This window comes from Geotrypetes seraphini, chromosome 7 (assembly GCF_902459505.1).
Source record: "Geotrypetes seraphini chromosome 7, aGeoSer1.1, whole genome shotgun sequence".
NCBI lineage: Eukaryota > Metazoa > Chordata > Amphibia > Gymnophiona > Dermophiidae > Geotrypetes > Geotrypetes seraphini.
This window is the reverse complement of record NC_047090.1, coordinates 12,955,622-13,172,380: the sequence shown is the minus strand read 5'-3', so window position 1 is coordinate 13,172,380 and position 216,759 is coordinate 12,955,622. Positions and strand designations below refer to the sequence as shown.

At 43.3% G+C, this 216,759-nt stretch overlaps 3 protein-coding genes across 7 annotated transcripts; all 3 read left to right on the top strand.

Moving 5' to 3' along the window:
• The first annotated feature begins 49,441 nt into the window (after positions 1-49,441).
• MDM1 (Mdm1 nuclear protein) lies at positions 49,442-107,357 on the top strand. 5 transcript variants are annotated; one of them, XM_033953330.1, is made up of 15 exons: positions 49,442-49,576; positions 50,620-50,737; positions 54,453-54,820; positions 57,900-58,034; positions 62,364-62,537; positions 64,229-64,371; positions 74,876-74,972; positions 81,346-81,384; positions 83,756-83,931; positions 89,414-89,704; positions 92,784-92,914; positions 92,992-93,125; positions 95,394-95,640; positions 100,335-100,394; positions 106,438-107,357. In XM_033953330.1, exons 1-15 carry the CDS (start codon positions 49,571-49,573, stop codon positions 106,548-106,550), a joined length of 2,232 nt encoding a protein of 743 aa, XP_033809221.1. In that variant the 5' UTR covers positions 49,442-49,570; the 3' UTR covers positions 106,551-107,357. The 5 variants fall into 5 exon arrangements, with proteins under 5 accessions (XP_033809221.1, XP_033809220.1, XP_033809224.1 ...); XM_033953329.1 differs by having other exon boundaries at positions 49,445-49,588; XM_033953333.1 differs by lacking the exon at positions 62,364-62,537 and having other exon boundaries at positions 49,445-49,588.
• A 22,440-nt stretch (positions 107,358-129,797) lies between these two features.
• IL22 (interleukin 22) lies at positions 129,798-155,208 on the top strand. The gene is made up of 8 exons (XM_033951081.1): positions 129,798-129,922; positions 130,035-130,245; positions 131,069-131,134; positions 134,100-134,267; positions 134,498-134,563; positions 137,188-137,546; positions 149,910-150,041; positions 155,118-155,208. The coding sequence occupies exons 2-6, from the start codon at positions 130,069-130,071 to the stop codon at positions 137,383-137,385; spliced, it is 675 nt and encodes a 224-aa protein (XP_033806972.1). The 5' UTR covers positions 129,798-129,922; positions 130,035-130,068; the 3' UTR covers positions 137,386-137,546; positions 149,910-150,041; positions 155,118-155,208.
• On the top strand, positions 144,679-200,998 carry IL26 (interleukin 26). The gene is made up of 7 exons (XM_033951765.1): positions 144,679-144,738; positions 144,807-144,863; positions 149,910-150,041; positions 155,118-155,186; positions 190,526-190,603; positions 193,322-193,516; positions 200,687-200,998. The coding sequence occupies exons 1-7, from the start codon at positions 144,679-144,681 to the stop codon at positions 200,834-200,836; spliced, it is 741 nt and encodes a 246-aa protein (XP_033807656.1). The 3' UTR covers positions 200,837-200,998.
• Positions 200,999-216,759: the final 15,761 nt, after the last annotated feature.

The following is a 216,759-nucleotide window of genomic DNA, read 5'->3' as shown; positions in this document are numbered from 1 at the left end:
GTAAAGGAATTTGGAAACAGAACGAATTTGCCATAATCTAAAGAATGTGGATCTAACAATACTACTAATATGTTCATGGAAGGTAAGCTTGCTATCAAAAATAACCCCAAGGATCTTAATGGTACTGGTTGATTGCAAGGTAGAACCTTTAATAGTAATAGGAAACGAAAGCTTGTGATCATCTTTCCAAGGGAAAAACATAACATTAGATTTGTTAACATTCAAGGCTAATCGATTAGTCTCGAGCCATTGGTGAATCAGTTCTAGTTTCATGTTATTAGCTGTTATTTCAGAAGAATTATTGGAGTCTAGTTGGTGTATAAGTTGAATATCATCAGCATATGCAAAAACATTGAAGCCAATGGATTGGCAAAGGGTCAAAAGTGGAGCTAAAAAAATGTATCCCTTAGGTCAGACCAGGCACATCTGTAGGCACTGAAGTAAAGTCTTTTAAAACAACCTGTAGGACGTGTTCAGGGCCTTATCCACTTCCTCAAGGTTTTGTTTCCTTTGGAAATAATTCAGTACATTTTAGGACACGATTGTAAATATGCAGAGCAAACTTCATAAAGTTCTCTTATCTTGAGGTTGTGTGTGCTACATTTTTAGGGAATTACTCACTTCCTCATAATACATCATTGGTTGCCGCAGGCTTTAGGGAGAGCATGCTGCTAAATGTCAGGATTATAATTGAAGTTTAATTTTTTTGGGGGGAATAACATTAAATCACTCTGCTGACTCATCAAATTGCGAAAGGTATGATCGCAGTGCCTTGAGAAACTGGAACAGGGAGCAATGACCTTCACCTCTGCTGTGTGAGTTCCCTGTTTCCGCCTCTTTCCTTCTGTCCATCCCCATTCCTACCTGCTGGTTCAATCTGTTTACTTATAAAGACACTTCCCTAAATGTCATTGCTGCAGGGACTTTGAACTCAGCTGACCACCTTTGGGTAGAGAGAAGATTTGATGACTTAATTTTTCTGTCTTGGTCCAATCAATTATATTATCTCGGCTAGATTACGGTAATGCTATTTATCTTGGCATCACAAAGATCTGTCTCCAAAGGTTACAGTTGATTCAGAATACTGTTGTGAAGTTAATTTACGGGAAGTGCAAATTTGACCATGTGACTCCTTTGCTTTGAGCCTTTATTGGCTCCCAGTTTATCTTACAATTCAATTTAAATGTGTATGTCTTACTTTCAAAATTTTATATGGTATTTTTATTCCTCTTGTTCCTCTGCTATGGAACGTTTACAGATTTTCCTATGCAAGAGGCACTCAACAATTTAAACTTTCCCTTCCTTCTAGGAAAGGAATTAAAGGAGTCAAGAATTTTAGCCTTTCTTTGGCTTTTAAATTTTCTCAATTATGGAATTAACTTCCTTTAACTTTGAGGTGTTCTAGTCCTTTCCGATTCTTCCGCAAATCTTTAAAAACTTTTCTATTTGCTAAACTTTTCTATTTTCAATTTTAGCATATTTATATTAATTATTGTTAACCGAGTCGAGCTTCCTCTGGTTGATGACCTGGTATATAAAGCTAAGTTTTAGTTTAGTTTAGTTTATATCAAGGGAGAACAGAATAGAGCAGTAGTCCTCAATCTCCTTCTGGAGGCATGAAAGTCTAGTTAGGTTTTCAAGATAACCATAATGAATACATATAAATTACTTTTGCATAAAGTGGTTCTCCATTATATGCAAGCTCTTTTTCATATACATTCAATTGAGATAATTCTAAAAGTCTGACTAGAGGGATGGACCTCTAGAAGAGGGGAAACACTGGAGATGGAGAACATCAATGATCATAGAAGGATGTGGGAGGGAAGACCAAACCATTGAAAGGGGACTGGAATGGAGGGAGGGAGGGAGAAGCAAGAGGGACTTGACAACTGCGGAAGAGAGAGAAGATCGCAAATAAGTGTTAAGATGCTGGAAATGGAAAGAGGATCCAGGATAGGGGATGGGGGTGAGTGATTTGGAGGAAGTAAATGGAGAAATAGCTGAGAAGAGAAAGAAGAAGGGACCCAGCTATAAGGAGGAGAGATATGGGAATAGAAGGAGAGCAAGGGACAGGGGAAGAGAACACTGGGTGTGGAAAAGGATTAGAGGAACAGGTATTGGGTGGGGAGAATGAACCAGTGCTGGGGCAAAGAGTTAAAAATGGACTGGAGAAGACGGTGGCTAGAGATAGGGCTGTGGAGTTGGAGACAATTTTGAGTACCTGGAGTCGGAGTCAATAAAAATATACCGACTCCTGATAAATTTAAATGATGATTAAAAAAAATACAGTTCAAATGTCCCATTTCACAAACAATAGTCATAATTAAGTACTTCTCGGATGTAAGAATAAAGCCCAGTGCATAGTTGTATTTCTACTAGTGTGAAATTCAGCTGAGCTATTATACAACCTGACATTCACATTATTGTAATCTGGATTATGTGCATTACAAAAAGTGTTTTCATTTTATTTCAGATGTAATGTGTTTAGCAAGTTCATTTGAGTGTAAACAAATGTAATGATGTTCAGGGATCTCAAAGTCCCTCCTTGAGGGCCGCAATCCAGTCGGGTTTTCAGGATTTCCCCAATGAATATGCATTGAAAGCAGTGCATGCACATAGATCTTATGCATATTTATTGGGGAAATCCTGAAAACCTGACTGGATTGCGGTCCTTAAGGAGGGACTTTGAGACCCCTGATGTAGGTGTAGGTTAGTGATGTGTGTTCAGATGTCCTGTCTGCACTCTCCATATATGCTCCCATCCAGGGCTGAATTTTAACATCATTTTGCACACCACCTAATACTAGGAAGTTAGTTAAGTGGCCCCCCTGGCCCTGGAGCCTCCCACTGCCCTGTCTTCAGCAGAAGATCAGCAAACAAAGATAAAGGCAGCAGCATCTGCTCAACTTTCTCTGTCTGCTAGCATGTTAAATACGTCGGAGTCGACGCCACAGCCCTGGAATTTCCATGTTGAGAATTGTTGGATTTTGTTGATTAATTTGACTTTTTTTCTGCTGACAAAGCCACAATAGCGATTCTTCTGCGGCAAATGCGCGGAAGCCCGTCGGAATTCCATTTGCTGCGGAGGGATCGCTACCGCAGCTTTGTAAAAAGGAGCCCTAATGTCTTTTATTCAGGATATACCTGCCAGTACTGGGGTTTCTGAATTCGGCCCACAAGTATTATGTGGTAAAAAAGAAAGAAAAACTTAGGGCTCCTTTTACGAAGGCACGTTAGGGCCTTAACGCGCGGAATAGTGCACGCTAAAATGCCCCGCACGCTAGCCGCTACCGCCTCCTCTTGAGCAGGCGGTAGTTATTCGGCTAGCGCGCGCTAAAAACGCTAGTGAATCTTCGTAAAAGGAGCCCTTAAAGAATTATTTTATGTTTATTTTGAGAGTAGATTATGGCAGATTTCCAGCTTCCATGAGAATGAACCGCTTTTTTAAATTATTATCAGTGCCACAGAGAACAAGTGTCCCTGATTTGCCCACTAGAAATCTGGCAGCCTCACCCTCCCCTCTCTCCCTCCCACTGGCAGGACCAGAGCAGCCCTTCTGTTCTGACCTCAGTGTGCGGCCTCTGCCAGCTTCAATATAATGCCTGACGATGTGGGGCTGAAACCTTGCAGGACCTGCGCTTCCGCATGTTCGGATGTCAGTGAAGATAGCGGAATGAAAAGTTGCTCTGCTGCTGGCGAGAGGGAAGGAATCACGCAACGTTTGGCGCAGCCTGCCAAGAGGATCGAGCAAAGCTGGAAGTGTACCACAAATTTTAAAAAAAACAAACGCTTGAGAAGCACAGTTTTAAGGGGTCAGTCACCGTATGAAAAATCTTACTTCAGTTCTGCAGGGCACAGATGGATCTGTATTGCTTGGGAGTTATTTGTCACGGTCCTGCAAAGATTTACTGCTGCACTTCAATGTTGCACTTCTGGTTCTTAGGCCCTGGGGCTTTGCAGGAGCTGCTCAAAGCAAGAAGTCTGCATTCAGGTTTTGAGTTTTGAACCTTGGTGGTAGGGGCACTGTCTGAGAATGTTTTGGGTGGGTCAGGTGAGCTTTAAAACAGCGGTGAAAGCACAGTATAAAACTATAAAAGTTTATTAAAAGTAAATTATTTAGGGCTCCCTTTTACAAAGGCGCGCTAGCGGTTTTAGCAAGCGCTAAAATGCCACGCGCGCTAGTTGCTACCACCTCCTTTTAAGCAGGCGGTAGTTTTTCGGCTTAGCGCGTGCTAATCTCGTGCGTGCGCTAAAAACGCTAGCGCACCTTAGAAAAAGGAGCCCTTAGTTACTTTGACACAATGGCACTTATGGGGTTTTTTTTGTCTCTTCTGATGGTTTCTCATTTCCATTTGGCGCAATTTACTTGCTCACAATATCATCTCTTTATCTTTACTGCCCCATCGGTTCCTGAGTTTTTTTTTCTCGTAAGAACTGATGGCAGCCATTCAGGAAGCGGTGTGGAGCCAGGCTGGGGCACGAAAAGCTCGCGGACCACCAGGCATCACTAAGAAAGAAATAAAATGCCTCCAAATTATTCAAAATACTGCCATTCAAATCATTTCAAAAGCTCGAAAATTCGATCATGTCGCACCACTTTTGATTAACTCCCATTGGCTTTCCATAGATCATCGAATTACTTATAAAATAATGTTACTGATACATAAAACCATAGCTTCCGGTCTACCTGATTTCATCAACAGATTATTAATCCCCCACAACCCCCATCGCACATTACGTTCTTCTTATCAAAACCTGTTATCCATTCCCTCTTTAAGACACATTAGCACCATGCGTACTAATATCTTTTCTGTGACGGCCCCTACCATCTGGAACTCAGCACCAAATTATATAAGAGAAAGTTCATCACTTGATAAATTTAAAAGTAGCTTGAAGGCCTTTCTTTTTAAAGATGCATTTGGAGTATAATAGTCCTTTTAAGGACTGTAATGGAACTTCGCTCCTTGCTTTTCTTATTCATTTTAATCTTTTCCACAAAGTGCTAGATTATTTATTTTTTGTTCCCTCCCTTTTGTTTTGATCCTTCTCCCTCTCTTTTTCATTACACAAATGTATTTCTACCCTTTTTCATTTTGTTTCGGTAAGTTAATGTTCGTCTATGTGTTTGACTGTCTGTTTTAATAACTTTAATTTGTTTTTAATGTATGCTTTTCTGCTCTTTGTTTTTATATATTATGTAAAACCGCTTTGAATTTTGATAAGGCGGTATATCAAATTTTTAAATAAACCTGAAACCTGGTACCGGGGGTAGGTGAGTGGGTGGGTTAAATTCGCTCCATAAGATTCACAGACATTTCCACCCACTTTTTGGGGAGGAAAAAAGTGCATCTTATGGAGCAAAAAATACGGTATATACCGAGTCATCCCTGAGAAACAAGGCTCGACTCGGTTAACAATAGTTGCAGTTAAAAGAAAGAATTGACCTGAAAACGTATCAGCTAGAAAACGCTGAAACAGAATAGTTTTCAGAATTTTTCAAAAAAGCTTGACGGGATAGACAGGATCTTATTTGAGAAGGTAGGTTGTTCCAAATTGCTGTCAGTAAATAGGGGAAGGAATGAACAATTCTACTGATAGATCTGGCACCTTTTACAGTGGGGAAAGAGAGTTTAAATACACGGATAGTTCTGCAACTTGAAGATCTCTGGCGTCCTCTCACAGACACGTCTTCCTCATCTGCCATGATGAAACGTACAAAGTTCTTCCTCTCGCTGTGACCCAAACACAAAGACTATGGCAGTCCAACTGCAGGTTCAGCAACGTCGATGTATGAGCTTCACAAGAACTAGCCCAGCATTGCCATGTCCTAAAATAATAATAATAATGATACTGGGATTTCTACTTGTTCTCCTTTTACCACACTTTGATAAGTTCCCCTCAAGTCCTCAGAAAATAATCAATCTATCAATCATAGGTTCAGATTGTTTCCTTTGCTTTAAAAAATTAAAACATAAAAATGAATAATAAACACACAATTGTACATAACAATCACAATAAATAAAACCGTTTGGTGTGAATATATTTTCCCTAGGGCTTTAATTTAGCAATGCTGATAGTTTGGGGGTTTGATTTTTTGGAGACACATCTGTAACTCTTTTCTTGCCTTTTGCCGTCCCATAAGGATCTTCAAACACAGCTGATCTTAGCCTTGGTCCACCATCCTGAGCATTTCAAAATCCTCAAGAGGTGGCGAACATGACAGAAAGACAGATGTCTCCCTCTGACTGTGTCAATATATATGATAATGCTGCTTGCTAGTCTGCTCCACCTATGGCTCTGGAGCCCTTATATTTTGTGGAAGGTTCAAACAATAAAGCTTGGTTATGGTCAGCTGCTGAATTTGCCTCCATCAACAGAGAACCAGGGAATGCTGCAATGGAGCCACCAGAAGGGAAGAGAGGGAAGATGGGGGAGTGAGAGAGAAGGAGAGAGGAACAGATATTGGGGTAAACAAAGAGGAATGAGCTTCCTGTAGATATCAGATCTAATTCTTCTCTTTATACCTTTAGAAAATATCTAAAAAACAATACTTTTAAAAAATTACTGTACAAATAGGATTGCAATTCATTTCCCATAACTGATTTTTACTGTGGTTTTCCCCCTCTCATTTTGTCTCTGTTCTTTATCATTTATGTAAACCGAGTCGAGCTTCTTTTAAGAGGATGACCTGGTATAAATATTTTATTTTAAAAATTTCTATTCCGCTTTAAATCAAAGCGGATTATAATGAAACACACAAATTCAAATGTAACACACAAAAATACACATCAGAAAAAGCACCTGAGGATCAGTTAAACAGACTTGACATTATCAGTTTCCTTTTCCACAGGGCTTCACCAAATTTCTAAAATGTAATCTCATTAATAAAAGGCCTGAACAAAAAGGTGTGTCTTTAACATCTTCAAATTCATCTTATCGCCACTCTCGTCTACATTTTCAAGAACTACCACAGATTGCTATGTGCTCATTGCTTTCACACTGCGCTGTAGGGGTGGAGAAAGAGTAGGACCGGAGGGCCAAAGATTGTTTCTCATCGAGTCATTAGCAGGCTTGCAATAATTTGGAAACACTGGCATATTTTAATGACTCATTCTCAGGTGTTGCTGACACAAGGATTCGGTTTGCATTAAGCCAGGGGTGTCAAAGTCCCTCCTCGAGGGCCGCGATCCAGTCGGGTTCTCAGGATTTCCCCAAGGAATATGCACGAGAACTATTTCCATGCACTGCTTTCATTGTATGCTAATAGATCTCATACATATTCATTGGGGAAATCCTGAAAACCCGACTGGATTGCGGCCCTCGAGGGCTGACTTTGATACTCCTGCATTAAGCCAAGAAGGAGCTTTTATGTCTCTCTGAGTTGCCAGTCTTCAGTCAAGGCACCCGTCAAGAAGGACGGAACATAAAGGGACAAAACCCTTTTGGGAGCTGTTCAATTTGTCTTATTGCTTTGACAATTTCACTGTTTGTTAATCCTCTGCAGTGGCGTAATAAGGGTGAGTGGCGCCCGGGGGCGGTGGAACTCCTCCCCCCACGCTCTTCCCCACCCACCCCCCCTTCCCTTTCCCGGTACCTTTTTACCTTCTCCGGCATGAGCAGCGTGCTGCCCACGCCGGTGTCGGCTCGCTCTTTGACGTCACTTCCTAGGCTTGGGTCCAGGAAGTGACATCAGAGAGCGCCGATGCCAACGCGAGCAGCAACCTCACGCCGGGGAAGTAAAAAAGGTACTGGGAAGGCAAGTGTCGTGCGCACGCAGCAAGGAGAGGTAAGGGGGGGGTGCTGCGCCCTTAGCAAGATGGCGCCTGTGGCAGACTGCCCCCCCCCCACCTCCTCTTACACCACTGACCCTGTGGATAATATGTATTGAAGTCCTGTCCATCCTGTTATACAGATTATGTGGTCTGCTATATACTGTAATATGTTCTGTTCTGTGCAATCTTATAGTCTTAATCCCAAAAAACAGTAATGAATTCTCAACAAACTATAAATAATACACCTAGGCCCTCTTTTACTAAGGTGTGCTAACCAATTAGCGCACGTGAAACACTAATGCGTGCATGTTAGTCTACGGAAGCGTTAGCATTTAGCACGCGCTAATCGGTTAGCGCAACCTCAGTAAAAGAGGACGACAAAGGAGAATCTGAATAGATCACTGAGGGCTCCTTTTACAAAGGCGCGTTAGGGCCTTAACGCGTGGAATTGCGCGCACTAAAATGCCGCAGGCGCTAGCCGCCTCCTCTTGAGCAGGCGGTAGTTTTTCGGCTAGCGCACCTTCGCAAAAGGAGCCCCAAGTCCCTCTTTTATTAAGGTGTGCTAAGCATTTTAGGGCGAGTTTTTATCGCTTGCTGAATGCTAACGTGTCCATAGGATAACATGTACGCGTTGGCGTTTAGCCTGCGCTAAAAAGCATAGCGCACCTTAGTAAAAGAGGGAGTTTATCATTATAATTGTGCTCAGTGACCAAACCCCATGTGATACCACTAGCAAGCCAGGGTTATTGGTGTTATCTATTACATCATAGCAAAACTCCCTCCCTCCCGCCTCAATCTGATATCTCGAAACAGATGCTCATAAGAGAATTCAACAAAAAATCACTTACCTTTAGTTGTTCAATATCGGTTTGATGAAAGGGTTGCAGCGTGCCACGGCAGAGTCCAGCAGCTAGTGGTCCAAATCAAATCAAATATGTCCCCCATCCCGTAAGTAGAAAACCAAAAAATGTCAAAAACCAAAAGAAAAGACAAAAAGTACAAAAAGCAATCCATAAAATCAGACATAGATGCAAAGTCTTCCATTACATGTACTTCCTCGACGCAGATCGTGTTTCTTTATTTTCTTCAAGAGGAAGAAATCAAACGCTGATGAAAAACGAGTCACATTTGTATTTATTATATCCCTCCAAATCCTCGTTAGTTAACTAGGCGGGTTACAGGCAGGGAAGGATTAATTCGTCGAGGGCCCCTAGGCACACAAGTACACTGGGCCCCCTGCCCCGCCCCACCCCACCATGCGCCCAGGCGGAAACAGGAAGCTGCGTCAGAGGGAAGCTTTGGGCAAGCAGCACCGCTTGCACAATTACAGTTCCTGTTGCCTTTCTTACCCACGTTGCTTGCTTGTCTTACTTTCTGTCGATGGGGGGGGGGGGGGGGCCCGCATTGCCTATCGGGGTGGAGCCCGCATTGCCAATTGGGGGGGGGGGGGCCCACGTTACTGATCGATGCTAGAGGGGGCCATCGCCGTTTGGAAAAAACAATGTTGATGCCCTCCTTCATCGGGCCCCCCTGACAATTTCGGGCCTATTGGTTAATCCTGCCCTGGTTACAGGCAACAAATTGTTACATAGATTTTTCAATAGAGTTACAAAGAATTATCCATGCTACATAAAGTTATCAAACTGTTATCAAATTATACATACAGTCTGAGGTAATATACGAGAGTCTGACAATTGCCACTGTAGCACATTGGCAGTACTATACAAACAGCTCGGTAAGGTTTCATAACCTTGGTATATCAGTCACAGCTGTGTTTGTGTCGATGTGTGGCAGTGTCTTGCTGGGTGGCATTCATTATTGTTGTTGGATGTTTTTGTGTGTCGTCGGGTGGGGGGGGGGGATTATTGGAGCTTGAATTAGAGCAACGAACATACATTAAATTTCTTGTTAAACTTGGCAAGAGTGGGAGTGAAATCAAGGACATGTTAGTCAAGGTTATTGGAATAGTGCCATGAAGAAAACGACAGTGTACAAATGGGTCATTAGAGTGGGCAGACGAGATGGGCCGTGACCCTTTTCTGCCGTCATTTTCTATGTTTCTATGGATTAAACGTTTTTCTGAGGGGAGAGAAAGCGTCACTGGTGAAGAGAGGTCAGGGGGGCCAGGTAACGAGCAGAACTGACAAAAACATTGTAAAAATTCGTTGAATTGAGCGTCAAAATCATTGGTTGACTGTGAGACGTATAGCAGGCCAAGTAAACATGTAGCAACAACTGAGAATGAGTCAATGTAGTGGCCGTGGCTCGAGGCATCCGGAAGTGCGTGGATATCGCTGTGATGATGTCACACTCATGCGTGAAGGCCGTCCAGGCGGGCCCTGAGACACCAGTGGGGGGGAGCCAGCAGGGAAGAGGGCCGGAGAGAAGGAGAGGCGCTGATACCGGCTGATTGTCTACGGGACGTGCCTCTCGGAAGTGGCTTTCGCCTTTCCTCCTCCCCAGCGTGCCGCGGCACACCTGAAACTCAGGAACCACACAGTTTGCGATGCACTGCTATAATGTGTACAGTTATTTGACTATTTTACTACAGTAATTTTTTATCCCTTATGTCTGTGCTGTAAATCGCCTTGAGTGAATTACTTCAAAGAGGAGGTAGATAAATCCCAATAAATGTGCCGACCTATAACTTACTTTTGGAATTATGGGAACACATTGGGGCCGGCATAGTTCAATAAATGTCTGTTGCGCCGCCGGCACGTGCAAGCTGACGACCACTGTGGCCTCAGGTGCTGTTGTTGAGGTCAGATGAGGGCCCAAAAATAGAAGGCAAGGGGGCCCCTTGAAGCCGTGGGGCCCGGGGCAGCTGCCCTCTTTGCTCTCCCCCTAACGCCGACCCTGCACTTCATGAAGATTACACAAAATGAAAGGATGAAAAGATGTTTTTTTTTTAATCACAGAAGGAAATTACTTTGTGTGCGCTCCTTACCGAAATGCTGCCGAAATACCAGATTCCTGACAAACCATTGCTGAGGATAATTTACCTATGCAATTATATCATCTTAGCTCTCAGATAAGTTTCCTGAAATCTAAACTAAACTAAACCTTAAGTTTATATACCGCATCATCTCCACGGATGTTGTGGTGCTCAGCACGGTTTACAAGAACTTAAAATATAGGAAGAGAAGGAAAAAAAAGGTTAACATGAACTTATATATAGAAGAGAAGAGTAAGGGGGGGATAGAATTACATTTTAGTGAAAAGCCGGGTTTTCAGTTGCTTGCGGAATAATTGGAGGGAGCCCAGGTTCTGCAGCGGGGTGGTAAGGTCGTTCCAAAGACCTGTGATTCTGAAGAGAAGGGATTTTCCCATAGCGAATACCGTGTAGAGAGGGGAAGGATAGTTTATACCTTTGGGCGGGTCTGGTAGAGTCAGGACTCGAGGAGTTATATCATCTCCTTTTCAGCAGTTGCACTTTTAATTATATATTTTAGAAAACAATCAAGACAAAAATACATCTCGTTATGCTTCTCTTAGTTAAAATCTAATTATCTTGAAACACCTGCCTGCTCGTCACCCCACTGCAGGCACGAGGATGAGTTTTACATATTACGGGCTCAATATGCATACTTTACATTCTTTTCCAGACAAAACAGCTACTGCGGAGAGCATCAATTTTCATCTTTAACAATATTAGAGAACAACATATAACAATACTTTGAGTACATACATTTAACCCACTAAAAACAGCAGGAAACTACGTTTTTTTAGCACCCGCTGCAACGGTAACAGCTCTGACGCTCATTGGCTTTCTATGAGCATCGGTGCTGTTACCGCCGCGGCCAGCGCTAAAAACTGCACTAGGGTTTTGTAAAAGGGCAGGGGGTGGGGGGGGGGGGGGTAATTTTTCTTACCTATTCAATACCGTTCTTTCAGGCCATTTGTAAACCACTTTGACTCGTTTACGAAAGAAGAGGCACATCGGATCGATAAACGAGATGGGTAGCTATCGTGGCAATATAGTGTCCTCAACCCACCGAGATATCAGATCCCAGTGGGAGAAAATCCAAGGTAAGCAAGGGAGGGATTTTTGATTGAATATGTACAATTATAGATTCAAAGCCTTTTTCTCATTGAATCGGGCTGCTATACAGATAAGGATGCTGATGAGTGGCTCAACCTGCAGAAAACACTTATTAACGGTGACAAAGAGTCAGATGTAGTGCCTGTGCAACAGAGGCAATTCCTTAACCTCGGATGCTCCTTAATGCATTATTTAGCAAGCTGGGAGATGGTGGACGGTCTGCTCGCTGCGCGGAATTGCAAGCATTACACAGACGCTTAAACAATTCAGACGTACACATGCTGGAACAGCATATGAAGAGCAGAGGAACAGGTCAATCGCACTGAAATGGAGCAACTGCCAAGGGATTTCGGGAGAAAATCCACATGCGACCAGCCTGCTTCTGTTCGTTTTAGATACACATTTTCACAGGTCCCCACGGTGATGTCGAACAAGCCGTACGATCCATCTTGCGCCTTGCGGATAAGGCCGGTTATAAATATGACTCCAAATAAATGAATAAGCGTGTTCGACTGAGTCTGCCAACTTGTCAGTAGTCAGTACCAATTTATTTCCACTTAACTGATTTGATTTGTGAAAAGAAAAGAAAAAATCACGTTGAATATTTTAATTACTGTATCTGCCAATGGGAAATGGTTTCTGCTAATTCTATTTTTTTTTTTTTTTTTTGTTATTAACACACCACTTACTGTATATCCTAAGTGGTTTATATTGATCAGATACTCTGAGAGTTTTTCCCTATCTGTCCCAGAGAGCTCACAATCTAGCTATGGTACCTGGAGCAAAGGAGGGTTGCGTGACTTGACCAGGGTGCCCAGGGACCAATTCTGGTCGCCGTATCTTAAAAAGGATATAGCAGAATTAGAAAAGGTACAGAGAAGAGTGACAAAATTGATAAAAGGGATGGGATGACTTCCCTATGAGGAAAGGCTGCTAGGTCTTCAGCTTGGAGAAGAGACGGCTCAAGGGGGGGACATGATAGAGGTCTATAAAATACTGAGGGGAGTGGAAAGGGTAGACGTGAATCGCTTGTTCACTCTTTCCAAAAATACTAGGACTAGGGGGTCATGCGATGAAGCTACTAACTAGTAGATTTAAAACAAACTGGAGAAAATATTTCCTCACACAATATATAATTAAACTCTGGAATTTGTTGCCGGAGAATGTGGTGAAATCAGTTAGCTTAGCAGGGTTTAAAAAAGGCTTGGATAATTTCCAAAAAGAGAAGTCCATAGGCCATTAATGAGATGGCTTGGGGAAATCCACTGCTTATTCCTAGGATAAGCAGTGTAAAATCTGTTTTACTACTTGGGATTTAGCTAGGTTCTTGGAACCTGGGTTGGCCACTGTTGGAAGCAGGATACTAGCCTCTGTCCCAGTACGCCAATTCTTATGTGAGCCAAATATAGGCCAATCAAGCTATTGTGACATCACTAATGAGGTTGGCTCTTAGGCATTGGTGGAATGAGGCATTATGACATCACAATCTCAGCTCTGGAATGTTGCTACTCTTTGGGTTTCTAACAGGCACTTGGGACCTGGGTTGGCTACTGTTGGAAACAGGATACTGGGCTTGATGAACCCGCCCAGTTCCGCCTGTGTCACGCCCAGTTCCGCCCCCCAGCCCCGCCCCAGACAGAATCTGCGCATGTGCGGACGTGATGCAATAACTTCGCCGCATTGTGTCCGCGCATGTGCAGATACCTCTTCCCGACGCGATTTGAATGGAAGCTTTTCAAAACCCGGACAAAGTGCTGGGTTTTGAAAAGCCCTCTGGATCCCGGACATGTCCTCGAAAAGGAGGACATGTCCAGGGAAATCCGAATGTCTGGGAACCCTACCCTGAGTGGGGCGATCTTCAAGGGTTTTTTTTTTTTTTTTTTTTGCCACCTGAAGTCTACGGATATAAAAAAAAACTATCTCCCACTCATAACTTCCTTAGACTTTCTTGAAGCATAAATTTAGCTCCAAATTGCTAACCAAGGCCCTGATACTAAAATATAGGCACCGAGGAATGTGGTGCATAGCGCATCAATCACGAGTTAGGCGCCATGCGTAGAATTGCTCCTAGAGGTGTCTACATTGAACTCAGGCACTGGTAGGCGTCAAAACCTTGGTGCCCTCTATTTTCTTGGCCTAAGTCCAATTTAGGCGTCTAGATGCAAAGCAGGTCCATGATCTGCCCCTAAGTGCGCCCACTTGGACTAGACGTCTACCTGAAAGTTGTAGGCGTCTACTGAGTCAGACACCTACAACCCAGTTGATTTTCATTTTTGCCAATTATGAGTTCATTATTGTTCATAATTAAGTTAGGTGCCTAGATCGGTACTGGGCAGACTTGCACGGTCTGGGTCCCGTATATGGCCATTCAATTCAAGGATCTCCCATATGAGCAACGTCTAGGTAAGTCGCAGCTATACTCTCTAGACTGAGGAACGCAGAGAGAGGGGAGATATGAAAGAGACTTTCAAATATGTAACTGGCCGTATTGAGGTAGAAGAAGATATCTTTTTCCTTACAGGACCTACGGCAACAAGAGGGCATCCGTTGAAACTCAGGGGTGGGAGATTTCATAGCAACACTAGGAAGTATTTCTTCACCGAAAGGGTGGTTGATCATTGGAATGATCTTCCACTCTAGGTAATTGAGGCCAGCAACGTGCTAGATTTTAAGAAAAAATGGGACAAGCATGTGGGTTCACTTCGAGGAAGTGCTTAGGGGGGAGGGTCCTTAGAGTGGGCAGACTTGTTGGGCCGGTGGCCCTTTTCTGTTTCTATTCAATTGACGACGGGCTGGGGAGGACTTCGACGGCTGGGATGGTTTAGTTTAGATGGGCTGACGTGAGTAGATGGAACCTAAGCACAGAACCAGGCAGAGCTCTGGGTTTCTGGCCCAGAAATATCTTAGAAAAAGAACATTTTAAATTAAATCATTAATTTATAGAGAGGGTATGGTTGAGCAGACCAGACAGACCATTTGGGTCCTTATCTGCCATCATGTACTAGGGTTACCACATGTCCAGATTTCCCTGGATGTGTTCTACTTTTGAGGACATGTCCAGGGGTTCGGATGGCTTTTCAAAACCCGGCACTTTGGTCCAGGTTTTGAAAAGCTTTTCTTCACATTGCGTCGAGCAGGAGGGCATCCGCACACGTGTGTATGCCACGCGATGACATCACGCGCACACACGCATGCGCGTGAAATCATCGTGTCGCATCCATGCATGCGCGGTTGTCCTGTCTGATGAGAGCAGGTCTGGGGCGGAGTTGGGTGGAACTGGGGAGGTGGGGGGGGGAGTCTAGGGGTCCAGATTTCCAAACAGAAAATCTGGTAACCCTACCTAACTTCACACTGTTTATTGAATCTGGCTTAAATATCTTCAAGTTAAAAAAAAAAAAGAAGTCATTAATGGGTGCAGTTCAAGGCTGCTTTTTTCTCATCCTTTGTGAGACTCTAGCTAGTTTCCTTGTTCAATAACAGTTTCTCTCCCTTGCTATGCCATTCCACCACCTGCTTCTTTTCTATTAATTCATATCATTACTGGGCAATTAACCATTGATAGTCGCTGATCTCATACCAGCAAAATGCAAATTACATGAGCTATATTAAACTGCTAGAGCTGAAACTATTGTGCTCTATAAAATAATTTCCTTGTGGTGTTTGCGGTGTTACAAAACCCGGCACTTTGTCCGGGTTTCAAAAAGCTTCCATCTCCTGACGTGGTCCCTAGGACGAGAATAGGTTGAGGGGGTGGAGCTGGGGTGTGGGGCAGGGCATGACTTGGGTGTAACATGGGGGGTGGCTGGGTGGCCTGGAGGCGGGGCTATGAGTCTGGATTTTACAGGAGAAAATATGGTAACACTACCCCCACCAAGACGGTGCCCAGGGCAGTCTGCCCCCCCCCCCCCATACATACAGATGGTTCTTTGAGTTTATGAGGCTGTTAGACCCTATTATTTTTTACTCTAATACTTCTTCTTATTCACTACTAATAAATTATTAATATTTGTGTATTGTGCTCAGTGACCACCACCAGGTCATATTATAAAATTCAATTCATAATGACCACGATTTAATGGGAACCATCTCTGCACATACAGGTTCCCTACTCCACCATTAGACCAGTAAAGGGCTGTCTGTTGTGTGTTCAGTATTCTATTAAATCCTACCAACGTGATTGAATTGAACGTGACCATATTAAGACCATAAGAATTGCCACTGCTGGGTCAGACCACTGGTCCATCTTGCCCAGAAGTCCGCTCATGCGGTGGCCCTTACGTCAAAGACCAGTGCCCTATTTGAGTCTAGCCTTACTTGCGTATGTTCTGTTCCAGTAGGAACTTATCCAACCTTGTCTTGAATCCCTGAAGGGTGCTTTCCCCTATAACAGCCTCCGGAAGAGCGTTCCAGATTTCTACCACTCTCTGGGTGAAGAAGAACTTCCTTATATTTGTATGGAATCTTTTCCCTTCTAACTTTAGCGCGTGCCCTATCGTTCTCTTCACCTTGGAGAGGGTGAACAGTCTCTCTTTCTCTACTTAGTCAATTCCCTTCAATATCTTGAATGTTTCGATCATGTCCCCTCTCAGTCTTCTCTTCTCAAGGGAGAAGAGGCCCAGTTTCTCTAGCCTCTCGTTGTTCGGCAACTCCCCCAGTCCCTTAACCATTTTTGTCGCTCTTCTCTGGACCCTTACGAGTAGTACTATGTCCTTTTTCATGTACGGCGACTAGTGTTGGACGCAGTATTCCAGGTGGGGGCGTATCATGGCCCGGTATAACGGCATGATAACCTTTTCAGATCTGTTTGTGATCCCCTTCTTAATCTTTCCTAGCATTCTGTTTGCCCTTTTTGCCACCGCCACGGACAGTTTCATTGACTTGACTACAAGTACTCCCAAGTCTATTTCCTGGGGCTCTCTCCAAGTATAGCACCAGACATCCTGTATTCGTGCATTCGTGTATTTTAACATAATGCTAGTTTAACATAATATTGTATACACACCTGTAATACCTTATATTGTAAGTTGCCCATTTAGGCCTAGTGTGACTTAGAAATAAATCTTGGGATTGCTGCTCATGCTGGGAACATTAAGAAGGTACAGGGCGCACGAGCGGTAGTGGGGAGGGGAGGGGTGGGGGAAGGCATGGGGGAGTGGAGAGGAGGGCGGACTGCCCCCCCCCCCCTTTTACATCACTGACTGTAGCTGCTTGGTTCTGCCTGGGAAATCTATTCTGTCCATGGTTACACTGGCCTTGTTTCTCTCCTCCTAACACTACCCCAAATATTAACTGCAAGAATGATTTACCAGTCAGTGGTATGAGAAATAATTTATCTGCAGGAAGAATAATGCTTCAACTATTGCCCTTAGCTGGGAGTCTGATTATTCAGATGTTTTGCTGACAGAGTTCCAGCCTCAAATGCTCTAATTTCAGAATTATTGTTTCACCTTTTTTTTTTTCCTTTGGCTCGCTGGTGGAAACAGCGACCTTTGAGAATGAAGCGGGTGCACGGGTGCTTTCTTACAAGCCCTTAGGTGAAAAGCTGCGCACACGCAATCAATCTCTAATTCAGACTGGGCTGAAAGTCCCTTGCTGGGCCTGGGCATATTTAAATGTCAAACTGAGCCATCCCACCTGATTTATTGATATGTTTCATACACTCTAGTGTCACCAGGAACAGCAGGGAAAGGCTTAATGAAAACAGAACCTCAATAAAACCCCACAAACTCTGATCTCTAATAAATAGGATCTTCAGCCTATCAGAATAATGCAGAGGTCCTGGAAGGCTGAAGAAAACCAATAATGAACAGCAGGAATAGCCACGGGAGATCTGTGCCTTTGGAAGGACATCGACATAACTGTCAGGATGTGCTGCACCATCAGGGCCAGGGTCGGATTTTCCTATAGGCTAACTAGGCTTCAGCCTAGGGCCTCAAGATCCGTGTCACATTTTTTATAAAGGTTAGTATCAATAACAACAGTAAATGATGTATTTTATTATCTCTCATGTAATTTACAAACTTAAAAATGGGAGGTGAAAGGGCCTCATAAGTGGAATAGCCTAGGGCCTCTTTTCATCTAAATCCGGCCTTTCACAGCCCACGACTACAGGCTCTGGATTGGTTGACTCTAACGCAATTACAACCCTGCTAGGTGCTGTTGGGACGACACTTTTCTGACACTTACAAGAATTCTAGGAGTGACGGAGCAGCATTGAAGCATTTTGTGCTCCAGGCCAAGGTAGAAACGGTGAACCGTCAAATGAGCGCAATTGCGTGTATGGACAATTGCGGTGGTGAATACTATTTTGTCTTTATGAGGGGGGTTGGGGGGAACCCCCCCCACTACACTTTAAATATTCACTTGCTATCTAGTGTTAGGGTAAGGTTTATATCATGATTATGGGACCCCCTAATCATGATATAAACCTTACCCTAACACGAAGGCCCTGATTTGCCGACACTCCTCAGGCCCCTCCCAAGGGACGGGGCCTGAGGAGTCTGACCAAATCAGGGCCTTCCAGTTATGGGCCCCAACTGTCCTGTGTGCACTTGTCTGTGCGCGCAATTGTCAGGGCGTGTTTGTCTGAGCGCAATTGTCCTGAACGGATTTGTCGGTGTACTTGGTCAAAGGGGGGGAGGTTAACTAGTAACACAGTAGATGAAGGCAGATAAAATACCCGTGTGGTCCATCCAGTCTCCCCAACAGTCATTTTCATTTTTAAGGCAAAATTAAACTAGCAATCCAGTAAATATTCATTTCCCCCACCCCCCATGGTGGAGGTTTCTAAAGCGGCCCGCCGCTCACAGGATTCCTAAGTGTCGGAGCAACGTCAGAACATTTAGCGCCCGTCGGGCCGCAGTAGAAACCTCTACCGCTGTATAGTAAAAGAGGGCCTTTATTTGCTCAGTTCCATTTCACGTGCGCAGGTCCGCCATTAGATGTTATCACACCCTTCCCTTGTTTGTTGAACTTGATATACCACCTTAGTTGCAGCATGATTCAGGGCGCTTTACAATAAAATAAATCAAACCAGAAAAAGGAACGCCATTGAAATAGGATAGTCCGCCACGTTCATACAGAAAACCATTCACGGTCTATCACTGCACAGATGTGGTCTCTACTAGTTAAAAACCCCCTCTTTTCCTAAGCTGCGCTAGCCGATTTAGCGCGCACTAAACGCTAACGTGTCCATTGTAAAAGAGGGGGAAAGTTAACAGAAAGCACGTTCCAAGAGATAAGTTTTCAAAAGAATTCGAAAGCTGGAGCTATTGCAAAGAATGCTGAATTTCTAGTTCCTTCCCATTTTGTCTGCGAGGTCTTACGTGATGGTAGGTGTTGAAACCTTAGGCACACGCCTGATTAGGCCAGGATTTTCTTGGCCTAAGTTAGGCACCTACCGGCATATAAGTGAAACAAGGCCGAGAATCTGCCCCCTAACCACGCCTACTTTCTGGTAGGAGCCTGAGACATCGACCTCAAAGTAGTAGGTGACTATCAGATAATTAATTTTTTTAAATTGTTTTTGAATGACACTTTCAATTAAAGGCGGTGTGCTGAGCTTGGCGCTTAGCTTCAGGTTCTGTGTACAGAATCTGGACCAGGACGTGTGCTTAAGTTATAGAACTGTTACACTGATGCACCGTATTCTCTCCGCCTGATAACACTGTGCAAAAGAGGTTCTGGGGCATGAATTGTAAGGGTGTTCAATACATTAGAGAATTAAAAGATCTAACCCTATTTTAAAAAACTCTAAAAACATTTCTTTTTAAAGATGCTTATGATTCCTAGTATATTAATTACCGATTTTTATTTAAGTAACTAAATTTACCCTCCTTTTTGTTCTTCCCTTTTATGTTTTTCTTTCTCTCCTATCCAAACATTGTAACTTTTCCCCTACTTATCCTCACAACTCTGGTACGTTTTAACCTATAACAAAAAACTATTTTAGATGTAAGTATTTTGTATGTTAAGTTTTAACCCATAGCAAAAGTTAGTTTATATGTTAACACCAATTTCTTATTTGTATATTTTATGATGTTGTACATCACCTAGCAATTTAAATAGGCGATTCATTAAGAACAAATAAACTTAAACTTGAACTTGAACTTGATTTGGGGGTCACTGAATCCAAAACTGACCTTAATTTCTCGGTATAACCCTCTGATTTTTGGTAAAAGAGCATTATAATACAAACATTAACACTTTCACTATATTTTCTAATGCTTGGAGTAAATGTTATAACAATCTCTGAAATATTAAAACAGTTTGCCTCAAATTAGATTTTTTTCCCCCAATAATCTTGGTACTGTTAGTGATGACAGACGCCAGAGGGTGGTGGTTAATGGAAGTCGCTCGGAGGAAGGAAAGGTGACTAGTGGAGTCCCTCAGGGTTCGGTGCTGGGGCCAATCCTGTTCAATATGTATGTAAGTGACATTGCTGAAGGGTTAGAAGGAAAAGTGTGCCTTTTTGCAGATGATACCAAGATTTGTAACAGAGTAGACACCGAAGAGGGAGTGGAAAATATGAAAAAGGATCTGCAAAAGTTAGAGGAATGGTCTAATGCCTGGCAACTAAAATTCAATGCAAAGAAATGCAGAGTAATGCATTTGGGGATTAATAATAGGAAGGAACCGTATATGCTGGGAGGAGAGAAGCTGATATGCACGGACAGGGAGAGGGACCTTGGGGTGATAGTGTCCGAAGATCTAAAGGCGAAAAAACAGTGTGACAAGGCAGTGGCTGCTGCCAGAAGGATTCTGGGCTGTATAAAGAGAGGCGTAGTCAGTAGAAGAAAGAAGGTGTTGATGCCCCTGTACAGGTCATTGGTGAGGCCCCACTTGGAGTATTGTGTTCAGTTTTGGAGACCGTATCTGGCGAAAGATGTAAGAAGACTTGAGGCGGTCCAGAGGAGGGCGGCGAAAATGATAGGAGGCTTGCGCCAGAAGACGTATGAGGAGAGACTGGAAGCCCTGAATATGTATACCCTAGAGGAAAGGAGAGACAGGGGAGATATGATTCAGACGTTCAAATACTTAAAGGGTATTAACGTAGAACAAAATCTTTTCCAGAGAAAGGAAAATGGTAAAACCAGAGGACATAATTTGAGGTTGAGGGGTGGTAGATTCAGGGGCAATGTTAGGAAATTCTACTTTACGGAGAGGGTGGTGGATGCCTGGAATGCGCTCCCGAGAGAGGTGGTGGAGAGTAAAACTGTGACTGAGTTCAAAGAAGCGTGGGATGAACACAGAAGATTTAGAATCAGAAAATAATATTAAAGATTGAACTAGGCCAGTTACTGGGCAGACTTGTACGGTCTGTGTCTGTGTATGGCCGTTTGGAGGAGGATGGGCAGGGGAGGGCTTCAATGGCTGGGAGGGTGTAGATGGGCTGGAGTAAGTCTTAACAGAGATTTCGGCAGTTGGAACCCAAGCACAGTACCGGGTAAAGCTTTGGATTCTCGCCCAGAAATAGCTAAGAAGAAAAAAAAAAAAAAAAATTTTTAAATTGAATCAGGTTGGGTAGACTGGATGGACCATTCGGGTCTTTATCTGCCGTCATCTACTATGTTACTATGTTACTATGAGCACGAGGAAAGGTTTCACCAGGGCATCGCTACAACGGAGAAACGATATCAGGGCAGATGGAATTCATCAATGCTGGCTGACTATTGTTGGACATTAATTAAAGATGCTCCTAATCTCGTTTATAAATGCACTACGATGGCAAAACAATTCTAGAAAATAATATTTATAGGAACTCTGAAAGCGGCGCAATGCGTTACACGATGACTTCTCATGCTATAAATATTTGCAATTTCCCCCCAAACTATATGCGATAGGAGAAAACTGAGGCTATTTTCATTCACAGGAGGTCAAATTCTATTAAGTAAACCTCATTTTCTTCTTGCCTCCCCCCCCCAAAAAAAGTTAAAATTTGTTGTGCATTATAATCAGTGGTTTTATGCCTTGTAAAGTAAATTGCCCTCTCTAGTTAGTGGAGGGCTTCCTCCCTGACAGGGTTCTGAGGCTTTTCCTCCATATATATTCAGCTTGTTTCTAGTGTAATTTCTATGGCCATGTTTGATGTTTGAATGTTTATTAGCTATGGGGGTTTGGGTGTGATTTTTGGAACCCCACTATTCACCCTTCTCTATTCTCAACGGAGAAGCATAGAGGAGTTGCTTTGTCAAATTTACAAATGCTGCCAAGCAAACATAGGGCAGCCTTTTGCATTGTTCATAAATGTTTAAAGTTAGATTGATTGATTTATTCAATTTTCTAAGCTGTTCTCCCATGGGAGCTCAGAACGGTTTACATGAATTTATTCTAACAAGATGGCGGCCATTTAAGTCACCTACTATGCCATCTCCATTGCTTGTTTTTATTTGAATTTAATTTTTTTAAGTTCTCCTTACATCTTTACTTTATTTTTCATCATCCTCTAATTTGTTCTTTTGTTTTTGATCTGATTTTGAATTTTTTTCCCCCCCCTTCAGTTTATTTTATTTAACTAATTCTCCTCATATCTGGTTCTACGGGCTAACGGCCTCGACAGCAGTAAACATTCTTCTCACCTTCACAGTGGAGTGGAGATGCCGAAGTGATGGGGAGATTGGAGTTTGCCTGCAGAGCTGAGAGCGATGCTCCGGATCAGATGGGTTTGGCCTGTGAGAGCGTCCTGTGTGCTGCGGGGGGCGCAGCCTTACTGTGTTTTAACTCCCTTCAGATACGTCTGCTCTCACCGAGGCTGGACGACCAGCTCAGCCGAGTTCAGGGCTCCAAGGTGGTCGGCGGGCAACCATCGTGGGATTTGGCTCCAAACAAGGCTTCCTGTGGGAGAGTCTGAGGTGGGCCTAATCCAGGAGAATGAAAATAGACAAACAAAAAGTTCTTCCTCTGACGGCGACAACTCCGTCTCCTTCTGTACCACTCACTCTGAACTCTGCTTGCACGTGGATGGCAGAAACCAAGATTCAAATTGCTCACTTCCCTCTCTCCAAGATGGCTAAATGGCCTGCTGCCTCTCTAAGGGATCTTCTTCATTCTTAAGATTAAAGAGGACGCCTTTCCTCCATCGTCGGGAGTCAGAGACGGTTCACTGAGGCCTTTGTGGCTTGACATCGAGGGACCTCCTGTGGCCTGTCTGGTCCTCCAGTTCTCCTCGGCATGATGCCTTCGGCCGTTGGTATCCTCCTGCCTCTTCTGCTTCGCCTTTGTCACAGCCATTGTGTCCTGCTGTTGCCTTGCCCTGGACTGAGCCCATTTGGACTTTACTTTCACTTTACTTAATTTTCTATATTTAATTTTCTAATTGTCGTAAATTTTTTTTATTTTTAAAGTAATTTATGTTTTCACCCATAAGGGATACTTGTTAGGATGTGTATATATCTTGTATCTATCGCTATCTTTCCTATCGGAATATGTTCAATGGAGTTCCTTTCTTTATTTAATTGTTTCATTGTAAACTGCTTAGGTCAGTAAAATGCGGGAGCGGTATATCAAATTCTTAATAAATATACTCAAGTAATGTTCCCTGTCTGCCCTAGTGGGCTCACAATCTATCTAATGTACTTGGGACAATGGGGGGTAGTGCTGTCTGATTCAGGAAAAATATTTTGATTCGATTCAGCCTATTGAATCGATTTTTCAATTCGATTTTCCTGCCCAAATGGATGTTTTTTTTTTCCAAACATCCTGGTGGGTTTTTTTTATAGACTTTTCACCCCTTTTATAGCCTCTTCACCCCCTTTGCCTTCTCCTAACCACACTGGTGCTGTGGTGTAAACAAAATAAACAAACGAAAGAGACTTTTCCTCTCTCTGTTAAATCCTAGCTCACGTTTGAGGTCTAACACCAGCTCTGGCAGGATACACGTTTCAAATCTGACATATTTAATCACAAAACAGAAAATATAATTAGTTTTTCTACCTTTTGTTGTCTGGTCATTATTAAAATCTTGTTTGTTGGTCCCAGGCTCTGGTTGTCTTCTCATAACTTGCTTGCCAGGGTCTCCTTCTTTCTCTGTGCTAACCATCCATCTGCCATCTCTGTCCCCTTCCGTTTCCCTTCCCTCCCCCGGAGGTCTGGCATCTTTCCCTTTTTTTGTCTCCTATCACAGACCCACCTTTTCTCAACTACCCTTTCATCCAGCATCTCTCCCTTCTTCCCCACTCTCCCAGGGTCCACCAGCTCTCCCTTTCTCTTCCCAACTACCCTCCTATCCAGTATCTCTCCCCCCATCCTTTGTGTACAACTTCTCTCCCTTTCTGTTCCTTCCCTCCCTAAATCCCATTGTCCACCATGCCCAGGATCACAAGGAGCAGCGTGGGTTTGAACCCATAACCTCAGAGTGCTGAGGCTGTAGGTTTTTAACCACTGTGCCACACGCTCCCCACTGCTGATGATAGACCCACATATACTATGTTGCCATAGTCCAATTTAGACATTACAAAAGCATGTATCAAGGCCTCATCAAACTATGGCCTAATATGTTTGTTTTGGTCTGGAATGTTATCTTGTCTTATGAGTTATAATGTTTATATCTTGCCTATTGGATGAACACGGGCTACAAACACTTTTAAATAGATAAATATTGACCCAATGTTGTCTCCCATCTATTGTAGGCAGGTGAACAGGAAAGTAGCATGTTTTCTCCCCCCTCCCCCACTAAACTGAAAGCAGCCTATTCTTGGTTTATTCTTTTTCCCATTCACCCATCAATCAAAATCTTTTCTGAGTCTTCATTCTATTAGCTCTGTCACTCCAGCGCTCGTTGCTTGCATGTTCTGTCACACACTCCCCTACTTAGCAATATCCAAGTGAAGCAAGTCATTAAGGTAAAAGCCAGCAAATTTTCAGTCCCAGTTGTCTCATTAATAACAGTAACTACGTATATTTATTTCTGACAGGTCAGCTCTTAGGCGCCTGACAATTGATTTGAGAGTTCCATGTCGCAAACTCTTCTTACATTCTAGTGTATTGAAAAGGTGCATTTCTATTTTTTTTTTAAGCAAAACAATTTCAACTGCCTAGATTCACTAAACTCACCTTTGCGATCCGATCCGTAAGCGAATCTTGCTGGGCGACTGATTCACTAAAGAGTCCCCGTGCAAATGATCTGATCGGACACACGCCCACAAGCGATCCCATGGAATGCTGTGCAGAGCAATCGAGCCGCATGTGCAGGAAGCATTTCAACTTCACGAGCCCCGCCTCCCACTCTGCGTTTAGGCAGGGATCCGTGGAAGCCCCGCCCACTCTCTATAATGTCCACTCAATCAGCGCCTAAGGGGGAAGGTTGCCAAGTGGAATGCACTTCATTCTATGCTAGCAGTTATTTGATTGACATCTTCAGGGCTCTGCTAGTTAAAAATTGCATGCCCGACAACTCAAATTATTGTTGCTTTAGGACTTTCGCTTTGCAGCGGGACTATGGAACAGAACACGCTTTAAACCCATGGGTTAAACCCACGGGCTGGCAGAGCGTCAGAGAGCAGGGTGCTTTTTGCACAAGGGAGATGTTTTATTTTGATGGTTTCAGGGCTGAGATTTCAGGGCGGCAGAAAGCAGTTGCTTCTTTTTGGATTGGCCAGCCCAATCTTCTTCTGTTTAGTGAATCGCTGCCTTTCTACTTTTCATGCCATTTCACCTCATTTGCATGGGTGGATCGGATAGGGTGGGAGGTTATTGAATCGGGTCAGGGTCGGAGTCGGAGAAGGCTGGGTAAGCTTAGTGAATCTAGCCCTAAATGTTTCTGTTTGATGAAGAATGTTGGCCCCACAGAAGTACCAGTTTTGTCCTTCAGCTCTGGGCCCCTGGTGACAGCATTGATTTCCCTGAGTGACAAATTGTTCATCATGGAAGGTTTGGTGCAGCGTCAGATCAGGTTATCGGATCTAATATAATAAAGCCCTAAGCACGCATGCGCACTCCCACCTGCGTGCTCCCGTTTTCCATGCTCTGTAGGGCACCGCAGGTAGGAGTGCGCATGCGCGATAATCCCCTGAGGTGGATGTCAGCCGCCGCAGCTGTCGGCGGCTGCAGGCTGCGGCGGCAGATGGCTGAAGCCTGGCTTTAGGAGGACGAGGAGGAGCTGCGAGAGCTCCGCAGAGGCAGGAGGTGAGGAGAGAGAGACAGAGACAGATGGATGAGAAGGACAGAGGGGCTACTAGGGGGACCAGGAGAGATGGTAGGGGATAGGGAGAGATAGACTTCAGGGAGTGTGGAGGGGGCAGGAGAGAGAGATGGTCTTGGGGAAGGACAGAGGGGGACAGGAAAGGGAAAGATGGCAAAAGAGGTGAAACAGGGTCAGAGAGAGATGGTAGAGGGTGTGAAAGGGGGAAAGGGAGAGATGGAAATGGTAGGACCACTGCTGCTTTGGGGCACTGAGGGAGGAAAGGTTGGTACATCAGGACTGCTGATGTCGCCTCGGGTAAGTAAAGACCCTGTCAGGTGATAAATGCAATGGAGGATCTATGAGGGCCAAAAGGGTACAAAGGAAATGGTGAAAGGTGAGGTGGTGAGACTGGGATCAGTGGGAGGCAGGGTCCGGGCATGATAGAGGCGGGGCATGGGTGGGGTCAGAGTCAGGGTCAGGGTATAGGTGGGGCTATTCTAGCACCCGTTACTGTAACGAATGTAACGGGCTAAAACACTAGTTAGTTAAAAAAATGGTTCATTCTTTTTCGTTTTTATTAATTGCTTTGTGGCATGATCTACCTTCTCAAATAAGATCTTGTATTTTGCTTCAGGTCTTCCCAAAAAATCTTATAAACCATGTTGTTTCAATGTTTTTTAAACAATAATTTTTAAGGACTGTAATGTTATTATCCCTTTTAGATAAATTGTTGTAAACCGGGATGACTTGGTATATACATCTAAGATTCGATTAGATTATGATCTAGCCTACTACTACCATTATTTCCATAGCATTACCAGATCTACGCAGCGCTGTACAGAGTCACAAGGAAGAAGAAAACAGTCCCTGCTCCAAAGAGCTTACTTACAATCTAAACAGACAAGACAGACAAACAGGATGTCATGAATACAGTTAAGGGGAACGGTTAATCTGCTGGCTGGATTGGAGAACATAAGAACATAAGCAATGCCTCTGCTGGGTCAGACCTGAGGTCCATCATGCCCAGCAGTCCGCTCACGCGGCGGCCCAACAGGTCCAGGACCTGTGCAGTAATCCTCTATTTGTACCCCTCTATCCCCTTTTCCAGCAGGAAATTGTCCAATCCTTTCTTGAACCCCAGTACCGTACTCTGCCCTATAACGTCCTCTGGAAGCGCATTCCAGGTGTCCACCACTCGTTGGGTAAAGAAGAACTTCCTAGCATTCGTTTTAAATCTGTCCCCTTTCAACTTTTCCAAGTGTCCTCTTGTTCTTTTATTTTTCGAAAGTTTGAAGAATCTGTCCCTCTCTACTCTCTCTATGCCCTTCATGATCTTATAAGTCTCTATCATATCCCCTCTAAGTCTCCTCTTCTCCAGGGAAAAGAGACCCAGTTTCTCCAATCTCTCAGCGTATGAGAGGTTTTCCATCCCTTTTATCAAGCGTGTCGTTCTCCTCTGAACCTTCTCGAGTAATGCCATATCCTTCCTAAGGTACGGAGACCAATATTGGATGCAGTATTCCAGATGCGGGCGCACCATCGCCCGATACAATGGCAGGATAACTTCTTTTGTCCTTGTTGTAATACCCTTCTTGATTATGCCTAGCATTCTATTTGCTTTCTTAGCGGCCGCTGCGCACTGTGCCGTCGGCTTCATTGTCATGTCCACCATTACCCCCAAGTCCCTTTCTTGGTTACTCTCATTCAATAATATCCCTCCCATCGTATAGTTGTACCTCGGGTTTCTGTTTCCAACATGCAATACTTTACATTTCTCAACGTTGAACTTCATCTGCCATCTCGCCACCCATTCCCCCAATTTGTTCAAGTCCCTTTGCAATTCTTCGCATTCCTCTTTAGTCCCAGCTCCACTAAATAGATCAATATTGTATCGTCCGCAAATTTTATTATCTCACACTTCGTGCCTGTTTCTAGATCATTTATGAATATATTAAATAGCAGCGGCCCGAGCACTGAGCCCTGCAGAACACCACTCGTGACCCTCATCCAGTCCGAGTAGTGGCCCTTCACCCCTACCCTCTGTTTCCTACCCGCCAACCAGTTTCTGATCCATATATGACATCTCCATCCACTCCATGGTTCTTCAGTTTCCGGAGTAGACATTCGTGAGGCACCTTGTCAAAGGCTTTTTGGAAATCAAGGTATATGATGTCTATGGGGTCTTCTCTGTCCATCCGTTTGTTAATTCCTTCGAAGAAGTGCAATAAGTTCGTTAGGCACGATCTCCCCCTGCAGAAACCATGTTGAGTTGTTATCAAAAGTTTGTTTCTTTCCACATGTTCATCGATGTGTTCTTTAATCAGTGCTTCCGCCAGTTTCCCCGGAACCGAGGTCAAACTCACTGGTCTGTAGTTTCCCGGGTCACCTCTTGACCCCTTTTTAAAGATGGGCGTGACATTGGCTATCTTCCAATCCTCCGGGATCATGCCTGTTTTCAAGGATAGGTTGCAAATTTGCTGCAGTAGTTCCGCTATCTCCTCCTTTAATTCCTTCAGAACCCTGGGATGGATTCCGTCCGGACCTGGGGATTTGTCAGTTTTAAGTTTTTCTATCTGCCTGTGTACATCATCAAGGCTCACTTCCATGGATGTTAATTTTTCTGCTTGATTTCCATTGAAGATTTGTTCAGGTTCCGATATGTTGGTTGTGTCTTCGTTTGTAAATACAGATGAGAAGAACATGTTGAGTCTTTCTGCGACTTCTTTCTCCTCCTTCACCGCTCCCTTCCTGTCTCCTTCGTCCAGCGGTCCCACCTCCTCCCTAGCTGGCTGTTTCCCTTTAACATATCTGAAGAACGGTTTGAAATTTCGTGCCTCCCTGGCTAGCCTCTCTTCATACTCTCTTTTGGCTTTTCGAACCACACGGTGACATTCTTTTTGATACTTCCTGTGCTCCTTCTGGTTCCCTTCAGTTTTGTCCTTTTTCCATTTCCTGAATGAATTTTTCTTATTGCCTATCGCTTCCTTCACTATTTTAGTCATCCATACTGGGTCTTTTGTTCGACCCTTTTTGCACCCCTTTCTGAATCTGGGGATGTGCAGATTTTGTGCCTCGCTCACCGTGTCTTTGAAAAAAGACCAGGCATGTTCTACTGTTTGCCATTTTTTGGAAGTATTCCTAAGTTTCTTCCTTACCATTTCCCTCATTACTTCATAGTTTCCTTTCCTGAAGTTGAAAGATGTCGCTATGGTTCTCTTTCCGTTCGGTATGTCTACTTCAACCTTGAACTTGATCATATTATGATCGCTGTTTCCCAGCGGTCCCACCGCTTCCACTTCCTTTGCAGGTCCCCTTAGTCCATTTAGGATTAAATCCAGAGTGGCATTTCCTCTCGTCGGTTCTCTAACAAGCTGCTCCATGAAGCAATCATGTATAGCCTCCAGGAATTCTGTCTCCCTAGGGCAGAGGGGAGTACAGGACAATCAAGCCATTGTGACATCACTGATGAGGTTGGCTCTTATTGGTGGAATGAGGTATTATGACATCACAAGCTCGGCTCTGCTTCCCAAAAACTGAAACTCTTCACACTGCTATTATTGCTATGAATTATTTCTGTAGCGCTACCAAACCTTCAGAGCGCTGTATAGAGTCACAAAGAAGACAGTCCCTGCTCCAAAGAGCTTACAATCTAAACAGACAAACAGGATGTCACGGATATAGTTAAGGGGAGCGGTTAATCTGTAGGCTAGGTTGGTGGGTAGTGGGGAAGTAGATTTATGGATTGAAGTCTATATTAAAAAGGTGGGTTTTCAGTCTGCTTTTAAACAAGGGAAGGGGCTTGGCGGACGCATGGGAATCTGTGTTCCCATGCAGACAATATTCCCATGTTTTATTCTGCCTAAAGAACAGCACAACTTTCAGAGAAGAATATTAACTGCAGCTGAGATTAGAGAATGACATGGAGACAAAATTTTTTTTCCCGTCTCTGTGAATTTTGCCGCTGTCCTTGTCCCATTCCTGTAAGCTCCGCCTTAACTGCACAAACCTTAAGCTGTATAATAGTGCTGCCCTATGCAAGAGTGGACGATGGATAGAAATTCTCGGGCTTGTTACTGTATTATTGATATGTTAATGTCATATTCCACGTGACTACATTTTGGCATTACTATACTGCAAGCAGCTCTGGGTTTGCTTTTAAGGCGATCTGGAACGTATAACGAGTGTAACCTTTAGTACAAAGCAATAGGACACACAGTGAAGCCGATGACAATCCAAGTCAATTCTAACGAGCTTCATTCAGTGTCCCAAGGCAATCTATAGAGAACTACCCCATTGTGTCTTATGGAAACACCCGTGGACTGCAGAACGAGTAAGATTCATCTGATTCCTTCTTTTTAAAAGAGATTTTATATCGGGTAATTCTGCTGCCAGCACGCCACTTCTTCTGCACTCTTCCGTACCCTTCAAAGCTTTGGCAAAGAACCATCCATTTGACAATGTGCATTCAGAGCAGCTCTCCAAATTGCTCCCATCTCTCTTCTGCTGACCGTAAGGATGAACTTGGCGCTCACGGTAATGGGCTGGATGAAAGTAATTAGCAGACGGGACACCTGCAGTGCATCTGCTGCGGGACTTTAATTTCCATTCACCAGGTCTTTTTTATAATTTGCATTTTTCAATATTACATCAAACAAAACATTTGAATAGTAAAAGGGTTACATGAGGATCACCAGGTCCCTTTGTACTCTGATTGGACAATGGGTGCTAAAAATAGCAGTGCAACACTGTTGTCTTCCGTATGTCACAGCCGTGAATAGTCCAGTAATTGCTTCTTTTGGGAAGAGAAAATATAATGAAAACACTTCAGCAAAGAGCTGGAGCAAGAAGTCTTCCACTTGGCCAGGTCAGACAAACATACACTGGCTTTTACAAAGCTGTGGTAGAATTTTTTTACCATGGGCTCGGTGGCACCCTTCCCCCGCCCTCTTCTCCGACCCCCCTACATGCTCCTTCCCCGCACCCCCACTGCCACGCGCCAGTTTCCTTCCCCCGTACCTCTGTAATGTTCCTGGCGCAAGCATCAACCCCCATACCTATGAATTTAGCCAGCTCTTGTGCAGAGGGGGGCAAAGGTTTGTTATCGCTGCCTCTTTTGGTGAGGCGAAGTTGGAAGCCACAAGCTGAGAAACATTTAGGTATTTTGTGCCAATCTTTGGAACTCATCAAGAAATTAAAAATGAAATATGCTTTTATGTTTTAGGATGATGGCTGAAGCGTGGAGGGGCATAATCAAGAAAAATGTCTAAGTCCCCTTTTGGCCTAAGGCCTTAAACGTTGAAAGTAGAAGCAGGGAAAATGTCCATTATCCAAAAAAACGTCCAAAAGGAGGTTTTTTTGATAATGGCCTGCCTCTACGTTCAGTTGTTTAAACGCCCAGACCACCACTATGTCTAAACTTATACCCTATAATCAACCTAAAAAAAGCCTAAGCCCCAAACGTCCAAAACAAGGGCTTTTAGGCGAAGGAGGAGCCAGTCCTTCGCCTAAAAGCTGGATTCTGTAACCGGTGTCTGTCAGCTCAGCAGCCCCTTTTTCGGCACTTATACCTGTTTTAAGTCAAAACATATAAGTGCCGACTAGGCAACCTGTCAAAACATTTGGTTATACCTGTTGTAGGCCTAGGTATAGGTCGGCCCACCTCCCGCCCTTTCCCCACCTCTAAAAATGCCTCTTTTCGCTCTATGCGTTAGAGGCAGGGGAAAGGCCTAAGCTGGTTTTAGATATGTCTAAAACCAGCTTTGATTATGGGTACTTGGACGATCAGGCTTTTTGATCATCCAAGTAGCAATTTAGGCCACTTTATAGACTTTTTTTATTTTTTATTATGAGCCTCATAGTTTTTTGAAAAGTGTTTTGGATAGATATTGGAGGTAATCAGAAGGCCAGGCAGTGGGGTATTTAGGTTTGGTCTAGTTTGAGAGCAGGAGAAATTTATTTTATGATCACCTGTATGTTTGAAAAGAGGAGACTGAGAGGGGACATGATCGAAACATTCAAGATATTGAGGGGAATTGACTTAGTAGAGAAAGAGAGATTGTTCACCCTCTCCAAGGTGGAGAGAAAGGGAGGGCACTCTCTAAAGTTAAAAGGGGATAGATTCCGTACAAACGTAAGGAAGTTCTTCTTCACTCAGAGAGTGGTGGAGAGCTGGAACGCTCTTCCAGAGTCTGTTGTAGGGGAAAACACCCTCCAGGGATTCAGTAAAAGGTTAGATAAGTCCCTGCTGAACCAGAACGTACGCAGGTAGGGCTAGACTCAGTTAGGGCACCGGTCTTTGACTTAAGGGTTACCGCATGAGCGGACTGCTGGGCATGATGGACCCAGCAGCGGCAGTTCTTATGTTTAGTGTTTTGGAATGACTAATAGCTTGGATGTTTAACTACAGAAGGCAGGACATCAAGTATTCATAAGAACATAAGAACATAAGTGTTGCCTCTGCCGGGTCAGACCAGGGGTCCATCGTGCCCGGCAGTCCGCTCCTGCGGCGGCCCCCCAGGTCCATGACCTGAAAGTGTTCCCTACCTAACCTAAAATATCCATACCCTATTCGCTCAATGTACGGTAAACCTCTATCTGTACCCTGTTATCCCCTTTGCTTCCAGGAAGTCATCCAGTCCCTTTTTGAACCCCAGAATTGTACTCTGTCTTATTACCTCTCCGGGAAGCGCGTTCCAGGTGTCCACCACCCTCTGAGTGAAGAAGAACCGCCTTGCATTCGTTATGAATCTGTCTCCTCTCAGTTTTTCTGAATGACCTCTTGTTTTAGTTGTCCCTGCTAGTCTAAAGAATCTGTCCCTCTCCACCTTCTCTATGCCTTTCATGATTTTATAAGTTTCTATCATGTCCCCTCTCAGTCTCCGCTTCTCCAGGGTAAAGAGCCCCAGCCTGTCTAACCGTTCGGCATATGAAAGGTTCTCCATACCCTTTATCATCCTCGTTGCCCTCCTCTGGACCCTTTCCTAAATAAATACAACTTGCAGAATTTCAGCAGTTACTGACAGCAGATAAAGACCTGAATGGTCCATCCAGCCTGCCCAGTAGTCACACTCATTATAAATTCATGGTTAAATTGTCTTTTCTTTAATATTTCTGGGCAATAGACCACAGAAGTCCGCCCGGTACTGTCTTTAGGTTCTCACCGTGGGATTTGCCATTGAAGCCCATTCCAGCCTATCCTAACCATCCTGTCACTGGAGCTTCTTGCAAAGCCCTCCCCAGCTCATCCTAAACCAAATCGCCATACATGGAACACAGACCGTGCAAGATTGTTCACTACCGGCCTTACCCCCCCCCCCTCCCACTTTTATGAAGCTGCATTAGGCGTTTTTATCACCAGCCACAGCGGTATTAGCTCCGACGCTCATATGAGCATCGGAGCTAATACCGCTATGGCTGACTGTGGCAGAGTCCAGTCCAGACTCACCTGGAGCCATGCCCACATGCACTCAAAACAGCACAAACCACTGTACAAAAGTACAACAACCAGAAAGCTTTTATTTTTTTTCCACGGACTTAGGAAAGGCACAAACAATTGCTTAGTATTCATAGCCTTACGTCACTTCCACAATTATTCTCCTTATGGGCTTGGCTTACCCTCTTTCAGTAGAGAATAGTTACCACTGGAGGTTCTTGCACACGTCCCAAATCTTTCCAGCTAGGAAAGAGAGAGGTTCTCACTCCTGGGACTCCTTCCTTCCTCAGAGATTTTTCTCTTTTGTAGGGACATCCCTGAATGATTCTCCTCTGTGGCAGACAAACACTTCTCTGCTGAACCATGTCCCCTGACAGCAGGGTTACGTTGTTAAGGTGGCTTAGCACTGAACTGTAAAGCCCATTGCAGTCTGGGACATGTAGTCTGCTCAGTGTATGGAGGTGGAATGGTAGCATTAGTGGAAGATAACCCCTTACTCTTCAAGTTTCAAGTTTAATAGTTTTTTTGATTAATCGCTTAATCATACTTCTAAGCGATGAACAGTTTAAAAGTTACATTTGATGGGTAACAATACAATGGAAGACAAAATTTAAAAAACAACACGTGATTGAAATTAAATTTTAACATACTCATAACATTGGGTAAGGGGGAGTGAAATACAAATCAATAAAGTAATGAAGAAACATTAAGGGAAAAATATAGAAGGTAAACAAAATAACAATAAAATATAATAAGATAAAATTTATTAGGGTTATAGGATATTAAAATTAGTTTTCAAAGGCATCCTTGAAAAGAAATGTTTTTAAATTACTTTTAAATTTTCCGAGTTCCTGTTCTTCCCTTAAAAACATTGGAAGGGCATTCCAAGTCTGTGGTGCGGTAACCGAAAAAATAAATTGCCGTCTTGTATTAATAACTTTCAATGAAGGAATAGTCAATAAGTTCTGTTCATTAGATCTCAAAACTCTATTTGAAGAGTATGGAATTAATAATTTAAATATAAATGCTGGAGTCTTATTACAAAGAGTTTTGAAAGTCAGTATACAAAGCTTATATGTAATTCGATGAATAACTGGAAGCCAGTGTGCATTTTTAAGAAGTGGTGTTACGTGGTCAAACTTTCTGGATTTGGTTATAAGCTTAATTGAGGCATTTTGAATGATTTGAAGACGCTTTATTTCGTTCAACGCAATTCCTTTGAAGAGAGAATTGCAATAGTCGATTTTAGAGATCACCAAAGAGTGAATAAGAATATTAAGTGATTTTGAACATAGAAATTTGGAAATAGATCGAATTTTACGTAATCTGTAAAAGGTAGTTTTAATAATATTACTGATATGATCATGAAAATTCAGTTTAGTATCAAAAATCACCCCTAAAATTTTTAGATTATTAACTAATTGCAGGGGGACGTTTTTTATAGAAATTGGAGTAACAAGAGGAAAACTATCTTTCCATGGAAAAAGCAAAATATTCGTTTTTTTTAATGTTAAGCCCCCATCTGTTTGTATCCAGCCAGCGATAAATTTGGTCCAGTTTTCCATTAATCGCTAAGATTTCAGAGGTATCATTAGTGTTTAATGGATGTAATAGCTGGATATCATCAGCATAGGCAAAAACTTGGAAGCCTACAGATTGGCATAAAGTCATTAGGGGAGCAAGAAAGATATTGAATAGTAAGGGGGAAAGGATTGATCCTGGGGGGGACCCCATGTGTGGTCTGTGAGGATTTAGAAGTTGATTCGTTGAAAAGAACAATAGAAGTACGATCGGTAAGATATGATGCAAACCAAGAGAGAACTTGATCTGTAATACCGATAGATTGAAGTCTGCCAAGAAGAAGTTGATGATCAATCGTATCGAATGCTGCTGAAAGGTCAATAGAAATTAACAGCATCGATTGATGATGATCTAAGAAATATTGGCTAGAAGTGGTCATGCCAATCAATGAGTGTTCAGTGCTGTGGTGCTGTCTAAAACCAGTTTGGTTAGGGTGTAACACGTTGGTTTTTTCTACGAACTCTGAAATTTGATTGAAAACTACTTTTTCTGTCAATTTTGCCAGAAATGGAATGTTTGCTATAGGTCTATAGTTAGATAGATCTTCAGAGCCAATGTTTTTATCTTTGATAATAGGGCGAATGAATGATTTTTTCCAGACCATGGGTACAGTATGTTGACTTAAGCTTTCCGTAACTAGTGTATGAATAAAAGGTCCAAAAATGTCAAAATAATGCTTAAGAATGAACGGTGGAATTAAATCAGCTTTTGAGCCTTTGATATTAAGAGTTTTAAGAGTGGATTCAATTTCTTTTTGACTTGGTATTTTAAACATTGGCGATAACACAGCCTAATTTGGCTTCATAAAAGGGGGCTTCATTTGTTTTATACCATTCATTTTCTAATTAGAGATCCTCTGTGTTCAAGACCTGACCTGAAATCTGAGAGTAAGCCACCACATCCAAACATTATTATTTACACACCCACACATACAAAGAGAGATTTCATAAGTCTTCTTCTCTCCAAAAAGCAGGGTAAAATAACAACTGCAAACAAACTACGCAATTGTTTAATGAACCCAACCCTAGAAAGATAACAGCAGCTAAAGCTACAGACTTTAATCCACCGTTTGATTATCTTCTTGTATTCTCGGTCAGAAAGCAGGCCTTGATTTTAATACTCTCTGCTTGGGTGACTTTACAGGGGCATATCTTCTTCACGATTTCCTTTTGATAAATTAAGCTGTCAGAAACCATTTTACAAGTTGTTGTGAAGTCGGGCACTGTGTGATGATATTTTTTAAAAATAAGATGCAAATTTTATAAAGCAGGTATTTTACCAGAAGAACTCTGACCACTGTCACTCACAAGTCTACCATCTCTAATGCTATCGGATGTTGACCTGTGACACTTCCAGCTGTAAATTGGAACGCAAATTTGTAATGTAAGTTTAAAAAGTCAAAGATTCCAGCAAAAAAGCAGGAGGTAATGCTAATGTGTTATATAAAGTCTGATGCAGGAAAATATATTTGGCTTAGGATATGGGTGAGTAATAAGGAGGAATGATTTACTAAGCAATTATTAATACAGAGGAAGAAAATTTGAACTTTTGAAGGATTTGGAAGATGTCCAGGTAACCTGATGATAAGAAAAGATTGGATTGAATTTATTAATTTGATATACTGCTCTTGACAAAAAGTATCAAGTGGTGTACAATATACAAAGAATTTAAACAATTATAAACTGAGGCCTGGATTCTCTGGCACCCAAGCTCAATGAAAAATGCCGTTTTTTTACGGACTTCAAGGCCTAAATAATTGATGCTGGAATCGCTCCTCCGTAGGCGCTTTACGACACCTGACATCACTGCAGGCGTGACTAATGCCAGAAGTGGTGTTAGACGCTGTAAAGCACCTACGGAGATGCGATTCACATCAAAGGCGGGCGCCAGAAATGTAGGCCTGGAAAACCCTACATTTCCAGTGCCTAGCTTTTGCTGGAAGCACGATTCTCTAGCCATCGCTGTCAAATAAGCTGGTTGACCCAAATTCCGAACTTTAAATAGACCAATTTGAATTTCATACGTTTAACAACAGGTAACCAATGCGGATTGTTCAGAACTGGACTAATATGTTTAATTCTGTTGACAATACAAGAAGAAAAAGAAGTGGGGAAAGAACTGTACACATCAACCAGGGATAAAAACAATTTAGAATTCATTCTCACAAATGGAACAAAATGTAATCTTGTTTGGGGACCAAAAGTCTCAAAACCAGTCTATGTAGCAGACCAGACACGGTCCGTGTTTTGGCTTTCAGAAGCCTGCCTCAGGGGTTACAAAGGACATCCAGTAGACGGCGCACTAGTAACATCGAAGACGTATGAATCAAGACGATATTTTGAAAATTTCCCCAGCTGAATTAACAGATTTGTTTGCTAGAACTTCCACATGGGAACGACATATATGTTAATTCTGCTGGGGAAATTTTCAAAATAACATCTCGATTCATACATCTTCGATGATGTTCATCAAGTCACTAGGCCTCAAACAAGTTTAAGTTTCAAGTTTCAAGTTTTATTTATATTTGATTAATCGCTTAATTAAAATTATATCTAAGCGAAGTACAGTGTATGAATAAACATAATACTAAAGTGGTAGGTAACATGAAATATTATAAAATTAACAAATTTATACTAAAATTTTCTAACATAGTAAATAACATAAAATATTATAAAAATTAACAATTTATACATTAAGTAATAGTATATATTAAAAAAAAAAAAAAGGGATAAAAGTTATAAAGTAAAAGTTCAATTGAAAATTTTTCTTAATTATTATATAATAGGCTAAAAGTTTATAAATGATGTAAAAAAATAGTTACATGTAAGAGGAGCTCATAATTAATTCTAAAGCTAAACGTTAAAAGCATCCTTGAATAAAAAGCATTTTAAATTCTTTTTAAAATCGTTTAAGTTATTTATTTCTCTTAAATATAAAGGTAAAGAGTTCCAAAGTTGAGGCGCTGATACTGAGAACATATCCTGACGGCGGGTTCCAATCATTTTTAAAGAGGGAATAGTTAAAAGTTTATGGTTATTTAAACGTAAAGGACATAAGGTATTGTATGGAATAAGTAGTTTATTTATGAATTGAGGTTCATTAGTGTCGAGAGTTTTAAATGTTAATAATAGGATTTTATAAGTAATCCGATGATTAATGGGGAGCCAGTGTGATTTAATCAAAAAGGGAGTAACATGATCTTATTTTTTTCCTTTATGAATAAGCTTAACGGCAGTGTTTTGTATAATTTGTAAACGTTTCTTTTCTTTTAGTGTAATATTTAACAGTAGAGAATTACAATAATCAAGTTTAGAGATGACCAAAGAATGTAGTAAGATATTTAGCGATTTTGGTTCTAAAAATTTTGAGATTGACCGGATTAGGCGTAGTCTATAAAAGCATGATTTAATAGTATTATTTAGATGATCATGGTAGGAGAGGTTATTGTCGATAGTGATACCAAGTATTTTTAAAGATGATACAATCTCAATAGACATATTGTTAAGAGTAAAGGGTGCATGCAGATTGATTCCTTGTTTCCAAGTGAACAATATAGCCTTGGTTTTTTGCACATTAAGGGCTAACATGTGTGTTGTAAGCCATTGTTGGATTTTTTCTAGTTTTGAATTAATTTGTTGTATTTCTTCTTTGTTTTCAGGATCTATAGGATGAATAATTTGTATGTCGTCAGCATAACTAAAAGTAGTAAAGCCTATAGATTGGCATAATGTTAGTAAGGGAGATAAGAAAATATTGAACAGTAATGGCAATAAAATGGATCCTTGTGGGATCCCATAATTAAGAGAGTATGGTTTGGAATTGGAGTTATTAAAGGTCACTGACGAAGAACGGTTGGATAAGAATGATTTGAACCAGTCAAATATTTGATCACAGATTCCGATGGATTTCAATCTATTGAGAAGTAATTCGTGATCAATAGTATCAAATGCAGCGGACAAATCTAAAGAGAACACAAGTCAATGGCACCTAACAATGGGCTAATTAGTTTTCACACGGCTCTTCAATCCACGCCCAGTTTCGAGCGTACAAATGTGGTCAACCTGTACAGAATCTGGGGTAGGTAGTAGCTCATTATAGAATTATCCCCTCAGGGGCTGATTTTATAAACGACGCTTAAATTGGCCGGCGCCTAGAAAAATGGCACTGGTCGCGTGCCAATCATGCTTAGGCAAACAAAGACAATACACTTCCCCCTCCCCATTCGCGGTTTCTACACTCGCGGTTTCACATAATCGTGATTTTTTTCTGGGGAAGGGGAAAATAAAAAAAAAACAACATATTTTTGACCTCCCTGCTGCCTTCCCGGCCTTACCTGGTGGTCTAGCGGGCTTTCGGGGCAGGAGCGATCTTCCTACGCTCCTGCCCCATGCAGATCCATGAGGAAATGGCTGCTGTGAGTTCCCGTAGTCTTCCTACAGCGTAGGAAGATCGCTCCTGCCCCGAAAGCCCGCTAGACCACCAGGTAAGGCCGGGAAGGCGGCAGGGAGGTGGGGGTAGGTCAGAGCTGGATATTCGCGGTTTTTCACCATTCGCGGTCCGGCTCTGCCCGTATTCCCCACGAATAACAAGGGAGCAGTGTACTGCAGGGTACAGGAATTTATTAAAATCACAAAAACAAAAATCTAAAAACAAAGTGCATATACTATATCAAAAATATATCCAAAACAACTGGTCCCAATATTTCTATGGGCCGGACCCAACGTGGTCCATTTTTCGAAGAAACACTCCTTTCTCAGGGGTCTTACAGAAAATAATATCATAAGCAGATATGAGACATGAAAAATAAAAAACATTTATGTGTGACCCAAATGGTGGTGAAAGTGAAGGAGTCTGGGACTGGTTTTCCTGAGTCTTGAACTAAGTTTTCTCCTTAATAAAATGCTGAATTATGTTTAATTGCAGACCTGACTTAACTCATGTTCTAGCCTGCCTGCACTGGGTGTTTTAGCTTGGGCATTTTAGCTTCTTATGGTTATCTCAGCATACACGATATTGTATTCCGCCCTCCTGGACATGTAACAGAAAGACTGCAGGGCTTAGATAAGTGACCAATGATTGCTAAGAAAAGTAACACGTGAGAAGTTTTTTCTAGCATTCAGTTGTATAGCCAGAAAAATATATAAATATCACTGTAACTTCCTGGTCTCGGGACTTCTGAAGCTGCCAGCTTGGGGGCTCAGGAGTCCGCATATGCTGAATAAAACATCTGTGCTTTCTTCAAGTCTCTAAGGGCTCCTTTTACGAAGCCACGTTAGCGGCTTTATCACACGAACATTTTTAGTGTGCGCTAGCCAAAAAACTACCACCTGCTCAAGAGGAGGCGGTAGTGGCTAGTACGACCGGCAAATTAGTGCGCGCTATTACGGGCATTAAACCGTTAACGCGGCTTCGTAAAAGGAGCCCTAAGTTTTGTGGCTGACCAAAGTGACCTTTCAAAAGGAAAATGTGCAACCAATAGTGAAAAGAAATGAAGATCTGATATGAAGAAACCATGTAACAGATTTTACTAAGTCGTTTTGGATATATTTTTGATGTAGTATATGCACTTTGTTTTTAGATTTTTGTTTTTGTGATTTTAATAAATTCCTGTACCCTGCAGTATTGTTTTTGTTTGCTTTTGCCGTTCTTTTACGGCAAGTCCCGTTGTTTTTTTGCTTGTTTTAATCATACATAGGTGCCATTTAATAATAATAATAATAACTTTTATTTTTTCTATACCGCCACAATCTTACGACTTCTAGGCGGTTTACACTGAAGAGAGCTGGACAATCAGCGAATTACAGAATACAATTTGTAAAAATAAACATATATTTCTCAAAGTTATCAGCATGGTGTCAATAGTTTTAAAATGGTATCTGATTAGGAGATAAATCTATCGAACAGTGCTGTCTTAATTTCTTTCCGAAATGCGCCGTAGGTCAACCTGGCTCCGTTGATGTAATTGCCTAGCCAGGTCTGCTGTTTACTAGCTTGAAACTTACAAGTTCTGTCCAGAAAGGACCAGTATTTGCAATCAGTAATCCTTGGATAGGCAAAAAGATTGCAATTTCTGGTTGTCCTAGTGGGGATGTGTAGCTAGAAATATGGTAAGAGATAGGTAGGGGCCATTCCCCACACCAGTTTAAAGCAAAAGCAAGAGAACTTGAACATCATTCGTGCCTCCATTAGAAACATAGAAGATGACGGCAGAAAGGGGCCATAGCCCATCAAGTCTGCCCACTCTATTAACCCTCCCCAAACTACCCCCCAAGGGGTCACTCACAGGTGGCATCACCTCTACACTGCCCTCGTAGAGATCCGACGTGGGCATCCCATTTTTTCTTAAAATCTTGTATGCTGCTGGCCATGATCACTTTCTCCGGGAGTTCGTCCCAATGGTCTACCACTCTTTCAATGAATAAGTACTTCCTGGTATCCCCATGAAATTTCCCGCCCCTGATTCTTAGCGGATGTCCTCTTGTGGTCGAGGGACCCTTGAGAAAGAAAATGTTGTCTTCCACCTCTATGTGGCCAGTGATGTACTTAAATGTCTCAATCATGTCTCCCCTCTCCCTACGCTCTTCGAGAGAGTATAGCCGCAATTTGTGCAGCCTGTCCTCGTATGAGAAATCCTTAAGCCCCAAGATCATCCTAGTGGCCATGCGCTGAACCGACTCAACTCTCAGTACGTCCTTACGGTAGTGTGGCCTCCAGAATTGCACACAGTACTCCAGATGAGGTCTCACCATGGTTCTGTACAATGGCATTATGACCTCCGGCTTCCGGCTAACAAAGCTTCTACGGATACAACCCAGTATTTGTCTAGCCTTGGATGTAGCCTTTTCCACTTGGATGGCTGTTTTCATGTCTCTACTAATGATCACCCTTAAATCCCGCTCTGCTGCCGTCTTAGCCAAGGTCTCGCTGTTCAGTGTGTATGTTCTGCACGGATTATTGTTGCCAAGGTGCATGATCTTGCATTTTTTCGCGTTGAAGCCCAGCTGCCAGGTTGTGGACCAATGTTCCAGTAAAAGCAGGTCTTGCTTCATGCTGTCGGACAAATCATTTTTACTTACAGTGTTACATAGTTTGGCGTCGTCGTCGAACAATGCTATCTTACCTTGAAGCCTCTGCGTAGCAGTTTGTAGTAGGGACTAACATGCTCGCTTTTCTTTAGTCCGAATATTAAAGCGGACGGCCGTGTTCTGCACTATTCTTAATTTTACACAATCACGGCTAGCGACACCTATGTAAAAGCAGGCGCCCGAGAATGTAGGCCAGGGCAGGCCTACATTTTAGGTGCCTAAGTTTTTGGAGAATCGCACAGAGTGGCACCCAAGTCACGCTCTGCCCACTGAAATGCCCACTTAGGCCTCGCTAAGCACCATGTGCTAGGCCTCTTTTATAGAACCAGATAGGCGCCTATTACCCAATTATATTTTTTCCCCAATTATTGGGGCTATTAAGGATATTTTGCCAATTAACCCCCCCCCCCCCGTCTTTACAAAACCAAGCATGAGATTTTTAGCACTGGCTGGCACTCTGAATGCTCCGTGCTGCTCCGACGGTCATAAAGTTCCTATGACTGTCGGAGCAGCGCAGAGCATTCAGTGTGCCGGCTGTGCTAAAAACCTCTTGTGCGGTTTTGTAAAGGGGGGGGGGACGGGGTAAGCGTCTAACTTTAGGCCCTTTATAGAATCAGCCCCTCAATGTCTATTATAATAGAGCATAATTTCACAGGATTACATTACATTACATTACTGATTTCTATTCCGCCTCAGCCTTGCAGTTCTGGGCGGATTACAAAAGAGACATCTGGACATTTCCAGGATGATTACAAAGAGACTTCTACGAGAAGAGGAACATTTCCAGAGGAGTTAAAAGAAGAATGGTGTAGTATAATTTAGGGAATGGGATACGGCAAGGAGGATTGGGCTTTTCCAGTGGATATACAATTCAGGATGCTGTACAGATAGGAGATAGTGCAGTTTCAATATATATGCAGTTAGGGAAGCAGTTGACAAGCTTGGGCTTTGAGGGGAAGGGTAACTGGTGAAGAAGGGAGGATGGGGGAGTCACACTGAGGGGAATCCAGGTTGGAGTATAAATTTTTTGAATAGATGGGTTTTGATTTCTTTGCGAAAAGATTTGAAATCGCTTGTTGTCATCAGCAGGTTGGAGATGGCGTGGTCCAATTTCGCTGCTTGCGTCGCTAGCAAACTGTCAAACATCTTCTTACGCTGGGTGCCTTTGAGTGGGGGGTAGGTTAAATGGAGTCTTAGATCTTCTTTGTCTAGCGGTGAGATTTTGGTTCAGGCGGTTGTTTAGGCAATTGGGGGCTGAGCCATTTATTGCTTTGAATAATTTGAATTGAATTCGCGCTTGTATTGGTAACCAGTGTGAGTCTAGATAGGCAGTGGTGACGTGGATGTTTGAATATGGTCAAAAGGCGGTACCTGGACTGATTCTTATTATAGAGAGCCTTTCAAATACGTTTAAATCTCTTTTCTTGGAATTCAGCCTCAGAAAGTAATGTTAAAGCAGCCCATACTTTTGCAATTTGTCATTTTTAAATAAATTATTCATACTGATAGCTGATTTACAAATTACCCTATTCAATTGGCACCATAGTTGGCTGACTATGGGAAAGCTCTTAGAATGAAAAGTGTAAGACGGATTAATTTCATTTTAGAGTGCAGGCTTTTAGGCAATACATTTTAAATTGGTGGCTTATTTTTCATAACTTCATGCACTGACATTAGCGAGTGGCTGAAAGGACCTTGTTCATGAGAAAATTCTACCAAAGCAAAATAAAATAAAAGAACAAACAGAACAGAAACCCTCAAAATAAAATACAAATAATAAGGACTCCTGTTTATCAGCTATTAAAGAGACCAAAACAGTCAAGTTTGGAATTGTTGTTGTCTCACTATAGCAGGGGTGTCAATTTCCCTCTTCAAGGGCCACAATCCAGTCGGGGTTTCAGGATTTTCCCAATGAATATGCATGAGATCTATTTGCATGCACTGCTTTCACTGAATGCTAATACATCTCATGCATATTCATTGGGGAAATCCTGAAAACCCGACTGGATTGCGGCCCTCGAGGAGGGACTTTGACACCCTTGCACTATAGGAAAGAAACTCAAGGGTCTTTGGTATAGAGACCTGGAACTTTATTCAGTAAAGATATTTTCTGTGAGCACAAAGTACCATAAAAGTTCTTTCAAATAAGCCAGTTGTTTTCATCACCATTTTCTTCCCCTTTCACTCATGAAGGTTCATGAGTATTTTAAGATATTTAAATTCAAAACCTCATTTTCAATAGCAATGTATCTCCCGACAATCTGAATTTTCTGCCTCATGTTATCAACTTGTCAAAAATTTCTTTCTGGACACTCCAGTTAATTAAAAGCCTGAAATCCAATTCTAAAACTTCAGATCAAGTTTTCAAGTTTATTCAAGTTTTCAAGTTTCAAGTTTTTCAAGTTTAATTTTATTTGATGTATCGCTTATTACAAACTAAGCGATTAACAAAATATAACAAACATTGTTAAATTATATATTATTGAACATAAAGGGGTAAAATAACAGTATCTTAGTACTACTTTAACTAAGAGGAATTAGACACACAAAACAATATTAACATACTATGACACATATGGAGTGAACATGAGGGCTTAAAGTTACAAAAATATTTTCCCGAGAGGGAGAAAGAGTGGTCTGAGAGGGGAGGGAGGGAACATTAGGAAGGGATTAAAAGTTCTAAGATAGAAATTAGCAATGAAGTGAATTTAGAGGTCAAAAGAGATTTTAAAAAGAAATGATTTTAAATTAGTTTTAAATTGATTTAAATTTTTATTTTTTCTGATATATAAAGGAAGAGAGTTCCAAGTAAGAGGAGCCACTACAGAGAAAATATCGTGGCGTTTTGTCCCTACTATTTTTAAGGAGGGAACCATTAATAATTCTTGGGTTTCAGAACGTAAAGAACGATTTGAAGAATGGGGAATTAATAAACGATCTATAAATTGTGGTTCATTAGTATTTAGTGTTTTGAAAATCAGTAGAGCTATTTTATAAGTTATTCTGTTATTTATGGGCAGCCAATGTGATTTGATTAGCAGAGGTGTTACGTGGTCATATTTTTTACCATTATGGATTATTTTAATTGCTATGTTCTGTATAATTTGTAAACGTTTTTTTTCTTTTTGGGTAATATTTTGTAGAAGAGAGTTGCAGTAATCTAGTTTTGTTATAACAAGAGAGTGCATTAGAATATTTAAGGATTGTGGTTCTAAATATTTTGTCATTGAACGGATTAGACGAAGACGATAAAAACAGCATTTAACAATGTTATTAACATGTTCTTGATATGTAAACTTATCATCTATGATTACACCTAAAATTTTAAGTGAAGTCACTGTTTCAATTATTATATCATCTATCAAGAAAGGAGAAGATAATTGTAATCCCTGTTTTGAAGGAAAAAGGAGGACCTTTGTTTTTGGAATATTAAGAGCGAGTTTATTATAGGTGAGCCATTCTTTAATTTTGACTAATTTTTGGTTGACTTGAGCTATTTCAACTGGGTTTTCTAGATTACATGGATGTAATAATTGTATGTCGTCCGCATAAGCATATGCGGAGAAGCCTATAGATTGGCTAAGACTAAGTAAAGGTGAGAGAAAGATGTTGAAGAGTAAGGGGGAAAGAATTGAACCCTGAGGAATTCCGAAGCTAGATGAGTATGGTGTAGATTTAGTGTCTTTGAATTGGACACTGGAGGACCGTTCCGATAAGAAAGAATTGAACCATTGTAAGGCTGTGTCATTGATACCAATTGATTGAAGTCTGTCTAGTAAAAGAGAATGATCAATGGTGTCAAATGCAGCGGAGAGATCAAGAGAAAATAAGATAACGGATTTGTGGTGATCGAGATTACCGTATTTGCCGGCGTATAAGACGACTTTTTAGTACCTTAAAATCCTCCCCAAAGTCGGGGGTCGTCTTATACGCCGGGTACAGTTTACATGCCCTTACTTGCGGGGCTGGATGTACTCAGTCGCGCGGCTCTTCTTCTCCCTACCTTCTCTGCTTGCAGCACAGAGCCGAACGGAAGTCTTCCCGACGTCAGCGCTGACGTCGGAGGGGAGGGAGGGCTTAAACAAAGCCCTCCCTCCCTCCGACGTCAGCGCTGACGTCGGGAAGACTTCCGTTCGGCTCTGTGCTGCAGGCATGGCAGGTAAGGAGAAGGAGAGTAGCCTCGCGGTTCGAGTGGCTACCAAGAGAGAGGGGCGGCCGCCCCGCCCCGGTTGCAGCACAGCCGGCCAGGTTCCCTTACTTTTGTGGCACTTCCCCGACCGACCGATAACAGCCCGGGCCCGACAATCCTCCCTGCCCTGTAGCCGCGAATCTAAATACCTTCTTACAGCAGCTGTAAGAAGGTAATTTAGATTCGCGGTTAAGGGCAGGGAGGTTTGTCGGACCGGGGCTGTTGTCGGTCGGTCGGGGAAGTGCCACAAAAGTAAGGGAACCTGGCCGGCTGTGCTGCACCCGGGGCGGTAGAGAAGGTGTGCGGAAGAAGGGGTCGTCTTATACGGCGAGTATAACACAAAACTCTATTTTTTAACTAAAAGTTGGGGGGTCGTCTTATACGCCCAGTCGTCCTATACGCCGGCAAATACGGTATGTATAATGTTAGTAGTGAGACCTATTAATGAATATTCTGTGCTATGATTTTTTCTAAAGCCAGTTTGGTTGGGGTGTAGAACATTAGTAGATTCGACGAATTCTGATATTTGATTAAAAATTACTTTTTCTGTGATTTTTGCTAGGAAAGGAATATTTGCGATAGGGCGGTAGTTCAGAGGATCTTCAATACTTATTTTGTGGTCTTTAATTATGGGAATTATTGTAGATGTTTTCCAAGATTTGGGAACAGTACCGGAGTTGAGGCTTTTTTTTACAAAAGAGTGTATATATGGTCCAAAACAGGAGAAATATTTCTTTAAGACGACAGGAGGAATGATCTCAGAGGGGGAATTTTTTAAGTTTGTATTTTGTAACATTAACTTAATTTGTGATAGGGAAGGAATGTTAAAATTAGATCTGATTATTCTGTAATGCTTTACCTGGACAGCTGCAACACCTTAATTGTGAGGTTGGTCATTGAGATTTTGAGGCAGTTGCAATAGGTCCAGCTCGTTCCCTGTTTGGTTGTAGCTGTAAGGAATATACTTCTCCCAGTCTGAGTGTCTACTTTGGTTGCCAATAACTAATCATGCTCAATGTAAGCTTTATGTTTTATTTCCAATACTTTAAATGGCATTTAGAGACTAGCTTTCCTACTGTATTCTAGCTTAGTGCTGGCGATCACATGAGAAGGCAAATGGAAGTTCATGGTGCTGTAGCCCAGAAGAGACCATGTCTAATTGATCTGGAAGCTTTATAGAACAGTATAAAACTTTTTTTTTTTTTGCCAAAAACAACAATATGTTAGCTTGAAGATTTAGGTGCCCTAATGCCAATTCTTTAAGGGCATCTTGGCACCATGATTCCTTGATAGAATCCTAGTGCAGTGGTTCCCAACCCTGTCCTGGAGGACCACCAGGCCAATCGGGTTTTCAGGCTAGCCCTAATGAATATGCATGGAGCAGATTTGCATGTCTGTCATGTCCATTATATGCAAATCTCTCTCGTGCATATTTATTAGGGCTAGCCTGAAAACCCGATTGGCCTGGTGGTCCTCCAGGACAGGGTTAGGAACCACTGTCCTAGTGTAAGTCAGCACCGGTACTCCTAAAGATAGGCACCAAGATCAAGTTCATGTCAGTTGTAACTGTTGACACCCAGGTGTTCCCTGAAGTCCACATAATGTATAGTACTCAGTAGCATAGTAAAGGGGGCGGTCCACCCTGGGTGCCATGTTTGTGGGGACACCAGCACCCCTACTCCTATCTGCTTCCCCGTCTCTTCCCATTTCTCCCCTCCATGCTCGCCCCCCCTTCCCTTATCCCATACCTCTAGTTCAGGCCTGCACAACTCTGGTCCTCGAGGGCCGAATCCAGTCGGGTTTTCGGGATTTCCCCAATGAATATGCATTGAAAGCAGTGCATGCAAATAGATCTCATGCATATTCATTGGGGAAATCCTGAAAACTTGGCCTGGTGAGTGCCGAAGTTGTGCAGGCCTACTCTAGTTGAAGTTGTTGTTTGTGGAGGTCAACGTGCTGTTCGTGACACTGTCGGTTCTCCTGCTGACGTCACTTCCGTGTGCTGCACATAGGAAGTGATGTCAGAGGGCGAGCCGACGGGGTTGCGAGGAACACGTTGTTGACCGCCGCGAGCAACAACTTCAACTAGAGGTATGGGGGAAGGGGAGGTGTGCATAGTAGCAGGATCGGGGAAGGATCAGGGGATGGAGGGGAAGGGCACCACTGCCTCAGGCACCTCTCAACACCACTGATAGTACTGTATAAGTCAGTGGTTCCCAAACCCTGTCCTGGGGGACCCCCAGCCAGTTGGGTTTTCAAGATATACCTAATGAATATGCATGAGAGAGATTTGCATATAATGGAAGCAACAGGTATGCAAATCTCTCTCATGCATATTCATTAGGGATATCTTGAAAACCCAACTGGCTGGGGGTCCCCCAGGACAGGGTTTGGGAACCACTGGTATAAGTTATCCCCCCCCCTCCGGATTTTATATATGATGCTAAAAATTGCATGCCACTAAGTAGGGACTAAGAATCAATCATTGGCATTAATTGACAACAATATGAATTTCGCACCCGTCTTGCTATGCTCTATGACAGGGGTAGGTAATTCCGGTCCTCGAGACCCAGAGCCAGGTCAGGTTTTCAGGATCTCCAGCATGAATATGTATGAGATGGATTTGCATGCACTGCCTCCTTGAGATGCAAATCTATCTCATGCATATTTATTGTGGAGATCCTGAAAACCTGACCTGGCTCCGGCTCTCGAGGACCGGAATTGCCTATTCCTGCACAAATTTTATAGCGCATAATTGAAAAGATGTGCGCAGTATTATAGATTCATCACGTAACTCGATTGTTGTATCGTTTCGCTACTTGTCCAGCATATCAGCGATATCAGACCTGGACAAACCCCGCCCCGTCTCACTTGCTTCCTGGAACCCGCCTCCAGCTCAAGCCTCGCCCCCCAGGCTCTTCCCCGCGACTTTATTGGTCTATTTCTTTCGTTTTAACCTTCCTAGGATGAAGGGGACGAGGAGGTGCAGCTGGCAGCTGATTGGCCCAAGCGCCACGCGGGCGGCAGGGCGGCAGGAAAAGGGGCTCCGCGATTGGCTGCGCTCGGATTGACTGCCGAGACGGTTTTGCGCTGAGAGGAGAAGGACTTTGCGCAGGCGTAGAAGCGGGTGGTCGTGGCCGGGCGGCAGGAGAGAGAGTAAGAGTGAGAGAGAGAGAGAGCGTGTGTGTGTGTGTGGGGGGGATGTGTACGCAGGCGCAGAAGCCGGGAGGGGGCGTGGCGTGGGCTTTTGCTAGGGCAACGGAGCGTTGTTTACGGCAGTCTGGTCGCCGCTGGTTCTTCCGTCTCCCCCGACCTTAGAGCGTTCTCCTCGGAGCTCAGCCGCTACCGTGATGCCGGTGCGCTGCAAGGTGGGCGGGGGGTCGGTTCCCTCTGGGGGGGAGGGCGAGAGCCTTCCCCCGCCCTTAGAGGCCTGGGCTTCCCCAACGTTGAGCAGCCGTAAAACTACTTATGTCTTTCCTATATGCGATGAAGGAGAAGGGGAAGGGAAGGGGGTGGTGGGGTGGGGAAGGGAAGGGGGAAAGGATTGGTGGGGAAGGGAGGGGGAAGAGGGTGGTGGGGAAGGGAAGGGGGAAAGGGTTGGTGGGGAAGGGAGGGGGGAAGAGGGTGGTGGGGAAGGGAGTAGTGGGGAAGGAAGGGGTGATGGGGAAGGGGGTAGTGGGGAGAGGAAGGAAAGGGGTGGTGGGGAAGGAAAGGGGCTGGGGAAGGAGGGGGGAGGCACCACTCCTCCTCTGCCTCCTCTTTGCCTCCATTCCTCCCTCCCACTTGCATGCGCACTTCACTCCACTCCCCCCCCCCCCACCGTATCTCTATCCGCTGGAGTGAGCTGCAACTTCAACCCGCTGCTCACGACAGCATCTGCTCTCCCTCCGATGTCACTTCCAGGTCCCGCATCTAGGAAGTGACGTTGGAGGGAGAGCCGATCCGATGCGGGTTGCAAGTTAGTGATGCTGCTCACGTCAGAAGTTAAAAGAGGTGCAGGGGAGGGGTGCCGCTCCACCCCCCCCGGGTGCCACACACCCTTGCTATGCCCCTGCCTAGATATCCTGTCTGTCCAAACTAGACTGTAAGCTCTTCAGAGTAGGGACTGTCTATTACATCAGCGCTTGTGTACGCCTTTCAGCACTATAGAAATGATAAATAGTAGTAGTAGCAGCACTCAGTCTGGCCCAGTTGACATCTCTCAACTCCCCTCCACCGCCAGAACCCAAAAGTAATTGGGCACTTAGGGGTCTTTCTGTTCTATCTCCTGTCGGACTGCTGGTCTCCCAAGGCTCGACTGTATAGTGTTGCCGTATCTTGCAGGGCACAATGTTGGTGAATGCGTGCTGTGTTTTCTTGCTTTTTTACCTGTAAGTGTTTGCTTTTTTGTCTCTTGCAGCGATTGAGTGAATATGGGAAAAACTACAAGTGGAAGGCCTCAAAGAGGTCAGAACGCTGCAGACCGTCCTCTCCCTTGCAAAAGAACCCGTCAGCTGGACTTCGATCAGATCAGTTGGGTGAGCTCTGATACTTAAGGTCTTTTCTAAGCGCTGACTTTATTTAGCATGTCTTTCAGTGCAAGAAATGCTTCACCTCATCTGCAAGAAGTAAAGAAAGTGGCTTAATGAATATTTTTCTTTAAACTACATCTGCTCAGCTACCTTTTTGTAGATCTGAAAATTAACTTTCTGTGAATATGGACTGATTTATCTATAGTCAACACTTCATAATGATTGGGGATGCCAAACAATACAAATTGCTTCTCCTTGTCATAGTGAAGGAGCTTGCTCAGTAATGGGGTGCTTGGCACCTCCACATCTAGTTGCTATGTCTGTCAAGCAAATTGTTTGCCAGTTGTTTACTCAAGTTAGAAAACATGTTTGCAAACATTGAGAAGTTGCCATAAAGAATTAGTGCAATTACATATTTAAGATAATTCTGTCTTTGATGAAAGGTGAAACAGTTTTCATTATGAGCAGATAACTCGAGCAGTGCAAGATGGCATAGAGGTGTATCCGTTGAGAATTAATCAGCCTTTAAGTTTAAATCCAGTAGGTCAGCCCCCCTCCCCCCCAAGCAGTCATTTTTAAATCCTCATTCCTGAAGATTGATTATAAATATAGCTACATGATGTTGGTTTCTATGTTATGAGTTACCTTTCTTATTTCTAATCTTAATGTATATTTTCTGTAAACCGCTTAGAACCTAACGGATGTAGCGGTATATAAGAAATAAATTACATTATATTACATTACATTTATGTGACAGCGGCTAAGAAAGCAAATAGAATGTCAGGAATTATCATGAAAGGAATGGAAAACAAAAATTAAAATGTTGTAATGTCCTGGTATCACTCTATGGTACAGTGGTGCAGTTCTTGTCGACATATCTCAGGAAAGATATAGCGGAATTAGGAAAGGTACAGAGAAGGGCCACAAAAATGATAAAAGGTTTGGAAGGACTTCCCTATGAGGAAAGGCTTAAAGTGGCTAGAGCTCTTCAGCTTGGAGAAGAGATGGCTCAGAGGTGATCATGACAAAGGTCTATAAAATAATGAGTGAAGTGGAAAGGGTAGATGTGAATTGCTTGTTCACTCTTTCCAAAAATACTAGGACTATGGAGCATGTGATGAAGCTACTAAGTGGTAGATTTTAAACAAACAAGAGAAAATATTTCTACACAGCGTGTAATAAAACTCTGGAATTCGTTGCCGGAGAATGTGGTGAAATCAGTTAGCTTGGCAGGGTTTAAAAAAAGCTTGGAGAATTTCCTAAAAGAGAAGTCCATAGGTCATTATTGACATGGCTTGAGGAAATCCACTGCTTATTCTTAGGATAAGTAACATAAGATCTGTTTTACTTCTTGGGATCTAACTAGGTGTGCAATTCTGGAGGCCACATTACAGTAAAGATGTGTGCAGAATTGAATCGGTTCAACGGACGGCCACCAGGATGATCTCGGGGCTCAAGGGTCTCTCGTACGAAGAGAGACTGAACAAATTGCAGCTCTACACTCTCGAGGAACGTAGGGAGAGGGGAGACATGATCGAAACATTTAAATACCTCACGGGACGTGTCGAAGTGGAAGATGATATTTTCTTTCTCAAGGGACCCTCGGCCACAAGAGGGCACTCGCTCAAACTCAGGGGTGGAAAATTTCATGGCGACACCAGAAAGTATTTCTTCACAGAGAGAGTGGTTGATCACTGGAACAAGCTTCCAGTGCAGGTGATCGAGGCAGACAGCGTGCCAGACTTTAAGAATAAATGGGATACCCATGTGGGATCCCTACGAGGGTCAAGATAAGGAAATTGGGTCATTAGGGCATAGACAGGGGGTGGGTAAGCAGAGTGGGCAGACTTGATGGGCTGGAGCCCTTTTCTGCCGTCATCTTCTATGTTTCTATGTTTCTATAGGTACTTGGGACCTGGGTTGGCCACTGTTGGAAACAAGATACTGGGTCTGTCTGAGTATGGCAATTCTTATGTTTTTATTATGAAAATAAAAAAGGTTAAATAACTGCATTTCATATTTCAGTTATTAGCAACACAGTTAATAATATAGTTTTGCTTCGGATATTTTGAAGCCTTTTTCTCTTTTTTTTTAGTTCTGTGCTTATCAAAATGATTGTACCTGCTTGCTGATATGGAAGTGCAATCTAGGATTGCCTAAATTCAGAGTAGAGGTCTGCACGGGAACGGGTATCGCGGGAATCCCGCGGGGGTCCCGCGGGAATCCCCCCTAACCCACGGGGACCCCCCCCTCTGGCCCATGGGACTCCCACGGGGATGGAAAGCTTTGGAAGCAGAGTCCGTCCATATAATATAATGGACACGTCAGCCTTAGTAAAAGAGGAGGTTTATAAGTGAATTACCTGAACAGAAAACAGAAAAAGGGTTCCACCAAAGATTCCACAAGGAAAACAGCAAAAGAAACTGTGGAATTGATGATCCTGTCAGAAGGAATTGCTGCTTTTTATGGGGACGGGCGGGGATGGAGGTAATTCCTTGCGGGGATGGGTGGGGACGGAGAGGATCTTGACGGGGACGGAGAGGATCCTGGTGGGGATGGGTGGGATTTCTTTCCCCGCGCAACTCTCTAATTCAGAGTGTGTCCTGCAGCCCTGATTCTCATAGGGATGCCGAAAGGTAGAGGTAGTGGTAGGCTTCTACCACTGCCTAACTTGATTGGCGATAAATGACAAGTGAAAACTAAAATGTGGATGCCTGTAGGTGCCTAAGGTATAGGCTGCCGATGTCCTGTCCACAGAGGTGCAGCTTGCTCCAGAAGCGACCCTAGGTGCTCGTTGGATCCCCTGTGGGCGTGATTTTTTTTTGTAAAGCCCTGGCCTACATTTCCAGCATCTACTTGACAAGTGGCTGCGATTCTGCAGCTGGCGCTGGTACATGATTTGACCCATGACTAGCACTGGCTTTGGAGGTGCTGACCCATAACGGTGCCGGTTACAGAATCTGGTCCTGCATGTTTGAAATTACTGGAGAAAAAAAGCTGACATCTGTTATTGACTTAGCCATGTAAGCCGGGATTTGGAAAAGCCAGATGAAATCTATCATTAAAATCCATGAGGTAGTAACTTGGCGTGTACTAGGTCAGGCATACAGGAGAACTGGTGAACAGACTGTGCTAGTAATAAAGTGCTATTTTATAGGGCAAACATTGCTTTCAAAGAAGTCATGAGTAGGCAGTGGTCCGTAGTAAGACGGGTGCGGGTTTTGCGGTCTGCCCTGGGCTCGGTGGCACACTTCCTCCTCTCTGCTGCCCCCCACTCGCACACCTGCCCGCCTTCTCGCTTGCTCCCTGCTCCTCTCCTTGCTTTTCCCCATACCTTTTTGGTGCTCTCTCTGACATCACTTCGGGACCCGCACCTAGGAAGTGACATCAAAGGGAGCGGACACCGACACGAGCAGCATGCTTCTCACGCTGGAGAAGTTTACGGGCCACCCTCCCTTACGACACCACTGCTAATAGGTCTCTGGTGGTGGCATGGAGAGATGTAGGGCAGTTCATTCTAGTACAGACTTCATATTTAGGTGTGTGTGATGGGAAGAGACTTAAAAATTAATTAAATGAATTGAAGAGATTGAAGAAATGAAATCTGTCTGCAGCAATCCAAGCAATATGTTTTTTGTAAGTGTATTTGCATATGATAAAGAGTAACTTTCTTATAAAAAGTCCTGCACATCTCATTTAAGATATATATTTTTTTTCACAGGAATTGCAAAAGAACCAAACTTCATTTCAAAGAGAAGAGTTCCGTATTACAAAGCCCAGATTTCAAAGTCCTTTGAATGGAAAGGAGAGAGTGGCTCGGAAAAGAACTTAAATATACAACCAGTGTCTGAGATTCCTAAATCCATAACATTGCCAGTGGCACGGCACAGAGGTCAAGAGAATCAAGAAAACATCCCAACGCCAAATGCACCCAGACTACCGAAAAAGGTTCGCGCCCGTTCTGAAGACTCGGGAGTAAAATACGTTCAGGAAACTACAGTCCCCAATGGGGAAAAATTTCGTTCTTGTTCAGCGGTGGAGCAGAAAGAAGCAGATGCTTCAAAAACAGAGTTGGAAAAAGAAAATGGAGTAAGGATCTTTAGATGCTAATTGGGGTTTTTTTTTAATCGCTATCTCAAATATTTCATTAACTTGTTCCTTTAAAACTTACCTGCTATTTATTTACGAAATTCTAGGTGACTTAAGAGTTCAGTTGTAAATTAGAGACACTGGGGCGGACAAATTTTAGATGAACCCAGTTCCACCAGAGCCCACAAGAGCATTTTAATTTGTGGGGTTTGCATCATTTTTCAAAGAGACAGTTGTTGTGGGTCTGAAGTGTCCCTGGGAATCTGCTTTTTTAATGTGGGTATGTTACTTACCGTAACAGTTGTTATCCAGGGACAGCAGGCAGCTATTCTCACAACCACCCACCTCCCCTGGTTGGCTTCTCTGCTAGCTATCTGAACTGAGGAGACGCACCCTTTGCTGGGCGGGAAGGCACTCGTACATGCGCGGTGCGGCAGACTCAAAACTTCTGAAGTTTTCTACGAGCAAGTCTGCTTGCGAAGCTGTCCACATCGGGGCTCTGTGGATGACGTCACCCACATGAGAGAATAGCTGCCTGCCGTCCCTAGATAACACCTGCTTTCCAGTCCTTCCATCCATTCCCAACTTGTCCGATAGAGCAATTTAAGCGGGCCAGAGAAGCTCTAGCTCACTTAAATCACTGATCAGCGGCTCTCCTACATTTTCCCCAATGTTTTCATGCTACCAGTATGTAATGTTTATTATTTAAAATGTTTGTTCCCCAGCTATTTTTAAATTATTATGTACAACGCTTGGATAAGTGTTTAATCAAAATTTAAATAAACTATGAAAGACTGGGCAGTGAATATTAGCTGTGACCAGCCCAGAAGAAAGTGGGCCGGCCAGGGAAAGATGCTGGGGAGGAACTGATCTGACCATGACCTTCCCATGCCCTTGTCCCCCTAGAAGTTATGCATCATAGAATTTGCGCACACAGCTTCTGGAATTTATATTTATATCCCGTCTTCCACAAAGAACTCAGAACGGGTTACAGTGTACATTCACAGGGTTACAATATAGAGTTTACATACAGTGTATTGCAATATATCTTCCTATGGGATTACTTACTGATGCTGGTGAAGGGTTGAGGGAGTGACTAAAGTTAAGAAGTCCTTTAAGGGCTCTGATATGAGGAGGTTAAGGCTGTTCCCGAGGTTTGGTAAGAAATGGGAATAAGATTGTTTCCAGGCTGTCTGGAGTTGGAGGGAGTGTCCTGATGGGGTATGTCGGCATATTTTCATGTATTATAATCCTACATGCATTTTTCTGCCTGACTTGAATGTCTCCTGATAACGTGGATTAAAAGATGTGCATTTTGGAGGAAGGTGATTTCCAGACAGTCAGTTTACATAATAATTGTACCTTTTCTCTGATTGTACCCATTCGCTGATTGTCCAGCTCTTCTTCACTGTAAATCGCCTCGAACTTCTATGGCTTTGGCGGTATATAAGAAATAAATTATTATTATTAAAAAAAAAATAAAATAATAATAACCACTTTATTTTTATATACCGCCATATCACAAACAGTTCTAAGCGGTTTACAAGGGAAGAGACTGTATACAGACAGCGACATTACAGAGAACTTTTCGATCACTATTTGTCCTATTTCTTCTGAGTATTTGCGTTGCAGTTTCCTCCACACAGTCATATGGAAAGACATGCACAAATGCTCACTTGCTTTAGCAATGCTCTTCGGCCTCTCTTCATCGCAACATATCCTCCCAGAAAATTTATTGCAAGGAGTTTCTGATATCGACAAGCTCTGAATATCTAGAAAGTGATTTTGTTTCCTCCTCCTTCATTTTATTGATTCAATTTTCTCTACCGTTCTCCCAGGGGAGCTCAGAACGGTTTACATGAATTTATTCAGGTACTCGAGCATTTTTCCCTGTCTATCTCGATGGGCTCACAATCTTTCTGTGCAAAGCTAAGTCGCTGGCTTTGTCTCCCTAAACATTCTTTAGAGCAGTGTATCATAAACCGTGTGCTGCGGCACACTAGTTTGCCACCCAAGATTTGGTGGAGAGGGTACTGGCACCGGCTGACTGTCTGCAGGACATGCCTCTCGCAGCGAGAGGCCCATCCTGTGGGCAGTCAGTCAGTGCCTCTCTCTGGGCCTCTTCTCCCTCGAACAGAGGAGATTGAGAGGGGACATGATCGAAACATTCAAGGTACTGAAGGGGATAGACTTAGTAGATAAAGACAGGTTGTTCACCCTCTCCAAGGTGGAGAGCACGAGAGGGCACTCTCTAAAGTTGAAAGTGGATAGATTCCGTATGAACATAAGGAAGTTTCCCACCCAGAGAGTTGTAGAAAACTGGAACGCTCTTCCGGAGTCTGTCATAGTGGAAAACACCCTCCAGGGATTCAAGACAAAATTAGACAAGTTCCTGCTGAACCAGAATGTACACAGGTAAGGCTAGTCTCAGTTAGGGCACTGATCTTTGACCAGAGGGCCGCCGCATGAGCGGACTGCTGGGCACGATGGACCACCGGTCTGACCCAGCAGCGGCAATTCTTATGTTCCAGCGGCAATTCTTATGTTCTCTGCACGTTTCCCCTTCCATCACCCCCTACTGGCAGTTCAGGGCTTGTCTTGGGAGCCTTTGCGCATGCTTGTATATCAATGTGATGATGTCACGAATGCGCATAATGTGATCACGTCGATGTCCGCGTACTTCTGGATACCTCGAGCTGAGACCACTATGTTTGATGTGCTGCGGCTTGACAAAGTTTGTGAGACTGCTTTAGAGTAAGTGGAGGCTGACTTGTGCGGATGCTGTTTTCCATTCATGTCTCCCTCCCCCCCCCTCCTTGCTTAAATCTCTAGTATTGCTTTAATAGGGAAATAATGCATGTGAGTTGAAGACATGACTGTAAATTAGTGAGTTCCTTTGTTGCTTTCAGTAAAAAAGGTGGGGATTTATCTTGCTTTTCTCAGGGATCTAAACTAGGTAATTCTTGTTAAAAATTTAGTATTAGATCAAACATGCCAACCTGCAGACACTTTTTTTTGGTTTGTTTTTAAATGTAAAGCCACAATACTGATTAGAAATATTCTGGTTTTGGGTTGCCAGCTTCACAGAATTCTGAAGAAGAAGGCAGGCTTGCAAGTTGCACCTTTAAGCAGCTTGGCCAGGAACTCCGAATACAACAGACAGTTTGTATGGAAAAACCCTGTACAAAACTCTCCAATGCTGGCAGCTGAACAGGTAATTTCAGAGCACCTGAAAGTCTATCTTGTAGACATCACGAGGACGCTCAGATGGGGATCCTAGTTTCCAACAAATGTACAATCGCCATAAAAATAATCTTGCTCCTGGTTACCGGATATTGATCTAGGTGGATGGTTTTACAGGTTTAATTCCAACACCTACTAATGCGACTGAAATCTTATCTGACACGGGGAGGTGTGTAGCTCTAATTTCGAATTGGATGCTTATGCATCATTTAAAATTAAATTTATTTATTGACCTCAAATCTAAAAATTCTAAGCGGTTTACAAATGACAAAACTGATTTTTTAGATCCAATTGAAAGAAATGTAATCACCAATGGAACTTCTTTTGTCTTGAATAACGTATCTTTCAAATTAGAACCTTCCCTGAAAATTTTGGGAATCACCTTGGATTGGAATTTAATGTTATAAATTCAGCTGAATGGCCTAATTAACCCCCCCCCCCCCTTTTTTTTTTTGCGAAGCCACGTTAGGCTTTTTTATCGCCGGCCACAGTGGTATTAGCTCTGACGCTCATAGAATTCCTATGAGCATTGGCGCTAATACCACTGCGGCCAGTGATAAAAAAGCCTAACGCGGCTTCACAGAAGGGGGGGAGGTAAGTTAGGCACCCTTTCTAGAACAGAACTTGTGCACATTCCGTTCAGCTAGGCTGGTCTGCTTGGATGAAAAGGAAGGTGGACGTTGGATTTACTTTTTCATTTCCTCGGGTCTTGCCAGACCAGTCCAAGTTTCAAGTTTATTAGGTTTTTATATACCGCCTATCAAGGTTATCTAAGCGGTTTTACAATCAGGTACTCAAGCATTTTCCCTATCTGTCCCGGTGGGCTCACAATCTATCTAACGTACCTGGGACTATGGAGGATTAAGTGACTTGCCCAGGATCACAAGGAGCAGCACTGGATTTGAACCCACAACCCCAGGGTGCTGAGGCTGTAGCTCCAACCACTGCGCCACACACTCCTCCAACACCCATCCATGGAAGTCAAGGGTTCTCTCCAATAACTCAGAGTATGTTGTAGCTCCCTCTGAAGGTAGTTGTAGCCTTGATGTGTGAAATTATTTCATTAATGGGCTAGTGGCCATGAAATGATTTGGACCGCATTGAGTGTGGCTTTGGTGAACTGGAAATCCAAACCCCCCAAATTGTCTTCCATAGCCTTAGCATTTGATAATAAGATCCAGAGGCAGTACCAGCTCCTTATATGAAATCAGTTGTGAGCTTTCTTTTTAAATCTGCTGGCAGGGGGCATAATCCACTTATCTGAACTGGACTGGTCTGGCAGGACTCAAGGAAAGGAAATAATAGGTAAATCCAAATTTCTCCGTAGTGCAAATTATTTAATACAATTCCCAAGTATTGCCAACGGGCTTATTTACTAAATAAGGTCTCCATTTACAAAGCTGTGGTAGAGGTTTCTTCTGCGGGCCAGTGAGGTAATTGCATTGGAGCATTTATTTCGCTAGCCTGCGGTAGAAACCTCTACCGCAGCTTTGTAAAAACCAGCATAAGTGTATAACTCACATTAATGCATGTTAGTAAATCTAGACCTTAGGTTACAACCTTCTTGAGCAGTGATCTACCTGGTGTAACTGTCCTTCAAATACAAATTATGCGGCCAGTAGACCATCTGAGCAAGAAGTGAAAAAACAACCTTATACAGTAGAGTCTCAGTTAATTGTAACTCTCACACAACCGGCAAAAAAAAAATTCTTCTAAAGCACCAGCAGCAGTGTCCTGAGCTGCAAATCCTCCCTCCCTCAAGTCCTGAAGCAGCTACGAACCCCCCCTCCTGCCCTGAAGCAGTGGTTCTGAGCCGCAAAACCCTCTTCCCGCCCTCCCTCAAGCCCCAAAGTGGCAGAAGCAGGCTGCGGTCCTGAGCTGCAAACTCCCCCTCTCTCTCTTCCTTACCCGAAGGGCAGTGGTTAGGAGGCATAGGCTGCTGGTGACTAGCCCTGGCAGGGCTTTTCCTCTGCTGTGCATCAGAGGAAAGGCCTGCAAACAGCCTGTTTTGAGGCTGCCTCCTGCTGACTGCTGCACTTCAGGCAAGGAAGTGAGAGAGGGAGGGAGTTGGTGTGTGGTTCGGGACCGCCGCCTGCTTCTGCCACTTTGGGGCTTGAGGGAGGAGGTCTTTGCGACTTAGGACTGCTGCTGCGCTGGTGCTTCGGGGTGCAAGGGAGGGGGAGGGGAATTGAGATAGTGTTAGACAAGGTTTCTAATACACTCCCAATTAACCAGAAAAACGGTTATCCGGTATCCACCAATCCCCATGGGTGCCTGTTAACTGAGATTATACTGTAGATTAGTGGTTCCCAAACATGTCTTGGGGAATTTCTAGCTATTTTCCTCCATTGCACATGTATATTTATATTAGATATCCTTAAAACCCGGGGTTGGGAAGCATTGCCCTAGATTAGGGCACAGTCCAGTTAGATGCCCAGTGCCTGGCTTCTGTCCATCAAATGTTACTCGTTGAATCCTAAAATCTTCAGCAGACAGTTTGCACAAAAGAGAAGTATTTACACTTATAAGCAAAGCAAAATGTAATGTGTCAGAAAAGCACAGACTGGCACATTGGAATAGAGTACATTTTGGCACCTGCCTTCAGGAGAAAGTAGGACAACAGTTCTGTCTCGGATGGATAAAAATCTCCGAATCTCTGTAATTATACTGTTAGTGAGTCTTTAGCCATTTTCTGATGCTTATAATTGAAACCTGTAGTCTGAATCTGTGGCTCGGTCTGAACATTGTGAGCTGGAACCTTGGGTTAGTTTAATCTGTTGAGGCTAATCCTGTTTTAAGGTGCCACGGACAGTCGCCTAGAATCTTGGGCTGCTGAGTTTGAGTTACCTGAGTGTGCTGTCTTTGGGGCTCATAAAGAAATAGAAAAAAACCGCCCCTAAAACCCCCGAGTTAGAGGAAGATTTGTAATGCTCTTGATATTTTTAATCAGCTTTTCTGAAGGAGAAAAGTGGGCTTCTGAGATTGGGTTAGATCTTCAGAGGCTCCAAAGGTTTTCATGCGGCATGTTTTTTTGTATTTGTTTTTTTAAATTTGGGGGGTTGGGGGTCACACATGAATAGACAGCTAAATAGGGCATTACCAGCACCAGAAACGGTGCCCACCTTACTAAGGGATATAGGCACCGCCCATTCCCCCTTCTCATCATCCTACAGGACTCTAGTCAATGGTATCTCATTAGGAGTGTCATTGGGTCCCTGCGGTAGTGGTTTCTAGGAGTTCAATGTAGAGATTTAGGGGGATTTCACGAAAGGACACCAAGCCCTTTAGTGTACACAATTCCTCCCTTCGTTTCTTCTATAACAAGGATCTCAAAGTCCTTCCTTGAGGGCCGCAATCCAGTCGGGTTTTCAGGATTTCCCCAATGAATATGCATTGAAAGCAGTGCATGCCCATAGATCTCATGCATATTCATTGGGGAAATCCTGAAAACCCGACTGGATTCCGGCCCTCGAGGACCGGAGTTGCCCATCCCTGACATAGACACTCTAATCTAGGGGTCTCAAAGTCCCTCCTTGAGGGCCGCAATCCAGTTGGGTTTTTAGGATTTCCCCAATGAATATGCATTGAAAGCAGTGCATGCACATAGATCTCATGCATATTCATTGGGGAAATCCTGAAAACCCAACTGGATTCCAGCCCTCGAGGACCGGAGTTGCCCATCCCTGACATAGACACTCTAATCTAGGGGTCTCAAAGTCCCTCCTTGAGGGCCGCAATCCAGTTGGGTTTTCAGGATTTCCCCAATGAATATGCATTGAAAGCAGTGCATGCACATAGATCTCATGCATATTCATTGGGGAAATCCTGAAACCCGACTGGATTCCGGCCCTCGAGGACCGGAGTTGCCCATCCCTGACATAGACACTCTAATCTAGGGGTCTCAAAGTCCCTCCTTGAGGGCCGCAATCCAGTTGGGTTTTCAGGATTTCCCCAATGAATATGCATTGAAAGCAGTGCATGCACATAGATCTCATGCATATTCATTGGGGAAATCCTGAAAACCCAACTGGATTCCAGCCCTCGAGGACCGGAGTTGCCCATCCCTGACATAGACACTCTAATCTAGGGGTCTCAAAGTCCCTCCTTGAGGACCGCATGAATATGCATGAGATCTATGGGCATGCACTGCTTTCAGTGCATATTCATTGGGGAAATCCTGAAAACCCGACTGGATTGCGGCCCTCAAGGAGGGACTTTGAGACCCCTGTTCTATAATGACTTAAATCTGAAAGGTAAATAGTACCAAGAATATCTTATTTTCTTGTACATTTATTTAAAGGTTATTTGCAGCAAGCCTAACTCCATTCCTCCGTTTAAAACGGACGTAGTAAATAGTGAAACAGAATATAGGAGTCAGTTTAAAGGTTCACCTCCAGCGAAGGGACCAAAACTGAGAAGAAACTATGACGACAACTCTGCGTATGAACCAGAACATGTCTCTCCTGAAGAGAAGGTAATCATTTTATATTTTCAGTGTTTTCATTGATAAAATAACTTAGTACAAGGGAATATATATCACCTTAGGGCTCCTTTTACAAAGGTGCGTTAGGGCCTTAACGCACGCTAGACCTTAACGCCAGCATTGAGCTGGCATTAGTTCTAGAAGCGTAGCGCGGGTTTTGCACGCGCTAAAAACGCTAGCGTACCTTAGTAAACGGTATGCTTCAGTTGGTTTCAAGTTTTTTCAAGCTTCAAGTTTTATTAATACATTTGATAAATCGCCTATTAAAATTGCTAAGCGATGTACAAAATCCAATAAAGAATAATAAAAAGAAACTAACATTTAACAATGTGGTTACATATACTACAGACATAAGTCGGGAGGGAGAAAATTAAAAGTTACAATCTTAAATTTTTGGTAGAAAAACAAAGGAAAAACAAAAGGTAAGGGGTAATTAATCCATAACACTGTTAGGAGCATCTACAAAAAGTTTCAGATATTAAAAGCATCGTTAAATAAATAAGTCTTTAAGAATTTTTTAAATGTTATGATGTCTTTTTCAGTTCTAATGTATTGTGGTAAGGCATTCCACCATTGAGGTCCCATCACTGTGAACATATCTGATCTTCGTGTTCCTATGATTTTTAGAGAGGGTACTGAAAGCAGATTTTGTCCAGATGAACGAAGTGGACGTTGAGTACTATGTGGGATTAGATATCTAGATATAAATAGAGGTTCATTAGATGCTAGTGTTTTGAAAATGAGCAACATTATTTTAAAAATAATCCTATGACCGATTGGCAGCCAGTGGGCGTCTATAACTAAAGGTGTGACATGGTCATATTTTCTCGCGTTATATATTAATTTGATGGCTGTATTTTGTATTAATTGAAGTCTCCGTTTTTCTTTCTGGGTAATATTGAGAAGAAGTGCATTACAGTAGTCAAGTTTTGATATTACTAAAGAATGAATGAGTATTTTAATCGAAGTTAGACTGAGAAATTTAGCGATTGAGCGGATCAGTCGTAATTTATAGAAGCAGTTTTTAACAGTAAGAGAAATGTGTTCATGATAGATCAATTTATCGTCTATTATTACTCCGAGGATTTTAACAGTTGAGTGGAATTTTATGGTGCACATATATTAAAGTTTGAAATATAGATACGCAATTCTTCCTGCATTAAACACCAGTAGATACATAAGAACATAAGAGTTGTCATACTGGGACAGACTGAAGGTCCGTTAAGCCCAGTATCCTTGTCCAACAATGGCCAATTAAGGTCACAAGTACTTGGCAAGATCCCAAAAGAATAAAACAAATTTTATGCTGCATATCCTAGAAATAAGTAGTGGATTTTCCCAAGTCCATCTCTTTTTTTTAAACCCTGCTAAACTAATTGCACTCACCACATTCTTTGGCAAGGAATTTCAGAGTTTAATTGCATGTTATGTGAAGAAATATTTTCTCCAGTTTATTTGAAAACTGCTATTTAGTAACTTCATTGCAAAGTATACAGGTGCTTTTGTATGCAGGTGTCAACAGATTTCAAAGGGAACTGACCCGTTTGCTTACCTTTTTGAAAGTTTGTTACAGGTTATGCAGATAATATGAAAAGAATTCATGAATTTTCAGACTTACTTTTTAATTTGAAAGCCAAACAAAAACTGCTACTTTCATTTTATTTAATTTATCTGTGAATTAGAATAAAGAGAGAGAATCCTTAAAGTCTGGGGAAGGTTCACCAAGGCAAGAACAATCGGAAATGGAACAGAAACAAGCTAATCAGAAAAAGACAATGAGGCAAAGATATCTTCAGAGGCGTCTCTTTCCTCATCAGGGCCAAGGGTACGTACACTCTTTGATGGCGTGATCTTATTGTAACGGGTTGTACTGCCCAGAGATACATTCCAACTTGAGAGATGGATTAAATGTAGAACTTATATGCTTAATTACTCAGAATGGTAGAGAACCAAAGAAGATGGCAAGAACTGACTTAGATAAGAAGCAATAACTTGTGCTCAACCTGAGATACATAGCTAGGGATGCTGGCTTGGCCAATTGGTCTTTTATTTGCCATCCTCTACTATGTTACTGTTGAACCTGAGGACACAACCATCTAATGAAAAGGCAAGTCTGGTGCGGATACTGGAAAGTAACTTGTTTAAGTTTTAAATAATGTTATACTTGATTTCCTGATATATTTCTGCTGTTTCCTTTCCTTATATTTACATCCTTTTGCTTGTTCCTATTTCTTTTACTCTCTGGAAAAAGATGACTAAAGTCTCTAGAATGAATTCTGTTAGCGTAAACAGTTTTATATAACAATTCAAACCCCATCCTTTTATGTGAAAAAAAAATAGCTACCGACAGAAGTTCAGACGTGTAACTTGTTCAAATTGCTTATGGACCCATGACACAAAATCAGCCATTCTCAACATTCTGCATCTGTTGCTTTAGGCACTTTTTGCTGACGATGTCACACTTGTTCGGCGTCTTCTTTGCGTACACAGCTGCCGATTGTGTGTCAATTGCACGATGGCTCCATGTATAGAATTGCTGCTTCGAGAAAGGTCATTGTTCACCTATGTCGCCATAAAAAAACTGGACCGGCCTCCCCACGGACACAAGATCAGAAACTACCTGGGTTTTACAATAAAATTGAAAACATTTCTTTACAAAAATCACTTCAACAGGATGATCTTTGACGTCCCAGGGTTATCCAAGCTCTGGCTGATTGATTGATTTATATACAAACAAAACCAAAAGAAACTGCAGATGAGCGTACAAGATGCAGGCTATGTTTATTATATCAATTGTTAATTGCGGTTAGTTACCACCTTTTTACAAACCAAGGAACCCGACACGGTCCGTGTTTCGGTTAACATGCCTTCATCAGGAGTCCCTAGTTGACAAGGTATCAAATTTTTGTTTGCACGTCTTTTCCTTACTGCAGATTGTGTTGGATTTTATTTTTTTCTTTATTTATATACCACTTATAGCCTTACCCCCTCTTCTACAAAGCCGCGCGGTAACGGCCCCGAAGCCCATAGAGATTTAAGATTAGTTTGCCACATTTAAATATATCTGTTTTCCTCTGCTTTTGATGGCTCGATATTCAGCTGGACTGTGAGCATTTTTGAAAGGGTTTTGGAGCTACAAGCCGCCTTCATGCAGAAATCCACATTTTTGCATATAAATCCAGGACATTTCTCTGCTTTCTTTTTTTTTAGTGGGAAGAGTGATGCCCTGAATATATGCAGGGTGCTCTTCTCTTATCTGGAAGCTATGAATCAGTTATTTGTTTGTCCTTTCCATTGATTAGAAGAAAGGGGAAACTGTTTTTTGGGTGATGATAGCAAAGTGGCTTAAGGACACAATAAAATCAGTATACATCCTTCTTGTACTCCAAGGGTTAAATACACATTCAGCCAGAGATTAGGTGATTTACAAATCCCCCAGACTACAAATCCTTCAGAAAGAAATAAATACCCTGTTATTAAGAAATCCTTAAAGACAAACTAACACAGCAAGAATCATCTCAATCCCCAATAGCAACCCGCTCCACTCCATAACTCCTTATGTATTCCTAAATGTCCAAATAACACCTTTTGTAATCCACCTTGAACCGCAAGGTAATGGCGGAATAGAAATCACTAATGTAATGTAATGTAATCTTGTGGGTAGAGACTCGTTCCATTTTTTGGCATTATAGACTGAATGTGGTCTTTGAGGCTGGTGTCCTTGGAACATGAGAAAGGAAAATGGTCAAACCAGAGGACATAATTTGAGGTTGAGGGGTGGTAGACTCAAGAGCAATGTAAGGAAATTCTTCTTTACGGAGAGGGTGGTAGATGCCTGGAATGAACTCCCGAGAGAGGTGGTGGAGAAGAAAACAGTGACGGAGTTCAAAGAAACGTGGGATGAACACAGAGGATCTAGAATCAGAAAAGAATAGTAAATATTGAAGAACTAAGGCCTGTACTGGGCAGACTTGCACGGTCTGTGTCTGTATATGGCTGTTTGGTTGAGGATGGGTTGGGGAAGGCTTCAATGGCTGGGAGGGTGTAGATGGACTGGAGTGAGCTTTGACGGAGCCTTCAGCAGTTGGAGCCCAAGCACAGTACCGGGTAGAGCTTTGGATTCCTGCCCAGAAATAGCTAAGAAGAAAAATAAATACATTTTTTTTTTAGATTGAATCAGGTTAACCCTTTCAGGACCATAAGGATCGTAGGCCAATTTTTGTGGTTTTGACGACATTTTTATGGTAAAAAGGGCTTGCAGATGCCAAAAAATTGATTTTTTTTGTGAAATATCATTATTTTTATTTAAAAAATCACACTTCTGGCTTATGGACAGTGTGGCAAGTGAATCTTCTCGTCAATCTGGCAACAACGCTAATGAATGAATGTCGGAACCAGTTTGTTTACATAAAGGCAGTATCATATGAAATCCGTACATATCAAATTTAGAACTGTAGACTATCCCAATCAAAATTTATAGGATTTTAAAGTTATGGGACAAATATGTCCCTTGGTCCTGAAAGGGCTACGCAGACTGGATGGACCATTCGGGTCTTTATCTGCCATCATCTACTATGTTACTATGTTTTCCTCTCTCCTAAAGACTAAGTAGTGTTTTTTTGATTCCTACTATTCTTCTGGACTGATCTAGTAAACAAAGCAGGTACGACTTAAATTTTACCATATTTCCTTTCCTCGAGTCTCATGGTTGCCTAGCTTGGTTCAGTATTTAGGAGGTTCTCTGCATTGGCCCCCTTCCCCCTGGTGGGAGGATCATGAGGGAGGTGTACTTATATTTTTGCTTTTCTACAGATGAAAAACTGAGTAGTGTGTGGCTGTTTGGTGTATAGGTGTGGTTTTTCTGTCTTTGAAAGCTGGACGAAAGGAAAGAAAAGTTAACAAGTAAGATCAAATTTTACCCTCATGTATTCTTTTTTCTGTACATCATCCTCTAAGGTTTTTCTTTTAAGGGCAGCCTCCTTCCAGGCACTGTTTTGCCAATGGTATGACATTAATTACAAGATCTATGTAACAGAAAAATCCAAGTTATCCCAGGACAAGCAGGCAGCATATTCTTGACTGATGGGTGACGGCACCGACGGAGCCCCGGTACGGACAATTTTAGAGTGATTGCACTCTAAGAACTTTAGAAAGTTCTAGCTCGGCCGCACCGCGCACGCGCGAGTGCCTTCCCGCCCGACAGAGGCGCGCGGTCCCTCAGTTTCTTAGTTTCCGCGGAGCTAAGAAGACGCGTCTCTCTCAACGGCCGTTGTGAGAGAATCTTTCGTGAATTCCCGCTCGCGAAAACTGGTTAAGGAGATAATATTTCCTTTCCTTTTTTTATTATTTTCTAAAAAAAAAAAAAAAAAAAAATTGTTTCTTTATTGTTTTTCCATTATTTTCGGTTTTGCCCCAGCGGGGCCTATAGCCACCATCGAGGCCTCGGCCTTCGATTTGGCTGAAGCCGTTTTTACATTCATGCCCCCCCAACCCGGCTTCAAAAAGTGCCAGCGGTGTGCACGGCCAATTTCACTGACTGATCCTCATAATTGGTGCCTTCAGTGTCTTGGTCCCGACCATCGAGCGTCCACCTGCACCCGCTGTGCAACTTTGAAAAAGAGAACTCTTAAGAATCGTGAGATTCAACAAAAATTATTGTTTGGTGCCGAAATGTCTGATTCTACACCGGTACAGACATCGGCACCGGTGCAGTCGGCACCCACATCTTCGACACCACGCGATACCGCGGCGGTGTCGGCTCCAGGTAAGCCGGCTAAGAAGCCTTCCCCGTTAGAACGTCCTCCGGTCTCAGTGGCAGCGAGCCCAATCCTGCCGACCTCGAGGCGCTCACGGAAGCGCTCCGCTCCAATAGAGGTGAGCCCCTCGACATCGGGGTCCTCATCCTCGGAGCGTAGAGCGGCACCGCAGGTACCTTTAAAGAAAAAGACGGTACCGGTGCCTTCCCTTGAGGAGCGTATAGCTACTGTTCTGAGGGCGCAACTTAAAGAACAGCTACAGCACCTCTTACCTTCAGTCCTGGCATCGACCATACCGGTACCAGTCCAGTCTGAGCCACCGGTACCGATAGTGGACCGTCCTATTTTATCGACGCCCACTCTATCGGTACCGGTACAGTCGGTTTCCTCTGTCTCCATGCCGATTCTAGCGCCGGAGCCGAGAGCTCACCATCAAGCTGTACAGACTTCGGCTCCGGTGCGTACCGTAGCATCTCCCGGTACCGAATCAGGCAGGTCGGGGAAGTCTCTTCACAAGTCCCGGCATTTAGAGCCTTCTACTCCAGAGTCTCGAGACCGGAGTTATCAGGTTCGAGACCCTGACTTATGGGGTGACTCAGAGGATCCTCTTCTTTCGGAGGGAGAATGCTCTTCTGGTGATGAGGACCCGTCTGTTTTAGGAGCCTCCTCTAAACCAGAAGTGTCTTCCTTTTCTTCCTTTTTGAAGGAAATGTGTGACTCTCTCTCCATTCCTTTGGAGGCTGAGTCAAAGAAATCCAAGGCTTTTTTGGATGCCTTGGACTTTGACCAGCCCCCAAAGGAATATCTTAAATTACCTCTCCATGATATTCTGAGAGAGACGTTTTATAAAAATCTGGAAACTCCTCTGACTATTCCTGGAGCTCCCAGAAAATTAGACTCATTGTATAAAGTCATTCCTATCCCTGGGTTTGACAAGCCCCAACTACCTCATGAGTCCCTTTTGGTTGAGTCCACCTTAAAAAAGTCCAAAGGGGCTAGTGTTTATGCCTCAGTCCCTCCTGGCAGAGAAGGCAAATCTATGGACAAGTTTGGTAAAAGGCTATACCAAAACGCTATGTTAGCTAATCGATCAGGAAATTATGCTTTCCATTTCTCTTTTTACCTTAAGCAGTTAATCCAAAATCTCACTGCTTTTGAGAAATATCTTCCTGATCGGAAAAAGCCTACTTTTCACCAGACTTGTTCATCTCTGTTGCAGCTCCGAAAATTCATGGTAAGATCCATATATGATACTTTCGAGCTGACCTCCAGGGCCACAGCCATGTCAGTGGCCATGCGACGGCTAGCCTGGCTTCGTGTTTCAGAACTGGACGTTAACCACCAAGATAGGCTAGCCAATACACCTTGCTTAGGGGATGAGCTGTTTGGAGATTCCATGGACTCCACAACTCAAAAATTGTCCGCTCATGAGACCAGATGGGACACACTTCTGAAGCCTAAAAAGCCTCCTCCATCCAGGCCTTTTCGTCCACAGTCATCCTACCAGCGTAGATTTGTGGCTCGCCCTCTGCCTCAAACTGCACAACAGCCGAGACGTCAGAGGCAACAACGTCCAGCTGGTAGACAACCTCAGCAGCAGCAGCAGGTAAAACCTACACCTGCTCAAAAGTCCACTCAGCCCTTTTGACTTGGTTCTCCAAAACATAGCCAGTCTTGCTCCTTCTACCCAAATTCCACAGCCTATTGGAGGACGCCTTTCTTATTTCATAAGCCGTTGGGAACTTATCACGTCAGATCAGTGGGTCCTGAATATCATTCAACACGGCTACTCTCTCAACTTCCAATCTCTACCTCCTCCAAGTCAACCAAAAGAGTCTGCTTTGCACACACCTCAGTCTCTTCTTCTTCTCCAGGAGGTTCAATCCCTTCTCATTCTAAATGCCATAGAGGAGGTCCCTCTAGATCAAAAAGGACAGGGATTCTACTCCCGTTACTTTTTGGTCCCCAAAAAAACAGGAGATCTCAGACCCATTCTAGATCTCCGCGATCTCAACAAATATCTGGTCAAAGAAAAGTTCAAAATGCTCTCTCTAGCCACTCTTTATCCTCTACTGAATCAAGGCGACTGGCTATGTTCCCTCGATCTCAAAGAAGCATACACTCACATACCAGTCAATCTGGCTTCCAGACAATACCTCCGCTTCATGGTCAATCGTTGTCATTACCAATACAAGGTGCTACCCTTCGGCCTTGCCTCCTCTCCAAGAGTGTTTACCAAATGTCTGATTGTGGTAGCTGCTTTTCTACGCTCCCACCACCTTCAGGTGTTTCCTTACCTAGACGATTGGTTGATAAAGACCAATTCTTCTCAGACAGTGCTCCAAGCCACCAACCAGACCATCAGGTTTCTTCAAATTCTAGGGTTCGAGATCAATTTACCCAAATCTCATCTCATCCCCACTCAGAGGCTTCAATTCATAGGAGCTATCTTGGACACAACCCTCATGAGAGCGTTCCTACCGTCCAACCGTCTTCAAACTCTTCTTTCTCTCTGTCAGCAGGTGCTTCAACAGATTTCCATCTCAGCAAAGCGAATGATGATTCTCTTGGGTCACATGGCTTCCACAGTTCATGTCACACCCCTCGCACGTCTTCACCTGCGCACTCCTCAATGGACCCTTGCTACTCAGTGGTCCCAAGCGACGGATCCTTGCTCACGACACATATCTGTGACATCATCTCTTCGTCAGTCTCTTCAATGGTGGTTGGTATCCTCAAATCTATCCAGAGGTCTTCTGTTCCATCAGCCCCCTCATCAACTGGTCATCACCACCGACGCCTCTCTTTATGCATGGGGAGCTCACTTGAACGAGTTCCAGACTCAAGGTCTTTGGACAGCCCAGGAAAAGAAGCATCAAATCAATTTCCTGGAACTCAGAGCGATGTTTTATGCCCTCAAGGCCTTCCAACATCTTCTCTTTCCTCAGGTCCTCCTGTTGTGCACAGACAATCAAGTTGCGATGTACTACATCAACAAACAGGGTGGGACAGGCTCTCGCCTTTTATGCCAAGAAGCCCAAAAGATCTGGAATTGGGCCATAGATCACCATCTCTTCCTGAAAGCTATCTACATTCAGGGAGCACAGAATTCTTTAGCGGACAAACTCAGCAGAATTCTACAGCCTCACGAGTGGACACTCGATCCTGTAACTCTGCAGTCTATCTTCACTCAATGGGGCACTCCTCAGATAGACCTCTTTGCAGCTCCTCACAATCACCAGCTGCCCCTATTCTGCTCCAGACTTTACTCTCCTCACCGTCTGGCAGCGGATGCTTTTCTCCTCGACTGGTCGAATCTGTTCCTGTACGCCTTCCCTCCTCTGCCTCTAATGTTGAGAACCTTATTCAAGCTCAAGAGGGAACGAGCCACCATGATTCTGATTGCTCCGAGGTGGCCCAGGCAACATTGGTTCTCCCTTCTACTTCAACTCAGTTCCAGGGAACCTTTTCTTCTTCCTCTGTTTCCTTCTCTGCTTACACAACAGCAGGAAACCCTTCTACATCCCAACCTCCAGTCTCTGCACCTGACAGCTTGGTATCTCTCGGGCTGACATCTCATGATACTCTTTTATCTCAGCCTGTTCGTTCCATTCTGGATGCCTCCAGGAAACCAACCACTCTGCAATGTTACCATCAGAAGTGGACGAGATTTTCCTCCTGGTGTTTTCTTCATCATCTTGATCCCACTTCCCTGGCAGTGGAGACGTTGTTGGACTATTTGCTCTCTTTGTCTGACTCTGGCCTTAAGTCTTCTTCCATCAGAGTCCACCTCAGTGCCATTTCAGCTTTTCATGAGCCAGTCCATGGAAAACTTCTCTCAGCTCATCCCCTGGTGTCCAGGTTCATGCGTGGGCTTTTCAATGTGAAACCATCTCTTAAAGCCCCTCCTGTTATCTGGGATCTCAATGTGGTTCTTTCTGCCTTAATGAAGCCTCCATTTGAACCTTTGGCTACCTCTCCTTTCAAGTTTCTCACTTGGAAAGTGCTTTTCCTTATTGCCCTTACCTCTGCCAGGAGGGTCAGTGAGCTTCATGCACTGGTCGCAGATCCACCCTTTACGGTTTTTCACCATGACAAGGTGGTTCTGCGTACACATCCAAAGTTTCTCCCTAAGGTTGTCTCTGAATTCCATCTCAACCAATCCATTGTTCTACCTGTTTTCTTTCCAAAACCTCATTCTCATTCTGGAGAACAAGCTCTACATACTTTGGATTGTAAAAGGGCTCTGGCTTACTATCTAGAGCGTACGAAACCCCACAGATCAGTTCCTCAACTTTTTCTGTCCTTTGATCCAAATAAATTGGGACGTCCCGTTTCTAAACGTACGTTGTCTAATTGGCTGGCAGCGTGCATTTCATTCTGTTATGCTCAGACCGGACTGACACTGGAAGGTTCTGTCACGGCCCATAGAGTCAGAGCAATGGCAGCATCTGTAGCTTTCCTCCGTTCCACTCCTATTGAGGAAATCTGCAAGGCTGCTACTTGGTCCTCAGTTCACACTTTTACATCTCATTATTGTCTGGATGCTTTCTCCAGACGGGATGGACACTTCGGCCAATCTGTTTTGCAAAATTTGTTTTCTTAATGGCCAACCTTCCCTCCATCCCTCTTTTTGTTAGCTTGGAGGTCACCCATCAGTCAAGAATATGCTGCCTGCTTGTCCTGGGATAAAGCACAGTTACTTACCGTAACAGGTGTTATCCAGGGACAGCAGGCAGATATTCTTGCGTCCCACCCACCTCCCCGGGTTGGCTTCTTAGCTGGCTTATACTAACTGAGGGACCGCGCGCCTCTGTCGGGCGGGAAGGCACTCGCGCGTGCGCGGTGCGGCCGAGCTAGAACTTTCTAAAGTTCTTAGAGTGCAATCACTCTAAAATTGTCCGTACCGGGGCTCCGTCGGTGCCGTCACCCATCAGTCAAGAATATCTGCCTGCTGTCCCTGGATAACACCTGTTACGGTAAGTAACTGTGCTTTACACCATGCTTTCTGGACCCCTGTTCGTTTACAAAAGTTAGATAGCTCTAAGTCAAATAGATGTTGGCATTGTCATCTCGAAGCAAGGACTTTAGATCATTTATTGTTCTATTGTCCTTTCATTTTGGCTTTTTGGAAATCGATTTGGGCCAAATAAATTGTTTGTTGGAAAATCCTGTTGCTTTATCCTATGATACTATATTATTTGGAATGTCAGTGAAGAAGAAAAGTCAAATTTCTGCAAAGAATAATAAGCTCTTACTTATTATGACAGGAGTCGCCATTCAACAGATTACATTTAATTGGAAGAACTGGAATAGATTAAATTACAGTTTTTGGTGGAATTCACTGTGTCATATATATACACTTCCCCCTCCCCATTCGCGGTTTCCGCACTTGCGATTTCACATAATCGTGATTTTTTTGGGGGGAGGGGGGAACACCCCCCCTATTTTTGCCTTCCCCCCGGCATCCCGGCCTTATCTGGTGGTCTAGCAGGCTTTCGGGGCAGGAGCGATCTTCCTACGCTCCTGCGCCGTGTAGATCGCCAATCGGAAATGGCTGCCGTGAGCTCCCGCCGTAGTCTCGAGAAGATCGCTCCTGCCCCGAAAGCCCGCTAGACCACCAGGTAAGGCCGGGATGCCGGGGGAAGGCGGGAGGGAGGTGGGGGTGGGTCAGAGCCAGATATTCGCGGTATTTCCCTATTAGCGGTCCGGCTCTGCCCCTATCCCCCGCGAATAACGAGGGAGATGTGTAAGATGGAAAGAATGATAGCCTTTCAGAAAGGAAATTTTAATAACTTTCAGGAGGTTTGGAGACCATTAATAGAATATTGTAATGAGTAAAATATCATTTTTCCCCAAATAGGTATATTTGTGTGGGGTGGGGGGAGGGACTTTAATTGTTTATTACATATATTTAATGTGGGGATGGGGAGGTATGTTATGTGATTTAATGGGTTTATTCCTGATGAATGGGATGGGTGGAGGAGGGGTCTTTTTTATATGCATTTGACAATAATTGTTAGAATGTCAAGTGATTTGTACGAATTATTTGATTGAATTTTGTACACTTGTTGCAAGAGTTAAAACTGAATAAAGAATTAAAAAAAAATTGTTTATTAAAGTGATGGATTAATAGAAAAGATTATATATAATATATTATTTGATGTATATAATAACAGGTTTGGAAAGGGGGGTTCTAATTTCTCTAATGTAATTGATAATGATAGATATTCAAGTGATATTGTATAAGTTCAAATGTGTTACACTTGTTGTAGGATGAAAAAAATGGCTTGTTTTTCAGACGTGACTGGTCTTTTGGTTTTAGAATGCTTTCTGTATTTTCTTGTTAACACAGATGTTGACTAAGGGTTCCTTTTACGAAGGTGCATTAGGGCCTTAACGCGTGCTAGCTGCTACCGCCTCGTCTTGAGCAGGCGGTAGTTTTTCGGCTAGCGCGCGCTAAAAACGCTAGCGCACCTTCATAAAAGGAGCCCTTAATGCTAGGTTTAAAACCAAAAAAGTGAAAAGAGTGACAGAATTGGATTTGAAAATCATTTCCTGCTTATTTTGTAGGAAGGTGAAAACAGAATACACAGCAAATTTTTTGTCTCCTGTTCTTTATAAGTATAGAGATGGCGCTTGGATCCATTCCAAACACGTACATAACGAGGTGCGTATTCATGACTTAGTCACGTTCTGTACATGTTCTTTTAACATCTATAGATTTTGGGTTTAACCAGGCACTAAGAGCTCCTTTTACGAAGGCGCGTTAGGGCCTGAACGCGCAGAATAGTGCGGGCTAAAATGCCACGCGCGCTAGTCGCTACCGCCTCCTCTTGAGCAGGCAGTAGTTTTTCGGCTAGCGCGCGCTGACCCGCACCTTCATAAAAGGAGCCCCAAATAATGTACCGCACACACAAGCTACATTTGTTGAAATATAAGTCTCTCTGGGAAAAGGTGACAAAATCTCCAGAAAAAAAAAAGATTTTAATGAATTCTGTTAGAGAACAATTTTGTGATACAACAGTCCAACCCTCTTCCTTTTTATGTGAAAAAATAAGTTTCAGAAGTTCAAAGTTTTGTGGCCTGCTTATGGACTATGGCGGTATACAAAAATAAAGTTATTATTATTATTATTATGAAAAATCAGCCATTGTCAGCATTTTGGATCTAAGACTTAGGGCTCTTTTTACAAAGGCACGTTAGGGCCTTAACTGCGGAATAGCACGCCCTAGCTGCTACCGCCTCCTCTTGAGCAGCCGGTAGTTTTTCTGCTAGCCCACGCTATAGCGTGCGCTAAAAACGCTAGCGTACCTTCGTAAAAGGAGCCCTTAGTCACCTTTTCCAAGAGACAGTCGCACATATTTCTTTATGCATATATCGGATAAAACATGTGGCCTGAATTCTAACATTTTGTTTAAAGGGTTTCCTCAAATAAATCATGCTTTACACACAGAAAATGGCTCTTATACAATGTTGTATGGGTATACATATGTAATTGTGGGCGCTCGGCAATCTGATGTCCAGGTATATCACAGAAAAAGCATCGCAAACTGTATGCCACCTGAGATTGCAGGTGTTCTGCGAGACGCTGGCTGACTGCTGACGTGACTTCATAAAAAAGCCAGATAGTTGATAATCCTTCCTGGATCCATCTCGCAGGATCCCCTTAACATGGGCACAAAGCCATTGGCAAACTTTGCACACATTTATTTGCCCTGTCTACGGAATGCAGGGCTGGTTTTAGGGGCATGTAGCAGTTGCAGGGGGGTAGATTTTTTTTTTGTTTAGCAGTTGATAGGAAGTAATTTTGGGGCCTGGGGCAGTTTGCAGGTGTGTTTATTTTTAGGACTGTGAAGACAGATGTGGGGGTTAGTTTTGAGGACGGAGGGGCACTTTGTAGGGTTGGAAGAATAGGGAAGTCCACTTTCCAAATGGCCTTTTCCTGTTTTTCTAAGTGCTGCAAGGGCTGGAGCTCTTTTTCCTGTAGAACTGCATTGAACCAGGGAGCTGGTTTCTCTGGAGCCTTTTGTCAGTACGACCCATTTTTAAACTCGGTGTGGGGTTTTTTTTAAAAATTGTTTTGGAGGTTTTCCCCCCCCCCACCCTGTCACATTTTTCCCATTCTGTTCCATTTTGCCTCTGGATGAACGGATATTGACACTCTCTTTTGAATAATTCTTTACAAATTTCAGTGGGTTGAAAAGAAGAACATTTATTCTGCTTAACCACACAGTATTTTGTTTCTGTAGAAACTACTATAATATTTAATATGAAAGGTCTTAACGATAAAATGAAGTAAAATCAGACAGGTTTATTTTATCTAAAGTGTTATAGTTCAGACCAATTACTACTATTGCAGGTGTAAGACTTAGTGTAAGACTAGTATCTGGATTTGACTTTTTTGATTGACTTCCATGGTTCTTATCTTACCGTTTATAACCAGTAGACCAGTGATCTCAAACTCAAACCCTTTGCAGGGCCACATTTTGAATTTGTAGGTCCTTGGAGGGCTGCAGAAAAAAATAGTTAATGTCTTATTAAAGAAATGACAATTTTGCATGAGGTAAAACTCTTTATGGTTTATAAATCTTTCCTTTTGGTTAAGTCTTAACAATAATATTGTAGTTTATCGCTAAAGAGACATATGATCAAGAAACTGTTTTATTTTACTTTTGTGATTATGATAAACATACTGAGGGCCTCAAAATAGTATCTGGCGTGGCCCCCGGGCCGCAAGTTGGAGACCACTGCAGTAGACTAATCCACCACTCCATAGATAAAATTGCAAAGGGTTGGGATGTATTTCTTACACTGTGAGTGCCCGTTTTTATTATTATTATCAGCAATTAGATAAATATCAATAAAAAAAACCCCAAAACCAAGCACAGAAAAATGAATGTAACACCAGAGATCGAAACTAGTGAAACAAGAAAGGATAGACCAGGGTCACGAGAGATTCCAGAATTTTACTTTATTTTTAAAAATTCCCTTCCTTAAGTATACACTAGAATAGATGACATGTACATCACGTAGACTGGCCTGACTCCTTAGATGTAATTCTATGGGCTTTGTTTCTGTGGTAGACTGTTAGCCGTGGCTCCTGGGGATTAGTTTGACAGAGTGGCTTTGCCTTCAGGTTTTCCTCAGTTGCCGCTAAGAGAAGTTGCTCTTTCTTCTTTGTGACTCCCCTTTTTCTCACATGCTCTCTAACAAAAAGAAAGGAAAATAGCTTCTTTGGCCCTCTAACAAAAAAAAAAACACCCCAACCAAAGAATTTGTCAGAGCAGTGCTGGGGGGAATGGGGCAGTTATAAGATTAGTGTCTCCTAGGTCAACAATGGTTTTGGCCAGGTACTAGTGACCTGGATCGGTCATCATGAGAACAGGCTACTGGGCTGGATGGACCTTTGGTCTGACCCAGTAAGGCTATTCTTATGTTCTTATGGTGGGTTGCCTGAGGCCTGTGGGAGGTGCCGCAGGAGTACTTCAGTTGGCTACCTTCTACTTTTGGTGTGATGGAGACGGTATAGTGAGGCCTTGCAGTTCTGAGGGGCCAAAAGTGTTGCCTTTGAGTCAACCTTTGAGCTTCTGTCAGGATCCTTGTGGAGTGTTGTTTTCAGTGGGAATGGCAGCCATCTTGATGCCAGACTGCATGGCTCCCATGGTTTCCCAGTTTCCTGTACCAGTGGATCCTTTAGTGTGTATGTATGTATGTGTGTGGGTTGTGCTCCTTGATGGATTTTGGGGCCTGTTAAATTCAGGCCCTTTCTGGGAGCATCAGAATTGCCCTATGGAGATTCAGGGTTGACCAGGTGGCTGAAGCTCTCCACATCTTGGGGGCAGCTCAAACACAGGTCCCAGACAGTGACCCAATTCTTGAGAACATCTACCAAAGTGCATTTTTGGTCTACAATGGGGTGAATGCTTTAATGTGAAGCTTCCTGTGTCTATTAGCTGCGCTTTATCCTGATATTATAGTAACTTTCAAATAGCCTCCTTAAATGCTAGCCTATGGAACCGTAATAGAGAGATTATATGCTAAGAGAAACTATCCTTTAAGCTCCTTTGCCAAATGAGCAGAGTACTTAAATAGGTAAGCTCAAAGACATCTTCATTCTAGGTCTTCCTCTCCCCAAGTTTAAAAGCAATTTCCCAGTGACGATCTCTCCCACAGCACCTTTTCTGGGGAAAGCAGGGGCGCACGTGTAAATAATTATGTGAGCGTGTGTGTCAGTAACAATAGGCACTTATGCTTGTATTTTATCAAATAAACCCAAATCCTCTGGCTTAAAAAAACAAACGCAACTCTGAGAGGAGAGAAAAAAATAACGTACTCAATTACTCAAAAATGTCACCCCCAAATAATGAGGGAAAGTTGAGGCTCCTTTTACAAAGGTGCGTTAGGGCCTTAACGTGTGTTAAATTCCCGAGCGGTAGATTTTCGGCTACCGCGTGCTATAATTTACGGTAATTTTGTGTGTGCGCTAAAAACCCTAGCGCACCTTAAGAGCCCTTGGTGTTTTCCATTTACTAAAAAACAAGGAAAAGAACCTCAAAACACCCAACCCTCACCCTCCAATGAGAGACACTTATAGTGGTGAAGAGAATGAAGCATGTAGGATGCTGCTCCATATGGCGATGCTAAATTACCGAAGACTGCAAATCGCAGCTGGAAATCTGCATATTCTATGATTTTTACAATCTGTCCCTGATGAAGCAGTGAATGTGTGAAACGGTTGAGCCGCCGTCGGACTTACATAAGGATCTCTCTGGGCCTTTGGCCCTGCACCGCTATGTTAAGTGCATTTTTGGATTTCCATGAATATAATAATAATCATTTATTTTTATATACCGCCATACCCGAAAGTTCTAGGCGGTTCAGAGCAATTAAGCATGGTACATACAATACAAATCATTTGAGATTCAGCAAGTTAAATGCATACGATATGGGAAGAAATACTTGCAATGTAAGAAAAATACAGACAATTTTAAAAAAGAATAAAAAATGTTAAGTTAAATAATAAGACCCATTAAGAACCCAGCCTATTGAATAATTGAGTTTTTTAAAATCTGTTTTCTAAAATCAAGATAAGAGGAGGCTTGTAACACAGTTTTGGCAGGCCAGAAATTCAGTTCTCTCAAGGAACCTTTTTCTTTTTTTTTTTTTTTTTCCATTATTTTTTATTTTCAAATTTTTCATAAAGTGTACAAAATATTAAAATACAATTGATGAATACACAATATCACTTTTATATCTAATACATCATATTCTAAATATATTTTTCCCCCTCTCCCTCCCCCCACCCTTCTATTACTTTTCAATCATACATTACATATTATATATCATATTATAGCATACTATGTAAATATTATTTTCACTACCTCCCCTCTATGTGTGTCACAAAGAAGATATTGAAAAGAAGAAAAGAAGAAGAAAAATCCTACTATTTATTCATTGCAATATTTTGTCAATGGCCCCCATATTTTTATAAATTTAGTATATGTCCCTCTTTGTATTTCTATTGCTCTTTCCATTTTGAATATATGACATATTGTATTCCACCAAAATGTATAATTTAGGTTATTATAATTCTTCCAATTGTTGGTTATATGCTGAATGGCAACCCCTGTCATAATTAATAAAAGCTTATTATTTTCTGGTGAAATTTGACTTTTTTTTCTCATCATCATTCCAAATAACACTGTATCATATAATATTGCTATATGATTTTCCATCAATTTATTAATTTGTGGCCAAATTGCATTCCAAAAACTTTTAATGTAGGGACAATGATACAGTAAGTGATCTAACGTCCCTGGTTTCAGATTACAGTGCCTTTTTCAATGACAGGGATATGCAAACAAGTGCGCTCTTCGAGATCTCTTGTTAGTATAACTCAGAGTAAAATGAGGGATAAGCTAGCCTGCTTCAAGATTCACTTGATTTTTGCAATTAATAAATTAAAATAAAGAAAATAATTAAAAATTAACAAGATTTTTTTGGACCAATGTTCAAAATCATACCCCAGTAAGATTCTCATTGGAGGGTGAGGGTTGGGTGTTTGAGGTCTCTTTTCCGTGTTTTTTTGGTAAATGTAAAACACCAATAGCATATCAATTTTCTCTTTTTTATGGGTTAAAAAACAAACAACTTAACTCCCCCCTTTTCTACTGCGGCCTGTAGTGCTAAATGCTCTGACCCTGCTCCAAAGCTCATAGAATTCCTATGAGCATTGGAGCATTTAGCACTCCGGGCTGCGGTTGACACCTCTACTGCGGCTTAGTAAAAATGTGTGTGTGTGGGGGGGGGGGTTTAGTGATGAGGTTTTTGTTAGTTAGAAGGATATAGATAAGGTAGGATAAAAAAAAAGGGATAGAGGGATACAGATAGAGGACTACTACACAGGTCCTAGACCTGATGGGCCACCGTGCAAGCGGACTGCTGGGCGCAATGGACCTCTGGTCTGACCCAGCAGAGGCACTTCTTATGTTCTTATCAAATACCAATTTTGCTCTCACCATAGGAGTATCTGTGCATGTCTAGCATAAAAGCTGTTTTATTTTGCTGCGTACCTGCGTCTTATCCATGCAATACCTCTGGGTAGTTCGAAAAGAGCTTCCTTGTGCGTGTAAAACACTGTGCTGCCCATTCAGGTCCCTTATAAAATTATCCCCAGGTTGTTTATAGCTATAGGCTCTTATGTAGAAATGCTCTTTGTGATTTAGCTGTGTAAATACCAGCATTTGTGTGTCTAAGAAAACTGGTCTGTAAATTTGAATTAAGGATCAGTGACCTGATTTCTGCTTGGTCTGAAATGGGCCTTCGCATGGGCATATATGACCAGCCTAGCCCTTCATTAAGAAGAACCGCTCCATCTGACTCAATACATTTTACCTGATTTTTTTTTTTTTTTCCTAATTCCTAGGGGTTCTCAGTTATGATTGAAAAAGTGCTTCTTTTGCTACAGAGCATTTTTCAGTGTAAATAACTGACCGTATCAATTGTCAAACCATATTAAATCTCTCTGTTCCTCCCCATAGGGTTCTCAAAACACCCTAAACTCCATGTGGTATGTTGAGGTTGGTTACATCCAAATATATTTTTTAGCACACAGCACTAGACTTGCTGGGTTTGATTCATCCAAATTGGTGAAGTGATTTTGTGTGACCTCTCCAAATTAAAATATTAAAATCATTGGTTAAATTGGATTGCATATTTATTTTGGGTGTGGTGCATACCTTTTCCAAAAGTAGCTCAAGGTGAGTTAGGTTTGGCTATAGTAAGTATTCCTCTGTTCCCAGAGGGTTTATAAAGTCACAGGGAGGACTTGAACCCGGGCCTTTCTGATTTTGAGCCCTCTGTACTAACCCCTGGGTGGCTTCTTCTCCCTTTCATGAAATGAAACAAAATCTCAGGGGCTCAAAATATGGATTTTTTCAGTAGGCCAAATATCTTCAGTGACTGCTCTGGGCACTGCTGTAATGCTGCTCTGAGTTAGGGTTTTAGGCGCCTAGGGCCCCTCCCACTGCATCCCAGGATGCCCCAGGAAAGGGAAGGCCGGCCATTTTGAAGAGGCTGGCCAGCAGGAGGGAGTGGGCATCCCTCCTGCTGATCTTCTGAATAAGGTACAGGAGGTGGGGGGGGGTTAGAGGGCTTGAAGGTGTATGGTGGCATGGTGGAGGAGGCCAGATGGCTAGTGAGGCAGGAGGGAGTGGGCATCTCTTCTGCTGATATTCAAGGAGAGGGGTTGAGGGTGTGGGAGGGTCAGGGCACCGTGGGGGGGGGGGGGGGGGGAGGGCGGCATGACTTTTTTTTAATGGGGACAGATATTGTATGTAACACACACAACATCTGTGCCCATTAAAAAAAAAAAAAAAATCTTCCTGCCCCGAACAGCTGAGCAGCAGGAGAATGCTTTAGGGCTTCCCCTGCCAGCTCTGTGCATGTGTCAGTTGCTTTTCCAGCAACTGATCGGATGGGATTATGGCAGATCTCCATGAAACTCATTTGCATGTGAAATTGTTTCAACATCGATCGCCGTTTTGAAATCGTACAATTTACCGTCATTACAGCAACCCAACGGATTTTACTGGCGATATTAGAGAATCTGGCCCTAGGCAAACAGAGCAGGGAGCCTGGCTGATTTAGACAGATAAAGTCCTGTGACAAAACACACCTTTTCCTTCTGTGAGGTGAAATGGAGGGTTCCCAAAGCTAAAACAATCCAGTAACCTTCTGCAGAATCTGGTACTTGTCCTGTTTTCTCTGTGACATTGCTCCTCTAGCAGCTGCCTAGATGGGACTAACTTGTGAGCATGTCACTGGGAACCAGCTACAGACATTGGCAAAGAGGGTCTCTCTCAGGACATGGATCATAGATGAGACAAAAGCTAAGACAAGGTTTTGGCAGCAAAATCAGAGTTTACATCTTTGGGGGGGTGCACTACTGCCACTAGCAACTCCCCTTCAGAAGGTCCAATCCCTTCCAGAAAGTTCCAGAAGCTGAACTCAAGGCCTCTGAGTACCTCCTGCACTAGGGGCAGGATGCACAAAGCTTCAGCAGCCCAGTAAAAAGTACTGGGTTGGGAGCGATTTTGATTTTCTGGGGCTTACTCAGAACAAATAGTATGCAAATCATATGCATGCTATTTGTGCCAAGTAGCCCGATGGCCCGGTAAAAGGGTGTGCCTGACCGAGGATTCTGGCCAGGTACTAGTGACCTGGATTGGCCACCTTGAGAACGGGCTATAGGCTTGATGGACCAGTAAGGCTATTCTTATGTTCTTATGATATTCAGAACCAGCCATTTTTGTCTTGCCTCAAGCCATGAGATGATCAAGATTGATTTGTTTCAGTTATCTTACTAAAACATTCCAAATTTTTTTTTTTTTTTTAAAGTGTTGGCATCACTACCATCAAAATCCTGGGCTCTGGCTGGCTATGCCATCCTGGAGCAGCTGTAAGCTCACTTTTGAGCTCTATTGAAGCTCAGTGACAAGTTTGCAAAGTATATATGGTGTTTGAGCAGTAACTATTGATGATGTATCCACAATAGCTTCCTCTCTTGCACACCCCAAATAGCTTTATTCGGGTCACAAATATTTTTCTCTTACTGCGACCCAAATATTTCTTTTTAATGACAGTTGTCATCATCTAGAAACCAAAAAAGAATTTGGATGAATCGAGCCCTCTGTAAAGAAAAAGAACTAGAAATTAGCACTACGTCCTGATTGTCTATCCTCCTTCCTTGTGTGTTGGTGTATCAGTTGTGGCTTTGCATGCCTGCTTGTTCTGACACCTATGCAGTAAGGCCTCATCATGATATGCTGTATAGCACTGGCTTCTGTAATGCTACTGTGCTCGGTACTGGCTTACGTCAAGTTTCACATCTGTGCTGTGTAGATAGTCTGCAAAGAGTGATCAGAAATTTTGAAAACTTCTTTTGCGCAGGTGAAGGACCTTCGAGGCAAAGCTGAAGCGTACAGGCAACGGGCGCGGGGAACACACTTTTCCCGGGACCACCTGAACCAGTTGCTTTCCAATAATAACAGACTTTGGGATGTGTCTTCTAACTCCAGCGCAGATGATGATATGAGCAACAATATCAAAGCTCTCGATCTGGCTGGGTAAGGTTGTTTCATCGTAGGCGTGGAAGCAATGTGCCATAGAGGAATGGAAACCATGTACACGTATTTTATGTCAGTTTTCAGTCTCTTAAAAAGATATGCTCTCACCACAGACATGTTGATTTCCATAGAATATTTTTACTGTATATATAAGTTGTGGTTGTGCCTTGACAGAGCAGTGGCAGCCAAAGGGGATATCCTCCTGACATCTTGGCATCTCCTCCTGACTTGCTTTGTGTGATCTAACAATTTTGAACATCGGACACCATATCCCCAGTTTCTACATATGGCATCCATATTTGTGTGTCCAAATTTGAGTGCAGACACTGAAGATGTGCATTAGAGAATGCAGGAACTCATTTTCTCATCCTGTCCCTACAAATTATTTTCCTGTCCTATTCCTGCAAGCCCCATCCTCATCTGCACAAGCCTTAAATACTTTAAAATCATGGGTTTGAGGCTTGTGCAGTTAAGGCAGAGCTGACAGGAATGGGACAGAGACAGTGGCAAAACTCACAGGGACGGGTAAAATTGAGTTCCTGCGGGGATGAGGAAAAATTTGTCCCCGTGTCATTCTCTGTGTTTGCAAATTGAGTAATGAGCCTTCAGTTATCAATAATTGCATGCTAATAACCAATTATTGAAGATAATTAGCACTCATAAAATTGACATGCATGCAGCCTAAAGGGGGTGTGGCCGTGGGTATATCAGAGGCTTTCCAAAAAGTTGCTTGCAGTTCCTTACACATCCTCATGCGCTCTACGTTCCGTTGATGCCAACCATCTAGTTCCCCCGGGGCCAAAACATGCATATTATGAATCGACAAGGAAGTCTGCATTTTTCTTTGCTGCCCCCAAGCTTTGGAATGATCTAACACACATCCACTCAGAATTTAAGACCTTGCTGAAAACATATTTTTTCAGACTTGCATTTGACCTCACACGTACTTAACGTTAATGATCAGTCCGTCCCCTTTATGTCTTTGACCTAAGAGCCGCCGGGCACGATGGACCATTGGTTTGACCCAGCAGCGGCAATTCTTATGTTCTTATAAATGGAAAAAGCAGTTATGTGGCTTCTCGCTCTTGTATGAATGTATGATCTTTTCTGTTAAATTTTAACGCAGCACCTTTTTTTAATGTATTTTTTAATGCACATTGCTTTGATCCATTTGCTTGTGAAGGCGGCTAATCAAGAAATAATAAACCATATCCTATAACTTAGGCATTGGCATTTACACCAGGTTTCCACAGGGTACACACCTAAAGCTGTGTACATGCCCTTTATAGAATAGCACTTAACCTTCTTTTTGTGAGCACTATTTGTAGAATTCCACCTTTTTATACCTTTAATGAGCTACAAGTTGACTAGAATTAATTTAGGCAGATAGAAAGCAGGGAGGATTGTTTAGCACCAGATTGAAATTGGGTGCCCCATTTAAACTTCGTATAAGATTAGAAACATAGAAACCTAGAACGTGACGGCAGAAAAGGGCCACGGCCCATCTAGTCTGCCCACACTAATGGCCCACCCCCTAACTACCTCCATGAAGAGATCCCACATGCCAAATAGAAACATAGAACATGACGGCAGAAAAGGGCCACGGCCCATCTAGTCTGCCCACCCTAATGGCCCACCCCCTAACTACCTCCATGAAGAGATCCCACATGCCAAATAGAAACATAGAACATGACGGCAGAAAAGGGCCACGGCCCATCTAGTCTGCCCACCCTAATGGCCCACCCCCTAACTACCTCCATGAAGAGATCCCACATGCCAAATAGAAACATAGAACATGACGGCAGAAAAGGGCCACGGCCCATCTAGTCTGCCCACCCTAATGGCCCACCCCCTAACTACCTCCATGAAGAGATCCCACATGCCAAATAGAAACATAGAACATGACGGCAGAAAAGGGCCACGGCCCATCTAGTCTGCCCACACTAATGGCCCACCCCCTAACTACCTCCATGAAGAGATCCCACATGCCAAATAGAAACATAGAACATGACGGCAGAAAAGGGCCACGGCCCATCTAGTCTGCCCACCCTAATGGCCCACCCCCTAACTACCTCCATGAAGAGATCCCACATGCCAAATAGAAACATAGAACATGACGGCAGAAAAGGGCCACGGCCCATCTAGTCTGCCCACACTAATGGCCCACCCCCTAACTACCTCCATGAGATCCCACATGCCAAATAGAAACATAGAACATGACGGCAGAAAAGGGCCACGGCCCATCTAGTCTGCCCACCCTAATGGCCCACCCCCTAACTACCTCCATGAAGAGATCCCACATGCCAAATAGAAACATAGAACATGACGGCAGAAAAGGGCCACGGCCCATCTAGTCTGCCCACACTAATGGCCCACCCCCTAACTACCTCCATGAAGAGATCCCACATGCCAAATAGAAACATAGAACATGACGGCAGAAAAGGGCCACGGCCCATCTAGTCTGCCCACACTAATGGCCCACCCCCTAACTACCTCCATGAAGAGATCCCACATGCCAAATAGAAACATAGAACATGACGGCAGAAAAGGGCCACGGCCCATCTAGTCTGCCCACCCTAATGGCCCACCCCCTAACTACCTCCATGAAGAGATCCCACATGCCAAATAGAAACATAGAACATGACGGCAGAAAAGGGCCACGGCCCATCTAGTCTGCCCACACTAATGGCCCACCCCCTAACTACCTCCATGAAGAGATCCCACATGCCAATCCCATCTTTTCTTAAAATCTGGCACGCTGCTGGCCTCAATTAACCTGTTGTGGAAGATTATTCCAGCGATCAACCACCCTTTCGGTGAAGAAATATTTTCTGGTGTCGCCATGGAATTTCCCACCCCTGATTTTCAACGGATGCCCTCTTGTTGCCGTGGGTCCTTTAAGGAAAAAGAGATCCTCTTCCACCTCGATACGGCCCGTGACATATTTGAACGTCTCGATCATGCCTCCCCTTTCTCTGCGTTCCTCGAGTGAGTACAGCTGCAACTTACCCAGTCGTTCCTCATACGGGAGATCCTTGAGACCTGAGACCATCCTGGTGGCCATTCGCTGAACCGACTCAACTCTCCGCACATCTTTTTGATAATGCGGCCTCCATAGAAACATAGATTGTGTTTAAATATTGCAGGAAGAGCTGTTGCCTTCTAGTTGTGGGTGGAGCTAATCGCAGGGAGAGCAAGACAGCATCAGCTGTGAAGGAGAATAAGCAGGGTGGATTTGATTGAAATCACTAGTCAGAAGGCCCGTGACATTATGAATGGATTAATGGAAGTCATTTACCCAAAAAATGTAAACATTGCATGAATATAATAATAATAATAATTTATTTTCTTATATACCGCCCCACCAGCAGTTCCCGGGCGGTTCACAACAGTAAGACTGAACATTTCAGTTGGTAATACAATTCCAAAAAAACTACTACTACATCGTTAAATACATTATCAGATAAAAATTCTGTTAAAATATAAAACATAATAAAAAGTACATTTGAAATGCGGAACCTAAAAATAACACATCTTAAAGTCTCAACAATAATTTCCTAAATATAGGATAAGAATTGGCTTGAACAGTCAACGGAATCATTCAGGAATTCATCTTCCCCGCCTGATATTCCAATGCCCTGTCCGAAAAAGTCTCGTAACGGCAGGCCCTTGGGGTAGGGAAGAGGAACAGACCTGAATTTCTGGTACATTTTAATGATGTGAACAATTTCAAATAAGAAGGTAATAAACCAAAAAGAGCCTTATAACAGATACACCCAAATTTAAAAAGCACTCTGGCCTCAAAAGGCAACCAATGTAATCGAGCATAAAAAGGACTAACATGATCATACTTCTTGAGACCAAAAATCAAACGAACTGATGTATTCTGAACTAATCGTAGTCTTAATCAAATCTTTGGGAAGCCCCAAATAAACAATGTTACAGTAATCCAAAGTGGACAATACTGTAGACTGAACCAGAAACCGAAAGGACTCTAGATCGAAATACTTCTTGATGGTCCTCAATTTCCACAAAATAGCATTATAGACTCATGCTACATAATTAAAAACTAATCCTTATTTCATGATGAATAAGTTTTGGACTATAATGTATCTTAAATAGAAAACTATCTTTAGATAGATTTTATCTTAAAAAGGCATTTTATTTAAAAAAAAACAACCCAACAAAACCCCAACCCATCCAATTTAAATAAAAAATGTGATTTAAATAACAAAAAAATCTGATTAAAATTTTTTTAAAAAAATCATTGGTTGTTATCCGAACTGAAATATACCAATAATAAGCAATATTACATTCAAAGTAAAACATACGTCTCCCCCTCCCCCCCCCGTTACCGCTGCGGCCAGCACTAAAAATCACGCTATGGAGGGGACAGTCATGAATCATGCTAAGGACATGGTTTAAATAAAGCAGGAACAGTGGTCAACTTCTGGTTATGGAGAAGGTGCCTTCTTTCACTATCTACTTCATTAATCGTCCCCTGTCTGTCTGTCTCTTTGCTCTGTGACAAGTGCTGGAAGATGAAGTGGAGCAGTGTTCAGTGTTTTGAACAGCTTCTAAGAGTTTTCCATAGAAAGCAAATGGATTTTTTTGGGAGGTGTAATTCTGTAAAAATATTAACATAATGTTTCTAACTTTCATACTTCAGAAAACATGTTCACATATTATTGTTAGATCCCAAATTTAGTAAATTTCCATCTTTTAAGAGTTGCATTTGTTCCTGTTTTGGTAATTATTTCCAATATTCTGTGTGTGAGAAAGCATAAAAATGAGATGAGATGTTCTCTTTTTCCCATGATTTTTCTGTGTTCTTGCCTGTTTGATCTTATGTTGAAAATCATTTCAAGTTCTGACACTGAGTGAAATAATGTGGTGGCCATGTTAGTCCACTTTCCAAGGTAATATAAAGAAATAAAACAAAGGATTTTTTATTGGATTAACTAAATGCGTTTTGTGATGAGCTTTCAAAGGTAACTCTTCTTCTTCAGATCAGAAATAAGCAAATGTTGACAACTCTTTGGAAAACTGCCCATTGCACCAGTGATTTTATGGTGAGAATACTAAAAGGGAACTTTAAGACAATCCAAGAACGTAAAACCTTTGAAATCAAAATGATAAAATATTTTGACACCTACCAGACAGGTCTTAACAGAGATCTGGGCTTTCTTTCCCACTAAAAAGACATTTAAAACTGCTCTGCCCACCCAGCCACCCCTCCCTCTTCCTAACCCCGAAATTTTTTCCTTATATATACTAGTATTTGTTACCTTCGAAAGCTCATCACAAAATGCATTGAGTTAGTTCACCTTATTTCCTTTGGGGGTTTTGTGGTTTTTGTTTTTTTTTAATTTCTTTATATTACCTTAGTTCTGATACTGGAAGAGTGTTTTCAGACCAGTAGAAATTCACACATTCCTATCTTTGACCTTTTACCAGTTTGTTTTGGTTCTTGCACTTGCAGAGTTCACGAGTCACGCCCCTCTCCCAGCACTCAGAAACAGGCTCAGCATGATGTACCATCATTAGGACAAAGTAAAGAATCTTCAGAAAAAGGTACTCGGCTGGACAATACGGACAACCTGGGCCTTTCTGATGCTCCCACCCTTCCTGTAAAGAGAAGACTGGCTTGGGGAGAAGAGGATAATCCAGAAATCGAGGCGACACCAGTAGCAGCAGCAAGCGATGAAAAAGATGATAACCGTATAGAGGAGGAGATAGAGAGATTAGAGCTAAATGATGATGAAAAAGAAGGGTAAGCTTCGCTTTTCATCAAAAGAAGTGGAGTGAGCCACGAAATAGGAAAATGGAAGCAAATGTATTGAGGACCAGACACGGACCGTGTTTCGGCATATTGTCTGAGTCAGAGGTCAGCAGGCAGCAAAATCTGTCACCCACTGCTTCCTGCAGAACATAAATCTCACAGCCAATTATTCTGTCCCAGTTCCAGAGTAACAGAACTTGCTGTTTTTGTTCTTCTTACCAAACAAAATCACAGTCCAAATTAATTTATATAAATGATAGTGTTGTGCTTAGACCCACAACCTATTAGTGTTCATGTGAAGTGATCAAAACACAGCTGCCCAAACAGACCATCACAGCACTTATCATGTCGAACAGCCACTAATAATATCTCGTAGATGAAAAACATACAAACCTATCTGTATATACGTGGCTGGTTTTTCGCATGGCTCCCAACAGCTGGGCAGACCATATGTATATACTGTGCGTGAAGCTGCGAAACACAAGTCATCCCCCTGACTAGAGTTTCACAGTAGCAGGCTTCCTAAGGAGGGGAAACCACCAATTGAATGTTGAAATATCAAAAATCAAACCAAAATCCATTCAAATATATGCTTGTGAGAGGGACTCTAGTACAAATACCAGTAGTGGAGAAAAAGTCCTCAGTGTCACACCGGATAAGCCAAACAGCCAATCCTGGGGACAAGCTAACTTCAAATACAAATTTGAAGAAAACGGGACAGCCCTGGTCATAAAAAACTCCACTCCAGATATCTTAAGAAGTGTGTTGCAAAACAGGGGCCATGTTGGCAGATCGCTAAATAGATACTGAGAAGCGGATCATTCTACCAATATTTCAGTCGGTTGAGAGTACCTAACATAACATAACATTATACTTATAGTTCTACGCAGTTTACAAAAGATTATAAACATTAAACATAATCGTCTATTTTTTTTTCCAATTCTTTATTCATTTTTTCATCTTACATCAAGTGTACAATCTTACACAACACTTGAAATTCTTTTCTATTATCATCATAATTACACAAATTAAGTCCCACTCCCACTCTCCCTTTCCACAAATATTGTAAATCAAGTATATCATACATGAGTTATATACAAAAATATTGATTAAACCAATATTATAACTAAATAACCCTCCCTTTCCCATTATTATAATTATACTTTTAGTGTAAAAAGGTGTCTAATCATTACAATAAGTTATCAATGGCCCCCAAATCTTTTTAAAATTATTATAGTTCCCTTTTTGTATGGCAATTGCTCTTTCCATTTTATATATATGGCACAACGAATTCCACCAGAAAGTGTAATTAAGTCTGGTGTAATTTTTCCAATTTCTGGTGATATGTTGAATGGCAACTCCTGTCATTATTAGTAAAAGTTTATTATTACTTGATGAAATTTGACTTTTTATTCTCATAGATGTCCCAAATAGAATTGTATCGTATGATAGAGCTACATGGTTTTCTAATAAACAATTAATTTGAGACCAAATTGATTTCCAAAAGGGACAAAAATATATTAAATGATCTAAAGTCCCTGCTTCCAGATTACAATGTCAGCATCTATTAGACTCAGAGCTATCCAACTTACATAATCGTCTATTTGAAGGAGTCAGCTAGTCAGGTATTTGGAGAAGAGAGGGGTTTTTAGCTGTTTTCTAAAATGTCTGTAAGAAACAGCTGTGAGCAACAATGATCGAAATTCTTTTTCATGAGAAGCTGTCTGAGATGCTAAAGGGTGATTTAGGAATTTCTTGCTTTTACAGCAGGGAAATTGAACAGACCATGAGTTTTTCTACTGCATTTGTGCGCAGCTCTGGAAAAACTATTAGCCAGATAAGTGGGGGCTGCACCATATAAAACCTTGTAACAAAAACCGCCCAACTTGAACAATACTCGAGCTTCCACAGGCAAGCAATGCAATTCCTGTGTCTTCCATACGAAGCTATGTGTTGAGGAGACTTCTACCAAAGATTTTGCTCAAGATAAGTGCTATTGATTCATCTCTTTTTGAAAGACTTAGTAAAAGATATTTTGATCTATTATAAGATATTTTGTGAAATAGCATATCGAGGTTTTTTTTATGACCAGGAATGTGTCGTCATCTTCAAATTTGTATTTGAAAGTTAGCTTGTCCCCAGGATTGGCTGTTTGGCTTATCCGGTGTGACACTGAGGACTTTTTCTCCACTACTGGTTTTTGTACTAGAGTCCCTCTCACAAGCACATATTTGAATGGATTTTGGTTTGATTTTTAAACATAAATAACCCACATTTACAAAAACGTATCTCGTACCACTTTGCTATTTCTCTACAGCCCAGCTAAACACTCTTAAACCAATAATTAATACCTTAGTACCTTTGTTCTTCTTATACCACACTGTTCAATCATTACACAATTTTTCACCTGTGTCGCATCTTCAAATTTTCTTCCATTTTCCTACGTCATGGCGCGCTTTTCTTCGCAGCTTTGTTCATGCCATGTTGTTGATTCTCTCTGATTTGGTGTATTGTATATTTTTAGATTAGTTTTCAAATGAATTTAGCTAGGTGACTGTCGAATTAGAACTAGAAATTGTACCACTCAAATCAGCTAAAGAGATATGCATACATCTTAAGGAAAGCAGTGGGGAAATTAGAACTATGAATCTCTGTTGGGCAAATTTGGATCCAGTTGGCACCCTTAGTGCCACTGTAAGTGAAGATGCTATGGGAATTATCTGTCTAAAGCAGTGGTCTCAAACTCTTTGCAGGGCCACATTTTGGGTTTGTAGGTACTTGGAGGGCCTCAGAAAAAATAGTTGATGTCTTAGTAAAGAAATGTCAATTTTGCATGAGGTAAAACTCTTTATAGTTTTTAAATCTTTCCTTTTGGCTAAGTCTTAATAATAATATTGTCATTTTTAGCTAAAGAGACATAAAATCAAGAAACGGTTTTGTTTTACTTTACTTTTGTGATTAGGATAAACATACCGAGGGCCTCGAAATAGTACCTGGCGGGCCGCGAGTTTGAGACCACTGGTCTAAAGTGTGTTTTTCACACTGGCAAATATTTGGTCATATCTTGCAGAAGTGAAGCTGCGAAAGTATCAGATTCTGCTCCTCTGTTTCCATGGGAAGGTGGAAGACTTCCAACTCCGAGATTAAAAACATTCAGTGGAACCCAAAGAACACATCATGATCTCACCACACCAACAGTTGGTAAAAAAAATCAAGTGGACCTATACAAACAGATTGTGTCAGCTACATCTGAATTGATTTCTTGCCTATCATTTTAGGGGGTGCTGTTTTAGTATATCCAGACAAACTTGAAGAGCGCTCGTTGGAAGGGAGGAAGAGGGCTCCCTTAGAAAGCCATCATTCTCCACCCAGACAGACTTCCAGAGAATCTTCTAAAAGGAAATTCAGCAAGGTAAAGAGAGGACAAAAGGCAGGTGAAAGGCTAGCAAAAGCTAAATAGCCTCTGAATTCCACAGAATTTCTGCATAGTTGTTTACTGTAAAAATATCCTCCATCTCCTCCTTTCCCCACCCTTGCAAAAAAATATTCAGCCAGCTAACACCTGTTGGGTTGGTTTTGTTTTTTTTTAAATGCTCGGATATTCAATGCTGGTATTTAGATACCATCTGGTGCTGCTCTATCTGGGTATAACTAACCAGATAAAATGAAGGGAATCTTTTTTGCTGTCCTAACTTTATCCAAGTAATTTCCTGGTTAATGGACTGAATATCGCTGCCAATTGTTTAAGTAGAAACTCTGTCCAGGTCCTGTCCACAGATTGCCCTGCCACTAGAGAATGTCATGGGGACACATTTTTCCCTGTCCCTATGGGAACTCATTTTCCCGATCCTGTAAGTTATTTTCTTGCTCCATTCATGCAAGCTCCATTCTCATCTGCACAAGCCTCAAACACTTTAAAATCCTAAGTAGCACCATTCTAGAGCTCAGATTGTGATGTCATAATGCCTCATTCCACCAATGCCTAAGCTCCGTCTTCATCTGCACAAGCCTCAAACACTTTAAAATCCTAAGAAGCAACATCCTAGAGCTCAGATTGTGATGTCATAATGCCTCATTCCACCAATGCCTAAGCTCCGTCCTCATCTGCACAAGCCTCAAACCCTTTAAAATCCTAAGAAGCAACATTCTAGAGCTCAGATTGTGATGTCATAATGCCTCATTCCACCAATGCCTAAGCTCCGTCCTCATCTGCACAAGCCTCAAACACTTTAAAATCCTAAGTGGCAACATTCTAGAGCTCAGATTGTGATGTCATAATGCCTCATTCCACCAATGCCTAAGCTCCGTCCTCATCTGCACAAGCCTCAAACCCTTTAAAATCCTAAGAGGCAACATTCTAGAGCTCAGATTGTGATGTCATAATGCCTCATTCCACCAATGCCTAAGCTCCGTCCTCATCTGCACAAGCCTCAAACACTTTAAAATCCTAAGTAGCACCATTCTAGAGCTCAGATTGTGATGTCATAATGCCTCATTCCACCAATGCCTAAGCTCCGTCTTCATCTGCACAAGCCTCAAACACTTTAAAATCCTAAGAAGCAACATCCTAGAGCTCAGATTGTGATGTCATAATGCCTCATTCCACCAATGCCTAAGCTCCGTCCTCATCTGCACAAGCCTCAAACACTTTAAAATCCTAAGAAGCAACATTCTAGAGCTCAGATTGTGATGTCATAATGCCTCATTCCACCAATGCCTAAGCTCCGTCCTCATCTGCACAAGCCTCAAACACTTTAAAATCCTAAGAAGCAACATTCTAGAGCTCAGATTGTGATGTCATAATGCCTCATTCCACCAATGCCTAAGCTCCGTCCTCATCTGCACAAGCCTCAAACCCTTTAAAATCCTAAGAGGCAACATTCTAGAGCTCAGATTGTGATGTCATAATGCCTCATTCCACCAATGCCTAAGCTCCGTCCTCATCTGCACAAGCCTCAAACACTTTAAAATCCTAAGTGGCAACATTCTAGAGTTCAGATTGTGATGTCATAATGCCTCATTCCACCAATGCCTAAGCTCCGTCCTCATCTGCACAAGCCTCAAACACTTTAAAATCATAAGTGTTTGAGGCTTGTGTTGTTAAGGCAGAGCTTACAGGAATGGGACAGGGACAGCGACAAAACTCACAGGGACAGGATGGCGAAATTGTGTTCCTGTGGGGGCGGGGATAAATGTGTTCCTGTGTCATTCTCTACCTGCTACTGCCTGCATAGTGCTGAGGTGAACTGTCTGGATTTTGAGAGAGTGCTGCTGAAAATTCAGGTTTGGCTCCAGTGAGTAAGATTTATCCAGGTAGGAGATAGTCCCAATCGGATCAGTCCTGTTGAGCATCAACCTGTCTTTTCTATATATGACAGAACTCAAACTGTTTGTATGTATGGTGTAGCAAGCTTGCACATTTATTCATAAACAAGATCTAATTCATTTCCTTCTTAACCCAGGGCCAGAATTGCCATACTGAAGGTCCATTAAGCCCAGTATCCTACCAGTGGCCACCCCAAGTCCCTAGCTAGATCCCAAGTAGTAAAACAGATTTTATGCTGCTTATTCTAGGAATAAGCAGTGGATTTCCCCAAGCCATCTCAATAAGAAATTAGCTAAACCTTTTTAAAACCCTGCTAAGCTAACTGATTTCACCATATTCTCCTTTATATTTCAGAATGAAGATGATCAATTGATGCAATCTTCTCCAAGTGCTGGTCTGAAAACTATGGATTCTTTGCCTTTGAGGGATGATCCACGGCCTGGTACCCATGCTTCAGGAAGTGGAACCTCTCATGTTCTAACACACCCAGAGCAGGTAGCAACTCCTGTGCAACATTCACCCTCTGTCCCCACATCACCCTACAGGACCCCATCTTGTCGCATCCAGGGGGCGCTGAGGGATCCAGAATTTCAGCATAACGGTGGGTATACCATCACATTATATTTATAGAAGTCCTAGAAAATCAGAACTACGCTAAATTGTCATTGCACTAGTTACTAAAGACCAAAATTTAGAAGAAGTTATAAAGTCTTTAGCAGCTGATGACTGTTTTATCTTTCTGTCCTTGAATTTTCAGCTTCTATATGGATGGTATTGGGCTGAAAATGTCTCCAAAAGGCCCCTTGATATTCCTATGGTATAGGGGCAGAGGGAGAATAGGCTTCCAAATTATCTAGCTAGCAATGATGATTAGTCTCTCCAGATAAGCGTTACATGTTCAGACCTGCTAAATTTCTACACTATAATAATAATAATTTTATTCTTATATACCACCTAAGCCATAATAGTTCGAGGTGGTTTACAACAAGAAATACTGGACAAGCAGTAGAAAGATACATATCATATGAAATACAATATTAAAATAAGAATAAAAATGAGTTTAAAGTTAAAGCAATAAACCTTCAAATTATAAATCGATCAAACAGCTGGGTTTTTACTAATTTTCTAAAAGTAAGATAAGAAGACTCATGTATAAAGATATTACCCAACCAGTCATTCATTCTGCCAGCTTGAAAAGCAAGGGTTCGATCAAAAAAATCTTTTATACCTACAAGCTTTTACTGTTGGAAAAGTGAACAGATGAATTCGATGTGTGGATCTGTTAGAACAGTCCAAAGAAAAATGCGAAACCAGGTAGGCAGGTGCCATACCAAACAGTGATTTAAAACAGATACAAATAAATTTAAATAAAACTCTTGCCTCGATTGGCAACCAATGCAATTTTTTAAAATAAGGACTAATATGTTCCCATTTTTTTTCAAATCAAAAATCAGTCGAACCGCTGACATGTTCAACCGTAGAAGCATCCTTTCAATGACTTAAAATAGTTTTAATAGCTTAATACAGAAGGATACACAATAGTTTGGCCGTTCCATAATAGAAATGTTGAGAAATTTGGTTGAAGTATTGATTCTCCCTCGTCCTATTGTTTGAAAAGCAGCTGTTGATGTTGAGGGAATGAGATATTCAATAGTAATCGATTACTGAAATTCCCTACTAATAGGCATCGCACAAAAGGTAAAAAAAGCACCTTCAGTTAATTGAGAACACTGCCGTCAAACTGATCCATAATGGAAAAACATAGGACCTTTCCAGTTAAATCTCACTGGCTTCCAATCAACTCTCAAAGTTTGACTTTTACCATTTAAAACTCTCTCTACAAATGAACCACAATTCATTGATAAATTACTCATCCCTTACAGTACTTCGCGTTCACGTCGGTCTATAAACCAAAAGCTCTTCACAGTCCCCTCTTTGAAAGTTATCGGGACACGACGACACGATACATTCTCGGTGATGGTGCCACAGCTTTGGAACGCTATGCCACAACATTTAAGAGAGGAAAACAATTTGGCCCGTTTTAAAAGTAATTTAAAAAGCTTTTTTTATGTATAACAATTTATATTGAAAGAATCAAATAATCAGTACAATAGGATAATACAAAAATACATTCAATACATAAGAATTACAATAATATTTCATACAAATTTAAGTCATTCTTTCAAATTTAATTTCCATATGAATTAATTCAATCTTATTTACACCCCTCTTAATTCCATCCCCTACCCACTATCTTCCCCTAAATGAAATCCCTCACCCTGGATGAAAGTTGACAAAAATAAAGAATTAAAATAAATAACTGGAATGTAATTATTAAACCTAATTTTCATAATAAATCATTGATAACCAAACTTCGTATTTTTGGTGAAAGATTCTGAATATAAGGATCCCAAACGTCCATAAAAAGACGAGTCTTTTTTTTAAAGACGCTTTTAACCTTTAAAGTGCATTCTATATAAAATTCCTTTTCTAATTGCCTTTTTTTTCCTCTCTCTCTCTTTTCCTTTCCTTTTTTTTTTTAGATTCCCCGTCCTATTGTTTTTACCATATATGTCTCTCCTCTGAACTTTAAAAATATTTAATTGTAGTTCTAGCCCTTCTCCCCTTTTGTATTAGTTGGTCTATATGTCTAATTGTCTACCCCATTATTTAAATTGTGTGTAAAAATATATGTTTATATTTTATTACTTTTGTATATTGCTTAGTAAAACTAAATAAGTGATTCATCAAAGTCAAATAAAACTTGAAACTGCTATTTATATCGCAATACCTTGCTATTCAGAGCGGTTTACATCCAGAGAATCTGAAGAACGCAGCCAAAATACACATATGAACATATTCCTAATTCATAGAATACATCGCAGGAATGACGCAAACAAATGAGTCTTCAAAGATTTTCAAAATGTTTGGCTTGAAACAGAGTTCAAGAGTAAATCACTCTTAACCCCGACCCCTCGTTTTGGTTTTCCCCCTATTGGGTCAATTAATACTTCCCTCCTCCCTCATTTATCCTTTGCTTTGGCTTCTGTAGTCTCCTATAATTGTAAACCACCTAGGGCAGTGGTCTCAAACTCAAACCCTTTGCGGGGCCACATTTTGGATTTGTAGGTACTTGGAGGGCCGCAGAAAAAAATAGCTAATGTCTTATTAAAGAAATGACAATTTTGCATGAGGTTAAACTCTTTATAGTTTATAAAACTTTCCTTTAACAGTTTTACCTTATGCAAAATTGTCATTTCTTTAATAAGACATTAACTATTTTTTCTGCGGCCCTCCAAGTACTCTATTTTTTTTCTGCAGCACTCACATTTAAAATTTAATATCTTTTCTTTCTCAAAACTGGCACATTTCAATTACTAAATTAAAAATAAAATAATTTTCCTACCTTTGTTTGGTAATTTCATCAGTCTCTGGTTGCACTTTATTCTTCTGACTGTGCATCCAATATTTCTTCCCTTCTTTGCTTCCTCTCCTCCAGACCTCATTCCCTCCCCCAACTTTTTCTTTCTTTCTCTATGTCTGTCTTTCTCTGATTCCGTGTCCCATTTTTTGCTTTGTTTCTGGCTCCCTGTCCCCCCTTCTTTCTTTCTTCCTTCCTGCCCTCCCCCTTGCCACCGCCGCCGGGGAATAGGCTGCTGCTGCCGCCATCAAGAACAGGCCGAGATCTCCACTCTTCTCTTCTCCACGGGGCCGACCAACTCTCACCGCCCGACATCAATTCTAATGTCGGAAAGGACAGCCAGGCAGCGATTGGCTAGCCAGAACGTCCTCTCGACGTCAGAATTGAGGTCGGGCGGCGAGAGAAGCAGGGAGATCAAAGAGCATGGTGCCGGCCTGTTCCGATGGCAGCGGTGAGAAGGGAAGGGAAGCAGGTTGGGCACCACTGCTCTAGACGAGCCGCATTCTAGGGAGAACAGTGGAGGGTGGCCAGCTGTGCGGACCGCTCCCCCCTTGGTATGCCACTGGAGCAGCAGTGTGTCTGGCCGGCTCGTTCCATTCAAAGCCGCTGTTGTGATGTCAGAGAGGCTTCCGATGCAGGAGTGGATAGCGCAAGGAGCCGCCAACCTGCGGCTTTGAATAGAACGAACCGGCCAGACACGCTGCTGCTCCAAAAGGAAGAGAATGATCCAGTCCAGACCGCGGACCGCAAATAAAACTTGGAGAGCCACATGCGGCCTGTGGGCTGCGTGTTTGAGACTGCTGACATAGGGGGTCCTTTTGCTAAGGCGCACTAAATGCTAAGGCGCCCATAGAATATAGTGGGTATCTTAGCGGATAGCGCACCTTAGTAAAAAGACTCCCTAGGTAGTTAGACTGATGGCAGTATATGAAACGCTAATGAACTTGAAGCCCCTGACTCTCTGGTGACAGTGACTACCTGGTGACTAGCCCCAGGCTATCTGGTGACGGTGCTTTTTTTCTATTAAATTTTAAATACAGTATAATCTCGTTATAACAGACTCGCTTATAACAGAACCTCATCTATAGCGGACGAGGTCCGCTGATCCCGGCCCTGTGCCTTTATAAACATGTAGAAAAACATCGCATATAACGGACAACCAATTTGGTCCCCAGAGCTGCTTTTAGCTGTAGTTTGTTTGGCTATAATGTACATGCAGGTTCCGCCTACAAGGGGTGTGGCATGCCAATGATATAGTATCAAAATGCAACCCAGAAGAAAATGACAGAGTATTTTTCTTTCCAGGACAGTGCGACATAATACTTTAGAACAGGGATCTCAAAGTCCCTCCTTGAGGGCCGCAATCCAGTCGGGTTTTCAGGATTTCCCCAATGAATATGCATGAAATCTGTGTGCATGCACTGCTTTCAATGCATAATCATTGGGGAAATCCTGAAAACCCGAATGGATTGCAGCTCTCAAGGAGGGACTTTGAGATCCCTGCTTTAGAACATCTTTTAGGGTTCTGATTTTGCAATCATTTCATGCCATGCCAATGTTTTGCTGAGTTTTGTTTTTGACGTTGCTGATATGCTTGTGCAGTGACTGTTGTTCATTGATTGTACGTTGTTTCAGTTGACCTGGATATAATGGACTGTTTTGCCAGGTTCCTTAAAGTCCATTATAACGGTATTATACTGTATTGTGTTTGCTCTGAATGTCCCAAGTTGCAAAGCCGCTTCTATCTAAGCTTGAACGGATGCTGCCACTCCTGGATGTCGGTTTTTGCGTGGCAGTTTGTGAGACCGATAGCACAGCCTTGGCATGTTCTGAAGCTGTTCTTTCTGCCTTACAATTTGTACCTTATGTTATAGGGAACTGTGGAAGCCCCAGCCCTCTCAAATTGCCACTGCACAGAATGGCCACTGATGATGGTAATACTTTTATCATTTTAAAAATTACATGCTGGTTTGTTTGTTGTTGATATTCAGATTGTGTGTTTTCAGACTGTGATAACCAAGAAAACCCACAGACAGACTTAAGGTCTTATGTATATTTAGATGGGAGATTTTATGATGGAGGGTCCCTAGGCTGATGGACTCCATAAGTCTATATCTTCCCAGTATAAAATGGTCACGGGAAGCTCCCACACAAAAGCGTGCATGTTTTATGAAATATCCACTCCCTACTCTACACATTCTCCATCCCCAGCAATGCTTGGCATTTCTGACCACCTTCTCTTATGCACTTGCACCCCTGGACAATTCATTGAGCATAAAATTTTATGAATGCATAAATTTCTCTGTAGTGATGAATTTTCCAAACAAAAATATTGCATATTTTGACTTTGAAAATGACCCCAGGGAAACTCCCTCCAAGAACCCCTCTGCACAGGCTGGATATACTAAAGTTGTCATATGCACTAGTTATTCTCATTTAGGAAAAGCAGTTTTTCTCTTGGAAACACCTTTTAAAATTGCTCCGTAAGTAGCTCAGAAAGCTGTACCTTCTGTGTGCTCTGCACCCACCAGGCATTTCAGTTTGCATTTTTTTAAAGTGAGTCCTCTAAAATTCTTCTCAAGGTGGAACATAAGAACATAAGAAACGTCATCTCCGGAACAGACCCTAGGTCCATCAAGTCCAGCGATCCGCACACGCGGAGGCCCCGCCAGGTGTACCCTGGCATAGTTTTGGTCCCCATATCGCTCCAAGCTTCTCGTAAAGAGAAGTGCATCTAGCCTACCCCTACCCATGTCACTTCATGCCACTCATAAGGAGATGTACATCTAACTTACCCTTAAATCCTAGAATGGTGGATTCCGCAATTACCTCTTCTGGGAGAGCATTCCAGGTGTCCACCACTCGTTGCGTAAAGCAGAACTTCCTGATATTTGTCTTGAACTTGTCCCCATCTCGCAGAGTCTGACTGACCAATTTTCATTTTAATGGGCAGCTAAGACCTCCCACGTTCAACCAGTTGGAGCACAGTCCTTGTAAAGCATTGTGTAAACTTGTGTGAATTATTGGACAAAGAGCTGTATGTCTATTCTGTGAAATTCACACATTTTGGTGGGTGCTGTAGATATTTTCTATAGGAGAACATCACAAGAAAAGAGGGGGAAGAGTGGTAATTAGTCTGAAGAAGTTGATTTGGAGTGGGGGAGAGGTGGGAGGGAGAAGTGCTGCACCAGAACTCGAGCAAATCACTTAATCCTCTTTTGTCAAGCATAGATTATAAACCATCTGTTTCCAGAGAAATATCTGCTGCACCTGAACGTAATATGCCATGAGCTAAATCTAACAAAACACAAAGAAATGACTCTAAGGTGTTCTTAAGCTCTAACTTAGGAGCTTAGAAAAGTAGGCATACACAGGTCACAGAACCTGCTTTATATGTCCAGGGGTGCATACTTGAAATGGGGGCAGGAATCGCATGGGTCTGCTTTTTTGCATGCTACATATGTATGCCAATGTGTAGGTTAGTTAGGGTACAAAAACAGCCTCTTAGTGTCAGCAGCAGATGAATCCAGAGACTAGTGAATTGTGCCCATCTACCAGCAGGTGGAGATAGAGTTCAATCTTTGCATTCTGGCATATTGGATACCAAGCCTCCTGATCAATTGATATACTCTATCTCTAGCAGGCAGATGAATGTGCTGTTTTGAGGTCCTGGGCTGACCTAGTCCACTTGAGCTGAGGGGTGCTCTAGCTGAGCGGTGCTAGCTTTAGGGGTTACACCTAGTCCCTTCCCCACTCTCTACCCCACTCTTCCCCACTCTCTATCCCACCCTCCCAGTATATTGAGGTATAGATTCTCCTTTAAAAATAAAAATTGCACAGAAGGAACATTACACTGTGTCAGATACAAACCTCACCAGCTGACAACAGAATAGTTGTGGCTGCAGCTCAGGCTCTCCCAATGAATTCCCTCAAATTGGGTAAGTAACCCTACTCGCCTTCCCCAGACCAAGAATATGTACTTCTTATGCTTGTTTTCTGTGTGTATTTTTTTACGCTGATTTGGTGTTTGTATCTTTGGTGTATATTTTTGCTGTATAATTTCTGCGTACTTTGGGGGGCACCGGACCGTTGGGTCTTATCATACCGTGTGGGTCTGTACCCATGGTGCAGGGTGGTGGTTCATGGCATCATTAACCGATGGCAGCTGAAGTAGTTAATGGCTGTTCCCGCTGCGGAAAGCAGCAAACAGTGTCGGGGCTTTGCTCCAATGGCTATGTGAACTCTATGGGCACGAACCCATTGATGATGGACGTCAGGAATTTTTCCCAAGCGGAGGAGGGCTGCTCCGTAGCCATTTTGACAGCTCAGAGAAAAGATGTTCTGTGGTTTTGCTGTTGGGACCCAGCTTGCCATCTACTGCTTCTGCTGGGGGAACAAGGCAGTCTAAAAACACTGGCATGGGGAAGCCTTTACTCCCAGAGCCTTTTACACCAGAATGATTTTGCTGCTGCACAGATTTTATTTGCTCCATGGAGCAGGGAGTGATGGTGCAGGGGCATTATCTAACTTATCCATGGGTTTGAAGCCCACCCTATTGGCCCAGCCAAAGGTTAGAGTCTGACTGCCAAGTGCAAGCAGGTATTCTCGGGTTTGAAAGGGGGCTCTATATCCCCTGTTTCCCCTCCTCTTTCTAGGATTGATCCAGGAGAATTAGGAGAGGATGCTCATGGGCTAGATCTAGAGGATGAGGAGGTAGTGGTTCAAGAAGCTGATGACCCCAAGACGGTGAGGGTTTTTCATAGAGGAGCTTTCTTGGTTTATTTCCAAGATGCTTAAAGCTTTGAACATTTCCATGCCTGAGCAAGGTTCCGAGTTGCAAGCTATGTCTAGTAGAGAGCCTTTTTTTACATTTTTCAGAAACAGGAGTTACGGTACTCGCAGTTCCTTCTTTCTTCCTGTAGGTCGTGTCGGATTTTCACATCAATGAGTTCATGTCTTTGCCCTCCTTCAAGGAGGAGGATTATGGACAACAATTCTGGGATTTGAGGCTCTTGGACATTCGCCGGGTGGTCCTTCAGTACTTGCAGGATGCTAATGACTTCTGGAAGTCCAACCACTTTTTTGTTCTATTCTCCGGCCCTAAGGAAGGGATTGCGGCCTCTAAGACAACAGTGGCAAGACGGATTAGAAAGGCGATTGCTTTGGCATATGTTTTGACACATCAGGTAATAGAACTTATTGAGGATTGGATGTCGGATTTTAGACTGAAATTTAAATTCTGAGAAGACCAAATTTTTCTTTGCCTCACCTCGTGAGAATGTATTAGAGGACTCTCTTATTAAGAATGCACAATATCCAGTTTGTTCCTCGGTTAGAATTTTGGGAATTACTCTTGACCAGAATTTGTCCCTGAAGAGCCAAGTGGATTTGGTAGTCTGTAAGGGCTTCCATATTCTATGGAAATTATGTTCTATTAGAGCTTATTTTGATATAACGGCATTCAAGCTACTAGTGTTAGACCATTTAGATTATTGTAACATCGTTTACTTGGCCGGAACAAAAAAGACTATCTCTAGGCTTTGAGTTATACAGAATACCGCGGTCAGGCTTATTTTTGGTTTGAAGAAATATGACCATGTAACTCCCTTTTATCAGCTTATTTGATTAATTCATTTTCCTTTGCTACTGAAAAACATTCACATAAAGCTCATGCTTTTTTTGTTTTTCCATCGGTGAAGGGTTGGTTGTAAGTTCAAAAGATTTCATGAACGTATGCTTTCATATCAGGCTGCCAGTTGGGACAAAGAATTCAAACAACTATCTCTTATGTCTTTCTCATATCTGGAATTTAGAAAATGTTTGAAAACTTACTTATTTTCTAGATTTTGGGGTAATTAAATTCCATGATGATTGCTCGGTTGTAAGTAGATGTAATCTTTTGTAAACCATATAGATCTGCAAGGTAATGCGGTCTAGAAGTCGATTTTTATGTTATGTTTATGTTATGTTTAAAAATGCATTCTACAAGATCAGTGGCAACCTTTTGGGTGGAGTTGCAGTGTTTTTGTTTTAAGGAGATTTGTTGGACAGCGACTTGGTCTTCTCGACACATGTTCTCTAAACATTATCGGTTGGGCTTGGTGGCACAAGTGGATGCCGTTTTCAGAGAGTCAGTCCTGTCAGGGGTTCTTTACGAGTCCCTCCCAACATAAGGAATGCTTTACTACATCCCACTAGTCTCTGGATTCATCTGCTGCTGACGCTAAGAAAGGAAAAATTATGTCTTACCTGATGATAATTTTCTTTCTTTTATGCGTAGCCGATGAATTCAGGGTTCCACTCTACTGTTCGAGTATCAGTTTGTTTTTCAGGGTTCGTATGTGGGGTGTTTATTTTTTATTTTTTTGGTGCTTTGTTCATTGTGGGAAAGGAGTTATAGCAGCAGCAGTTTCGCATGCTTTGTTACGAGTAATAGTAATTGACCAGGGGGCTTGACATCCAATATGCCAGAGTGTAAAGGTTGAACTCGTATCTGTACCTGCTGGTAGATTATCTGTTGCGCCTAAAGGAAAGAAAATTATCAGACAAGACCTAATTTTTCCATACTTTGCTATCATGTAGCTTTGTGAAAATTGTTGCCAGAAGCTGAGCACTATGGAGGAAATATTACAATAAACAAGGTTTCAGCTTTCATCTAAAGGCAGAAGTACTATACTTTTAATGTAATCTTTCTTTTTCTTGTGTGATTACGTTCCTTTTCTCTGATTTATATGAATTTCTTTTCTTTCTTACTTATATATACTGCTTTTGCTTTACATATGTAAAGAAAGGCAGTATATCAAGCTAACTTAAACAGCAAGTACAACAAATCTCCTACAGGCCGGCTGAAGCTGAAATAGGCCAGGCCCTTGCTCCCATGACCAATCAGTTACCCCCTCCCATCACCGCCACCGCCACAGGTGGTCTAGTGCAGTGGTTCCCAATCCTGTCATGGAGGACCACCAGGCCAATCGGGTTTTCAGGCTAGCCCTAATGAATATGCATGGAGATTTGCATGCCTATCACTTCCATTATATGCAAATCTCTCTCATGCATATTCATTAGGGCTAGCCTGAAAACCCACTTGGCCTGGTGGTCCTCCAGGACAGGGTTGGGAACCACTGCTCTAGTGGACAAACCAGGGCAGGAGCCATCACCATCATCAAAATGGCTGCTGCGATCTTAAGTGGCAGCCATTTTGAGATTGGAGCCAGCACAAGCAGGAACGACTCTGAATCACTCTTGCCTATGTAGGCTCCAGTCTCAAAATGGCTGCTGCAATCTTAATAGCAGTCTAGCGAGCCTGCTATTGAAGATCTCTGCAGCCATTTTGACCGTGGAGACAGCAGGGCAGGAATAACTGGGGATTGCTCCTGCCTTGGTTGGGTAATCAGACCAACAGAGTTCCCTAAGATGGGCCTGGGGAGGGCCTAGAGTTGATGTGAGGACAGTGGTAGCTTTGGTCATGGGGTGGGGGTGGGGGCGAGGGTGCAGTTTCAGCCCAAACATTTTTGAATAGGAATTTTCAGGCTGGTTTCAGCGCTGAGCCAAAACTTGTCAACTTCCATAGTACAGTACTCCCCTGAAATTCGTGGGGGTTCCGTTTCAGGAACCCTCGCGAATTAAAAAAAACAACGCAAATGCAGGGGAGGCAGGAGAGGGCAGCTGGTGTGCTGGCGGGTGAAGAAAATCACTTGTGGTCTGCTCTATACCAATTGAGCTGTACCCTGACACTAGGGTCGAAGCACACCTGAAATGGTACCAGTCATGTACTTTTCCCTCTACACCGGGTTTTTAAAAAACCCAGTGCTTCAAGTATACTCACCGAAAAGACTTTGGAGAGTACCCTTTTTCTATGGTATGCTAAACTGTGCAATATGAGAGGGGAAAATTGTATTTTTGTGTTATTGAAGAAAATAAAAAGCCTTATTACCTATCATTGAAGGGTCTGATTTTCTTTCTTCTGTTGTGCTTCAGATGACGACAGATTATCCCAAATTTCTGCGCGCTCCGCAGCATCTAGTTCGTTAGCTTCGCAAATTCTGGAACATGCCCAGAGACGAAAAGAAAACTTCTGGGGCAAGAAGTAATATGTCACAATATGGCCTTTTCCTGATCAAAGTGACTGTACGGCAGCTGGAGCCGAGACGGATAAAGAGCCTCTCTGGAGCAGGTTCTCAGATGTGGTGGTAATATTTGGGATCTGTTTGCTTTTGAAGAGTTCACATATGCTTTTTTTTTTTTTTTTTTGGCCTGGATCAAAAACAGATTGTATATTGTGGAGCAGAACGGAACATGTATTAGTTTAAAGAATTTGTAAAGTCTTTTCTACTGTCATTTGCAGGCACTGGAAACTGCAGTAGCCCAGAAATAATGCACCCCATCGCCTAGCCTGGTGAGCGTGTGGTGGGCAACTCCGCCCAAAAGGTTGTGTTAGGAAAAGGGGGGGAAAAAAAAGCTCTTTCCATCTAAAAGAAATCTTTATACATTCACAGTCCGGCCAGATTTCAAAGCGATTTAGACGGTCGCTGACCAGTTAAATTGCTTGATTGGGGCAAGCTGCTAATTTTCAGCGGCACATAACTGGCTAAGCGAAGGGCTGCTGAAATTTGTGGAGAGCGCCTAACTCAAAGGTGGCTGGGGGGGGGGAGTGGAGTCAGCACTTTAACCTCAGCGCAAAAATAGGACTGCATGAAGATCTGTCCTAGTTTCAGTGCTGAATCTGACTTAAATGTCTACGTGTTGGCTCGCTGCAAAATATCTGATCCAGCGTGTCAAGATACAGATCCACTGCTGAGAGCCTCCTGCCTAGTGTTGAAAAGGCAGCTAAGCATGTATGTTTTTTTAGTATTTACATACCGCTCTTCCTTACAACATCAGTACGGTTTACAACACAATTAAGAAAAGGAAAAGAACACTAATACAGTGGTACCTCGGTTTACGAGTGCACCGGTTTGCGAGTGTTTTGCAAGACGAGCAAAACATTTGCAAACTTGGTGCCTCGTAAACCGAGCTTGCCTCGCTGTACGAGCGCCCCCCCCCCCCCGCGATCCGGCATCCCCCCTTGCTCGCGTTGCCCCCCCCTCCATCGCGATCCTACTTTCTCCCCCCGAGCACGTCAATGACACTAATTTTACCCTGTCTTGGCATCAGTGCCAGTGCCTGAAGATCCTCCCTCTTCTGGTGCGGCCTGGGCTGGGCGGTGCGTCGGAGATCCTCCCTCTTCTGGTCTGGGCTGGGCTGGACTGGCTTTGAGCATTTGCGCGTGCTCAAAGCCTTCTGGTCTCGCTCTCAATCTCGGAGAGAGCGAGACCAGAAGGCTTTGAGCATGCGCAAATGCTCAAAGCCAGTCCAGCCCAGCCCAGACCAGAAGAGGGAGGATCTCCAACGCACCGCCCAGCCCAGGCCGCGCCAGAAGAGGGAGAATCTTCGGGTACCGGCATTGGTGCCAAGTCGGGTAAAGGAAGTGTCATTGATGTACTCGGGGGGGGGGGAGTAGGATCGCGGTGGAGGGGTGGCAACGTGAGTGGGGGAAGGATGCCGGTTCGCAGTGGGGGGGAAAGCCCGATCGCGGGGAGGGGTTTGGAACAGCGTCGGATTCCTCAAGGGGGGGGAGGAGAATGGAGCAGCGCCGGTAGCCTCGGGGGGGAGGAGGTGGAACCAATCAAAGCAGTTTCCCTTACTTCCTATGGGGAAACTTGCTTTGATATACGAGCAATTTGGTTTACGAGCATGCTTCTGGAACTAATTATGCTCGCCTACCAAGGTTCCACTGTATTTTAAAGAACAGTTTTCCCGTGGCTGTAAAACGCCTACATTATTTTGGCTGGCTTGGGTTTAGATGGTTTTCTTCACTCTTGCTAAAACTGTGCATCCTTTGGAAGCCCTCAAGTACTTCTAGGCAGATTTGAGCGAGGGCGGTTCCGAGACGGCTTGAAAACTGTCCTCTGTAAAATGTTCCCTCTTGACTATTGAATAGTATATGCTAGAAGCCCATTGCTCACAGCCAGAGGGGATTTTGCTTTAGGGCAGGGGTGCCCACACTTTTCTGGTTTGCAAGCTACTTTTAAAATGACCAAGTCAAAATGATCTACTAACAATAAAATTTTTAAAAAACCACAAAGCACACTGGACGCAGAGAAAATTTTAATCATAATTTATATTTGGGTTGTTTTTTTTTTTCAAAGAGATCAAGGCAGTTGACTTTAAAATATGCAATGTCACCTCAGTAGCAACTATACAAAAATAGACAAATGTACCCCCTCCCTTTTTACTAAACCGCGATAGCTGCACTGAATGCCCTGCGCTGCTCCCGACGCTCATAGGCTCCCTGCGCTAAAAACCACTATTTTGGTTTAGTAAAAGGGGGCCATAGTGCAAAATATAGACATCAGATATAAATTCTCAAAACAGACACATTTTGATCACTAAATTGAAAATAAAATCATTTTTCCTGCCTTTGTTGTCTGATTTGATTTCATGAGTCTCTGGTGGCACTTCCTTCTGACTGTGCATCCAATCTTTCTTTCTTTCTCCTGAATGCTTCCTCTCCTCCAGACCTCATCCCAACCAACATCTCTCTGTTCCTCCATGAGTCTTTTTCTTCCTCTCTCCCTGCCTGCCCCCTGCCACCCGACACACTCCATTCCCTCACCCAACTTTTTCTTCCTCTCTCCCTGCCCCCCTTTTCTTTATTTCTGTCTGTCTGTCTTTCTCTTCCCCCCCTTTCTTTCTCTTTTGTCTCTCTCCAGAGAACGCAGCACTGTTAGTTGGTCAATGGAGGAACAGCAGCCCTTTTAATTCCAAGATGCATGAAACTCTGTGTCTTTCTTTCTCTCTCCCTGCTTCCCCCCCAAGCCACCGTCTTTCTTTCTTTCTCCCTCCCTGCCCTATCCCCAAGCCACCACCGCCGATTTCTCCCTGCTTCCCTGACGCACAAAAGCCAGGCTCTTGCATCCATTACACAAGCATTCCCCCCCCTCCCCCCGACGTCAATTGTGTCATTGGAGAGGAAGTTCTGGGCCAGCCAGGCAACGATTGGCTGGCCCAGAACTTCCTCTCTGACGTCAGAATTGATGTCGAGGGGGAGGGGGGGAGGAAACGCTTGTGTAGTGGCTGCATGGGCCCGACTTTTGCATGTCGGGGAAGCAGGGAGAATGCAAAGGCAACGCAAGTCTATTGCGGAGCCCAGGATGGGCTTTGCGATCGACTTGCGTTGCCCTTGCGATCGACCTTTTGGGGCACCCCTGCTTTAGGGCCTATTTGTGCTGCTTGATGAACTTGCATCATTCCAAAACCTTTTTGCCCATACTGAAAGGAAACCTGTTGGAGAAGCTTCACACTAGATACAGCCTGGTGAGGAGATAAGAGACTGCCAGGCAAATATAAATTAAAGAACGATAGATTTTTTTTCTTTTTTGTTTTGAATCATGTGTGTGTTTTCATTGTAGAAAAGAAAATATTCAGCTATCAGATTTATGGTTTTATTTGTTTTAAATGTTAATAATATTAAGAGATTTCTTTAGATTCAATCACATGCCTTTGGGTTTGATGACTTTTTTTTCTGTTTTGAGTAATGAGATTTGTGAAATGTGATTTAGGCTGCTAGACTCTGAAATTCACCATTCTCATGTCTGTGGAAAGTAAATCTACCTTTACCTATTGTAGGTTAATAACTTTGTTAACAAGATGTTTACAAATTTTGGAATAATTTTTACTCTAAGGAATCTGAAGTGTTGCATACATTTTTTGAATAAAAGATTTTGCTGCATATCGACTAAAGAATCTACTCTTTAAGAAATGAGAGCATAGGATATTTTTCTGTCCGACACATCATTGAGCATTTTCTCCTAAGAATTACATGTGTGGTTTTTGTCACAGACATGCATAACAGTGAGTGAGGTGATATAAGTTCCTACAGCCAGTTCACCAGCCTCGGTGCCACATTTGAAGGACATTCTTCTCAGCGTTTGGGCCTAATATCTGAGTACCAAAACTGAAGAGCTTGAGAGGGAACTGCTTGGTTTTGTGGCCTGTTTTCCACCCTAACTGCATTGACCTACCTCTAACCTTTCCAGACTGTAAGCCCTGAGCGTTCAGTTTGCTTCTAACCTTCTAAAACTGTGATTTAAATTTGACTTCCCAGTTTAGCAGAATGCAGGTTGTCCTTAATCTGGCCTCCATTTATGGAAAACACTGAATGAATTTTCTGTTCTCTAGACAGAGGAACTCTGTCCTTATAGAAACCAACTGACCACTGGCCTACACCTGTATTAGCTCTCTCCAGATGCTCTCACTTGTTTTCATCACTCCTTTCTAAAATCAGTATTTCATTAAGCTTTGAAACCAAATGCCAGAGGATGTGGTGAAAGCAGTTAATGCACCTATGTTTAAAAAAATGTTGAAGAGAAGTCATTTTTTTTTTTTTTAAATTTATGCAAATTTTAACAATTTTAATATCAATTGAAATCAAAGAAAAAGAAATATTACACAAAGTTTAACCTACATTATACATATAACACAAAATTACTTTTCAAGCCCACTAAACTGGGGAGCCATACGACTATATTACCTAACTGAAATACAGTGGTGCCTCACACAACGAACTTAATCCGTTCCAGGAGCAAGTTTGTTATGTGAAACGTTCGTTGTGTGAAACGCGTTTTCCCATAAGAATACATTTAAAACACAATAATTCGTTCTGCAGCCCTACATTTCCCTCCCTCCACCTCACCTTGTATGCGGAGTCTGCCGGCCCTCTCCCTCACCCAGCCGCACGCTTCCAGAAAGCTGTGCACGCGCAGCTGCTGGAGTTGGTCAATGTTCTACTCTCCTGCAACTTCCGGTTTCCGGTTGCGTCAGAGGAGAAGATTGAGCAACAGAGCATGCGCGCGTGCGCTGCTCCCTGAAAGCGTGCGGCTGGCCGAGAAAGAGGGCCGGAGAACTCGGCATCCAGGGTAAGGTGGAGGGAGATGATGGAACAGTATTTCATGGTACAGTATTACTATTTGTTAAAAAGGAAATAATCTTTTGATGTTTTCTGGATTTTTTTTCGTTAGCTTAAACATGGCTTAACTTGCTGTAAATGGGTCAGGTCTCGTAAGATAGGACCAGAGAATTGGGTCTGGGTAAAACCAGGATTTGCAGGATCTCCAGGATCCTCATGGACTTGTATTGAGATCCTGGTAATACTGCAGGATTTCACGAATTTTCCAGGACCCTGGTCCACCTTAACAGCAGACCTCCTCTTTTTTTGATTGCCACAGCTGCTGCTCTGCATTTACTGGAGTCCCCTACACGCCGTCTTCTCCTTCTCTGCATGGGTGCTGCTGTTCCCGGCTTCGGCGAGAGTAGTTCCGCCCCCCCCCCCGGGCCCCTCGGGCGACTTCGTTGTGTGAAACGAAGTTCGTTGTGGGGAGCACGACAAAAAGTTCGTTGTGCGCAGCGTTCGCTGTGCGAGGCGTCCGTTATGCGAGGCACCACTGTACAAAGAAAATTAAGAATCGGTTCGGATTCATACAAATCTTAACCATTCACTATTTATGGGACTTTAACATCCTCCAACTTTCTCAGTAGTGAAACAGTAAACCAACAAACTTCATTTCTGTTCTCTAACCATTAAAAATTGTTGTAGTTGAATGGGGTCCCAAAAAACATATTCAATTTCTTGTAATTAGACAAGACATTTACATGGAAATTTTAGATAGAATGATGCCTCAAGAGCTAAAACTCTAGTTCTTAAATTCTTTCCTTCTTAATTGCGTAGCTCTTGAAACATCAGGAAAAATCCTAACCAAATCTCCACAAAATTTTGTCAATCTATTTTTAAAGTAAAGTTTCATTATTAACATTTTATCTATCTCACTCATGCATGTTATTACCATAGTGGACCTACTCTGAATCACATCTTGACTATCTTCAAAAATTCTGTCAAATTTATTTCATTTGTGACCAGATGGTCCACCTCCTGGTCGGATTGTATTTTCTTTTGTGGAATATAATAATAATTGTTAATTGGAAAGGTTTCCTCATTTGTTAATCCCAGTATTTCTTTGAAATATTTCCTTAACAAAATTTCAGAGGATAATAAATGACTCACTGGGAAATTAACCAAACGGAGATTCCTCACTCTATTCAAATTTTCTAACATTTCCATTTTAAAATGTAGCACCGTAGAATCCTTAACAGCAGATACTGAGACAGATTGCAATGTATTACTTTGAATTTCTACCACACTTAATCTTTTATCCAAACAACTTAAATTGGAATCCACATTCACAAATTTTTGAGAAACAGACTGAGAATAGTCCAATGTTTGTTTCATAGATTCTCTGAGAAACCCTTCAACTCTAGAAATACCCAACCACAAATCTTTAAGGGTAATATCTTGTTTTTCCACTGCTAGTGGTTGATCCTCTACAACACCTGAAAATTCAGGTGGTTTAGGTATATCCATAAAAACTAATTTACTTGTATGTGTAGAGGAAACCACATATTCAGTAGAAATAGCGAGGGTAATCTTCCCGCTATCACCAGATACTGGGTGAAGGGGGGGGGAGTCCTTTTGAGGGGACTCATCGATGCACCCGACACGGGAGAGTTCATGTCAAGTAAAGGTTGTGGTGGATTGTCTGTGGAAAAAGTCAAATGCCTGTCCATTGGACCAGAAACAGCAGGTGTAGAACTCGTGGGCTTGATTTTCCTTTTCCCCATAATATAAATAATTTAAAGTTATACAACCTGAGTTCACGCTCCCCAGCTCCTCGTTGCTCCAAGGGGCGTGCCCTAAGGGGCGGCTGCAACCCCAGCAGTGGTCTTGGTTTTAAGGAGAAGCTAATCAAAGCTAATTCAGAAGAGACGGACCCGGTGACGGACCGAGCACTAAGCCGCTACTGCAGGAGACCAGGGCACCAAAATGATCCTCCTCAGACGTCCCAGCAGGCAAGAACAGTTCCCCGAAGAGAAGTCATAAACTATTATGGTAGACCTTGGGGATAAGTATCACGGGATCTTGCTACTTTTTGGGATCCTGCCAGGTACTCGTGACCTAGATTGACATTCTTTGTGGGCAAATGCAAAGTGATGCAGATTGGGGAGAATAACCCCAAATCATAGTTACCAGATGCTAGGGTCCACCTTAGGAGTCAGCGCCCAAGGAAAAGATCCTGGTGTCATTGTAGATAATTTGATTAAACCACCCAATGTGCAGCAGCAGCAGCCAAAACAAGCAAACAGGATGCTAGGAATTATTTAAAAAAGGATGGTTAACAAGACTAAGAAAGTTATAATGCCCCTGTATCGCTCTATGGTGTGACTTCACCTTGAGTATTGCGTTCAGTTCTGGTCACCTTATCTCAAGAAAGATATAGCGGTGCTAGAAAAGGTTCAAAGAAAAGCGACCAAGATGATAAAGGGGATGGAACTCCTCTCGTATGAGGAAAGACTAAAATAGTTAGGGCTCTTCAGCTTGGAAAAGAGACGGCTGGAGATAGGATTGAAGTCTACAAAATCCTGAGCGGAGTAGAACGGGTTCAAGTGGATCAATTTTTCACTTCGTCAAAAGTGACAAACACTAGGGGACATTCGGTGAAGTTACAGGGAGATACTTTTAAAAACCAATAGGAAGAAATATTTTTTCACTCAGAGAATAGTTAAGCCCTGGAGCGCATTGCTAGAGGCTGTGGTTAATTACATTACATTACCGTTTTCTATCCTGCCAAAACCTTTCAGCTCTAGGCGGTTTACAAAAAAAGAATTGGTCTGGGCATTCCCAGGGAACTTACAAAGTTGAGAGAGAGAATGAGCTTACAAGAATTGATGGATAGCATGGTTAATAGAGCTGGTTTTAACAAAGTTTCAAGTTTATTTATGGCTTGATATACCGACCATCACGTGTATCTGGACGGTTGAAAATATTAAAAATTAGAAAAATCTAATAAAATTTAAGATTTAAGTGAAATAAGAGGAGGGTAAAACTATGACAAATTAAGACTTATTAGAGATGAAAGCTACTAGGAGATAGGGAAGTTTTAATTACAATAAGTAAATAAAAATAAAAAGAAGGGGTAGAGAGATAGGGAGTAACGAGAGGGAGACGGGGATGTCGTTTCTTAAAAGCTTTTTTTTTTCACTTATTGATAGGCATCTTTAAAAAGAAATGTTCCGAGATTTGTTTTAAATTTATTTAGGGAATTTTCGTTGCGTTTGGACTAGTTCCTGAGGAAAAGTCCATCGTCTGCTATTGAGAAAGACACTGAGGAAGCCACTGCTTGTCCTGGATCGGTAGCTACTATTTGGATTTTGGCCAAGTACTTGTGACCTGGATTGGCCCCAGGTACGTTCGATAGATTGCGAGCCCGCCGGGACAGATAGGGAAAATGCTTAAGTACCTGATTGTAAAACTGTTTAGATAACCTTGATAGGCGGTATATCAAATCCTAATAAAGCAAAGTAAAGGCTACTGGGCTTGATGGACCATTGGTCTGACCCAGTAAGACTATTCTTATCTAATATAATAAAATGGTAGGCCGCGCATGCGCACTAAAAAAAACGTGTTCCCTGAGCTGTCGCGAAAATACGACTGCGCATGCGCGGCCCCGGCGGCGGCTTTCAAATTTAAAAAAAAAAAAAAATTACACAGCTGCGAGACAGGAGCTGCGGCGGCGGCGACTTTCAACGACGAAGAAGCTGCAGCTCGGGAAGTCGGGGCCTCCCCCGCCACGTACAACCCGCTCCCTCTCCTGCAGCTCAGGCACCACAGAAGCTGTGAAAACGCGCAACCCGGTCCCCGCGTCTGCCTACCCTTCCCCCAACACAGCGCATTTGCCCCCCCCCCCTCTCAGAGAGTCCTTTGCCGCTCACCACTCTTCCCTTGCCGCTGACCCGACTACCTACCCAGCGATTTAAGCAGCAGTCTTCACATGCTGCTTCAGGCACTTCTACTGCCCTGATTTGCTCTGCCGCGTCTCTGATGATGTCATCAGGGACGTGCCAGAGTAAATCAGGGCAGTAGAAGAACCCGAAGCAGCGTGTGAAGACTGCTTGCTTGAATGGGAGCAGGAAGAGGTGATGATGGACAGGGGGGGAAAAAGGAAGGGAGGCCTATTGTTGGACAGGGGGAGCAGGAAGAGGTGCTGATGGACGGTGGGGGGGGGGGGAAATGAAGGGAGGCCTACTGCTGGACAGAGGGAGCAGGAAGAGGTGCTGATGGACAGGGAGGGAGGTAAAACAAAGGGAGGACTCCTGCTGGATAAGGGGAGCTTGAATGGGTGGTGGTGGACAGGGGGGGAAAATAAAGGGAGGCCTAATGCTGGACAGGGGGAGCAGGAAGAGGTGCTGATGGACAGGGGGAAAAAATGAAGGGAGGCCTACTGCTGGACAGGGGGAGCAGGAAGAGATGCTGATGGACAGGGGGAAAAAATGAAGGGAGGCCTACTGCTGGACAGGGGGAGCAGGAAGAGATGCTGATGGACGGGGGGGGGGGTGGAAATGAAGGGAGACCTACTGCTGGACAGAAGGAGCAGGAAGAGGTGATGATGGACAGGGGGGAGGTAAAACAAAGGGAGAAGGGCTGCTGCTGGATAAGGGGAGCAGTGAAGGGGTGGTGGTGGACACAGGGGAGGTAAAAAAAAGGGAGAATGGACAGGAAAAAGTGGCTAAGGAGACAGAGAGAGAAAGAAATAAAGACAGACACACACATATATTCTAGCACCCAAGGGAGAAAAATGCTGCACAGGGAAGTAGGGAGGGGGAAATGCTGATGCACAAGGAAATGGAGGAGGAGGGAATGCTGAAATGGCTACTGTACAGGAAAGTAGACAAGGGGAGATAAATGCTGCATAGGGGCAGAAAAAGAGACAAATAGAAAGAAAGACAAATAATAGGAGGGAGGGAGACAGAAAGAAAAGAAGAAAGACACAAGGGCAGGGAGTGAGACAGAAAGAAAGAAAGACAGACATACATATATTCTAGCACCCGTTAATGTAACGGGCTTAAAGACTAGTGTTATTATAAATAATTTCCTAAAAATTCCAGGTAAGTAAATAACATTTGACACACTATTTTAAAGCTAGTGGTTGTTTTTCCACTTTAAATTGTACCATTTTGTCACTAGTGCTTTTTTAAATGATGACATCTCCAAAACTGACACGCCCCATTTTTATGGAACCCGTTGTCTATTTCCCTCCAATCTGAGTCCTCTTTCTAAATAACAGATCCTGGCTTTTCTGAGTGTCTGTTCTTGTGGGGACATGTTTGCAGTCAGCTGTTGCAGAATATAATTGATCGTGTGGTGGAAATCTTGCCTGGCATTGCTTTTAGGATAAGGGTGGTTTTAGTAAATGTTAATAAATAGTCAATGATCTACCAGTATATACAACTTCTGAAAATGAAACAGCTGCGTACACAGCTGTGTGGTGCAGTGGTTAAAGCTACAGCTTCAGCACCCTGAGGTTGTGGGTTCAAACCCACACTATTCCTTGTGACCCTGGGCAAGTCACATAATGTCCTCATTGCCCCAAGTACATTAATAGATAGATTGTGAGCCCACCGGGACACACAGGGAAAAATGCTTGAGTACCTGAATAAATTCATGTGTAAACCACTCTGAGCTCCCCTGGGAGAACAGTATAAAAAAATTGAATGAATAGTGTGAAAAGTTTCAGCCTCTGATAAGCAGAGCAGGTATTGTGACATCATAATGCCTCATTCCACCAATAAGAGCCAACCTCATCAGTGATGTCACAATGGTTTGATTGTCCTTTACTTGGCCCACTTTTAATAGATTTTGACTTTTACAGTGGCTCAGTGGTTAAAGCTACAGCCTCAGCACCCTGAGGTGATGGCTTCAAACCTACAGGGCTCCTTGTGACCCTGGGCAAGTCACTTAATCCCCCCATTGCCCCAGGTACATTAGATAGATTGGGAACCCACCATAACAGACAGGGAAAAGTGTTTGAGTACCTGAATAAATTCATGTAAACTGTTCTGAGGTATAGAAAATTGAATGAATAAAATAAACACATCTAAAACAGAAATGCAAATGTGCCTGAAAGCTCTGGAACTGGTGCATTTCAGTGGATCCAGAACCATGACCAATCTGTCAACGGACTCCCACTTGACTACCCTACATTTCACCAACATTAACAGATAACCAATATTTGCAGCTGTCCCTCTCGTTCTCCTCCCTCCCCTAATTCCGGAAAGGCATGAATATACTACTATCTCCTTAAATTTCACCAACGGCATGCTTGCTGGATTCTGGTACCACAACATCCATCTAAAGCAGGGATCTCAAAGTCCCTGCATGCACTGCTTTCATTGCATAGTCATTGGGGAAAACCTGACCGGATTGCAGCCCTCAAGGAGGGACTTTGAGACCCCTGCTCTAAAGCAATGGTTCCCAACCCTCTTCCGGGAGACCTCCAGCCAGTCGGGTTTTCAGGATATCCTTAATGAATTTCAGGAGAGAAATTGGCGTACATATAACTTCCATTATATGCAAATCTCTCATGCATATTCATTAGGGTGATCCTGAAAACCCGACTGGCTGGTGGTCCCTCAGGACATGGTTGGGAACCACTGATCTAAAGGATAATTCCCAAACTAGTGCATGCAGTGGTCCACATATTCAAATGTCCAAACTATCAGCTCCTTCCCACCCTTGTAAATCCCTTGGCCTTTTTCATCTTCCCGTGTCCTAGCTTTCCCCCTCTTAGCTGCCAGTTTCAGGAGATGAGCAAATCCCTTAGGAGGCCAAATAGCTGGGTCCCACCTAGAGAATGACAACGGGGAGAAATTTTCCCCATCCCCGAAGGATCTCTCCCTGTTCCATTCCTGCAAGCTCTGTCCTCATCTGTACAAACATCAAACACTTTAAAATCATAAGTGTTTGAGGCTTGTGCAGTTAAGGCAGAGCTTACAGAAATGGGACAGGGACAGAACTTGCAGGGAAGGGACAGGAATATTGAGATCCCGTGGGGTTGGAGACAAATTTGTCCCCATGTCATGAATCTTAACATAAGAATTACCATACTGGGACAGATCGAAGGTTCATCAAGCCAGCATCCTGTTTCCAACAGTGGCCAACCCAGGTCCCAAGTACCTGTTAGAAACCCAAAGAGCAGCAACATTCCAGAGCTGAGATTGTGATGTCATAATGCCTTACTCCACCAATGCCTAAGAGCCAACCTCATCAGTGATGTCACAATGGCTTGTTTCCAACAGTGGCCAACCCAGATCCCAAGTACCTGTTAGAAACCCAAAGAGCAGCAACATTCCAGAGCTGAGATTGTGATGTCATAATGCCTCATTCCACCAATGCCTAAAAGCCATGTGATGTTACAATGGCTTGATTGTCCTAGACTTGGCTGACATAAGAGTTGACTTACAGGGACAGACCGAAGGTCCATCAAGCCCAGTATCCTGTTTCCAACAGTAGCCAACCCAGGCCCCAAGTAGTAAAACAGATTTTATGCTGCTTATCCTAGGAATAAGCAGTGGATTTTCCCAAGTCATCTCAATAATGGCCTATGGACTTCGCTTTTAGGAAAGTATTCAAACCTTTTTTAAACCCCGCTAAGCTAACTGATTTCTCCTTAGCAGGCATACTTTTTTGTCTTGAGTCCAGTCTTCCCCATTCCAGTGCTGCATTTGTTTCCCCAAACCAGCCTCCAATACCTTATATAAAGGCAATAGCACCGTAAATAGTAACATAGTAAATGACGGCCGAGAAAGACCCGAATGGTCCATCCAGTCTGTCCAACCGTACATGCCCATTTCGCACTGATGGGCTTCTTCAAGGGTAATGATAGGGCTTATTGATGTGCCAGTATGATTTCAGTGTTGCTCATCGCTCACTCATAGAACTGCTGCTCATTCAGTGTGAAACGGGCTGGGCCTCCGTCGGGTTATTGAGATAAGTGCTTAATAGTATTTCACAGTTAAGCCAGACAAACATCATGTGAATATTGAATATATAAGTTGTTAGTCAATCTATACTCATTTACAAGAAGAAAATCACAAAAATTAAATTCAAGTATTAAAAATTAAAAATCAAACATTCAAGGGTTTTTTGACCAGTGATGATACCCACCCCGAAAAAGTTGTGACTTATTGATCACATTCTTGGGGTATTTTGAGGTCTTTTTCTCCCTTGATTTAAATCATATTATATACATTACAAGTGCTCCATTTTTACTTGTTATTCTTGAAATTTGTTATTTGGTCACTTTATTTGGTTTTCCATCGTTTTATTCAGTTTACACTAAAAAAAAAAAATGACATGACGTTATAACTAGCATCCTGTTTGGTCTTCTTTCTTAGAATATAGAGGTAGGGATTTGGGGTGCAATAATTACATCAAGTAACACTTTCCCCTTCCTCTCTTAGCTTTGGTCAGTGTCATATCCTGAACACTGTGTGGTTTGCTGAGCCACTGTTGTGTAACAGGAAGAAAAATTGGTACATCCTGAAATTGGTACATCCTGACTTCTGTTTCTTCAGTCCCATGCAAGAGGAAATATTTTATGCCAATACTGCCCAAAGTTCTTTGTTCGTTCTAATTTCTTAATTAAACCAGACAGACCAGTACAGTAGATTGTTTTCACGAGTGTGTGTTTTAAACATTGAATATGCATGAAAGAAATTTACCTGCCCTGCTTCCATTCTATGCAAATCTTTCATGCATATTTATTGTGTGAAAACCTGATTGCGCTGAGAACCTGTGCACTTAAGTGATGGCATCTACGTCTCTTCCCATCGGAGTGTGCATTTATCTATTAGTCTTTTTTTATGTTGAAAGGAAATAAGTGAATTTCAATTTTTTTGTGTGCTGGCCGTGGCATTGTCAGCCATTTTGTCTTCCAAGCAATGATTTATGAGTTTGTTACAGTGTGTGTAACTTGTGAATTGTATGTTACATGTGGGCTCTTAAGGTCGGATTCCCAAAAATCCACATTAAAAACCGATGTAGCAATTTCAAAACTGTGAGTCATTCTCAAAAAATCCCGCATGCAAATGAGGGCGGACAGTAGCGAAGATTTGCTAATTTTACATGCATTGAGTCACTGGTAATAGTGATTGGACACGCGCAGAATACACAAGGAAAACGACGTGAATATGCTCATGTGCCGGGAAAAGCAGTGGAACGTAATAAGCACCTGCCTTCTTTGCACACAATATATATGCTTACGTCGTATGTGCGTGACACGCGTGGCTGTAGCAGTTGGTCGCAAAAGCTGTTCGTGTCGCAAAAACAGAAGCCGGGCGCAAGCAGTTTGCGTCGCAAAAACAGATAGAAGCCCAGCGTTTCTGTGTGGAAGATATGAACCACGACGCGCAAAGATATGAACCGCCATCCGTATTGTAACACAAAACACGAGAAGCTCACAAACGGCTTATAACAAGGGCGCATAAAACATGCCTTACTCTCCCCAAAACTACTATAATTCAGGTAAATCTTGTAATTTGTTTTTAATGTAGAATTTTATCATGAACCACAGGAAACACATAAGACACGGGTATCGTACACGCACTCAAGAAGCATGCTTTTACCACGCCCCTAAATATATATATGTATATATATATATATGTATATATATATATATATACATACACTAGTCTTTAAGCCTGTTACATTAACGGGTGCTAGAATATATGTCTGTCTTTTTTTTTTCTTTCTGTCTCTCTCCCCCTCCATTTCCCTGTGTAGCGCTGTCTCTGCTTTCTTCCTCACTTTGCACTCTCCAGCTGTAACATTACTGCCTCGCTTTTTCCCCTGCAAGCATGTCTGCTCTTTCTCATCCCCAGTCTCTTTGCTCTTTTTCTCTTCTTGCAGGTGTCTCTGCTCTACTTTCTCTATGTGTTCCTTATTCCTGCAAACCTCTATGCTGCATTTTTTTCTCTGTATGCTCCTGATCTTGTGTTTCCCTGTAGGTATTTATTCCTATTTGTTTTTCCTTCTTCAGTCTCAGCTCTTCTTTCTCTGAACATTTCCTTCCTCAGTCTGTCCAATTGCAGTTCTCTTGCCCTTTGGGGAAGGGGGGGGGGGGGGTTAAAGAGTGATCCATAGTTGTTCCTACTTCATAGACTGCCACCTTCAAAGTAGCATTTCTTGACCCCTAGCAGTAGCCTTTTGGTACTGCTACTTGGGATCAAGCTGAGCTGGTGGGAAATGGGGCAAAGGGAAATCTGATTTAGGGTATGGGGTCTCTTGCTCTCCTTTCCCGACAAACCTGCGACTCCTGCCCTGATTTACTCTGGCACGTCCCTGATGACATCATCAGAGACACGGCAGAGCAAATCAGGGCAGTAGAAGGCCTCGAAGCAGCGTGTGTAGAGTGCTGCACACGCTGCTTGAATCGGCGTTTGGAATCGGGACCGCGAAGACAGTAGCGGCTGGAGTCTTTTTTTTGGCGCTTCCCTTCCCGCCCCGTGAGGTGTCGCCGCGGCTCCTCTTGATCCCTGCCAGCGTCGGAAGCCTCCGACGCTAGTGCGGCTCGTGAGAGGAGCCGACAGGAGAGCAGGATGTCCAGCGCTGGGGTCCAGTCCTTCCGTAGTTAGGTGCTGGGGATTCGCGCATGCGCACTCCTGCGGCCACAGACCTACTGATCATGGAAGCACGCCGATAGGAGTACACATGCGCGGCTAGCGTTTTATTATATAGGATATATATATATATAATTCATGTGAATCATGTAATAGTTATTTTTTTTCCATTAGCCACTGTCAAACACATGCCACAAGATACACTTTTAACAGTAATAATAAATTTTTTAATATACTGCAATACCTCACGGTTCAGTGCAGTTTACAATAAGAGGTAAGAACTGTAAAAACGCAGCAAATTTACACCACAAAACACAGTATATTATATATAAAATATAACATTAAGAAATTAACAACTTATCTAGATTATACATATTTATCAAACAGATAAGTTGTTCATGATCTTCTCCCGCTGCATCACAATACCCCCCTGCCTCCGACAAGTTTCAAGTTTATTGATTTTTAATATACCGACCATCAACGGGTATCTAGATAAAATAAAAGTAAAATTATGCTTGTAGATTGTAAAACTAAATAAAAGAGCAAAAGGGAAAGTGAACAATTAAAGACATTGACAATGACAGACATGAAAGTGGGGTTGACGAGGGAGGGAGGGAGGGAGGGGGAAAGTTACATCAATTAGCGGTGAAAAGAGGGTAAAAGAAAAGAGAGAGAGAAAAAAAAAGTTTTGAATATGAGAGGGAGGGGGAAGGAAGGAACAGAAGGGAGTGAGGTCGCTTCATTAAAGCGGTTGGGTGAATTGGAAACGGGAGATTCGTGAGCAATAAAATGCATCTTGAAATAAGAAGGTTTTCAGATTAGTCTTGAATTTATCAATAAGTTTTTCCTGACAAAGTTGGGATGGCAGGGCGTTCCATAGAGTAGGAGCGACCCCTCTTCCCCGTACCTTTAATTAGATGGCTGACCAGAGGAATGCCTCTTCCAAAATGGACCTGCCCCTCCCCCGGTGCTATTACCAGCGATGGGCACATGCAAATTCAGCAAGTCATTGCTACTCTGCCAACCTCATTTGCATGAGCGTTTTTTGGAGACCGACTCACTTTTTTTAAAATTCGCTACCAGAACGGCTGCGATCGCAACCTGTCATTTTGTAATGCGGTTTTTTTTTTAAAGAATCTGGGCCCTAATCTCCTTTTACAAAGGTGCGCTAGCGTTTTTAGCACACGCACCAGATTACCTGAAAAACTACCACCTGCTCAAGAGGAGGCGGTGGCGGTTAGTGCGTGCGGCATTTTAGCGCACGCTATTCCGCGCGTTAAGGCCCTAACGCACCTTTGTAAAAGGAGCCCTAAGCCATGTTAAAATGTTAATAGACAAAACTAGTGCACAGTATCTGTTAACTGTTGAGCACGGTGAGATGTGGGGTGGGGGTGGGGAGGGGAGTGTTTGTGTCCAGTATGTTCCCATACAGTTAATAGAAAATACCCATCAGAGGTTCAGTCTTACCATTTACCCTTTTGATGTCTATTACTCTAAATTGCGAGAGAACAAGTCTCCCCTGACCCAAGAAACGAGGGTGAGGGGAAGAGACAGCCCAACAAAAGCAACCTACCAAAATTTATTTAAGTCAATGGGAAGCCCTCAGTTCCACAGCCTGCAGTGGGAACAAGCCCCAAATGCACCAGCTGATACAGTCATATTACATTACAATATAATAAAACCCTAGAGCGCGCATGCGCAGCTGAAAAATCGTGAGTCCTGGTGGCGTGAGGTGTGCTTCTGTGCCAGTCCTCACGGCGCCTGCGCTAGCTGGAGGCGCGTGTGCCAGCGACTCCTCCCTCCCGCTGCCGCTCCTCTTCAAAGCGGCCTGCTGAGGTTCGCCAGCCGCTGTAGCGAACCTTGCAGCCGCTCTCCACCTTCCCAACGGCGAGCAGTACCGGGGCAGCACGCCGGGCCTGCTGCATGACGATCTGCACCGAGAGGACCAGCTCCAGTTGGAGGCATGGAGGGAGGGTAAGAATGGGAGGGGGGGGTGGAAACGGAAGGGGGCCACGGAGTAGGCAGGCATTGCACAACAGGGAACCAGGGGGAGAGGGAAAGGGGGCCATGGACCACACAGGCATGGTAGAACAGGTGATCAGGGGAGAGGGAAAGGGGGCTGCTTTGGGGGAAGGGGGCCACAGAGCACACAGGCATGGTAGTACAGGGGACCAGGGAAGAGGGAAAGGGGGCTGCTTTGGGGGGAGGATGTGCTGGGGGCAGATAGCAATCATCGGGGAGGGGGGGAACAGAAGGGGGCCACAGAGCACACAGGCATGGCACAAGGGGAGAGGGAAAGGGGGCTGCTGGGGGGCACAAAACAATCATGCTTTGCTCTGGGAAGGGGGGGGACACAGAAGGGGGCCACGGAGATACAGGCAGGCATGGCGCAACAGAGAAATACAGGTAGGCAGGGGGCCAGAGAGAGACACAGACAGAATGAATGACAGACAGACAGCGTCCAAGAAGAGAGAGACAAAGAAAAAAACCCAGACAGACAGACATCTCTAGCACCCGTTAATGTAACGGGCTTAAAGACTAGTTACAATATAAAAGGAGTGAAAAGAAAAAAGATACAGGGGTGAAGCTTTCATTCTGATTTACTCCCCATTATATTATCAACAGTGCTCTAAACCAGTGTTCTTCAACCTTTTTACACCTATGGACCGGCAGAAATAAAATAATTATTTTGTGGACCGGCATCGGTCCATGGACCGGTGGAAGAACACTGGGCTAAGTCATGGGCCAGACCCCACCCATCTCTACCCAATCTCCACCCCAGACCCCGCCCCCATAATAGTACTAATTGCACCTTGCACGTCCCGTGCCTCATCTGGAAGCCTTCCCTCTGATGTTGCAATGTCAGAGAGAAGGTTTCCGGTTCAGGCGCAGGATGCCCGTAGGAGCCACTGCCAGTGACTTTGTGCACTGAATCAGTTAGGAAGAGGGAACTGGCTCGAAGATAACGCTGCATCGATCGCACTGTGGACCGGCGGTTGAAGAACACTGGGCTAAGTTGTGGGCCAGATCCTGCCCCCATAGTCCTAATTGTAACACTATTTTTTCCATATATACACACAATATAATCTTATTAACAACGCATCGATCGCGCCGCAGACCAGCAATTGAAGGACACAGTTTTGGGCCTGATGCACATGCCGGCCCTGTGGACCGGCAGGAAATTTCTGTGGACCGGCACCAGTCCATGGACCGGCGGTTGAAGAACACCGCTCTAAACCATTTCTGGAAGTACGATGACAATTCTTTAGCTTTGAGCTGCCCGCGATACCAAGATGCTGAGTTTTTAAATACCATACAAAAATAGACCAAGGCTGGTTGTTTTATTTAACCCTTTCAGGACCATAAGGATCGTAGGCCAATTTTTGTGGTTTTGACGACATTTTTATGGTAAAAAGGGCTTGCAGATGCCAAAAAATTGATTTTTTTTGTGAAATATCATTATTTTTTTTTTTTTAAATCACACTTCTGGCTTATGGACAGTGTGGCAAGTGAATCTTCTCGTCAATCTGGCAACGACGCTAATGAATGAATGTCGGAACCAGTTTGTTTACATAAAGGCAGTATCATATGGAATCCTTACATATCAAATTTAGAACTGTAGACTATCCCAATCAAAATTTATAGGATTTTAAAGTTATGGGACAAATATGTCCCTTGGTCCTGAAAGGGTTAAAGGAACACACGAAAGATAAATTTAGAAAGCACGCATTAACCCTATTTCATCCTTAGAGGCAGCACCTCCACACAGTCTCAGAAGTGCACCATCAATGGTGGGCCGTTAGTTTCTAAAGCAGTAGAAAACCCAAGTGGTTTATTATTCTCGACAATGAACCATTTATATGACTTAATAACCATATAAAGTAAAAAGGATTTGGAAGAGGAATGGAAGCGTGCATCATTGTAACCTCAAGAGCCACAACCATTTCCTCCTTAATTTTTTTTTTTTTTTTTCACATCGTAGACCCTTCGTTTGATCTCAATCAGCAGAGAAACTTGGACTGTACATGCAAGCCGTAGTCATACAAATACACTGTACAACACGGTGATGACAAGTGGTAAATTCCAACAGTTTACATTGGTACGCCGACAAATGCGCCCTGTCAACTGTGCAATTGTACACACATTTGATGGGTCACTGTTTACAATACATTCTCTAGGATCCAATAGGAGCTTTATTGAAAGAAAAGAGTTTGGGGTAATCAAGCCAGATGTGATAATTTATTTTTAAATCATCCCATCCTAAGAAATTTTTGACATTTAAGTTAGAAGTGGTGTACTCCATGAGTTTTGACATGATGGGGCTGATGCTACTTCCATTATGTGCACATTTTCCAAGAAAATCACGATATAAATAGAACCAGAAAAATACGTTGGCGCCAATTTGCAAGCAAAAAGAAACAATGGCCCTCCTAGTATAACCTGAATGCCTCGCGATTGCTTTGCTTTCTAACGTACAAAGGTAGCCAGTTCCATTCCTGGGGGCCCCTACAGGAAAACATAGTTACACGCGAGGTATTCAATCTCAATTCCCTAACAGACGGCACAACCAAGTTGCCCTGATGGACAGAGCTCACCTTGGATAAAGGGACATAAGCTTAAATACTATCCACCAAACTTGCAGGAGCCAAACCATTCAAAGAAATAAGAACATAAGAAGTCGCCTCCACTGGGTCAGACCAGAGGTCCATCGTGCCCAGCGGTCCTCTCCCGCGACGGCCCATCAGGCCCATGACCTGTGAAGTAGTTTCTGACTATTTCTATAACCTACCTCTACTTCTATCTGTACCCCTCAATCCCCTTATCCTTTAGGAACCTATCTAGACCCTCCTTGAACCCCTGTAGCGTGCTCTGGCCTATCACAACCTCCGGGAGCGCGTTCCATGTGTCCAAGCACAAGTAGACCCATCACGAGCCGTCTAAAGTAAATACGGTCTTCCAGCTTCAACCACTCTAGCTTCACATAATATTCTGTGACATGTTCAGTCCTTTCCATACGAAAAAAAGTTCTAACTACTGAGTTTTGAGCCACCTGTAACGCACTCAACAGGGTTAGTGGTAAACCCAAAAGCACAAGTTTACAATAGTGCAAACATGATAATACCACTGACTGCAAAATGACCCGAGGAGCACCCGTTTAATTTCATGCAACGGGTACCACTAAAAATGTTCAAACACTTCTTCGAAGGAATTAACAAACGGATGGACAGAGGAGACCCCCATAGACATCATATACCTTGATTTCCAAAAAGCCTTTGACAAGGTGCCCCGTGAATGCCTACTCCGGAAACTGAAGAACCATGGGGTGGACGGAGACATACATAGATGGATCAGAAACTGGTTGGTGGGTAGGAAACAGAGGGTAGTGGTGAAGGGCCACTACTCAGACAGGATGAGGGTCACGAGTGGTGTTCCGCAGGGCTCTAGAAACAGGGACGAAGTATGAGATAATAAAATTTATAGACGATACAAAACTATTTAGTGGAGCTGGGACTAAAGAGGACTGCGAAGAATTGCAAAGGGACTTGAACAAACTAGGGGAATGGGCGGCGAGATGGCAGATGAAGTTCAATGTTGAGAAATGTAAAGTACTACATGTGGGAAGCAGAAACCCGAGGTACAAGTATATGATGGAAGGGATATTATTGAGTGAGAGTACTCAAGAAAGGGACTTGGGGGTAATGGTGGACATGACAATGAAGCCGACGGCACAGTGCGCAGCGGCCACCAAGAGAGCAAATAGAATGCTAGGTATAATCAAGAAAGGTATCACAACCAGGACAAAAGAAGTTATCCTGCCGTTGTATTGGGCGATGGTGCACCCGCATCTGGAGTACTGCGTCCAATATTGGTCACCGTACCTTAAGAAGGATATGGCGATACTCGAGAGGGTTCAGAGGAGAGCGACACGTCTGATAAAAGGTATGGAGATCCTTTCATACGCTGAGAGATTGGAGAAACTGGGACTCTTTTCCCTGGAGAAGACGAGACTTAGAGGGGATATGATAGAGACTTACAAGATCATGAAGGGCATAGAGAGAGTAGAGAGGGACAGATTCTTCAAACTTTTGAAAAATAAAAGAACAAGAGGGCACTCGGAAAAGTTGAAAAGGGACAGATTCAAAACGAATGCTAGGAAGTTCTTCTTTACCCAACGTGTGGTGGACACCTGGAATGCGCTTCCAGAGAGCGTAATAGGGCAGAGTACGGTACTGGGGTTTAAGAAAGGATTGGACAATTTCCTGCTGGAAAAGGGGATAGAGGGGTATAGATAGAGGATTACTGCACAGGTCCTGGAACTGTTGGGCCACCGCGTGAGCGGACTGCTGGGCATGATGGACCTCAGGTCTGACTCAGCAGAGGCATTGCTTATGTTCTTATGTTCTGATGCTTAACCAAGAATGCCAAAAATTGTCCTATACTTCAAATGTGTTGTATTTCTAACTGCTATACTTATAGGGTGTATCGTTTGCCATGCTACTGTGCTCAGTTCCCAAATCATGGATTCATTCCTCCATGCAGTTCATACTACTATGAATGATTTCTATAGTGCTACCAGATGTACGCAGCGCTGTACAGAGTTACAAAGAAGACAGTCCCTGCTCAAAAGAGCTTACAATCTGAACAAGAAGTCATGGACACAGTTAAGGGGAACGGTTAATCTGCTGACTGGGTTGGAGGGCAGAGGGGAGTTCAGGACAATCAAGCCATTGTGACATCACTGATGAGGTTGGCTCTTAGGCATTGGAGGAATGAAGCATTATGACATCATAATCTCAGTTCTAGAATGTTGATACTCTTTGGGTTTCTAACAGGTACTTGTGACCTGAATTGGCCACTGTTGGAAACAGGATACTAGGCTTGATGAAGGGGAATGGGGACTTGTATACTGCCCTTTTCTGGCTTTGGCATTCAAAGTAGTGGGCACTGGAGGATTAAGTGACTTGATCTCACAACCTCGGGGTGCAGAGGCAGCAGCTGACATTTCAGCCATCGTGCTGTGGCTTTCGTTACGGCAGGGGTGTCAAAGTCCCTCCTCGAGGGCCGCAATCCAGTCGGGTTTTCAGGATTTCCCCAATGAATATGCATGAGATCTATTTGCATGCAATGCTTTTATTGTATGCTAATAGATCTCATGCATATTCATTGGGGAAATCCCGAAAACCCGACTGGATTGTGGCCCTCGAGGAGGGACTTTGACACCCCTGGCCTAGTGCTTCACTGGGACAGGTTTGTGTCTGATTCCTGGCTCTGACGTTCCATCCCCTAATCTGGCTGGGAAGCCAAATTCATAGCTCTTGGAGGAGTGGTCGTAACAGTCATTAGCAATGGTGACACCTAGTGGCTAGATATAGGACTTATGATTGCTCTGGTGTGTGTCCTCCAGCCAAAGCCTGTCACCATGATGACCAAATTAAAGTAAGTTGACAGGAAATAGAAAATATAAGAACAGTTGTCAGGGAAAGCTCATTGCACCTGTGCCACCAGTTGAGCTGTAAACCCAAAAAGCAGGATTAAAACTGCCTTGGGGGGGGGGGGGGGGGAAAGAGGAAAGAATCTGTCTTTCTGATATGTGCTGTATCACTTCACTTCTAAGAAAATATTTTGCTTTATTATACAAGTCGTTTCATTCACTGACCACCACATGGAAGCTTCCCATGTTAAGAAAGCCAGACAAAACGCAAAAGCCACGGGAGTTCCTTTCAAGAAACTCAAGCCTGCCTGAGACAGTATCTTGTGGGTTCCCAGTGACGGCCAAAGTTTCTCAGAAAGACAGACTGGAAAGATAAGAAGCCTCTGATGTCACTCTTCAACCTGTATCGACTAGGGAGAAATGAGGCTGATCATCTCTATAAAAGAAGACGCAGCTGTGCACCCTTGCATATACCTCCCTGGAAAGGTGACATTTCTTAATATGCCTTACTTGAAATCTTTTTTTTCTCCTCTTGCTAAGCTCGTGACACTGACAGATGAACTCTTGTGTCTCTCGTGCGTTCTCTTTCTCTGTGTAGGGCGTCTGCTGAAGGGTGAAGTGGGTTTTGAGCTATGGGCGTCCCGCTATCATGGATCTTGGTCTCCTGCTGTCTCCCTTTCCTCCAAGTCAATCCAGTACCTCTAAAGAAAGACCGTGCTACCGCAGGCCGCCACTCATCGTGCAGCCTCAGAAAAGGCTACTTTCACCATCCCTACATGAGGAAGCGCATCAATGAACTCGCTGAGAAGGTAATAGAGGCTGAGAGTGTGCTCTGGTAGCTGGACAGACGCCTCTGTTTCAATTTTCTATACCACTCTCCCCAGGGAGCTAAGTGGTTTACATGATTTATATTCAGGTACTCAAGCATTTTTTCCTGTCTCTCCTGGTGGGCTCACAATCTATCTAATGTACCTGGGGCAATTTGGGGGGGGGGGGATTAAGTGACTTGCTCAGGGTCACAAAGAGCAGAGTGGGATTCGAACCCACAACCTTAGGGTGCTGAGGCTGTAGCTTTAACCACTGCACCACTCTAGAATCCAAATGTATTAGAAGGGAGCCAAGTAAAGGACAGTCAAGCCATTGTGACATCACTGATGAGGTTGGCTCTTATTGGTGGAATGAGGCATTATGATGTCACAATACCAGCTCTGGTTACCAGAGATTGAAGCTCTTCACTCTATTTATTTATTCAATTTTCTATACTGTTCTCCCAGGGGAGCTCAGAACGGTTTACATGAATTTATTCAGGTACTCAAGCATTTCTCCCAGTCTGTCCTGGTGGGCTCCCAATCTATCTAATGTACCTGGGGCGATGGGGGGATTAAGTGATTTGCCCAGGGTCACAAGGAGCAGCGTTGGTTTGAACCCACAACCTCAGAGCTTTAACCACTGAACCACACACTCACCCATGATGAGTCAGTCCTGGGCTTGGGCCATGCCAAGCATGGATTTATATTTCCCAATTTTTAACACAGTCCTAGGGGACTGGCAAACCTCTGCTCTGTCCGTGATCTCCGATCCTTCTCCATTCTCACTTTCACCCCCTTGACTCTCTCTTTTCCCTTCTCACAGGCGAAGAGCTCTGACAAGGACACAGTGAACAGGTTGATCGGAAGCCAGCTGTTCCTGCATGTGAAGGTAAGAAGCTTCCCAGTGAGGATCCAGTATATGCTTTGCACTGTATACAGACTTCACAACATGTTTCGGTAAAGCAAAGGAAACCCCGCGAATTTGAGGGCTAACGGTTGTCAGTTTTGTTTGCATGCCATTAGAAAAAGGAAGTGTGGTTGGGGCTCGTTCCTTTAAAGGTCCTTTTCACACACTGCAGGATGTGTATTGTTAAATGCAAAAAGGATGTTACATAGTTGTCTAAACCAGTATAAAATGTATCCAGAGATGACGATGGACACCGGGTGTGACCTTTGGAAACCATCACAGCTCTCTTGTTTGGATATATAACAGCAGGCATTTTAAAGGCTGCAATCAAGTTACATCATAGAACAGGGGTATCAAAGTCCCTCCTCGAGGGCCGCAATCCAGTCGGGTTTTCAGGATTTCCCCAACGAATATGCATTGAAAGCAGCGCATGCAAATAGATCTCATGCATATTCATTGGGGAAATCCTGAAAACCTGACTGGACTGCGGCCTTCTAGGAGGGACTTTGACACCCCTGTCATAGAAGTTAACATTCTTAAAATGAAGGAGAGAGAGATCTGGAGAACATCAGTCCTCAAGGCTGCAAATGGGTCGAGTTATGCACTGTCCAAAGGGAATTGTATACTGCCTTTGGCATTTCAAAGCTGACATTCATAGCAGTGGGTACTAGGGGATTAAGTGACTTGCCCAGGGTCACAAGGAGCGGCAGGGGGAGTTGATCTCATGACCTCTGGGTGCTGAGGCAGAAGCCTAGCCAGTGTGTCCCAGTACATCAATTCTTATGTTCACCAAGTATAGGACAATCGAGCCATTGTGACATCACGGAGGAGGTTAGCTTTTAGGCATTGGTGGAATGAGGTATTATGACATCACAATCTCAGCTCAGGAATGTTGCTACTCTTTGGGGTTCTAACAGGTACTTGGGACGGCCACAGTTGGAAACAGGATACTGGGCTTGATGAAAGGGAATGGGGAATTGTATGCTGCTTTTTAGCCAAACTGATCTTCTCAAAACGCAAGTCTGACCATGCCTCCCCACTTCTTGCCAAACTTCATTGGCTCCCAATAATCTCCAGAATCCATTTCAAATGTTCCTGCCTGGCTTTCAAGATCATTCACGGCATCCTGCCTCCTCTTATCCCACTGTCTTTCAACTCCTCCAGTCCCGACTCCTCCAGAACTGCCCAAAGGCTTAAATTAGCCTTCCCCTCTCCACGCGGCATCCACTATTCAGGCAAACTGGGAAAATCCCTTCTCTTCAAAATCACAGGTCTTTGGAACGACCTCACCACCCCGCTGCGGAACCTGAGCTCCCTTCAGTTATTCCGCAAACAACTGAAAACCTGGCTTTTCAGCAAATTGTAGCTCTATCCTTCCCCCCTTTCTCTCCCCCCTTCTACACATAAGTTCATGTAATCCTTTTTCTTCTTCTCTACCCACTATTTTAAGTTCTTGTAAACCGTGTCGAGCTCCATTCTCATGGAGATGATGCGGTATATAAACGAATGGTTTAGATTAGATTAGATTAGATTGGCATTTCAAATCTGACATTCACAGCAGTGGGCACTGGGGGATTAAGTGACTTGCCCAGGGTCACAAGGCGCAGCAGTGGGAGTCAATCTCATGACCTCTGGGTGCAGAGGCAGCAGCTCTACCAGGGAGCCAAATAGTAGAATTTTCTTCTGACCAGCCTTTCTGCTCAGGAAAAAAATGCAGTCTGGTTCTTTCCTTTCAAAAATATTGTCGTTTTTCCCCTTCCTTTTTGTGCCAATATATTTGTCTGTTTTAAAGTTTTGTAGTTTTTTGTTTTAAAACTTTGATGTTATTTTAATATTTGATGTCATTTTGTCTTAATTGTTTTTACCCTACTCAAATGTATCATGAATGTAAGCCGACTTGAAATTTTGAACCTAAGAATTGCCGCTGCTGGGTCAGACCAGTGGTCCATCACACCTAGCAGTCCGCTCACGCGGCGGCCCCCAGGTCAAAGACCAGTGCTCTAAATGAGTCCAGCCTCACCTGCGTACGTTCCGGTTCAGCAGGAACTTGCCTAACTTTGCCTTGAATCCCTGGAGGGTGTTTTCCCCTATAACAGCCTTTTCTGGGTGAAGAACTTCCTTACGTTTGTACGGAATCTATCCCCTTTCTACTTTAGAGAGTGCCCTCTCCTTCTCCCTACCTTGGAGAGGGTGAACAGTCTGTCTTTCTCTACTAAGTCTATTCCCTTCGGTATTTTGAACGTTTGAAAAGGCGGGATAACAAAGTTTAAAGAAACTTGAAACTTACACTTCCAGGATGGAAACAAACCTGACTCTGTTCATTGTGACCATCCTGTAAATGAACTTTGAGGACTGGCATCAAGTCTTTTAGAAAATGACTTTTTTTTGTGTGTGGGGCTATATAAATCCACATATCTACATGTGTGTATGTATATACATTGAATATAATAATTGAACTAAGGCCAGTACTGGGCAGACTAGCACGGTCTGTGTCTGTATATGGCCGTTTGGTGGAGGATGGGCAGGGGAGGGCTTCAATGGCTGGGAGGGTGTAGATGGGCTGGAGTAAGTCTTAACAGAGATTTCGGCAGTTGGAACCCAAGCACAGTAATGGGTAAAGCTTTGGATTCTTGCCCAGAAATAGCTAAGAAGAAAATATTAAAAAAAAATAAAAAATAAATTGAAATTGAAACAGGTTGGGCAGACTGGATGGACCATTCGGGTCTTTATCTGCCGTCATCTACTATGTTACTATGTTATTATGTAACACTATTACCTGCGTACATATACTCACATTTGTTGTTTTTGGTTTTATTTAAGCATTTTTTAAATTTAAAAATAACAAGGTGGGTTAGAAAATAAAACATATATAAATTATTAGTACATAAACATAATCTGATTGCCTCATAAATACGACCACAAATTCCTCCTTTCCCATCTTTGGCAGGCTAAGAATCGCTGCTACCTAATGAAGAAAGTTCTGAATTTTACACTGGAAGAGGTGTTTCTGCCTGAATTCAAGAGCCAGCATCCGTCTGAATCCAAGAGCCAGTATCTGCACATCCGGGATGTCACCCTCTTCCTGAGAGAAATACAGAAAGAGCTGGAAGCTTGCGTAAGTCCTGAGAGCCACTGACTTAGCCCAGGTCCTGTTTACACTGTAGGAAGCAGGGTTTTACACTTGACACTCGGGCATTGGTATCTGTCACCACGCAGGGTGATAGGAAACCTCAGATCCAGATGTGGAAGCCCCTCGCCTTTGAAATCAAAATTGATAAGAGCAAGGTGTAAAAACCCACATGCTTTTCGTGCAAACCTGCTTGACTGGCTGCGTTTCTATTGCAGAAACATACGGAGCAAAAGCAAGAAATCGAGAACAACTTTGAGAAGCTGAGAAACAAAACGGGAGAGGTAACGGGGAGTTTAACCCTTTCAGGGCTGGGCTAGGGAGGGGGAGGGGACGCCTTTCCTGGGCAAGGAAGGATATCTGTTAGCAAAATCAGTGTGCGATTTCATATCATGAAATGTGTTAGTGACTTTGAAATGCTGCATCCCACATGTTATTAGGACCCTCTGAAGCAGCGACTTTGTATGTTCAATAATTTTTTTATTGAGTTTTAAGAATAAAAGATACATAACAAAAATCTTACCAAGAATATCATCTCAACTCAGTTAATACATTGTAGATATATAAATTCAAAGAAATCAACAATCAATTATCACCACAAAGTACCTCCCAAAACTCCCTCCCCACTTCCCGTCCCCCACTTCCCCCCTCTACCCACCCCATTCCCAAACATTACTAATAAATAGTGCTTCACTTTCTGATTACAAATGTAATGAGTTCACTACAAAACTGCCTGCTCTGACTGATAATTGCTGTATATAAGGTTCCCAGTAGAGAATGACACGGGGACAAATTTGTCCCTGTCCTCGCAGGAACTCAATTTCCCCATTCCGTCCCTGTGAGTTTTGTCACTGTCCCTATCCCTGCCCCATTAAACTAAACTAAACTAAACTAAGCCTTAAGTTTATATACCGCATCATCTCCACGGAAGTGGAGCTCGACACGGTTTACAAAGCTTAAAAATATAGGAAGAGAGAGGAGAAAGATTTACAAGAGCATATGAATAGAGGGGATGTAAACAGGAGAAGAGATGTTAAATGTTAGAGAAAAGCCAGGCTTTCAGTTGTTTTCGGAATAGTTGGAGGGAGCTCAGGTTCCGCAGCGGGATAGTGAGATCGTTCCAAAGGCCCCATTCCTGTAAGCTCTGCCTTAACCACACAAGCCTCAAACACTTATGATTCTAACGTGTTTGAAGCTTGTGCAGATGAGGACGGAGCTTGCAGGAATGGGGCAGGGACAGGAAAAGAACTCACGGGGATGGGACAGGAAAATGAGTTCCCGCGGGGACAGGGAAAAATCTGTCCCCGTGTCATTCTCTAGTTCCCAGGTCATCCAAAATTTACTCTGTTTTTTATAAGATGGGGAGGCCGCCCTGGCTTCCATAATCACAAGAGCATGAAATGCTGCCCTCCAATGCCCAAACTGAACTTAGGTCCCCAGGTTTTCAGCCCGCTGCACGAACCATTAGGTACCCCTCCCGTGAAGGTACACGTGAATTTTAGAAAGTGTAACTCAGATTCTCTAAATGGCACTGATTTTTAGGTGCTGGGAGGCTCCCAAGCTCAGTAACAAATTCCATTTAAACAACATTTCAAGCTACCCACTGGCGCCAGAATCATGTCTTCATAGGTGCTTTAGACTACCTAATGCCACTGTGGGCGTGGTTCGCGCCGGAAGTGGCATTAGGCAGCCCAAAGTACCTACATAGGTACGATTCACGACAAAGACAGGTGCTGGAAAACCCTGGCCCTACGTTCCTGGTGTGTATCTTTCCCAAAGGCGTAATTCTCTATATGGCGCTCTTGTGGGATCGACACACGATCAGCGGCCACCGATATCGGCAATGTATAGAGAACCCAGGCCAGTGTGTACCTCACAGCTCTGCCCAAACATTACCCTGCCCTGCCCACATCAGGATCTCAGAAATACACACATGGATTCGGGATGCTTGACTCCCGCCGGTGCAATTTTTGAAAGTCATTCTATGCATTTTGAACACGTTTGACTCGCTGAACCGTGTGCAAGATACTGCAGAATGTGCTTGTAGTCGTAATGAAAAGGAGGCATTTCCGCAAGCGAGAGCCGGCAAGCCACACTTGCAGATAGCAAAAGCCTGCCCACAGTTTTCAAAGGTAGTCTACAATTGCCTTTGTCTTTGGAAATTAGGCAGAAAATCCTCCCCAGTCAGGGCCAGTTTAAGGGACTTTGGCACTTTGAGCCAACTTTTGCATTGCTGTGCCCCCCCACTCCCGTAATCTGGTATCTCTCTCCTCCCCCCTCTCACCTTTGATCTGGTATCTCTCCCTCTCTCGCAAGTCTCCCCCTCCTTCTGGATGAGGTGAGACCCTGGCCCAGGGCACTAATGATAAAGCCAAAATCCCAGTCCCGCATCTGTCCCTCTAGAACAGTGGTTCCCAACCCTGTCCTGGAGGACCACCAGGACAATCAGGTTTTCAGGCTAGCCCTAATGAATATGCATAAGAAAGATTTGCATATAATGGAAGTGACAGGCATGCAAATCTGCTCCATGCATATTCATTAGGGCTATCCTGAAAACCCGATTGGCCTGGTGGTCCTCCAGGACAGGGTTGGGAACCACTGCTCTAGAAGTCTGAAGCTAGACTGGACTGGGATTATGGCACCCTTTATCAACGCCAGCCTGGGCCAGGGCCTCACCTGGTGCACAGAGGACCGGAATTGCCTACTCCTGGGCTAAGGGATAAATGAGACAATCAGACAACTTCATTGAGGGATTTTTGTCCCATGTTATCTATACAAAATAAGAGGAAATGTTTAGTGCCCTGTTCCCTACTTGAAACCCAGGCTGTCCAACTTTTTGCTGATAATGGTTTAAATGTAGTATTAAGAACTCCACTTATTCCGACGACCTGTTGTTCTTTTTAAATAGCTGGGAGAAAGCTGGAAGAACAAAGCTGTCGGCGAACTGGATCTGCTCTTTCAGCACCTGGAGAGCTCCTGCTCCCAGGAAGGTCTCCTGCAAACTAAGCCAGCAGAGTCAACCAGGAAAGCGTCACAGGGCCGAGCAGAACACATGACCTCGCTACCTCAGGCTGGAACGAATACACCAGTGACAAAAAGCCAGTAAGCCCACGTGAAAGGAGAATACCTTCCGCTCTTTTAAGAGATCTGTTCACCAAAGGGGCTCTGCACAGAAGCTGTTTACTCAGCCGGTTTAGCCTACCAAAGGAAGTGTCTCTCTCTGTAAAGAATCTTCTGAAAAATTAACCTATTCTGGAACACTTTGAGGTATTTTAAAAGGCATTTCTTTATGTTTTGAATACAGAAAATGAGCTTTTCTAAAATTGCTAGAGGTTTACAGTCTGGAGGTCAGATGCAGTTATACATCTCGGGGCAGGATTTGGATTTATGAACACTTTTTATAGAATTTGTTCAAAAGTGTGTAGAATAAACCTCAGAGCAAGTGAAAACGTGTGCACATACTTTCTGAGGGGTAATTTGAAAAGGGGAGGTATGATGATTCTTTCCCTTTGAAAATGGTGCATTTCTGCCTCACAATATGGCCAGTTACAAATTTCTCTCAAAAGGAGGAAAACGGTGAACTTTGGGCCTCTTTACTACGCCCAATAGCTCGAGCCAGCACGGTAAGTGCTCCTACGCCCGTAGGGATCGAATGGGAATCGGTGCATTTGCTGCTTTGTAAAAAGGGGCCTTTGGCTGTTTTGGAAGTTTTACCTTTTATTATAAAGGAAATTAACCTGCCCCCCCCCCCTTTTACAAAACCATAGCATGGTTTTTAGCGCCGGCCATGGCGGTAACAGCTCCGACATAAGAACATAAAAATAGTCTTACTGGGTCAGACCAATGGTCCATCAAGCCCGTTCTCATGGTGGCCAATCCAGGTCACTAGTACCTGGCCAAAACCCAAAGAATAGCAACATTCCATACAGAATCTCAAAGAATAAGAAGATTCCGGAATCCCAGAGAGTAACAAGATTCTAGAATCCCAAAGCGTAGCAACATTCCATACAGAATCCCAAGGAATAGCAACATTCCGGAATCCCAAAGAGTAGCAATATTCCATACAGAATCTCAAAGAATAGCAAGATTCCAGAATCCCAGAGAGTAACAAGATTCTAGAATCCCAAAGAGTAGCAACATTCCATACAGAGTCCCAAGGAATAGCAAGATTCCAGAATCCCAAAGAGTAACATGATTCCGGAATCTCAAAGAGTAGCAACATTCCATGCTACCGATCCAGGGCATGCAGTGGCTTCCCCTATGTCTTTCTCAATAACAGACTATGGACTTTTCCTCCAGGAACTTGTCCAAACCTTTCTTAAAAGGAATTCCTATGAGCGTTGGAGTTTTTACCGCCACAACTGGCACTAAAAAACTGTGCTACAGTTTTGTAAAAGGGGGGATAAAAATGGGGCATTGGAAGATTAAATTCACCATTTTCACCTTTTTGGTAAAAATGTGAAGAAACAGATAATTCATGAATCATTTTTGGTGGGAATAAAAGGGGTCCTTTCAAGTTTGCAGTGAATGCCTTTAGCACCTACCATCTAATGCCCAAATGTCTCCTTTTGCTTTGGGCTAAATGGTTAAAATCGGGATCCTCTTGAGCAACTGGTTTCCAGTCAAAGGTGGGTTTCTGTACTGGGCCTTTGGTGAACAGAATCTTCTTTAGATGAAACACGGTGGAAACATATTTTTTTATTATGTATTGAAAATATTTAACATAATTTATTTAATATGATCATTATAAAGTTTACTTATCATTGTTTGAATTTATTTATTTTAAAATGTCATCTGCATTATTTTTTAAATTTATATTATGGAATTATAACAGAATGCTACTGGTTTTTTCTTTTCCAAATAATTTTATTCGGAACCAAAACAACAGACTTTATTTTTGTACTGATTAATATATATTTTATCAATAAAAAATGATTGTTTATACTTTGGTTTATCTGGTTAATTCCAGCATGCTTGGTTGTTCAATAGTAACAACTTATAGGTTAGCAAGGTGTGCGAACAAGTTGCTGCCATGGTGGTTCCCTTTAATTGTGGTCCTAATATCGTTTTGATACGACCATGGTGGAGGTATACTGAGCCCATCATGATTACATTCTTATACGTTTAGATTCATTTAATGCATCAAATTTATTAGCACATATTAATTAACAAAAGTCAAAAGCATTATTAATATCGGGAACTGTACAAGCTATACCCCTCTTCTACGAAACTGCGCTAGTGTTTTTTAGCGCAGAGAGCCACACTGAATGGCCTGCGCTGCTCCCGACGCTCAATGAGTTCCTATGAGCGTTGGAAGCAGCACGGGCCATTCAGCGCAGCTCCCCGTGCTAGAAATTGCTAGCGTGCAGCTGGGTCAGACCAGTGATCCATCGTGCCCAGCAGTCCGCTCCCGCGGCGGCCTTAGGTCAAACACCAGTGCCCTAACTGAGACTAGTCTTACCTGCGTACATTCTGGTTTAGCAGGAACTTGTCCAACTTTGTCTTGAGTCCTTGGAGGGTGTTTCCCCTATAACAGCCTCTGGAAGAGCGTTCCAGTTTTCCACCACTCTCTGGGTGAAGAAGAACTTCCTTACGTTTGTACGGAATCTATCCCCTTTTAACTTTAGAGAGTGCCCTCTTGTTCTCTCTATGTATGCCTTGAAAAGTAGTACGTTTTAATGTTACATCTGTTCTATGTATGTATGTTGTAAACCACTTAGATTTATAGATTTGCAGTACATATGAGAAATTTCTAAATAAATAAATAACATATCCTGGGATCAATTTTCAGTTTAAAAGAAAGTTGTCACGCAGAAGTATTATCATGCTATTCCAACTTTCCAAGTTTATTACTGTTTCATATACCGCCTATATGGTAACCAAATGGTGTATAGAAATCTCTTAATAAAAGAACAGAAACAAAAAAATACAATATTCATATTCCAAAAAAGATTTTTTTAAATGAGTAATAATCTCACTGTGCCACTGTATCTTAGGCTCCATCCTCTACTAGGAGATAAATTAAGTAGAAGAAAAAACTTTTGCAAATGGGTCGCTCTTCGTGCCTGCTTTAAATCTCTGGAATGACATCTCCAATCACAGAAAATTTGGCAAATCATTCTAAAGTGTCAGGGCTGCAACTGAGAAAAATCACCCGCCTGATTGCATCTGCATGCATAAATCCGGAGAGAGGAGATCAATAGATCTATGAGCATGAGTCAGCATATATGAAATGATGAGTCATCATAAATGAAATTATATCTCTACCCCCCTTTTTTATGAAGCCCCCGTTAGCATTTTTTTATTGCTGGTCGCAGAAATAAAAGCTCCGATGCTCATATGAGCATCAAAACGTGTACCGCTGTGGCTGGTGATAACCCCCCCCCCAAAAAAAACACTAATGCGGCTTTATAAAAAGAATGGGGGGGATATTGAGAAAGAAATAAAAGTTCTCCAGTACAATCAATTTTATGTAAGGATCTTAAATACTATATGATAACCAGCAATCAGGCTTCTTGCTTCAAAAGAGGAGTCCCATGATTAAATCACCTTGCTCCCATAGTGGGGTAGTAAAGGGGGAAGGGGGCAGTCCTCCCTAGGGGCTTGCCCCCCTCTTCCTTTCCGCCCCCTCCCTTCCCCCATACCTCTAGTTGAAGTTGTTTACGGTGGTCAATGTGCTGTGCATGATCCCGTCAGCTCTCCTGCACACAGGAAGTGATGTCAGAGGGGTCGCGAGAAGCACATTGACTGCCGCGAGTAATAACTTCAACTAGAAGTATAAGGGAAGGGTTGTGTGCGGCAATTGAGATCGAGGAAGGAGTGGGGGAGGGGGGAGTGATGGAGGGACGCCATTGGCTCCCAGAACCAGTTTTATACCTGTATTCTGAATCATTTGCGAACACTGAATGTTCTGTTGACGAATGCCTTGAAAAAGGCATCGCAGTTGTCTAACCAACCAAGAACTACATTGCATTACATTACAGTACATTTACAAACCGCAAAACCTGCCAGATCAATGCAGTTTACATAAGCAAGAGACTGTACAAATCAGCGAATTACAAAATGTGTGACTTAATCATTAATTTCCCCCAAATCTTACAAAGAGCTAGCAAACAAGATACGCAACTTGGAATCCTGCCTGGATGCCTGCCATGCAATCGTTCGATGTAAAAACTAGCGCCCCTTGGCTTGTTGTACTATCTTGCATGTTTAATCTGGTATTGTAGGCATGACATCTTTTAAAAGAAAACCAATATATTCTAGTAGCCTAGGCCATGATTCTGTATAGGTCACCTAAAACAATTGTCACCGACTATTGTTTGCTAAGCGCGATTTTATAAAAAGTTTGGCACCACCTAAGTGGTGTTCGGCATCACTGGGCATCCTAACTACAGGTGCATGATATATATTCCAACGTTTTCTTGGCCTAAACACGTGTGCCTACGTTAGGCATACAATGGTATTTCATTCCAAAAAGTTGCCCAGCTCAAAAACATATTCATGCTCTAACCATGCCTACTTTTAGGTAGGCGCTTTGGACGAAGAGGGTTCCGATGATGCTTTTTTAAAGTTGCTGAAGCCCTACAGTCAGTCTAGATCAGTGCTCTTCAACCACCGGTCTACGGACCAGTGCCGGTCCACAGAAATTTCCTGCCGGTCCACAGGGCCAGCATGTGCATCAGGTCCAAAACAGTGTTCTTCAACCACCGGTCCACGGTGCGATCGATGCGGCGTTATCTTTGAGCCAGCTCCCTCTTCCTAACTGATTCAGTGCACAAAGCCACGGGCAGTGGCTCCTACAGGCATCCTGCGCCTGAACCGTAAGCCTTCTCTCTGACGTTGCAACGTCAGAGAGAAGGCTTCCAGGTGAGGCACAGGACGTGCAAGGTGCAATTAGTACTATTATGGGGGGGCGGGGTCTGGGATGGAGATTGGGTAGAGATGGGCGGGGTCTGACCCATGACTTAGCCTCGTGTTCTTCAACCGCCGGTCCATGGACCGATGTCGGCCCAACCTAATTCAATTTAAATTTTTTCTTCTTAGCTATTTCTGGGCAAGAATCCAAAGCTCTACCCGATACTGTGCTTGGGTTCCAACTGCTGAAATCTCTGTTAAAACCTACTCCAGCCCATCTACACCCTCCCAACCATTGAAGCCCTCTCCAGCCCATCCTCCCCCAACGGCCATATACAGACACAGACCATGCAAGTCTACCCAGTACTGGCCTTAGTTCAATATTTACTATTCTTTTCTGATTCTAGATCCTCTGTGTTCATCCCAATTTTCTAACATTGCTCTTGAATCTACCACCCCTCAACCTCAAATTATGTCCTCTAATTTTACCATTTTCCTTTCTCTGGGAAAGATTTTGTTCTACGTTAATACCCTTCAAGCATTTGAACGTCTGAATCATATCTCCCCTGTCTCTTCTTTCCTTTAGGGTATACATAATCAGGGCTTCCAGTCTCTCCTCATACGTCTTCTGGCGCAAGCCTCCTATCATTTTCGTCATCCTCCTCTGGGCTGCTTCAAGTCTTCTTACGTCCTTCACCAGATACGGTCTCCAAAACTGAACACATTACTCCAAGTGCGGCCTCACCAACGACCTGTATAGGGGCATCAACACCTTCTTCCTTCTACTGGCTATGCCTCTCTTTATACAGCCCAGCATCCTTCTGGTAGTAGCCACTGCCTTGTCACACTGTTTTTTCGCCTTTAGATCTTCTGACACCATCATCCCAAAGACCCTCTCCCCGTCCGTGCATATCAGCTTCTCTCCTCCCAGCATATACATTTACCACGCTGTCTCACACTAGAAGCCCTTTAGAGCAGATAAGTGAAGAGAAATAAAGAGCGAACTTATTGGTAGGTTAGTAAGAGGAGTTTGAATTGTATTCGGAAACAGATGGGAAGCCAATGAAGTGATTCTAGGAAAGGGGCAACGTGACTATAGTGGGCTCTCACAGAATACAAGTCGTGCAGCCAAATTCTGGACTAATTGAAGGGGAGAAAGATTATCAAGCAGGAGACCTGAGAGTAGCGAGTTGCAGTGAGGTGATGTTGGCGTGGATAAGGGCTTTGGTAGTGCGCTCAGGCGGGAAGGGTTGGATTTTGGTAATATTACAGAGGAAGAAAGGGCACCTACTTTTGGGCACCGAATATAGAATCTGGGAGTGGAGCACAATTCCATACAAAGTAATAGTTTCCTTGTTCATGAGGATGTGCTGGTTTTTGAGCCTCATGATAACAGCGGCATGTTATTGCAGTGTGAATACGAGAAGAGGATTAAAATACCTGTCGAATGTTTTTATCCGGAGACAGTTGTTGCCGACGTTGATATGGAAGTACAAACGAATATGTGTCTTAGTCGTAGTGTTCAAGAGATGATATTAGAAAGGCTGGGGCTTTTCTCCCTGGAAAAGCGGAGACTCAGAGGAGACATGACAGAGACTTACAAGATCATAAAGGGCATAGAGAAGGTGGAGAGGGACAGATTCTTCAACCTATCGGGAACCACAAGAACAAGGGGGCACTCGGAGAAATTGAAAGGGGACAGGTTTAGAACCAATGCTAGGAACTTTTTTTTCACTCAGAGGGTGGTGGACACCTGGAATGCGCTTCCGGAGGTTGTGATAGGACAGAGTACATTACGGGGTTTCAAAGAAGGATTGGATAAATTCCTGATGGATGCGGGGATTGAGGGATATAGATAGAGGTAGAGATAGGATCATGAAAGGGTATAGATAAAAGAAAAATGGGGATTAAAGGGTTTTAGACAAAGGATCACTTACAGGTCATGGACCTGATGGGCCGCCGCGGGAGCGGACTGCTGGGCGTGATGGACCTCTGGTCTGACCCAGCGGAGGCAACTTCTTATGTTCTTATTAGGAGGTCATTGAAAAGTTCAACTCAAGGGTTTTATTATACAAGTAGCTAATAGAGTTGTCAATGATTACTCTCTCTTTAACCAGGTAACCACATTAAAAAAAAAAATTTGATGTGGTAAATAAACTCTCAGTTCTTGGAAACCTACTGCTCTTTATTACCGGTAAGCTTGGAGTTGCCTTTTACACAACGTCACATATGATGAGGTGAGGGATTTTTTAAAAAAATTGTGGTAAAAAAAAATAAAAAATGAATAAAACATGGTCTGTAGGTTGATGAACTGTAAATTAATCTAAGACTAAAATCTCAGTGCAGAGAATGGCTGAGGGTTAAGAAGAACTAGGTTACCGGTTGACTTCTAGCCCATTTCTACGTTTCACTCAGGCAGTTGTAGGGTAGGTAGAGAGGATGTTAATGAATTCTGTTTTCATATATGGCCTGTTTTCGGTCATTCTTATTGGGGGGGACCAAAGTTCCCCCAGCGCTAGCAAACAATCGGTGTCGCAAAGAGACAATGTCCCAAGCCACTGAATATTTGTTGAACAGGAGCACAGCCTTCAAAGCGTCCATTCAAGTAAGTAAAGACCAACGAAGGGAATGGACCTTAGAACTCTAGTTTATGAGTTTTGTTGCATTTTACAGAAAGACAATATCACAACCAAAAACTTGTTGAGCAAGAAGCTAAGAAAGCAGTTTATGGTAAGTCTTGACGTTTTTTTTATCAACACATCTGTGCCAGAAGTTTGAGTCTAGAGATCTTCCCATTCGCCTCTCTTAGGCTCGTCCTTTGAGGCAGGGACTAAGGAGTTTCTCTTGGGTTTAGCTGCCACAGACAGTGGACTGAGGGGAATAAATCTAATGCAGTTTAGCTTTGGAAGTCCTGAGCAGAACATTTATACCGGCTTGGGCAAAGAGAATAAAATTCGGCAGCCAAGACTTGTAAGTTCCACAATTGCATCACTGATTCCCAAAACCTCCCCCTCAACCATTACGGAACACTCTAAAATTTTAACTATGGGGGTCTTTTACTAAGGTGAGTTAGCCGATTTAGATCGCGCTAAATATTACCATTTGCTAAATTGGCGAGCGCGTCTTAGAAAAAGACCCTCCCCCTATATTCTTTATTCCTTCTTTTCTAATGCTTCCTTCTTTTAAAATTGCTGGTTTCTTTTTTTTTAAATCTTAATAGCTTATCCTTCACTCGGCAAACAAATATAACTTAAATTAGAAAAATGACAAGTCCATAGCCTGACGGGACCTGTTTCACCTTGTTCAGCCTCTCAAGGGTTCAATAACAACGCTGCATTTCTAGCTGCGTTGCTCCCGATTAGGACTGGGTGCTCAGTGGCTAGATAAGTTATTATATTTGTTTGCTGGGTGAAGATTTTGAAAAAAAAAAAAAAAAGTAAGAACATAAGAATAGCCTTACTGGGTCAGACCAATGGTCCATCAAGCCCAGTAGATCATTCTCATGGTGGTCAATCCAGGTCATTAGTACCTGGTCAAAACCCAAGGAGTAGCAACATTCCATACAGAAACCCAAGGAATAGCAAGATTCTGGAATCCCAAAGAGTAAGAAGATTCTAGAATCCCAAAGAGTAGCAACATTCCATACAGAAACCCAAGGAATAGCAAGATTCTGGAATCCCAAAGAGTAAGAAGATTCTAGAATCCCAAAGAGTAGCAACATTCCATACAGAAACCCAAGGAATAGCAAGATTCTGGAATCCCAAAGAGTAAGAAGATTCTAGAATCCCAAAGAGTAGCAACATTCCATACAGAAACCCAAGGAATAGCAAGATTCTGGAATCCCAAAGAGTAAGAAGATTCTAGAATCCCAAAGAGTAGCAACATTCCATACAGAAACCCAAGGAATAGCAAGATTCTGGAATCCCAAAGAGTAAGAAGATTCTAGAATCCCAAAGAGTAGCAACATTCCATACAGAAACCCAAGGAATAGCAAGATTCCGGATCCAGGGCAAGCAGTGGCTTCCCCCATGTCTTTCTCAATAACAGACTATGGACTTTTTCTCCAGGAACTTGTCCAAACCTTTCTTAAAACCAGCTACGCTATCCTCAAGGAGCCAGCAATTTTAAAATAAGGAAGCATATACAGTCAAACCTTGGATAACGAGCAAAACATTTTCTTAAATTTTAACTCGATAAGCGAGCATTGTCTTGCAGTACGAGCACATATATGTGTGTCACGTCAAATACGCACATCGCATCACTGATTGCGGCTGAACGCAATACATGCGCCCGAAGTTCAAGCACGCACAACATACGCACATTTCACGCTCAGTGCGGCTGAACGTAATAAAAGCATCACGCCCAAGTGACTGTTCGAAACAAGCGAGATCTTGCAATACAAGGACATACAGTGCTGTATTTTCTGTTAAAGTTTTTGGGGATGTGGAACGAAGCGTCCGAGTTTCCATTATTTCCTACGGGGAAATTCGCTTTGATATACGAGCACTTTGGATTACGAGCATGCTTCTGGAACAAATTATGCTCGCAAACCAAGGTACCACTGTAGTTAAAATTTTAGAGTGTTCCATAATGGTTGGGGGAGGTTCTAAGAATCAGTGATGCAAATGCGGAACTTATAAGTCTTGGCTGAGGAATTTTATTCTATTTGCCCAAGTTGGTTTCTGAGATTTTCAACCACCCTTTTGTAACATTCTAGGCTCCATTTTCTGGGACTCTGGTTTTCCTTTGGATTTCTCCGCTTTAATAAGAGCGTAAGCATAGCCTTATTGGGTCAGACAAATGGTCCATCAGGCCCAGTAGCCCGTTCTCACGGTGGCCAATCCAGGTCCCTATTACCTGGCCAAAACCCAAAGAGTAGCAACATTCCATACAGAAACCCAAGGAATAGCAAGATTCTGGAATCCCAAAGAGTAACAAGATTCTGGAATCCCAAAGAGTAGCCACATTCCATGCTACCGATATAGGGCAAACAGTGGTTTCCCCCATGTCTTTCTCAATAACAGACTATGGATTTTTCCTCCAGGAACTTGTCCAGACTCTTCTTAAAACCAGCTACACTAGCCACTCTTACCACAACCTCTGGCAATGCGTTCCAGAGCTTAACTATTCTCTGAGTGAAAATTTTTTTCCTCCTATTGGTTCTAAAAGTCTTTCCCTTCATCTTTAAAGGCATTAGTGCGGAACATTTATACCCCACAGAATCATCTGCTGGCCTTGGTAAAGACAGAAGCTAAAGATTCTTCATTTTGGATAGAAAATGTCAGTTTTTGACTCCATCAACTTCATTCATTCATTTATGTCCTATCTATTGATCCACTTCTAGGCAAATTAAAGACAGACATTCATAAAATATTGTCAAAGGACACCATATAGACAGGACCATCTATAACTTCAGAAATAGGCTTTACCAAATAAAAGGGTCCTCAAAATCTCCTTAAAAACCCCACAGTCTATTTTTCTGGATGGGCTAAATATATTTATTTGGGGTTAATCATGAATCAAGCTGGTTTGAGGGTTTTATGAAGAATAAATCTCTACAAGCATATTGGCGAGCTACTCATAGTTTGTCCGACCCATGGGTTACGTACACTGGGGCACCCCAGGATGCCCTTCTTTCTCCCATTTTTTCTATGTTCTTTGGGTAAGCTTAAATGATAGCTTGGGGTCCTTGCTGTGTCTGTATGCATTGCAGACAACGTTTTAGTGTGATTTCTAGTGAGAGATACTCTGCCTAGCACTTGTGCAACTGTGAATGAGGCATTAGAAACATAGAAACATAGAAAGATGACGGTAGAAAAGGGCTACAGCCCATCAAGTCTGCCCACTCTACTGACCCACCCCATTAAGTCTGAGTGCTGATGACTTAGTTCCTTAGCTCGACCCTCATAGGGATCCCACGTGGATGTCCCATTTATTCTTAAAGTCGAGCACGCTGGTGGCCTTAATCACCTGCACCGGAAGTTTGTTCCAATGATCCACCACCCTTTCTGTGAAGAAGTACTTCCTGGTGTCACCATTAAATTTCCCTCCTCTGAGTTTGAGCGGGTGCCCCCTTGTGGCCAAGGGTCCTTTGGGAAAGAAGATGTCGTCTTCTACCTCGACACGTCCTGTGACGTATTTAAATGTCTCAATCATGTCACCCCTTTCCCTGCGCTCCATCAAGCCCAGTAGCCCATTCTCACAGTGGCCAAGCCAGGTCACTAGTACCTGGCCAAAAGAGTAGCAACTCCATGCTACCGATCCAGGGCAAGCAGTGGTTTCCCCAATGTCTTTCTCAATAACAGACTTTGGACTTTTCCTCCAGGTCAACAAATGAGGCGAAGTGTAACCCTGAAAAAGTAAAAATTCTCCGGGTGGGATTAGGAAGGAGGAAAAGGATCTAGGGGTCGTTGAGGATACGTTGAAACCCTCAGCTCAAAGTGCGGCGGCTGCTAAGAGAGCAAATAGAATGTTAGGAATTATCGGGAAAGGAACGGGAAACAAAGATGAAACAGGATAAGCAATTTGTGTGATGTTCTTGTGTGTTTTTGCTGCTGTTCTGCATTTTTGTAACCCGCTTAGGTTTTAGACAGGATATAAATCTCTTAAATAGGGTTGTCTGGCGAGTACAGAATTCTAGTTCTAGATCAGTGGTTCCCAAACCTGTCCTGGGGGACCCCCAGCCAGTCGGGTTTTCAAGATATCCCTAATGAATATGCATGAGAGAGATTTGCATAGCTGTCACTTCCATTATATGCAAATCTCTCTCATGCATATTCATTAGGGATATCTTGACAACCCGACTGGCTGGGGGTCCCCCAGGACAGGTTTGGGAACCACTGTTCTAGATCCTTTGATATGCCAAGCTCTCTCTGATGGGCCAGGACATTTGTGCTCACCCCTCCAAGTTTATGAGCCCGCCCAAGTTTCCTTTCTTCACAAAAATTTCTTCTTCAGGTTCCTGGTAAATTCAAATTGCAGTCCACCTTTCTACTTGCTTTTTGGGAATGTGGTTCTAGACCAGGGCTAGGCAATTCTGGTCCTCGAGAGCCGGAGCCAGGTCAGGTTTTCAGGATCTCCACAATAAATATGCATGAGATAGATTTGCATCTCAAGGAGGCAGTGCATGCAAATCCATCTCGTACATATTCATTGTGGATTAACTGAAAACCTGAGCTGGCTCCGGCTCTCGAGGACCGGAATTGCCTACCCCTGTCCTGGACAATGATATGCTGTATTTCATGTGGTCTTGTATAATCACCTTTAAGTGAAGATGATCAAATTGTATTCTCTCTATGTAGGTTAACCTAAGATGATCAAAGTGTAAATTCAGAACCCATTTTTCTATGCATTATGTATTTCAACCTTGTAACTTGTTCCAAGCTCATTCGGGAGGATGGGATGTAAAACAAAGCAAAGAAATCAATAAACAACGATTTTTCAACTGACAGGTTTCAACATTGATTGCAGCAAGAATTAAGAATACTCAGGTTGCAAAGCAAAGAGCCCAGACCCCAGTGTAACGACCCAGCAGATCCCTACGAGGGTCATGCCAAGGAATAGGGTCACCAGGGTATGGACTTGAATGAGCGGGTCAGTAGAGTGACAGTATAATTACAATTATACTTTAGGGGGTCAATAGACTTAAGAGGGTGGGTAAATAGCGTGGGCAGACTTGATGGGCTGTAGCCCTTATCTGCCGTCATCTTTCTATGTTTCTAGTGTCGCTTTTAGTTGAAAAATAAGTGGCTTCCCATCACTTTTCTCTTCTATTAGAAGGACTGCCATGTTCGAGATCAGCTACTGTCTTTCTATGTGAACGACGTCTTAGGAAGGATTAAAGATGTGACCGGCACAGAGCAGATGATCGATGGTTTTGCATTTTTGAAGGAGAATATGAGAAACTGTGTAAGTATGGTCTCTGTCTCTAAATGAACTTAAGGGTCGTAGAAAGAGATAAACAAGATTTAGGCTCGTCATCATTCCACCTTCGATTAGAGAAAGTCAATGTTTGATGTAATTGTGATCCTAAAAAAAAAAAAAAGAAAAAAAAAAAAGAAAAGCTTTCTCAGTTTGGACCAAAGTGTTTTCACCAGATCAAACATGCTGAGAGGCTGGAGAAGCTGGGGCTATTTTCCCTGGAAAAGCGGAGACTTAGAGGGGATATGATAGAAACTTATAAGATCGTGAAGGGTATAGTGAAGGTAGAGAGGGCCAGATTCTTCAGACTGGCGGGGGCAACAAAAACTAGAGGGCACTCAAAAAAATTGAAGGGAGATAGGTTCAGAACCAATGCTAGGAAGTTCTTCTTAACACAGAGGGTGGTGGACACCTGGAATGCGCTTCCAGAGGAGGTGGTAGAGCAGAGTACGACTTTGGGGTTCAAAAGGGGATTGGACGAGTTCCTGAGGGAAAAGGGGATCCAGGGGTACAATTAGAGGGTTACTATACAGTACAGAAGGCTGTAAAGTAATAGAGTAGTAGAGTAATAGATCACTACAGTCATTGACCTGGGGGGCCACCGCGGGAGTGGACTGCTGGGCGTGATGGACCTATGGTCTGACTCAGCAGAGGCAATGCTTATGTGCTTATACTAGACATAAAAGGTGTTAGTTGTCAAGGTGTCGTATGATTTACTGAGGGAGCCACCTACTGGTGGTAATTCAGCCCTGCTGGTTACCGACTCCCACAGAATAACAATAATGCAATTTGCAAGTATTTATTGGAATTTATTCACTGCTGCAAAGCTGATCTTTGGGAAACGTAAATTTGATCCCGTGACTCCGTTGCTCCAGAGTCTCCATTGGCTCCCGGTTTATTTTAGAGTTCAATTTAAATGTGCTGGTGTTGTTTTTAAAATCCTATATGGTATCTTTACTCCTCTCCTTCCTTTATCTTGGAACGCTTGCAGACTTTCTTTTGCAAGAGGTAATCACCAATTTAAATGATCTCTTCCTTCCAAAAAAGGGATTAAAGGAGTCAATCAGAGTCAATCTCTGATCTTTAAGTTTTCTCAACTTTGGAATGATCTTCCATGTCTTTTAAGGAGTTCCGGCTCACTTCAATTTTTGTGCAAATCTTTAAAAACTACTTTATTTGCTAAACACTTTGAAAATTAATTTCCTGAAATTTAGTCTTATGTTTGATGGTTTTTATTTGTTAACTATTGTAAACCGAGTCGAGCTTTCTTACAATGATGCCAAGCCTTAGATTCGATTCGATTCGAGGAGATTCACCCAAAGCGTTTTACAATAGATATAACCTTGCAGGCAGGATTATCGATCTGTTCTGGGAGGGTCAGATCACCAAGCTGTGACCTGACGCTCCTGGGCCGTTTCTTAAAAGGGCCAATGCTGAGCAGTGAAGAGCTACCCTCTTCCCCTTCCCCACCGAAAAACATCTTCCCACCCCAAAGACCCTCCCCTAAGTACTTCCCTCCCCCTTAAAAATCTCCCAATAACACCCCTTCCAGAAAATGTCCCCAGGTATAAGTATAGGAGCCCTGCACTCCCTTTGGCTCTTCCCTGTCTACATTATGGTTTATTAATTTGGTTAAACCGCTTGTTCATTTAATCAAATAAAACCAAATAAAAAGAACTCTATTGTTAAATAGAATAGGCCTAACTCACACAAAACAACAAACACACAGACTAACATTCACTCCTAAATAAAACAGTAATGTCATACTAAGATTTCACAGGATTGCTGCCTGGATGTTTAAATGATTTTTATTATTCCAGCAGTAAGAAGCAAATACAAACAGTAGTACCAAAAATCATTTAAAAAACTTGGGTTAATTCAGATTGGATTGAATATTGTCCAAATGCTTCTTTAAAAAAAACAAACAAACCAAACAAACCAAAAAACAACCAACACACTATTTATTAGCAATATTTGGAAATGGGATGAGTGGAGGGGGGAGGTACTTTATCGTGTTTGTATTGTGATGATAACCGATTGTTGATTTCTTTGAATTTATATATTTACAATGTATTAACTGAGTTGAGATGATATTCTTGGTAAGATTTTTGTTATGTATATTTTATTTTTAAAATCGTTTTAAAAGATTTGAATTTTTCCTCTAATCTTGGGGCAAATGATTCCATAGGTTTGGAACTGCAAAACAGACTCCCACCTAGGGTATTATCTTGAATAGATCTCAAAGTTTTTTGGTGGCGAATAAGGAATTAGAAAAAAGTGCAAATAGCCAGGCAAAGATTGATGTGCAAGGATTAAAGCTTTAAATTGAATTCTATAGTAGACGGGTACATTCCCTAATCTCTGGGTCCAGTAGGTTTGGGATAGGCGTGATCCCCATTAGCTTCTGCTCCATTAGAGTCTGGGTTCAGAATTGTGCCAGTGGTGCCAAGTGGGAGTGGTCAAATTGCCATACAAGGACAGCAGCTTGACCTCTAGTGATAGTGTTTAAGAGTCACTGATGCTATTTTGAGCCTGGACATTAGGGATTACGAAGGAAGGCCTTGTACTGAATTTGCATAATAATGAGCTGTTTTGCATGCATTTGCATATTGTACATCTGATTACTATGCAATTTGCGGTAGCTTAAATGAATATGTGCTACAGTATTAGGGCTTTATAATACATGTTAAGGAGTAAATAAGGCACCTTGATAACTACCCCCTAAAGCAGGGGTGGGCAATTAATTTTCCCAAAGGGCCACATGAGTAACGGGGACTGTTTTGGAGGGAAGTGGAAGAGAGTCAGCCAAAAGGCCCCTCCTCCTCTCAAGGAGGCTCATCCTTCGATACTGTGGAAAACTTTTGGATATTCATCACTCTTCAGACCTTTTGGCAGCAGAAGGAAAAACATCTGGCAGGGCGGGCCATCAAGACTCGTATGTCTTTCTGCTAGAAAGATTATCAAGGTAAGAACCTAATGTTTCCTTCTAGTGCAAAAGGCATAAAAGTCTTGAACCACTGGGATGTACCAAAGCAACCCCTCCATCCTAGGGCGGGGTAGATGAGCCTGCTGCTAACATAGAGGAACCAAAGGCAGCACTACATCTACCCTGTAGAACAGGGGTCCCCAATACGTCAATCGCCAAAAGGCTGAACTCAGTTCTGCTCCATATTAATTTTATCTCAGTAAATTGTATGGTAGATGTTACAATTAAGGTATGAAAAGAGATCACAGGGTTGGGGGTTATTCTTGATGCGAAGAGTCGTACAGCTTGCATACTTTGTGATGAGAAAGCTAAATCGGTTACCACGCCTTAGTAAAAGGACCCCAAGGTTTTTACGCCAAGTTTTGATATCCGTTCGGCGTAATAATAATCCGATTTATTTAGGTCGTTTATTTCTAAACCGCTTGAACCAAAGCGGTTTCCGTAAAAAAACATTCCTAATATTTCATCACACACTACAGCCTCCTTTTACGAAGGTGCGCTGGCGTTTTTTAGCGCACACAGAAGATTAGCGCACGCCAGCTGAAAAATTACCGCCTGCTCAAAAGGAGGCGGAAGTGGCTAGCCCGCGGGGCATTTTAGCGTACGCTAAAACCGCTAGCGCACCTTTGTAAAAAGGAGCCCTACATTGCACATGTTATAAAAAAAAAAAAAAATAACCTAATTGCAATCTAATATAGTATATTCCACTTAAAATCGACACTAAAAATATCTACACCCCCAACAATTAAACATAACTCTCCAGGTAAATTACAAGGAATCAAGATCCTCAAAAGCCGCTCGATATTGCCCAGAGAGGGAACCCCCGGACGCCGCGAGACAGCAGCAGCGCTCCGTCCTCTTCTCTTGGGCATAATTGTAAATGGACACAAACCCTTTCCAGAGTTCAATTATGAAGAAATTCTTGATTTGTAAGCAAGCCCGACGTGAGCAGCTCAGCGCGTCTGACTTGAAGCAGCCATCTTGGATATGATGTCTACTCTTTGGGTTTCTGCCTGGTACTTGGGACCTGGGCTGGCCACTGTTAGAAACAAGATACTGGGCTTGATGGACCTTCAGTCTGCCCCAATTCTTATGTTCTTATGCAGGTAGCTGTTTTCAGCTTTTTACCTGACCTAAATTAAATTACTTAGCTATTCAAATAACAGCTCAATATCATCGACTATCTATAGAGTTGGATGGAACGCCTAACCTACACTCCTGCTCTACCTCGACTTTCGGTCAGATAGGCCCTTACCTGGATTCCTCTGGCTTCTGCTAGTCGGGCCCAATATCTTCTGACTCACCAGGACCATGACTGAAAAAGAAATACCCACCACCTCCTAAAGCCTTTAGAAATAAAAGCTCACCTCCTTGAACCCATCTCCCACCTCATATCAGTTTTCTAATAACGTCCCTCCTGCAACTTACCATGAATCTACCTCAATGAATTTTCTACTAGGAATCTCTCCTTGATCGTTTTTCCCTTGTTTGGGAGCCTGAGCTATAACTGTAGGTTCCAGGACTATGGCTAAGAGTCTGAGGCTTTTATGGAGAGAACCCCTGGAGCAAAAACACCAGCATTACCCAATGCAGAGACCCCTATTAGGTTTTGTGTATAAGTGTGTGGCTTTTAATTTAAATTGGACCAGGGTGGGTTGGGGGGGGGGGGGGGATTTTATTAGAAAAGTGATCAGGGATGGCTCTTCTTTCTTAGGTGACTTTCTTATTTGAGGGGAGGCTTATGAGTACTGTATGTCTTGAAGATTAGTATGTTTTTAATGTTATATTTATTCTATGTTGTAAACCGCATAGATTTGCGGTACATAAGAAATTTTTAAATAAATAAAGTACTGATCCTTTTAAGTTTTTCCTTTGCAGAATCAAGCCACGTTTTAGTGGCTCATTGCTCTCTGGAGAAGTTTACAACATTTTCCATGAATGCTACAGCTTACAGAGGTTTACTGCGAGTTGCGTTATCTGTTTTGGCATGATAATGATCTGTTTTGCGCTATTCCTGCTGCTAATAAGCTAAGCGATGTCAAACAGGATTAAGCTCTGTGCTTTTTTCTTGTTTGCAGCTCAGAGAAAAGGGAGTGTACAAAGCCATCAGCGAACTCAACGTTCTCATCCTCTGGGTTGACGCCTACGTAAAAACACTCAAGTAAAAGGAGAAGGTGGCAGGTTTGTCAGTAAGGAACATATGTGGTTACAGCAGACCAGAAAGGTGACAGGTTACTTACTTATTAGAAAATGTCTTGGGCCTTAGCTGGCTTCAGATCGATAAGTTAACGGGAGTGCCACAAAGGAACAGATGGATCGTAGACATCATGCAAGGACATGGAAGACTCCTCCGTGTTCGTAATGCGTTATCTCCTCAGGACCAAGCACAGGGGGTCTCATTCGCCCACGTTTCAGTTGGACTTGTGGGAGTTTTTCAATATGTGTCGTATAGAAGATGCCTGTGTGATATACGTAATATTTATCTTTATTATTAAACTATTTCTCTTAATGAATTGAACAGAATCAGCCATAACCGTGTTAATAAAACGCTACCATAAGTAAATGAACAAATCATGTTTATTCTATTTTTTAATATTTTTGTGAAAGGTGTCTATGTGTGTGTATGTGTGTGGGGGATCTATTTCTAAAATAAAGAAAAAAAGTTTAATTTCTATTTTCCTCCCCTCCCTTTTACAAAACTGTAGCATGGTTTTTATAGTGCCGGCTGCGGCGATAACAGCTTCGACGCTTACGAGTGTTGAAAGCTAATCATAAAATGCATTAACCCTCCCTCCTTTTCCTAAGCTGCGATAGAGGTTTCTATCATGGCCCGGAGTGCTAAATGCTCCAATGTTGCTCCAATGCTCATAGAATCCTTGGGCCATGGTAGAAACCGCCACCGCAGCTTAGTAAAAGAGGGCCTAAGTGTGGTGAAAGCAATTAGCTTAGCAGGATTTAAAAAAGGTTTTGGATAATTTCCTAAAAGAAAAGTCCATAAGGTGGACTTAAGATGGATTTAATAATAATAATTTTATCTAATCTAATCTAATCCTTAGGTTTTTATACCGCATCATCTCCCCATAGAGCTCGACGCGGTTTACAGTAGGAGAAATAGGAAGGAATTACAACAGAAGGTTAGAGGTAGAAGTGGGAAGAAAATTTACAGGACTTGGGATGGCAAGATATAAGAGTTTCCTTGATTCCTAAGTTGGAGGGAGACTTACATTTTTTGAGAAAAGCCAGGTTTTCAGATGTTTGCGGAAAACTTGGAGAGAGCTCAAGTTCCGAAGAGGGGAGGTAAGGTTGTTCCAGAGCTCAGTGATTTTGAAGTGGAGGGAGGTCCCTAGCTTTCCTGTGTGGGAAATGCCTTTTAGCGAGGGGAAGGATAGTTTTAATTTGTGGGATGATCTGGTGGTATTAGGGTTTGAGGAATTCCAAGAAAGAGGGATAAAGGGAGGGAGGATACCATATAGGATTTTGAAAGTTAAACAGGCGCATTTATAGTGGACCCTGGCGATTATCGGAAGCCAGTGGAGCTCAAAGCGGTTTACAGTGAAAGTCGTGTCTAGAGAGAGTATAGTATTACCAGTAGGATACAGGATAATACAAAGTGAGCAGGTACTGGGTGATTACAATAAGGTAATAACAAGAAAGCAGTTACAGGATGTATACAATAAGATACAGGGTACTGGGTGTTTACAATAAGGTACAAGATATTAACAAGAGAACAGTTACAGGATGGGAAAATCCACTGCTTATTTCTAGGATAAATGGCACAAAATCTGTTTTACTATTTTGGAAACTGGGCTCGATGGACCTTCAGTCTGTCCCACTAAGGCAACTCTTATGTTCTTAAAATGACTGGCATTTGCATAACATCTGGCTCAATGGATGACCTGGATATTCAATGCTGATGCCTGGACACGGCTTGGAATTGAATTCAGCCCTTGACTGTTGACTTTGAAATTCCTGATCATTGTGTGCTGAATATCACCCACTATCAGTTTAGTGGCTGCTAAAAGAAGACTTTTTTGGTCCATCCTTATTCCTGCCCAACTGAGCCTATAAATACACAGATAATATAAAGGTAAAGAGCCATAGACTTGATATACCACCTTTCTCTGTGGATATGTAGTTCACACAGGGTCACCATTTTTTGAGCCACAAAAATCCAGACAAATGGCCCTGCCCTACCCCCACAAACCTCCTCTCTTCTTCCCTGACAAGCTCCAGCCGTGCATGGAGGATGCGCAGATGTGTATGACATCATCTGCACATGCTCAGATGTGGCCGGAGCTTGTCGGAGCTTTCCAAAAACCTGAACAAACTGCCAGGTTTGGAAAGTCCATCCGGGACCCCGTACAGTCCTCTAAAAAGAGGTACATGTCCGGGTTTTCCTGGACGTCTGGACATTGGTAACCCCAAGTTCACATATACTATATGCAGGTACTTTCTCTGTCCCTAATGGTCTCACAACCTAAGTTATATATATGGGGCAATGAAGGCTCAAGTGACTTGCCCAGGGTCAGAAAGAGCAGTGGTGGGAGTTGAACGCAGATGAACAGATTCTCAGTCCACTGCATTAACTGCTAAGCCTATTCCTCCACATCCGGCAGGTCAGCGATTTAAAAGCTACTATATTATCCATATATTTTTTAAAAATACATGGATTGGCCAACTATGTGTTTCACAGACATTTTGCACAAAACTTCATAGAAATGGGCGCAAATAGAGACTGAATACATTCTTTTATCCCATACCTTTATGTTTTTACCTCTTTCCTTTTCCCTATACCTAGATTTATTGTAACCAATCCACATTTTTCTTCCCTTCGTGTTTCTTGACATGTTTGTTCAGTAGTATTTGTAATTAGTTTGTATTTATCCCCCTCCCTTTTATATTTTTACTAGCTGATTACCCGGCATTTTCCAGTTATTTATTTATTCTAATCTTCTATTAGACAGGAAAAGGAATAAAATTGGCCTCACCCTGCTATACCGTCTCTGAAGCTCTAGATGTAGTAGCTCTCTCTTTCATATCCTATAGTCAGGTCTCACGCTGCTGGACTGTTTCTGAAGCTCTAGATGTAGCAGCTCTGTTGCGCAGTGTCACAAGTCTTGTATTCCTCTTCTCGGGATTTTCTTGTATACATTGGTGTTTCATTTTTATAGCCTTTGATTGCACTTGGCCAATTGCCTTACATTTCCCTGGAGGCATTGCTACAGCAATGACAGCCCAGTTCCTTGTGATATCGTTCCCCAAGCTTCACACCATTGGTCAAAGCAGCTCCATCTCTATAAATCTATATAAAACGCATGCCACCCTTTCCCACCCCCACAGTATTTTTTCCCACATAGTATGTGATATGTATACCAAGTCTGGTTAAAATCTGTCCATATATACACACACACACAAATACATCCGATTTTTTATAGATAGATAGATAGATAGATAGTAAACCGCTTAGATTTTAACTTTGGTTTTATATATGTGGTACAGTACTCCCCTGAAATTTGCGAGGGTTCCATTCCAGGAACCCCCGCAATTTTTGCAAAACCGCAAATACGGTTAAAAGGCAGGAGAGGGCAGCTGGGGAGCCGGCAAGTGCAAAATTACTCGTGGTATGCTCTGACCGCCTCTTGCTGTTACTAAAGTCAGGCTACATCAATTAGGAGCTGCTTTGACACGCAGCTCCTGATTGGTGTAGCCTGAATTTAGAAAAGGAAGAGGCAGTCAGAGCATACCGCGAATTAGTGAGTCTACGATTTGCGAACCATGAATTTGCAGAGGAACACTGTATATCAAATAATAATAATAATTTATTTCTTATATACCGCTATACCGTGAAGTTCGAAGCGGTTTACAATAAAGATACATTTGACAGTACATGGGATAGAAACGGTTTACAATAAAGATACGTTTAGTCAGTACATGGGATGCAAGTGGTTTACATTAAAGATTCATTTTGTCAGTACATGGGATACAAGTGGGTTACAGTAAAGATATATTTTGTCAGTACATGGGATGCAAGTGGGTTACAATACAAGTGGTTTACTATCAAGGTGCATTGAACTTGTTTATTGACTGCTGGTGAACACATAATTGGCTTTGAGTTTTGGTTCCACTGTAATATGTATTATAAAATATGCACAATGTCCCGGTGGCAGCTATCTGATAAGCTCTAGAGTCACAATCTTGACTAGACTGTAAGCTCTTTAGAGCAGGGACTGTCTCTTCTGTGTTTTGATGTACAGCGCTATAGAAATGATTAGTAACAGTAGCATGGAATCTTGCTACTCTTTGGGGATTCCAAATAATAGTAACACTCCAGAATGTCAAAGAACAATTACTCGTTACGTCAGGCTCCGTCTCTGGCAGTCTTCAAATCCAAACTCCAGCCCACCTGCTAATCATTTCCTCTGTAATTCCCCCACCTGAGCACTGTGTATTGATGCACCTTCTTGTCTAGTTTGTCTGTCTTGACTAGTTTGTAAGCTCTTTGGAACAGGGACTGTCTCTTCTATGTTTTGATGATAGGTGATAGGCTCCGGAGTAATCTAAGGAAATATATTTTTACAGAAAGGGTGGTAGACGCGTGGAATAGTCTCCCAGTAGAGGTGGTAGAGACAAAGACTTGTCTGAATTCAAGAAAGCTTGGGATCTCTTCGGGAGAGGAGATATTGAATACTGTGGATGGTCAGACTGGATGAGACATTCGACCTTTATCTGTCATCATGTTTGTATTACCATAAAGCTCTATGACCTCACAATACAGGTGTAAAGAGCCTTAGCCTATAGGTAAAGGAGGAGATAGTGAATGCTGTGGATGGGCAGATTGGATGGGCCATTCAGCCTTTATCTGCCATCATGTTTCTATGTTGATGTACAGTGCTATGTCTACTAGTGCTACAGAAATGATTAGTAATATTAGCAGTACAAGATTACAGAAATACCAGCATTTACATGTGCGTCTCACAAATACATAGAAAATCTGATTTTAGAGAGCCAGGATTTACACATGCAGATTGTGAATATGTGGAAATAGAGAGGAGGTGTGGTCTAGATAGGATGTAAAAAAAAAAAAAAAGGAAAAAAGTGTATATTCTCCATTTCAGAAGGGGAATGAACCAGTGGTGTCGTAAGGGGAGTGCGGTCCCCGCCGGGCGCAGGCACCCAACCGCCTCTCCATCTCGACTCCCCTGCCACACATTTGCCCCCTCTCCTTGCATGTCTTGGATCACCGGCACAATGCGGGCAAATGGAAAGTTGAAAAAGGTACAGGGGAAGGGAAGGGGGGGGGGGCACGCGTGTAGCAGGGGATATCGGGAAGGAGCGGGGGAGGGGTGCCACTGCCATTCAACCCCCCAAATCAAGGTTGGAATTGATACATGATCCCAAGGAGGTCTAGATTTTATTAAGGTGTTCATTTTGAGCAGCATTCCACAGAAGGAATGAGGGAAGGTCACCCCCCTAGAGGTTGGAACCTGGATGTCTCAGTTCTTCATGTGGTTAAAAAAAGACATACTATTTCCTGTCAGTCCACTAGAGGGCAGTGCTCTCTAGTTGAACACAGTCGATTTCTCATTCAAGGGGAGAAAAGGCAGCTGATCATAGCTTTTATTTGATTAGTTCTACCTTTGTATGGAATCCTACTCAACATTATGCGTGTGTGTGTGAAAAATAGTTAAGCATGTGTGTGTTCAATGGCGCAGTAAGGCGGAGCAGGGGGCCTGTCCGCCCCAGGCGCAGTCTTGATACGAACGATGGCACCCATCCTGCTCTCCGACACCCCCCCTTGCTCCTTCCCGCTCCCCCCCCCTGCTGCAACCCTTCCTTATCCCGCGGGAGCAGCATTATGAACTTGCTGCCCAACTTCGATGTTGACTCTCTTTGACGCCACTTCCGGCGGGTCTCGTGCCTAGGGAGTGGCATCAGAGGGATAGCCAATGTGACGCAGGCAGCGAGTTTGTGATGTTGCGGGGGAAGGGATGGGTGTGCGCATGTGGCGAGGGCGGGGCGCCATGGCCCCTAGCTATGCCGCTGTGGGTGTGTGTGAAATAGCAGTTAAGTGGTTAAGTGCAGATAAGCGCCATTCTATTACCTGACATGTTAAGTGTTCTAGTGCCGTGTTTTCCTACATTGGTCCTAGTCCCCCCTTGCCAGTCAGGTTTTCAGGATATCCACAATGAATATGCCTGACAAAGCTTTGGAATGGAGGCAGTGTATGCAAATCACTTTCATGCATATTCATTGTGGATATCCTGAAAACCTGATTGGCAAGGGAGGGCCTCCAAGCAGATGCAAGCCTTATGGCCCATACGGATTGCCCATCCTTATCATCTGCTGTCTCTTTCCCCCCTGGGAGATACCCACATGCCTGTCCCACATGTTTTCTTGAATTCAGATACATCACGTCCACTGGGAGGTCATTCCACGCATCCAGTAGTTTAATCATCCCCCACCTGGCATCCTGTCTTGATTGATTAGATTATGTGCTCATTCGAGCAGGGACTGCGTCCTTCGTGACTCTGTACAGCGCTGGTAGCGTTCTAGACATAATTAATAGTACATGTAGTAGCACGGTGCCTAGATTTTAGTTGTCTGACTTTTAGTGTCCTTTGTAGAATTACGCTCCAACCCCTGGATTCTATATATAACAATGGAATTTTGGCTCTGAAATTTGCATGTGGCAATTAATTAGCTTACAAGCCAATTAAATGATATTAATACAGTTAATTTCCAAGAATTGAAATTTGTGCACGCATCTCCCCATTTCTTATTCTATAACCCCACATGCCTAAATCCCATGGCGCACTACTCAAAAGGGGTGTGGCCAGGGATGTGGCAGGGGCATTCCTAAAAGCTGAACCTTAATTGGCTACGTGACTACGTGGCTACGTGACAGAGAGGGTGGTGAACATAAGAATAGCCTTATTGGGTCAGCCCAGTGGTCCATCAAGTCCAGTAGCCCATTCTCACGGTGGCCAATCCAGGTCACTAGAAAGGAGTAGCAACATTCCATACAGAATCCCAAGGAATAGCAAGATTCCGGAATCCCAAAAAGTAACAAGATTCTAGAATCCCAAAGAGTAGCAACCTTCCATGCTACCGATCCAGGGTAAGCAGAGGCTTTCCCCCTGTCTGTCTCAATAGCAGACTATGGACTTTTACTCCAGGAACTTGTCCAAACCTGTCTTAAAACCAGCTACACTATCCGCTTTAACCACAACCTCTGGCCACCGTGAGAACAGGCTACTGGGTTTGATGGACCATTGGTCTGACCCAGCAAGGTTATTCTTATGTTCTCTGATGGAAAGAGGTTTTACTCCAGATGTTATCAGAAATGCACTGGCTTACAGTTTCCAAGGAGTTCTTATTTACTGAAGATAGACAAAGATTTTCAGTTGGAAGGAAAAATTGTCACGGTGAAAGAGCATGGAGTTACCTTCTGCTAGTGCTACCATTCCACCTCCATACAGCAGGGGCTGCCAGCCCAAGACTGAGCAGACTACATGTCCCAGACTGCACTGGGCTTTACAGCTCAGTGCTGTGCCGCCTTATCAAGGGGGTGGGACTCAGCAGGGAGGTGTTTATCTGCCACAAAGGAGAATCATGGGGGGAGGTCCCCACAAGAGGGAAAAATCTCTGAGGAAGGAAGGAGTCTCGGGGAGCAAGAGATTTGCCCTTCCCTGAGGGAGCCTTGGAAAGGTAACTGGTCTCTAAGGAGAATAATTGTGGAAGTGACTTAAGGCCATGTGCTTTGCGTCTTTCTGAGTCTGTGAAGAAACAGACTCAGGTCTCTAGAAAAATGAAAAGCTTTCTGGCTGTTGCACCTTTTGTACAGTGGTTGGTTGGGCTGTTTTTGAGCGCACGTGGGCAGGGCTCCAGCTGAGCCTGGACCGGACTCTGCCACAGTCACTCGACAGCCTGTGTGGTTTCTTTTGGGTTAGAGATGCAAACAGTTCAGTAGCAGATGCTACTTGAATAGATGGGTCCACGGAGTCTCCAGCTAATGCCCACCCCAAAAGTTATTTCCATAAAGCTATTAACTTCCACCTACCAGTAGAACAGTGTGGGATGGTTACTGTGCTCCTAAACCAGTTTGAGGACTGGCTGTCATGGAACAAGCCTTCCCACGCTCAGCTTATGAAAGTTACCCTGTCCAGAACCTTCTGCTCTAGCTGCTAAATACTGTGTCCCAAAACGTCACACTGCCTTCTCTTAGGATATTTGCAGAGCTGGACGGCAGCTAAAGTTCTCTGAAGACTGCCAAACCTACGGTTCATTCTCCATATCCTTTACAACTTAGTCCAGGGAGAATTCTTTTCTCTCCCCTCACAAGAGACAGAGAGTTAGATTATAATTAGAAAAGATCAAAAGTCTCTTATTAGGATGAATCTGCCATGCTTTCTTCCAGATTCCAGTGGAAACCAGTCGGAACAATCCAACACCTTCTCCCTTGACTTCCAAGATGCCATCAGCTGAATGTGCCCTCTCCAGAGAAATATAGTAAAGCTTTCCTGTTGTAAGACAGGCAAACTCCAAACTCTATATGTGGAGGTGGGGAGAGGAAAGGGAAAATGAAAGTCTTGCCTTGGGGGTTTGGGAAGGAGAGATGAAATTAATTCTGGTCCTGGGGGGGAGTAGGGAGGGAAGGGAAGGGGAGATGAGATGCTGGATACTTGGAGTTGGTGGTGGGGGGGGAGGGTTTAGGGAAAGAAAGGGCAGATTCTGGACACAGGAAAGGGGTGGAGAATGGAAGGGAAAATAGGGTCTTGATAAGGAAGAGGTAGGGCATGGAGCTGAAGATTCACTAGGAGAGGGGTAGAGGAGGGAAGATGAAATGCTGGCCTGGGGGGAAGGGGTGGGTAAGGAAGGAGAGATGAAATTAATTCTGGTCCTAGGGGGAGTGGTGATGGAAGGGAAGGGGATATGAGATGCTAGATACTTGGTGGCGGCGGGGTTTAGGGAAAGAAAGGGCAGATTCTGGACACAGAGAGGGGGTAGAGAATGGAAGGGAAGATGGGGTCTTGACAAGGAAGAGGGAGGGCAAGGAGCTGAAGATTCACTAGTGCATCAGACCTACATACAAGATGACAATTCTGGACATGGGGAGAGGAGGGAAGATAAAATGCTGGTCGGGGGGTGGGGGGGAGGGTAAGGAAGGAGAGATGAAATTAATTCTGGTCCTAGGGGAAGTGGGGATGGAAGGGAAGGGGATATGAGATGCTGGATACTTGGTGGCGGCGGGGTTTAGGGAAAGAAAGGGCAGATTCTGGACACAGGGAGAGGGTAGAGAATGGAAGGGAAGATGGGGTCTTGACAAGGAAGAGGGAGGGCACGGAGCTGAAGATTCACTAGTGCATCAGACCTACTGACAAGATGACAATTCTGGACCCGGGGGAGGGGAAGAGGAGGGAAGATGAAATGCCGGTCTGGGGGGTAGAGAAGGGGAGAGGAGAGCTGCAGCAAAGTGCTGCGCAGAGACAGAAGCCTGGAAGGGACAGGCCCACTGATGCTTTGCAACACTGTAGCCCTGGCTGCTAGAAACAATGCTTATGATGATGTTTCTGTAGCATCAAGCAGGAAGCTAACTTTACCACAGAATTTCAGCGTGCAGACGCCAGCTATAAGAGCCGCTGAGGCCAGGGAGTATCCTACTGCATTTTACCATGGTATTCAGCAAAAGATCCAGAGGGGCCGATAGCTGCTGAGAAGGAAACGGATTAGGGGAGGGAACTGGAAGTGAAGAAATGATTCTCATGACACCAGCAGCAAAGGCTATGGGTAGTAGTGAGACTGCTGTCTCAACATAAGTGCAGATTGTTGTACATAAGAACATAAGAATTGCCCTACTGGGACAGGCCAAAGGTCCATCAAACCCAACCGTGACCATCCCAGGTCACACAAGTGCCAAGCAGAGACCCAAAGAGTAGCAACATTCCAGGGCTGAGACTGTGATGTCATAATGCCTCAGTCCACCAATAAGAGCCAACCTCAGCAGTGATGACACAATGGCTCACATAAGAACATAAGAGTTGCCATACTGGGACAGGCCAAAGGTCCATCAAGCCCAGTATCCTGTTTCTAACCGTGACCATCCCAGGTCACACAAGTGCCAAGCAGAGATCCAAAGAGTAGCAACATTCCAGGGCTGAGACTGTGATGTCATAATGCCTCATTCCACCAATAAGAGCCAACCTCATCAGTGATGTCACAATGGTTTGATTGTCCTAGAGTTGGCTCACATAATAACATAAGAGTTGCCATATTGGGACAGACCGAAGGTCCATCAAGCCCAGTATCCTGTTTCCAACAGTGGCCAACCCAGGTCCCAAGTACCTGGCAGAGACCCAAAGAGTAGCAACATTCCAGGGCTGAGACTGTGATGTCATAATGCCTCAGTCCACCAATAAGAGCCAACCTCAGCAGTGATGTCACAATGGCTCACATAAGAACATAAGAGTTGCCATACTGGGACAGGCCAAAGGTCCATCAAGCCCAGTATCCTGTTTCCAACAGTGGCCAACCCAGGTCCCAAGTACCTGGCAGAAACCCAAAGAGTAGCAACATTCCAGAGCTGAGATTGTGATATCATAATGCCTCATTCCACCAATGCCTAAGAGCCAACCTCAGCAATGATGTCACAATGGCTTCACTGCCCTATACTTGGCTCACATAAGAACTGACAAACTGAAGGTCCATCAAGCCCAGTATCCTGTTTCCAACAGTGGCCAACCTAGGTCACAAGTACCTAGCTAGATCCCAAGTAGTAAAATAATTTTATGCTGCTTATCCGAAGAATAAGCAGTGGATTTCCCCAAGCTATCTCAATAATGGTCTATGGACTTCTCTTTTAGGAAATTATCCAAGCCTGTTCTATGCCTGATTTCACCACATTCTTTGGAGGAATGGGTGTGGCCAGGGGCGGAACAGGGCAAGGCCATGTGTCCAGGTTTCTCTGTCTTCAAATATGGTAACCCAAGGGCAGGGGTGTCAAAGTCCCTCCTTGAGGGCCGCAATCCAGTCGGGTTTTCAGGATTTCCCCAATGAATATGCATGAGATCTATTAGCATATAATGAAAGCAGTGCATGCAAATCGATCTCATGCATATTCATTGGGGAAATCCTGAAAACCTGACTGGATTGCGGCCCTCAAGGAGGGACTTTGAGACCCCTAGATTAGAGTGTCTATGTCAGGGATGGGCAACTCCGGTCCTCGAGGGCTGGAATCCAGTCGGGTTTTCAGGATTTCCCCAATGAATATGCATGAGATCTATTAGCATATAATGAAAGCAGTGCATGCAAATCGATCTCATGCATATTCATTGGGGAAATCCTGAAAACCCGACTGGATTGCGGCCCTCGAGGAGGAACTTTGACACCCCTGCCCTAGGGGGATGAGGAAGAAAGACATCAGATTGTGGAGGTGATGAGGGTGTCGATGCCAAAGACCCTTGAGCCCACTATGCTATTTGACTCCTTCACTCTGTCACACCTACTGTCTAGCTCTGCTTACACTTTCTTATCAGTCCATATGCTACACATCCACTTTCACCCTATGCTGTCCATAGAGTTAGTGTTACCATATGGTTCCAGAAAATGGAGGATGAATTGAGACATCTGAGTTTTACTTCTGTTTCCTTCAGTGGAAGTAAAACCCAGATGACTCAATCTATTCTCCTTTTTCCAGAGCCATATGGTAACTCTATACAGAGGGTAAGTGGAACCATGGTCCTTGAGGGCCACGACCCATGGTGAGACCCCATCTGGAATTCTGTGTACAATTCTGGAGGCCGCATTATCAAAAAGATGTGCGGAGAGTTGAGTTGGTTCAGCGAATGGCCACCAGGATGGTCTCAGGTCTCAAGGATCTCCCGTATGAGGAACGACTGGATAAGTTGCAGCTATACTCACTCGAGGAACGCAGAGAGAGGGGAGACATGATTGAGACGTTCAAATATGTCACAGGCCGTATCGAGGTGGAAGAGGATCTCTTTTTCCTTAAAGGACCCACGGCGACAAGAGGGCATCCGTTGAAAATCAGGGGTGGGAAATTTCATGGCGACACCAGAAAATATTTCTTCACCGAAAGGGTGGTTGATCGCTGGAATAATCTTCCACAACAGGTAATTGAGGCCAGCAGCGTGTCAGATTTTAAGAAAAGATGGGATTGGCACGTGGGAGCTCTTCACGGAGGTAGTTAGGGGGGTGGGCCATTAGGGTGGGCAGACTAGATGGGCCGTGGCCCTTTTCTGCCATCATGTTCTATGTTTCTATGACCCTTTTGGATTTTCAGGATTTCCACAATGAATATGCATGAGATTTATTAGCATATAAATGAAAGCAGTGCACGCAAATCAATCTCATGCACATTCATTGTGGAAATTCTGAAAATGCAGCTGGGTTGTGATTGTTCACACATGTGTTAGGGTATATTGTGTTGATGTCAGTAGCATACTCCACTAGGGTTACCAAATTTTGCATCTGGTAAAAGAGACATGTTTTAAGAAAGATTCACTGAAAGAACTGCTCAGTCTTTATCAAGACATCCTGGGTTGGTTCTCAGAGTTTTTTCCCTCCACTTTTTGGACTTTCTAACATCTAGAACATAAGAATAGACTTACTGGGTCAGACCAATGTTCCATCAAGCCCAGTAGCCCGTTCTCACGGTGGCCAATCCAGGTCCCTAGTACCTGGCAAAAACCCAAAAGAGTAGCAACATTCCAAACAGAATCCCAAGGAATAGCAAGATTCCGGAATCCCAAAGAGTAGCAACATTCCATTCCACCGATCCAGGGCAAGCAGTGGCTTCCCCCATGTCTTTCTCAATAACAGACTGTGGACTTTTCCTCCAGGAATTTGTTCAAACATTTCTTAAAACCAGCTACGCCAGGGGTGTTCAATGTCAGTCCTCGAGGGCCGCAATCCAGTCGGGTTTTCAGGATTTCCCCAATGAATATGCATGAGATCTATTAGCATACAATGAAAGCAGTGCATGCAAATAGACCTCATGTATATTCATTGGGGAAATCCTGAAAATCCGACTGGACTGCGGCCCTCGAGGACCAACATTGGACACCCCTGAGCTACGCTATCCGCTCTTACCACATCCTCTGGCAACGTGTTCCAGAGCTTAATTATTCTCTGAGTGACAAAAAATTTCCTCCTATTGGTTTTAAAAGTATTTCCCTGTAACTTCATCGAATGTCCCCTAGTCCAGTGGTTTCCAACCCTGTCCTGGAGGACCACCAGGCCAATCAGGTTTTCAGTCTAGCCCTAATGAATATGCATGAGAGATATTTGCATATAATAGAAGTGACAGGCATGCAAATCTGCTCCATGCATATTCATTAGGGCTAGCCTGAAAACCCAATTGGCCTAATGGTCCTCCAGGACAGGGTTGGGAACCACTGCCCTAGTCTTTGTCATTTTTGAAAGAGTGAAAAATCGATTCACTTGTACCCGTTCTACTCCACTCAGGATTTTGTAGATTTCAATCATGTCTGAAAATGTCTTGCCTGATGAGGAGTGTGGATTTGTTAATACTCATTGAATTGGCAGGTACAAACTCCCTGCTGGGCAGTCTATCTAAAAATTAAAATTCCCTGTGCATCCTTTGCAAGAACCTCCCTGGCTCGCTTTTTCGCTGTGATAGAGGAGGGGGGAGGGGGGAAAGGATTTTTCAGAAGATGCTTTTTTCCATTCTGAAAATTGTCCCCTGAAACTCTAGGAAGCAACTGCCATCATTTTCCAACCTGAAAAGTCATTTTTATCTTGCGCAATGTCTGTGGTTTTGGCATCTTACTCAGAGGATAATAATTGTGGCACTTGGGTCTTTGTTGTACGAGAGGAAATTGTTTTCAAGAACATAAAGCCACAATGTATCCTGCCAGTGGAAAAGACCTGCCAAGTCACATCATAGGAAACAGTTAAAACTGATAGTCACCAATATCCATGCCACTAGCTAATAGAAACATGATGGCAGATAAAGGCCACATGGCTCATCTGCTGCATCCGCTATCTCCTCCTCTTCCTATTGGCTAAGGCTCTTAACATTTGCATCCCCTCTCCCTATTGGCTAAGGCTCTTTACATCTGCATTGTGAGGTCATAGAGCTTTATGGTTATAGAAACATGATGGCAGATAATGGCCACATGGCTTATCTGCAGCATGCACTATCTCCTCCTCTTCCTATTGGCTAAGGCTCTTAACATTTGCATCTCCTCTTCCTATTGGCTAAGGCTCTTTACATCTGCATTGCGGGGTCATAGAGCAATATTGTTATAAGATAAGGTGCTCATAATCAAAACAGAAATATGTCTAAAAATCTGCCCAAATTGGCATTTGGATGACCTAAAAGACAGGTCTGGACGACCTGTTTTAGACATATTTCTGTGCCGTTAATCGAAACGTTAATCATTCAAGTGTTTTTTAGACGTATCCAGAGACTTTTTAGGCCTCTGAATCCCGCTGTGCGCCCAGAGCTGAAGAAGTGGATAGGGCAGACTTGGACTTAGTCGTACTGCAGGGCTAATCGAAAGTTTTACCAAGCTGCCTGGACGGAACTTATATGTTGTGACTTAGGCGATCTAAAAACAGGTCTAAGTGCCCAGAAGGTATCCAAAGTAACCAGATAACCACTGCGGACACAAAGTACAGACCCCCACACATTCCCCCAGTGATCACTGACCCCCCCCCACACCGCCATAAAAATTGGAATAAAATCGTACATACCTGCCTCCAGAACATTGGCATCTGGCATAGGAAAGCCTAGTAGAGCTGCACAGAGGTGGCTTAAGTAGTCTGGGGGGTGGGCTAGTGAACCATGGAGAGGAGGACCCAGGCCCACAAGCCATTCTATCCACTACATTCATGGTGGAAAATCTGAGCCCATCAAAACCCTACTGTACTGCCATATAGGTGGCACCTGCAGCCATAAGGGCTAGTGGGGTTGTAGACAGGTGGGTATAGTAAAATCAGATAAAGAAAAATCTGAACCTTGGTCCAACCCCTGCGACATACCACAAGGATCCCCACTATCTCCTACTCTGTTCAACCTATACACTGCCTCTCTCGGAACATACTTGGATAATCTAGGCATAACCACCCATAGTTATGCAGATGGCATTACCATTCTCAGACCTTTTGATCAGCCAAAGACTGCCATGAGAAACACACTACACCGAACACTAGAAAGATTTGGATGAAAGATCACAACTGAAAATTCATCCTCCTCGAAAATGACAAAGTCCCAACCATAACCAATATAGAAATCAACTCAATCAACTATCCCATCCAAACCACCATAAAACTACTAGGAATGACTATAGACCGATGCTGCACCATGCAACCGCAAATAAATAAAACAATACAGAAATCCTTCGCAGTTATGAGGAACCTAAGACAAGTCTGGAAATTCTTCGAAAGAACACAATTCCAGCTGATAGTATAATCCCTAATCCTAAATCTACTAGATTACTGCATCATCCTCTACCTCCCCTGCTACAATGACTAAACAACTACATACAATCCAAAATACAGCTCTGAGACTCATCTACTCATTGAGGAAGCATGACCATATTACAGAAGCATACATCAACTCACACTGGCTACCAATCCAACAAAGAATACTATTTAAATTTTACTGTATGTTATTTAAAACCCTAAATGGAGACAGCCCAACCTACCTGAACAACCGCCTCATCCAAACCACCTCAATCAGACATAGAAAAACACCCCCCCCCATTCACCCCCCCCCCCCCCGATCAAAGAAGTTAAACGGAAAAACTATACGATGGCCTCCTGGCCACTCAAGCAGCAAAATTAGATAACCAGATCTCCAATCTACTGATAACGACCCCAGCCTACAAGATGTTCAGAAAAGAAATCAAAACTATACAAAATCCCCTGGACCGGATGGAATTCACCCGAGAGTCTTAAAGGAATTGAAGGTTGAAATCGGAGAGTTATTGCACAAACTTGCAAACCTGACAATCAGAACTGGACAGATACCGGACGACTGGAGGATAGCGAACGTCACGCCAATTTTCAAAAAAGGATCGAGAGGGGAACCGGGCAACTATAGGCCTGTGAGTCTTACGTCGGTCCCCGGCAAGATGGTTGAAGCACTGATCAAGGATAGCATAGTCCGGCACTTGGACGCACACGACTTGATGAAACCCAGTCAACATGGATTCAGGAAAGGGAAATCATGTTTGACGAATTTACTCCAATTTTTTGAGACCGTAAACGAGCAAATTGATAGTGGGAAGCCTGTGGACATAATATACTTGGACTTCCAGAAAGCGTTCGACAAAGTTCCACACGAAAGACTTCTCAGGAAACTACAAAGCCATGGCATAGAGGGAGATATACAAAGATGGATAGGCAAATGGCTGGAAAACCGAAAGCAGAGAGTGGGCATAAATGGGAAGTTCTCCGACTGGGAGAAAGTGACTAGTGGTGTACCCCAGGGCTCGGTACTTGGGCCGATCCTTTTTAATATTTATATCAATGACCTGGAGGAAGGAACATCCAGTGAGATCATCAAGTTTGCAGACGATACAAAACTATGCCGGGCAATCAGATCGCAGGAGGATAGAGAGAAACTCCAGAGCGACTTGTGTCGGTTAGAAACATGGGCGGAGAAATGGCAGATGAAGTTCAATGTGGAGAAATGCAAGGTAATGCATTTAGGCAATAAGAATAAGGAATACGAGTATACAATGTCAGGTGCAACTCTGGGGAAGAGTGAACAAGAAAGGGACCTGGGTGTACTGATAGATAAGACCCTGAAGCCGTCGGCACAATGCGCGGCAGCGGCAAAGAAGGCAAATAGAATGTTGGGCATGATAAAGAAAGGAATCTCGAGTAGATCGGAGAAAGTTATAATGCCGCTTTATAGGGCAATGGTCAGACCACACTTGGAATACTGCGTCCAACATTGGTCTCCCTACCTAAAGAAGGATATAAAACTGCTGGAGAGGGTGCAGAGACGAGCAACAAAACTGGTGAAGGGTATGGAGAGACTGGAATATGAGGATAGACTTATAACACTGGGATTGTTCTCCCTTGAGAAAAGGAGAATGCGTGGGGATATGATCGAGACCTTCAAAATACTGAAAGGAATCGACAAAATAGAGCAGAGAAGATTATTTACACTGTCCAATTTGACACGGACTAGAGGACATGGAATGAAGCTGAGGGGGGACAGGTTCAGGACTAATATCAGGAAGTTCTGCTTCACTCAGAGAGTGGTTGACACCTGGAATGCCCTCCCAGAGGAGATTATTGCGGAATCGACCGTCCTAGGCTTCAAGAGCAAACTAGATGCATATCTCCTTAAGAGAGGCATATAAAGATATGGTGGACTATAAATTACGCCAGGTGTACACCTGGCGGGGCCTCCGCGTGTGCGGATCGCCGGACTTGATGGACCGAAGGTCTGATCCGGTGATGGCAGTTCTTATGTTCTTATGTTCTTATGTTCTCTTCAAGAAATTCCTGAAACAGTCCTAACATCACAGATACCTCCCTCCCTCCCTCTTCCCGCCACACAGAAACTACCGGACTTACTCTTTACCTCTCTAGAAATGACAAACGATCTTCCATTGTAACCCACCGTTTATAATTCTTTTGTAATCCGCCTTGAACCGCAAGGTAAGGGCGGAATAGAAATCTCTAATGTAATGTCATGTAATAGTAGATCACCATGACCTTTAAGGGAGTTGCGGTGAGGTTCAACATGGATAAGTGTAAACTGATGCAGAAAAGAAAACTCCAGCCCTTGAGATCAGCCGGGGCTGGTGGCGAGAAGTGCAGCCCCGCTTTTAACCCACGGTTTTAACACGGGCTCGCAGAGAGGCAGGGTGGAAGAGAGCAGGGTGCTTTTTTGATGGTTTCAGGGCTGCAGGGCTGGGATTTCAGGCAGAGAGCAGGACGGTCGGAAAGGACATGACCGACTGGTCCCAAGCAGTCGTTTCTTTTGTTCGGCCAGCCCAGTCGGTGTTCCTGAAGTTTTTATAGTGAATCGCTTCCTTCGCAGATCGGATCGGATCGGGAATAAGGTTAGTGAATGGGGGTGGGGGAGGTCGCAAAGTGATTGCAAACCGATCGGTACACGATTGGTTTGCTTAGTAAATCTAGCCCTAAGTGTTTCCTAAATAAGAGGTGATAAGTACTTCCCCCGTCAGTTTTTCTCTGGTTATTTGTGCTAGTGTGAACATTACCACACAATCTGAAAAAGAAATACTGGAAATACCAGGAAGTACTTCTTCACAGAAAGGGTGGTGGATCATTGGAACAAACTTCCGGTGCAGGTGATCAAGGCCACCAGCGTGCTCGACTTTAAGAATAGATGGGACATCCACGTGGGATCCCTACGAGGGTCGAGCTAAGGAACTAAGTCATCAGCACTCAGACTTAATGGGGTGGGTCAGTAGAATGGGCAGACTTGATGGGCTGTAGCCCTTTTCTGCCGTCATCTTTCTATGTTTCTATGTTTCTACCAGGACTGAGGGGGAGGGGCATGCCATAAAGCTATTAAGTTGCATGTTTACGTTTATTAAAATTTGATTTACCGCTAAAGCTTGCAACAGATCAAAGTGGTTTACATCTATAAAATCATTAAACAAATGGAACTCTAGAATACATTAAAGGACAGACCTAAAACCGTGCTCAGCGCTGTGTTTTGTAACATTTGTAAACGTCTAATATTGGCGTTAGAAATACTGGCATATGCGATGCTGCAGTAATCGATTTTGGATGTAAAGAAAGCATGACTTAAAGTACGGAAATCCTAATTGAATGTGGGGCACCCAGGGCAATGGCAACCCCTGCGCAGTGGTTAAAGCTAAGGCCTCAGCACCCTGAGGTTTTCGGTTCAAACCCACGCTGATCCTTGTGACCCTGGGCAAGTCACTTAATCCCCCCATTGCCCCAGGTCCATTAGATAGATTATGAGCCCACAGGGACAGACAAGGAAAAATGCTTGAGTACCTGAATAAATTCATGTAAACCATTCTGAGCTCCCCTGGGAGAATGGTATAGAAATTGACCTCTAAACCATGATAGCGGTTATGAGCGCAGGGAGCCACGCAGAATGCGCCATGCAGATGATACCAAGATTTGTAACAGAGTAGACACCGAAGAGGGAGTGGAAAATATGAAAAAGGATCTGCAAAAGTTAGAGGAATGGTCTAATGCCTGGCAACTAAAATTCAATGCAAAGAAATGCAGAGTAATGCATTTGGGGATTAATAATAGGAAGGAACCGTATATGCTGGGAGGAGAGAAGCTGATATGCACGGACGGGGAGAGGGACCTTGGGGTGATAGTGTCCGAAGATCTAAAGGCGAAAAAACAGTGTGACAAGGCAGTGGCTGCTGCCAGAAGGATTCTGGGCTGTATAAAGAGAGGCGTAGTCAGTAGAAGGAAGAAGGTGTTGATGCCCCTGTACAGGTCATTGGTGAGGCCCCACTTGGAGTATTATGTTCAGTTTTGGAGACCGTATCTGGCGAAAGACGTAAGAAGACTTGAGGCGGTCCAGAGGAGGGCGACGAAAATGATAGGAGGCTTGCGCCAGAAGACGTATGAGGAGAGACTGGAAGCCCTGAATATGTATACCCTAGAGGAAAGGAGAGACAGGGGAGATATGATTCAGACGTTCAAATACTTGAAGGGTATTAACGTAGAACAAAATCTTTTCCAGAGAAAGGAAAATGGTAAAACCAGAGGACATAATTTGAGGTTGAGGGGTGGTAGATTCAGGGGCAATGTTAGGAAATTCTACTTTACGGAGAGGGTAGTGGATGCCTGGAATGCGCTCCCGAGAGAGGTGGTGGAGAGTAAAACGGTGACTGAGTTCAAAGAAGCGTGGGATGAACACAGAGGATTTAGAATCAGAAAATAATATTAAATATTGAACTAAGGCCAGTACTGGGCAGACTTGCACGGTCTGTGTCTGTGTATGGCCGTTTGGTGGAGGATGGGCTGGGGAGGGCTTCAATGGCTGGGAGGGTGTAGATGGGCTGGAGTAAGTCTTAACAGTGATTTCGGCAGTTGGAACCCAAGCACAGTACCGGGTAAAGCTTTGGATTCTCGCCCAGAAATAGCTAAGAAGAAAAAAAAAAATAATAATAATTTAAATTGAATCAGGTTGGGCAGACTGGATGGACCATTCGGGTCTTTATCTGCCGTCATCTACTATGTTACTATGCTGCTCCCAGTGCTCTATGAATTAACATGCGTTAAACCCATTTGCTAGGCCCCTTAGGCTTATAAGTTTGGCTGATAACTGGGCACAAATTTAAGCTTCTAAATTTCAGATTTTTCTTTTTAAAAAAAAAAAAAAACCGAGCCCATCATTATATTTCTTTCTTTATTAGCTACATTTGAATCTTGTCTATACCTATAGATGGGAAATTGTTTGATTTTTTTGTTGCATCTCTCTGTTGGGATTACTTTTAGTTGCATCGTAAACATAAATCTTTCTCACAAAATATAGGGTCTATTTATTTTATTGCTCACTTAAAATAAGGTCGATAAAGTGGACAGGATTCTTCTCACCTCCTTCCGTTATCTTGACCTGTAAAGTGAAAACTGATGCCCCTAAATGTATTTTAAGTTTTTCATTCACCTTGACAGATCTGTGGCTGCCAAATACAAAACACATTTCTCTTCTGCCTCTACCTTTCATCGGTCGGGGCATTTCCTGTCACACTTTAAAGGGAAGTCCTGCTAATCCGCTGCTCTGTGAACTGTGGAGTCTGGTTCACTTTCTGAAGTTTAAGGTGCGGGTAAAGTCTGACCAGAAAAATTCTGCCCAGGTCAGTTGGGTCATACAAGAGCCAGAAATAGTCACATTGGGACCAAAAGCTTTTTCCATCTGTTCCCAGCTGGTGGAGAGGCAGGAGGGGTGACTCTGCAGAATGCTGTGGCGTTAGGGGTTCCTGTGTGGCGAGAAAAAAAATGACTTGCTTATCTTAATGGGAGGTAACTTTAAAGAAAAAGCAAAGAGCAGGGAGACCAGGGAAATTCCCCCTCAAGGGACCACGCCGGAGCACCTCAGAAAACAGCGATACCTCATCTTACCTGGCAGGAATCTCCCCTGACATTTTGAAGAAGGTGATAGGAAATACAGATGATCACACAGCAAGTGGGCAGAGGGGGCAGGTAAGATCCTCCCAAAGGGGGTGCAGAAAGGATTTCCCTGGGAGCAAAGGGCACATTTATTGGAAATCAATTTCAACCACAGAGAGGCTGATTCATGAAGTTTGTACATTGGAAATGCCGCTTTCTTTACCGACAAGCCCATTTTCCGCAACTGGAGCTTTTGACTAATAAAGTGGGGGGATTCGGTGTTAAAATGCACCTGCAGACACCCGAACGAACTCCATAATTTACTAATTAGAATTTATTTACTACCTTTTTGAAGAAATTCACCCAAAGCGGCATGACATGGGCTTAGGCTGTAAAAATAACAGTGCGAGTTATAGCATAGCGTGCAACTGACAGCCTCAGAGCAATATATGCAATACATTATTGTAATAAGACAGCACAGAGTGTAAGATGAGGTGGATTATACAGACAGATAAGACAGTAATAGGAGTTAGGCAGGGGAGAGTGTGGCGCAGCGGTTAAAGCTACAGCCTCAGCATCGTGAGGTTGTGAGTTCAAACCCACGCTGCTCCCTGTGACCCTGCGCAAGTCACTTAATCCCCCCCCCCCTTGCCCCAGGTACATAGATAGATTGTGAGCCATTCAGGACAGATAGTGAAAAATGCTTGAGTACCTGAATAAATCCATATTAACTATTCTGAGCTCCCCTGAATGAATGACTAGTGTGAAAAGTTCCAGCCTCTGATAAGCAGAGCTGGTATTGTGACATCATAATGTCTCCTCATTCCACCAATGCCTAAGACCACATCTAGCGCACATCCTCTATCCAATTCTGTGGTCACCCAGTCAAAGAAATTGATCAGATTTGCCTGACAAGACCTACCTCTAGTGAATCCATGTTGCCTCCGGTCCTGTAATCCACTGGATTCCAGAAACGTCACCATTCTCTGTTTTAAAAGCATTTCCATTAATTTGCTTACCACAGAAATCAGACTTACCATCCTGTAATTCCCTACTTCTTCCTTACTTCCACTTTTGTGGAGAGGGACCACATCCGCCCTTCGCCAGTCCTCCGGTACCACTCCTGACTCTAGAGACTCGTTGAAAAGGTCAGTCAGCAGAGCTACCAGAACTTTCCTAAGTTCCTTCAGCACCCTCAGGTGTACACCATCCAGCCCCATCACCTTATCTACCTTTATTTTAGCTAGCTCCTGAAAATCGATCAGGGTCTATTACTCCTCCATCCCTATTCACGTTTGTCTTCTGCAGTCCTGCTCCTGGCGCTTCAGCCATGAACACAGAACAGAAATATCTGTTAAGCAATTCGGCCTTTTCTTTATCAGCTTCTACATATTCCTCCCCTTCACCTTTGAGTCTTACAATGCCACCTTTGCATTTCTTCCTATCACTAATATATCTAAAAAATGTCTTGTCTCCCCATTATACCATGTCAGCTATTTTTTCTTCCATTTGTATCTTTGCTTTCCTGACTACTCGACCAACCTCTCTTAACTTTTCCAGATATTTTTGCCTGTCTTCCTCTTTGTGAGATCTTTTTAGTTTATGAAAACTAACCTCTTATTCCTTACCTTCTCAGCTACTACTTTTGATAAACAAAGCAGCCTTCTTTTCCTCTTACTTTTACTTATTTGCCTCACAAAAAGGTTTGTCGCCCTTACAATTGCTCTTTTCAGTGTTGCCCACCGCATTTCCACTCCTTCCAGACATTCCCATTCACACAAAAATTCCTTGACGTAAACCCCCGTCCAAACAAAGTTAGTTTAAAAAAAAATCTAGCACCTTTGCTTTTGAATGAGCCCTCTCTATACCCATTTTAATATTAAACCGTACTATTCAGTGATCACTGGATGCAGGACGATCACCCATTGTAACATCAGAAACACTTTCCCTGTTTGTAAGCACGAAGTCCAGTATGACCCCCATCCCGTGTGGGTTCTATTACCAACTGCTGGAACAGTTCTCCTTGTAGAGAATCCAGAATCTCCCTACTTCTAGAATAGGGATACCCCAATCAACATCTGGCATGTTAAAATCACCTATCAGCAAGACTTCCCATTTTTTAGAGATATTCTGAATGTCTACTATTAAATCTCTATCTATTTCTTCCTTCTGTGAAGGAAGCCTGTATATCACACCAATGTAAATATATTCACCATTCCCTCTTTCCAAATCGATCTTCTTCCTTGCCCTGCAGATCCTGCAATTGTGTGGCTTTAATAGGTTCTTTAACGCTACTCCTCATCCTTTTCTTCCTACCCTGTCTTTCTTGAACAGATTATAGCCCGGTATAACTACATCCCAGTCATGGTTCTCTGTGAACCATGTCTCTGTGATCGGCACTATATCCAACTCCCCTTCTGCCATCACAGCTTCTAGATCCAGAATCTTGTTTCCCATACTTCGAGCCTCATCAGTGACGTCACAATAGCTTGATTGTCCTAGACTTGGTTGACTTGGTTCACTTATGATTTCTAGAGTGGCGCAGTGGTTAAAGCTACAGGCTCAGGGTGATGATGCTGAGGAACTGAAAGAAATCACGGTGATTCTGGAAGATGTACTAAGCCAAATTGACAGGTTAAAAAGTGATAAATCAACTGAACCAGAAGGTACACATCCCAAGGTAATGAAAGGACTCAAGCGCGAAATTGCTGACCTGCTTTTAGTGATCTGTAACTTGCCGCTAAAATCATCTTTAGTACCTGAAGATTGGAGGGTGGCCGATTTTTATAAAGGGTTCTAGGGGAGATCTGGGAAATTACAGACTTGGTAGCCTGACTTCAGTGCCAGGCAAAATTGTGGAAACAATTATATAAAATAATATTGTGGAACACGTAGACAAACATGATTTCGTGGTACACAGAGTCAGCATGGGTTCAGCCAAGAGAGGTCCTGCCAAACCAATTTGTTTGACGTCTTTGAAGGTGTGAATATACATGTGGATAAAAGTTTAGCTGGTTGAGGTAGTTCATCTAGATTTTTAGAAAGCTTTTGACAAAGTTCCTCACGAGAGGCTCCTGAGAAAATTAAAGAGTCATGGGATAGGATGCAATGTTCATTTGTGGATTAGGAATTGGTAATTGGACAGAAAATAGGATTAAATGGCCATTTTTCTTAATGGAGGAGGATAAATAGTGGAGTGCTGATGAGGTCTGTACTGGGACCAGAGCTATTTAACATACTTATAAATGATCTGGAAATTGGAATGATGAGTGAGGTGATTAAATTTGCAGATGACACTAAACTGTTCAAAGTCGTTAAAACGCATGCAGACTGTGGAAAATTGCAGACGGACCTTAGGAAATTGGAAGACTGGGCATCCAAGTGGCAGATGAAATTGAATGTGGACAAATTCAAAGTGATGCACATTGGGAAGAATAACCCAAATCACAGTTACCAGACGCTAGGGTCCACCTTGGGGTCCACCTATGAAAAGGTTCTGGGTGTCAGTGTAGACGCTAAGCTGACATTTTCTGCCCAGTGTTTTGCTGCGGCAAAAAAAGAAAACAGGATGCTAGGAATTATTGAGAAAGAGAAGGTAAATAAAACCAAGAATATTATAAAGCCTTTGTATCGGTTCCATGGTGCGTCCTCACCTTTAGTATTGCACACAGTTTTGGTCATCGTATCTCAAAAAAGATATAGAGGAATTAGAAGAGATTCAAAGAAGAACGGCCAACATGATAAAGGGGATGGAATGCCTCTCATATGAGGAAAGAATAAAGAGGTTGGGGGCTCTTCAGCTTGGAAAAGAGACGGTTAAGGGGGGGGATATGATTGAGGTCTACAAAATCCTGAGCGATGTAGAACAGGTAACTGATTTTTCACCCTTTCAAAAATCAGGGAACAAAAATCAGGGAACAGTAACCCAACACAAGGGCTCGACTCCGTTAACAAAATATTAATAAATTATACAAGATATTAGAGCAGAAACTATCTTTTAGGCCAAAATTTTATCTTTTATGGTTGATTATTTGAAAAAGAAAAATTAGTAAATTTCTGAAATAAATATGTCTTCAATGCTTTACGAAAAGTGGGTAGATGAGAGAGAACTCTAATTATAGAAGGAAGGTCATTCCAAACTTTTATGAATAGAAAAGAAAATAATCGACAAAAGTTGGCCATAGTTTTTATTCCTTTAACAGTGGGAAAGCCAAGTTTATATTTCTCAATGAACTTACCTGGGAATACTTTTAAAACAAATAGGAGGAAATACTTTTTTTACTCAAAGAATACGAGTTAAACTCTGGAGGTGGTTGCAGTAGTTAGTGTAGCTAGGTTTAAAACAGGTTTGGACAAGTTCCTGGATGAAAAGTCCTTAGTCTGTTATTGAGACAGACATGGAGGAAACCACTGCTTGCCCTGGATCGGTAGCATGGAATGTTGCTACTATTTGGGACTCCAGAACCTTGTAATTCTTAGGAATTCTAGAATCATGTTACTCTTTGGAATTCTGTATGGAATGTTGCCACTATTTGGGATTCCAGAACCTTGTAATTCTTAGGAATTCCAGAATCATGTTACTCTTTGGAATTCTGTATGGAATGTTGCCACTATTTGGGATTCCAGAACCTTGTAATTCTTAGGAATTCCAGAATCATGTTACTCTTTGGAATTCTGTATGGAATGTTGCCACTATTTGGGATTCCAGAACCTTGTAATTCTTAGGAATTCCAGAATCATGTTACTCTTTGGAATTCTGTATGGAATGTTGCCACTATTTGGGATTCCAGAACCTTGTAATTCTTAGGAATTCTAGAATCATGTTACTCTTTGGAATTCTGTATGGAATGTTGCTACTATTTGGGTTTCTGCCAGGTACTTGTGACCTGGATTGACCACTGTTCAAAGCTGGAGACTGGGCTAGGCGGACCATTGGTCTGATCTAGTATAGCTGTTCTTATGTAATACATATCCTTTTATCATTGCTGTTGATGGTGCAGCTCTGTAAGACGCAGTTATTTGTAGACGCCTTTCTCTAGCCAATAATTTTCCTCTCTGGCAGAGTTGATAAACTATTCATGATCTTTACTATCGATGACCCTACATTGCGACTATTACTCTTACTTTCTCCCTTTCTCTGATTACCTCTATAACCTACCTACATATATTCGACGACTTTCATTTTAATTATTTCGCTGATTGCCTTCTTATTGTAAACCACCTTGAACTACTATGGCTTTGGCGGTATATAAGAATAAAATTATTATTATTATTACTATGCAAGCTATGGTATTATTTTGTAGACATGATTTCTGAGGATTGTTTGTAAGTTGATTTGATCATGTTTTTGTTTTAAAATTATGTATGTAAATTATGTAAACTGTTTAGCTTTAAATGGTATTGAAATTTTTTAAATAAATAATTGCAGACATGCCACAGTGATAAAATGCAAGAGCATCATAGAGACGGTCAGATAAGGAACCTTTACTAATTCATTATCTAATCTAATCTTAGATTTATGTATCGAATCATCCCTAAAAAAAAAAAATTAAAAAATTAATTGTTAAAAAAATTGAAACAACATTGTTAAGATTTTTCTGAAAACCTGAAGCAAAATGCAAGATCTTATTTGAGAAGGTAGATCATGCCACAATGCAGTTAATAAAAACAAACATGAACGAACCATTTTACTGACTGATCTGATACCTTTAATAGAGGAAAAGGAGAGTTTGTACGTATGAATGGTTCTACATCCCGAGAATATTGACTATTTTAAGGATCATGGAATCAAAGAGTCCACGTATAATGTTAAATACTATACAAGCACATTTGAACTGGACTCAAAAACAAAATGGAAGCCAATGTTGGATCGTTATGGATGATGAGGAAATGGAGAACATAGTTGTAGATAAAGACATATGGCCCTTCCATACCCCCTGTGCTTGTCCTATGTTTTCTTCAATTCAAACACTATCCATTAGGGAGGCTGTCCATGTATGAAGCACCCTTTCTGTAAAGAAATATTTCCTTAGATTCCAACCCCCTTTTATCTTACGATCCCTTATTTCAGAATTCCTTACTGTTGAAGGAAGCCTGATATCGGTGCATTTATACCATGGAGATATTTAAGTGTCTCTATCATTTCTTCCATTTCCCCTTTCCAGGGCCAGCCCAATGGTATCTAACGCCTCCCTCCCACCTCGTAGTTCAGGGTTTTCCCTTTCCTACCCCTCTTTATTCCAGCTGTGATTGCTGTGGCTCTATCTAGTGTGATGAAGCCCTCTCGCCAACCACGACCACTGCCAACATATGTTACCACTATAGGCACTCTAGTGGGCTTGCCCTAATCCTAAGGCTTCCACTGGAGCTAAGAAAGGCTTCTGGAGGGGGTTCAAAGAAGGATTGGATAAGTTCCTAAAGGATACGGGGATTGATGGATACAGATAGAGGTAAGGATAGGTTATGAAAGGGTATAGATAAAGGATTAAGGGGACTAAAGGGTTTAGATAAGGATCATCTTACAGGTCATGGACCTGATGGGCCGCCGCGGGTGCGGACTGCTGGGCGCGATGGACCTTCTGGTCTGACCTAGCGGAGGCAACTTCTTATGTTCTTATGGAGTCTACCTTTTTGTAGCAGACAGGACTGGTCCTGAGAAATCCCTTTCTACTGTTGCTGAGCTACTTCCCTTTCATGGGCCACTCACTTCCCCTGACCTAGGCAGTTGCCTTGATCAGGGGGAGTGGTTACACTTATACCAATGCTCCTCCCTTCACCTTCCAGAGAGTTAGATAATGCAATACAAGCATTTCTTAGCTTCCTTGTTCAATTATATAATAGAAACAACTATTCCCTATTCCCAATGAAAGGCAGTTCCCAAACTATTTATAACTCAGGACAATTCAACCCCCTTTTCTGCTCCAGTGCAGTTCCACACCCTATTCACAACCCAAGCACTTGCAAACCCCCTTTCACACATCAGGGTACTTCTAACCCCTTTACCTCCCAGAGTTACCAAAATGTATACTACGTTCTGGAAATATCTGAAGATGTGGCTCTTCAAAAATCTCTACGAGGGACCCAATGTGATCTAGATCGCACCCCGAAAGCCTACTACATTAGGGACTTCTATTCTGCCTATACCTTGCAGTTCAAGGCGTTGTACTAGGTACAACACTAATGATATTTGAAACTCACTGTCTTTCAAAAAGTGGTGTCTGTAAATAAAAACTTATTGAAATATCTGTAGACAGATGTACTTACTTTCTTATCATTTACTGTAGCTATAACCGATGATTTATCAGTTACTGTATGTAGAGAAGTTCTCTATAACATTGCCATTCTGGCCACCATATCTCAAAAAAGAGATATTGCAGAATTAGAAAAGGTACAGAGAAGGGTGACAAAAATGATAAAAGGGATGGGACAACTTCAAGTTTCAAGTTTCAAGTTTCAAGTTTATTTGGATTTGATTAATCGCTTCATCTTAATTCAAAGCGATGTACAACTCAAAATTACAAGTTAAAAGTAATACAGATTAAGAGTGTGGACAAAACAAACAAAACATTTTTGACAATACCAGAAACAATTACGGTAAGGGAGGGATAGAAGTTACATTTTCATAAAAAGGTGGGTAAAACATTTAGGGAAAGTACATAAGGGAAGGAAAAGAGCATAATCTTGAAGTTATTTTATAGTAAAATTATTGTTGACTTACAAAGGCGTCAATAAATAAAAAATAAATAAAAGATTTCCCTATGAGGGAAGGCTAAAGCGACTAGGGCTCTTCAGCTTGGAGAAGAGACAACTCAGGGGTGATATGATAGAGGTATATTAACTATTGAGTGAAGTGGAAAGGTTAGATGTGAATCACTTGTTCATTCTTTCCAAAAATACTAGGACTAGGGGGGGTCATGAGATGAAGCTACTAAGCAGTAGATTTAAAACAAACTGGAGAAAATATTTCTTCACACAACGTGTAATTAAACTCTGGAATTCATTGTTGGAGAATGTAGTGAAATCAGTTAGCTTAGCGGGGTTTAAAAAGGTTTGGATAATTTCCTAAAAGAGAAGTCCATAGGCCATTATTGAGATGGCTTGAGGAAATCTACTGCTTATTCCTAGGATAAGTAGCATAAAATCTGATTTACTACTTGGGATCTAGCTAGGTACTTGGGACCTGGGTTGGCTACTGTTGGAAACAGGATACTGGACTTGATAGACCTTCGGTCTGTCCCAGTATGGCAATTCTTATGTTCTTACGCTATGTATACAAGTCTTTGTAAAGTATATGCAATCTATAACCTCCGTTATGCAGTCACCTCCAAATCACTCAAAAATTGTTGCCCTTTCAAACTCTTTTTAAGGTTTAGTAACAGAAAATAGATGGAGCAAGATCTTCTGGTGAGTAAGGTGGATCGTCTATGTACTGAAACCTCAACTAAGTCAAAACATCCATCATTTTGCCAGCCTTGAGAGCAGGTGCACTGTCTTGCAAATGCAGAACTCATTTCCACAGTTTCCCTTTCCTTTTTTCTTTCAATGCTTCCTTTAATCGGCACAACAAGTTACAGTAGTATTCCGCATTAATTGTTTGGCCCCTTGAAAGACAGTCAGTCATTGCAACATCTTCCTGATCCCAAAACACTGTGCCCATGACCTTTCCTGCTGACATTTGGGTCTTGAATTTCCTTGGCCTCGGAGAACCCAAGTGCCGCCATTGCAAAGACTGTTCTATTGTCTCAAGATCATAGTGGTGTAACCATGTTTCATCAACAGTAACTAGTCGTTCCAAAAACTTGGCAGCAGCTCACTGAAAATGCTGCAAAATCAACTTGGAAGTGTCCACTCAATGTCGTTTCTCATTGACTTTCAAAACATTTTGACACCCGCTTGGCTGACTACTTCTGCATACCCAGCTCGTGGATTATACACCCAACACGTTCCCTGAATATCTGTAGTGTCTCAGTAATTGTTTTAGCCGATATTTGCTGATCTGCCAAAATCAGGTCATGGACCTGGTCAACAATTTCAGGAGCTGACACAGTTTGAGGCCTCCCAGACCTTGCGCGTCTTCGGTCTCAAAATTTCCATTTTGAAAGATTGCATGAAGGGCATAGAGAGTGGAGAGGGACAGATTCTTCAAACTTTCAAATAATAAAAGAACAAGAGGACATTTGGAAAAGTTGAAAGGGGACAGATTCAAAACGAATGCTAGGAAGTTCTTCTTTACCCAACGTGTGGTGGACACCTGGAATGCGCTTCCAGAGGACGTTATAGGGCAGAGTACGATACTGGGGTTCAAGAAAGGATTGGACAATTTCCTGCTGGAAAAGGGGAGAGAGGGGTATAGATAGAGGATTACTGCACAGGTCCTGGACCTGTTGGGCCGCCGCATGAGCAGACTGCTGGGCGCGATGGACCTCAGGTCTGACCCAGCGGAGGCATTGCTTATGTTCTTATGGGAGAGGAGGAGATAGTGGATGCTGTGGATGGACCATTTGGCCTTTATCTGCCATGGTTTCTTTATCTTTATGGTTTCTATAACCATAAAGCTCTATGACATCACAATGCAGGTGCAAAGAGCCTTAGCCTATAGGAAGAGGAGATGCAAATGTTAAGAGCCTTAGCCAATGCGCTTCCAGAGAGCATAATAGGGCAGAGTACGGTCCTGGGGTTCAAGAAAGGATTGGACAATTTCCTGCTGGAAAAGGGGATAGAGGGGTATAAATAGAGGATTACTGCACAGGTCCTGGACCTGTTGGGCCGCCATGTGAGCGGACTGCTGGGCATGATGGACCTCAGGTCTGACCCAGCGGAGGCATTGCTTATGTTCTTGCTCCTTCACTGTGGAGTGTGATGGGCATTTGTCACTCAATCTTTGCATCATACATTCATGGATTTCCTTTGGAGTTTTCTTCTGCAGGAATAGGAACTTCATGACTGCTCGGAGTTCCACACTTGAAGATTCCGTACTTTTCATTGACACGATGCAATCAATGGTTTGAAACAATGTCAAAACGTCGCATTACGATTCTGCAAGTTGACACATTGCAAAATAAAATACTCTTTTCATCTACAATGGTAAAATAATGCTCAGAATTTACGAAGTTGTTTGGGCTGAGAACTTTCCAGCATCCGCTCATATTCAGCCATCAGCGGTGAACATTTTGCTCACCGTTGATGATGTTATTCCTGGATATTTAACAGCTGGGACCTGTGCAGGCTTCAGCTACGAATATCCGGTTATTTTTAAGCCAGCTAACACAGAGCCACCTAAGTTGGTATTCATCACTTAAGAAGCCATGGATTACGGCATAAGAACAGGACAGACTTTTATGTGGTCCCATGTGATAAACCTGGCTTTGTGATTGGCACTACGCATGAAATTCAGCAGCATTTAGCTAGTTAATCCCCCAGTTTACAAAAACCATGATAGCGGTTTTTAGCGCAGGCCGGCACGCTGAATACTCGGCACTGCTCCTGACGCTCCTAGGAACTCTGTGAGTGTCGGGAGCATTCAGCGCACTGGCCTGCGCTAAAAACCGCTATCGCAGTTTTGCAAAAAGGTGGGGTAAGTGTTGCTGAATATTAGCAGTTGGCCCCTGACCAAGCGACTTAACTGGTCAGTGACTGGCTAAATTAATTTGAATAGCGGGCCTACAATAGATAAATACATTTAAGGAAGGCAATTTTCAGATGGATTATTTCACACTTTAAGGCACAGGGGTGTCCAACCTTTTGGCTTCCCTGGGCAGAATTGGGCCCAAAAAAATATTTCTGGGGCCACGCAAACGCTGCAGCAAGACAGAGGAGAGAGCCGGCAAGACAGTAAACACCCGGGGGCTGCAGAGGAAAAACACTGCATCGCCCTCGACCGGGGCCACAGAAAATTCTTCATGGGGCCGCAGGTTGGACACCCCTGCTTTAAGGGCTTTAGGAATTGTGCTGAAAATGGGATTTAAATCTGCACCTGAAATCACAAGAAATGCGGGTTTGATAACATTAAATGCGGGTTTGATAACATTAAAACATCCGCACAGTGTGCAGCAGCCTCGAAGAAAGCCAACAGGATGCTGGGCATCATCAAGAGGGGCATATCAACCAGGACGCGGGAAGTCATCATGCCGCTGTATCGAGCGATGGTGCGCCCACATCTGGAATACTGCGTTCAATATTGGTCGCCGCACCTCAAGAAGGACATGGCAGTTCTTGAGAGAGTCCAAAGGAGGGCAACGAAACTGGTAAGAGGGCTGGAAAACTGCCCATACGCCGAGAGGCTGGATAAACTGGGGCTCTTCTCTCTGGAAAAGAGGAGGCTCAGGGGGGATATGATAGAGACCTTCAAAATACTTAGGGGCATAGAGAGGGTGGACAGGGACAGGTTCTTCAGACTAAAAGGGACGACAGGTACGAGGGGGCACTCAGAGAAACTGAAGGGAGATAGGTTCAAATCAAATGCAAGGAAGTTTTTCTTCACCCAAAGGGTCGTGGACAAATGGAATGCGCTCCCGGAGGAAGTGATCCGGCAGAGTACAGTACAGGGATTCAAACAGGGATTGGACAGATTCCTGAGGGAAAGGGGATCGTGGGGTACTGAGGGAGGTGCTGGGGTGTTGCATAAGTATAGACAGCTCACCAGGTCGTGCAGGTGCAAGGCCGGAGGGTTAGGACATTGATGGGAAGATAGGACTTCGATGAGAAACCTAGGGGGCAAGGGGGCCCCTTCTGGTGATTAAGGCAGGTCATGACCTGTTGGGCCGCCGCAGGGGCGGACTGCTGGGCGGGATGGACCTCTGGTCTGAACCAGCAGAGGCACTGCTTATGTTCTTATGTTCGTCTCCTGGGTTAGCAATCTGTGCAAGCGCTAGGATTTTATGCGCAGATGAATTTAAGAAAATGTTGTTGAAAACACCATTGCTTAAATAGATCAGTCCACGCGTGGCTCTTCATTGAAGTATCTGCTTTAAGATGCAGGTGCAAATAACCAAATTTCTGGGCTGCCTCCAACCGCATTCCACAACTTGCTTCTTGATCGGGTTTTTCCCAATATCTTCTCTTGCATTTGACCCAAAGCACAATTCTTTCACTTTATGCTCTGCAGAGAGCGGCTAGCTCAGAAGAATTTCCAACCCTGCTGTGGTATCACTTTCTAAGGATCCCTGAAAACTCTTGCATCAAGGGGGAGGTGGAGGGGGACAACCCTGGAGAAGTCAGAAGATTTGCACTGTCATTTAAAGGAAACTAGAAACACAAAGCAGGAACCTCACAAACCATACCTATTAATAACACCCAACAATTTTCACAGCACCTATCTAGCACCATCTCCTCTCCTACAACTTGTGAAAAATGCGTAGTTTGTGATGTGTTAAAAATACATAAAGAGTTGGTATAAATACTACCTCAAGGGTTCCGGCTTGATAGCAAAGCAACTGGTGAGCACGCAGAAGTCAGACTTGGAGCTCATCACCAGTCTTCAGAAACTATGAAGGTTTATCTGATCTTCCTGTGTCTAGCCATGCATTGCTTTGAGAGTTGCTCCACCTACAACATCGATCTTCTCGTACTCAGCAACAGCGTAGTCGGTCTGCTGAAGCACTTTGTAAGTATGACCTTCCGAGAAGCGTTATTTGGAGGCCCTTGCAAATTCAGACGCGCTGTAATTATGAGCTACGCTGTTGAGTTTTTCATAGATTGCCGTGGCAAGGCGCTTACATCTTTTTTCCGAGTGAAAAGTTGCAGTGTTAGCAAGAGGGTCTCCAAGACGAAGTGTTGGTATTGTATAGATTTTTAAGGATCTGGCAGGTGCATTTTAGGGTACCTATACAAGGTTTTCCTCTTCCATTCAGCAACCAGCTACTCTGTATAAGACAAGCCTTAGGTGGCTGGGATAATATTGTTGGGACTTCCTGAAACCTTATTAGAGAGATCTGGTGGAGAACTGTGAGAAAAAGAGATTGACATTTAGCAGTATAAACAAGCTTAAAAAGCAAGATCAAAGATAGGAGATGTTAAGAACACAAGTCTAGCCTTACTGGGTCAGACTAAAGGTCCATCAAGCCATTAGTCCTTTCTCACGGTGGCCAAGCCAGGACATTTCCACCTGAAGATTAATAGGCTGACCACTTGGTGTCCTGGAGAAGGATTGGCCCTCTTACTATCTCTTTCTGACTTTCACACTGGAAAGTTTGAAAGCTATTACAGCTTGCCCAGCTTCTTTTGAACAAAAGAAGACAGCTTTGCTGGCTGATTTCTCTCTCCTAAAATGTATCAAAGCAAAATCCATTTATTTCCTTGATAACAGTGCTTTACATTAATTAAAATGCGTAATTTTGAAAGATACAAGTTTAAGTTTATTAAGGTTTTGCTAAACCGCTTATCTAAGAAAGTCTAGGCGGTATATTATATCTTATCTAATCTAAGGCTTGGCTTTATATCCCGAATCATTATTCTAAGAAAGCTCGACTCTGTTTACAATAATTAACTTAAATAAAACTTAAATTTCGGGAAATTAATTTTCAAAGGGTGTAATAAAAACCAAACATAATATACATAAGAAATATAACATTACACGTGAGACGGGAGGGAAGAAGGGGGAGGAAATACAATGTATGCATAGAAAAGAGAAGGGAAGAGGAAAATATAATATGCCCGATATAAAGTAGTTCATCGGAATCCTAGTGCTCATAAGCTTTGAATAAGAAGGTTTTAAGTTCTGATTTGAATTTAGATAAGGAGTCCTGCTGTCTGAGTTGAATAGGGAGGGCATTCCATAAGGACGGTGCCACCATGGAGAAAACTGATTTACGGGTGGCGTCGTAGACAATGTTACGCAATGAAGGAATAGGCAGAGGGCGCTGATCTGAGGAACTGAAAACAACTTATATCTTTCTTATATCAGCCCGTTCTGTATTTTCCATACAGAAGTGTTCAAGAGAACGTGTTTCAGTCTGCAAATTGGCGTTTTAGTTCTGGAATTTGCGTGTGGAGTTTTGATGCGATTACGTTAAAACTGCGATCCACCTCGATCAATTTTATGGTTAGCGAGGCTATAAATCTGAAGAATGCAATAAACAAACATCTTTGGACGTAACCCAATATCAGATTAGGATATAATCTTGCTCTATTCTGTTGAGGCTTCCTTGATCAGCTGGCAAGCATTGTAGCAATATGAGTTTCCTGGTTATGAGATGAGTATGACACAACCTAAAGACTCCGGAAGTATCTTTCTCATAGTTTGCATGTCTGCTCTGCCTTTAATACGGAGCCGCAGCTGACGCTTGGCATTCATGCTTGAGAAAGAAAGTACGAATAATCGATAGGATGCGCATTTTGTCTGTTAATCATTCATTATTCGGTGTGTGATGACGGGCAATGTCTCATTGCGTCTTATTATCCGTTGCAGGAGTCCTCTGACGGTGCTGACACTGCTGAGAACAAGGAAGGAACTCTCTTTATTAAACACTTAAAAAGCTGGACTGAGGTACAAGCTTGTGGATGATTCAGGATTGTGTGTTTGCAGTAGGTGGCACGCTGGCTAAAAGCAGTGATGTGTCTATGTAGGAGTGGCCTGCAAGACCATAGGAAGTAGGGAAAAGAGAAAAGAGATTGGGGTTTGTTTTACAACCACACTGGAAGCGGTTTACATATAGGCACTAGAGGTCTGCATGGGAACGGGGATCGCGGGAATCCTGCGGGTCCCGCGGGAATCCACCCTAACCCACGGGACTCCCACGGGGATGGAAGGCTTAGGAACCAGGGGTCGTACATATAATATAATGGACACGTCAGCCTTAGTAAAAGAGGGGGGTTTATAAGTTAATTACCTGAACAGAGAACAAAAAAAGGGTTCCACCAAAGAGATTCCACAAGGAAAACAGCAAAAGAAACTGTGGAATTGATGATCCTGTCAGAAGTAATTGCTGCTTTTTATGGGGATGGGCGGGGATGGAAGTAATTCCTTGCGGGGATAGATGGGGACGGAGAGGATCCTGGCAGGGATGGACGGGGACGGAGAGGATCCTAGCGGGGATGGATGGGGACGGAGAGGATCCTGACGGGGATGGGTGGGGACGGAGAGGATCCTGGTGGGGATGGGTGGGGACGGAGAGGATCCTGACAGGGATGGGTGGGGACGGAGAGGATCCTGGTAGGGATGGGTGGGGACGGAGAGGATCCTGACAGGGATGGGTGGGGATGGAGAGGATCCTGGCGGGGATGGATGGGGACGGAGAGGATCCTGACAGGGATGGGTGGGGACGGAGAGGATCCTGGTGGGGATGGATGGGGACAGAGAGGATCCTGGCAGGGATGGACGGGGACGGAGAGGATCCTGGCGGGTACAGGCGGGGATGGGTGGGATTTCTGTCCCTACGCAACTCTCTAGGCACTTCAAGTATTTTCCCTATCTGTCCTGCTGGGATCACAGTCTAATGCAGTGGTTCCCAACCCTGTCCTGGAGGAACACCAAGCCAATTGGGTTTTCAGGCTAGCCCTAATGAATATGCATGAAGCAAATTTGCATGCCTATCACTTCCATCATATGCAAATCTCTCTCATGCATATTCATTAGGGCTAGCCTGAAAACCCGATTGGCCTGGTGTTCCTCCAGGACAGGGTTGGGAATCACTGGTCTAATGTACCTGGGGCAGTGGAGGGTTAAGTGACTTGCCCAGAGTCACAAAGAGTAGCGTCATTACCAAAGTTTTGGTAATTTAAAATACTGTATTTCACATTTCAGTTTGTTTTAATCATCTTTCTTTAATTATCAATCACAGATGGTCTATGGCAGGGGTAGGGAACTCCGGTCCTCAAGAGCCGTATTCCAGTCGGGTTTTCAGGATTTCCCCAATGAATATGCATGAGATCTATTTGCATGCACTGCTTTCAATGCATGTTTATTGGGGAAACCTGAAAACCCGACTGGAATATGGCTTTTGAGGACCGGAGTTCCCTACCCCTGGTCTATGGATTCTCCCCCCAATTCTATATATGGTGCATAAAGTGTGCATAGCCAAGGTACGCACACAACTTATTTGATTAATTAGCGCAATCAGCACCAATAATTGGTAATCAACACCTGTTGTGGGCACATCTTGGAAGGCACGTTTCACAAACGTGTTATGTGCCTTGTCCAGGGCATGAATCTAAAAGGGGGCGTGGCTGGGGGGGAATCATGGGTGTGCCTAAACGTTATGACATGCACTGGCGCTGGGCGAGTCTATAATTTTTACAGAATCGCACTTAGTGCCGTGCTAGTCAGCGCAGATTTTTAGGCACAATAAAGCCCTCTCTGTATTTCCAATTCTCACATATAAAATGTTGCAGTCCGCCATGGATAGTGCTGCCATTCATAGAAACATGATGGCAGATAAAGGCCAAATGGCCCATCCAGTCTGCCCATCCGCAGCATCCACTATCTCCTCCTCTTCCTATTGGCTAAGGCTCTCAACACCTGCATTGTGGGGTCATAGAGCTTTATGGTTATAGAAACATGATGGCAGATAAAGGCCAAATGGCCCATCCACAGCATCCACCATCTCCTCTGCTCCCTATTGGCTAAGGCTCTTAACATTTGCATCTCCTCTTCCTATAGGCTAAGGCTCTTTACACCTGCATTGTGAGGTCATAGAGCTTTATGGTATAGGAACATGATGGCAGATAAAGGCCAAATGGCCCATCTGCAGCATCCACTATCTCCTCCTCTCCCTATTGGCTAAGGCTCCTAACACCTGCATTGTGAGGTCATAGAGCTTTATGATTATAGATACATAATGGCAACATGGCTCATCCACAGCATCCTCATTTCCTCCTTTCCTTATTGGCTAAGGCTCTTAACACTTGCATTGTGATGTCATAGAGCTTTATGGTTATAGAAACATGATGGCAGATAATGGCCAAATGGCCTATCCAGTCTGCCCATTTGCAGTAACCATTATCTCTTCCTCTCGCTAAGAGATCCCACGTGACTATCCTAGGCTTTCTTGTGTATAATGGGTTGCCCACCCTTGCTCTGAGTTGTTTTCCAGTAAAAAAAAAAAAAAAATCACAAAATGGGAGAGGGCGACAAGAAGCAATTCAGCAATCAGACTGGGGTAGCACTAACCTTTTAAAATGATGATTTATGTGTCAGGCAAACGGCAGCAAAAAGATGAACTCAAGATTCCCTACCCCTGTAATATATATATTTTTTTTGTCATAGGAAAGTGAAAGAAAGTTGCTTTTGAGCCAAATTGTTTCCCTGTACTTGGAAATGTTTGAATTAGACCTTTGGAAAAACAGCAGCATGAAAGGAAACGTTGAAAACCTCAAGATGGCTCTCAGCCTTGTCAAGAAGGACTCTTTGCAAGCAAGCAGTGAAAAAATTAAAACCCTGTTGGACTTGCAGAAGCTGAAGGTGAGCAAAATGTCGGTTTCCTCATCAAGTGTGGCGTGTTTCGGGATAGGTCAAGTAAGGGATCAGACCGAAGCGTTTCATTTTGGGATCTCTGAACCTCAGCTGGTGAGAACAGTTTCAGAAGCAGGACAGACTCGTAGCTCTGCAGTTTGTGGAATAAATAAACCTCCAGAGAAAACAACTCACAGGTTTATCATCCTCTAGATCTGAGAGGATATTATAAGAAGCTCATAGAATTTGTGCACGAAAAGAACAAGGTTACTACTACCTTTGGGGCCCTAAGACGTCCCCAAAAAAGTAGCATAAATTGGCACTTGGACATTTTTTTTTTTTTCACATCCAAGTGTTGATTTTTGAAACCAACTTTCTGGAAGTCTAGCTAGGCTTCTTAGCTGTTGAGCGCGTGTTGGAGGCATTTAATGGGTGGGCTTTGGGCATGGTCATCACTTCGACGTCTTATGGCAATAATCAAACCTTTCCCAAGATGTCCAGGACAGAACTTAGACGTCCGGAGCTAGACCTCTTTTAAAAGCATCTAAGTGCCAGCACAAATTGACCTGATGACCACTGGAGGGATTAAGTTATGACTCCCATACACCCTAAAATCTGAATGAAACAGTACATACCTGTCTGTAGAACAGCAGCACCTGGTAAGGGAAACCCTAGTAAAGCATCACACAGGTGTCTTAAGTAGCCTGGTGGGTGGGCTCGTGAGCCATAGAGAGGAGGACCCAGGCCCATAAGCTACCCTAATCAATATATTTATGGTGGAATGTGTGAGGCCACCAAAACTCTAGTATGCTGCCATATAGGTACCATGGGGTGGTAGACAGGTAGATAGAATAGGTTTTGGGGGAGTTTTGGAGGGCTCACCATACCTTATATAAGGGGGTTATGTTGAGATGCTCATCTGACATCTTTTAGGTGCCCCACTGCTCTGTTGACATGTCTATGAGGCCAATGCTGGCCTCTCCCAAGTCCAAATGGACATTTTGAAGTTGGACAATTTTGTAGTTGAAAATGGCCACAAAAGTTAGGCATCCTAAGGTTGGACGTCCTGACAGCTAAGATGTGTAAATAGGTGATTTTCGTTCAAAAAAAAGATGGACGTCTAGTGATTTTGAAAATAGTTGTTTCTCCACCCTGACTTTTGGATGTCATTTGGGAAGTGTCCATAGTCGGACTTAAGACACGCTATCAAAAATGCACCTTCTCTGTGTAACCGTGAAGCAGAAAGTTTGAGGTTCGAAAGAGATTAAACCAAGTCAGTCGTAGTTAGTTCGCATTCACTCCAAAACCAAAACAAGGAAGAAGCTGGATCATAAGAACCATGTCGCTATGGACAGATTAGGGCAGGGGTTCCCAGCCCAGTCCTTGAGCACACCCTGCCAAACCGGATTTCAGGATATCAACAATAAATATACATGAGATAGATTTGCATGCACTGCGTCCAAATCTGTGCCAGCGTTGTGGTTATCCAGACTAGTAGGGTTGTCTCCAAAAGCTGGATTGAGCTCTCCTTTCTTAAGAGGATGCAAAATACAGAGCCGAACCAGCAGTGCCCCAATTTAGCTCTGCAGGGGGTAAATAAGATCTTCTTTTGAAGCACAAAGAGCCAGATTCTGCAACCGGTGACGGTATCGTCTGGCGCCGGTCTCATGTCAATCATGTACTAGAGCTGGTTGCAGAATCACAGCCATATGTAAAGTAGATGCTGGAAATGTAGGCCAGGGTTTTCCTGGCCTACCATTTCTGGTATCTAGTTTACACGAGAATCGTGTCCATAGAGGAGCCTACCAGGGCCTACAGTCATTTCTGGCGCATGCCACGCCCACTTTGATTGTAGGCACCGGTAGGCTCCTCTGTGGACAGGACATCAGCGGCCTATTCTATAGATGCTTGTAGGTGCCTACATTTTTTTTAAAATTAGTTTTTAATTGGTTTTAAATGACACAGTCAAGTATCGCATTTTTATCGCCAATTAAACCAATTAAGTTATTTAAAATTTGATAAAACGCTTATAAAAACTTTTTAAGTGCTGTACAAACTAAAATTGAGTACAAAATATTTATAAAACGTACCTTAATACAAATAAAATAACCCATAAGTGTCAACAAAAAAACAACAACTTACATAGCGTTCATCAGACAGTGACTAACAGACATATGGAGTACGGAAAGGAAGAACTACAATATTGTAAAGGAAAGATTACAGTAAAGGGAATGAGCCTAAGATAGGATAGAATTTGGAGAATGGCAAGATGGTAGGATGAAACACCAAGCTGGAATAATTTGTAAACTGAGAGGGGCAGAATTAGGTTTCAAATGCATTCTTAAAAAGAAAAATTTTAAGAGACGACTTAAAATGTATCTAATGTGAATTCCTCTCTAAGATAATCAGGCAGTACGTTCCAGAGGTGGGGTGCGGTGACTGAAAAAAAAAATCTCATTACGCCTTGCACCAATGATTTTTAAGGATGGGACTGTAAGGAGATTACGCGCATTTGAACACAGCGCTCTGGCGGTAGAGTAAGGAATTAGCAGTTTATCGAGAAAGATAGGGGAATTACGACTGTTTTCCGGGGCTGTCTTTGACTTTTGGTTCACTTTCTGCTTTTTCTTGATTATGTTTCTTGTTCCATTCCTTTAGAGCAGGGGTGTCAAAGTCCCTCCTCGAGGGCCGCAATCCAGTCGGGTTTTCAGGATTGCCTCAACGGAATATGCATGAGATCTATTAGCATACAATGAAAGCAGTGCATGCACATAAATCATGCATGCATATTCATTGGGGAAATCCTGAAAACCCGACTGGATTGTGGCCCTCGAGGAGGGACTTTGACACCCCTGCTTTAGAGCAAAACAAAAAAGAAAGTGAAACAAAAAAAAGAAAAAAAAAAAGAAAACCAAAGTGTCAGATCCTATTCCCCTCCCACCGCAGCTCCCTAGCATTGATATAGACGTCAAGCCACCCTACTCCTCACCCCATTCTTCAGTTTCCAGTGGCGCATGACACAGGGGATTATACCTGCCCACTGGCATTCTGGGAATGAGGGTACGAAGATAGGGTTACTAGACGTCCGGATTTCCCCGGACACGACTGGGAGTCTGGAAGGCTTTTCAAAACCCGGCACTTTTTCAAAACCCGGCACTTTGTCATAAGAACATAAGAATTTGCCTCCGCTGGGTCAGACCAGAGGTCCATCGCGCCCAGCGGTCTGCTCCCGCGGCGGTCCATCAGGTCCATGACCTGTAAAGTGATCTTTTGTCTAGAACCTGTTCTTCCCTAATCCTTTATATCCTTCAAACTCCTTTTCTTTTTTTATCTATACCCTTTCTTTCTCCTTTATCTGTAACCTTCAATCCCCTTATCCTTCAGGAATTTATCTAGTCCCTCTTTGAAACCCCATAATGTAGTCTGACTTATTACACCCTCCGGAAGCGCATTCCAGGTATCCACCACCCTCTGTGTGACGAAGAATTTCCTAGCATTGGTTCTAAACCTGTCCCCTTTCAATTTCTCCAGATGTCCTCTTGTTCTTGAAGTTACCAGTACGCTGAAGAACCTGTCCCTCTCCACCCTCTCTATGCCTTTCATAATCTTGTACATCTCTATCATGTCTCCTCTGAGTCTCCGCTTCTCCAGGGAGAAGAGCCCAAGTTTCTCTAACCTCTCAGCGTATGAAAGATTTTCCATACCCTTTATCATTCGTGTGGCTCTTCTCTGGACCCTCTCAAGTATCGCCATGTCCTTCTTAAGGTACAGTGTCTGGGTTTTGAAAAGCTTTGAACAAATCACTGTTGGGCAACAAGGGGGGGTGGGAGAGGCTAGGGCAGGATTTGGGGGTGAACTGCGCAGGCCTGGGAGCAGGTCTAGGGGTCTGGATTTTCTGTTCATAACCCTAGTGCAGGAGGCCTAGGAAACTGCAGAGACCCTTGAGAGCTTGTGTGTGTATGTGTTGGGGGTAGTTGTGGGAGAAAGTCTGGATGGCCAGGATGGGGTTTTTTTTGCGTTTTTTTTTTTTTTTAAATAGTGGCTTAAACAAAATGAAAAAACACAAGCTTCAAATGGGTAAGGGTGATGCATTTTATATACCGCATTTCTGTATTATACAGTATCCCCCCGCGAATTCGCAGTTCACAGACTCACTAATTTGCAGTATTCTCTGACCGCCTCTTCCTGTACTAAAGTCGGGCTACACCAATCAGGAGCTGCGTGTCATAGCAGCTCCTGATTGGTGTAGCCTTACTTTAATAACAGGAAGAGGCGGTCAGAACATACCACGAGTGATTTTCTTCACTCGCCGGTGCTCCAGCTGCCCTCTCCTGCCTCTTTTCGAAATTCACAGAGAGCACTGGATACAGGAACTTTTTATAATCTTTTTTTGCTGGTACCTGGTGCATTGGAAGTTTACAGGACTTGCCCAGGGCCTTGAACTTGGTTCTCCTGGCTCTTAACCTACTATACTAACCTTTAGGCTAATTTGCTCCACGACAACATGCATTTATTTATTTTAAAAAATTATATTCCGCATAAGTAACATGCATAATAAAATCACAAAAAACACGACAAAAGCAATAAACACATCAATACAACACCACATAAAACATTTCAGCAAGCCACAACACCACAATCTATTCCCCCAATAATTTGCACACATGACTGAAAAAGAAAAAAACCCAACAACCAACAAACTAAAAAAGCCTATTCAGACCTCAAAAGAATGCACTAATAGCACCGTCTTTCAATCCCCTCTTAAACTGCCTCAAATTTCAACAAGCAGGCCCCTGCACTGAGAACATGGTTTTCCCTACAGTACGTGGTAGCTCTGAAACAGAAAAGTACTCATTCCAATTTGAATAAGGGACATGGGATTTCATGGTTTTCTCTATCCAGTGACAGATTAAGACATGCACAATCTAGGCACAGCCTAGGGATCAGAAATTTAGGGGGGCCTTGCGAGATATGCTTAGGACTCAGGAGGCCACCATTGCAACTAACAGAATGTTTTTTTCCCCCCAGGATTCTATATACAGTATTTGTAAATTAACTGTCTTGAAGCCAAAAGGATAGCTAAAGTGTCTCTCTAGATATTTTTCAGAATTTAGCTCTCCAATCCTCTCCCCGCCCTCCCCCCCATCACTCCAGTGCAGAGACTGTGGTAAGAGTCAGTCAATAGGAAGGAACGGTTGACCTGCAAGTATTGTGTGTATGGGTAGGGAGACAGGAGTTAGGGGGGGTAGGGTTAGAGAGAGACAGTAAAAGCAGCGATTGTCTTGGAAGTGGCGAATGATTCCTGAGAAATATACGGGTTATGGGGGGGAGAGTGTCGAGGTTCTGCTGCTGCAGACTGAGAAAAAGAGCTGGCAGGAAATGCAAGTCCTGTACATGATGTGAGCAGAGCTGGTTGGGGGGAGGAAGAGAACATGAATAACAGAGCAGTGCAGCACCAGAAGAAAGCGAGAGAGAGAGAGAGATAGACAGAGAAAGAAGGGAAAAGAGAGAAAGAAAGAGAGAGAAAGAAAGAAAGAGACAGAAAAAGAAAGAAAAAGAAAGAGACAGAGAAAGAAAAAGAGAGAGACAGAGAGAGAGACCCAAAAAAGAGAGAAAGAAAGAGAGAGAGAAAGAAAGAAAAAGAAAGAGAAAAGGAGAGAGAAAGAAAGAGAGAGAGAGAGAAAGAGACAGAGACAGAGAAAGAAAAAGAGAGAGACACAAAGAGAGAGAGAGAGAGAGAGAGACAGAGACAGAGAAAGAAGGGAAAAGAGAGAAAGAAAGAGAGAGAAAGAAAGAAAGAGACAGAAAAAGAAAGAAAAAGAAAAAGAAAAAGAAAGAGACAGAGAAAGAAAAAGAAAAAGAGAGAGACAGAGAGAGAGACCCAAAAAAGAGAGAAAGAAAGAAAAAGAAAGAGAAAAGGAGAGAGAAAGAAAGAGAGAGAGAGAGAGAGAGAGAAAGAGACAGAGACAGAGAAAGAAAAAGAGAGAGACACAAAGAGAGAGAAAGAGAGAGACTGGGTGCCTGTCTGAAAAATGAGAGTTCATGTAGATTTTGTACCTGAAGAGTGAGAGTACACACATGTCCATACCTGAAGAGCATGAGTGATGTGCATATTTATTTGAACAGCTTGCGTGTGTGCGTGGATGCATTCGAGAATGAAAGTGTGCATGCATATGTCTGAGAAGTGAGTCGGGGAAACTGAAGGGCAACAGAGCGCCTTCATTTGTGTCTACATAGCTGGAGAGTGCACGCAAATGTATAAGTTTTGGGTCTCTAAACACAGCTTCCATTTGAAAGCTAGATTGGAGAAGTCCATTGGTAGAGATGCTTCTGAAGCAAGTTTTCAGCTTCATTTAGTTTATTATAACTTCTAGTCCGCCTTTATCAAAAGCAGATTACAAAATAACTTACATAATACAACAGTTAAAATACGTACACAATAATTAACAAGACCGCTTGCCTTTAAGGCATCTTACCAAATGCTATACTTCATGGTCCAGAGCAAATACCTCCCTATCCACTATTTAAGTTATTACATAGCACTAAGTGCTTTTTTTTTTTTTTTTTTAACATTCACTTAAATTCCTGCAGGTCTTTCAACTGTCGTGACCCCATTGGCTCTCCCTCCGACGTCAGTTCCTATGCGTGGCACCTGGAAATGACATCAGCAGGAGTGCCAATGGGGGCCACAAAGAACATGTTGTTGACCGCCGCAACCGACAACTTCAACTAGAGGTCTGGGGGAAGGGAAGGGGGGCGTGCATGGAGGGGAGGAATGGGAAGAGGCGAGATGTAGAGGAGGGGGGCCGGAGCCCCCCTTGCCCCTCCCCCTTATGACACCACTGAGTCCAGGACTGGCATAACTTGGAAGCTGCAATCATTAAGCCCCGCCTCCATTCAACATATGCGCTTGCCTGGTCCCCAGGCTTGTTCACAAATTATTACTGTCAGCTCTCCCGCAGCTAGGTGAAATGTTGGGTGAAGGCCATGAATGGAGATCGGAGGTGGGATGGGGGGGGGGGGCAAAGAAAGCGAAAGTGACTTTGGGAGCGGTGAGATAAGAGTAAATGGGAGCTATGGAAGGGGCCCTAAAAAAATGTGTGTTTGCCTAGGGGCAATATAGTGTTTATCTGGCCCCTGTCAGTCTTTTCACACCCTCTGTCTTCTTGTTCGTAACAGATGAATGATGTTCAAACTCAGCAGAAAGCCATCAAAGATCTCTTTTGCATCTTACAAGAGCTGAAAGCGATCACAAGCAAACAGCCCTCGAGTGCCTGCACGAGGCGGAAAAGGAACAAGGAACGGAAAAGAAGGGGCAACAGAAACTAGCAGCCTCGCAATCTACTGATCTGAATTGTATTATTATTAATATTATTATTATTATATTTGATATGTCTATTTATTATATTTAAGATTTACTGAAATCTATTTATATAAAACTATTTTGTAGAAACACTGTTTAATGGTTATTGCTGCTGAGTATCAAACCCAAGGCACTGCATACACAAGAATTTAAGTCTAGCCTTACTGGGTCAGACCAAAAGGTCCATCAAGCCCAGTAGCCCGTTCTCACGGTGGCCAATCCAGGTCACTAGTACCTGGCTAGAACCCAAGAAGTAGCAACAATCCAGAATCCCCACAGAGTAGCAAGATTCTGGAATCCCCATTCCATGCGGCTTCCCCCACGTCTCTCTCAATAACAGACTATGGACTTTTCCTCCAGGAACTTGTCCAACCCTTTCTTAAAACCAGCTACGTTATCCGCTCTTGCCGCAACCTCTGGCAATGCATTCCAGAGCTTTAACTATTCTCCAAGTAAAAAAAAAAAAAAAAAATTCCTCCTATTGGTTTTAAAATATTTCCCTGTAACTTCATCGAGTATCCCCTAATCTTTGTAATTTTTGACAGAGTGAAAAATCGATCCACTTTCATGTGCAAACTCACTTGTACTGATGTGGTGATTCATTGGTTAAAGACATTGGACCTTCAGCTGCTTGTAGGTAACGCCAGCTGAGCTTTTGAAGTAAAAATACGAGGGGGTCACTGAAAAGTTCTCAGCCCAACCAACAAAGCTGGGGCAGCCTCCATCGAGGGCTATACATTTAAGTTCAGTAATTTTCCACTTTATTTTGTTCCATCAGAAAAATACAGAATGTAAAAAGTGGAAAAATCACTGGACTAAGTGGAGGCTGCCCCAGATTTGTTAGTTGGGCTGAGAACTTTTCTACGACCCCCCTGTACCATGCCTGATTTGAATTACCTAGAACAGGGGTAGGCAAGTCCGGTCCTCGAGAGCCGGAGCCAGGTCAGGTTTTCAGGATCTCCACAATAAATATGCATGAGATAGATTTGCATCTCAAGGGGGCAGTGCATGCAAATCCATCTCATACAAATTCATTGTGGATATCCTGAAAATCTGACCTGGCATTGGCTCTCGAGGACCGGAATTGCCTATTCCTGACCTACAGATTCATTGTGGATATCCTGAAAATCTGACCTGGCACTGGCTCTTGAGGACCGGAATTGCCTACCCCTGACCTAGAATAATGTGGCATTTTGATGGGGGGGGGGAGGGGGTTCATTCAGATGTGATCTATGCCCTCATCTTTGCTATTTTCTCTTAGCTGAAATGATTCATCACGGTGCTAGATTCCGACTGACCTCATGAACTATTTGAAGGTCAGACTGCACTTGAGTGCAGAGCTGTTGAAGAGTTATAGGCAAAACTGAGGAGAACTGGAAAGAGCACAGGAAGTATCAAAAAGAATGTCACCGTGTGGTTAGAAAAGCCAAAAGGGAATATGAAGAAAGGCTAGCCAAGGAAGCACGAAATTTCAAACCGTTCTTCAGATATGTTAAAGGGAAGCAGCCGGCTAGGGAGGAGGTGGGACCGCTGGATGATGGAGACAGGAAGGGAGTGGAGAGAGAAGTGGCGGAAAGACTAAACATGTTCTTTTCGTCCGTATTTACAAAATAGGACACATCTAACCTGAGCAAATCTTCAAAGGACACCAAACAAATAAATTAACATCCATGGAAGTAAGCCTTGAAGACGTACGTAGGCAGTTAGAAAAATTAAAAACCGACAAATCACCGGGCCCGGATGGAATCCACCCTAGGGTACTGAAAGAACTAAAGGAGGAAATAGCGGAACTACTACAGCAGGTTTGCAATCTATCCTTGAAAACAGGAGTGATCCCGGAGGATTGGAAGATAGCCAATGTTACGCCCATCTTTAAAAAGGGATCAAGAGGTGACCCGGGGAATTACAGACCGGTGAGTCTGACCTCGGTTCCGGGGAAAATGGCGGAAGCGTTGATAAGACAGCATTTTGAAAGAAATAAACTAATCACAAGCCAACATGGCTTCTGCAAGGGGAGATCATGCTTAACGAACTTACTACACTTCTTCGAAGGAATTAATAAACGAATGGACAAAGGGGACCCCATAGACATCGAATATTTAGATTTCCAAAAAGCCTTTGACAAGGTACCCCATGAACGCCTACTTCGGAAACTGAAGAACCATGGGGTGGAAGGAGACGTATATAGATGGATCAGGAATTGGTTGGCGGGTAGGAAGCAGAGGGTAGGAGTGAAGGGCCACTACTTAGACTGGAGGAAGGTCACGAGTGGTGTTCCACAGGGGTCGGTGCTCGGACCGCTGCTATTCAATATATATATAAATGATATGAAGTGTGAAATAATAAAATTTGCAGACGACACCAAACTATTTAGTGGTGCTTGGACTAAAGAGGATTGCAGGGAATTACAAAGGGACCTGAACAAGCTAGGGGAGTGGGCGATGAGATGGCAGATGAAGTTCAATGTAGAGAAATGTAAAGTATTGCATGTAGGAAGCAAAAACCCGAGGTACATCTATACGAGGGGAGGGATGTTACTGAGTGAGAGTACCCAAGAAAGGGACTTGGGGGTAATGGTGGACATGACAATGAAGCCAACGGCACAGTGCGCAGCGGCCGCTAAGAGAGCGAATAGAATGCTAGGTATAATCAAGAAGAGTATTACAATCAGAACGAAAGAAGTTATCCTGCCGTTGTATCGGGCGATGGTGTGTCCGCATCTGGAGTACTGCGTCCAATATTGGTCGCCGTACCTTAAGAAGGATATGGCGTTACTCGAGAGGGTTCAGAGGAGAGTGACACGTTTGATAAAAGGTATGGGAAACCTTTCATACACTGAGAGACTGGAGAAATTGGGGCTCTTTTCCCTGGAGAAGAGGAGACTTAGAGGGGATCTGATAGAGACATAGAAGATCATGAAGGGCATGGAGAAAGTAGAGAGGGACAGGTTCTTCAAACTTTCAAAAAATACAAGAGTGAGAGGGCATTCGAAAAGGTTGAAAGGGGACAGATTCAAAACCAATGCTAGGAAGTTTTTATTCACTCAACGGGTGGTGGACACCTGGAATGCGCTTCCAGAAGGCGTGATAGGACAGAGTACGGTATTAGGGTTCAAGAAGAAATTGGACAGTTTTCTGAAGGAAAAGGGGATAGAGGGGTACAGATAGAGGACTACTACACAGGTCCTGGACCTGTTGGGCCGCCGTGCGAGCAGACTGCTGGGCGCGATAGACCTCTGTTCTGACCCAGCAGAGGCACTTCTTATGTCCAATAACCCTCGAAAGACAACAAGATTGTTTTTCCCTCATAGGAAATCCAACGTCCCTCATATTGCAATGTACGTTTTGCCTCAGGTTTGATCTGTTTCAGTTATTTAAGAAGCCATTATCTAGACATGACTGAGAAGACTTTGCTTAAAACAGCATGCAAACATTTAGTCAAACTGGAAACTATGTTTTCATATTGAATTATTTATATTAACATTAGTTAATTTAATAAAATAATTTTATATACTGTATATCATAAGAATATGCTGTTGTTATTATGGCTGCCTGAAATATTTACAAGTTGGGACATATCAGCTTAAAATCTTCCATGCACAAGTGCCAATTTGCAGAAACAAAGTTCTATGTTTTGACTTTGTTTCAGATCATTCAGTAAACCATAGCCACATCATTCTCTTCTTGGTCCGGCTGAGAACTATCAGCATCCACTGGTAGTGTGAAGAGTTCCAGTGTGATGTCATAATGCCTTAGTCCACCAATAAGAGCCAACCTCAATAGTGATGTCAGAAGTGCTTGATTGTCCTATACTTGGGAGTGCTGAAAAGTTCTCAGTGCAGCCAACCAACTTCCTAAATTCTGAGCGTTATTTCGACACTGTAACTGAAAAGAGTGTTATCTTATTCTGTTAAGTGCCAATTTGCAGAAACAAAATTCTATCTTTTGACCTTGTTTCAGATCATTGATGGAGCCATATCCAGGTCATTCTCTTCTTGGTTGGGCTGAGAACTTTTCAGCATCCACTGGTAGTATGAAGAGTTTCAGTGTGATGTCATAATGCTTTAATCCACCAATAAGAGCCAACGTCAACAGTGATGTCAGAAGGGCACAATTGTCCTATACGTGGCTCACTTTTATTATACACCAGGGAGTGCTGCAAAGTTCTCAGTGCAGCCAACCAACTTCCTAAATCCTGAGCGTTACTTTGCCTGTGAAGCTGAAAAGAGTGGTGATTTATTTCATTAACCCCAACGTTTACAAAACCGCAGAAGCGTTTTTTAGCGCAGGCTGGTGCACTGAACGCTCTGCACTGCTCCCGACGCTCATAGGAACTCTACGAGTGTCAGCAACAGCACAGAGTATTCAGCGTGCCAGCCTGCGCTAAAAACCGCTTTCGCAGTTTTGTAAGAGAGGGTGGGGGGGGGGGTAAGTGCCAATTCACAGAAATAAAATTCTATGTTTCGACATTGTTTCAGATTATTGATTGAATCATATCCACGTCATTCTCTTGGTCGGGCTGAGAGCTTTTTAACACCTCTCGTATAGTGCATAAATGCGTAATTTCCAAAAATCATTTACCCCCCCCCCCTTTTTATAAAACTGCGGAAGCTGGTTTTAGCAGCGTTTATCAGCGTCGGGAGCAATGACGCAGAGCATTCAGCACTAGAAATCGCTCTTACGGTTTTGTAAAAAGGGGGGTGGGTGGTTACCTAGGTGAAAGGGTTCTTCAAAAACTGGCCACTCTACATGTGGTTAAAAGTCTGTGTATTGTGGAGCAACCCTGGTACTTAGTGACAAGAAAACACATATCTGCCCCAAGTGTAACTAGCAGCCCTGTAGGAATTGGGAAGACGTTCTTTTTATGCCTTTCAGGGCTAAAGCTGCCCTGAACGGAGGAACCCCGAAAGTTTTCTAGCCAGGTACTCGAGGAGTTGTGCCCAAGGCAAGAGTTAAATAAGCTTCCTAAGGTAATTTAAGGAATTATTTTTGGAGGATGCGATAGTATGAGCAAGGGCTGGGTGGTGTTTTTTGTTTTTTTTTTAACATTCAGCAAACTATGCTGAAACCTAATTCACTTCACTGGCATGGTAAACTGAAAATAAAATGTCTTGATAGTCAGTTCTAATGTTCACAAAGACCCGTCTTCTGCCAGGCCTTTGTGTGCTAGCTTAACTTCGGTTTCAAACGAACCCTGGCCCGACAAGAAAAGGATCAAGACTTCCAGAAGGTTATGAACATAGGACTAGCCATATTGGGTCAAACCGATGGCCCATCTAGCGCAGAATCCTTCTTCCAAAGATGGCCTAATGCGGGTCACAAGTGCCTAACAGAGTCCCAGAGAGTAGAAAGATTCCTTGACACCAATTTAGGGTAAGTAGTGGCTTTCCCTACTTCTATCTCGACTTTGGACTTTTCCTCCATAAATTTGTCCAAACTTTTTGTATAACCCATTTCCTCTGCTAATGGGGTAGAAGGTGTCCGGGGCAGTGGTACCTGCTCATTCCCTGTCCCCATGACACACTCACGCCCTCCCTTCCCCCCCTAGCTCCTTCCCCGTGTCCTGATATTCGCCAGTCTGCCATAATCAGGTCACAATTTCAGGAGTTGACCTCATTTGAGGCCTCCCAGACCTTGCTGCATCTTTGGCCTCGAAACCTCCACACTGAAAGTTTGCACTCCACTTCTTCACTGTGGAGTGCGACGGGCATTTGTCGCTCGACGTTTGCATTCATGGATGTCCTTTGGCGTTTTCTTCTGCAGAAGTAGGACTTCATGACAGCGCAGAGTTCAACACTTGAGAATTCCACAGTTTTCGCTGACATGGTTCAATCAACGATCTGAAACCAGGTCAAAACATAGCATTAGGATTCTGCAGATTGGCGCTTTGCAAAATAAAATAGCACTCTTTTCAGCTACAGTGGCAAAATAATGCTCAGAATTTAAGAAGTTGGTGGGGCTGAGAACCCTTCAGCACCCTCTCTTACCAGGCTCTATGACGGCCGCAGATATAATTGCCATGAGCAGCAAGCAGGTGCCTGGAGTAGCCTGGTGGTATGGTAATGGGTTTTGATATACCTCTTTGTGGTACAATCAAAGTGGTTTACATTTATAATATGCAGGTATTTTCTCTGTCCCTGGCGGATTCACAATCCAACTATTATACTTAGGTTTATAGAGGGTTAAGTGAGTTGCTCAAAGTCACAAGGAGCTGCAGTGGAAATCAAAGCCAGTTGCCCAGGTTCACAGCCCACTGGGCTACTCCTTCACTCAAGGTGCGGTGGACTGTTGAGAAGGGGACTCAGGCCCACATCCCACACTAACTGGTAGACACTATTATCAACAAATGAAACCCCCCCCCCATGAATTTTTCTGGGTTTTTTGTTCGATTTACAGTTTTAATGACATGCAATGGCATGGAATATGTTGTTGCAAATCACAGCCTATCTGTGTGAAGCAACCAATTGAAAGCCTGTTTTTGGATTCCTTTCAAAGTTTAAAAAACAACCCTTCTGAAGCCATCTTAGAATGCATTTAAAACACGTTTGAAAACTTCATGTTAAAATAAAAAAAAGAAAAAAAAAGAAAACCCCCACAACAAATAGGAATTTGCTAAGTGCAATATATAAACAGGTATCCTCTAACCCAGGGGTAGGTAACTCCGGTCCTTGAGAGCCGTATTCCAGTCGGGTTTTCAGGATTTCCCCAATGAATATGCATTTAAAGCAGTGCATGCAAACAGATCTCATGCATATTCATTGGGGAAATCCTGAAAACCCGACTGGAATACGGCTCTCGAGGACCAGAGTTCCCTACCCCTGCTCTAGCACAAGGGTGGGCAACTCCGGTCCGCGAGTGCCGTAATCCAGTCAGGTTTTCTGGATTTCCCAAATGAATATAAGAATTGCCGCTGCTGGGTCAGACCAGTGGTCTATCATGCCCAGCAGTCCGCTCCTGCAGCCCAGCAGTCCGCTTACGCAGAGGCCCTTACGTAAAGGACCAGAGCCCTAACTGAGTCTAGCCTTACCTGCGTACATTCTGGTTCAGCGGGAACTTGTCAAACTTTGTCTTGAATCCCTGGAGGGTGTTTCCCCCTATAACAGCCTCCAGAAGAGCGTTCCAGTTTTCTACCACTCTATTTGCATATTCATTGGGGAAATCCTGAAAACCTGACTAGATTACGGCCCTCAAGGACCGGAGTTGCCCACCCCTGCTCTAGCATACCAAGGGCGGTGGGGATGGTCTGCTTTGGGTGCAGGCGGTTGGGGAGTGCATGGACCAGTCACAGGTCCATATGCGAGCGGCCATGGGCTCTGCCAGCCCCTGCCCCCTCCGACATCAACCTCCTATCCCAGGGCAGGGAATGGCAGAGCCGATGGCCACACACATGCGGAATGCAACCTTGTGACCGCTCCGTGCATCTCCCATTCTCCCTGGAAGAGAGGAGTGCTCTGGTCAGAGGAAGGGGTTGCATTGCCCCGGGTGGCCACCAAGCACGATCCATACACCACTGCAGGTACCTAACTCATGCCACAAGTACATATATAGGTTACATCAGTTTTCTAAGGGAAAATAATTATGCATAGGGTTACCATATGGCTCCAGAAAAAGGAGGATGGATTGAGACATCCGGGTTTTACTTCCATTGCTTTTAATGAATGTAGAACATAGATGTCTCAATCTGTCCTCCTTTATTTATTTATTCATTCAATTTTCTATTCCGTTCTCCCAGGGGAGCTCAGAATGGTTTACATGAATTTATTCAGGTACTCAGGCATATGGCAACCCTAATCATGCACATACATCCCCTTGAAAATTACTCTGTGGAATACCCTAGCACTTATTAACACCTGCTAGTTCCAGCTTATTTTATGCACATACAGGCAAACCTTGGATAGCGAGTAACGTGGTTTACGAATGTTTTGCAAGACCAGCAAAACATTTTCTTAAATTGTAACTCAATAAACGAGCGTCGTCTTGCAGTACGAGCACGTCTTGCAGTACGCATACGTGCGTTACGTCAAATATACACAATATATGCGCGTCACATCACTGATCGCAGTTCGAGCGTGCACAACATACGCACATCTCGCGCTGAGCACAGCTGACCATAATAAAAGCATCACGCCCAATTCACCCGCAATGTAGTGACTGTTCGAAACGAGCGAGATCTTGCAATACAAGGACGTACAGTTTTTGGGACGTGGAACAAATCGTCCGAGTTTCTATTATTTCCTACGGGGAAATTCGCTTTGATATACGAGCGCTTTGGATTACGAGCATGCTTCTGGAACGAATTATGCTCGTAAACCAAGGTACCACTGTATATGGCTCCGATCACAGAGCTCTCTCCAGTTAGTGCCAGGGTGGTCTACAGGTAGAGTTGGTGGCACTGCCTGTCTTAAGTTGATAGCTATATAAATATCATGGTTAAATATTAGTAGTGTACAAGATCATGCACAGTGGATAACAAACAAGGACTTAACTGTAAAATCAAAACAAAGACCCCCCCCCAAGAATCTGCACCGTAGTGATCTTTCTTTTCTCTTACTTTTTCATTCAGGGTGAAATGGTAATTGATAGCAATATCTCAGATAAAACAAATAAGTACATTGTTATATGGCCAATTCACATTTGAGGCTCAGAATTTCTTTTATCCAAGTAGGGAAAGGAAAACATACGACTTTTTGTGTAATACCCGATTCATATGCAAATTAACCCCAGCAGCTTAGAGTCTGTTTCTCTCCACTCCATACACAACAATCTTTAGAAATATAAGCAAACATGTTTTCAAAGCAACAGTGCCATCACCTCTTCAGGTCAGGGAATGTTCCTTACAAAAGTTCAAAGTCCTCCACAAGTCCAGCCTTATTGCTCCACTCTTTTCCTCAGTGCTTAAGGCTGGCAAGCTCAAACAAATAGTAACAGCTTGAAATTGCACAGTCCTTAAAGGGCTCCTCCCCACAGGATAATTTTAATCGAACAAAGTAGCACTATTTAAGCTCAGCTCCTTTAAGCAGGGCTTTGCCACTGTTCTATTTGGTCCAAAACTGACATTGTAAGGGAGTCCCTGCTTATTTCCACTTCCAGGACTAGCTTCAACAGAATCTCTCTCCTCCACCATTCCTGATGGAAGAGCTCCACCCCTTCCTGCCAGCTGAGGTAGGTTGATATTGTTCCAGGGTAGGGTTACCATATGGCTCCAGAAAAAGGAGGACCCATTGGGACATCTGGGCTTTATTTCCATTGAAAGCAACGGAAGTAAAACCTTGATGTCTCAATCCATCCTCTTTTGTCTGGACTCTGGAGCCATATGGTAGGACAGGGGTAGGCAATTCCGGTCCTCGAGAGCCGGAACCAGGTCAGGTTTTCAGGATCTCCACAATGAATATGTATGAGATGGATTTGCATGCACTGCCTCCTTGAGATGCAAATCTATCTCATGCATATTTATTGTGGAGATCCTGAAAACCTGGCCTGGCTCCGGCTCTCGTGGACTGGAATGGCCTACCACTGCGGTAGGGGAACTGAAGCTTTTCTTCCTCCTCTATGGTGTTTCCCAATGCACTTCAGGGAAGGACTTAGAGCAGGGGTGTCAAAGTCCCTCCTCGAGGGCCGCAATCCAGTCGGGTTGTCAGGATTTCCCCAATGAATATGCATGAGATCTATTAGCATACAATGATAGTAGCGCAGGGGTGTCCAATGTCGGTCCTCGAGGGCCGCAATCCAGTCGGGTTTTCAGGATTTCCCCAATGAATATGCATGAGATCTATTAGCATACAATGAAAGCAGTGCATGCAAATAGACCTCAAGTATATTCATTGGGGAAATCCTGAAAATCCGACTGGACTGCAGCCCTCGAGGACCGACATTGGACACCCCTGCAGTAGCGCATGCAAAAAGATCTCATGCATATTCATTGGGGAAATCCTGAAAACCCGACTGGATTGCGGCCCTCGAGGTGGAACTTTAACACCCCTGACTTAGAGCCTGCCTGCTGACAACCTTAGAGATGGATTAAGCCTTCCTCTTTAAGGGCCCTTTGCAGCCTGATGGGGGGATTTCTTTCCCCTACCTGTGCTTCCTTATCACAATGGATACTCCTTATGGCTACTACTATTTATAATTTTTATAGCGCTGCAAGGCGTACATTTAACATACAACAGACAAGTGGTCCCCAACCCTGTCCTGGAGGACCACTAGCCAGTTGGGTTTTTGGGATAGCTCTAATGAATATGCATGGAGCAGATCTGCATTCCTATCATCTTCATTACATGCAAATCTCTTTCATGCATATTAATTAGGGCTATTCAGAAAACCTGACTGGCCAGTGTTCCTCCAGGACAGGGTTGGGAACCACTGCAATAGACAGTCCCTGCTCAGAAGAGCTAACAGTCTAATTTGACAGACAGGCATCTCAGGGTTGGGGAGATTATGGTAGAGGAAATGATACAGTGGGTGAAGGTATCTGACAGCAGTGAGTGGGAGTTAAGTGTTGAAAGCAGTTTCAAAAAAGTGGGTTTTTAGCTTGGATTTGAATACTGCTAGGGACAGAGCATGACGCATTGATTCAGGCAGCCTGTTCCAGGCATACGATGCGGCAAGAAAGAAGGGACAGGGTCTGGAGTTGGCAGTGGAAGAGAAGGGTACAGATCAAGTTTCAAGTTTATGAAAAAAAATTTTTATACCGCTTATTCCAATTTCTAAGCGGTGTACAGCAATAATAAAATAGAAATCATAAAAAAAAAACCAATTAGTGTTAAAATATTATACAACTAGTCTTTATTATATTAGATACGGTATCAAGTTAGTAGACTTTAACATAAACACATATACTGACTGGACACAATTGGGAAAGTAGGACTGAACTACAATAATTTAAGATAAAGCACACTAAGGGATAAAACAACAGGTAGGGAAAGGGACTGTAATTAGTTTAGTCCTAAAAAGGACAGTTTTATCCAAAAGCATCCTCAAATAAAAATGTTTTGAGTTTAGCTTTAAACTGCTTTATCGAGGTTTCCACATGTAAGTGACTGGGCAATGAATTCCATAGGGTGGGTGCAGTAACAGCGAAATTATTAGATCTCAACGTATTAATTAATTTCAAAGACGGTACAACTAAAAGGTTTTGTGATATGGAACGAAGAGATTTAGCAGGGTGATAAGGAGTAAGCAGTCTATCGATAAACTCTGGTTGGCTGTATGAATGAGTAGTAAGAAGGGCTTGCCCGATGAACGGAGTTCACAGGGAGGAGCATAGGGGGAGATAAGTGATGAGAGATATTGGGGGGCTCCAGAGCGAATGCACTTGTAAGTCAGCAAGAGGAGTTTGAATTGTATTCGGAAATGGATGGGGAGCCAATGAAGTGACTTGAGGAGAGGGGTCATGTGAGAATAGCGGCTCTCACGGAATCTGAGTCGTGCAGCAGCATTTTGAATGGATTGAAGAGTTCTGGAATGTTGCTACTCTTTGGGTTTCTAACCTGTACTTCTGACCTGGGTTGGCCACTGTTGGAAACAGGACACTGGGCTTGATGGACCTTCAGTCTGCCCCAGTATGGCAATTTTTATGCTCTTATGTGAACCAAGTTTAGGACAGTCAAGCCATTGTGACCTCACTGCTGAGGTTGGCTCTCAGTCATTGGCGGAATGAGGCATTATGACATCACAATCTCAGCTCTGGAATGTTGCTACTTTTTGGGTTTCTGCCAGGCACTTGGGACCTGGGTTGGCCACTGTTGGAAACAGGACACTGGGCTTGATGGACCTTCGGTCTGTCCCAGTACGTCAATTCTTATGTGAGCCTAGTATAGGACAGTCAAGCCATTATGACATCACTGATGAAGTTGGCTCTCAGTCATTGGCGGAATGAGGTATTATGACATCACAATCTCAGCACTGGAATGTTGCTACTCTTTGGGTTTCTAACCTGTACTGGCCACTGTTGGAAACAGGACACTGGGCTTGATTGACCTTTGGTCTGTTCCAGTAGGGCAACTTTTATGTTCTTATATAAAATCTGAATCAAATACCTCAAGCATATACTAGAGTACAAGAAGTAAGTCAAACTCTCTTCAATGTATGTTATTTACATCTCATGACCTATGTATGTACTCAGGAGTGCTATCTGGCAATGTAGGGTTTTTGTTAAACAATGTATGCACTTTTATCCACATTAAGGGTGGGCAAGTTTTATTAAAAATTTGATAAAACGCTTATATAATTTCTAAGCGATTTACATTAAAAAATATATATATATACATACAAAGAAGACATAGAGAGTTTAGAGACAATACTTATGTTAATACTAACTTACAAGAAACACAAGGAAAAAGGGAGAGAACTACAATTTTTAAAAACAAAGGAGCATTCAAGGTAAGCGCATTAAGGGAGGGAAGGGTTTTAGCCGTATAAGGCTAGTTTCTGGTATTTTGGGGAGTCTATCTATCATTGTTAATGGATAATAGTATGCAAGCATTCTGAGGTAATATACGGGTTTAGCAATGGAAATAGCTTTGAAAATTGTGGTTCCCAAGTCTCTTTGTGAGGGAAAACACGTTGGACAGGAAGTGACGGTCTGCTGTGGGGAAGTTAAAGGTGAAATGGATTTTAAAACACACGTAAGCCTTGTCAAAGCCAATGAACGGTATCTAGGCCACCACCCACAACTCAATCAAGTAGTTGGGCTTATGTTTCCTGCATTTTTGGGAAAATCCCTCTCGATTGAGATAAGAAAAAGAAGATGATTTAACTGCTAATGAATGTCTGAATGTCGCTGGAAGAATAATATTTTCCTCAGAGTGAGCCAATAGACATTAAAGTTCAAAGGTACAGTTTGACCTACTTCTCAATTTCTGTGGTTGTGTTTCCAGATCATAAAATAGATCTAGTAACCCTACCCAGGTTTAAGCTTAGCCTTACATTTACTCAATGCTTGCTCCACAGGCAACATCTTTAGCACTGGTAGAGCAGCTCTCTGGTAGAGAGTGTCTACTGAAGTTTTGCACTCAACAAGTGGTCCAAGAAACAGATCAACGTCCACATGGGATGGCAATCAGGCTTTCTACATCATCCTGAGGATCCCTTTCCACTCCCTTTCATGTGTCACTGCAAAGCCAGGATGGTTCGTTTGGATTTCTTTGGGTTCGGCCCTTATTTCTTCGACTCGCCTTGCGATGGTGGCCAAAGAGAGGGAAGCAGGGAGAACTGAAGCACGAGTGACGTCTTACAAAGGGAATTTTTACTCGGGGGGGGGGGGGGCATTTTGGCCCTTTGCCAGCGGAGTTTATAAATAAAGGAGTTTACTAAACACTCATAGAATTGGACACGGAGAGGGACTGGGCCAAGGTGCCAGGCAGCTGTCAGCATTCAGACAGTCCCTTCTGTTCCTGGATCATGAGAGGCCAGGGAGCTGTAATGATCTTGGTGCTACTGGCTTCCTGCTCTTGCCAGCCTCCAAAAAACTGCAGCATCCAGTTGGAAAGCACACGATGTGCCTATCACAGGCTCCGGGACTTCATAAAAAATTCCAAAGTATGTCTGCCTGCTCTGGTGCAAATCTTGCCTGTCCTCTGTAGCAAACTCAGTGCTATCTGAAGACCAACTTCTAAGTAAAGCAGCGCATTTCTTTCATTGGAGAACTAAAATATTTTTTATATTTTTACAGATAAAAACAAACACTGGTGAGCGCATCCTAATTTTTCACAACCATTTTGCACAACTGAAAGTAAGTATATTATATATATATATTCTCTATTTAGGTGTGTATACCTGTCTGTTTTTATAGATATGCTCATGTCGGGTGGAAATTTTATTATTTGGATTTATTATAAGCATTTCTAATGGAAGCTCAAGGCGAACAACCCATAAAAACACAGAGGTTAATGTTCAGCCAACAGCGGTGAGTGTTTTTTTTATAGCTTGCAGTGGTGTTAGAAACAAAGAAACATGATGGCAGCTAAAAGCCAAATGGCCCATCCAGTCTGCCCATCCGTAATAACCATTATCTCTTCCTCTCTCTAAGAAATCCCGCGTGCCTATCCCAAGCCCTTTTGAATTTAGACACAGTCTCTGTCTCCACCACCTCTTCTGGGAGACTGTTCCACGCATCTACAACCCTTTCCGTAAAAAAATATTTGCTCAGGTTACTCCGGAGCCTGTCACCTCTTAACTTCATCCTATGCCCTCTCATTCCAGAGCTTCCTTTCAAATGAAAGAGACTCAACTCATGCACATTTATGCCACATAGGTATTTAAACATCTCTATCATATCTCCCCTCTCCCGCCTTTCCTCCAAAGTATACAGATTGAGATCTTTAAGTCTGTCCCCATACGCCTTATGACGAAGACCACGCACCATTTTAGTAGCCTTCCTCTGGACCGACTCCATCCTTTTTAGATCTTTTTGAAGGTGCGGCCTCCAAAATGGTACACAATATTTTAAATGAGGTCTCACCGAAGTCTTACACAGGGGCATCAATACCTCCTCTTTCCTACTGGCCATACCTCTCCCTATGCAACCTAGCATCCTTCCAGCTTTCACCGTTGCCTTTTCAACCTGTTTGGTCACCTTAAGACCATCATATACTTTCACCCCCGTCCCATTCCTCTTTCGTGCACAAAAGTTCTTCACCCCCTAAACTGTTCTATTCCCTCAGGTTTCTGCAGCCCAAATGCATGACCTTGCATTTCTTAGCATTAAATCTTAACTGCCAAATTTCAGACCATTCTTCAAGCTTCGCTAGGTCTTTCTTCATGTTATTCACACCATCTGGCGTGTCTACTCTATTGCAGATTTTGGTATCATCCGCAAAGAGGCAAATCTTACCCAACAACCCTTCAGCAATATCATTTATAAAAATGTTAAAAAGAACAGGCCCAAAAACAGAACCTTGAGGCACACCACTGGTAACATCCCTTTCCTCAGAGCGATCTCCATTGATCACTACCCTCTGTCGCCTTCCACTCAACCAGTTCCTAACCCAGCCCGTCACTTTGGGACCCTTCCCGAGGGCACTCAGTTTATTTATCAGTCGTCTGTGTGGAACACTGTCAAAGGCTTTGCTAAAATCTAAATACACCACATCTAGCGCACATCCTCTATCCAATTCTTTGGATATTCAATGCAAGGCTATGTCCAAGCACTGATATTGAATACATGGATTTATGTGGTCAGCTATATAACTTGTGCAGACAAGTGTGCTATCGACAGGGCTGATGTTAAACATGCTGGGCCCAGGGCAGAGAATAAGGAGGGGGCCCCCAATTCCTCTCCTCCATGCCCCTCCCCTGATCTTACCACCCACTAAATGCCCTCCCATCCAACATCCCTCTCTTCATTTAAAACTTAACTGTTTGGGCTGGGATGTCCTTTCCTTCTGCCTACCCCATTCCAAAGCCCCCCTCACATTTTAAAATGCAAAGAGGTTTCTGGCCTGGCAGGGATTCTCTAGCGCTGCTCATGGATTCTTCGGTGCTGTTCCCCTGCCACGGTCCACCCAAGCAGAAACAGGAAGTTGCATCAGAGGGGGCGGACCGTGGCAGGTGAACAGTGCTGAGGAATCCACAAACGGCACTAGGGAATCGCTGTCACACTGGTAACCCCTTTGCATTTTAAAAGGTGAGGGGGGAGGGGCTTCAGAATGGGGAGGGGAGAAGGGAAGGGCATCCCAGCCCATGAGGACCCCCTGGATCTGTGGTGCCCAGGGCAGTCGTTCTGTTTGCTCCCCCTTAACACTGGCCCTGGATACTGTATAAATGACTCTGCACGAAGACAGGACTGATTTTTACGCAGCTTAATTTAACCGCTTATAGATAGTTAAGGGCTGAATATCGTCAACTCCGCCTCCAGATGGAATGGGACAATTCATGACGACTGTCTCATCGGG

Excerpts from the sequence above, each read along its gene's own strand:
- IL26 (XM_033951765.1), top strand. The coding sequence starts at position 144,679 with ATGTCCCAAGCCACTGAATATTTGTTGAACAGGAGCACAGCCTTCAAA. Across the intron at positions 155,187-190,525 it reads TCCTCTGGGTTGACGCCTAC|GAGTCCTCTGACGGTGCTGA; the intron begins GTAAAAACACTC and ends TATCCGTTGCAG. Across the intron at positions 190,604-193,321 it reads ACTTAAAAAGCTGGACTGAG|GAAAGTGAAAGAAAGTTGCT; the intron begins GTACAAGCTTGT and ends TTTTTGTCATAG.
- IL22 (XM_033951081.1), top strand. The coding sequence starts at position 130,069 with ATGGGCGTCCCGCTATCATGGATCTTGGTCTCCTGCTGTCTCCCTTTC. Across the intron at positions 130,246-131,068 it reads TCAATGAACTCGCTGAGAAG|GCGAAGAGCTCTGACAAGGA; the intron begins GTAATAGAGGCT and ends CCCTTCTCACAG. Across the intron at positions 134,564-137,187 it reads TGAGAAACAAAACGGGAGAG|CTGGGAGAAAGCTGGAAGAA; the intron begins GTAACGGGGAGT and ends CTTTTTAAATAG.
- MDM1 (XM_033953329.1), top strand. Across the intron at positions 64,372-74,875 it reads TTTCCTCATCAGGGCCAAGG|GAAGGTGAAAACAGAATACA; the intron begins GTACGTACACTC and ends CTTATTTTGTAG. Across the intron at positions 93,126-95,393 it reads CTAAAAGGAAATTCAGCAAG|AATGAAGATGATCAATTGAT; the intron begins GTAAAGAGAGGA and ends TTTATATTTCAG.